Source organism: Lepidochelys kempii, chromosome 1, assembly GCF_965140265.1.
Source record: "Lepidochelys kempii isolate rLepKem1 chromosome 1, rLepKem1.hap2, whole genome shotgun sequence".
Classification (NCBI taxonomy): Eukaryota; Metazoa; Chordata; order Testudines; family Cheloniidae; genus Lepidochelys; species Lepidochelys kempii.
Genome location: NC_133256.1, coordinates 131,720,937 through 131,964,729, shown reverse-complemented (window position 1 = coordinate 131,964,729; position 243,793 = coordinate 131,720,937). Strand labels below are relative to the sequence as shown.

Sequence of the window (243,793 nt, the reverse complement as noted above, 5' to 3'; positions counted from 1 at the left end):
CCACTGTGTGGGATATTAACCAGGAAGAGCCCAATCCTACATTCTTTCTCCTCACTGAAATCAATTCTCAGGCACAGAATTAATGGGAGTTTTTGCCTGAGTTACATATGCAGGATTAAGTCTACCATTTTCATTCATTGAGCTAGCTCCAATCCAAAAAAGTAATCATGATCCACAACCAAAAACTGAACTTGCCCAGAAATTTGAATGAGCAGCCTTAAACTAGCTTAAGGAAGACAGCAAACAGAACAGACTTGAGGGAGAACAAATTATCTTCTTTCTTTAATTGTTTTTTTAAAAATAAATTAAGAGTTCATGTTATCAAGACAATGTACTGCAATGTTGATCTCCAAATACAGTATAAGACTATTTGTCTGAAGTTCATTGTTTGGGGTTGACTAACTCAATATGTAACTTTAGCAATCACGAAACTGAATCAGAGATATCCCAACTCATCCAACAAACTTGAGTGGTCGTATGTGGTGAAATCTAAAGTCTTACTGGTACACATGATATAAATGCTTCTTCTCTTACTTAACAATATGTTCATCTTTGTGGGTAGAACTGTAAGCTTGTTTTATTTAAAAATAAACTCCAACATAACTTTTTAATAAGGTGCAACATATAGACTGCTTTCTACAATTAAAAAACAAAGCAAAACAATATTCATTAGTATGTAGTCATTCCAACATGGAATTAAATGGGATCTTCTACAATGCTTGAATGGTCTTATTTTCTGCTTCACGAAAACAAAAAGCAGTTATTATTACAGTGACAGTCAAATAAGGGACTGGGGCATGTTAGCTTTGTCCTGTTCTTTAACAGAAGGCCTCCTGGTGCAGAACACTTCACATACATGTCAGAAGCTAAGCCTAACTCAACACAGTCCATGCATAACAAATTTGTAATACTGAACTTGCATCATTCATCATCAAAGGTTTTATTCACCCATTTGGTTTGACATCAGCCTCAGTCCAACAGCTTGAAAGCAAGTATTGAACTGTAGTTGCATACATTGAGTTATATACTACAGTAACTTCCTCACTCTTAAATTAACCAAGCTCTGTGAAACTTTTTAGGTTCTGCCGAATTAATTAAGGTTGGGATCTATACTTCAGGGTTTGTCCAGTAACTTCTGAGATCCATGTTGATAAATGCAAAGTAATGCACATTGGAAAACATAATCCCAACTAGAAAAGGAGTACTTGTGGCACCTTAGAGACTAACCAATTTATTTGAGCATAAGCTTTCGTGAGCTACAGCTCACTTCATCGGATGCATACTGTCTGCATCCGATGAAGTGAGCTGTAGCTCACGAAAGCTTATGCTCAGATAAATTGGTTAGTCTCTAAGGTGCCACAAGGACTCCTTTTCTTTTTGCGAATACAGACTAACATGGCTGTTACTCTGAAACCTGTGTTAATCCCAACTATATCTATAAAATGATGGGGTCTAAATTAGCTGTTACCACTCAAGAAAGAGATCTTGGAATCATTGTGGATAGTTCTCTGAAATCATCCACTCAATGTGCAGTGGCAGTCAAAAAAGCAAACAGAATGTTGGGCATCATTAAGAAAGGGATAGATAAGAAGACAAAAAATATCATATTGCCTCTATATAAATCCAGGGTTTGCCCACATCTTGAATACTGCGTGCAGATGTGGTCACCCCATCTCAAAAAAGATATATTGGAATTGGGAAAGATTCAGAAAAGGGAAACAAAAATTATTAGGGGTATGGAACGGCTTCCATATGAGGAGAGATTAATGAGACTGGGACTTTTCAGATTGGAAGCGACAACTGATGGGGGATATGACTGAGGGCTATAAAATCATGAGTGGTGTGGAGAAAGTAAATAAGGAAGTGTTATTTACTCCTTCTCATAACACAAGAACTAGGGGTCACCAAATGACATTAATAGGCAGCAGGTTTAAAACAAACAAATGGAAGTATTTTTTCACACAGCACACAGTCAGTCGGTGGAACTCCTTGCTAGAGGATGTTGGGAAGGCCCAGACTATAACAGCATTCAAAAAAGAACCAGATAAGTTGATGGAGGATAGGTCCATCAATGGATATTAGCCAGGATGGGCAGGAATGGTATCCCTAGTCTCTGTTTGCCAGAAGCTAGGAATGGGTGACAGGGAATGGATCACTTGATGATTACCGGTTCTGTTCATTCCCTCAGGGGCACCTGGCATTGGCCACAGTTGGAAGACAGGATACTGGGCTAGATGGACCTTTGGTCTGTCCAAGTATGGCCGTTCTTATGCCTTTTGGGAATACTGTATGGACATAAAACACTGATGATACCATAAAGTGCTTGTGCTATGGGCATTACGTAAGACATATTTTATAGCTGTGATAATCACACTGGGTGCCTAGTGTTATCGGTGACAGTCTTCAGAGGCAGTCCTTGCCATGGACTGAAATTCTAATAAGACTAAAAATAGCCTCCTCTCTTTCAGAGATAGAGGGTGTAACTGATGACAGCATTTGGCCTTCTGCATTCAGACTATTACAGTCTACTAAAACAAAAAATACCTACATTCTGCATCCCACAGAGCACCTGAATAGGAAGGCTTTAGGACCAGGTTAGCATCATTACCCCAACATACCTGGAGTTGTTTCCTTTTAAACTTCACATTCTGGGGACATACGTGACACAAGGTAACAACAACAATTGCTTTCTTGCACCCTTGTCCAAGCTTGGTGCTATGGAGGGTTGCAGCATGAATCCTGTACATGGTACAAGCAGCTTAAAGAATGAGAAGCTCTGCTAGAAAATAAATATTTCAGCCATTCTATTGTAGCCCACATACCTCCTGGGTGTGGTGTTCTGTCTCATTTAATGGCACCGAGACCACTTAGAGATTAATAAGTCTGTCACAGCCATAGCTAATAGCCATGTGGCTTTTAGCTCATGCACTAGAGGCTCATGCATTTAGCTCCAGAGATCCCAGGTTTGATCCTGCCTCCTGGGCCAGGGTCTGTCAGTGTTACAAGTGAGGGATCATCCAGGATTTCAACTGGGAAGTCTCTGAAGCTCAGAATGTGCTTCCTCAGCTAAGGGAAGTATGTAACCCACACAACCCCTGGGTGTGGTGCTCTTTCCCATCTAATGGCACCAAGACCATTACGGAGAGATTCATGAGTCTGCCCTACAGCCTTAGCTAAAGGCCATGTGACTTTTGGCTCAGGCATTAAGCTCCAGAGGTCCCAGGTTCAATCCTGCCTGCCGCTGACTGGGGTCTGTCAGTGTTACACTATGTTAATTTAAGTGATTTCTTAGAAAGTGCAAACCATTGCCAGGGAGGAATAAGGAATAAACTGGAGCAGGGAAGAAATCACTGCAGAGCTTCATTTGTCTGTTTTTCTATTTACATGGTGGGAGATTGGTGCCCATTGATTTTCAGTGAGAGTTGGGCACCTAATTGTCCTTTGTGCCTTTGAAAATCTTCCCCGAGCTTTTTACGGTTTTTCCATAGTTATAGCAAACTACATCATACTAAATATTACAGTACCAATTTGCCAATTTTTGCACAGAGAAATAAAGAATCCTTACAAATCAGTCTCTTCATTTTAAAAATAACAGAAGAGAGCTGATTGACAAAACTGCTAAACTGAGTAAACCTGAATGGCTTAAAGCAGGAAACAAAGGACAGGATGTTTAAAGTGAACAAAAGTGTATTCTACAGCTTTAGTTCCACTCCAGTCTCAATTAACTTTTACAAAAATAAATGAAGATGACAAACTTCTCAGTAAATAGGACGATTTTTTTCCATGAAAATATTTTAGTATAATTCAGTAGCAAATAAATAACCATGACATCAGTAACAAGTAAATCAATGTGAATCATACATGCTCAGTTATCTAGTTTGGAACACAAAGGTTTACAGTTGGTACTAACTTATTTATAAATATCTGCTAGTCTTCGCACCTGTCTAATAAGTTAGTGTGAATGTTGGTGTGTTCTCCAGTACTCCTGGCTCCTTGTCTTCAAACCATATCATTTAAACCTATATCACTTCAAACCATATCACATATACCAGCAGAGCTGTTAGGAAACTCACTGAAGAAATATAGCTTGATGTTTGCAGCTATAGACAGCGTCTAACCTGACTACCTGATTAAATAAGTCTCATCCTGCATCCAGTCCTCTCTGTTGTAGCTTAGTTTTGGGCCACTCCTCATCACTGTATTTTTCTCTTTAAACAAAACAAAATACTGTATGCAGCCTTTGTGTTAATCTAGGAGAGATTCCTTCAAGGTTATTTCTTCCCATCTTCTGTTACCAGTCTAGTTAAACATGATAGATTCAGGGTCCTGATTTGCCATTTGAGCCATATGTCTTAACACATCCTTTTTAGTTATGATGCCCAGCAGCCTTCTAGAAGAGAAAAAGAAAGCAAAGGTGAATCATCTTATCTCTCATCTATTTTTCCTGTTCTGCTGCAGGGTCCTGTTTCGAAAGCTTCCATATGCAGCTGTAGATCTCCAGTTTGTTTTTAATCATCATTTTGGAAACTAAGCAAAACAAAAAAAACTATTCCCACCTCATGACCACCACCAAGACAATAAAAATCATGTCCATTATAAAAATGAAGTGCTTTGGTTCTCTCTCCCCTTTTGTGGAGAATCTATTCCACTCTGTGTTCAAGTGAGAACTGTAATTAATACATCATTTTGTTTGAGAAAATAATTAAATTCTATCAGAATAAAATTCACTCCCAAGCAGAGGGCTACCAGCATAAGATCTAGGCAACACAAAACCATTTAAACCATCTAATCAGGGGCTAAGTGGGGCCTATGACTTGTCCTGGCATTCTGCACAAGGCTGAATTTCAGGGAGTGTGTTCTTTTTAAAAATTCTGATGCCCTTATTCATCACCGCACAGCGCCTTACTCCCATTGACTTTAATGGAACTAAACAAGAAGTTACCATCCAACGGGAGTGAGAGTTTTGGAATCTGCCCCTTATTAAGCTATAACTAGCAATGCAAGTGCTGGTTGTGAGACATTTTTAATATCCAATATCTCACGACTCCTCAGGGGCCAGAATACTTCCCTTTCCAACTCTTGAAAATAGTTAGATACTGGACTTTGGAACCCCATCATTCTTAGAACCATTTGCCTTTCAATTCAGTTGTAAAATGATATTTGTGGCTGATGCTTCAAGAACTGCTAGAGGTAGAAACCAAAACCAAAAGGTTCCAAGCCAGAGTGCCTAATAGGAGGCACCTAAATCCATATTTCAAATCAGAGGCTTTATTTTCACAGATGTTGAGCACCCAGAACTGAAATTGACTGTGGATACTCAGCACCTGTGAAAAAGCAAGCAGGTTTTATTTAGGTGCCAAAACTTTAGGCACCCAGATTTATCAGGAATTGGGCCACTATATTATTCTGTTTATTCCGGTCACTAAAGCCCAGGCTAGACTGTGTTTCCAAAAGGTTTTAAAATCAGTTTGAGCTGTTAGGAAAATTTCCCCAGTGCAGACAAAACTGTTGTTTCACACTTTTGATTCAGTTTCTGTTCCTGATCAATTTTTTGTCATCTGGCTCTCATAGAGTTTTAACTCACTTTTCCTTGCTTTCAGACAAAACTGAGCAGATTTATTTTCCTCAGTTGTCATCCATATCATGCTTTTCATGAGCACTTCAGTCTGGCTGGAAGCCTAGGAACAAGCAAACCCTTTACAAACAGTGATATTTTGCCAACTCTGCATTTGCGCTTGCTTAAAAACAAAATATATTGGGACATCAGCCTGATAGTATCTGTATTTTATTGTCCCCTATCCTAGATATGGCACCTAAATTACAATACACTACAGAGAAGGGAACATGGTCTGAGCATGAACTCAATGGCAGCCAATACATCTTTGCTTCTAATTCAAGCTCTGCCACTGATTTTTTCTGTTGCCTTGGGCAGCCACTTGACCTGTCTATCTTAGTTTTAGAGAAAATAATAATACTTATCCAGCTGACTTCATAGGCTGTTGAGAGTTAGCTACTGTTTATAAATTCGTTTGAATAGCAAAAGTGCTATATATATTACAGCCACAGCAAAGCTGGTGTGGCACTTTCCTTCCCTTTAAGTACGTAATCGCGTTGGTTCATCTATATATACCTACCCACTGCGTGTGACAAGACATTGTCTGAGTCCAAGTTTCCGAAAGATGTCTACCACCGTCTCCATTGGTGTGTGGTCAGTTACTGTGAAAGGGCTCAAATTGAGAATGCGCCGTAGCTTCAGTGGGTGAGGGCTGTTGGCTGGGAGCTCTGGTGGATCTTCAGTGAAATACATGATAGAATTGCTCACCACCCCATCCTGACGCTGCCTTGCGTTCTCTGGAGGACAAGGAGATCAGACAAATGGCAGACCAAACTCATGTACATCCCTACTTGGAAATGAACGGTTACATTTGCTTTTAATATGCCAAGATATCAGAACATGGGATTACAGAGCAAATCATTTGCATTTCACAGGGCCACCACAGTCATTCAAAGAATCCTATCCCAAATCAAATATAAAGACAGTCCCCGTCCCTTTTATTTTGCTTAACATATCTTTACGAACATGTTATTTCTTGTATTGGGATGTTCATTGTCGTCATTCTCCTTAAATTCAAATGTTTTACACTATTGGTTTTAGCAGGTAGCACAATGCAGTCTCTGTATGAAATTCACCCAGGGCATCGAGGTATGGAAGACCTCCAAGATAATGGAAATGTGGAACTTCTGCAGTACATGTGCACCTGGATTTGGACTTCTACACCACCACAGAGGGGCAGTCTATGGGCATGGTTACTCGGTCGGTGCTCTGATCCAGTGACAAACTCCCATTCAGGGTGTGTGTAGGAGACATAGCCATTATTTCAGGATTGCTGAGCCACCACATGCCCTGCCCAGAGGTGGGGGGGGGGCAGATTCTGTCTCCTGAGCCTCTGGATACTTCTTCATATAAAGCTTGTTTACCTAGGCTTCATGTTGGAAGGAGGTGTGGTTCTGTCTTTAAGGAAAAGGAGCTATAGCGGGGGAAAAGTGCTGAGCTAAATGAATTTGATCACCTCAGTTTTCTCAACTGTGCATATTTGCCCATGTTCCAAATCAAAACCTCTCACTGGCACCTTGATCAAGCTGCGAAGTGAAGTTTACTCCTTGCTTTTATGACTATTATTACAAGCCTGTCACTTAACGTGTACCCCTAGCCATTTGCTTTACAGTTATTGTTAAAGTGGAAATGGCTGGTTTCCTTTGCACTTTTCTCTTCACTGGCTGTTCGTTTGTACTCTGCAGTGTATGGTGCTAACAACAGATGAGGTGAAATCTCAAGAATGATGATAGACACCTCCCTTCTCCCTAGTACAAACACATCTTGGGTTTTTGTGGGTTTTGTTTTGTTTTTTGTTTTTTTAAAGAAATCATAGCTAATTCTAGCCATTTTCCTTTTTGATTGATTCAGGTTGTTTCTGTTCTTGAGAGGCACAGGAAATTGGAGACAGTCAGTGCAAATATATATATTCTTGGAGCTCATTTCCATCAATCAAATCACAAAAACCTGCTCTGTGACTTGTAATGTGCATACAGTAATGATTTCCAACACATTCCCACCACATTACTTTTCTCTTAAAGATCATTTTGTTGTAATATCACTGAAATCAGAACGCTCCAGTTCACACCTAATATTACCTTGTCATGTGACTTTCAACCATCTCACCCCATATATTACACATCCTCCTGCAATTTACAGGAATTATGCTAATCTTGTCTTTTCTTGTCTTGATTTATACATCTGACTTTCAAAAGTGAATGTGCGTGCACAGGTCTTTGATATATTATGCTATGGGTTTACATCATCTAGCTGAAGGTGGTTCATTTAGTCTGACCCAGGTCAAGAAATGTTCCTCACATAACTAGCTGATTTATTCATGGTTCTTTATTTTCCCTCCTTTATCTACACAGGAAGCAACAGGCAATGACATTTTGGTTACTATTTTTCCAAAAGTACTACTCACCCCAAAATGACAATGACACTGGACAACACTGGTAAGCCCATGCTATTATTTTACTCCTGGATGTAAAATTTGTGTCTCTAGAGACAGTACTTTTGCAAACGGTACATTAATATTGATCTAAATTCAGTAGTACCATAAATAGGGTGAAATTTATACATAGGGTATAAATGGGTTGGGAAGTTTGAGAGATGATAAAATATAGTAATTGCACAGATATATTTCAGTCAGTGAGTGTACAAAACTTAGTCCAAGGAGCAAAGCAGCCCCAAAGGAAGGGTGACTATATTTGCTGACTCCCCTGAACCAGAGTAATCCACAGAAGACAACTCCTGTCAGATTTAAAGGTGAATTAGTCCCTCCAGATATGGACATGGCCTCTCAGATCCAAGTTACGCACATGAGCTTCAAATCCCAGCTTGTCTAACCTAGGTGTGGCTTAAATCCCATACTGAGGATTTCGCTGTAGTGGAAAAGTGCACTGAGTTAGCCAACCTGTTAGTTATCTTGTTTGAACTAATATGGTGTTCAACATTGTTTGCCCTGGTCCACAAGAATGGTTTAAAAACTTGTTAGCTAGTCACGGCTAGCCTTAGGTAATGCAAAATCAATCTGATTATACCATTTTTACATTAAAAGTGTGCATTTGTCTCCTTAGCTAGACAGACTAATTTGCCTCTCCTTCATCTTTTGCTACCAGAAGAGAAGCATTATTTCTTCAGGGTATAGCTACACTGGAGAAATGCATCCCACGATAAAATAAGTTAACTGTTTTAACTAACATGATGTGAAACACAACTGTTGCCCTAGGTGTGGACAAGGTCAGTCGTATTTAAACGTGTATTAGAAGGCGGCCATTGACGCGGATAATGAGATATTGCCTGAGGGAAGTCCAGGGGACTGCACTAACATGGCTTTAGTCCTTTCTGCAGGAACACTCTCAAAGTGCAGTGATAAGCACCAACACCCTCTGCCACCAGTATCCTCACTTGGAGGCTCAGTTCTCTTGCCATCCTTATTCACATGCAGCCTAGCAGAATTAGTAAGACATTACATGCTCAAATGTCAACAGTATGCAGATGACATACAACTCTATCTATCCTTTGTACTGTCATTAAGTTAGCTCAGTACTTGGCTGAGATCAGTTCATGGACAAAGAACATCTGGTTGAAGTTAAATCAATGAAGAAGATGGAGGTTATGTTGGTTGGCAGAGGAGTTTACAGCCACAGTGAAGTCTCCTGTGGTTGACAAAACACATCCAACAAGGGTTAAGCTCTTGGAGTTTAGGAGTGCTCTTGGATTCCTTACTGACATTAAGCTTTCACATAGTAGTGTTCACAATTGTCTTCTACAGCTGGCTAGAAGACTCCATCCAATCCTGCTGGCTGAAGACCTGGCCTCAGTAATATCTACTTTTGTTACTTCCAAATGGATTTCAGCAATGCAATATTCCTGGCACACAACCATAAGTGCTCAGTATAGAACACAGCAAAACATCTCTTCAGTATCATGGGCCACCATGAACTCATCCAACCAGTCCTCTGCTCACTACACTACATTCCCATTGAATACTGATTTATGTTCACAATCTCTAGTCTTACCCTCAATGCGCTCATGGGCTCAGCTTACTTAAAAAAAAAAAAAAAAAACCCCAATCTGTCTGTAGCTCCAGAACGTGAACCACCGCAAACCTCATCACCTTCCCTTCCAAGTGCAAGGTGCAATTCTTCAGCCTTGCCTTCACTAATAGGCAGACATGGCACAGTGTATATGCGTATATACATAAAAATATGGAAAAATAAAATAAAATTAATAAAAAATGCCAGAAAACATGCAATTTTTTCCCTGTGGGGAAGAAGAGATAAAGAAGGAGAAAAGACACACATGATGTTTGTTATAGCACTTCATGCCCTCTGGAAGGCTCTCCTATACCATGGTGCAGGGCCTGAATAGAATAGAATAGAATCCTATTGAGCTATAAAATTTAAATCAGGATTTTGATTTATAAAAGACACACATTAAATCATATAGAATCACCATGTACCATGAAAATTAACAAGAGAGACAGTTTATTGCAAAACTGGTGTAATATGAGATCAGAATCAGTCATATGGTTTCCAAACAGTTGCCATTACTCCCGATTGCAGCCCACTCTCAGCGGAAATGGGGGGAAGCAGAGTCCTATATAGCCAACGAGTCCTGGCTGATTTTTAATTCTTGACTCGCCCCAGGCCTACGAGAAGATATTTTAATTAGAGCTCCCCGGAAACCACACATTTTTTCCTGTGGAAAATTTGGATTTCACAGAAACCATTTTATAAGAGGAAAATATTTCAGTTGAAAAATGTGGACCAGCTTTAATTCTTAATTAACTCTGCACTAGTAATAAAAAGCTTAGAGACAGGACCACACATCCATGTGCCTCCCTGTGAACAAACCAGCCTTGTTGCTGTTTAGCAGCATCATCAAAAAGTATAATTCTCAGCTTTTTATACCAATTTCAGATGGTGTCTGATGTCTCTACCTTTAAATTAACGGGTCTGATCCTTTCCTGTTTGCAGCTTGCTGGTCACTGATGTTGGGGTCACATTAGTGCAACAGGCCTGAAATCCAGCATTGTAACTTGCTGTACACTCACTGCATGACAACATAAGGTACAAGACAGACAAGGGTCTGGCCCAGTGTATCTAATTTGTATTTTCAAGTTCTCACAAGGGAATTTAGGGAGTTGGGGATGGACGGCACCTTAAAAATAGTTAGAAAGAAAATTATATAAACTGCAAACTTCGTACATTTTCTAAAAAGTACCAACTCTTGGCCTTTATATCTTTTGTCAACTCTCTAACAGCTGGTGTATTTTGCCCTTCTGACCCTACCATATAGTGTATCTTTTGTATCTGCCGGAGGAAGTGACAGGCTGGAGGTAAAACGAAGATTTAAAGGGACACTGTCACAGTTGTTGGCTTAATTATCCTGTAAATGACTTAACCATTGTCTCATATTGAAGTTATTACTTTGAGGATTCCTTCCTCCTGATTTTTTAAGGGGTAGGGAAGAGAAGGAGTAGTGGGGGGGCTATTGAGTTGATGCTATACAAAAAAGCAGATTCCCTTGAACTACTTGATCGTCTTTTACAGTTAGATGAGCCAGGTACCTTATAGTTTGAGGTATGTGCACTTGCCTATTTTTGATCATTGCAAAACTAGTCTGAATTCACAAATAGGGTTCCCAGGCATCTGGTTTTCGACAGGAACACCCAGTCGAAAAGAGACCCTGGCGGCTCTGGTCGGTGGCACAGCGGGGGCCCGGAGCTAAGGCAGGCTCCCTGCCTGTCCTAGCTCTGCACAGCTCCCAGAAGTGGCTGCTAAATCCTTGCGACAACTAGATGCATGGGTGCCTAGGGAGGCTCTGTGCAATGCCCCCACTGCCAGTGCCAACTTCACAGCTCCCATTGGCCAGGAGCTGTGACCAATGGGAGCTGCGGGGGTGGTGCCTGCAGGCACGAGGCAGCGCAGAGCCACCCTGGCCACCCATGCGCCTCCAGGCTGCAGGGACCTGGCAGCCACTTCCTGGGAGCCATTGTAAGTGCTACCAGGACCCTGCACCTCCCATACCCCAACCCCTTGCCCCAGCCCAGAGTCCCCTCCTACACCCAAACTCCCTCCTGGAGCCTGCAGACACACCCCAACACCATGCCCCAGCCCAGAACCCCATCCTGCACCCAAACCCCTCATCCCCAGCCCCACCCTAAAGCCTGCACCGCCAGCCAGAGTCTGAACCCTCTCCAGCACTCCGAACCCCTTGGCCCCAGCCGGGAGCCCCCTCCCAAACCTCTTATTTCTGGCCCCGCCTGGAGCCTGTACACCCATCCCAGAGTCCATCCCTCGCCCTGCACTCCAGCCTACTGCCCCAGCCCAGAGCCCCCTCCCGCACCCCAAACCCCTCATCCCCAGCCCCACCCCAGAGCCCACACCCGCAGCCACAGTCCTCACTCATCTCCCACACCCCAACTCCCTGCCCCAGCCTGGTGAAAGTGAGTGGGGCAGAGAGCGAGCGACGGAGGGAGGGGAAATGGAGCGAGTGGCGGCAGGCCTTCAGAGAAGGCGCGGGGCCTTGGGGAAGGAGCGGGGCAGGGGTGTTCGGCTTTGTGTGATTAGAAAGTTGGCAATCCTATTCACAAACCATTTAAACCACCCACCTCTCAGTCATGCAGTTAAAAACAAACATACTTGTAACTTAAGGGAAGGCTGCAATATGTATTATAGCTAGAAAACCGGGCTCTAGAATTATTCTCTCATCTGCTCCTCAACACCCCCTCCCTATGCAGACCATGAATCCGACAACTTTTGAGTCTATGGCACTCTGTTAAACCTACAATGATGAAGTGGATTCCAAAGTAGGCACAAAGAGTTTTTCCATCCCTTCTGCTTAACATATATAACATGACGCCAACTATCAGTTTTGGAGGAGGGGAGATGGGAAATTAAATTATAGACTGACACCTGATGGGAACAAGTAATTTAATTTTAGGTCTAATTTTACTTAGGGATAGATCCACAAAAGGATAAATTGAGAGGCAAGGCTCTGAGAAATTAGGTATTACAAAGTTCAGCATTGCAGCACTTACTTCCCTTTGTAAATCTAGGCTTTAGGTAGTATCCTTTTAAGTAGAGCAGCTTAAAATGTAAAGAGTACATGGTTTACAGAGCAATTTTTGCTTCATGAAAAAGTCCCTGTAAGCAGGAGAGGCTGTCACCAAAATAACTGTTATTTTTTATTTATAAATTTTATTTTCCAAAGAACTCAGGAGCTTCCCCTCCTCCAATCATCTGAAAAATCATACCACTGATCTTTCAGGTCACCAAGGTCTGCAAGATTTAAATGCTTACAAATTAGAACAACTATGATGCGATAACAGAAACTAACACAGTGTGGCACCAGCACTTTGCACGTTGTTGTGTAGTGGTTGGGGTTCACAGATATCTCTGGACTTTTACTGCTGAGAGTGACAAGAGATTTGGTTGGAGACTAGAAATGCTACTGACCATGGTCTGATATGACTTTCACCAATTTGAAACTGGTTTAACTCCAACGGCTTTAACAGAGTTACTTCAGATTTACCTCAGCATAACTGAGTGAGGAATTAAACCCCAGAGGTTGGCCGAAGGTATGTTGTAGTGGGGAGGTTGCTTGGTTCTCAGAAAGGGTAGAAACAGCCTTCCACATCCTTTGGAGTAAACATTCAGTTTTGTTCTTATTTACCTATTCGTACATGCTTCACAGTATCACTCTAATACCCTTTACGTTCCCATTAAAATCTATATTGTACTCTTTACTCACTTATTGCAAGAATCAGTTCCCGTCTCTGTGCAAAACCAATGAGACGCTCCGAGTCTTTGGAAACCACCACCGGAAAACCGTTGTAATCGGTCTCTTTGATTAATGTCTCCACATCTTCCACTGTCATACTATCCTGTGTTAGAACAGAGAGTGGAGGCTCACCACGCCTAGGCCTCATGACATCTGTTGCTAGTGTTCGGTGTGTGAACTCGTCCTTAGCATCCAGAAATGGGTAACCATTCAAGTGGATGTGTGCCTCGTAGATCCCTTCTTTCCCAAAGGCATCTGCTACCCACTTGCTGGTCACAGCTGCAGCCATTAGAGGTACAATATACTCCAAGCCTCCGGTTAACTCAAACATAATAACCACCAGGGAGACAGTCATTCTGGTAACTCCACCTGCCAAGAAAAAGATCATTCAGGTTCCCCCCTAAAAAAAAAACAACAACAAAAATCTATAAATGTACCAACTCTTTGGACTTTCTAGTATCTTATATGCATAAAGGCATGAAATTATTCAAACCCCTCACTGTCTGTCGTTCACTGAAATTACAGGTTTCCATTTCATCTGCTGTAATTTTGAACAGAAAAGGTAACAGTGACACGCTCAACCCAAGTTTATTAGCATGTGAAAAGCAGATAATTACGGACTCTGGTACCTGCATGCTTGGAGATTACCTTAATTAAATAATCTGGCACAACAGTAAAGCACACACACGTCTGAACTATATTTGATACATGACATACCAAAACTCAATGGATTGGGGTCAATCTAAATGCCTAGGCCCATATTTCTGGGAAAATCAGTGCTAAAGTGTAGGCATAACTATTGCAGACATGTTTAATTTCATTATTGACTTCTTCATTTATATAAAATTGATCATATTGAAGGTTTAATTTGAAAACATACTTGATTAAGGATTACACTCTTAAAGAAAAAGAAGCATTAAGGGAACTGTATTAAATGTAGCCCGCTCCTTGATCAACCCCTGGAAATTGCTTGTCATAATGTAAGCAGCTTCCATGAAATGTGTTCTTCTAGCTTGGTTGTGATGCCTTCTGTGCATAAATCAGTTCTAGCATCAACATTCTCCACTGTAGTTTCTTTGTGCCATTTTATAATCAGTTTACTGCTGCAGTTTACATTACAGGATATAAAGAATCATATAATCACAGTATAACGATTGTATGTGTTTCTCCAGGTAATATGTCCGAAAAATAATTGTGAGAATTTGATATTCTTAGATCTCCAAATACAGTGCCATTGTTTAGATTAGAGAAATAAGAAAATAGGTTATTAAAAATTTGTTTTTATGTAATGGCATGGGTAATGCTATGCAGTTACAATTATTACATAGCTAACTGTGGCTGTAAAAACAGAATAGGATTGCCTGCTAATGGATGCACAGTAAAGAACTTTTCTTTAATATAAAGGAAAAATGTCTGCACTGATAAATTCTGTTTTGGAATGCTAAAGAAAAGCATAAAAAAGGACAACTGAGGCTGGTTTACTATTTCTGACATTAGGTTCCTACCATGACTGGTCTCACAAATCATCCTACTTATCTGCCAGTGCTCCTCTGGATGCAGCTTTCATTGGAAGCCTAGTCAATTACACTAAGGCCTGGTCTACACTTAAAATTTGTGGGCATAGCTATGAACATAGGGGTGTGAAAAATCATACCCTAACTAACATATCCATGCCAGCAAAAGCCTGAGTGCTAGACGCAGTTATACTGACACAGGAGTCCTTTTGCCAGAATAGCTTATTTCGTTCGGAGCGCTGGTATAAGCTATATCGGCAAAAGCACTCTTTTGCTTGTACAAGATACAGCTACATGAGAAGGTTTCGTTGTAGACAAGGCCTAATTTTGTGAGATATGTCCATTACTGCATAGTCCAAATACCAAGCAGCACTGGAAATTATGTAAGATACAGGTCAAATAAAAAATGAAAGAAGAAATAACATGCTTGGAGTTGATGTTTTCACATTTCATTTCCATGTACAACTTGGCATTTGATGTATGAGATTTAGTTTATATCAATGGCCTTGCTTTAACAATTAGCATTTAGGACTGAATGGCAGTCCAATTGAAGTCAATAGCAAAATTCACGTTGAATTCAAAGGAACCAGGCTTTGACCTATACTCAGGGATGAAAGACTGAATATAGCCTGTGTGACTGGTAATGGGATACAGACCTTTCACGTCCAGATCAATGATTTCAATTTGGGCAAAATTGGTAGTGATCAAAGATTGTTTTCCTTGGCTTAACAGTAGAATATTTTAAATCAGTGGGTAATTCCAGTTCAATTAGGGTGGAAATCACAGCCATCACAAATGAGCAAGCCTCTTGGGAGGGATACCATTTTCCTGCTCTTTATAAAAAAAACCCTCATGTTCTTTTTATAACTCTCCCCCCACCCACCCCTCTATGGTTTGCAATTGACATCCTTTTTGGCAGATTCGACAGAGAGGACCAAGTTTAACTGGGCAGGGACAACTAGCTACCCCTCTCCTCTAGACCATGTTTACGGTGGAGCAACGTAAGGAAGAGTTTAGTGTTACTGCCTGTGCTGTGCCCGGTGGAACAATTTGTTCCCAGGATTGTCAGAGCGGCAATCTCACCTGCTTCCACGAGCCTGAAATTCTCTTAACAATTTAAAAAACCCCACAGTATGTCTGGAAAACATCTTGTAGCACACACACACACAAACAATAAAGACCGCCGCTTACTGTACCGAGACATGCTGCAGCTCCCACCATAGCATAAAGCCCTGGAGTGACACAGTCTGCTCCTGGTCTACACCAGTTCCTGAAGATGATCCAGTCATGATGATGGTAGGCCAGCTGCTCTACTCCAATTCCAACCATTCTACCAGCCATGGCTCCCACAGCCATGCTGGGAATAAAGAGGCCTGAAGGGATCTTAAATGAAAACAGACAAGTGACTGTTTTGACCAAAAGGTCTCCACTATGCATGTAAGAAATATGGTACCAGAGTACCAACATCCCTTATCGGAGCCAGTGCCAGACCCCACAACTCTCTGGAAGTCTCAGTGGATCTTCTCCTTGGTCTGAGATGGTCCTCTGCAAATACTGGAACTATACAGGAACTTAAAAAGTGATATATAATTTAAATACATGCATATCTATTTTACCTAATCCTAGTTCCTGAATTCACACCAACTTTATTTCTCAATATTGGTATGAGCAATCTTCTTTTTTAAATTCAAAATTTGCACATTGCATAGTTTTAATTTCTCCTCTTCTGAAGGCGTAGCTTTTGTGTGTGTCATAAGCAGGGCTTTGGAGCTGTGCTCTGGCTCCACTCCAGCTCCAGGCAAAACCTGCAGCTCCACTGCCCTGGAGCTGCTCCGCGCTCCAGCTCCAGGCTCCGCTCCAAAGCTGGATCTTCAGTTCAAGCTTATTTTGCAAGATAGACTTAAACGGTTGTTGCTTAGCATATAGCACTAATACCATATTAAAGTCAGTGGCTCATTAGAACTTGATTCATTCTGCTATGGACAGGTCCTAAATTAGACGTTGAGAAAACAGCAGTTGGTTAGGTTAGCAAAATAATCAAACTGTTGGGTTTATTTCAATAGTTTCACTTTTTGGAATAAAACCATGAATTTATTTATGTGAATGCGAGCTACTAGTTTGTACAGACAAATGTATGTTTACAAATGGACTCCACCAACAACCATATAGCTACAACTTGCCTCTTCCCACTTTGTGTAGTTTGGGCTTGGATAAAATGGAATCTGGACCACAAAACCCCTATTTGTTTGGGGTGGAGGGGTGTTAAACCAAAATAACCCTTGCTTGATGTAGGTTCACCTTCAGACAGCACTTTTTTTCTTTTAGCCATTTGGTCTGATGTACTGAACTCTATTTCCCCTTTCTTTCTAAAAAGCAAAACTTGACAAACACAATGAAGGGAAAAAATAAAACAAATCAATAAAACCTGCACGGATGGAATCTTACAGCTGAGCTTTTATTTCAAATGTTGCATATTTGCATAATCTTGTGATCTTTTAAATTAATAAATAGTCAGTAAATTCAAACGTATGGTTCCCACAATCAGTGCAACTTGGCTACACTGCACTGTATTAAGACAAGAATATACAGCAATATAAAATACTCCATATTTCCAAGGGAGCTGAATTTCATTTGAAGTGGGAATCATGCTTTATTGACTTACTGGCAATAGTGAATGTAAATGCTCAATAACAATACTGTATCTTTTTTTTTAAACCAAGAAAAATCAAAGAAACCTAGCAGATACAACAAGGGGGCTCAATCCAATACGGTCTTCTTTGTATCCAATGCAAGTTGATGAGAAGCAGGGGAAGTGAGACATACAAAAACAGATAGCATGCTACAGCTAAATTGAGTTACTCTGTATATTACTACAAAATACAAACGCTGAATGAAAGACCATGAGAAGGTTCTGTGATAGCATCTTACAATTCACCCTGATACCAGGAGTGTCTGTGGAACTCTTGCTAATTTCTGAATCTTTAGATGAATCTGTTGCCATCAAAGCAGAATCCTAATTAAGCCCTAATTTTCTATTGCCTTGTGCTTCAGAATTTGCATGTTCTCACACACATCCCTGGTATTATGCCAGACGTATGTAACCTGAACATGACACTCTAAGCTCTGATATTAACCTGGTCTTGTCATGCAAAAGTCTAGCTTCAACACACAATATGGATTGCAGCAATGAACTTTACACACCCTCCAACTTACCTTCATGCCAAAAGTAAATATTGTGATAATAATTTTAAAAATCAGAGCCAGGGCCAGCTGCCACATTGCAGTGTAGACTCCAAAGCCAGCAGGTCTGTCAGGGATGTCATCTACGGGCCTGGTCATGTTTGGGTCATTAATATAGTCACAGAGTTGTGAGGACTCCAGAGCGCCACAGTCATTGAAAAGCTCAGAGATCAGCTCACTGGTGCTCCTCCGAGTGTATGGATTAGGATAGGCGATGATGGCAGTGATAGCAGTTACCACAATGACCTCTAGGACCGGATACTTCCCAAGCCTGGTTGTTTTGCGCCTCCGGCACCATGCAATGTTGCAACGGATAAAGAGCGTCCCCCACAGACCTCCAAAGACCCCAAGCAGAATGAATGGGAAAAGTTCAGCCATATACCAGGGGGTGTGGTACTCCACATAAAAAAGAACCAGTCGGCTGTTTCCAAACGGATTGATGGACCTCAGAGTAAAGGCAGCCACAAGAGCAGCAAAAAATGACCTCCAGAGGGTTTTCAGGGGAAAATAATAACTAACCTAAAACAAACAGAAACAGTGAATGCTTAACTGAGTGGGAGGTAAGGTGTTTTGATTTAGTTACTCTCTTTTTTGTTGCACCACAGGCCCTACTGCAGAGGTGGGCAAAGTACAGCCCACAGGCCACATCTGGCCTGCGGAACCATCCTGCCCAGCCCTTGAGCTCCCAGTCCCTCCCCTGTTGTCCCCCTTCCCCTGCAGCCTCAGCTTGCCATGCTGCGAGCTCCTGCCAGGCAGCACTGCAGTGTGGCTGGCTCCGGCCATGCGGCACAGCTGCCAGTCTTGCTGCTCGGAGTGGCATAGTAAGGGGGCGGGGAGTGGGGGGTTGGATAAGGGGCAGGAGGTCCCGGGGGGCAGTCAGGGGACAAGGAGCAGGGGGCAGTTAGATGGGGTAGAGGTTCGGGGGGGGGGCGGTCAGGGGACAGGGAACGGGGGGGGCTTGGATAGGGGTTCTGAGGGGGGCAGTCAGGGGGCAGGAAGTGGGAGGGGGTGGATAGGGGGTGAGGGCCAGGCTGTTTGGGGAGGCACAGCCTTCCTTACCTGGCCCTTCCTACAGTTTCGGAACTTTGCTGTGGCCCTCAGGCCAAAAAGTTTGCCTACCCCTGCCCTACTGCATTCCCTCTGTTGGTAATTGTGACTTTACATACATGGGTGTGTCTGTGACCAGAACATGGTCACACATCTGTAAGGAAAGGCATTTTCAGACTTGAGGAGGAAATTGCGAACAATGGAAAATGAACATCAGATGAATCATAAAGGAAGCTGTTGAACTGTGATGTTTTAAATGGACACACTGGAGTTATGATCTCTAGACATGCTGTAGTAAGTTTCTGTAATCTTTTGTTAGAATGCTCAAGGCATACACCTTTTCTGTATGGGGTCAAATGCTGAACACACACACAGCACAATCACACCTTTGGTTATCTCCAGGAGACTATTACTCCTCTTCTGCCAACATTATGCTAATCTACAGGGTAACTTCTCATTGGTAACAATTACAGATTATATATGCTTATATATGGCATAACAATATTGGGAAAATAAAAAGGATTCGTAAGGAAGGAATCAAGAGAAAGTATTGTTACTGATGCAAATGAATTCTGGATTCGTAAGGAAGGAATCAAGGGAAAGTATTGTTACTGATGCAAATGAATTCTGCAAACATATATCATGAAAGTGAAACACAGCTGATTCACTGGTAGCTCTTACCTCTTCCAGGCTAAAAAGTACACCACCAATTGGAGCACCAAAAGCCACAGAGACTCCTGCAGCAGCTGCAGCTGAAAGCACCTGCAACACAAAGATTTGCATACAAGGCATGAGCCCTTTGAGTTGTTGTCATTTCGTTCCCCTTAAATATAGTCAATCTGAGTCCAAGCTCACCTCTCTCCTCTTTCCTTCATTCTTGCTGTACTTTGAGAAGAGGCTGCTGAAGAAGTTACCACAGCAACAAGCCACATGCACTAAAGGACCTTCTTTGCCGAGGCTGAGGCCCGAAGACACCACGAGAACCAAGGTGACTGTTTTGATTAAGAGTGTCCACTTCCCCAGGTAGCCCCTAATAATGAAACCACTCAGGATGGTTTTTATCTGGAAGGCAGGAAGAATAGGTTGAAGAACTAAATAAACTTCTGCAACTTCAATTTTGCAAAAATGACTTAACAACTATAGTAGACAAATCATTGCTTGAAAGAAGCCACTGATGCACTCAGCGAAAGATTAAGACAACTCTTCTACAGTGATATCGTACTAGTGGTTAACATGAGTAGTGGGTAGACATGGCAACAATTTTACAAGCTAGTTAATGTGGGTGGACCCTGCCTGTGTGAAGTCAATGGGACGCTGCCCATGTGGATTGGCTTGCAGGATCAGGGCTTAAATGAGATGCAAATGAGTGTGACCAAAAAAACAAAATAATTATAGTGTGGGGCAGATTCCATAAACATTATATTTTTTGTTATTTCCAAAAATCCCATCACAGAAAAATATTACAGTGCCATGAGACTGAACCTTGCAGAGGTCTTGGTTTTAACAAGTTTCTCTCAATTTTTTTTAAATATGGATCAAATCTTGCCATATTTAAACAGACAAAGTCAACAGGCAGAAATCTGATTTGGAATTTGCCTCTAAAACATGTCTAAACTGAAGGTAACTCTAGCATACACCCATCACTTGTCACCATTCTTAGCAGTGATTTTTATTTTTCTACATCCTGTTCCAGCAATCCAGTCCAGGGGGACTAGACATGGCATCTGAGTTCCTTTAGTGACTGCACTGTAAAAGGAATTGACTGAGCGTGTGCAAGCAACAGCCAATTTAATGTGTCTTGTAGCCCTTTGAGAGGGAAGGAACTATGATTTACTATATGTTTGTACAGTGCCTACATCGCAAGAACGCATGACCTGGTTAGCTTATAGCCATTAAAGCAATATACATGTAAAATAATAATAGAAAATCCTTTACAAAATTATAGCACGAGTTGAGACCATCATGATTTTAAAAGTGAGATCAACTAAGCTGTGTCAGTTTAAGTATACACTATGCCAAGCTCCAGTTTACACGGATTGATACTCCCCCGCTTCCTTTTTTCCTTTGTATTCTTCCCCAAAGATATAAAGCAATAAATCAATCTCTAAGCAAGTTTTCTAAAAGTACACTCAAACCAGTCTTGAAATAAGGTTTTTGGCTTTGGTGTTTGTTGATTTTTAAACGTCTCAAAATTTTGCAAATTCAAAGTTTTTCATCCAAAAGTGGCCTTTTTTGACTTCTGACTTCATTATCAGAATTTTTATCCAAAATGTTATCAAAACCAGTAGACATTTTCATTTATTAAAATCCAGGTTTTCTGTAAGTGAAAATGTTTGATAATATTTTTATTTAAAAAATTAAAAAGTTACAACAAAAATTGAAAAAATAAAATAAAAAATAGCTTCATATTGACACCTGAGCAACGGAAACAATGTCAATATTTCAGGAGGGTTTTGCAATTATTTTTTCCAACCAGTTCCAGATTTTTGGTTAATCAGTTTTAGATTTCTTGGGTTGCTCTCCTAGGGGTGACGAAAGGAGCAAACAGATCTGTACAATGAATTAAATTTGAAGGACAAGGATCAGACTTTCAAAGACTGAAGCTTAAATTTAGACTCCACAATCCATATGGAGGCTCTTAATAATACCCAGCTGTTATTTAGCCTTCCCCCCCCATTTTTTTTTCTTTTAGCGTCTGACATGTTTTATTAAAGTATTAAGTAACCTGTAGCTCTTCTTGATTTCAAGGTCACTAATTTAAGAACCCAAAGATGGATTTAGGGCCAAATTTTCAAAAGTGACTGGTGACTTTGGTTGCCTGAATTTTGGGCACCCAGCTTGACACACCTGGTTTTCAGAAAATCAGATCCTTTAAAGGAATTCCAAATGGTGGGCCCCCAAAAATTGAGGAGCTCAAACTCACTAGTTACTTTGGAAAGCTTGGTCTTGAATCTTCCTCCCTTCCCTTTTTTTTGCGCCCCCACCCCTTAAATCTTGGCCTAAATTTTTATCTTCTCCCTTATAACTGGAACATGTAATTGTATCTGGTGGACTTCCAGGCAAATATTCATGTGTAACCCACTGATGAGTATGCACTATGGCTCCCCCTCTGTGTCCAATCCACAGAGAATATGAATTGTTACAGCCCAGTTAGGGAGCCTTGGATCTTTAACTCAGGTTCTAGCAGTTCATGCTTTTAGCTCTGGAAGTGTCCAGTTCAGTCCTTGGGTTGTTGACCAAAACAGCAGCCATTGCGTATGCCTTTGAGTGGAGTCTAAGATGAAGAATTTAGACAGGAAACATGAACACAGCTTAGGCAAAAGGCATAATATAAAGACATGTCAGGTGAAAAAAAATATTAAAATGCCTTGCTTCTGCTTGTTCATATGCCAAAGGCATAGCTATATAATGGCACAGGTCTAGAACATGAAATGACTTTTCAGGTTTTAAATATGCATCCATCTGGAAGAAACTCACCTCTGGAATCCCAGAACCACAGGCGTAAGGAGCAAACACCCTGACCAGGGAGACTGCCAGGAAAGCAAAAGATAGAGCCCACATAATGTACAGAAAATAGTTTAGAATGTAAGCACTTGCACCCTGGAAAAACAACAGCAAAAACACTGTTAGACAAATGCAATGAAATAACCTTATGTTCTTATTAGGATTTGGAGTGGGGTGGAGCAGGTTCTGTTCAATTACTGCAACACTAGTGGTATGATTGAAGCTGCTTCTGCCTCAGTAAGTGTGAATGTTTGCACATTTTTGTGCTCCGCAAAGATACATAGATGCAGCATCTTAGTTTATTTAAACCAATCTACATGGTGTCTTTTGGAAGCTTCTCACGCACTATACAAAATACCAAACTAAACACTTAAACAGTTGAAAGAAAAGCTGAGCACATATACACAGTCCAAACAACATCAAGCAAACCTAGCACCGGGGCAAACCCAGTTACAGCCAGAGAAAAAATACCCCAAAGGAGGGATTTGCAATGTACTTTAAAGTCAGCCAACGAGAGACGGCGGTGGGCCTCTCTGGGGACGCTGGCTGAGATTTTCAAAGTCGGGGATTTAGCAACACTTCTCCATTAATTTTAATAGAAGGGGCAAGACCAGTATCACCCCGGCTAATTGTAATGATCAGGCAGGAACATAGGATGCGAAGTGATCAGTCCAGTTCTGAGGGTTTAGATTATGAAGAGGCTCTCCATACTAACTCTGATACCTTACATTATATTCTTTGGTGTATTAACAGCCAGTGCACTTCACAGAAGATGGGTATAACTGAATTCCTCACTCCTATCTGAAGGTATAAGGTACAGGACACATTCTGCAGTGGTTGCGGCCTCCAAAGCAATTTGAAAGGATGCCCAATTATGAATGTATTACAGTCGTTTACCCTGGATATGACAAAAGCATAAGCAATCATGCTGAGGCCTGTACTCAAGATAAAGAGATGGGCTTTCCCGACAGGATGCAGATGGTAATGGTAATAGCCACTCTAAATCACTGTTGTAACTACGGAGTGAGCAGTCAGTGGTTACCTCCAAGTTCCACACCCATCTCTAGTGATGCCATTCTCCCTGGAATGGACATACAAAAACTGCCCAAGTTTTCCTCAAGACACTCTTCCCTACCCACAAGCATGACCTTGACCTTTTCGGGGTTGAGTTACCATTGGATGTGTCCCCTCCAAATAATAAAGCCACTTAGACAGTCCAATAGCCAAAAAAGAGCTCATAATGGACTGATCCAATCGGAGGCATGGAGCTGTGATTTATCAGTCTAAAGATGACAATATGATGCACACCTTTGAAGGTTCTCCCTCCACTGCCTGATGGTCCAGAACAGAGACAAGGGAAGCCTCAGTGAAGACTAGTAGTGTCCATAACCTGTATTTGAAGTACTGAGAGTGCTTTTTCAGATGGCAGAGAATTAAGAGGACACCATGCTGTATGTGTGACCATCAAGGAAGTCTGTGTCAACTACTCCTATTCTGTTCCAGTTCTCAATGCTAAAAACCCTATTTTCCAATCTTATGAATGACAAAGCAGGCAAGGTCAATGTGATGGTCCCCGTTTGCCAAACATGCCATAACAATAACTAACTCTAGCATATCCCTAGATATTTCTATCCGAATACGATATCAATGAGTGGCCTTACTGATAACAGCAGAAGAGCAGAGTGTTATCAACCCCCATGACCCAAGACTTAAGTAATAAATTCCATACTTATCAAGGACACCCATCCATAGTCATAGTGGAGTTTTATTGTTCCAGCTGAAGAATGTTTATTTCATTTCCCCATGAATGTCTTCTCCCTAGTGCTTTCAACTAGAGACTCAATGGTAATATTCACTATTCCCTTAGAGCAGTGGTTCTCAACCAGCCATCCGGGACCACAAAGGCAGCTGCAAACAGGTTTCAGGGGGTCTGCTAAGCAGGGCTGGCATTAGATTTGCTGGGGCCCAGGGCAGAAAGCTGAAGCCCAGAGGCCCAAGCCCCTCCACCCTGAGCTGGAGCTGAAGCCTGAGCAACTTAGCTTCATGAGGCCTCCTGTGGCGTGGGGCTCCGGGGAGTTGCCCTGATTGCTACCCCCTAATGCTTGTCCTTGCTTTTATATATAGAAAAACAGTTGTTGGGACACAAGGAGGCCATGGAGATTTTTAATAGGACAGTGGGGGGCCTCAGAAAGAAAAATGTTAACCCCTGCCTTAGAGGACAGTCTGAGTTTGCAGTCCCAGGGCTACATTCTGATCTCAGCTACACTAGTGTGAATCTGCAGCAGTTCCAGCTCATCTGGTGAGAATTTGGCTCTAAAACATTGAGCTAAAGCAGCTATTTTGCTTCTTAATTCAATTAAGCTGCACCATATTCATTTCTTTTGACAGACTCCTTTTTCAAATCTCAGATGTAAAGACTGCAGATCTGTTTTAGGTATTTGCTACAGACACACATACTACATCATACTGGGTCAGACTACTGGGATCCCACTTTTTTTGCACAACTACGTCCCTAGGGATAACATTCATCCTCACATTCTCCAAACATTTGACATATGAACATAAGAATGGCCATACGGGGTCAGGCCAAAGGTCCATCTAGCCCAGTATCCTGTCTTCCGACAGTGGCCAATGCCTGGTGCCCCAGAGGGAATGAACAGAACAGGTAATCATCTAGTGATCCATCCCCTGTCGCCCATTCCCAGCTTCTGGCAAACAGAGACTAGGGACACCATTCCTGTCCATCCTGGCTAATAGCCATTGATGGACCTATCCTCCATGAACTAGACACGTGGTCACAGGCAAGATTGAGTTCTTTTTTGAACACTTATAGTCATAAACTTTTGGAACTTTAAATAACAGTTTCTAAAGATTAATAGTCTTTCAGAAGGGAAGTACTAGTGACTCAGCCACACTTTAGCTGCCATCACCAAGACCCTGATTCAGGAAGGCACTTACTCACATGCTTACATATAAGCCTACGGGTCTACTGTTGGAGTCAACACTCTAGGCCAAAACAGATGGCTCCAGTGTATTACCTGAGGCAAGTTTAGTCTCCACAAGGAAGATGGCGCGTATCCTACTTTTACAGCATCCTCTGCTGGCTGTTTTAAGGAATGGCACTGGAATAGGATAGTGGTTCTCAACCTGGGGTATGTGTATCTTTGGGGTATGCAGAGGTCTTCCAAGGGGTACATCAACTAATCTAAATATTTGCCTAGTTTTACAACAGGCTACATAAAAAACACTAGCAAAGTCAGTACAAACTAAAATTTCATACAGTGACTTGTTTATACTGCTCTATTTACTGTACACTGAAATGTATATACAATATTTATATTCCAATTGATTTATAATAATATGATAAAAATAAGGAAGTAAGCAATCTTTCAGTAATAGTGTGCTGTGACACTTTTGTATTTTTATGTCTGATTTTGTAAGCAAGCAGTTTTTAAGTGAGGTTTTTAAGTGAACTTGGGGGTACGCAATACAAATCAGACTCCTGAAAGGGGTACAGTAATCTGGAAAGGTTGAAAGCCACTGGAATAGAAGAAGGAAAGAGCACAGGGTTGAATGGATGGCCAACACAGGTAACCTGTATAATGAGGAGTCGGGAAGAAAACATGATCTGATGCATAGACTGATTTATTTTCATGTTTTCTCTAAATCAAATCTGCTTTTTGGGGGGGAGGTTTCATAGAAATACTATAATTAAAAGAATACTGACAGATCCCATAGGATGTGTCAGAATTCATAGTGGCAACATATTTAAGGGGCTGAAAGGAGCCATGATGCCCAAAACCACAGGGAAGAAATGATCTAGGGCTCCAAAATGTCAAATTCAGTTAGACATGATAAGCAGAGCCACAGCTGTGCATAAAATAGAAGAGTCTGAACATATTACATCTGGGAAAAATCCTCCAAGAACTTTTTATGTAAAATGTTCTGTGAACTGTTCCCTCTGCACACTCAAGGCAACCAGTTCTTTTCACTGTGCTTGTGTCTGTTGTTTGGATGTCTTCTGCAAGGTGTAGTAATTTATGAATGGGAACAAAAATCTCTCTGTGTACTGACTGTAATTAAATCAATCTTGATTGTTCTTAGAAATTCTACAAGGCTTTGAGAAGCCTGCAGAGTTTGTACAGAGGTAGGACTGACTTTCTGATGTATGTGTGTACATTTCCTGTGGGGCCCTGGTGCCTGATTGGGGTCTCTAGATGCTACCATAATATAACAATATTAATACAGTTAGATCTACTGACTGTAGAAGTCAGTGAGACAGGGGAAGACTGCAGATCTTAGAAGCTCTGTTGGTCTGGGGGAGTCGCCAGAATCAAGTCAAACTAATAGTTATTTTCACTGTAATCCTTAAGGATCAGAAACCTAGCTTGAATATGGTGAAAATATTAACTACGTGTGAACTAAAACACCCATCCAGCTGTTATGCTTAATGCAACGCTCCTTCCTCCCCACCTCTTCTCCATCCAGGGATTTCTAATAATCTACAACTTCACTCCAGTTCAGCAATTTATCCTGGGACAATGTTTATTTAATGTTACTAAGAAACAACTAGTACTTGTGGCACCTCAGAAACTAACAAATTTATTTAGTTATTTATTTAGTCCCTAAGGTGCCACAAGTCCTCCTTTTCTTTTTTGCGAATACAGACCAACACGGCTGCTACTCTGAAACCTAAGAAACAACTATCAGTCTATAAATACTGACTAAGACAGTTGAAATGCCATGCAAATTGCATTGCATTGTGTATCACCCACTGTACAGGAGAGATTCTTGCTTGGTATCAAACAGCGCGGCATGTACACACAAGTGCCAGTGAAGTCAATGAGACATCCCCTCTGGAAAATTAGGCCATGCGTGTCCACAGACAGTGCAGTCCAGCTAAAACTAAAACAGCAGCTTTGGGGTTACTGTTAAGAATGACCAACCTGTTGTTGTACAGCAACGACAGGGTTCTTAGAGACTGTATGGAGTTCCAGGTTAAAATTGCACTGCCAAATTAAAGTGAAGGTTGTGGCGTTCTCCCTAGTGGAGTCAAACCTTCTGTTTATTCCGCTAAATCCCTTAAACCAAAGATGACTTATCCAGAAGCCCGTAACAGCACATCCAAAACACTTTTTTCCTGAATGGATGAGATTGCAGCAAGCATCAGATGTTTTTTTAAAAATGGCTGGTGGAAGATACTCCCATACTCTGTTCTCCACAGAGAAAGAGAGAGATTGGAGAAAGTTTTTTGAGCCGAAACTAATCAGGTCAAATTTGTTAATAGTTTCAGGTTGACCACAACCGCATTTTTTAGCAAATAAATAACTTGTCTGAAAATTTTCACCCAGATCTAGTTATGAGGTAATTCTTTTATTCTAGTAAGGATACAAATAAGAGATTTCCCCATTCTCGCAGACTTTGTCTCTGCAGCACACACACGAGACCTGGGGCTTATAACAGGCTAAGCAGAAAATGTTTGTGGGAACCCCTGGTAACAATATTGGCAGTTCATAACTCTACCTCGGGGGTTGGGGGACAGACTGTTTGAAGAGAATATCACAGAGTAGTGGGTGGGGGGGAAAGAATAATCTGGGAATGGTTAGTATTTCCCAGTCTACAGCCTAAGCAGGTCTTGCATACCTCAGACCGGTTTACCAGAAGCTCGGACCATTTCTGCCACAGGGGACATTTGTCCCGGTCATCAAATGTGGTTTCATTAGATGTCCAGCAGCACTGCTCATGGCTGTACCAGAATGCAGATAAGCAGACACCCTCTTTCAGATCTGTCATCCAGTCTACAGCTAAATCTATAACTCCAGCTAACGTGCCTTAAAAAAAGATCAGGAAATAAAAAATAAAGTTAAGTGGAACACATATTCATCTAATTATATTGAAACAAAACACATGATCTGAAGGACCAGTTACAATCGGAGCATAAAAATGGGCCAAATAATTAGACTGAACAGCTGTGAGTTAGTAGGGAGGAACTGAGCTTCTCCAAAAATGTCCTCTCTTCTTCTACATTTTACTGTGCAATGCTTCTTTTGAACACCATAATTCTCATCTTGGCTCTGCCCCTGATAAAATGGGACATCACATTCCAAATACAGACACAAGCCGCAATCCTGCAAGCTGATCCATGTCAGCATGCCATTTGACTGCTGGCATACCAGTGAAGTTAATGGGACTTCACACATGCAGAGAAATCAATGTATACATATCAGACTGCAGGATCAGGGAAATTGTTCCACATGGTAGATGAGAGGAGGGGCATATGTGTGCACGCACAGACACACGCATTTCTGTTGGTCCCAGTACACAGATCTTTAAATGAGCAATTTAAGTAATACAAATAATGTAAGGCCCAATCCTGATTTACTGAATTTTATGATAGTTTAGTCATTAAGATCAATGGGACTACCATTTAAACATTGATGTAGATACCTAATAGTAATTCAAGCCTGAGAATAAAAATGTCCTTAAAATACTTTCTTTATGAACTTCATCCTTCATTGCCAGAGCCAGCTTTTTCAAATAATTATACAGAGCAACAGTGACATCCAGTGGCCAAACAATGCTTGAGTATATACCCTATGCTGTGGATTCCCAGAGAAGATCTTGACCTTCCTGTACAATTCCTAATCAAATATCATAATCTGCCATAGCTCTAGTATTGTGAAAACACAGAAGTCACCTTAGCACCTGTGCATTTGACTGTGCATAAGACTGTGAAAGCCTGTCCACTGGTGTACAGTAGAAGCTCAAAGTTACGAACACCAGAGTTACGAACTGCCTGGTCAACCACACCCCTCATTTGGAGCCGGAAGGATTCAATCAAGCAATAGCAGAGACGGAGGTGTGGGGGGGAAGCAAACACATTACAGTACAGTGTTAAACATACTAAAAAAATAAAGGGAAAGTTTAAAAAAAGATTTGACAAGGTAAGGAAACTGTTTCCATGTATGTTTCATTTAAATTAAGATGGTTCAAAGCAGCATTTTTCTTCTGCATAGTAAAGTTTCAAAGCTGTATTAAGTCAATATTTAGTTGTAAACTTTTTGAGAGAAGAACCATAATGTTTTATTCAGAGTTATGAACAACCTCCATTCCCGAGCTGTTCATATCTCTGAAGATCTATTTTGGACTTATTCTACACTGATGTCTCCAGATGCTGTCATTGACAAACTATTAAAATTGTATTCAAAAGTTAAATTAGAAACAAACTCTTTAAAGACAACTGAAAGGTTCTGCAATAACTTCATAAGTACATCACATTTATTGTCACATCGGCAAGAGGGATAATACTTGTCACCACTATAAGGCATATGACAACAATGAAGGATTTCATGTGATATGGGAAGAATCTGTCTCCAAACTGAAGGGGAACACAGATATGCCAATGAGAGGTATGTGAGATCATTAGGGAAGCAAAGGGGAAAGCTGGTGTAGCAATCCAAGTTTTTGCTTTTGTAAAGAGTTAGGTTTTGTTTGTTTGTTTTGGTTTTTTTTGTGGCTTGTCATTTCTAGTTGCTCAAGTTTCTATAGAAACAGTGGGCCATATTCTGAGTTGGTGTAAATCACCATAACGCTACTGACCTCAATGTGCCTAGCTAAGTGAGTTTCTCTGTAAGCTCTATGATTTTCTGAAAAACCTCCTACTGATCAGAATCTCTAACTGGTTCAAGGAAACACAAGACCTGGGATTGGCCCAAGGAAACCTCTGCCTTGTCCAAAATGTGCAGAGTTCAGTCCCTCTCTCATCCTCTGATGGACCTCCATATTTATCGACACTTCCCAAGCTTCGCTTAAGGTACATCTACCCTGCACCCTGCTTTTGGCAGCATGTCGAGTACATACACTATGCACACACCCCAGCATGGGTATAAACAGCAGTGTAGACTAAGGCACCGCTGCCTCCCCCCGCCCCCCAGAGCCTTTCACTGATACATGTAGCTACACATCTCAGTGTGGATGCAGCCTGCTTTTTCACTGAGGCATGTAGTTACACGTACCCTACATGCTGCTGCCTGTGATGTGCAGTATAGACAGATCCTTAGTGAAGCCTTCCACCATGCCCTGTCAGGTAAATCAATACTCATGTCACTTCACAGGTGAAGTAAATAAGGACTATATCGGGGTGGCCAAACTTACTGGCCCTCCAAGCCGCATACGACAAGCTTCAGAAGTTCAAGAGCCGGGGCACACCTGCCTCAGGAGGTACTTGATGACCCCCAGCAGGTGCATCCTGCAGGGCTGAAGCCCCAAGACCCTCCTCCCTGCCGGGCAAAAGCCCCTACCCCACCACCCCGCTGCAAGGCAGAGGCCCTGAGCTTCCCCGCCCCAGTCTGGTAGGTGAAGAATGGGAGGAAGAGGGCTCCGCAAGCCTCACTTAAATGGTAAAAGAGATGCGTGTGGTTTGTGAGCCTCAGTTTGGCCACCCATGGACTATAAGATTGTTTTTAACCTTATAAAGTGACTTGCCCAAGGTCAAGAAAGTTTGTGGCACAGCTGGGGACACATGTCCAGGCCTCTGACGTGATAGGCTCATTTCATCCATTACACTATGGTGCCTCTGAGGAAACTGCATAGTTATGCTAGCTGTAAAATGAGGCTGCTGGGGTCAAGTGCTTTGAGATCTGCTAACAGATGAAAGTGCTACACATGTAGCACCATTTTTCAGATAAAAAAACAGACATGGAAAGACTGAATGACCGTCCTGGGCAGTACTATGGGCTAATAGGTTAGGTAGAGCCCTGTGAGCCAGAAAAGCATAAGTGCTGAAAACTCACCGCTCCAAGAAAGTCAATGGAGATGCAGCTGCTCGGAAACCTCAGAAAGTCAAGCTAGTTTAAATGACTTTCAGTGAGACTTAGGCTCCTAAGTGCCTAAATCGCTTTTGAAAATGGAACTTAGCCATCTAGATCCCTTAGGCCTTGCAATGCTGAGTGAAACAACACCTAAACACCTTTACAAATCAGGGCTCTCCCAAGGTCACACAGGAAGTCTGTGGCAGAGCCTCTTGGGCTCCAAGCTAGTTCCTTAACCACTGGTCTTTTCTTTCTACTACATCAGGCCACCACCGTGATGAAGAAGTGTGCAGAAGACAATCTTGATGGGTAGTCTGATGTGTTGGGACAGGATTGTTTGGTAAAGGGGATACTGGAAGGCACATTTCCCTAGAGGGGCAGAATTAAACGCGTTGTGTGTTGTCTGTGGTGTACGGTAGTCAAAGAAGTGGTAAGGTGTATGTCTGTGAGTAGTTCATATCTATTAACTAAGCCCAACCTAACTACAACCTTTTCCCTAGCATAGGTGCAGAATAACATATTTTATTTCAATGCAGCCAGTTGAGATAAAAGGTGTTAACCTTCCTCCACATTAGGGAAAAGGGTAGAGTTAGTTAACATGTTAACTAGCTCCAACCTAACCTCAGCATACCCATATGACATACCTGAAGGCCAACAATTCCATTTGGCATCAACTTTTGAGGTTTCAAAATATTTTGGTTCCACATTGGAATGAGAGAGTGAACGAGCATATGTTTTCACTGTATAGCTGTGTAATTGGGGTACTGTCTTGGAATGTGGGGGAGACAGGTTCAAGTCCCTGATTCAGAGCAGAGCTATTTCATCCCAACTCAGGCAGAGCACTGACTTGAACATTTCCCAGGCTGGTACTCTAATCCCCAGGGTGGGTGGGTGTGGGTGTCTCATAGCTCACATCTTCCCAACAAAAGTTTTGTGTAAATTTATATGTCTCCATGAAACAGCGTATTTTGTCAAAATTTCACTTCAGCAAAAAGGCTCCAGATAGCTTTAGCCATAATGTTCCAGAACAGCTTCCACTCGCAGTTCTAAACACTGATATTAAATATACTAACTTTACATTTGTTAAACCAGGAGATTCACACTAGTTTTGGTGAGAACATGGTGTGTAAAACTTGGCATCATGCTATTTCCTAGCAGTCATAATCACATTGACATAATCGAGACAGCATAAAAACTATTCAAGGCCGCTGTTTTAGGTTGGTAACATGAGAGCAGCTTTCCAAACTGGAAGACATGCTAAACTGAGCAGGAGACAGGAGCAACTCAGGAAATTAATGAATTTCCCATCTGAGTTTGTTGTTAAATATGTAATGTCTGTCTGGCTTGTGAGCAGATCTGGAAGTCAGTCTGAAATTGGTTGTGTGTCAGGTCTCCCCCCCCGCCCCGCCTTTTTAGGCATGTATAAAGAGATAACCCGGTCTACAATGAATCTAGTGCATTAGAGAACTATATTTTCATTGTACTCTAATAGTACTCTCCTCCTGCATCAAAATATCTATCCCTGGAATTAAATTCACAAGATCAAGAAAGGAACATGTGAATCAGAGGCTGAGATAGTCAAAACAGTTCATCAAGGGTAAGGCACTTTCACTCAGAGGCATGTTTTCAAAAGCAATACAAAAATCACATTACTTGTTAATAGCAATTTTTCTAGGTCAGCACTCAGTGTGAGATTTTCCAAGCGAAGCATTAAAGCTGTGTGGGTGCATAACTATCTCTTTATCTCATCCATCTCGAAAAGTTGGGGACCAGACAAAGTAAGTAAAACATAAGCAGCTGGCTCTGCAGGAAGACTGAGAGAGAGAGTTCCTGACGCAGCACTGCTGCTATTATGCACATACCTGCCAGAAGTCCTATGAGAAGCATTACAACCCATCCTGACCAGGCATCCAACAAACTCTTGATGAACTCCCATATGGATTCCTTACTTTTGCTTGTAATCTGAAAAAATACATACCCTGATTCATAAGAGTCGGTTTTGTTGTGTCACATCTACAAGGCAAGACTCTTATTTGAACACAGATGGACTGAACACTAAAAAGACTGATTGTTTTTACAGAGCTCGGGATCAAGTGAATTTGTCCAACCTTAACAGTTTTACTTATTATTTCAGCTCTAATCCACCAGATTCAATACAGTTTTTCTTCTTTTTTTTCCCCCTCATATTGACAGATGAAATCATGAGCAATGAAAGGCAAATTATGACCATCTTTTTGTAGGTCCTGCTCAAGAACCGGGGAGTGCACAATGACCTGAGATACAACAGTTTTGAAAACAACATTTTCCTGCTTTACGGATGGCTATAACGTGGGCTTTTGTTGATGAGTGCATTTGTGCTTGAGTCTGCATCCCTTACATAAAGTCATACAGTTTTAGGTTAGAAGGCACAGCTAGATCATCTAGTCTGACCTTCTGTATATTACAGGACACCAACGCCACCCACACGCTAAACCCAACAACTGAAATTAAACCAAAGGATGACAGCCCACAGGAGACTAGACTCTTGTGTGCCACCATGAAAGAACAGGAGGGAGTGAGATGGACCAATGCCCAAGGCCTCTGCAATGGCAGGAAATGGATTAAGTGAGATATTTCCAGGTAATTCTGGCAATTGACTTGCACCCCCGTGCTGCAGAGGAAGGTGAAAAAAACCCAATAGGCACTGCCAATCTAGCCTGCAGGGAAACTCCTTTCTAATATCACATATGGCAATCAATTAGACATGCAGCATGTGAGCAAGAACCAGCCAGCTAAGTACATGAGAGAGAGCATTTTTGGTACCATCTCAGAGCCCTGGCCCATCCCCAGCCAGGCCACCTCCTGATGCTTCAGAGAATGGAGATTAAAAAAAATGCTTCCAAAATACATTTTGGGAGGGCGGAATCTCTTCCTGACCCTTGCCAATGGCTTGCTGAAACCCTGATGCATGAGTAGAAGTGAGCCTCAGGGCTATTGAGCCCTACCCCCCTTCCATCACTCATAAATTTGTCCATCTCTCTCTTAAGACTAGTTCAGTTGTTTGCCCCCCACAACTCCTACTGGGAGGCTGTTCCAAAGCCTCACCCCACCAATGATTAGAAACCTTCAAATTTCCAGCCTGAATTTGTTCCCGGACAGTTTATATCCATTTGTACTTGTACCAACATTGTCCTTTAGCTTAAATAGCTCTTCCCCTACTAGCCTTCGTTTTACTAAACAATCCAAGCTCTTCCAGTCTCCTCTCATGAGATAGGCCCTCCATTTCCCTGATCATCCTAGTAGCTCTTCTCTGCACGTCTTTCAGTTTAAATTAATCTTTCTTTAACATGGGTGACCAGAATTGTATACAGTATTCCAAGTGACGTTTTAGCAGTGCCTTGTATAATGGCATTCATACCTCTCGATCTCTACTGGAAATGCATTGCCTGATACATCCTAGGATCGCATTTGCCTTTTTTACAGCCTCATCACATTGGTAGGTCATAGTCATCCCGAGATCGACCCACATACCCAAGTCTCTCTCCTCCTCTGTTGCTTCCAACTGATGAGCCATCAACTTGAAGCAGACATTCTTATTATTAGACCCTAAGTGCACTTTGTACTATTGAATTTCATCCCATTTCTATCACTCCAGTCTTCAAGGTCATACAGATCTTTCTATGTAATATTCTGATCCTCTTCAGTATTGGCAATGCCTCCCAACTTTGTATCATCAGCTAATTTCATTAGCACACTCCTACTTCTTGTGCCAAGGTCATTAATAAAAATATTGAATAAGATTGGACCAAGGCTGATCCTCCAGGAACTCTACTAGTAACCTCCTTTCAGTCCGAGAATTCATCTTTTAGCACAACCCATTGCCTGCTCTCCTTTAGCCAATTCTTATCCACCTTACAATGCTTGTATCGATCCTTAATTTCAGAAATAATTTCCCATGTGACCCAGTGCCAAATGCTTTACTGAAGTCCAAGTACCGGTATATTAGATCTACTGCATTTCCCATAGCTAAAAAGTCAGTTATTCTGTCAAAGGAGGAAATCAGGTTAGTCTGGCGTGATCTACCCTTGGTAAAACCCTGTTACACTGCATCCCCTTTACTTCTATGACTTTAATTATTCTTTCCTTCATAATTTGTTCTGAAACCTTGTATACTACTGAGGTCAGACTAACAGGTCTGTAATTGCCCAGATCACTGAAAAGATAGATTTATTACAAATCCTTGCAACTGGGCTAGCAATCTCATGTGCTGGTTCTTTCAGTATTCTGAGGTGGGAATTGTCTGGTATGCCTGGATTTGAGCACATTAAGCTCTTTCTGTTTTTCTTCCACCTCAGATGTGGCCGTTTCTATTTCTAGACACTCATTTCCATCAGCCATACTGCATTCATACCCACGCTCCATATTATCATCATTATTGAAACCGAGACAAAGTATTCATTTAGTTTTGGGGCCATACCTTAATTATCTTTCAACTCCTTCCCATCCACACTGCATAGTGGCCCAACCTCAACCTTCCTTAGTCTACTTCTAGTTATATAACTTAAAAACCTCATTATTTATTTTAATTTCCTTGGAAAGAACTCATTTAGCTTGACTTTTAGCAATTCTCTCTTTATTCTGGCATTTTTGAACCTCCGTAGTGTAGTTTTCTTTGTTAACACCTTTTCCAATTCCTTATAGGCTGTCTGCTTACTCCTAATAACCTTTTTGAGGGGATTATTTATCCAGGTGGGTCTACAACCTCTCTCCAAGTTTCTCCCCCTTACTTGGGATGCAAATTTCCGATAGTTTTTGTATAGTTGATTTGAAAAAAATTCCAGCCCTCCTCCATATTTAAGCCCTTGAGCTCCTCAGACCAGCTGACATTTTTAAATAATTCCCCAAAGTCTGACCTTTTAAAAGTAAAGATCATAGTTGACGACTTGATTTGATTTACCTTCCTATGTCTGTCGGTGTCACGTGATTTCTCTCTCAGCCAATCAATGGTGTGGAAGTCCTCATATGTCCCAACATCAGGGAAAGGCTCATCCAGGAAATCCATCAGATTACCAGAACCATTCATGTCTCCTGCATTAACCATATTAGTACCTGTAGGAGTTAAAAACACAAATTTAGAAAATTCATGCAACATTTCCAGATGTTTCAGAACAAAATTATTCAGAAAACCCTCAAGCTGCCACTACACACACAATGCAAGAATGGTGGGAGCCTAAGACAACAGTTCTTGTTTAAAGGAGCTTAGTATGTATGAAAAGTAATGGTTTCTAAAGCTTGCATCAACAGAAAAAATACATTCACCCTGAGCAAAATGTTTGCATAGAATTCCTAATCCACTAAACCAGGATGGTTTCAGAATTCAATTGAAATGGTGCACATCAGACCATGTCTGAAAAAGCAAGCATAGCCTTACAAACTAGCTGCTTGCAGGACACTTTATAGTCAAAGGGGCCACACTGGAAAATAAGTGGTGGTGCTTACCTAGAATCCCAGCTCTATCTATCCATAATGGCAAAACAAAATGACACTCAAAGCACATCATACAAATCTTCATAACATGATAATCACTGAAGATCTAGGGGATTTACTAGGATTGCCAGGTGTCTGGTTTTCAACTGGAACACCTGGTTGAAAAGGGACCTTGGAGGCTCCGGTCAGCACCACTGAACAGGCCGTTAAAAGTCTGGTCCGTGGTGCAGTGGGGCGAAAACAGGGTCCCTACCTGCCGTGGCTCTGCATGGCTCCCGGAAGCAGCAGCATGCCCCTCTCCAGCTCCTAGGTGTAGAGGCAGCCACGGGCTCCGCATGTGGCTCAAGCCCCAAGTGCCGGCTCTGCAGCTCCCATTGGGAGCTGCAGGGGCGGTGCCTGTGGACAGGCAGTGCACAGAGCTGCCTGGCTGCGCTTCTGCATAGGAGCTGGAGGGGGAACATGCCACTGCTTCCGGGAGCTGCTTGAGGTAAGTGCCGCAAGGAGCCTGCACCCCTGATCTCCTCCCGCACCGCAAGCCTCTGCCCCAGCTCTGATCCCCCTCCCAACCTCAGAACCCCTTGGTTGCAGCCTGGAGCACTCTCCTACACCCCAAACCGCTCATCTCCGGCCCCATCCCAGAGTCTACACCCCCCTGCAGCCCAATCCCCTACCCCAGCCCAGAGCCCCCTCCCACACCCTGAACCCCTCATTTCTAGCCCCACCTCTGAACCCGCATGCCCAGCCCAGAACCCGTAGCCCCCAACCCTCTGCCTCATCCCAGAGGTCCCCCCCATACTCCAACCCTCTTGACTCCACCTTCCAGCCCAGAGCCCCTTCCTGCACCCCAAACCCTCATCCCTGGCCCCACCCCAGAGCCCACACCCCCAGCCAGAGCCCTCACTCCTTCCTGCACCCCAACCCACTGCCTCATCCCAGAGCCCCCTCCTGCACCCTGAACTCCTCATTTCTGGCCCCACCCCGGAGCCCGTGCCACCAGCCAGAGCCCTCAACCTCTCCCACACCCCAACCCCCTGAGCCATCCTGGTGAAAATGAGTGAGTGAGTGAGGGTGGGGAGAGCGAGCAACAAAGGGAGGGGGGGAATGGAGTGAGCGGGGGGTGGGACCTCAGAGAAGGAGTAGGACAGGTGGTAGGGCAAGGGTGTTCGGTTTTGTGTGAGTAGAAAGTTGGCAGCCCTAGGAATTACAGAGGGGCCACCTGACTCCAGGATATAAGTGACAGGACTCACCCAGCCCCAAGAAAACATTTAATGGTAAGTACAGGGCTTGGGAGGAGGCTGCAGGGTAGAGGCTGCCCTGGAGGACTGTAAGCAGGGTGGGTGGTTTCTTCAGCCCAGCTCCACAGAACTTTCACAGTTCTGGGCTGATGGTCTCAGTTACCTTCCAAGGCAGGGTTTTGCCATACTCATTACTACCAAGCCCTCAAACCATATTTGATTCATGTAACCCACACAAGCCAAGCATAAGGTTCACACAGCACTACTGCACATCTCTCTCCCCAAGTACATATAAGATGCAAACTCTGTTAGAAGTGCAGGTTTCTATGTGGCCACTCAGGTGATAGATCAAAAAAGACTGCCCCTGCTCCTGATGAGGTCTGACAAGTGGTGGGGGCGGTACCAATTAAATAAACTGCTGTAGACACTAATTGCAATTTACAAAGAAAAATTGGAGATAAATATGGACTTTAAAGATCCTTAGGTAACCTGACCAAAGCTGTTCTGCAGCATTTAGAATTCCTTAGCAGAAAGAACGTCCTTTTGCTATAGATAGATAAGGTTAATAAAATCCTAAACAGCTTGGATCATATTCTGCCATCAGACATCAACACACAAATCCCACGTGTGTCAATGAGAGCTACACATGTGCAGGTAAAGACAGAATCTGGCCTCCATGAATTTCTTAGGAAATTTACTGATTCCTTTTATTAAAACAGGCAGAAATGTGGCAGACCTGTCCCTGGTGCTGTGCTCAGCTCCTCCCAGTCCACCTGCTTATATTTTAAACTGTATTATTTTAATCCCTCTTTTTCTATCCCTTTAATTTTTTGTGTTAGGAACATACAGGACATAAGTACCAAAGCTCACTTTTCTGAGTTTCTGTTCCTTTGAGCACTGCCAGTTAGGGACTTTTATACTAGATTGACAATCTGCTCTGATCAGACAACTGAAAAAAAAAAAAAAAAGCATAATCTTCCAGGGAGTGCAGCAGGTCACCATGACAAATTTATAGAAGGTCTTTTAAGTGCAGTAATTGAATAATCTTCCAAGCACCATGGCATGTTTATCTGAAAATGAATCAACCTAGGGAGTCCAAAGCTTAGGAAGGACATGAAACCCAGACCAGGTGTCCAACATAGCAGTGCAATGCATGAATAATTTGCTGCTGGACTGGCTTTTTTAGTAAAAGTAGCAGTTAAACAGTGACACTGAGAATAATGGCAGATAACCCAGCAGATGTCAAAGACTCTCCTGCACATACTTAACTCTTATCATCTTAATCTCTCTCAGGTACTTATATGCCCCCATCATCATAGTATTAGAGCATCTCACATTTTTTAATGGATTTAGCCTCACTACACCCATTAGGTAATACCACTCTATTATCCCCATTTTACAGCTGGCAACCTGAGGCACAAAGACTAAGTGACTTGCCCAAGGTCACACAGGACCTTGTGGCAGAGCTGGGAACTGAATCCAGTTCTCTAATGTCCCAGGCTAGTGCCCTAATCACTGGACCATCCTTCCACTCCTCATCCAACACTGATCACTTCATAACCAAAGACCATGTGTTTTGTGACTTGGTGACGGCAGAGTACAATTTTGGATGTACATGACCTGCCACAGTTGTAAGGATGATAAACTGGATGTGACTCCAGTTGTAGATTTCAACGTGTTTTTGTTTTGTGATCACGTTGTTGGCCATGGTCAAATAGTTCCACGCCATTATTTACTGTTACCTGTAAATGTGTGTGCCTGGCTGCTAGAGGTTCTCAGTGCTGTATGTCGATATCACACTCTCACAATGAACACACAGCTGTAAGTATTAAAAAAAAACAAAACATTTTGCCCACTGTTTCAGCTAGTTCACCACATATAATCTATTCATAGACAATCAGCACTCCATCTAACCTGCATGTTTATTCGCATTGCCTGATTGCTGGCGAGTGTCATGGTTTCAGGTCCAGCTGCACCTCTGTCTCTTCCCGGTCTCTGTGAATGCATCCCCTCAGGAGGCAGGCTTTGTGCTCTTACCTAATCTGAGGGCAGAAGTCCACAGTTCTCTCCCTCTTAGGCTGCACCCTGAGCTACAATGTGTATCAACTGTGCTTGCCCAGCAGGTCTGACTGGAGTTAGTGCCTGTGACTTTTCCCCTCAGGAGTCTGTGTACACAGTGACTCAACCACCTCCTTAAACCAAAGTATTGTTTATTTTGACAGTAGGAACAAAGCATAGACAAAAAGGATTTTAAAACAATAGTCTACATGCACGTATCTTACCTAAAGCCCTACCATCCTGTGATGGTGACTGAGGTAGGCCTAGTTTCTTCAGATACCCTAGCTGGGTCCATATAGTACCTCCAAACAACTGCTCCTTTTGAGTGTGTGTTCCTTTTTAAATTGATATACTCCTTCTGATCTTCAGGCCTTTTCTTATCCTGGCATTATCTCTTAACAACCCTTCAGTGTTAGCTTAGGGGTGGCTTATCTTATTCTTTTCCCTCCCTGCTTGTTTTTCCTTACAGCTCTTATTAAACTAAACCAATATATTTATACACTGAACATCTCAATAATCACGTCAACATACTGTAGTAATAAATTATTACAGCATAGAATCACAGAATATCAGGGTTGGGAGGGACCTCTGGAGGTCATCTAGTCCAGGACCAATCCCCCATTTTTGCCCCAGATCCCTAAATGGACCCCTCAAGGATTGAACTCACAACCCTGGGTTTAGCAGGCCAATGCTCAAACCACTGAGCTATCCCTCCCCCTTAGCTCCACTTCCATCAGAGCGAGACCATCAGACTCCAACAAAATGCTCTTAGATGTTTAGAGAAGAGTGGTGGTCACCCCATTCTCAGCATCACACCTTTCCTAAAGCATGGCACCCAGAATTGAACACAATACTCCAGCGGAGGCCTCACCAGTGCCAAATGGAGCGGGAAAATTATCTCCTGTCTCTTATGTATGACACTCCTGTTAACACACCCCAGAATTATATTAGCCTGTTTCACAACTGTATCACATTGTTGACTCGGATTCAATTTGTGACCCACTCTAACAGCTCCTTTTCAGCAGTACCACCGCACCACTTTCTCTCCATTTTGTAGTTGTGCATTTGGTTTTTTCTTCCTAAGTACTTTGCACTTATTTTTCTTGAATTTCATTTTGCTGATTTCAGACCAATTCTCCTATTTGTAAAGGTCATTTTGAACGCTAATCCTGTCCTCTAAAGTGTTTGCAAACCCTCACAGCTTGGTGTCATTTGCAAATTTTCTTCACTCCATTATCCAAGTCATTAATGAAAATATTAATTGCACCAGACCCAGAACTGAACCCGTGGGACCCAACTAGATACATCCTCCCAGTTTGACAGTGAACCATTGATAACTACTCTTTCAGTACAGTCTTTCAACCACTTGTGAAGTCACCTTACGGAATTTCATGTAGATCATTTGTTTCATTCAGCTCTAAAAACAATCCATGAAGGAAATCTGCATGCTCCGATGAACTTCTGACCTCAATAAGTGCCTACTGTGAATTTGACTGGCAGCATTTCCCTGGGGATGTTCTGATAAACCAGACTATTTTTAATAATTAAAAGAAAATTTAAAAGTCAGAAGGCTCCATTATGTAAAGCTGACAAAGAAGAGGTCAGTGCCTGCAAACAAGCTGACAGAATTCAAGACACCTGCACAGCAATGTTAAAAAGTGCATTCTGGGTGTTGATATGCAAATGAGCACATCAAATTCTGTGTGTATTGTACTCATCATTTGTTAAAATTTTGTTTTATAAAACCACATGGAATTTTTGAGTTTTAAGATGCTTTTCTGCACTCTTCAGTGTGTGAATTCATCTTTCTGTACTCCAGAAAAAGCCAATTGTATACTAAATTGCCATTTGGCTGGAGCAAAGTTTTACAGATGGGTGATAAAATTATGTTTAGAGTGGAAAATACTGACAAACTCTCAGCTTTGTAGCATTGTTACAATATGTGCTAATGTAGAAACCACACACAGCTAGAAGGGACGTATTAGTGAAATGGTGTTCTAGGTAGGATGGTGACTGATTTGATGCAAAGTATATTTGCTCTAGCAAGGACAGACTAGTGTCTTGCAGCCCAAAGCAAACTGAAAAGCATATTGACTGGAAACAACTAGTTGAAAAGCCATCAAAGGAAAATGCTTGGCTGTAGCTTATTGCAACTAGACATGTTAGTTCCATGGTACATTCTCTTCATCCTGTTTTCTGTTTTAATTGGCCAAATCAGAGAGAAGCAGACAGTGGTTTTATTAATGAAATTCCAACAAGTTTCAAGTTACTTTCAACATATCACAGTAACTCAATTACTTCTCTACCTACAATATTGCTATCAACTACAGAAAAGTCACCTTTATGCTTTATTGCTTCAATTGTTATCTTATTTGTCTTAAAGATAATAATCTGGTATGGAATTTGTGCCCCTTGCAGATTTTGAGTCATTATTATCTTCAGTTAATTTTGTGCTTTAACAAAAGAAAGAAATGAGACTGAGGGGAGAAGGGACCTGGCTGGTGAAGAATGAGGTGGCATTGTAAACTCCTGCTGTTTATATTTGTATGGATCTTCTTTTCTAAAGCATCCAGAACCCTATCTGTGCCCTGTGCCAAATGTGGCACTGTACTAGTTGGCTATCATGCAGAGTTTGCCCTGGGATTTCTCTACGGTATGGTACATTGTATTATCGAAGTAGATATTCTTTGAAGTGAGATGGCTCGGCCCTTGGAATGGCCACTACAGCCAGAAATAATTGAGGAGACAGCCTCAATTATTTGGGTCTGTTGACATAAGATTCTGGAAACATCCAGTGTATGTAACTTCTTTTCTCCCAGTGTAGTGTAGGGCTCCAGGAAAAAAAACCAGATAGGATAATGGATTGATTTCGGTAGAATTCTGAGACCACACTGGGGATGAACTTGGGGTGAAGTTTCAGCACTACTTCATTCCGTGAAAGGTCATGTTGGGAGGGTCAGCACTTAAGTGCTTAAAGCTCATTCAGTCTCCTTGCTCATAGATTCATAGATATTTAGGTCAGAAGGGACCATTATGATCATCTAGTCTGACCTCCTGCACAATGCAGGCCACAGAACTTCACCCACCACTCCTAAAAAAGACCTCACACCTATATCTGTGCTATTGAAGTCCTCAAATTGTAGTTTGAAGACCTCAAGGAGCAGAGAATCCTCCAGCAAGTGACCCATGCCCCATGCTACAGAGGAAGGCGAAAAACCTCCAGGGCCTTCCAATCTGCCCTGGAGGAAAATTCCTTCCCGACCCCAAATATGGCGATCAGCTAAACCCTGAGCATATGGGCAAGATTCATCAGCCAGATACTTCAGAAAATTCTTTCCCGGGTAACTTGGATCTTACCCCATCTAAAAACCCATCACAGGCCATTGGGCCTATTTACCATGAATATTTAATTACCAAAACCATGTTATCCCATCATACCATCTCCTCCATAAACTTATCGAGTTTAATCTTAAAGCAAGATAGATCTTTTGCCCCCACTACTTCCCTCGGAAGGCTATTCCAAAACTTCACTCCTCTGATGGTTAGAAACCTTCGTCTAATTTCTAATCTAAATTTCCTAGTGGCCAGTTTATATCCATTTGTTCTTGTGTCCACATTGGTACTGAGTTTAAATAATTCCTCTCCCTCTCTGGTATTTATCCCTCTGATATATTTATAGAGAGCAATCATATCTCCCCTCAACCTTCTTTTAGTTAGGCTAAACAAGCCAAGCTCCCTGAGTCTCCTTTCATAAGACAAGTTTTCCATTCCTCGGATCATCCTAGTAGCCCTTCTCTGTACCTGTTCCAGTTTGAATTCATCCTTCTTAAACATGGGAGACCAGAACTGCACACAGTATTCCAGGTGAGGTCTCACCAGTGCCTTATATAACGGTACTAAAACCTCCTTATCCCTACTGGAAATACCTCTCCTGATGCATCCCAAGACGACATTAGCTTTTTTCACAGCCATATCACATTGGCAGCTCATAGTCAACCTATGATCAACCAATACTCCAAGGTCCTTTTCCTCCTCCGTTACTTCTAGTTGATGCGTCCCTAGCTTATAACTAAAATTCTTGTTATTAATCCCTAAATGCATGACCTTACACTTCTCACTATTAAATTTCATCCTATTCCTATTACTCCAGTTTACAAGGTCATCCAGATCCTCCTGTAGGGTATCCCTGTCCTTCTCTAAATTAGCAATACCTCCCAGCTTTGTATCATCTGCAAACTTTATTAGCACACTCCCACTTTTTGTGCCCAGGTCAGTAATAAAAAGATTAAATAAGATTGGTCCCAAAACTGATCCTTGAGGAACTCCACTGGTAACCTCCCTCCAACTTGACAGTTCACCTTTCAGTAGGACCCGTTGTAGTCTCCCCTTTAACCAATTCCCTATCCACCTTTCAATTTTCCTATTGATGCCCATCTTATCCAATTTAACTAATAATTCCCCATGTGGCACAGTATCAAACGCCTTACTAAAATCTAAATAAATTAGATCCACTGCGTTTCCTTTATCTAAAAAATCTGTTACTCTCTCAAAGAAGGAAATCAGGTTGGTTTGGCACGATCTACCTTTTGTAAAACCATGTTGTATTTTGTCCCATTTACCATTGACTTCAATGTCCTTAACTACCTTCTCCTTCAAAATTTTTTCCAAGACCTTGCATACTACAGATGTCAAACTAACAGGCCTATAATTACTTGGATCACTTTTTTTCCCTTTCTTAAAAATAGGAACTATGTTAGCAATTCTCCAATCATATGGTACAACCCCTGAATTTACAGATTCATTAAAAATTCTTGCTAATGGGCTTGCAATTTCTTGTGCCAATTCTTTTAATATTCTTGGATGAAGATTATCTGGGCCCCCCGATTTAGCCCCATTAAGCTGTTTGAGTTTCGCTTCTACCTCAGATATGGTGATGTCTACCTCCATATCCTCATTCCCATTTATCATGCTACCATTATCCCTAAGATCCTCTATCTATTGCTGAAGTGATATCCAGTAGAAAGACAGTGTTCAGCCTGAGATGAAGTAAGGAGCATTCTGAAAGGGATTTGAATGGAGGCCTATGAGTCTCAAGAGGATGATGCTGAGGTCCCAGGAGCATGGTTCTCTAACCAGTGGGTATGTACATAACAGACTCTTGAGGAACTTTGATACTGCCAGTGAGTGAAGATGGAGCATGACTGTACTGGTGGATGGCATCCTAAGATCATTGCGAACTTGATGGAGCAGAATGATTTGCCAGAGTGCTACAGATGCAGCAAGATCCATGGTATCAAAGCATACGTGGCTCTGCTGGGCCAGCCAAATTTAGAACCTCATCCATTTTGATAAATAAATCCCTCTGGTGGATGTCTTCCTGCTCTATAGCAGAATCTCTAGGACTTGCCTATAGCAGTTCCTATCCATGGTAGTTAATGAGCCAACACCCAGAATGTCAGGTGCAGAGACTTCGGCTCTCTATGGAGTATGTGACCATAGTGCTGTGAGATCAAGCCTGTGCAGTGTGAGAACTAGATCAGCTGCTGAACAGACATCTGCATCATGTCTGTCAGCCAAAATTGTCTTACCTAGGATGGAGCTACACAAAAAATTTCTTTTGATGTTGGAAATCACCCTGGGGATCGGGAATCACAGTGACAAGGCATAAAAGAGGTGTGGGCTCCACTGCAGAACGAAGGTGTTGGGCAATAAGCCTGGGCTCATGCCTCCTTTAGAGCAATAATTCTGCCACTTGGCATTAACCTCAGTGATAAACAGTCTGTCCTGGGAACCCACAGCCATGGGATATTGGTTCTACGATGGATCTCTGTAGGGACCACTTGTAAGCAGTTACCAGTTGTCAGGTCAGGAGGTCTGCCAGGTTGTTGCCAGCTCCTGGGAGGGAAAGAGCATCTCTGCTATCCTGTGTGGTGACACCATATCCAGAGCTTGATGGCTTCCAGAGAGAGGGGAGATGAATGTACATTTCCATGCTTGTTTACGTAGTGCATTGCAGATGTGTTGTCTGTCAGGATCTGCACTATGGAGTTTTGAAGAACAGGCATACTAGCCTGATGGCTCTGAATTCCAGGACACTGATATGGACCAGACGTCTTCAGGTCCCTTGCTGGGCTCAGATGCGTCTGTGATTAAAGACATTGAATAGAAAAAAAAGCAGGGAATGGCACACCTTCCACACACATTTTTGGGTTCCTTCCACCATTTCAGTTCTGCAATGATGTAAGGTGTAACCAAAATCTTCTTGCTCATTTGGTGTTTGGAAGTCTGGCAAGTGGAGTTATGTATGAGCACGCCAACATATGACCTACCAGCCACAGACATGTCCATGCCATCGTAATCAGGTTTGATTCTTGTCCAAGTAATAGTGACTGCATCAACAGGAACCAGTCTTTGGGGTGGTATGCTCCTGCCACCATGGAGTCAAACAAGGCTCCTATGAACTATCGTCTGTGATAGCATTAGAGACCATTTTTCATAGTTCACCAGGAGCTCTGAGAGAACAGGATTAGGGTATATTCTAGGCTTGTTGCCATCTCCTGCAGGGATCTGCCCTTGATCAGCCAATTGTCCAGGTAAGGATAGATGGGAATGTCTTTCTTCCTGAGTTGTGCTGCTACTTCTTCATGAAGACTTTCCGTGTCATGGAGAGTCTGGATGGCTGTACCTGGTATTGGGAACGATTTGGTCCCACAATGAGCCTTAGGTGCTTCCTGTGGGTCAGGTGGATAGCTTTATGGAAATATGCATTCTCCAAATCAAAAGCCATGAACCACTTAGCTGTAATGGCCAGTCAGGCCTGGTGGAAAGGAACAAGGTGATTCCCAAATGGGGGTGCAGGTTCCAGATTGACTCCAGTATGACTTGAGTGCTCCAGTCAAATCTGCTGCTTCAGAGGGAGCTGGGTTAGACGAAGAGGCAGAAAACTGGCACTCCCTAGAGTACCTGGGTTTCTTTCTTTGTGGGTACTGTGACTGTCGGCTTCAGGAGTAGGAAAGTGTCCTCTGGTAATTCTATGGTTTCCTATAGAGGGCCAATGGGTAAATCCCTGAGGACTGTAGTGTGGCTCTTGAGTCCTTGAGGGAGTAGAGTGCTGTTTGTTTTCTGTCTGAAGAGCTCCATCTCCTGAAGGGCGGTCCTTTGTAATATCCTGTATTTCACATGCCAGATACCTGGTGCCATGAGACCAGTTTCATAGTGACAGCTGTAGCCATCAACCTTGAGAACACATCAGATGCATCAATGGCTGCCCGTAGAGATGTTCTCATGACCAACTAACCCTCCTTCATGATCTCCTTTAACTTACCCCTGTTCCCTTGTAGGATATAAAATAGGAAGTGAGTGATCCTCTCCAAGTGAAGAAATTCTATTTGTTAAACAGAACCTGGTAGTTCACCTACCCAAAGCTACAGTGAGTACGACAAAATGTGCCTTATATCCAAAAAGGTCAAATGTTTTGGGATTTCTGTCTGTACATGTCTCTTGTGTGGGTACTGATTTTTCCTCAGCTGCCAAAATAGTCAGGGAACTTGGGTTTTGGATAGTTGTAAAGTGCCCCTTTGGGGGTGCCTGATCTCTCTTTTCTGTTCCTTTACAAGTGGGAGGAAGAGTAGGGTTTTACATGGTCCTTTGCCCAGTTCCAGGATACACTGTTAATAGGGAGGGCAATTCTGGCCGATGTCATGTAGCACTCAAAATGTCAAAGAGTTGGTGAGGCTTCTCTCATATAAATGTAGTCTCAATATCCAGGGTCTCCATAATATGGGACAGGAAGTCATGAAAAGCTTTCGAGTTGTCCATCCCAGTGTCAGGGATGGTGTCATTGCCTCATCTGGCAGTGAGGACCACTCCTTGGGTGGAGACAAGGTTGATGCAATTCTTCTGTTGCTTCTTGCTCCTGGAGGTCCACATCTGATTTTGGCACGAACAGCCTGGTTAATGATGCCACTGGGGAATGGGATCTCCTCCTCTTTCTGGAAATGTGAGAGGGGGGGATCTGCTCCTGGATTCATGAGATGTGGCCAAGATGGCATGCCATATGGGCACTGGCTTGGTTGTGGCTGGCCAACCCAATGCCACTCACATCCCATTTGGGGTGCAGCTGTAAGTAACTGCTCCCTGGTGCTTTCTTTGAGGGCAGAGAAGATAGATTTGTGCTTGACACCCGTGAGAGCGAGTACACTGGTGACAGTGAGGAAGGGTATATCTTCTCTACAAAACAGTGGTGCCATAGGGCGATAAAATATCAAAGGCCATCTCCAGCACCATTCGTCTCTTTGGCATAGGAAACATTTCTGGACATGATCCAGTGTTCTCCAGGTGTATCTCAGAGTCTTGCTGGGTTCCATCACAGATACTGAGGTCGGTGCCTGGTCTTTTGTTCTCTGTGGCATTCCTGCTCTGATCAAGAACTCAGAGGCTCTGTACTTTGAGAAGTGATCTTGTGGGTCCTCCTTCGGGGATTTTCCTTCACATTTGATGCTATACTGGGCTCTGCCCAGCTCTGTGAAAGAACGTCAACTTTACGTCTGAGCACAGATGCTGGCTTTACTCTCTGGGATGTCGGTGCCAGGTTCGTCCATACTGAGGTTTCCAGTGCTGAAGATTTCATTGATGTTGAGGTGACTGGTGTTCAAGTCACCAGCACTGGTTCTGCCAGTGCTCTCTGCCTTGTTTCCAGTGTCCAATCCTAGAGAATAATGTGTACTCAAAGGAGCACTGGCTGATGCTGTTTTATCTTGCCTTGATCGGGAAGCGATGGTCACCTCTGGGTCTGAAGAAATCCAAATGGACTGCACCTGCAGGCGTAGCTTGAGCCAAGCCTCCCCAGATTTGTGGGTCCTGGAACAAAAGAACTTACACACAAAGCATATCTGACTGGGCAGAAAAGCCACTGTGCCCATCTTTGACAGGGATCAGTTGACAATAGGACAGGCAGGGTTTGGAGTCCACCATGGGGCTCAAAGTGGCTGGACCCCTATACAGCGGAGTTGCTGATAATGCCCTAAGGAAGAGTGAAGGAAGATTTCTTCACAAAATTGGTGAAAAAAATATTTTAAAGACTCTAAGAGTAGTAGGAGGTTGAACACTTTCCAAGTTCTGTCTTGTTGCCATGGGGGAAGGCGGAGGGATTGTGGTGACTCTGTCCTTTATAACCTCACACTGGTGCACAAGGAGGCAGAGGGTGTATGTGCAGCCCTGACAGACACAGCTAGTCAAAAAAACAGACCTTGCATGCATGTGGCGCATATGCACCTACGTTGGAGTACACGCTGACATATACTTGACAAAGAAAAAGTCATTTCTATATTTAATTTCTAATATTTTATGAACACCTTTCATACTTGCAGGTAAAGATACTTACTCTACTCTAACCTTCAAGGTATCATGATGATGAATTGGCCCACAACCCTGACACAAGAAATCTCTCTTTCCCCTTTTAAAAAAATCTTTCCATATCAACAACAAATATACAGACAGGAAAATGACATTATAACAGCTACATGATGCTGCATCATTGTCAGTGCACCTGAAGGTAATTAAAAGGTGATGGAACATTCTTCTAAATATTAAAGAAAAGGTAGTGAGTGATGATTTACAGGATATGTTTAGCAAAGGCATGATTGAACCACTGGCATGTTAAACTGCATTTTAATCATGTTTAAAAATACTCACAGGCAATTTAAAGCTGTTGCTTTTCAAAGTCATAAATGAGCATATTGATTGATCTATTGACCTTCTGTATAAACTTAAAAAATTTAAAAGGTCATTTAATTAGAAAAGTGCGCCCCCCCCCCCCCCCAAGAAAACAGTACAAGCCTGTTTGGAAGCATGATATAGCATAAGAAAGTAGAGTCCAGTTAGATTGGAACAACCCAGGTTAAAAATAGGAGATTAAAACTAACAGTATTTTTATTATTATGTGTCTGGGACTATCAGATAGACCTCTTTCCTAACGAGAAAACATACTGCTATATTCTACAGCAGTCACTTAAAACAGCAGCATCTCTACAGAGGGATGAAGCAGTTTGAAACATTACTTTAAAATATGGTGTTACGTTTGTATATGGGCCGGTTACCACATGGAAAGGAGTCTCCTGCTATGATGCTGTGGGTCAGCTAAATGCAGTATATCCTTGATGTATAGTTTTAGCCAGAATAATCTCCATGGAAAAAAATGTGAAGCTGAAGCAGTAATGAAAAAACATAGAGCATAGCATCACATGGGAGAGATTCTGGAAGAAAGGAAAAACACATGGGATAATCACTGGGAACTTAAGGCACAAAGGGAAAGAACTGCTCCAAATTAAATCATGATCTCCAGCCATTAGCACTCAGGTATTCCACATACGGACAAAAGCATAGTGAGGGTAATAGAGCTGGTCTTAAGAACGAGCGAAGCAAGTATCCACCTGGCACCTCGGAATCCATGGACACTCTGAAACTCACCCGCCAAAACAATCTGCATCTTTGGCAGCATGAATGGATGCGGAGGCGGTCTCTCACTGCCAGGCCTTCACTCCCCTTTGCCAATGGGAATGGAAGCAGCAAGAATTTATGGCCCGATTTCCTGTCTTCTAGCTATATAGTACTCCTCTTGCTAGGCGCCCTTTAAATCATAAGGCTTGCCCTGCTAATGCTAAAACACAGCCTCACCTGCGATGGTAGCACCCACTATATTTAAGGTTGACTTCTAGCTTTTATCCTAAGCTTTCTCCCTGCACCTCCCCCCCTTTCAGTTTAACTGTAGGTTGTCTTTTTTCAAACAAATTCCTTTTGGTCTGAAATGCTGTGTTTGGTCACAGCTTGAGTTTTCTTGGAAAGTTTGAGCAAAATTGGTTCAGCTGTTGAATTATGTCAGAAGAAAAAAAAAACAAAAAAACAAACCACTTTCCCCATATGTTCCACGTGGAATTTTTGCACTCACATAACTCAAAATCAGCTCAAGCTAAAAATGCCAAACTCAGTTTGTTTTGTTGTTCCCAGTGAGACTTAAATATCAGCCCAAGTCTGAAGAAAACTGGTTCTGTAGATCTCAACTTAATGTGCAAAGTCAGCAATTTCATACCCAGATTTTAGAATTATTCTATTTGGGTTTTTCAGGTTGTGTTATTCAAGCTTCTTAATAAAGAAGATCTCTCAGTTAACTTTTGTTCAATTCAGGGAAGAGAGCTCTGTAGTTTAGCATTAACTTCCTCCCTTTTGTCTTTTAAAGGAAACAGGGAAATTTAATTAAACAAAATCTGGAGATGATGCAATGTTGTGGTCGAGAAATGAACACTCAAAAGTCAGCTTTCAGAAGCCAGGATTTCTGACACACCATTAACTCTTACACGATTCACTTATATTATTTTCTAGTCTTGCTTTCTTCATTAAAATTGATCTTTATTCATTACTGTTTGGAAGAAACCATCAGTTTGAAAAGGTCTGCTTTTGAGCTCATTGATTTATATTGCTTTTAATTTAATACTCCAGTTGGCTCTCTCTGCAAAACTACCTCAGTTTGCATGGGATCCTCAACATCAGGATTCAGACACATGGGCTGAGCACAGTGGAGAAACTCCCTCTGCAAATCTCTGTACCATGAGCAGAGAAACTCTGTTTCCAACATTGTTAGCAAGGAACCTTTAATTAAATTGATTCCTCCCTTCCCTATAGGATCTTTCTGAGTGTACTCTGTCTATTGCACATGAGTATTTCTTTATTCTTATGATAGATTTCCCGTGTCAACACCCACCAATCTGTAGCCAAAGAGTACATTCAATGTCATTATTGAATCAGTTCTAAGCATTGTTTTTGAGCTATGTATGATGACCTCTGCCCTACTCAGGCCACTGCTTCTCTCTTTGGACGGAGCTCACTGCTTCCATGAAGCTTTTATCCAAATGAGCAGTGGGTTGCAGTCCACATTCTCACGAGTCACCTGCAAGACAATTGCCTGGAATCCATGCAGTATACAGTAATCAAAATGGGGCTTGAAGAGGAAAGAGTTCCGGTTGACCCTCTTTATGGAAACAGATTTTGGTGTCATCCATCAACAGACTAGTGTGCTGAAGCCCAAGGATATTACTACTGATGAGAGGTAGAATGACCCCAGGACTCCTGCAGTCCAGAAACATAGGTACTGGAACTAGGAGGGCTGGGGGTGCTGCCACATCCCCTGACTTGAAGTGGTTTCCATTATTCACAGGGTTTACAGTTTGGTTCAGTGGCTCTCAACACCCCCCCTAAAAAAATTGTTCCAGAGCCCCTGTCCAGAAATATCAAATTTGAAAATCATCCTTTTTTATTTTAAACAAACAAAAAAAAATTGGTATCTGAACCTATGGCATGATTCATTTAACTGAACAGCACTACACTTGTGGGTGCCCTACACAATAGCCAGGCTCATTTGAAAGCAAACAAGGATTTTAAGAATTATCATCATACTTAAGCCCTTCAAAATAAAGAGTACAACTGAACTTAGGCAGCAAATATTTTTATCAAAGAGAGGGGACTAATGGATACAGTCACAAAGGAAGTATTTCAAATTTAGCAGAGACGTGTTCTGGTGTAGCCCAAGGTCCAGCGTGCTTCAGCAGCAGCAGCCGGGGGAAATACAAGTTGTGGACTACAAACGTTGGCATGTTGGACAGCTTCCTGGTTCCTGGCAGGAAGTCCTCTCTGCCCTCCCAGCAGGAAGTTTCAGGATAGACTGAAACTGGGAGCACAAGGCAGATGAGCAGAGAGGAGGCTGCTGGACTTGAATGCTGTTCTGTGTTTCTTTACAGAATAAAGCCTTGTTCCTGGTGGTTTGTCTGAGTGGGCCTGGTCTGAGGAAAACACACACTGACACACAACGCAGCGCACACGGGGGAGCCTCAGGCCCAGTTTCCCAAAGTTGTGTAAAAAAGGGCACAAGGCCTTTTACTCTATCTTGAACAACCTCCTAGTGAGCCAGTGAATAGGAGGGGGACTACACTGGTCAAGAGACATGTCTCTGGGCAACATACTCGTCTTCATATTAATGCTAAAACAATTGCACCGCTGTGACTTTTTAAAAAGTAAATTTTTACCACCACCACAACCCCCTCCCCCCCACCATGGCTGTGGAGAAATGCTTCAGTATGTGGCCCCTGAAGGCTTGAAAACCCAGAGGCACCCCCACAATATTTATTATTTTAAAAGCTTGTGATTTTCAAACAAATTCATGATTGTTGCACGCTTGGGGATAGCAACGGTAGGTCAGGACTGTAAAACATCTGGGCCCCTGGCTACATCTGGCCCCAAGGACCTTCTCTCCAGTTGGCAGCTCGCCCTGCGCACTTCTAGGGTCCCCAGCTTGCAGCTGCTTGCTTTGCAGCTCACGTGGCTGGAGAGAGTGGGGCTGGAGTGGGCGGAACCGAGGAGGAAGATCATGCCTGATTGGGCATAGGCAGCTGAGCTGCCGCCCCCTGCTGTTCAGCAGTGGCTCTTTGAGCAGCTGCCACTACTGCCACAGTGCTCCCAAGCCAGGGGTCCCAAGAAGAGGTTGTTTTCCAGCCTCCCCCTCAGGCCCACTCCCACAGGCTCTGCCTGGTCTCTCCTTAAATGCTTGCTGCTGCTGCTTCTCCCTCCCGCATTTGGAATATGCCCAAAGTGAGGGGAGGACGACAGTGGTAGGGAAGCGGCCAAGGGAGGAGTAGGGGAAATTCCCCAAGTGTTGGGGAAAGAGAAAAAATTCACTATTAGGTTCGGGCGAGAGGTTACCTTATCAATGGACAGAGGAAAGGAGGTTTCATAAATGCATTCGCTTTCTAAAAATGCCCTCCTTTAAATGCAACATTTACCGTCACTGCAGGCCGATGGCACAGGTAGCCTCCTGCTAGAGAACTTTTTACCCCCGGCCCAGGAGCTCTGAGTGACAGGGCTCTTCAGCCCTCAGGTTTGACAGCCCTGCACTAGGTAGGCCACTGCTAGACTGTTCTGTTCTTTCAGCTCTTCTGATTCGAACAGAAACAGAGACAGGGAATGAACAGAGTGTGCAGCAAATCCTTTCTACTCAGTCATGAGGAGACAACATGGGCCAGCGGCATGGCACCAGAGTGGGAGTCAGGGGCCTGGCTTCTATTGCTGCATCTCTCACTGACCTGCTGTATGACCTCAGGCAAGTCACTTCACCTCCTTTTTGGGTTCAGACTCATGATTTTTGAATGCTTAGGGATGACAACACTGAGCACCAGATCAGGGCTGTAAACATACGAGTCATTGGCCACACACAGCCTCTGGGAGCTTACACTCCAGGTTTCTCTTCTTGCACCTGTTCCTTATCTGCAAGCAGAGGGCACTTTCCTTTGTGGAGCACTTTGAGGTTAAGAGGTGAGAACTGCTATATAAGAGCTGAGCATCATTCTATGGATTTTTTGCCAAGATCTGGAAGTTTTGCATTCGCCGCGAGTCATTTCATAGAATCATAGAATATCAGGGTTGGAAGGGACCTCAGGAGGTCATCTAGTACAACCCCCTGCTCAAAGCAGGACCAATCCCCAATTAAATCATCCCAGCCAGGGCTTTGTCAAGCCTGACCTTAAAAACTTCCAAGGAAGGAGATTCTACCAACTCCCTAGGTAACGCATTCCAGTGTTTCACCACCCTCCTAGTGAAAAAGTTTTTCCTAATATCCAACCTAAACCTCCCCCACTGCAACTTGAGACCATTACTCCTTGTCCTGTCCTCTTCTACCACTGAGAATAGTCTAGAACCATCCTCTCTGGAACCACCTCTCAGGTAGTTGAAAGCAGCTATCAGATCCCCCCTCATTCTTCTCTTCTGCAGACTAAACAATCCCAGTTCCCTCAGCTTCTCCTCATAAGTCATGTGTTCCAGACCCCTAATCATTTTTGTTGCCCTTCGCTGGACTCTCTCCAATTTATCCACATCCTTCTTGTAGTGTGGGGCCCAAAACGGGACACAGTACTCCAGATGAGGCCTCACCAATGTCGAATAGAGGGGGACGATCACGTCCCTCGATCTGCTCGCTATGCCCCTACTTATACATCCCAAAATGCCATTGGCCTTCTTGGCAACAAGGGCACACTGCTGACTCATATCCAGCTTCTCGTCCACTGTCACCCCTAGGTCCTTTTCCGCAGAACTGCTGCCTAGCCATTCAGCCCCTAGTCTGTAGCGGTGCATTGGGTTCTTCCGTCCTAAGTGCAGGACCCTGCACTTATCCTTATTGAACCTCATCAGATTTCTTTTGGCCCAATCCTCCAATTTGTCTAGGTCCCTCTGTATCCTATCCCTGCCCTCCAGCGTATCTACCACTCCTTCCAGTTTAGTATCATCCGCAAATTTGCTGAGAGTGCAATCCACACCATCCTCCAGATCATTTATGAAGATATTGAACAAAACCCGCCCCAGGACCGACCCCTGGGGCACTCCACTTGACACCGGCTGCCAACTAGACATGGAGCCATTGATCACTACCTGTTGAGCCCGACAATCTAGCCAACTTTCTACCCACAATTCATAGTGCATTCATCCAGCCCATACTTCTTTAACTTGCTGACAAGAATACTGTGGGTGAATTTCCCAGTCTGCAGTCCAGAAACATAGGTGCTGGAACTAGGAGGGTTGGGGGTGCTGCCGCATTCCCTGACTTGAAGTGGTTTCCATCATATACAGGGTTTACAGTTTGGTTCAATGGCTTTCAGCACCCCCACTATAAAAATTGTTCCAGCGCCCCTGTCCCGAAACACCAAATTTGAAAATCATCCTTTTTTATTTTAAACAAACAAAAAAACCCACCAAATTTGAAAATCTTTTTTCTCAAAATTTTTAACATAAAAATTAATTGGTATCTGAACCTATGGCATGATTCATTTCTCTGAACAACACTACACTCGTGGGTGCCCTTCACAATAGCCAAACAATACAGCACAAGGAGAATCTAAGTGAATGGAAAGTGGAATTTAATGGCAATATTCTGCTTCTGTTATGCACACAAAACATCTGCATGGGTCATTGGAATAAAATGTACTTAGCCTGGTATCTTGTCATTTTGCTGGATGGAAAATGCCTGACTCAGATCAGCCTTGACAGCTTTTGTTTCCACCAGATTTTGTTAATGAATTCCAGTGTTACCACTGGAAAAATAAATTAAAGTTCACCTTTAAAAGATCAGGGATGAAGTCCTTGTGCATTTTTCACACAGGCAAAACTCCACGCTAGTGGGAGCCAAGCACTATGGTCTATATTAAACAGGAACATATTAGCACAGTTTAAGTGCGAGAGAAAATTCATACAACTCTCTTGCTGAGATTTCAAGGAGTTTGGACAGATAAACCCAGTATTGGAAGCAACAGAATGCAGCCCTTAGTGCAATCTCGTTAATATGGCAATTGGAAATGTGTTTGCATTGCTTTTAGTGCCTACGTGCGGAAAAATGAAAGATCTCTGGAGATGCTTTTTCTCTACCAGATTTGATTTTGTCTGAAATGTTTTTTTAAAAAAGGCTTATAGAGCTGAAGTCTCTTTAAGACACATCTGACCACATAGCTTTTAATGCTTTCTGGTATTTTAACCATTAGCGCTAGTGGTATATTAGTTCTTCCTTCACTAGGATGTACCATACATTTAAAAACATGACACAATCAGATTTCGCTCACTGGGACGGACAGATGTAAATGCACACACACAAACACATTTTTCATGGCATGTCTTTTCTTTCATTTTCAGTAGTGGGAAAAATATGTATGAAGAAAGGGAATTCAAGCATCAGAAAACTTCCTGCATAATCTGACTAATAATTAATTTGACCATCTCCCTGCTGCTGCTGCTGATTCATCATCCATTCTCTGGCAAAGACAGACAATTATTCTCAAGGTTCTTACAAACGAGTGAAAGCAGAATAAATTCTCTTCTTTCACAGTCATGCTTGTAAGCGATTTTGATGTCTTGTCTCCTAAAATTCCCAGCATTTGCCATTATTTTTAGTTTGCTACCAACAAAATACATTTTTAAAATCAACTAGAAAATAACAGAGTAGCATTCCCCCCCACCCTGAATGATTTTTCTTCACGTATTTTCATTGTGTGCAATTACAACAGAAGGGAAAAACATTGTGGAATTTAAAGTTTTGCTCTATCGGATGACAAAATCCTTGCAAACAAAAACCATCTGACATCATGCAAATTAATTATGCAAGAAACTACTATACTAGGTCCTTAAAAATACTGTCAGCAAACAAATAAAAATCCTCTCCATTAAGATCTGCTAACAGCTAGTCCAATTTTCGTTTCTTTTAAAAGACTAGAGACATTTCATCTCTATACTAATTTGCTTTGTGCGTGGGCGGAAAACAGGGAACATAACCAAGACAATATTGCTATGCCTCTCTGTATTGATCCAGGCTGATGGCTGCTAATGTAAATACATAATTTGGCACTTACAAGAAGGGCCCATATTAGGATACAGGGCCCATTTCAGGACAGTGGGCCTTCTTCAGCTTTAAAGCTCCATCTGCCAGCATTGCTGCTAGAGATGTCAGCCGGAAGAGCTGTAAAGTGCAAGGAAGCAGACCCTGTACCTGCAAATCCTCTGCTTGCACAGAAACTGCTCTGCTCCATTTTCTAGTGTAAGATCTGCCTAATAGAGGTTGAGCTCTAGGATGACAACACAGAAAGAGACTGGCAAATTAGCTTTTGGAGAATTGTCTCTTACCTGCAAAGCAACATTTAGCCCAGTCCCACAGATTTTGATAGCATCCTTTCCTTACTGGTATGGCTGCAAAAGCAATGATGTCATGGGGAGGAAGCAGTTAGTCATGTGACTGCATCCTCCCACTCTAGGGTATCAGCTGGGGGAGAGAGAGAGAGACAGTTTGTAATCCTGCAAGAATCAGTTGAGGCAGTGAAAGCTCGATCACCCTTTTCTACACATATGTTGTGATTTACAAAGCTCTATTAATTAAAATGGATGACTAGCTATTTCATACCCAGGTTGCTTTTCTAAAAAGGATTATGATTTTGTCATAGCAGTAATAAATCATTGTTAATGAAGAAAAGTTAAGTAACTATGAACTCATGTGTCCATATGTTATGAGCAATATTTCTGTTTATTTCACAGCAGTGCCCCAAGGCCTCGTTACATAATTCATAAAGATGAAAAGTTACTAACCACAGTAGTTTGAAAATGGCACAAACCACAAATTTCATAATCTCTTGCTATCCTCTGACATGCTTCTCACCTTACCCCTTACCAAGTCTATCAAAAAATGCAGTTGCAAAAAACATCTTTTTCTCCCACCATTTCACACTCTCATTATGTTGGATCATATTAAAGAAGTTCTGTATTAAAATCACAAATGAGTTTGATTCCCCATAGTTTAAATTCCAGGGTATTACTAATTAAGAGGTCTCTTGGTTTTTGGTACTGTTTCTCTCCCTCTCTATGTGAAACTTGCAAGCTGCTAATTGTGTTAGTACATTCTAAGACAGAGTCTGTTCTCAAAGCAATTCTTTGTAACAACAACTATTCACACAGAGAGACTCAAAGCAATACTCTGTAACAACAGAAACAGCACCCAGAGACTCCCCGCCCTTTTGTTGTATTCATCTTGCTTTGTTAACAATTGTGATTAAAATAGAGATAGAGGATGTATGTGGATGGATGCTTGGTGTGGATAATAACTGAATGATCAGGGAGGTGCCAGCCTAAGAATCCAGTGTCCATCGGCTGAAGAAGGCGTCAAGTGGAAATAACCAGAGGACCCCCGGAGGGCAGACTGGAATCCACCCAACAGCCTCAAGAATGGGAGAACTAAAGAACAAGGTAACATCTGGCAGCACGGAGCCGTCAGGAATGTGCCATCTGCTGATTGATTCAGCAACAGCATGATGAAGCAATTCCCATGGACTGGCATAGGAAGAAATTCCTATAAAAATGGACTCTAGAAAGTGAGAACTTTGAGGTCTGATTCTGCAAACCAACTTCCAGGAGCATTAGATGTGCATCTGACAAGGCCCTGCTCCCTCCTCATGTCCAGGCCACCTGGCCAGTGGCTCAGCATGAGCGACTCTAAGGCTGGTAACTATGATAACAACCTTGCAGAACCTGTGTGTGTATGAATGAATGTGTGAATATATATGAAATTGAATAGAATGTTATAGCTATAACTAACTGCTTACTATGATTCTTTCTGTTTTGCCTTGTTCCCCTTTAATAAGATCCTGCTGGTTTTTATTTTATTGGTATAAGAGTTGAACCCTTTAACTGACTCCCTTTATCTTCCGCATCATGTTCAAGCTTCCTATCCTTACCTCCAAAGTTCAATACCTCCCTCCAGCTATGTTCTGATCTCTTATTCCCCCATTTTGCTTGCCCATGCCTAACCTCTCATTTTTGTATTCTTCTCCTACTCATCTTTCTCCCCTCTCTCTTCCACGCTGCCCCTTGTACTTGAAATTGTTCTTTTACTATGTGCCACATGTTTACCCTCTTGTTTGTCAAATTTCTGTTTAATTATTTTCCATGGAATCTTTTACTGACAATTCACTTAAAATACATTAAATAGCTTAAAAAAACCCCAAAACAAACAAAACCCAAAACCCACAATCTTCATTGCTCCGACTTCCAAATCATTGGTCATCCAGCAGATCACATTTAGAACCATTCTCTAAGGAAAAGTTTGGACTGAGTTTTAGTCTAATTACAGTACTATTCTGAGCACACTGACAGTTCTCTAGTTCTAAATAAACTTTTTTTTGGTAAGAATTGTGTACGCCTCTAGATTTACCTTTCACAGTACATAGTTCCCAATGAAATTTTACAAAATATACTGTATATACATAATTGTGTAGGAGCATGTTACCAAATTTTTTGTTTTATTATAGCATTATGCTCACATTATTCATCCTCCCTTATTTGAATATAGCCTTAATGATCTTCAGTGAAGACTTTTTCAATGCCAAACAGGAGAGTAAACACAGCAACATTTAAGGTGTTGTCTTAAGTATTGCACTTTTATTACAATATTCTCTTTGTATCCTCCACAAGTCTCTCACTCACTTGGAATATGCATTTTGAACTGGTCCTCAAGTCCACTAGTCTCCTCATGGTCAAAGCCTTCCTCAAAATCCACTTCTATTGTGATACCTATGAAAAGTTAGCTACCTAACAATAGGTAGGCTAGAATAGTATGTTTGCTCTCAGGGAATCATTAGCAGGCTATAGAGGGGGCACACAGGGGGATTCCACCCATACCTTTTTGGGTTGACAAAACAGTTCTGCAGCAGTTCTCTTTGCATTCATGTAGAACATCTGAGGCAGGCCAAACAAATAGCCAGCAGGTCCATAACTATGTATACCCAACTGGGCCAAATCCTTAGGTAGGGACTGCATAGCAGGAGTTACTGTAAATAGCAAACTGGATTAATGACTTCAGAATGGCTACACAGCTGCTCCAAATCTGGGCTCTAGGTTGAAGGAAGTGCCTGTCTCCCTGGTTTCTCATGCAGATCCTCTGACGAAAGTCCATTTACATGGACTTTGCATAAGAGCAGAGCTTGGCACTTAGTCTCCTATGTCTGGGTTTTCTCAAACATTTTCATTGCGTGGACCACATCTTAAGAGAGAGACTGGCTTATGATCCACCTCCCTGCACATGATCAGGCAGATCACCTCTCCCCCATCCTCATTTATAATCATGAAAGAGCCCTGTGCCAATTACAACAATTGTGACCATGGAAAAGTAGCAGTAGGAAAGTTTTTAGGGTAGGACGTTCAAAAGAGCTCAGTGCTATCCTAACTCTGCTCTACCTGGAATCAGGAGTAAAACTCCAATTGATTTCAATGGAAGCAGCTAGGCTGTCCCATCTCTTGAAAATCCCATGATTAAGGTACCTGGAGTTTCGTTTAATGGAGTTTAGCAGTTCAAAATAAGGAGAGCAGGTACCATGTGACCCATCAGCTCCTTATGGGCCACAGCTGAGGAACATCCTATTACATACAAAATAATCCTAGTACCATAACCCTGGCCATAAGCAAGGGAGTGGATGGCTCCAATCAAATGAGCATACACCAAATGGCTCTCTGTGTATAGAGAAGCTTCTACATTAATGGTCTGATTCTTCCCTTCTTCTGTATTAGTCTCACTGAACTCATCCCAAAGTTTTATTCTCTGCCTATCACATCCTTGATGTGTATTTTTAGTATGATGGGCTCATTACTAATATGCTGAAGGATTTAAGGGGCAAAATAACTAATTCACCATAAAAAATAAAATTCTACCAGCTAGATGTTTCTGTAGGTTACAAACACACATGCAGCTAAAATATCCTGTAAAAGCTTTAAATAATCTGCTCAATTTATAGTCTGATATTGAATGGTGAAAAAGCAGTAGTACTGTATACATAATGTTTTTTCCTTTTGGGGGTGCGGTAGGGGATAGTTTTGTTTTCCCTAGACCAAAAGTTCTTGAGTATTTTAAACCTTCTCCCCGTAACTGGAACCTTTTAAAATCTCTCCAGTCTTCTACTTGTGGGGCTCCTCTACACTTAAAAAGTATACTGGATTCGTAAGGAACATAGTGTTCTTCCCTGGGATAAAATTTGGAATTTTATTATCCTCAACAGGACCTATAGTTAACAACATACATAATCATCTAAGCCTTAGAAGAACCTTGTCATCGTTATTTAACACTTACCTTGAACGATCATCTTGCAATATATTTACCACTGTTTGAGTAAAAGAGATACATAAAACTTTGTTCTCATACCATGTTGCAGTTCCAACATATCCCCTTTAACTTTGTTGTTGATCTTAATGGCAGCAATGAGTGACGGCTAAAACTTCCAAAGGCTATTTCCAGTAGACAGGTTAAAAATAGTCTAGTTCTATTATACCCATAATGCCTTGTAAACAGTGAACTGAGAACAGCGTACGTCCAGTGCTATAAATCCCCTCTGAGCTTATGCTGCCCATGGTTACACAGATACAATCAGGTCCCCACGCTTCTGCAGCATAGTGATCCCCATGTGTATTGTATATTCATTTTCAAATTGAATGCATATTCTTCCGAAGAAAATGTCCTAGTGTGGCTTAGTAATAGGTCTGTCAAGCTAGGAATGGAACGCAAAAATTAACTTATCCTGTAAATCTTACTTCTGTTTGAAGTGATTTCCATCTAGGAACTATGATGCTCAATAAGTTGTTAAAGAAGTAAAAGTAGTAGTAAGTAGTATGATGACGCTGTCTGCAGAGCACAAATTAAACCTTAGCAAGGAAATTTTGAACAGCCTTTTCTCTTCAGAGAAATTGCTCATCATAATACAAAAGTAGCAAATAAGCCCAGAAAAGATCTTAACCGTGACCCTCTGATGCAGATGAGAGCTTGTTTTCAAGGGGAGGTATTAGTGCTAAGGCTTCAGGACTTTATTCCCATACATGGCACTCTGGATCCATTTCAAGCCTTCAGGGTAACCTTTCTGGACTGATTGGTTTAACTATTAGATGAAAGTTTATTATAGTGATGTCATCTAAATAATGCTCTACAGCCCACGAAATTGCTTTGTAAAGGTATTATAATGACTTATATGTAATTATTTCAAAAACATCTTATATTGTGGGACATAACAAAGCTCTATTTGTATTTATAGTAAATTATTTTATTCTGTAAAAGAAATACTTTCCAAATAATACAAATGACACAATTGTACAAAACTGTGACAAAAACAAGAGAGATGAATACTGAATATTATAACTGATTACCACATCAAAAGAGTACTCGTTACAGCAGTCAATCTTGGACTCTCAAAACATTCTGGTGATACTGTACCATTAAAAAAAACAACAACAGGAACATTCGCCATTAGATACCGCACTGTTATTTCCTAGTCTAGGTATAGGACAAGTCTGTGACATCTCAGATATCACAGTGCGTACCTGTTGGTAAATACTGCCTTTTTAATGGCAATCACTGTAAAGGAGACAGATCTATTTCCTCTCACGCACTGGGACATTCAGGTAATGAGCACTTAAAGAGTTGGTGTTCTCAGACTTTCATCCCAACACAGACTAAAACATTGGTTTTTAGTTATTTATTTTAGTAAGTATTTATTTTTGTTGGCTTATATTCTGTTCATTTTTTGAATCTCTCTTATTCAGGCTTGAGACCCTTATCTACAGCTACCAATACCACTGTGAAGAAAAGAGGCTTGAAAGCAGTTAGTATGATAAAGCCAAATATTCTTTTTTCATGCCAAACTGGATGAATAGGAAGCTTACAAACACTATGTCAGGTAAAAAGGAATATAATTTAAAAACACAAATGTCTGTGTTACTAATAATGTTCAATTACTAATCTGTTTGGGTTTTTAATATAACATACTTTTGCTATTTATATTCTGCTTACTTTCCACAGCTTGGACAATGAAAATAGACCCAGTCAGTTTAACTTTTACGTTCTCATACTCTTACATAATGCTACAGTACATGAGTCCTAACACCGCAGGGAATGTTTACTTGTTTCTAAAAATAAATGAAAACAAGCTACTGGTCAGAGATTTTGCAATTTTGTTAGCTTTTTACAAAACCTAAATTTGGGGCCAAATCTGTCCTGACGATGTCCCTTGAACCGAGAGAGACCTTGATTTTCACACTGGATGTTCCAACATTAGGTTAAATAAGTCTTGTGTGGGGTGCCCTTCTCCTTAGGTAATGCACATTAGAAAATATTAGAAACTGCCTATAGTAGCTCAGTAAGAAGCATTTTTACATACTTGCAAGATGCAAGGACACAAAACTGGCATTGTCGGGAATTTAGGGTGACAGTCCTATGTTAAAGCAAATGGTAACAAATAAAATCATTCCTGGCCAAGTTGTAGTTGGCCCAGCTGCCAACCAAGTGAGCTATTTCTTCCAGAGTTATAAGCCCTGTTTCTGAAAAGCATCAGGAAAGCAAAAACTTACACATGTGCCTAACTCAAAGCACCTGCTTAAAAAGCTATGCGCATGTGTTTAACCCCACTTCTGAATAGGGATGCTTTCCAGAATATAGGACTTAAGTACTTCCTGAATGGGGCCACAATCTTTAAAACTACTCGGATGCTATATTCTTTTACTGGTTTTATTAATATGGGAAGTCCCCTCCCCCCCCATTTCCATCTTTATTAAATCATAGCAAAACAAAGACCTGCCACCCTTTTCCTTTCCCCCGTTTAAATTGAAAATCTAATTAAAAATATAAAGATACATTAAACACAACTGAAATGAGAACAATCTGTTAGTGCACAGTAAGAACATGCAAATGAGTTCTGCAATGTTGAATGGCATTTTTAATCAGTATTAAAAACATTGCAGGTGATAATATTTTGCTATAACACAGACAGTGCTAAAGAATACAATTTACATGATAGGATACAGATAGTAAAGCTGATAAAAGTGACAAATTTAGAACATAGTATTTTCATTTCAGGTATCAGAAACAAAACCAGCTCAATGGTTCCATTCTACTGTATGACGAATACTGAAGAACAAAATTTCAGTCTTAAAATACATCTTAAAGTAGGTATTTTCCTTCAAGGAAAAATGTGCTATAAATAAATTACAATACAGTGAATTTGCCTGAACTCACTTTGTTTCTGTCTTCCAGCCTTTAAATCAAATAAAACAGCATAAAAACTGTACACACTCTTAACAGGATAGCTGATCTTTTATAAAATAAGTTGTCTTCAGAGATGTCAATTTCACAACAAGGAAAAACCAAGCCTTGTTGCAGTCACTATTATAAAATATATATATGTGTGTGTGTGTGTGTGTGTGTGTGTATATATATTTATATAATTTTTTACTTTTACTTTTTTTACGTTTTTATTTTTTACAAAAGGTGTATATTAATAGTATTTTGCACAAACTTTTTAAAAGAAATTTAGCTAGTCTAATAATTTCATTAAAATAAAACAGACAGATAAATACTTCATGTTTACAATGCAACCTGTTACACATCATCAGCTGGCAGAGGAGGTATGTTAATCCTTGGTCTTGTAAAAAATGCTATCTTCTCTCTGTCATTGAAAAAATAGAGATAAAAAGTAGTCAAACAAATGCTTATATACAGACTTCAAGAAACTGAATTTGTTTCAATCTTTATTTAGCTCATTAAATTCTTCAGATCAAATATTTATTGAGGTGTTTATAAACATAGTAAACCGGGCTCATATTGTATAGCTATAATAAATAAATAATAATAAATACCACCTAGCCCTTTATATAGCACTTTTCATCAGTAGCTCTCAGTGCTTTGCAAAGGAGGTCAGCATCATAGAATCAGTCTTTTGGAAGAAAAAAAAAGAACTAGTATCCACTACTAGCTATACACGATTGAACTAAATGGGGAATACAGACAAATTCCTCGACAATATAAACCACAGACACTATTACTTTTTGGATGAAAGCTGCCCCAGAGTACACAGAACCACACAAGGCTCTACACATCGGCTAAGCCTTGCATAGTTCCTCTTCACTGGACAAAACTGCACTGTTTCAGTTTTTACTGACAACACATACAGAAAGTAACAGACTATTTCTGGATGCATTCATATCTAAAATAAGGAAATTCTTATTCTTTTCACTTTTTTATTGAGCAAACACCACAGACAGCAGATTAAATGTGATTAGAAACTATCCATGGTTTCATCTCTGCATACCAGCCTGTATATTTGATTTATTTCCTCCCTGCCTTGTGTTCCCCAATATGCAGGATTTAAGTTGGCTTCATTATTACAGGAATTAGAGAGCTATCAAAAACCAACCCTGCAATTTCTGCTCTCCTGAGGTCCTGCCTGTCAGCCTAGGAGAAAGGGATTTTTGACAGCATCTCCCAAATGAAAAATGAAATTAAAGACCTGATTCATTTAATTTTCATTTAAGCCTTCCTGTTACCATTATAGCACAATTTTTCAATAATTACAATCAATAAAAAGAGTTTCTAACAACCAAAGTGTTCTGTGAGCATCTGCCTAATATGAAACACTAGCTGTGTTTTCCTACACAGTCATTGCATTGCAAGCATTTACTCTTAAACACTTCATGACATGGAGTACACATATGAATATACAAAACAAACAGCTATTTTAATACTAACAGTCAGAAAAATCATCATCTGAAATGCATGTTAATATTTACCAAAGTCACTGGTAAGCAAAGTTTAAAACTGTATATTTGACATAAGAACTGTAAGCAGAGGAGGAAGGGATGAAGAAGGATACAAAGCACAGAGATTTCTGGAAAGAGCAGTTGGGAAACAGGACTTTGGTTTGAATAGTAAGAACAAACAGTTATGGGTACAATGCTGTTTACTAGAGTACATATAGAACATTAACTAATCGACTGTGCATATAGGGATGCAACTGGTTCCTTGGAGAACTTAAACCATGTTAGCTTGGAGCCCAAAGAATATGGTGGTGTTAGTAGCTGCCCGAATTAGAATTATAGCCTAAAAATGTGTGTACATAAATTTGGACATTCTCTTTTTGTACTACAGCATTTTTTTATTTGCACGTTGGGTGACAGCGCTTCTTCACTTCGGTTTTTAGTCTTTGTACCATGAATTGCTCAAAAGAAAAGCACTCTAATGAAGACAGGCCCACATCAATATATAAGTAAAGGTTATAGATACATAGGACACTGCACAGTGAAGCTAGGTGGTTTGGAGCTACTATAGTAATACATTAGTACATTACAACCAACAGAGACCGGTAAAGATTAAACATGTGCTATTTTCAATACAGATGTTATTGCTTACCTAAAAGTCTGCACCTGAATAGGCTCTTTCTGGTTTTGTCCACGCAGTAGGTATACTTCTTTGGATGCTTTCTTTAGCATTTTTTCAGCTACTTGTTCTTGGTGATGTTCAAATTTGGTCTGTCTTGTCTGAAAAGTATTAAAACCAAACTAAAAATGAATAGCTGGAAACATATGGAAATGAAGACATCTGTTTAAATAATATGCTTTCCCACTTCATCTCAGTGAAACCAGCCAAACACAAGGTCTGAAATAGCTAGACTCCCCAGAGCCACAGGACTGTTTTCGTCCCTAATGCTCCTGAGAAAGATGTGTTAAATTCCACGTAGTTTACTGTATTTCGATCTTTCAAATGAGACCATAAACTAGAGATTATGTGTGCTCTATGTGGGCACTGAAAATCCAATGGCAATTTTTTGTAGTTTGCCCCAGCATGCTTTGGTACACTTCCCTTTCCCATCAATGGGAATTACAGTATGCATACACAGTAAGAGGAAATTATGCAGAACACTCATTTATGATAAAATATCAAATCAGTGGATATTCATCCAGAGGCCACGTGGGGAAAAATGCATTGCGATTCCCCTACTAAATATCTATAACTTACAGAAATATCAGAAAATGCTTTTAAAAATACCAGAAAAATCAAACTTTTGATGGAGAGTTTTAATGTCTCAGACACATTAAACAGTTCCATCCTCCAGTAATTGTCACCAATGTGGTATTCAATAATGATCAATGAACTGATGTTTTCATGAGGGTAACAACAAGGGCATCTGGGGTGAAATTGTTTATTTGAAATCATGTAACATTATAGAGGTCCATTCATTTAACTTCAGCACTTCCAAGGTATACTTACCATCAGGCAGGCTTTAATCAAGGGTTCTGAGTATGCCCAACATAGAGCCCAAGAAACCATACCTGTCTCTCTGCTTCCTTCAACAAATTTCGGAATCGTTCGTCCCGAAGGACCCAGTGGGGAAGATCAGTTTGCCCTCTGAGTTGGGCATCTTCCAGACGTTGCTTCAACTCTCTCAAAACACATATCTCCTCATTCAGTTGTCTCTGTCTAGTTCTGGATGCCTGGAGATCCAGCTCCAGGTCTAGGGATGTCCTTGCCATAAGCTCAGCCAAAGAAGATCTACAGGACTGCTGGATTATTATAATTCAAATAAAACACACAACAGAGATGTTATTCAGAACATGTTATATTGATATATTCTTAGCTGATTCAGGCAGACATTTCATGCATGTCTTTAACTCTTCTGGCACGGAAGTTTTGGAAATAACGTACCAATCTCACTGTGACAAGACTAAACATATTTTGTATTTCAGGTATACTATTTCAATTCGTGTTTGATGGCAGATCCAAATTTTGGTCTCAAAAAACTAACCACCTTTTCCAAGTAAGATGTCTTAGTCCATAAATATGCATAGGGTTGTGAACCAAGTGTTCTTATTTACATACCTTCTGCTGCCATCATGAAATTCTTACTGTTAAATGATGACTTCAGGAATAGCTTTCAGCAAAGGGTGATGTACAAACTACACCACTCAGGAGTAAACTCAAAATGCATTGTGACTCAGGAGACACATCCTGAGTAAAAACTCCTTCCAAGCTTCCTCCTTGCTCTGAAGGTGGTAGCAATTTGCTACTCATCTCTTCCAGCAATAAGTTACGACACCTGCACTGGCCAGAAAGTATGGGGGATGAAAACAAGGCTCCGCACACTCCCTGCCCCCCTACTCTGGTAAGAGACTAAAGGGGCACTTAACCTTGCTTACTTCTGAACACCTAGGACCAAAGTCTAGGTGGACCACAGAGGGTTGTGACCGGGATTTCTAATTGGTCTCACCGCACTTTGTGGGTATGCAGCCAAGCACAGTCTTACCGATAGCATTTTAACACACTGGAGAATTAAACCAATCCATAATCAGAATTGATTTAAATTGGTCATTAGGTGACAAGCAAGTTTTTGCAGTTGTTTATGACTGTATCTCAAATATCTGTCTCTTCTCCTAAAAAAAACCCAATTAATTTATTACATTACAGTATCAGATGCTTCATAAAAATTGTCTTAAATACACCTTTGAAATCCAGGTCAAAGTACTGCTGCTTCACTTTGTAAAAAAGGTCTCAGCAGAGAAAAATCCACATGCTCATATACTGTAGTATACCTGCTTATAGCGCAAAGTACGCCTTTCCAATGTATTGCGGATGAAGGGTGATTTCCTTGGCAGGGTTGAACTGTCACTGTCACTACGATACAGCTGATTAAAAAAGATATTAAACATAAATGGACATTTATTCATGGTTGCTTTGGAATCACAAATGTTACAAGCTTTTAATTGGAAACAATGCTAGACAACAGAATACTTTTCTAGGACACTTGGGATTTACTTACATTAATGGACAAAAGTTCTCAGACTGCATCATAAATTCATACTTGCCTTCACTTTAAAAAAATTCTGTTGTGCAGTTTCTGAACAATGTTTATTTGTTAAAAGATGGTGCACGTGCTTCACTATGTTTCTTTTTAAATTGCCAACAGATTGTTGTGGTTGGCAACAGTGATCTACCATCAAAAGTGTTTATTGTTGTGTATAACAAGCCAATCTCCTTAGCGTATTTGCAAGAAGGTGGCATGTGACCAGGATTCATCACTGAATTTGGTCCGCTGGTGTCATAAATATAAAGGGAAGGGTAAACCCCTTTGAAATCCCTCCTGGCCAGAGGAAAAATCCTCTCACCTGTAAAGGGTTAAGAAGCTAAAGGTAACCTCGCTGGCACCTGACCAAAATGACCAATGAGGAGATAAGATACTTTCAAAAGCTGGGAGGAGGGAGAAAAACAAAGGGTCTGTGTCTGTCTGTGTGATGCTTTTGCCAGGGACAGAACAGGAATGTTGTCTTAGAACTTAGTAAGTAATCTAGCTAGGTATGTGTTAGATGATGATTTCTTTAAATGGCTAAGAAAATAGCTGTGCTGAATAGAATGAATATTCCTCTCTGTGTGTTTTTTTGTAACTTAAGGTTTTGCCTAGAGGGATTCTCTATGTTTTGAATCTAATTACCCTGTAAGGTATTTACCATCCTGATTTTACAGAGATGATTCTTTTTTACTTCTATTAAAAGTCTTCTTGTAAGAAAACTGAATACTTTTTCATTGTTCTAAGATCCAAGGGTTTGGATCTGTGGTCACCTATGCAAATTGGTGAGGATTTTTACCAAACCTTCCCCAGGAAGTGGGGTGCAAGGTTGGGAGGATTTTGGGGGGGGGGAAGACGTTTCCAAACTACGTTTTCTCAGGAACCCAGATAAAGTTTGGTTGTGGCAGTGGAAGTCCAAGGGCAAAGGGTAAAATAGTTTGTACCTTGGGGAAGTTTTAACCTAAGTTGGTAAAGATAAGCTTAGGAGGTTTTCATGCAGGTCCCCACATCTGTACCCTAGAGTTCAGAGTGGGGAAGGAACCTTGAGAGCTGGTTAGATCATTAGCTTTCCCAGCCAAAGCTGGGTACTGACAGCGAGCGCGACATGAACAGTGATCCATGCCAATGTAAGGGGACTGTTGGCCCCTTACTGAAAGTTAGTGGGTTTTTTTGGCCCTCTCCCAGTATCAAAAGAAAGGGCCAATGAGAAATCAAGACCCTGAGACAGACAATCCCCAGGGCCAATGCTCCAGGTCAGTCTGATTGACAGGGCAGGCCAGCCAATGAGGGAGTTGGGAGTCCAGGGTCCTGTCCCTCGGTGTGAGCTTCCAGGAGCAGAGTGGGTTGGAGGCAAGGAAAGAGCAGCAGCCAGAGCCAGAGAGATCCAGAGAAGCAGCCCGGAGAGCAGAGCTGGGAGGCAGAGCAGCAGCCGTGCTGAGGCAGAGTGGAGCTGCAAGTGGAGCAGCCCGGAGCCGGGTGCGGTGAGCAGCTGGGGAGAGTGAGGGGGGACCCTGGGCAGGGGGCCCAGCGCAGGGAGACGCCCGTGGCCAAGAGGCCTTGCAGGCTGGACTTGGGAGGGGATTGTAACCCCGACGGGGGCAACGCTGGGAAGAAGGGTCCTGCCACCTAGAGCCTGAGGGCGTGTGGCCACCCCCAGAGCGAGTGTATCACCACAGCACAGCCACGGCCTGGGAAGGCGGCCTTGGACATGTGAGGAACAGACTGAACTTCCTGGACATTCCAGGGACAGCTATTTGTGGTTCCCCCATACTCACAGGGTAGGGTTATAAGTTTTCCTTTAACCTTTCCCATATTTTCCCTAATTTTTTTTAATTAGTTGCTATTTAATAAATCGTATTTGCTTTGAACTATATGCAATGACCAGAGGGTCAGGGAAGCACCCAGTGCAGAGAGAGCACCCCGGTGTGGGGCACTCTATCCCCGGTCCTAAGTGAGCACAACAAGGTTGGGGGGGTCGAGCCCCCCAGGAAACCTTGCCCCGGCCTTGTTGGGGTTATGGGACTCTGCCGCACAGGAGAGTGGAAGGGGAGATAAGGCAGGCCTCTGTATAAAGGGAGTGGGAGTGAGGACTCAGACCTTTTGCTCACCAATTCCATCAGGGTGGTGTATGAGCCAGGAAAGTTCCTCACAACAGTGGGACTATTCCCCCACTTACACCAATGTCACTAAATTACTAGCTTTTCAGATTCAGTGAGGTGTCTGCTTTAAACAGTATATATTAAAATAGTATCTAGCATTACATAGTCCTTCACTTTGGATAGAAACGTGCAGCAATTTTATCTGAGCCTCTTGCAGAATGCGATAACAATGCATTTTCAAGGCGTGTCAAGTGGCTGCTATGTGAGTTATTATTTGTATTATGGTAGCAAGAAGGAATTCTGAACAAGGATCAGAACTCCACGATGTTAGACACCAAACAGACAAAAAACAAAGAAAAGTTATGTTATGGAAGTCAGCAGTATCTAGCATAAGACTCCAAAAGACTATTCTATCATTTAATTCTTAGTATTTTATAGAGAAATAGGTTCCTATCAGTGAACTCTTTCCAGTGATGATAATTTAATGCAGTGTAGAATTTTTGGCTGAACATTAAAAAAAAATATAAATCCTAAATCGTGTAAATATTATGTAAGTATTGAAAAAGCACACTTTAATACACTTTCTGCTTCTGAACGTAAAACCACAAACAATTTCTACTCACTCTGCAAACATACTGACTTCGTGCTCCAGGTGAGAAGGTCTGTGATCGAACAATAGTGCTACTACGAACAAAAGCAGAACCACGGGGCCTTCGGCAGGTTCTCTCTTTTGGAAGAATAGCGACTTCTTCTGGGAAGAGATCTTCTGTGTTAGTTTCTTTATCCACCTAGAATCACAGCCAAAAACAGTACTTTTACTCCACTGACCTCTTCTACAACAAAAGCAGAAAAACTTGTTAGTTATGATCTAGTTGTAATTAATATGTCCAGTGCATGAATCATCTCTCATTTAAGAAACCATAATTCTAAAACCACACAATTCAAAATAGTGGGACTGGTTTGCAAGTGCTAACAGCCTTTCTGCTGGGCCTTAAACCATAAAGAGATTAACATGTAGCATTCTGTAGCCACATCACCAAATCTGCTGGACTGGACAGCTGCCTAAGCTCTTACCTCAATGGATGGAGAGAACTAAATCACTTTTCAGAAAACTGTGCTGATTCTCGGGAAGGGAGCAGCCCCGCCACTAAGTCAGTACAAAGGTAGGGAGAGGAGTCAATCACGAGGAACCCGGAGACTTTGAGGATATCACAGAAAAAATCAAAGCATTTGGAGATTCTGAACATATAAGTTTTGAACCAAGCCTCCAAACTTTTAGATGGCTCACTTAACTGTTCTGTATTACCCAACCACAATGTGACACTGAATGGTGCACCACACTCTGACAGGACAAGTTTCTCAGCACGTGTAAATAGATGTAGTTCCATTGACTTTCTGTGAGTTTCCAGAAGCTGATTTAAATGACGTACAGCCTTCAACACACCAAATTTGGTCTGAAAACCAGCTACGTTTATTTTAACACGGTGAAAGTAAGGTAACAAACTTAACCTTTCAGTTTTTACATTTTAAAAATCTTCCACGAATGCGACATTGGTATGAGTATTTGCATTTGGGAATGGCCTTCTCCAAAACACTTCTAGGAAACACAGTTACTGAGTGTAAGTCTATACTCACTCATTATGCAGGAGCAAAAATATTTTACCTTACGAGCTGACAAAGTGATTCTGTTCAACAAGAAACTGGACAAGTATCCCATTATAGGAAGTAAAATTAAGAGACAACACGCAGTTTTCCCCCAAAAGTAACTAAAAAGAGTAAGTTTAACAACTCAATATAGAGTATGATTTTCAGCATTGCAGACAACAATAGGTCAGGGTTCTTGATGCAGCTCTGATTTTATTTTCTGACCAAATGACACAAGTTCAGCTAGTGCCAGTAATGCACAGTGCGCTAGGCATTTGCCCGTCTTCAAGAGTATAGTGTTTTCTCTTCTTACCTTTAGGGGTGGAGGCTGCACTTTACCAGAACTGTATTGACCTGCCTGAACTGCAAACATATGGCCACGTAACGAATCGCCACAACATGCCTCTGGATAAGGTGGGCTGGTCTGAGTGCAATTACATCCACTGTCAACAGATTCTGCTTGCCAACTCCTAAGGACAGAACATTTCAAGGAACTTTCAAGAAATGTGATGGAACTGTGCAAAAATATATGCTGTGTTAATGAATTTCAACATCCAAATCTTCAAGGATAAGTTGCCTTTTAAAAAATTTTGTTCCTGCCGTTCTGATTCATTCCACTTGAATGACGTGATTATCCTATTTGGACCTCTAAGGTACACAGACAAGCCATTAATTTCAGATCTTTCATGTAAGAACCAGCTTTTCTAGTCATCCCAGCCAGTCACTTCCCAGCCTTGAAAAGAGCATTAAAATAAATAAAAGGACAAAATGCCTCTCAAACAACAAACTAACAACATGAAAAACAGTGATGTATAAAATAAAAGACTGCAAAGGTTGGATTATTTAGCTTGTAAAACAGAAGAGCAATAGGAGCACTAAGTGAAGGTATTCAAAATTATGAACACCATAAAGAAAGCGGCCAGTTCCTCTTTTTAAAATCTCTCTTATAACATGAAAAGAAAGGAACATTGTGTAATTAAAAGGAAGAAGAATATAGAACTCCTTAGTTATGCAGTTTATGAGGGCATTTTGTGATGTGATATTCAATATCAAGACTCTGTATAAAGTGGGCAGTGGGAGGGTGGTATCAAATCTCGCTGTTTGTTTTCTGAGGGATTCATCATACCATGTGGCTAGCTTTGGGGGAATACACTTTTTTTTTTAAATGGTTCAGGTCCATCTTTCCGGGACCTACCCCTTTTCTTAAATAGATATAGCTATACCAGATCAGGCTGCTGGTACAGTTAATCTGGTATAATGCCTCCAGCAGCAGATCCTTAGCCAGTTGGAAGTTGGACAATTCTTGACGCTTGCAATGTACACCCGATAGTATGAGATTTGGTTGCACATGTCATTATCTTACCTTGAATAACTCCAAGTATTGTTACTAGATCTACAACTATGCAGTCACTTTTTAAAGTCCAGCCACAATGTTTTTTGCTGAGAATTTCTGCATCAATAAATACAGGTTGATCATGCACTGTGTAATGAAACAGCCTCCCTCATGCAACTTTTATCTAAGACAATACAACCCTAACCTAAAAATATCTTTTTAATACAAGCCAAAGCAAAAATAAAAATGGATAAGCAATATTTAAGGGCCTCTACTATCCTTGGCATTGGCAAAAGCTTTCTTTTCTTAAAAGTGGGTCATTCCAGGAGGTGAGACTGAAAAAGTACTTGCTATATGAAAGGAGGTCCTAGTTTTGAAAATAAAGTTAAAGACTAACCTTTATGGTTAATTTGTTGGTAGGAAAGGTGAAAAAAATATAAGGTTTCTATAAGACGAAGCTAGTAACCTGCACAACTTTTTGATGGGAAAACAGTAATACTAAAATAAGTTGTTCACTTACTGACTCTTGAGAAGTAAGATTCAGCTTTAAAGTAGCTTCGCTGATCTAACTGGGATTCTCAGCCCATATGTCCCTAAAGCAACTAAAAGGGCAGAGGTCTTACAGACCACTCACATATCTCCTGCTCCCAAGAGGAATTTCAATGTTGTCACAATGTGTTTCAAAAATTGACAACCCTGGAACTCATACCACCTATCAGCTATGTTCTACACTCATATATAAAAGACAAATGTCAAAGCATGTCAACATATTTAAGGTGCTAACTTCTGAAATGCCCTTCTTTCAAAAGCCAGGGAAAAATAGCAAAAATCTTCATATAATATAATAGCAATAAAAATAGCAAAAATCTTTGCCCATGGATATGATGCCCCATTCTGCACACCTGCTGCAGAATGTTGAGACCCATAAATCTGAATGAGAAGCAAATACTGTACCAAGTACTAACAACAGAAAAAGCTGTGTGAGCTTGTGAAACAGAAGCATGATCTCATGAGTTTGCCATTTGAAGTGCAGGCCCAGATGAGTCACTCAAAACATATCAGACTGCACATTGCACTTTAATTCTATTAAATTGCTTACCTTCATTTAGCAATGATTTGGGTTATCCAAAAGCTAGCTCTCTATTTTGAGGACAATTAAATGCAGTTTAACTTTACTCCATAACAATCTTCTTGGTATTCCCCTGTTCCCCAAACAGCATAGTAAATTTTGCCCTCTACTGCAAAGAAAATCTTACCACAATTTTTGAGATGGGAGAAGTCCTCAGAACCAGATCTGGATGGATTATCTATTTCTAAAATGGGTTTTCTGGGAATTTCTAGGCTCCACCTCCTGGGTGTACTGATTTAGCAAAGTTGTGGGTGGCAGAGAGTGAAAGGATCCTGCTATAGTAATATATGCCTGGAAAAAGAGTCATGGTTTAGCACTTTCTAGCAGCTGGTATCTCATCAGGACCACAAAAGAACTGAACAGATTAGTCTGCAATGATGTAAAAGCAGAATGGAGCTGAAAAATAAAAGAACTAGCAGGTGAAGTAGCAATTCTGGTATGAAGGTCCTTAAATCTGAATGGCTGTCTAAGAAACAGAGGATTAAAGTTGGAACAAGTCTGCAGTCAAGAAAAGTGGTAACAATTCAAGAAAAAAGTAGTCCTTTTGTTACAATACAGAATCTCAGAGAAGTAGGACTCCATAGTAGCAAGGAGAATCATAGAATCATAGAATATCAGGGTTGGAAGGGACCTCAGGAGGTCATCTAGTCCAACCCCCTGCTCAAAAGTAGAACCCATCCCCAATTAAATCATCCCAGCCAGGGCTTTGTCAAGTCTGACCTTAAAAACTTCTAAGGAAGGAGACTCCACCACCTCCCTAGGCAACGCATTCCAGTGTTTCACCACCCTCCTAGTGAAAAAGCTTTTCCTAATATCCAACCTAAACCTCCCCCACTGCAACTTGAGACCATTACTACTTGTCCTGTCCTCTTCCACCACTGAGAATAGTCTAGAACCATCCTCTCTGGAACCACCTCTCAGGTAGTTGAAAACAGCTATCAAATCCCCCCTCATTCTTCTCTTCTGCAGACTAAACAATCCCAGTTCCCTCAGCCTCTCCTCATAAGTCATGTGTTCCAGACCCCTAATCATTTTTGTTGCCCTTCGCTGGACTCTTTCCAATTTATCTTCTTGTAGTGTGGGGCCCAAAACTGGACACAGTACTCCAGATGAGGCCTCACCAATGTCGAATAGAGGGGGACGATCACGTCCCTTGATCTGCTCGCTATGCCCCTACTTATACATCCCAAAATGCCATTGGCCTTCTTGGCAACAAGGGCACACTGCTGACTCATATCCAGCTTCTCGTCCACTGTCACCCCTAGGTCCTTTTCTGCAGAACTGCTGCCTAGCCATTCGGTCCCTAGTCTGTAGCTGTGCATTGGGTTCTTCCGTCCTAAGTGCAGGACCCTGCACTTATCCTTATTGAACCTCATCAGATTTCTTTTGGCCCAATCCTCCAATTTGTCTAGGTCCCTCTGTATCCTATCCCTGCCCTCCAGCGTATCTACCACTCCTCCCAGTTTAGTATCATCCGCAAATTTGCTGAGAGTGCAATCCACACCATCCTCCAGATCATTTATGAAGATATTGAACAAAACCGGCCCCAGGACCGACTCCTGGGGCACTCCACTTGACACCGGCTGCCAACTAGACATGGAGCCATTGATCACTACCTGTTGAGCCCGACAATCTAGCCAACTTTCTACCCACCTTATAGTGCATTCGTCCAGCCCATACTTCTGTAACTTGCTGACAAGAATACTGTGGGAGACCGTGTCAAAAGCTTTGCTAAAGTCAAGAATACAATACATCCACTGCTTTCCCTTCATCCACAGAACCAGTAATCTCATCATAGAAGGCGATTAGATTAGTCAGGCATGACCTTCCCTTGGTGAATCCATGCTGACTGTTCCTGATCACTTTCCTCTCGTGTAAGTGCTTCAGGATTGATTCTCTGAGGACCTGCTCCATGATTTTTCCGGGGACTGAAGTGAGACTCACTGACCTGTAGTTCCCAGGATCCTCCTTCTTCCCTTTTTTAAAGATTGCCACTACATTAGCCTTTTTCCGGTCATCCGGGACTTCCCCCGTTCGCCACGAGTTTTCAAAGATAATGGCCAATGGCTCTGCAATCACAGCCGCCAGTTCCTTCAGCACTCTCGGATGCAACTCGTCCGGCCCCATGGACTTGTGCACGTCCAGCTTTTCTAAATAGTCCCTAACCACCTCTTTCTCCACAGAGGGCTGGCCATCTATTCCCCATGTTGTGATGCCCAGCGCAGCTGTTTGGGAGCTGACCTTGTTCGTGAAGACAGAGGCAAAAAAAGCATTGAGTACATTAGCTTTTTCCACATCCTCTGTCACTAGGTTGCCTCCCTCATTCATTAAGGGGCCCACACTTTCCTTGGCTTTCTTCTTGTTGCCAACATACCTGAAGAAACCCTCCTTGTTACTCTTAACATCTCTCACTAGCTGCAGCTCCAGTTGCGATTTGGCCCTCCTAATTTCATTCCTACATGCCCGAGCAATATTTTTATACTCTTCCCTGGTCATATGTCCAACCTTCCACTTCTTGTAAGCTTCTTTTTTATGCTTAAGATCCGCTAGGATTTCACCGTTAAGCCAAGCTGGTCGCCTGCCATACTTACTATTCTTTCGAGAGAGGGTGGGTCATGGAATCCATGTGGACAACAAATCTCAAAGAACCACAATTATCGTAGGGTAAGTAACCGTTATTTGTTCTTTGCGTGATTGTCCATATAGATTCTATTCTTGGTGATTAACAAGTCATTATCTGTTCGTTTGGAGACCTACTTAACAGTGACTGTGAGACAGCCCTTCCAAAAAACATGCATCTGATTTGGAGGCTTCTACCAAAGAATAGTGTCTTGTAGAGGCATGGACCAAGCTCTATATAGTGCTCTACAAATTTCATGTACAGGGACATTGTTCAAACAGGCAGCAGAACGTGCCTGAGCACTAGTGGAATAAACTCTAATATGATCAGGTGGATCTAACCCAGCTAACTCCTAGCATGTCCTTATACAGTTGGAGATCCACTTAGATAACCTCTGTAAGGATATAGGATATCCTTTAGCTCTACTTGCAAAGATGACAAATAGTCTAAGTATGTTCCTGAATGATTTTGTCCTGTCAATATAAAGAGACAGTGCTCTTACTACATCTAGTATGTAAAGGCTGGCTTCCTCCGGGGCTAAGTGAGACTTGGGGGGGAAAATGGGAGGTGAATGGATTGGTTTATATGAAACACTGAGACAACTTTGGGCAGTAACTTGGAATGAGGCCTGGCAGTGACCCTGTCCTTATGAAACACACTGTACAAGGAGAACATGAGGGCCTGAGTCCACCTTACCCTGTGAGCTGAGATAAAGGATATTAAAAAGGCATTTTTAATTGATAGGTGGTACAGGATAGGATTGATAGGAACAGGTGGGCGGTGCTCCTTTCTGCCTGTCAGAGGATGCCAAGATAGCGATAGACTCATGAAAACTCTGAGAAGATCTGGCCTGAGAGCTCAGGGTGGAATCTTGGCTCTCCAGGCACTAACAGAGAGAGACTGACCGGATGGCTGAGGCCTTACAGTAGTCTTCCACTCAGTGTCTGAAGAGGCTCACATTGATCTCTTGAGGAGTGCACTTGGAGAAAGACTGACAAATGGAACATTGCCACTGGATGTGTCCCTCTCCTCTGCACAGTAGACACTGGGAGTGCCCATGTCAATAGACATCAAAATATTGTACAAGGGATAGGTCTTGAATCCTAGAGATTTCGCTTCTGCCACATTTCTATTACATATCGCTAGCCTAACTGAAGTTTTCTAGCATATGTGAATCTTATCTAAGAAGTCATTAACTTTTAGTAGTATATATATTGCCAACAGGCAATTAACTAAGATAAGTAACACTAGCTCAGTGTGCAGAGAAAAGGGGTTCCATCTCACTGCCACAGGTGATAAGAAAGAACTAAGGGATAGTTGGGCCCACTCTGCCCTTTATATCCTCAGATGGAGGGTGTGAGGACATCTAGGGTTGATACAGCCTGTTTGGACACTGCTGGCAAAAAGAATCCAATCTCATGTACACGGGGTATAAGCGTGTCAACAGTGGAATCCATGTGGACAACATATCTTCAGTAAGAACTTAAGCCCTCAAGTCACTCAGGCACTTCCGAAATGTTACCTTACATATGAATAAATTCAGGATCAGTTGAGTACTTCAAAAAGAAATCACCATAATAAGAAAACTCTCAAAAGCATGATGACTCTCTGCTGAGAATTGTAATCCAGCCATGCTGCATTTTACAAGATAGTTATGGGGTTTTATAAAATTCATTAAAATGCTCCGTGGAATCAGTGTTGTGAATGTCCTTAATTTTTGCACATTTCCCACCCTGTCCAGTTGATAGCACTGTATTGTCTCTAGTGTCCAAACTGGATCTTTTTGCTCTTATTGTAAATGAGAGTAGTTAGGAAAATAGAAGACTGTGGTATTGTTAATGTATAACAAAATCAATCCCTCCCTCTCCCTTCCACCAGAAAATGCATCCTTTTATAGGATAAACAATTCATTTCTAATTTTTATACAAGGTCATACATAAACAATTTAAACGTATAAATGTGTATGGCCCAATCCTGAACACACATGTATAGGTGTTTGCAAGGTCAAGACATGAACTATCTACATTTCAATTTTGTTTCCTCTGCAACATGCAGTTTTATTTCAACTTTCCTTCATGAATACAACAGAATTTTAATTAAAGTGCAAATTATATTCTAGAAAGTGACTGCAACAATGGCACTGCAGGGTTCCCTGCTTTCTGTTTCGCAATATCTCCATGTAAAAGGTACTCAGTTTGTAACAAAAAGTCATTTTCCACCCCCTTCCTAGCTGCCATCCCTGCAAACTCAACCTGGGATCTGAGAGATAAGTTGGGTTCCCTTCTGCCTGCACGTGATGATAGGCTATAATGATCTGATACACTGAATACAGGCAGGGAGCAGAATTCAGAGTAAGATCTGTTGTTTTTACAGTCATATTTGAGGACAGAACCACAGCGTAAACTTCAGCCAAGATCTTACAATTTCTTTCTGATCAGGGTTTAACCTAATATTTTTACCTCTCTGATACAGCTTCTGCCTGATCTTCCTTTCTTTCAATCTCTAGGATTTCCTCCTCTGTGTACTCCAGTTTCACTCTCTCTTCTGCCAGCTCTCTCTCCACTGCTTCCAGCTGAGCTGTGGTCCTAGCTAATAGGGCTGTCACTGCATCCTGAAAGAGAAAACGGGTTTCAAATGAAACAGCTTAAACCAGGACTTAGCTTTTATGGAGTATTCAGAATAAAAGAAGTGTGTCCTGAATCATGACTTTATACTCACCAGGTGACCAAAACATAAATGCTGTTCAGTCACTGGAACGCTCCAGAGAGGTGGCAGCCTTTCATTGGGAAAGGGTGAATGTTTTACATTTATTTTAAATAGCAATAATAGGATTAGAGTTGAGCACTAGCATAAGTGCTTGCAGGATCTCAGCCTTTATTCTAGCAAAGTGTGGAAAACTGGATAAGATTTGTGATTTCTTTTAAAGATATTGCAAAATGTAAGATATTTTCAGATTCTTGAGGAGTATCAGTGTATACAACTGGAACAAAATACAGCCTAATATTAGTTGTCCTTCACAGAGAAGGGAATTAACCAATTACAATGCAGTGTTCCCTACAATGAAAACGTAAGTTTGATACTTCTATTTTATAAAATACTTTCAAAATACTGTTTTTTAAATCATCATCAAATACTGCAATTAACAGAACACAAAGCACTCTCCCATATTAGAAAGCTATATTTTCTACTAAAATTCAGTGGTTCTGAAACTTTGTATGACCATCCATTTTCTGCAGCCTAAATGCTGCAGATGAGTTGAACAATTAAGCACATATGATGAGCATTGTATTATAATAGAAGAAACATTCATTTTTTTTCTTTTGATGGTAACCCCTCCAACAAAAACAAAGTTAAAATTTCACCTGTGTGTGCAGATAGTATACAAATTCCACACAGGAACAAACAAACAAACTTGTAGAGGATGAGGTTCCACTTTAAGTTAATACCGATTTCACTGGCCATACCGATTTCACTGTAGCTGTATTTCCAGAACTCTGTGGAGTGCTTTCTTCACACTGGTTTTTCTCCTTCACCCTTTGTGGGTCTGAACCAGTGAATATCTGGACAGGATACCAGTGAAGCTGCATCTCAGTGGAACTCTCATGATCAGCCAGGCTAATCTGAGCGATGCCCTGTAAAAACGATAGGCCAAAATGAGCAAAGAATATACTTCCCATTCACAGAACTCTCTCATTTAATAGAAATACTGCATCAAAATAGTACACGTTATGGGTGACCAGCAATGGAAAAAAGTATAAAGTCTCCCTTGTTTTACTTATTTATGATGTATACCAAAAAACAAACAAACAAAAACAAAAAACACCTTTCTTCCCACACCCCAACCCCACAAAAGAGAATTTTTTTTTTTTAAATTAAGAATCTAATTGCTAAGTTTGATGTTCCTGAGGTTTACTGGATACTGTGTTAGAAAGCTCAGTTCTTTATCTTTTACAAAGACAGCTTTTCGCTCAAGTGTTAATTCATATATTTGAGTTAAATTGTCATTAACGAAAAAATTAATCTGAATAAAAATCACTACTGTTCTCAGTGAATCGAGTCTTCCAGCGGTGAAAAACAAAAAAAGATAGATAAGACCAGAATTGCTATGTAAAAAACAAGTAGTAAAAGCTTTCAAGCTTTCCTTATACATCATAAAGAAGCCAAATTGGAAATAAACAAAATTTGTTTCCTTTGTAAGTCACCTTTAGAAGTCCCAAAATTCAAGGGGGCAACAAAGAATGAGGGATGAAGTGACCCTAATTAAATGTTAGCCTAATTCACCCATCTGCAATTTATGCCTTTATCTAGCTAGCCATGGGACTTTATATTTCTATTCTATGAACCTACCAGCAGGGGTCTCTTTCATTGAAATGGGTTATGTAAAAAGTATGGCTTAGATCTCTCACAATACAGGTTGGCTGAAGAAGTGTATCTAACAGTACAGTAAGTTAGTAAATGTGTTCAGAAATTGTAATTTAATTTTAAGCAGATTTTAAAAAAAAAGACTTAATTAGAAAATGTGTAAAGTATTTATTTTATTTGTTTCCATGCCAAAAGTTCCCTAAGGCTCTGTTTGAACAAGTGGACAAGGGACAAATGATTGCAATGAACAAAATAAAATAACATATTGGGAAATAAATTATGGAGACTATAACAATTTTATGTCAATATTGCATACCACAAAGTAAGACACGATTCATTTGGTATATTTGTTGCATCATCCAAAAAAAAGGACTGTCTTGTTCCATAGCTGATATTTATTTTGGCTCAATATTAGAGAAAGAAACATCTTTTGCAGATACTGACACTAAACATCAAAAGGTGGAGGGTTCTATTAGAGAGGTTTGTATTTGTTTTTTAAAGACACAAACATTCCTCCAGAGTAAGCTCTGATAGAGACAGATTAGTTAAGTCAAACAAGGACTGCAAGATGGAAGCTATACAATAACTTTCATATCTTTACTCTTTCCTATATCCGTGAAATATAGGGCTACTTGGGAGAACATTTCTTAGATTCTCTCTCTTGCTTAATCAAGGCCCAATTGAGCTTTGAATCTTTTCTGTGGGAAAATCACTAACTGGGGTGGTACAGGTGAAGCGAAGGCAGCCATCAATGGTGGCACAGAAAGATGAATAGGATACATGGATCAAAGGCATGGAGAAGGCTGTAATCTTCTTCTTGGAACAGTTTTCGGAATGATAACACAGGAGATCACCACTATGAGTATGAAGGACCAGTTCACAACGAAAAGAGTATATAAGAAAATCCATTTTCAGGCCACTAAGAAAGGATGACTTGTATGCAACACTTTGAACTGTTCTTTTGTCAATCTTTGGTGGCAGCAGCAACTATAATTCTTTTACTTTTTCCAACACAATAACTTTTTAAGTAATAATATATTATTAGTATTCTTAATTGACCAAGTCTCACAGGAAGCTGTGGACCAGCATTCTATTCATTTTAATAAGGCTCTGCATTGAAAAAGTGATGAAATACAGACAGTCCTCGGTCTTATGACACAATTGGTTCCTGAACATTGCGTCGTAAGTCAAAACGTCGTAACTCGGAACCGCAATCCACACAATTGCGGGACCAAGTGTTGTAAAGTATTGTCGTAAGTCAAATCAGGGTGTCAATTCAGAAGTATTGTAAGTGCCGTTCGTCGTAAGTCGAATGCTGTGAAGTCAAGGACTGCCTGTAACACCACAAATATACAGCAGGTAATATTAAAATTTTGGCATTCTCCAAGACAGGGGGGGGGCAAACTACAGCCTGTGGGCCGGATCTGGCCCATCAGGGCTTTGGATCTGGCCCATGGGATTGCCACCCCATAGCGTCGCGGGCCCCACCACTGTTCCTGGAATCGGCCGGCACCACGTCCCTGCAGTCCCTGGGGGAGGGGAGCCAGAGCGCTCCGCGCGCTGCCCTTGCCTGCAGGCACCGCCCACCGCCGCTCCCATTGGCCAGGAACAGGGAACCATGGCCAATAGGAGCTTGGGGGAGGTACGCACAGGTGAGGGCAGCATGTGGAGCCCTCTGCTACTCCCTCCCCCAGGGGCCATAGGGACATGGTGCCAGCCGCTTCCAGGAGCAGAGCAGTGCGGGGCCAGGGCAGGCAGGGAGCCTGCCATGGCCCCGGTGCGCACAGCTGCCACCCCGAAGCTGCTCCAAGTAACCGGCGCTGGGTCGGAGCTGCACCCCGAACCCCTGCTGCAGCCGGCACCCTAACACCCTGCCCTGAGCCCCCTGCCGCACCCCTCCTACACCCCAACTGCCTGCCTTGAGCCCCCTGCTGCAGCCCACATCCCTGCTGCACCGAACCCCCTGCCGCACTCCTCCCTGCACCCCTGCCCTGAGCCCCCTCCGCACCCTCTCCTGCGCTCCAACCCCTTACCCTGAGCCCTTTCCTGCGCACTACATCCCAACCCCACATTCATGGCCCTGAATGCAATTTCCTCACGCAGCTGTGGCCCTCGGGCCAAAAAGTTTGCCCACCCCTGCTCCAAGATCTGTAATACTCTATTTTTAGCTAATTTCTTTGAACATTTAGAGAGGGATTTTCAAAAGTTCCTAAGTGAATGAGAAGCACGAGCTCATTGACTTTGAAAATGGCTTCTGAAAATCCCATCCTTAAATTATATTTAAATTACAGGCAGTCCTCAACTTTACGACGTTCAGCTTATGACGAACGGCACTTATGACACTTCTGAATTGACACCCTGATTTGACTCATGACAACTGGTTTTGACTTTACAACGCTGGGCCCTGCAATGAAGTGGATTGTGGTTCCAAGTTATGATGTTTCAACTTATGACACAATTTTCAGGAACCAATTGTGTCGTAAGTCCAAGGACTGCCTGTATTTCTTGTTAGTTAGACAGACCTCAGACAGACAATTATACCAGTTATTCTTGTTATCTACATGGAAAAATACCCCTGATGATGACTACTCCAAAAAGATGCTCTGTATCAATACACTCCCTTCAGATTCCAGCTACATTTCTCTTATGCTTCAGAAAAAAATTAGTCCTTTTGGTGTCCTTTGCTGATACGGAAGTGACTTTTATTAAGGAACTTAGAGCACACAATATCATTATTTTTTTTTCCAGGAAAAATGGACCATTTACCAAGAGTTCTTCTTGCTGCTGGTGGTCAACTGAACAAATATACAGCTGCAGCGATTTTAATTTCAATGCACTTGAATGCACCGGGATTCGGAAAACGTCATTAAATATTAACGGGGTTTGGAATTCCAAAGCTCTAGAGCAGTAAGTGGTAGGTGTGCCTGACTCCAGTGGAGGTAAGTAAACTCGAACATGTCTGGGAACAGAAAAACAAGCAAAAACCAGCACAACTGAAATAAAGAAAGCTAGGTTCAAATTATTTTTTAAGTTTCTAAAATTTAAACTGAACAATAAAAATAAATGTAATTTCTACATTACCGACACACGCTTGCAACTCTTCATTAATGGAGTTTAGTCTTGCATTCGTTAAGTGAAAAAAACACAAGGTTGAGCAGTTCTTCCACTTTCCAACTTTACTGATTAACCCGGAGACATTACAATATAGCTCTTGTTATTGTGTCCTGTTGACCCCCCCCCTCCCTGCCCTCTTGGAGTTTTGCTGGAGAAGTGAGGCAGGAGGGGAAGAAAAGAAAGGTCACGGAGGGTGCCTTACGATTGACAATCCCTTACCTGCTTCTTTCACCGATGAAACTCCAAGCCCAAATTAGTAGTCACTACCTTTTAGGATGACCGTCACTATACGTGGCTCTCTTCAGAGACTATGAAAATCTCTCTCATTACATAGGAGCATGCGTTAAACAATACAAGATGATCCTTACATCCCCTTCTATTCCCAAGAAAACCAAACCTTTGTATTCTATGTATGGCAGCAGACTAACATTAGGACAGTGACCCAGCTTATTTTGAATTATTTTTAGCTGTAGCTTGGAGGAGAGGGGAAAGAACAAGCTTTATGATCAAGAGGCCTTATGTTAATTTAAGAATCCCATTGGAATGATTTACTTTACAACGCTCATAACAGTTCTACAGTACTTAAACTTTCCAAAGTTTTCAGGCAAGTTCATTGGGCAGAAATAAAAGCAGACACCTAATTTTCATGGTCCCGATCGTTTGTCATTAATTTAGAGATATATCGTCAGCTAAGTTTCATCTGATGTTTAAATACAGAAATATAATTTCTGTAACTTTGGGTAAGAAATATTGTAAATACACCGAATTAGAAATGTAGGTATATGTTCTATATATTGTGGCAAAGAAATGGAAGGGATGAATTGTCATACTATTAGACCAGATGTAGAGAGACTATAATTCCTCATTCTGAGACTCTGTCAGATAATTTCTTTGTTAGAATTAGTTTATCTTTATGGATTCTATCCCAAATGGTCTTTATAGCTGCAAAACCTACAGAAGTACACAGTGCTCCTGGGCTTTACAGCTGGATTATTACAATTAGCTAAGGGTCATAAATCATTACTTATGCGAGTAAAGGTTGCCGTGACTGGGCCTCTAAGACAACTATTTCCTTAATGGTCACTTGTTAATGTCCCTGAATATTAACACAATGCAACCTGCCCTCCCCACACTCCCCCAACTAGATGGATATAAAATTACCAAAATTTTCACGCTTCCCCAAATATTGTACCATTTTATACAAACAGCATGTAGCCAGATTTATTGCACATTTGTGGTTGGGGCACAAAATAAGCAATGATCTGTAATAATCAGACCTTTAGTGATATTTGAGCTTACATTTTGCAGCCTTCTTTCACAAAGACACCAATAAAGTTCTTCAGCTGTAACACATGGACTAGGAGACATTCACATCCACCATCATGCCTGGAAAAATAAATTGCCTGAGTAAGTTAGCAGAACTCAGTGTTTAGCTTGCCAAATTTGGAGGGAAGAATAAAAATGTTACAAGGAAGAAAAACAACTATGTTCAGAGTAAGATAAATCTTTTCTGTATATGCGGTTGAATGAAGTTAGTTAAAATTCTGTTGACATCCAGTGTGATTCTGGGTACCACATTCTGGTAAGAGAAACACAATATTATTACAATACTACACTAAAGAACCTATTAGAACCAACAGCATAAGAATCAAGTACTATTAAATTAAAAAAAAAAAATCTCATCCATGCTACCACCCCTCAGCTACAACTGGGGCTTACCTATCCACAAACATTGTATTGCTTTCATTATACGGCTATAGTTAGAGCAGTACAACCACCTTCATGTAGATGAGGTTGTATCAGCATGAAGGTGCGTTATGCCACTAGAGCTCTTTTCATATGGGAAGGGGAATAAGCTAACACAGCTGTAAGGCACCTTTATACTGATTTAACTGCATCCACACTAAGAGTTGTACCAGTGTAACTAGATTGATAAAAGCATCTGAACATCAGTTGCAGTTTGCCGTGGTCTACATTCTTTCGCTAATTCATGCGCTGTATAAATAAGAGTTAACTTTTTCATGTCAACATTAATTTGGAAACTGAACAAACAAATTAAACCTATTAGCTGAGGATCTGTGATGCACCTCTTAGAGAGACGGAGCAGAACTCATAGCCTCGGTGCAGGACTGCTCTGCGGGCTAACAGGCCCCTGGCATAACACAGACTTGGTGGCCTGTCTAGGTGCCTGTGGCTGCCATACAGGTGGCAGTGCTACCTGAAATCCCTTCAGCACGGTGTGCTGTGACCAGCCCTCCCCCCAGTACCAGGGCTTGCAAGGGGATACTTGAGAGGCAGCCTTAAACCGGTCTTCCACTGTGCCTTACGTGACACTAAGGGGCCAGAGAAAGGGTGATGATCTCATGTACTGAGACAAATCCTCATCATCTTACTCACACAAGAATTCCAAACAATGAAAAGGATACTGTTGAAATAGCTGGAAGGATGGAAAAGTGCGGCAAACCAGGTGCTCCTTTGCCAACCAAGGTAGAGGGACCTGAATGGAATGCCTGATGGTAGTATTTATATACTTCAGTGGTTGGTACATGATATCCAGTAAGGGCCTGGGTCATGCCCACACCCAGCTACCACTGCCCTCAGTGTTCAACGCTTAACAGATAAGACCCGAGAAGGAGAATCCTGGTGGGCAGTATCTACCGAAGAACCCAAGTAGCATTACTTACAGGAATCCAACATGTATTTGTGGTTCTTCACTACTAGCAACAACATCACTGTAAACCGGGTCTTCAACATCCTCATTCCTACATGGAAAAAAAAAGCCAACTGTAAATTACACGCTGATTTGGAGGGGTTTATTTTATGATTAAAATGGATATATCCATTTAAAATGCAAAAAATGGATACAAGCTTTGTGACTTGTTTTGTGACCTGAAACACTGCAAATCAGAAAACATGGGAAAAGCTCATTAGGTAACCTAGGGTATGTCTACACTGCAATCAAACACCCACAGCCGGCCCGCATCGGCTGACTTAGGCTTCCAGGTTTCAGGCTGCAGGACTATAAAACTGTCGTGTGTATGTTTGAGCTTGGGCTCCAGCCCAGGCCCTGGGACCCTGTGAGTGGGAAAGGTTCCAAAGCCTGGGATCCAGCCCGAACCCAAACTTATACACTGCAGTTTTATAGCTCTGTAGCCCAAGCCTAAGTCAGCTGGCACAGGCCAGCCACATTTGTATTACTGAGATGTAGACATACCCATAGTTAGGCTCCTGCCACTACAGGACATTCAGCTATATGTTCTACAGTGGTTACGCTAGACCAGTGTTAAATGATTCAAGGAATGGGCCTTCTACAGCTTCTCTGGAAAAATTATTTCACAGTCCAAGAGATGTCACTTTTAGAATGATTTTTTTCCAGATATTCTTTCCTTGATTGCTGTTTTACAGTGTTTACACACTTGTATATTGTTATACACGCTCCCCTTAATCATCATTTGGCCAAGCTATACATTTTAGTTTTACAATTTTCCACAAAAATCAATTATTCCTTCCTTTTAATCATTTTTGTTTCCCTTCTGTTTCCAGAACTGTAAATAGTATTTTGTAGAATATCGTTTTCATGTTGATAAAATACAAATAGAATACATGATGACAGATGCTGAAATCAGAAAAGTGTTAGGATATGATGAGACAGCCAAAATAATTCAGCAAGAGGAAAAAGCAGCATTTTACATGTAAAAGGGAAAAAAATCGTATAGGTTGTTAGGAGAGGTACAAGGTGGAAGTGACATAGAACACCTGTGAAGATGACAGTGGAATGGCATGTAGTCAGCCTCCATTCTTTCTAAAGTGTTTTAACCTAATATTCTTACATTATTAAATATTAGGCATTATCACATATCCGGTAAGAAAAAATTATACCTATTTTAGAAATTTACAAACTATTTTTGCAGACTATGTGGTAGAAAAAGGACATTTCCAATTTATTGTGCATTTATACACCTGACCTTTTGCTTAAAGCTTCAAACACGCCACTGTCACTAGCCAGTGAATAATCGGATAGACATGCTGAGACTCGCCTGGCTCGCCTCGCCGACCTTCTTGCACTGTCTTCGCGTAGAGTTACGGCTACAATGGATGGCAAAAAATTAAAGAAAGTGTCAGGTTGCGATAATCCCTCACAATGCACTACATAAAAAGCAAATTTAATCCCTCTTAAACAGCCCAAACAAACATACAGTTGATGTAAATACAATTACACATGCTGGAACATTATTGCAACTTAGAACAATATATAAAATGGATTGGAGTTACTTTGCTGGAGAATTTAGGAAGGATGTTGATGGCTAATTTCTCCATGACAAGATAAAATAGAAACTGATCTCCTCACTATGCAATGTATTCCTGAGAGAACCACCACCACCAATGGGGTAAGCCTTAAACTGCCTCAACCCCAGCATGTATACACACACTATAGCCTAATATTAGGATTTACCTATTAACCATCCATTTATAAATGTGTGACACACTGGAAATATCCATAATGCCTATTTCTTTTAACCTAGTTAAAATGTAAAGATTTAGGAAGGAATTTGCTGTTGGCAGTATGGGGATGTTATTTGTTTTTAAACATTAATTCCTCAACCACAAATCAAACTGCCTTAGTCAGACCATAGTAGCAGCTTCTACTTGCAGTATGAGGCACACTGTCAAAATGGACCTGAACCTGACAAGCAGAGGTGGGTGAACTTTTTTTAAAATAAAAAATAAAATTTAAAAAAAAAAAAGATGATTTTTTTTAAAAAAAAATTGACATTCCCCTTCTCCTCACCCCTTACAAGCTAACTCAAACAAAAATAGTATGGACAATCACTTTCATATCATAAGGTACATAACAGAATGTATGCAAAATAGTTTTGCATATACAAGTGAGTATTGCAGTGTAGAACCTCAAATGGGCATGCACAAGTGACAGTGCTCAAGAACTGAGTGCAAAGTTATGCACATTCAAAAGGCCCTGTACGTTCTGAAATTCCATCTCTTGAGTCTCTGAGAGATTTACTTAAGTGTTTCCTCATTGCACAGGTATCGCACATGATCTTTCCAAATTTAATTTCCCTTCCCTCAAAGGCAGAATTAAAACAGAAAACAGGAAAGCAACTAAAAATGTTTTAAGGAAGGTGAGTAGTGAGATGTGGCATTCACAAGTGGGGTAAAAACAGAAACATATAATTCCCCTGTCTATCCATGCTGTGATATTTCAAGGGGTGGTTTTGAGGTGCATCAAACTGCAACAAGCAACCCTTTCAGATGACTGTGTTTTTGCACATGCATGGATGGTAAGGGACAGTACATTGGAAAAAAATGACTAAAGCATACAGCCTATTACTATGGAGAAAGTACACAATGTATATCCTATGACAAACAGAAAGCACAATTAGTTAATAAGTGCATCCTAAAGATTAATTATTTTAATGAATGGCAGTAAAACATTAATAATCACGATGGATGAAAAGCACCGTACAGTGCAAAGGGCCAGCACACTGCTGGGCATACGTGATGCGCAGGCCTTGGGCAAACCCTCTGCACTAAGGTGAATCTCAGCCCCTTTTGAGGGCAATATGAAGAGGACCACGTAATTACTTATGTCATGCTCACGAAAGCCTTCAAATTACTGCATGTGTGCAGCTGCTGGTTTTCAAATATCAGTACCTGCTGTCACCAGAAAACTTTGGTCAGGATTAAATTAATCATGTGTTTCAACCTTCTACTGGACCACTTCACAATGGAGTTTAGCTGTCACCTAGATCAATGGGTCTCAACCAACGGTACATGTACCACTGCGGGTACGCAGTGGTCTTCTAGGGGGTACATCAATTCATCAAGCTATTTGCCTACCTTTACAACAGGCTATGTAACAAGCACTAGTGAGTACAAACTAAAATTTCATATTGAAAAGGACTTGTTTATACTGCTCAATATACTGTACACTGAAATATAAGTACAATATTTATATTCCAATTGATTTATTTTATAATTATATGGTAAAATGAGAAAGTAAGCAATTTTTCAGTAATAGTGTGCTGTGAAACTTTTGTATTTTTATGTCTGGTTTCATAAGCAAGTAGTTTTTAAGTGAGATGAAACTTGGTACAAAAGACAAATCAGACTCCGGAAAAGGGTACGGTAATCTGGAAAGGTTGAGAGGCACTCAGCTAGATGACTTACCTCATTGCAAGCCTGATATACGTTACAAACTCAAATGTTAAGAAAACAATGTATTTTGATACTTGCAAAAAGTGAAAAGACCTGTGCAGAATCCAGAATTCAAACAACTAGATGCAAGAGCATCCAAGTGTTTGCCTTTGTGGACTGATAACAAGCCATGTTTACCCTCCTCCAAATCTAATGTTTCTAGCTATCTATATCTACTTAGGAAATTTAGACCTTCAATCAGGAGCATCCCAATCTCTTTCTAAATCAGTAGAAGTGTCTTTGAGCTTGAAGAAAGAATTAAGCTCTCCTGGATCATTGCTTCCCATCTTAATCGTCCAGTAAAGATCATCATGCAACAGAGTGCATCTCAACCTTACCAAAAATACAAGCAAACTTCTCATCTCCAGTTAATTAGAGGAAGCAAAGGACTGAAGAAACGATATTCAAACTATGATGATGTTTGCATAATACCCCAATATGAGGCCTTCAAGATGGCGTGTGACAGTGAGATTTTTTTATGCTACTCATTTCATTTTTTCGCTTGTCTACGTGAAAAAGTAGCATCAGCATAATTTAAGGTGTGAAATTAAAGTAGTACATTTTAACCGGTACAAAAGGCTGGATGGGCACTCTTATTTTAGTATAAGAGCAGCTTACTTTGGATTAGTTTAAGTCAATTAGGAACAGTTTCAGCTAGATTGATATAAGCCACTTTTACATCACAAAGTGTCCAGAGAGCCTTTCGCACCAGTGTAACTGTATTAGTTTAAACACCACCTCAAGTTACACTGGTGCAATTTTTCACTACATGGATGGTTTGTGTGGATATAGGAGACGAAAGTAAACCCTGCAACCATAATAGGCACTTTGCAAGCTCTCTGTTTTGGGCTGTCATCTTTTGGAAATCTGTCTGATACAAAAAATTGATCTCAAAATGCAACATGGTGAAGTCATGAATAAGTAATGTTACAACAATGTTGCAACTTACTAATGTTTTGCTTGCTGCCTGGCGGCCACGGAAACACCTGATAATATCAGGAAAATCCCACAGAATTTGGGATAGGTAGCAAATATCAGAACATGCCTTTGATTAGAAAATCAACGTGAAAAACAGCTTGACAACCAGAAAGTAACACCTCTGGTTTTGGATCTCATGTAATGGGATTTACCACTAGTTTTAGTCAAAGTTGGAAACTGGAAAGTTTTATTTAAAATAAAATTTGGTATTTCTACTGTAGAGGCAGCATTTCATCTTTTACTATCTAACTCCATATCTTAGAAATTTGGATACAAAATACTGACCTACACTTTCAGAAATGACTCGTGATTTTGGGTCAGCTGATACACCTTAAACAGGCCTGGTTTCAGAAAGTTCTGAGAATCCACTATCTGAAAAAGTGGACTTTTTAAGGTGTCTCAAACTAGCAGTTAAATAACTGAGGCACCAAAATCACCAGCTACTTTGGGGACTGTAACCCATGTTTTATGAACTTGAAGCGCTGTGTATCAGCTCAAAATGCATTTTAATAGCAGAGTTAAACAGTCTCCAGAAAATAAACTTATAATGGAGACACAAACAGACCCTTATCTGTAATGGTACTGTTGGGTATTAGCAAGATATAATAAAGCTGAAGCTTACAGAAAAGTTTTTCTGAGAAGTCATCTGCAGCCATGAATATAATGTTTAGTGGATATAGCAAAAACGTAAGTATCCCATAATAATTAAACATATACAATGTGATACCAACTAAAACCAAATGTAGCACAGCCACCCTCTTCTCCACATGCAAATCATAGAGAACATACACACCACACACAAAAAAACACACTAAGCATTACAGGCAAAACCAGCACAATAAGTAATTCCAGGTTCACTTACAGTGAATTTTTCTGCTGTGTGGCATGAGAAACAAGATATAAAATGAAAAGCACACGGTGATAAATCATTTTTTTATACAAAAGATTAGACATTAAATGGAAACTTTATACCTAAATAATTGTATCTGGATCTGAATTTTCCCCAAGTTTGGTAATGTTTGGATCAAGGAGTTTAACTTGGCCCATTGTAGAGATAAGGGCTGGCTGTGAAATTTGGATCTAAATCCAAACTTCCCCAAAGTTCAGGGTTGTAGATATGGATTTTCTGTTTGGTTCCCTCTCTACAAGAAAGCAAAATATTCCTCTATATTTAAATAAATATAAAATTTAAACTAACAAAAATCATATTAATGATGGAAGTTCTTTAAATTAAAATTCCCAGAAGAGGAGACAGGAAAAATGTAAAAGTTTAAAAACAATGTTCTATTCAGATGTGATTTTTCCCCCTGTGATCGTTGCAAGCCTCTTCCTGCAAGTGAGATGAATTCCATGGCTCAGTCGGGTTCTTTTTGTACACATCATAAAATCAGCATATATTTTAGCACAATTCTTAGTATATTCTCAGGAGAGATGCCAGACTGGAGGAGCAGCAGAGGTGCCGGTCAACACTGAGGGGCATAAACAAGACATTTTGTGAAGAAATCTTGCATGCTGGCTGCATGCAGTAAACAAGGGACTGTTTGCTGGGACTGTTAGTTTCTCCCCCACTTCCACGAGTAATAAAGTTCATCAAAATTACTACGCACTTTATTTTATTTGAATATTTAAGAAAGTTGTTTGAAGTGTCAGAATTAAGATTTGTTCCCTGTGCATTATGCTACAACACCAGTAGGTGGCAGCAACCAAACACTTTGAACAAGAACTTAAAACCAACAAGCTAGCTTTAAGCCCCAGAGTTCCAATCTGTGGTATATGTACCCTGTTGGTACGTGAGCATCATGTTCCATCAGTTCACTTCACAACAGTTCTTCAGGTGGTATGTGAACCAATAAAGTTTGAGAAATGCTGCTTGAAAACAGCTGCTATGAAACAGAACACAAACTATCCAAGTCAATCAATTTACAGAGTGCAAAAGAGTCAAGAGCCTTGGCAAGAAATGTAAAGGGGAACCATTTTTTCCTAAATAATAATTTTAAAATTCACACATTAAAAGCAGCTCAAGAGAACACCACCAGAATAATTCTTTGGCCTTGTACTGTTTTTCTATTTCCAATGTAAACATTGCATGCTATACACAGCGAAGAAATAGGTGACCACAATGGAACAGAAAGCGCTCTAGTGACAAAAGCAGAAGACAATGTTTAAATGAAAGAAAAAAGAAAAGACAGGAAAGAAAAGTTCATAGGGGGTGGGGAAAAGAGCTTAACTGAAGCAGCATCCCAGCCCCACTACAGCCTTCCTTATCTCAGCACTCAAATCAGGTCTTAATTTCTAGGAACTAAGTTTAAGCAGGGCCCTACCAAATTCACAGCTGTGAAAAACACGTCACAGACCTTGAAATCTGGTCTTCTCTGCGAAATCTGGTCTTTTGTGTATTTTTACCCTATACTATGCCATATTCTTTTACCCTATGCCTTCAGAGCTGTGCGCTGAGAGCACGGCGGCTGATAGCTGGGCACCCAGCTCTGAAGCCAGCATCACTGCCAGCAGCAATGCAGAAGTAAGGGTGGCATGGTATGAACACATCTGCAAAATTTGCCATTTATGCTGTGACCAACCCACAAAAAAAATGTGTGATTTCTCCAAGATTTAATATACCCCTACATATTCAATTTGTGATCCACTATAGCCTGCAGCTCCTTTTCACCAGCGCTACCCCAGGGCCAGTTATTCCCCATTTTGTAGTTGTGCATTTGATTTTTCCTTCCTAAGTGTAGTACTTTGCGCTTGTCTCTACTGAATTTCATCGTGTTGATTTCAGACCAATTCTCTAATTTGTCAAGGATGTTTTGAATTCTAATTCTGTTCTCCAACGTGCTTGCAACCACTCCCAGCTTGGTTTCATCTTCAAATTTTATAAGCACTCCATTATCCAAGTCAGAAATGAAAATATGGAATGGTACCAGACCCAGGACTGACCCATGCAGGACCTCACTAAATATGTCCTCCCAGTTTGATAGCAACCATTGATAATTACTCTTGGAATATGGTCTATACCCACCTTAAACCAATTTAATCTATACCATATTTCCCTAGTTTACTTACGAGAATATCATGTAGGACTATGTCAAAAGCCTTATTAAAATCAAGGTAGATCATATCTACAGCTCTCCCCCTGTCTCCCGTTCCCTCAATTCTAATCCCTAATGCCCCACTAATCCCTCAATTAGTGGCCCCCACTAAGCCAGTAACTCTGTCAAAGAAAGAAATTAGGTTGGTTTGGTCTGACTTGTTCTTGAAAAATCCATGACGACTATTCCAACTCTCGGGCCCTTTAGGTATTTACAAATTGATTAATAAATTTGTTCCAGTATCTTTCCAGGTATTGAAGTTAGGCTGACTGGTCTATAATTCCCCAGGTTCTCTTTGTTCCCCATATTAAAGGCAGGTATTATGCATGCCCTTCTCCAATTCTCTGGGACCTCACGCATTCTCCATGAGTTCCCAAAGATAACTGGTAATGGTTTATATGTGGGGAGCACCCATAATGAATGACCTGTTGTGATCATTTGCAATACAAGTGGAATAGTACCTATTTCAGGACAAATGGTATATATTTTTGAAAAGTGTGTTGTGGTAACCACAGATTTTAGAGTAGAGTTATTGTAAGAGTATAACTGCCCTTCCCTTCCTACACTTTAAGATCTGGAGACCCCTAATAGTCTCAACCAGCTCACTTGTTCGTTTTCCCCCTAAATTCCTGTATGCATGTCAGTTCATGTAAACAGAATAAGTGCTGGGTGGCACCCATCCACCCCAATTCTGGCCCAGATAACACTCACACATAGACATTACATACTCTGCCCACACAAATCAAGAAATACAGTAACATCATAGACTTACAAGCCAGTTGTGTTTGCCTGCCTCATACAATTGTAAAACAAAAGGGTCTGATCTGCATGAACCAGGTAGATTTCAAAGGGGTAGTTACTGCTGTTACTTGTGTTCTCTCATTGTTTGTTCCTAGTTCAGCCAGTTCAGGTTGTATCCCCATTTTCCTCCATCAAACTTACTGCTATTACTGAGTGTGTCAGGCACACAAAGGGAAGTGATATCAGCTGGGGCACAGTCTAAGACTCTTCAGGTTCTCTCATTCAGGAATTTTCCTAAGAAGTAAACACGCAGGCCTGGATTTTTTAATCAACAAAATTGGCATATTTTCAGAACAGTCCTGAAGTTTCCATTATCAATTTATGTTGAAGTCTAAAAAAATTACTACACACACACATTCTCTGCACTTCACCTTTGAACAAAAAAATTTTTTAGTTAACATCAGTTGTAGAATTGTTTTTTTTTAATTAAATTAAAAAATAAATCAAACTGATAGCAGATGTGTATCCTCTATTATAATGCCATGCGTACATTTTTCTTGTGTTTTTCACTATCCCTTGAAGATTAAAAGAGACAAGATGGTAATGAAGAAAACAAACTCACCTCCACCAGTTTGGATATTTGCCAGGTGTGGTCCCATTTCTTGCAGTCCTTCATCATCCGCGGGGTAAGCAGGAGTCTGTGATGAAGTTGTTCCTTGGGTATCATTGTCACCCAAAACCGAGGCCTGAGCTCTGCGCATTTCTAGGGCTCCTACTCCCGCTATCTCCTCAAATCCTTCTGACATCTGGGCAAGTGGAGAATCCCGAGAAGCAGAAAGGAAGGGGGTGTCCAGAGGGGAACTTGGAGGGGACAGTGATGACAAAGAGGACCGTGATGACAGGGATGCCAGGGATTGAGGAGTATCCAAGGACCTCCTTTGTTTATTGAAGTTACAATGCCCAGTGGGATCAGAGTACTGCACATCTTTACTGAGAGAATCAAATGGGATCAGGTCAAAGCGTAGATGTTGTGCATAGTCAGTAACACTGTCTGATTTGTCATACTGTGGGAGGCCATATATGTCCGTGAAGCTGACAGAGCTTAGAGACCCTCTGCTGGACGCCAGTGATCCTCGGCTGGATGCCAGTGATCCCCTACTGCTGCCAGAAGACATTGTGAGGGTGCTAGCAGACAAACTAAAACAGAGAACGATCCATTAATATATGAATTATATAGCTAGGAACACAACATAGATAGAAAAATAACCCATGTTAAGGTAGAGGATTTTACATGCATTCAGCATTGTAATACTAAGGTTAAGAGCCATCTTTCTTCTCCTCCCTTGCCTTTAGGCATAAAGGTGATGAAAGTAGTATAAATGAGAACCAACTTAGGTCAGCATGCCTAAAAAGGAGAAGTGGAGCAAGAAGGATCACCACATCCCTTTCCTCAAATCTGCAGATGGCTCTCTGTGGGTTTTGGTGGAAAGGTGGCCAGAGAGAGGACTGGTGAAGGAAAGTCATAGATTCATGGAGTTTAAAGCCAGAAGGGACCATTAGCTATCTAGTCTCAACTCCTGTATAACACAAGCCATTTTATTTCAATCAGTCGCTTCTGACTTGAGTCCAATAAGTTGGTTCAAGAGGAGTGGGACATCAGCAGAACCAGAAAAGTGTCATTCTTTACAGCAGGGATCGGCAATCTTTGGCTTGCGGCCTGCCAGGGTAAGCCCCCAGCGGGCTGGGACGATTATTTTACCTGTCGTGTCCACAGGTTTGCTGCGGGGCTGCGGGAAGCGGCGGCCAGGACATCCCTTGGGCCGCATCGCTTCCCACAGCCTGCATTGGCCTGGAGTGGCGAACCATGGCCAGTGGGAGCTGCCATCAGCCAAACCTGCAGATGTGGCAGGTAAACAAGCTGGCCCGGCCTGCCAGGGGGCTTACCCTGGTGGGCCGCATGCCAAAGGTTGACGATCCCTGCTATACAGCTTTATATCCAAGCAAACTCACAGAATTCCCATTTGAAAGCTCCCATTTGTGGGAGCTTTCAAGTTGCAATTTCAGCACGAACCCCATTCCTCTGCCACTCTACAAACGTGGAGATAAGAGTATAGCAGTGGTTAAAGTGTGAACCAGCAGGAGCTAGGCTCCTGCATGTGGTGTGCTGGTGAGATAAGGGGGTCCTCAAGAGGCTGATCCTTCACGGAGATACTCTCAAACCTGTAGGATTTCCCTGTAGACCTCAGGGCATCTTCATGTTTACAGGGTGACATCCTCTGTCCCCGCCATAGCATGCAAACTCCTACTCTGGGTGACTATTGTCTTGGAATGTCAGAGTAGTGAATCTCTCAGAATGTTCCGAGCACATTTTATCCTCTTGCATTTTATCTCTTTCTCACTTCTGACTACGCTGTTTATCCTTTCATACCAGAAGTGAAGCCTGAGCTCATTTCTCTCTTCAACTCTTCAGTGTTTGTGAGGGAGAGGGGAGGTTGTTCGGACTGTGGGTCGTGGAAGTAGTGGCTCTTTTGCTGCTACTGCTGCTGCCACTGTACTCATGCTTTTCCTCCAGCTGAAAATTATAAGATTTGCATAAAACAGGCAGTCTGGAAAGAGCCAGTTCTGACAGTGGATGCTGGGAAGACACATCACAACCTTTTCTGTTTCTTCTTAGCCCAAACTCCAGTGCATCAAGTGCCTATTGTTTCTTCTTTCACATCCCTCCTCAGAATTAACTTCTCCCACAAAACACAGCCCATGTCAGTAAAATGCTGCCTCCCTGATTATATATTGACTCCTCATTTACCTTCCTCTTGTTACCTAGGAGTTGTGTGTCTGATCTGTACTGTCTATTTAGCCTGTCTTCTGTGTTGTTTTCCGGTACAGCACCAGAGACCATCAATGCTTAAGAAACAAGAAATCACTAATATGGGCTTAAGAATGGCACCCTGAATGTAACTGAATTTTCCGTCTTTTGTTATGTGTAGTTTAAAGGCTTAATCTTGTTTGTGTGTAAATTTTTATTTATAAACAAAAACAATAAGAAAATGGGTTCATCTGTATTTCTCCTTTCCACATATTATACAGACAGATCTCACTAACTTTCAAACCAGGCAGTCCAGATAGCTATTATTAAAAGTGAAAAGTACATTTCTCCTTTTTAATAACACTCTATCCAAACCACTGAATTTACGACACATCAAATACTTTGCTAAACTGCAAGCTGTGAATGCCTTTCAGTGCCCAAACTGTACTTAAAGAAAAAGATCAACAAAGTAGAAACCAATGCCCATCCTTTACTTATATTACAAACACACAAAAGTAGTATGAAAAAGTAAAATGGTCTGTTCTGTTTGTACTTTTTCCTTTTTCTGTGCAATTCAATTTTTTTTTAAAAAAAATACTATTTTCTCTAAAGAACTCACCTTTTTAACTGGGAGTGTAAATAGGAGGCTAAACGAGTAGCTTCTTCCAGCTGCAAAAGCAAACAATTTCTCTTCTCCTGTAACAGTATCCTATAATTAAAAATTGCAATTATTATTTTTCTTCTTTTGTTTATATTGCAGTAGTGTTCAAAATGTGCTAAGAGCTTTCCAAACACAGAAGAAGAGACCGTTCTTGCTGTATTAGGAGTATTCAGTGAATCCTTTTTTAACAAATAGAATTAGTTCACTTAGGGCAATACACAGTGTTTAATCCATGACGGAACTCCCATTGAGAGCATAGGAACGGTGAGCACTTACAGAACTGCAGTAACTGAGGAATAGGGAACCAAAAGAAAACACAAGAGCTCTGGTGGTGAAGGTATATAACAGAAATTGCCAAGGCCTACCGTAAGGTGACATGTAAGAGGCAGGAGCAGCTGATTAAAAACAGTAAGACTTCTTTTCTTCCTGGTGTCAATATTATAGCTCAAGTAATACAGAGAAAACTATGTCACTTAACTGTATGTTGCAGGAAAAAGTACATGGAAATTTACCAATTACCCATACAGATTGAAAGTCAAACATCAAAAGGAAAAGACTTTTTTTTTGGATAACTTCTGTTCTGTTAAGCAGTTTATCACCAAACTCTGTGATCCTGGCTTTCATTCAGATATACTGTGGCAGGAGAGGAGTGAGGAAGCACTGGGAAAACAGATAAGTATCGATTTGACCTTTAAGTAATGCCTCAAGAGTGAATTTACTGTAGTAAACTGTAATTATAATTTTTTAAATGTTTGTTAATGTATTTCTTGTATTGTTCTCCTTCAAACAGAAGTTAGAGCATTCAAAACATTAAACTATGATAAAAACTTCTTTCTGCTTGAGGAAAAAAAGTGACCATTATTGTTTCTTTACTGAGGCAAAAGCAAATTACTCAGCATTACTGCCCGAACAAAAACAGAGTCGTCATAACTTTGCCTGTATTATATGCTTGTAAAGTACTCTGATTACATTTTGAAATTATTAAACTTTATTTTAAAAAGGTGCAGCATTTGTTCCCAACCCCATTTATTCTCTACCGGAAATATAGAGTTCTCTATGTTTTTTCTGGAGTTTTATTCTTTTAACTCCAAATTAAAACCTCTCTCTCCACCGATTAAAATCAAGGGGGGGATTTTGTTTTGTTTCTTGGCATAATATGTCTCCATGCTGCAGCCCAGACCTGATACTTCCTCAGTCCTCAACGTTCCCAAGATATTTGGAATGCAGGGGAACAAAGGGGTGGGTGTCCAGAGCTCTCAGGCTTAGCCAAGGGCAGTGTTAACTGGCTCCACAGACAGTCCCATCAAACCCTCCTTGACTGGAAAAACAGTTAATAAGATGCAGGGGGTTTGACAGAGAGGGTAGTAAAGGGGAATCGTTCAGATGAGTGAAATTAAAAATTAAATGTCAGCCTTAACCACTCATATTATAGCTATTTAAGAAACAAGAAAAAGCTACCTTCTCTACACAGCATAATCTTGAAGCCCCAGTGTAGTTTACTGTATGAGTTTTAAGTTATGCCAGCTCTTCGTGTGCTTAACGTTATATTTTAAAATCAGTAACAACAGAACTCTTATTAAATGTGCTTAAACATCAACCCCTTTTTGCAAGCTGGGGGAAGAAGAGGGGATGTGGAGGGAGATCCTCCAGTGATAAACGTTTTTTGTCTCAGACAGAATAATTAGTCTCGTCTCTGGTGTTGATCTCTCTCTTTTATTATAAAAAATACAGCATCCTTAAATATTGTGCTAACTTTTGCTCAATTTCTTGCTAGAATCTGAAATATCAAATATCACCCTGGAATGTTGGTTTCCACAGCACAGACTACAACATGGAAAAAGAGCTTGCTCTTTTTGCCAGCAGAAGTATGTGCTACCTAACATGCGATCCCAAAAACAACAAATAAAATTTACTACACTGCAGTGTAAAGTGAACTCCCTTCTCTGTCATTTTCTAGGCTGGAGTGCCAATATTGCAAAAATCACAAATAATGTCATACAAAACATCAACTGTGAATTCAGCTGTGAATTCTCAATCACCATTTGGATTTACTGCCTGAAGTAAGCCTTTTCAAATCAAAAAGAGTTCTACAAACTCTGATATGGGGCCATTTTCAAGTAAGTATAAAGATCAACTTAATCACATAAGTGTTAATGTTAGACAAGATTGTATTAACATTGCCCAGTGTAGTGTCCTCAAGTGTCAAAGTTGGCTTTTTTCCATTAATTCATGCCTCAACCTGTGACAAAAACCAAAAGAATGCACAGAAAATCTGGGAAAACCTCTCACAGATGCTAGCTGCTTGCATGGAAGAACTAAGTGGGCAGAAATATTTCTTCTAATGTAAGAAAAAGTTCACCATAAAGCTTGGCAACGTTATTAGAGTATTAGGAGAAATGAGTTTTAGACAGAAGCTCTGTCCCTCTAATTGAAGGCATTTTATAATATGCACAGTTTATTGACATATTTGGCTGGAATTATAGTCCATTCCTTAAATTCGGATGACAATTTATGGCATCTTGAAATGAACAATACGTCCCCCAAGTGAAGAATGTTTTCATTTCTAATAACAGAGAGCTTCATATTGGTTTTAAATACAGAAAAATTATATACAGAATCTCAAAAAATCTTAGGGCCACATTTGGGTCCAGCCAAACTGTACATTGCACAGGTCAATGGGAAAGATGTGTGTACAACTACAGCATAAAGATCATCTTTAAAACTTCCTAGGTTCTGGGGCTACTGCTATGTGCAGGGCTGATCTCTGTTCTGGTGTCTCTGCTGTTTCTGGGGACGTGACCTCAATCACTCTAACTTAACCCCAGGTGCCTACCAACTATCCCCATCATCTCAGGTCACCATTGTTTGGGTCCCCATTCATCCTGAGTAGCTCAATGGCATGTCTCTGCAGCTCAGAGCTTTTCCAAAGATAAGTGAAAAACTGACATGATTCTTATCAGTTCTGCTGCACCCCCAGTCTGAATAGGAAAAGGGAAAGTGACCAGTCTTGTCGATTTCACTCTAATACCACTTAGAGGAAAGCTTTCAGAAGATTGGATCTAAACAGTGGCATGGTCAGGAAGTGCGGACTGGGACCCCAGTCCCTTTTGTAAGCAAAGTGCACAAATAACCACTGTACTGCTTTGATCTCATATAAAGCTGGTAAACTGCACCAGCTCTTCACTTGGAATCTATGCAGCTGCATCCTATGGTAGATAAGAAAATAATTTGTTAAGTCCTCAAACCTTTCAGTGGCCCCCTGAGCAGAACTGGCCCGAGCCTGCTGAATTTCATCCTCCAAGCGCCTTTTTTCTTCCTCCAAACGTGCAATGTATTCTGGGGATCGTCTCTGCTGACTGATGAGCTGCAGTTCCTGAAGGAGAGCCTCTTTCTCCTTGATGAGCTGAAGACGGTCCCTGTCCGCCTCAGCCATTCCTGGCCAAGATTCATTATCTAGCAAGGCCAGCTGCTGCTGTACATTGGAAACTCTTGGGGGGAAAAATGAGAGTGCGCATAAGAAATGGATAAGTAACGGGGGGAAAACACTGTGGAATAACTGTTGAGGAAAATCACTCCCAGACCACTAGCACTTAGCTACTTTTATTCTTAAAACTATTTGTATATGTGAAATAAACCACAAAAACTTGCAAGCATACATTTATAGTCTCACATAAGTGAATATGTTCAGAGCTATAGCTTAACATCTTTAACTTACACATACACCCTGTTATGTTGGGCATTTAAAAGATACTTAATGACTTCTTCCACACTGTACCATATATGTTGCAGACAGATTCAAAAGATGATGTAAGGATACAATTGGGGAGTTTACTCTCTGCTTCCTCTCTTTGTTGGCTTTAAATTAGACCCTAATTTATATCTGAATTTTTTTAAATAGCAAATGAAGAATTAACAAAACTAATCATCACAACTATCATAATTAATTAGAGTGGACAATGTCTGCCATGATATTTTAGCACTTTTGAGCTGCTATAATTCATATTATAAAGATGTGAATAAAGTGACTATTTTTAAGATGACTAGATGCAGTTAACACGAAACTCGTTGACTGCTGTTCTAAGGAAACAGTCTGAGTGCTAAGAAGCTGCCTTCTATTCTGAAGGAAATAGTCCCCTTTATTTCTTATTCTCCCCAGTCAGGATTTTGGGAATGCTTTGAGCCATCAACAAGTTCCACAATGTCTAGAGCCAAGCTATTCTCCAAGTGACTGTATATCATTCAGCTGGGAAAAATCTTTAAGGGACAGAAAATATTTGGCACTCCATGGCTGACAATTCAAGGACAGGAATAAATAAGCCATGAGTCCAAAAAATATGGGACTGGAGCAGAACAGTTGCCGCCAGAAGCAGCCATTATACAAGTACGACTGGGAAGAAGCCAAGCCCTCCCATACACACCACTCCAACAACTTATTTCTTTTGTTTGAAAACAAAACACAAGCCATAACAGCCCATCCGCAAACCAAGAATTATTCAAGAGAGTACTGCAACCTTAGGGTGGTATGGTGATGGGCAGAGAAGTAGAAATGAACAAACTTATCTTGAATATTAAGAGTTGAGGAATGCAGAAGTCATGGAGTTTATTTGCATAAACACTACTCCCCTCAGAGCAGAGTTCTTTTGAGTTTCCTAACAAATCAAATCAAGTTCTTTGAAACTTAAATTCAGTTTGAACAGTTTCCTTTTTCATTCGGACATGCCTCTGAACTTCCTCATCCTACCCAGGCCTGCAAGACCCAAATTCCCATGATCTCAAAGGCCTAACGGACAAAATCTTCCAACCACACTAAGTTTGTCGACCAAACTGTCAGTGTAAGCTATGCTGGCCAACCTCCAGTGTAGATGCAGCTATGTCAACAGAAGAATGCTTCTGTTAACATTGTTAACTTGGTTTGGGAATGTGGCATTCCTATACTACCCCTTCTGTCAGTGTAAGCTGCATCTACGTTCAAGGGTTGTGCCGACATAGCTATGCCAACATAACAATGCAGGTATAATCTCTGCAACGTAGGCATAGCCCAAGGGTGGCAAAATCTGGTCCTAATTTTGTAAAGCCAAACAATTCTGAAAGGCAACTAAACAGAAGTAAATATCCTGACGCTGAAGTTTGTCCATCACTTTGGAAAACATGTCAGTTTTAAGTTTATGTATATGTAACAGAAGACAGCAGGAGTACAGAATCAGGGTTAGTGCACCTCAGTGGGACTGTTTACCTAAGTAGAGTTTCTATGATATGACCCTAAAGGTTACAATCTAAAAAGCCTAGCCCATATTATTAAAATAATTAAGAAACACAAAAACCCAAGAGACCTTTTTATTTTAGAGTGTGAACAAAAATTCTTCAAAGCTACATGATACTATTTGTTTTATGCACTCAAATTAAAAAAATGTCCAGACGTTTGTTTCAGTGTGTGTGTTCCCTCGTGAAAATCTGGAATGACATGTCTGCAGGAGATCTGATGTAAACAACCACATTCTTGTCAATCAATTACCAACACTCTGACAGCTCTTTCAGTAAAGTGGACGTATGCAAGAGGAAGAAAGTTTTGTAGGTGCAATATAAAATTTGCCATAATTTTTCCTCAGTTCTTAGGAATCTTGGCAATTAACCAACAATACTGCCATGCTGACTAACTTAAAAATGTTCAGTGGTTTCATTTTATTAAAAAGATGTTAACTAAAAATGTTTGTAAGTCATATTCATGAAACAGATTCAAAACTGATAAAGCCAAACAGGGACATATTCATTTTAATCAGAGTTAAAAACAAAAAAGATCATTCTATGTTCCTCCTGATAAAATAAAACAAATTACATGCAATTTTACAAATACAGTAATTAATTGTATCAACTCTGCTCCTGAAATCCAGATTACTTCAATGGTACTCTACGCAGGCCCAGAAGTCCATCAGTGAAGATCCAATTGCAATACCGGGGTCTACCAAAGGATTTTAAATTCTGTCAGGTGAATTTGCGGAAAGGCTATTGACAGACAGCTGAAGAGTAGTAGTGACTGGGACAGTGATCAGATCTGAAGCGAGATTTTTTTTTTTAAATGTAAACTTACAATAAACTATTATTTTTAAAAAATTCATTAATGAAGTGGGGCAAAAAGAATGGTATGGAAACCTATAACTAATTATTGCATATTTCAAGTCTAATATGCACACAACTACATTCCACATGTACTTTCAAACACTGTACCGAGTGTCAAGAGGTGTATTCACTGCAACACAATCATGACCAGCACATTAGGGGCAAGGCCCATCTTTTAAATAGGAGAATCACTTCTTATCACAAACTACAGTTATACCAGTCCCAGGAAACGTTTTTCAATAGGTAGTAATAGCACTACTTATCATCCATCTCAGTCACTCTTTGAAAGGATTCCATTCATCCCGTTCGATAGGATATATATATATATTTTTAATGTAAGTGAAAACAAGGTTTCCCTTGAGCTGGATGTTCCTCTTCATGGGAGCTAGCTAAAATGTTTCCTCCCTTTTTGTGCTGCTTTCTGTAGATCACATTTCAAAAAATGTGAAGTTCCTACATCAGATTTTTCATGTAACCATTGTTTTGATAGCCCTAAGGCAAGAGATTTAAGCTACTGTTTAAACCAGTGGTCTCCTTCTTGCGTTACTCAATGTTGACAATCGTGCCTTGTCTTGAAAAGGACCTCTAACTACTTGAAGAATGTTTATTTGAGAGTCTAAAACTTTCTTGTGAAGCATTTAGGGTTGTTACACCCAATATACCTGGCATCCATGAAAACAATGAAACGAAAAGTTAGGACATTTAACTTCTATTCCTCCACCCAGCAGAACATACCTTTCCATTACTAGACACTACAAGCCACACAGAACAGCCTTAACTCTGTTGATTACAATTTGGTAAAGAAGTCTTCAAAGTATTCTTCTTTAAGGCTAGTATCCTTAGGAAAGCAGAGTTAAAGTTATAATGCATGGCCTATATTGGGTATGGTAGCTGTAGTAATGGTTAGGTGTGGCCTGTGGATAAAGAAGAAGTTACTGTTAAGTTACTTAACGCTTCATTTCTTTGGCTTTGTGAGTTCTGTGAGTTGTCTCAAGTATGTTAGGAGTAGAAACTCTAACAGCTTCACAATGAAGTTTGGGTATTAATTTCCTAGGTTTTTGGGTTATTTTAAATTCTTAAGCAGGGCAAGCGTGGGACAGAGGAGATGCAGAAGTATTGCTGCAGCTGGAGAAAATTTTATCTGTCAGCAGCTGTGCATGAACCTTTGCATGTCAGCAGCTATGTATGAAACTTTCTCTGGTGTAGGATAAAATCTAACAGAATGTGTAGCTCCTGACAGAAGAATGTGTGCAATCTATCAGGTTTTCCTGGCCCCGCTCAATTAGATTTAGTCACACAGCACAGAAACTAGCAGCATGATTATAGCCTAAAAATGACCCTCCCCACCCCCCCACCCCCTTTTTTTTAAATAATGAAAACTACTTGTTGCATCACATCTACTGAGGACACACCTTTCTATCAAGTTTGGGGTATCCAGAAATTTTTTTTCTTTTTCTTTTTCTTTTTTTTTTTTTTTTTTAAGAAAGATACCAGTCAAAAAAGACAAGTAGAACTTCCCTGGAAAAAGAGCCAAATTCAAGCCAGAGTCTAAATTCAAAACTACCCATTAAAAATATATTAGGAGAAACCAAACACACACTGTACAGAAAATTCAAGGGGCATAAAAAACTAACCTAGTATGGCATTTCACACTAATTGGCCACATATTTGGAAATGCAGGAATTTATGCCCCACTTCAAACCCATTTCAAAACGTAACCCTAACTATGGAGTCGGTATCAGGCACCTCCTGATCATTTTTTCAATGTTTCTTAGTGCTTGACCTTGCAACATAAATAATGTTCTTTTAACAGTTTTTTGAAAGCGATAGTACATTAAAGACAAAAAAACACACTTAGAGGTGAGATGAGAAATTTTCGTCTCATTCTTATTAGGGCTGTCGATTAATTGCAGTTAACTCATGCAATTAACAGAAAAAATTGCGATTAATCACAGTTTAATTGCACTGTTAAACAATAGAATACCAATTGAAATGTATTAAATATTTTTGGTTGTTTTTCTACATTTTCAAATATATTGATTTCAATTACAAGACAGAATATAAAGTGAACAGTGCTCACTTTATATTATTTTTATTACAAATATTTCCACTGTAAAAATGATAAAATAAATAGTATTTTTCAATTCACCTCATAGAAGTACTGGAATGCAATCTCTTTATTGTGAAAGTGAAACTTATAAATGTAGATTTTTGTTACATAACTGCATTCAAAAACAAAACAATGTAAAACTTTAGCACTTACAAGTACACTCAGTCTTACTTCTTGTTCAGCCAATCGCTAAGACAAACAAGTCTGTTTACATTTTTGGGAGATAATGCTACCCACTTTTCATTTACAATGTCACCTGAAAGCGAGAACAGGCGTTCCCATGGCACTTTTGTGGCCGGCATTGCAAGGTATTTACGCTGCACGTATGCTGAACATTTGTATGCCTCTTCGTGCTTCAGTCACCACTCCACAGGACATGCTTCCATGCTGATGACACTCGTTAAAAAAATGTGTTAATTAAATTTGTGACTGTACTCCTTGGGGGAGAGTTGTATGTCTCCTGCTTTGTGTTTTACCGTATTCTGCCATTTATTTCATGTTATAGCAGTCTCGGATGATGAACCAGCACATGTTGTTCGTTTTAAGAAAAATTTCACTGGAGATTTGGCAAAATGCAAAGAAGGAAATCTCACATTGGTACTAAAGATAGTTACAGTACTCGACCCAAGGTTTAAGAATCTGAAGCGCCTTCCAAAATCTGGGAGGGACGAGGTGTGAAGCATGCTTTCAGAAGTCTTAAAAGAGCAACACTGATGCAGAAACTACAGAACCCAATCACCAAAAAAGAAAATCAACCTTCTGCTGGTGGCATTTGACTCAGATGATGAAAATCAACGTGTCGGTCTGCTCTGCTTTGGATCGTTATTGAGCAGAACCCATCATCAGTATGGACGCATGTCCTCTGGAATGGTGGTTGAAGCACGAAGGTACATATGAATCTTTAGTGCATCTGGCACATAAATATCTTGCAACACCGGCTACAACAGTGCTGTGCAAATGCCTGTTCTCACTTTCAGGTGACACTGTAAACAAGAAGCAGTCAGCATTATCTCCTGCATATGTACATAAACTTGTTTGTCTGAGCGATTGGCTGAACAAGAAGTAGGACCCGGTAGACTTGTAGGCTCTAAAATTTGACATTGTTTTATTTTTGAATGCAGTTATTTTTTGTGCATAATTATACATTTCTAAGTTCAACTTTGATGATTAAGAGATTGCACTACAGTACTTTTTTAAGTGAATTGAAAAATACTATTTCTTTTGTTTTTACAGTGCAAACATTCAAAATAAAAAAATATATAAAGTGAGCACTGTGCACTTTGTATTCTGTGTTGAAATTGAAATCAATATATTTGAAAATGTGAAAAACAGCCAAAAATATTTAAATAAATGGTATTCTATTATTAACAGTGTGATTAATCACGATTAATTTTTTTAATTGCTTGACAGCCCTAATTTTCATTACTATTTGAATGTACAGATACTCTTCTTTCTCAATTGAACATTTTTTGACTCAGTGGCAGCATTCCATCCAGTGCTGTTTCAATCTCCACTGTTGGAAAATGGGTGTTCCATCTGCATCAGGCTCAAGGTACCTTTCCCATGCATTTGCAATTATTTGCGAAGATTTCTTGTTGGATGCTTTATATAGGAATAAAATGATCTGGTGTATACTCCAGTTTTTTTGTACTGATGTAGCTACACCAGTGCATGGTCAGTTACTGGTGCCCCATTTTGCACCAATGTAGTAAGTCTATACTATGTGGGATTGCACCAGTGTATTTATATCCCATTACCAAGGTTACTTAGATGCAAATTTCCCTACTCAAGAAAAGCCGAAAATTGTATTTAAATCCACCTTTGGTGAGATTCCTTTTTGCTTTACTGAATGTGAGAAACATTCTGAGACGTACAGTAAATTCAAATAAAGGTTGTAACACAGCAGTACACTTATATTATGTAAAGGAGTAACACAGCAGTAGTTCTATACATAACAGTGAATAGCAGTTACTTCATTGGAAGCTGTATGCTGCCATCTTAAATCTGTGTTCACTTATGAACTACAGTGAAAGGTTTGTTTTCTCCTCTGTGAACCTCCCTCCTCTGCACTTTACAGGAACACTTACATTTTTTCAAAGTACATTTTGATATTCAAATAAGCAGCAGTCAGCCTGTTGACCCAGAAAGCAATAATTTGATACCACCTACTGGAGTATTGAATGCAAGCCCATCGGTACTTGTTATTCATGGATGGGAATGGGCAAAATGCCTAGAACACTGTTCGATGTTTCAGAAATTTAGTTTTTTCAGAAAAATGTTAAATTACTACATCAACAGAGACTTCTGTTTTTGGTATACAGCCTAATGAAAGTATTACTTTTTAAGTTTAGTCACCGAAAAAAACCCATATATCTTCAAAAGCTTGTAGCAGGAAGAAAAAAATTATTTCTGAAAAACTGAAGTTTTACACAAGACTTTAAATGTGTATTTTGTCAGTTACATCTCTGTCAATACATTCATTAATTGTAAGAAGGTTGGGAAACCTCTTGTAAGAGGTGGTTAGGGAAAGCAAATGTATTCTCTGACCCTGAAAAACAAAACAAAGCATACCCACTCTTTTTGGAACAGGCCAAAAGTAAAAAATGGCTGAATTTAGAGGCTGAAAATTAGCATATGCACATTCAATAGGGAACATATGCTTAGCGACAGTAGGTTTGAGAAGTGTGGGATGAGAGAGAAATACTATAGGCAATTCAAAAACACTTCTGAGCATGCTCAGTACACTGAGCATAAGGGTCAGCTTTGAGAAGAGCTGAATGTACTGCCCAGCCTCACATGTATAAGTGCAGCTGCTCTCAGATTTGCTTGAGGGAGAATGCAAATATGCCGATGAAATACAAACAAAAATGCTCCAAAAACCCTACAGAGACCAGAGAAAATGTAAACTACTGAGCATGTGATTTTTAGAGTCTCATAACAGTATGCAATATTATGCAAGTTCTAAGTTTTCCTTTTTTTAAAAGAAGTGTAGTTCTCATGACCAAAGCTATATTTTAATTAATGTAATTTTTGTTATCATAAAGGTCTCATTTGGGGTTTAGAAGCTTTTTACAAAAAAATGTTATTCTCTGCCTTCCAGCCTTTTCCTTTACTCTGTAGCTGAAGGCAGACCAATGGTTGTTGCTCTGAGATCATGAATAGGGCCCTGAAAACAGTAACAGGGAGCAACAAGGCAGGTTTAGCAAATGGTAGTTATTTACCTGTAATGGGAGGTTCTTCGAGATGTGTGATCCCTATCTATATTCCACATGTGGGATACACATGCGTACCACTTGACTCTGTCCAGAGTTTCTTGCAAGTGTCTGCTGACCCACATATGCACAGTACCTCTCCTTGTGCTCCCAACCAAGGCATAAAGGCTGGGGTGGGCCAACACATCTCCAATTTCCCACTCTTACTGCAGTGTAACCAATTCACAGCACAGAGGACAGACGGTAGGTAGCGGAATACAGATAAGGACCATGCATCTTAAAGAACCTCCAGTTTCGGTAAGTATCCTCCATTTCTTCTTCAAGTGATGATCCCTATGTCTTTTCCACATGTGGAAGATAAACAAGCAGTCAAACAGGTGATGACTGTAGTATTGCTGTCCCCAAAGCCATAACCACAGCTAACGACTGTACCAGGCCGTAATGGCTTGGGAAGGTGCACGAACAGCTCCAAGTAGCTACCCTCCATATCTGTAATATGGGTATGTCTCTCAGAGAAGCAGCTGAAGTGACTTGCCCATTGGTGGAATGAGCCTTTACCCCTTCCTGGGACAGAAAGGGATGCCAAATAGCTGGTAAGAAAAAGGTAATACAACCCGAGATACATTTTGAAAGTCTCTGCACTGATATAGGTTGATGACCTGATACCTCTGCTATGGAAATAAACAGTTTAAGGTGTCTTTCTTATGTCCTTTGCTCATTGCAGATAAAAGGCCAAAGCCCTCTGGGCGTCCAGAGAATGCAGTTCTCTCTCCTCGTCTGCGACATGTGGTTTAGGACAATATATAGATGACCTGACACATAGGAAATGGAGAAACTACCTTGGCAAAGCAAGACCTTTTCTTTATAGAAGATAGTATATGGTGGGCCCACCATAAGCGCTCCCAGTTCACTAACTCTTCTGGCTGACTTTGTAGCTATCAGAAAGGCCACTTTCATGGACAGATGGGACATAGATCATGTAGCCAGCAGCTCAAAGGGAGTCTCAGTGAGAGATGATAGAATAAAATTGAGGCCCTACTGAGGTGCGAACTTCACCACTGGTAGAAAGGATCTGAGCATCCTCCTCAAAAATCTAGTTGTGACAGGGTGCATGAAGATTATACGGTTAGCCACTGGAGGATGGAAAGAGTTGACTGCTGCTAAATGCACCCACAGGGAACCAAACGCAAGACCTGAAGACTTTTAAGGGTAAGTAGACACTCTAAAACGTCAAGGATTCTGGGGGACTCTGGAAACAAATTGCGTTGATGAGCCCAAGCAGATAAGTGTTTCCATTTAGCTGAGTAACAGCTTTGTGTAGAAATCTTTTAAACTTTGGATTACACCCTCCTGGAACATGAGCATTCGCTCTCTGATGGCCATCCAAATATACACAGCTTTGAGTAGCAGTCGCTCCTGAATTGCTGTGCGTGACCTTGCCCATGTTGTGTTAGCAGTTCCAGGTGGTTGCACTGAGAGTTTCAACAGATCTGTGAACCAGAACTGTCTCGGTTCTGAGGAGTTGAGCATGAGGAGGATGACTCAAGCTGTCTCAGCAGATCTTCCATAGAACTTGTGTGATCAAAGGAATTGGAGGGAAGACATACCCCAAGTGACCCTCTGTGACATCAGGGGGCAATGAGCTGCTCTAAAACAGTATAGAGGAAGCTTCCTGTTTACCTGTGATGCAAAAAGATCACAAGCTAGCATTCTCCATTAAGCAAAGACATCACTGAGAATGGAATCAAGACTCTCCCATTCGCGATTCACAGAAAAGTGTCTGCTCAGGCAGTCCAGTAGGGAATTTTGAACCCCAGGTAAGTAAGCTCTGATAAGGCTATGTGATGTTTGATTCACCAGTAGCAGAGTGTGACTGTCTCTATGCACAAATAAAGGGCTCTTGTTCCCCTTTGCTTACTTATATAACTATTATTACTATTATATAGTCCAACATTAACTGAACATATTTGGATTGGATGAGTAGGAGAAAAGCATTGCAGGCCTGGTGGACTGCCCTGGATTCTAGTAAGTTCATGTGCATTCTGGTCTCTCAGGGTATCCAGCTGCCTGTGCCACTTGATTGCCCATGTGCACACTACAACTCATTCCTCCTCCTCCTCCCCTCCATCCTCTCAGCTCCCCACTGTGAGATGCGGGGATCTGAACACTGGTTGCAAAACCTGATTGTTATACTGAGTCAGAAGATCAGGATAAGGAGGAAGGGGTATGGGAGGCCGAACCGATAACATGAGGTGGTCAGAGAACCAGCATTGTTTTGGCCACACTATAGCAATAAGAATGAGCTTTGCACAATCCAATTTAAGCCTGAGAATGACTTGTGGGATGCAGGAGAGTAGAAACCTTCAACCTTTGTGTGGCAATGAAGCACTGTTTCTCTGAGCATTTCACTGTAGAGGGCAACAAAGCTGGGGTATTCTAGAGGGCCTTCGAAGGTGCCAGGAAAGACTCATTTATCAGGACAGCTACTCTCCCCTGGAGCTGATGGTTGGAGAATATCCAGCATCTTATGGATATTCTCCTGCAGGAATATTCTGCCTGGATACCAAAGGTAGCAGCCATACACCTCAGGAGGCCCTGATGCAACTTAAAATCCTTGGATACTGAGGGAGAGGAAGATTCCAGCACAGCACAGTCATCCAGGGAGGACAAAGAGGCAGTTAGGTGCGCCAACAATGGATCCTGTTCTTAGGTGCGCCAACACAGGATCCAGCTGGAAGAACCCTGTAGGTCCCGGGGAATGGACTAAGTAGTTGCTTGCAGTTGAGAGGTACAGCAGTGGAAGCTACTATTGGGACTAAGAAAAGGAGTACTTGTGGCACCTTAGAGACTAACCAATTTATTTGAGCATGAGCTTTCGTGAGCTACAGCTCACTTCATCGGATGCATGCCATGGAAACTGCAGCAGACTTTATTTATACACAGAGAATATGAAAAAATACCTCCTCCCACCCCACTGTCCTGCTGGTAATAGCTTATCTAAAGTGATTATCAGGTGGGCCATTTCCAGCACAAATCCAGGTTTTCTCACCCTCCACCCCCCCCCACAAATTCACTCTCCTGCTGGTGATAGCCCATCCAAAGTGACAACTCTTTACACAATGTGCATGATAATCAAGTTGGGCCATTTCCTGCACAAATCCAGGTTCTCTCACCCCCTCACCCCCCTCCCAAAAACCACACACACAAACTCAATCTCCTGCTGGTAATAGCTCATCCAAAGGGACCATTCTCCCTACAATGTGCATAATTAAGGTGGGCCATTTCCAGCATAAATCCAGGTTCTCTCACATCCCCCCTATTGGGACTGATGACCTCACTCTGAAGTGGGTCAAAGAACAGGAACTCAGGGACCAAGGAGCACTCCAGTGATTCCAAGGAGGCTACTGGGCAGAAGGAGAAGGCGTTGGTGGCCAGTAGGCACTGGTCCAAGAGCCCCTGTCCTAACTTTGGGACAGATGCTGATCTTGGTATCAATAATGGTCTGAGAGCAATCTTTGGCGCCTATCCAGGAGGACAACCCAGAGGTTCTGTAATGACAACAGGAGAGCCAACCCTGATGGGGGAAAACAACTGATCAGACTCATATGAAGCCAAATAAGAAGGTAGCATTGGTGCCGAAGAGAAGTGAAGTGGAGTGTCGGCACTGGTGGCATCAAATGGGACACACTTGCCCCCACTACCAGGAAAGGTGTTGGCACCAAGGCCAGTACCAAATTCCAGGATGGGATCTGCCGCCACGATGCCACCACCGCCGAAGGATGCAGCAGTGTCAAAAGGGTCTTCAGTGCTGGACCTGGCCTAGACTCCCTAGTCTACAACTCAGCTGGTTCGAGCTGCAGTGCCAATGAACCCAACAGCTCTGTGACACAACCAGATATTGTCCAGGGCACTCTGGAGGACGAGCCGGTGGAAGCCATAGCACCAGAGAACACCTGAACTAGCTGAGAGTCTGGGACTGAGAGGCAAAGTAAGTCTGATGCCGCCTAGTATGCTATCAGCTTGGAGACAGTTGGCACTGGTGCCAGCATCATCAGTACTGGACTCAATGGACACCCCACGGCTGGAATCAGAGTTGACAGTACAGGCCCTTGCTGCTCACAGCACGATACAGGGAGCAGTTGGAAGGACCTGCTCCATCCCATGTGATGGAGGGAGTAAAGTGCCAGTCAGCACTCCCCTTCAAAGAGAAGTCTCCCCGAGCCCTGGAACAGTCTCAACACATTTAATGGGCCATCTTCTGCACTGCACTGGAGAAAGTTGAATGACCCCTTTTCCTTTTGGGGGAAACGCCAGAGCTTGAGTGTGCAGTAGCATCACCTGCCAGATCCAAAGGTGACAACTGATCAGATGAGGGTCTCGGTGCCAAAGCGGGCTTCATGGCCTGTTCCAGAAGGTGCTGCTTCAACCACAAGTCTCTCACCACCTGAGTCCTCTTTGTGAACGACTCGCAGATGGAGCATCTCTCTTTAATATGTCTGTTGCTAAGACACAACAATCACCTTGTGTGGGGGTCACTGCTGGGGATGGCCCTCCTACATAGCAGGCAATTCTTGAACCCTGGTGAGAACATCACACAGGGCAACCAGCTACTCTAACACTAAACTAACACAAAACTAAATCTATGGTACAACAACCACCATATACAAAAAATTCTCAGAAAACAGAGCAAAAGTGTGAGGTGAAGACACCACGCACAGCTCTGAATCTAGCCTAGTCTGTGACAAGGAAGGTCGGGGCGGCAGGGAAGGGGGCCACAGAGCATGAGCGTCACCTCTATGGATACTGCTAAACAAAGTTCTCCAGCTCTGGTGCGTGGGGCACCCCCACACCACATGCAATACAAGGCTTCATCTACTCAAAGAAGAAAGTTAAGGTTGCACAACAATATTAACTCTGCCATGGCGCACACAGTATTATTCCTAATTTTTTTTTATGTGTAGTTTAATATATTATCTGTTTCTGCTGTTAAATGTGCCCATAAGCTAACAAAACTGGAGACCAATATGAGCCAACTATTGTTTTGTGTTTTGAAACCACAACTGTAGCATATCTTTATTTTTAGGGGCTTCTCAAACACAGCTACATCAGTGGTGGAATCGGACAGCTTTCTCTCACAGCAACTCAGAAACCCCAAACCTCTCATGTAACGTACAACCGCTGTGATTAGGAGATGAGATGCAAAACAATGTGAGTTTGTAAGTCACCCATGTGTGCTAACTGTGGAAAGTACTTAGATACCACAGTGATAGATACAAGATCCTGAATGCAACTGTTCATCATAGGGTTGCCAACTTTCTACTCGCACAAAACCGAACACCCTTGCCCCACCCCTCCGCCAAGGCTTCGCTCCTCCTTCCCGGTCAATGGGAGCTGTGGAGCTGGTGCTCCGGGTGGGGGCAGCACGTGGAGCCCGCTGGCTGCCCCTATGCCTAGAAGCCGGAGGGGGGACATGCTGCTGCTTCTGGGAGCCTGCCTTAGCCCTGTCAACTGAACTTTTATCGGCCCGGTCAGCGGTGCAGAGCGGAGCTGCCATGGTCCCTTTTCGACTGGGCATTGCAGTCGAAAACCAGACACCTGGCAGCCCTAGTTCATCAGCTCACAGCACACAGTGGAACAACTGTGGGCAGGCAGTGAACAATAGCTAGTTTGAAACTAGGAGAATTGAGGTAGTCAAAATGTAAATACCCAAACTGAAATTTGGCCAGGACACTGTGATACATGGTCTTATATGAGCAGAACTTTGTTCACGTTAAAACTAAAAAAAAAAGGGGCTTGTCTACACTAGACATTTTTTCGGTTGTACCACTAGAGTTATGCCAGTGTAACTCCCCTCTTCCAAAGCACTATAAGCTACCACTGAAAAACCCATTCTTATACTAGAATAAGACTGTTCACATGGGAGTTACGCTACAGACATTTAAATATAACTACACTATACAGCCATTTAAATTCACACCCTACATTATAGCAGTATAACCTCTATGCATCTGTGCATTTGAACGAATCCTAAAAGATCATGGGCCTGTTTCTAAGAGCTGCTGAGTCCCTGAAGTTCCTATATAGCTTCATTTGGCATTTCTGGTGCTTGAAAATTGAGCTGCATGTGTCATGGGAAATGTTTGCTGAGCCTTTTCAGTGCGGAACCACATACCAATGGATGTCAGGGAGTGGATAAACACTAATTTTGCTGATTGTTCCTGGTTCTGAGATTCCACTTAATGGTCTAGAAGTTCTTCAGGAAACCACAGCTGGAATACATGCACAATAGCTGAAGCACAAAGTACCGTATATATTCATGCATAAGCCGAATTTTTTTAGTGAAAAAGGGAAGCAGAGAAGGGGGTCGGCCTATGAACAGGTATAGAGCAGGAGAGGTGGTACACAGCCCCTCTCCCCAACAGAGGGAACAAGGAGAGCCAGCACAGCCAGCAGAGCCACAAGGGAAGAGGCGGGGCCAAAGTCTCTCTGCTTCTGGCCACGTTGCTCTTCCCCCAGCCTCCGAAGCAGCTGCTGCTCTGGGGCTGGCAGGCTGCAGCTGCGCCGCTTGGCCCCGTCCACCAGAGCAGGCTGCAGCCCTGTCGCTCAGCCCCGTCCACCAGAGCATGCTGCGGCTGCGCCGCCCGGTCTGGCCCACCGGAGCAGCTCCGGCCAGGCCAGAGACATCCTCCCTTGGCCCTCCCCAGATAAAGTGGGAAGGGATGGGATGGGGAGAGTATGGGGGTCCTGGGCTAGGGGTGGCGTCATGCAGGGGGTGCTCCCCTGACCCCCAGCTTCTCCCCACCCAAAAATTTCAACAGCAGTTGTTGTCCCGGCCCATCAGGGTAAGCAGCTGGTGTGCTGGGACACTTTGTTCACTTAGGTTTACCTCCGTGCCTGTGGACGCTCGAGGTAAACAAACCATCTCGGTCCACCAGCAGCTTATCTTGATGGCCCAGGAGCCAAAGTTTGCTGACCCCTGAATTACAGGGTCAGCTTATGAATGGGTCATAACAATTTTCCATTTTTACTTATCCATCTTCGGAGGGTCGACTTATAAATGAACAGGCTTATGATCGAGTATATACGGTATTTAAACTATACAATACCAATTCACAAGTGTGCTTTCATTTATATTGCATTCACATTAAAAGAAGGAAATACTATTGACTGGCTCAGTAAAATATCATATTTCATTTGTGCATGGAGTATTTTAGTATGAAACTTATTACCTGCATTAAAATGAAAGCTACAAAAAATAATAATTTTCCATTACTAAAAACTCTGAAATATTATGGTTTAAAAAAGGTAAATGCAATGCTATCATATCATTGGTATATGGCTTGTAATATGGCTTACATTGATACTTGATTTTATTTTTTCCCCACCTGACATTGCAGATGACCAAATTCTTTCCAGATGGCAGTATGAAATAAACTTTACATTGGGTATTGTTTCTGTTGGGAGAAGTCCTTCCTGGCCATACTTAGTACTGTTTTTTCTCAGGAAGCTGAGAAATGTTATAATGTAGTGATTAACACTGGCTGTGGAGCTGCTGTTTCCTTGCCAATAAAGGGCAGAGTCTTTAAAAAACACTCCATTCATTTTTAGCCTCCCTTATGTTCCTTTTTAGGTTCCGTTCCCCACTCCTGATCTACGTTATGAAAAGACTGTTGTTTAAAGAGACATTTAATTGCAATGTGCAATGAAAGCATATGCTGGTTTGATAGGCTGCTTTGAAAATAATGTGATTTTTAGAAGCAGAAATACCTTTATTAATGAATTTCGAACACTAACATACCAAATGAAAAACTTGGTGAAGATAAAGCTAAGGCTACAAATACAGATTTATTAATTACATCACTCATTACTTTAGCTATAACAAAAGAACAGATGTTTGAATGTCAGGAAACTAGAAGGTTATAGTTCAAAACAGACGAATGTCAGAAAATCTCAAGTGCCCAAGTCCTTTTTTGAGATGGCAAGAATACATTAGAGGGCTTCACTAAAAACGAAATATTCTCTCTCAAGGCACATGTCTCAAACAACCCTGTTTTATATACCCAGACTTTGCCAAAATAACTCTTTTGGCAGAAAGAAACACATTTGTGAAATGTCAAGCTATAGGATCTTTACTGTGGAATTTAGGAGAGCTCAAAATTGCCCTTTAATGGAAAGTTTCTTACAACCTCAACTGTGGAGTCACTGTTGTGCCACCTTAATACTGCTGCTCTGAGTGTTTCAACACACTGAGCCTTTACAAAATACCAGGATTGCTCTCTTAATTGCCTGACTGAGGCAATGGAACAATCTGAACCCACCTGCAGGATGCAACCCATGTCCTTTGCATAAATGCAATCTCCAAATCCTGAATTGTCTGTTGACAGCTAATCTAAGATTTTTGGAGTTTGGTCTAATGTTTCCTGTCATACTTAGAAAGGACTCAGCAAAATGATGCTGTCTAACCTCAGACTATAGAAGAAAGGGAGAAGTTATTGCTTGTGCCCTCATATGAGATCCCTCCAGGCAAGGAAGCCTTGATTTGTTAATTAAGACTGAGTTCAAAAATCAGTTGGTATCAGAATAAGTTAAAACCACTGGGCAAAATTCTTTTCCATTTTATTTAAGGTAACAGATTACACATCTAATGACTTATGGGCATCTATCTATAATAAATTAATGGCATCTTGATCACAGGCAATAGTGCAGAAGTGCGCACACACAAATACCTAGCAGTAGTAAAAACAGATTTTTCAGATGCACATTTTTATTTGCATTAATTTAGGCTTTCACAGAGCAGGATTTCACACGTAAAGCTCCTCAGCATTACCCATGTTACTATTTTAAATCTCACTATTTCTTTTTGTGGAAAATGAATACTTTCTTTCTCTACAGCTTTTGGATTTGTTTTTTCATTCTGGCACACATACAACAGTTAAATCATTTTTGCACCTTTTGACCTTAAAGCTAGCCACATGATCAAGTATTTCACTGAAACTCTTTCACTAATACTATGATCGGTTCAGCTGTAGATTCATGCCAATCTCATTACAGTTAAACTGTGTTACTATTCAAATTGTATTTGACCAACAGCAAAGGATAAGAAAACGGAGCATTCTTATTCATGTTCTAAAAGTTCAAATAGCTTTTTTCTATTCTCTCTGCCAAAAAAACAGATTTGCCCAGGTTATGGTACTACGGATGAGCACTGCACTGAGAGATCATTTTCTTTTAATGTGCACTTGGGTCTATGACTTTTTAGATTATTAGCTGAAAAAAGGCAAAATGCATTATTTCTAATCTGCATCTTGGAAAGATACTGTGCACTTTCTTCAGCGAAGAAACAGCTAGCAAACAGGAGAGTTTTGCGAAGAAGTTCTGCTGGTGAAGGAGGAGCAATTACATGACCCTTGGGGTAAGTTTGTCTGTAATGCGTGTGTTTGTGTTGTGCTTGCTGCTTGACTGAAATATACCATGTGGTGTGTTTGTTTGGGGGACTGTGTGCTGAGCCTAGCAGCCTGCTAAGCAAGGCTGAGAGCTTCTTAACGAGGCTTTGATCCCTAAGCCCTTTAGCACCCATCAACCCTTAACTGGGGGTGGGGCTACTCAGGAAGACCAGGGCTTTCAAAAGTGACTAGAGGACCTAGCAAACAGGAGAGGCTAACGGGGGAGTTTTGCAATGGAGTTCTCCAGGTGAAGGAGGAGCAATTACGTGACACTTAGGGTAAGTTTGTTGTCTGTAGTGTGTGTTTGTGGTGTGCTTGCTGCTTGACTGAAATATACCGTGTGGTCTGTTTGTTTGGGGGACCGTGTGCTGAGCCAGAAGAGCTTGTGAACAGGAGTTTTGCAAGGGAGTTTAGAGAGGGAGTGTATGGGGGGGGGGGGGGAGGCTACATACACTTACCATTCTTTAAACTTAAAGCCAAAAACACACCCTTGTAAAAACAAAACATCAACAAAGGACCGAGCTGCAGGAGTAAAAAGAGAATTCAGGCAGAAGTCCAACACCACAGTGAGGGCTACCCAGTTTATTGCACCCAGTGCAGCATGTATGATTACCTGCCCTATGGGCAGCTGGCGTAGGTGTACATTCGGTGCAAGAAGTTCCCGGCCCTCAGAGACCATGTATGGGCTTTGGAGACCACGGTGGCTAAACTGGAAGAGCTAAGGGAGACAGAGAGGTACATAGATGAGACTTTCTGGGACACAGTTGAATGGTTCCACCCCCATCTGACAGGAGACAGAGAGGTACATAGATGAGACTTTCTGGGACACAGTCGAATGGTTCCACCCCATCTGACAGTCTCTGTGCAGTTGAGGGAATGAAAGTCTCAGGGAAGGACAACATCCAACTGGAGCAGAGGGAAACAATCCCATAGTTGGGATCCTCCTTCCAGATGATGATGTGGTATTCTCTCGCACTAAGAATACCTCTCTGCTTGAGGGAACTCCAGTTATTAGGAAGAGACCGGTAATAGTTATGGGGGATTTGATCATTAGAAACATAGACTGGAATGACTGCAATGACTGGAAGAACTGCATGGTGACTTGCCTGCCTGGTGCGAAGGTCTCAAGACATCTAGATAAACTTATGTGTAGTGCTAGGGAGGAGCTGGTGGTCATGGTACATGTAGGTACCAAGGACATAGGGAAGGACAGAAGACAGGTCCTGGAGGTCAAATACAGACTGCTAGGTAAAAGATTGAAGTCCAGGACCTCTAATAGTAGCATTCTCTGAAATTCTTCCAGTTCCACGCACAGGACCAATTAGACATGCAGAACTGCAGTGTCTCAATGTGTGGATGAGACAATGGTGTAGGGAGGAGGGGTTTAGATTTATTAGGAACTGGGGAAACTTTTGGGAAAGGGGGAGCCTATACAGGAAGGATGGGCTCCACCTAAACCAAAATGGAACCAGATTGCTGGCACTTAAAATTAAAAAGTTCATAGAGCAGTTTTTAAACTAAGGACTGGGAGAAAGCCGACAGGTGTGGAAGAGCACCTGGTTCGGAGAGACACATCCCTTAGGGGAGGATCTATTAATGGAGATTCTCTATGTCCTAGTAAGGAGGAGAGGATGGAAGATGATAAAATACGGGTAGGATCTGATGAGAAACAGTCAAATTAAAAAGAGTCGCATTCAATTACATCATGTAATGGCAGACAGCTAAAAACTGACAAGTTTTTAAAGTGCTTATATACAAATGCTAGAAGTCTAAATAATAAGATGGCTGAATTAAAGTGCCTCACATTAAATGAGGATATTGATATAATAGGCATCACAGAAACTTGGTGGAATGAAGATAATCAATGGGACACATTTCAGAGTAGCAGCCGTGTTAGTCTGTATCTGCAAAAAGAACAGTACTTGTGGCACCTTAGAGCCTAACAAACTTATCTGAGCATAAGATTTCGTGAGCTACAGCCCATTTCATCGGATGCATGCAGTAGGTCACTCGATTACAGACCTAAAAGTCACAATATTACAACAAAAAAACTTCAAAAACAGACTCCAACGAGAGACTGCTGAATTGGAATTAATTTGGAAACTGGACACCATTAAATTAGGCTTGAATAGAGACTAGGCATGGATGTGTCATTACACAAAGTAAAACTATTTCCCCATGTTTATTTTTCCTTCCTACTGTTCCTCACACGTTCTTGTTGACTGCTGGAAATGCCCCATCTTGAATATCACTACAAAAGGTTTTTTTTTTCTCTCCTGCTGGTAATAGCTCACCTTAACTGATCACTCTCCTTATAGTATGTATGATAACACCCAATGTTTCATGTTCTCTGTGTATATAAAATCATCCTACTGTATTTTCCACTCCATGCATCCGATGAAGTGGACTGTAGCCCACGAAAGCTTATGCTCAAATAAATTTGTTAGTCTCTAAGGTGCCACAAGTACTGCTGTTCTTTCAACGGGACACAGTAATACCAGGATACAAAATATATTGGAAGGACAGAACAGGTCGTGCTGGTGAGGGAGTGGCACTATATGTGAAAAAAAGCATAGAATCAAATGACTTAAAAATCTTCCATGAACCAAACTGTACCACAGAATCTCAATGCCTAGTAATTCCATAATTCATAAATGATCTGGAGGATGGTGTAGATTGCACTCTGAGCAAATTTGCGGATGATACTAAACTGGGAGGAGTGGTAGATACGCTGGAGGGGAGGGATAGGATACAGAAGGACCTAGACAAATTGGAGGATTGGGCCAAAAGAAATCTGATGAGGTTCAATAAGGATAAGTGCAGGGTCCTGCACTTAGGACGGAAGAATCCAATGCACCGCTACAGACTAGGGACCGAATGGCTAGGCAGCAGTTCTGCGGAAAAGGACCTAGGGGTGACAGTGGACGAGAAGCTGGATATGAGTCAGCAGTGTGCCCTTGTTGCCAAGAAGGCCAATGGCATTTTGGGATGTATAAGTAGGGGCATAGCGAGCAGATCGAGGGACGTGATCGTTCCCCTCTATTCGACATTGGTGAGGCCTCATCTGGAGTACTGTGTCCAGTTTTGGGCCCCACACTACAAGAAGGATGTGGATAAATTGGAGAGAGTCCAGCGAAGGGCAACAAAAATGATTAGGGGACTGGAACACATGACTTATGAGGAGAGGCTGAGGGAGCTGGGATTGTTTAGCCTGCAGAAGAGAAGAATGAGGGGGGGGTTGATAGCTGTTTTCAACTACCTGAAAGGGGGTTCCAAAGAGGATGGCTCTAGACTGGTCTCAATGGTAGCAGATGACAGAACGAGGAGTCATGGTCTCAAGTTGCAGTGGGGGAGGTTTAGATTGGATATTTGGAAAAACTTTTTCACTATGAGGGTGGCGAAACACTGGAATGCGTTACCTAGGGAGGTGGTAGAATCTCCTTCCTTAGAGGTTTTTAAGGTCAGGCTTGACAAAGCCCTGGCTGGGATGATTTAACTGGGAATTGGTCCTGCTTTGAGCAGGGGGTTGGACTAGATGACCGTCTGGGGTCCCTTCCAACCCTGATATTCTATAATTCTATGATTCCATACTCTTAATAATAAGAATATAGCAGTAGGGATCTATTACTGATCACCTGACAAGGATGGTGATAGTGACTGTTAAATGCTCAGGGAGATTAGAGAGCCTATTAAAATAAAAAACACGATAATAATAATAATGGGGGATTTCAACTATACCCGTATTTATTGGGTACATGTCATCTCAGGACAGGATGCAGAGATAAAGTTTCTTGACCCATTAAATGACTGCTTCTTGGAGCAGCAAGTGTTGGAACCCACAAAAGGAGAGGCAGTTCTTGATTTAGTCCTAAATGGAGCATAGGATCAGGTTCAAGAGGTGAATATAACTGGACCACTTGGTAATAGTGACCATAATATAATTAAATTTAACTTCCCTGTGGTGGGGAAAACACCATAGCAGCTCAACACAGTAGCATTTAATTTCACAAAAATGAGGAAGTTAGTAAAAGAGAAATTAAAAGGCACAGGGCCAAAAGTGAAATCCCTGTGAGCTGCATGGAAACTTTTTAAAGACACCATAATAGAGGCTCAACTTAAATGTATACCCTAAATTAAAAAACACAGTAAGAAAACCAAAGAAAGTGCAACCATGGCTAAACAACAAATTAAAAGAAGCAGTGAGAGACAAAAAGGCATTCTTTAAAAAGTGGAAGTTAAATCCTAGTGAGGAAAATAGAAAGGAGCATAAACACTGGCAAATGACGTGCAAAAATATAATTAGAAAGGCCAAAAAAGAATTTGAAGAACAGCTAGCCAAAGACTCAAAAAGTAATAGCAAAAAAATTTTTAAGTACATCAGAAACAGGAAGCCTGCTAAACAACCAGTGGGGACACTAGACAATCGAGATGCTAAAGGAGCACTCAAAGATAAGGCCATTGTGGAGAAACTAAATGAATTCTTTGCATCAGTCTTCATGGCTGAAGATGTGAAGGAGATTCCCAAACCTGAGCCATTCTGTTTAGATGACAAATCTGAGGCACTGTCACAGATTGAGGTGTCATTAGAGGTGGTTTTGGAACAAACTGATAAACTAAACAGTAATAATTCATCAGGACCAGATGGTATTCACGCAAGAGTTCTGAAGGAATTCAAATGTGAAATTGCAGAACTACTAACTGTAGTTTGTAGCCTATCATTTAAATCAACTTCTGTACCAAATGACTGGAGGACAGCTAATGTGACACCAATTTTTAAAAAGGGCTCCAGAGGTGATCCTGGCAATTACAGGGCACTAAGGCTGACTTCCGTACCAGATAAACTGATTGAAACTATAGTATAGAACAAAATTGTCAGACATATAGATGAACATAATTTGTTGGGGAAGAGTCAACATAGTTTTTGTAAAGGGAAATCATACCTCAAGCTACTAGAATTCTCTGAGGGGGGTCAACAAGCATGCGGACAAGGGGGATACTGGGACAAGGGGGATATAGTATACTTAAATTTTCAGAAAGCCTTTGACAAGGTCCCTCACCAAACGCTCTTAAGCAAAGAAAGCTGTCATGGGATAAGAAGGAAGGTCCTCTCATGGATTAGTAACTGATTAAAAGATAGGAAACAAAGGGTAGGAATAAATTGTCAATTTTCAGAATGGAGAGAGATAAATAGTGGTGTCCCCAGAAGTCTGTACTGCATCCAGTCCTATTCAACATATTCATAAATGATCTGGAAAGAGAGGTAAACAGTTATATGGCAAAATTTGCAGATGATACAAAACTACTCAAGATAGTTAAGTCCCAGGCAGACTGCAAAGAGCTACAAAAGGAGCACACAAAACCGGGTGACTGGGCAACAAAAATGATGGATGAAATCCATTGTTGATAAATGCTAAGTAATGCACATTGGAAAACATAATCCCAACTATACATATAAAATGATGGGGTCTAAATTAGCTGTTACCACTCAAGAAAGTTCTTCGAGTCATTGTGGATAGTTCTCTGAAAACAATCACTCAATGTAAAGTAGCAGTCAAAAAAAGCTTACAGAATGTCAGGAATAATTAAGAAAGGGATAGATAATAAGACAGAAAATATCATATTGCCTCTATATAAATCCATGGTATGCCCACACACTGTGTGCAGATGTGGTCACCCCATCTCAAAAAAGATATACTGGAATTGGAAAAGGTACAAAAAAGGGCAACAAAAATGATTAGGGGTATGGAATGGCTTCCATATGAGGAGAGATTAAGACGACAGGGACTTTTGATCTTAAGGGGCGGGGGGGAGAGAATAGGATAAGAAGTCTATAAAGTCATGACTGGTGGGGAGAAAGTAAATAAGAAAGTGTTATTTACTCCTTCTCCTAACACACAAACTAGGAGTCACCAAATGAAATTAACAGTTAGCAGGTTTAAAACTAACAAAAGGAAGTATGTTTTTGAAGTTTTTTTGTTGAAGAATTGCCACTTTTAGGTCTGAGATTGAGTGACCAGAGAGTTTGAAGTGTTCTCCGACTGGTTTTTGAATGTTATAATTCTTGACGTATGACACAAGACACTGCTGAATTGGAATTAATTTGCAAACTGGATACAATTAACTTAGGCTTGAATAGAGACTGGGAGTGGAAGGGTCATTACACAAAGTAAAACTATCCCCCCCTCCCCCGCACACACTGTTCTTCAGACGTTCTTGTCAACTGCTCGAAATGGCCCACCTTGATTATCGATACAAAAGATTCCCTTCCCTTCCCCTCCCACCCACCCACTCTCCTGCTGGTAATAGCCCACCTTAAGGGATCACTCTCCTTACAGTGTGTACGGTAACTCCCATTGTTTCATTTTCTCTATGTATATAAATCTCCCCACTGTATTTTCCACTGAATGCATCCGATGAAGTGAGCTGTAGCTCACGAAAGCTTATGCTCAAATAAATTTGTTAATCTCTAAGGTGCCACAAGTACTCCTTTTCTTTTATGAAAATATACTTCCTTTTTTCAGACTGGCAGCCATGTTAGTCTGTATTCGCAAAAAGAAAAGGAGTACTTGTGGCACCTTAGAGACTAACCAATTTATGTGAGCATAAGCTTTCGTGAGCTACAGCTCACTTCATCGAATGCATTCAGTGGAAAATAGAATGGGGAGATTTATGTACACAGAAAACATGAAACAATGGGTATTACCCTACACACTGTAAGGAGAGTGATCACTTATGATGAGTTATTACCAGCAGGAGAGCGAGGCGGGGGGCGGGAGGGGGAGGAAACCTTCTGTAGTGATAATCAAGGTGGGCCATTTCCAGCAGTTGACAAGAACATCTGAGGAACAGTGGGGGTGGGGGGAATAAACAAGGGGAAATAGTTTTACTTTGTGTAATGACCCATCCACTCCCAGTCTCTATTCAAGCCTAAGTTAATTGTATCCAGTTTGCAAATTAATTCCAATTCAGCAGTCTCTCGTTGGAGTATGTTTTTGAAGTTTTTTTGTTGAAGAATTGCAACTTTTAGGTCTGTAATTGAGTGACCAAAGAGATTGAAGTGTTCTCCAACTGGTTTTTGTATGTTATAATTCTTGACGTTTGATTTGTGTCCATTTATTCTTTTGCATAGAGACTGTCCGGTTTGACCAAGGTATATGGCAGAGGGGCATTGTTATTTTCTTTGTTGGGCCTGTCCTGTAATAGGTGATTTCTGGGTACTCCTCTGGCTCTGTCCATCTGTTTCTTCACTTCAGCAGGTGGGTATTGTAGTTGTAAGAATACTTGATAGAGATCTTGTAGGTGTTTGCCTATGTCTGAGGGGTTGGAGCAAATGTGGTTGTACCCCAGAGCTTTGCTGTAAACAATGGATCGTGTAGTGTGGTCTGGATGAAAGCTGGAGGCATATACGTAGGCACAGCAGTCAGCAGGTTTCCGGTATAGGGTGGTGTTTATGTGACCATTGCTTATTAGCACCGTAGTGTCCAGGAGGTGGATCTCTTTTGTGGATTGGTCCAGGCTGAGGTTGATGGTGGGATGGAAATTGTTGAAATCATGGTGGAATTCCTCAAAGACTTCTTTTCCATGGGTCCAGATGATGAAGATGTCATCAATGTAGTGCAAGTAGAGTAGGGGCATTAGGGGATGAGAGCTGAGGAAGCGTTGTTCTAAGTCAGCCATAAAAATGTTGGCATACTGTGGGGCCATGCTGATTTGAAGGTATACATTGTCCCCAGTGTGAAATAGTTATGGGTGAGGACAAAGTCACAAAGTTCAGCCACCAGGTTAGCCGTGACATTATCGGGGATAGTGTTCTTGACGGCTTGTAGTCCATCTTTGTGTGGAATGTTGGTGTGGAGGGCTTCTACACCCAGAGTGGCCAGGATGGTGTTTTCAGGAAGATGGATTGTAGTTTCCTCAGGAAGTCAGTGGTGTCTCGAAGATAGCTGGGAGTGCTGGTAGACTCCCTCCTCAGGCCCATCATTTGATGATCACCTGTTCTATTAATTTCCTCTGGGGCACCTGGCATTGGCCACTGTCGGAAGACAGGATACTGGACTAGATGGACCTTTGGTCTGACTCAGTATGGCCGTTCTTATGTTAAGAAGCATAATCAAATACTTCATGGGAGATGTGGCATAGTTACTAGAATATTTCAGAATGCTTTTGCTGATGGAAGCTCATATAAGGCATTAAACTATTAGCACCATTCAGAGTTTTGAAAGAAGCAATTTTGCTTTTGATTTCTCTTGCTGTGCAACAATTCTGTCAGAGCAGTGGTCTATGGTGGCCTTTCCAGCTGCCACCAACTACCTTCTGAAGAGGTAGGCTCTCACTGATATAGCAACTGAAGCCAATATCAGTGCTCCAAGAAGGTGCTTGGGTCACTGCTCCAAGTGAGATTGTATTAATGTGACCACAGTTCTGTAGGGCGAGACTGCCAGGGCTCACAGACAAACAGTAAATCCCATGGCGTAGCATTCAGCTGATATTTTTTAAAAGGTGGGGAGGGCAGAGTAAGGGGTGGAAGGAAATAGATGTAGCTTCCCAGGGAGCTGGACTGAACAGTAACACACGTGAATTATGAGCTTCATGTATCCAAAGCAATGGATTCAATGTGGGAGAAAGGATGTTTTCTCCAGAACTTAAAGGCGGTCAGAATCCCTGACTCCATCCTGCAGAAGCTGCTCACAAGAGGAGGCGTATTATCCAATATGGGAAACTGTAGAAAATCTCTGTGCATGTCTTAATTTATGTAAATGTCAAGTCACGCAGGATGGTACAGGATGAGAATTTTTGAAAGAGGGATTTCAACTCAGATCACCTTCAATGGGAAGGGAGGGAGTAGAATTAGCCAAGGGAAATTTTTCTACTACTGGGTCTTTTTCCCCCTAGGGAGCTCAATCTGAAATCTCACACTTGCACTTCTCTGCCAAGAGGCTACGCACACAACATGTAAATCAAATAGAAAATCGTATTTTTTTTTTCTTTACACATGGCAAAGCCAAAAGGTTACTGCTATCTGAAGCTGCTCTATCTCCCTGACTCTGTAGGAGTACAGATAGGATATGGCATGCCAAATATTACCACTCTTACTTTTTTCCATTTTTTTAGAAAGAGAAAAGGGAGGTGGTTTCCACCCTACACTGTGAGTCAATTTTAAATATTCTGTTAACTTTTTTTTCTCCGAATAAACAGAAGAATTTATAGTGTACTGATTCACTGTGTGCTACCAGCATAACAGATTGATTCCATGTTACATTTAAGAAGCAAGGAGTCATGTTAAAATGTTTTACAATTATTAGATACTGAAGCATTTTAATTTTCTAGTTTGTAGATTTTAATCCAACATAGCACATTCCTGCACCCACGCTGTGCAGTTACAATAGATGTTTCATCAGCCAAGCGAGGCTGAAGACAAAAATATTTAATGGAGACAAAAGCTCTACAGAAATGCCAGCAAGCTAAAGGGAAGGAATGCATGATAAATGAAGAATGTGACCAGAGATAACTGGTAGGGGCATATTGAGCTTTGTGTAGTTCCACTCAAAACTTAAAATGCCGATTACTACTGTACATTATACTTGGCAAAATAAAGACTTTTTAAAAGCAACTAACACACTTCTGTTGAACAACAGTTCATTGTCAAAGCTATTATCCCTGGATAGCAAAATTGTATCTTTGTGGCAATTTTAGAAAAATATTTTTAAAACAGAGAGCCTTTTTTATTCGATTAAAAAAAAGTCTAAATTTAGTTTGTAGAGAAAGGTTTTAACCAGGTCACTTATTGATGTTCAGATAACACAAGTACCTCACACTTCGTGAAACGCTCAGCATTTCCCCTCTATTTATGCTTGTGCTACATGCTACAACAAAAAGAAGCAACCAATATGTTTTTCCTGGCATCAAACAAAAAAACTTCTGTGAAGGACATGTAGAATATCTGATTGTACCTCAGAAAATCTAATTAACACCCCGCCCCACATGATTTATACAGTAAGATACAAATAACCCCTATTATATTATATTGCACAAACCACACTTCTCTCCTCCTTCATCCTTGATCAACGTCACATCTCTCCTAGACTGTAAATATGGGGCAAGGCCTTTGACTGATTTCTCTGTACCATGTCACATGGCACTATATATATGAGTGCATTTACAGAAGTTATGCAGTGCAGGCAGTGTTACGATGCCAAGCGAAGATGGGCGGGTCATGTAATCCGCAGGCAAGACAATAGATGGGCAACCTGCATCAGTGACTGGATCCCCAGAGACCACAAGCAACCGCTGGGCAGACCCGAGCGGGCAGATCCCATGACAAAACTCTGGACAGAAATGGAAAGAACGTGCTCACAACAAAATGGAATGGTGTGGCGTTGACTTGCGTTCGTGAAGTTACGAGGACAAGCCGGACAAAGGTGATTTAAAGAAGTTGACTGTTTTAGCATGGTCTTTCACTACTGCCCAAACCAAGATCCTTTCTAATTCCTTTGGCCTTCCCTCTAGGTTTATGACCGCAGTGAGCTGCACTATCCAGAGTGCCAATAGGCCAGTGTTTTTAGCAGGTTTGTAACCAGTGTGTTAAAAAACTGTACATTATAAATGTCTATCTTTTGAATCATTCCTCAGTCATGTTTTCCCAATTATATAAAAAGTAATGACCCAGTGAAATATATTAGTTTTTCTCTTCCCTCCAAACTCACAATCACAGTTGGACAATTAAGTGGCATATGTGTTGGCCCTAACAAACAAAACAGGATTCCTTAACTCTTTGAAGTAAATGAAAAGGAGCAACAACTTGAAAAACTTTTAACCAGATCAAAGAGTTAAATTTCTAGCTCCTACCCCCTTGAGATTTCAGATTAAATTAGGTCTTATAAAAACAACAAGGATGCCTTGTGGCACCTTAGAGACTAACTAAAACACAGTGTTTTTTTTTTTTTTAATTAAATAGAAGTTCTTCCAACTACCAGCTCTGAAACAAGTGATTTGACAAGCATCACACAGGACTTCTGTGACAGAGGCAGGGACAGAATCCTGTTCTCCAGGGCAGCATTTAACTACTTTAACAATGACACCCTCCAGTCTCTTCCTGCAATCCACTGCCTAATTCACTACACACCTCCCAACTTCTGGTACACGTGAAACAGGTCCTGGAGACTATAGCCTCCCTTTCACTACAGGACCCTGATTCATTTCCAGATCAGGTCCATACCATGCACTGAAAGAGGGAGGGGATCTGTGGAAAAAAGGTGTGTGATTATGTTATTAAAGATTGTATCACATTGCTTGTATGCACAAAGGGTGCACAGACAGCCTTAATTCTGGCATTTCCTAACTTCTAAATGCTTGACTTTGTAACTGTAATAGTGTTCTTTTAACACAGTTTTTGTGTAAATTCCTTGCTTTAAAAAAAAAACTGAAAAAACAAAAATTCTATCAAATAGCATCGTATTGACACCTATGTGGATGATTAGTAGCATTGGAACCTTTAGATCTCCCACACAGACTTCTGCCATTTGAACTAAGGGGTCTCCAAACTGTGGGGTGTGCACCCACAGGAAGACCTGAGGACCACAGCCCTCTGTGGAGATAGAGGTGGTTAGGGACTATTTAGAAAAGCTGGACGTGCACAAGTCCATGGGGCCGGACGAGTTGCATCCGAGAGTGCTGAAGGAATTGGCGGCTGTGATTGCAGAGCCATTGGCCATTATCTTTGAAAACTCGTGGCGAACGGGGGAAGTCCCGGATGACTGGAAAAAGGCTAATGTAGTGCCAATCTTTAAAAAAGGGAAGGAGGAGGATCCAGGGAACTACAGGCCAGTCAGCCTCACCTCAGTCCCTGGAAAAATCATGGAGCAGGTCCTCAAAGAATCAATCCTGAAGCACTTGCATGAGAGGAAAGTGATCAGGAACAGCCAGCATGGATTCACCAAGGGAAGGTCATGCCTGACTAATCTAATTGCCTTTTATGATGAGATTACTGGTTCTGTGGATGAAGGGAAAGCAGTGGATGTATTGTTTCTTGACTTTAGCAAAGCTTTTGACACGGTCTCCCACAGTATTCTTGTCAGCAAGTTAAGGAAGTATGGGCTGGAAGAATGCACTATAAGGTGGGTAGAAAGCTGGCTAGATTGTCGGGCTCAACGGTTAGTGATCAATGGCTCCATGTCTAGTTGGCAGCCGGTATCAAGTGGAGTGCCCCAAGGGTCGGTCCTGGGGCCGGTTTTGTTCAATATCTTCATAAATGATCTGGAGGATGGTGTAGATTGCACTCTCAGCAAATTTGCGGATGATACTAAACTGGGAGGAGTGGTAGATACGCTGGAGGGGAGGGATAGGATACAGAAGGACCTAGACAAATTGGAGGATTGGGCCAAAAGAAATCTGATGAGGTTCAATAAGGATCAGTGCAGGGTCCTGCACTTAGGATGGAAGAATCCAATGCACCGCTACAGACTAGGGACCGAATGGCTAGGCAGCAGTTCTGCGGAAAAGGACCTAGGTGTGACAGTGGACGAGAAGCTGGATATGAGTCAGCAGTGTGCCCTTGTTGCCAAGAAGGCCAATGGCATTATGGGATGTATAAGTAGGGGCATAGCGAGCAGATCGAGGGACGTGATCGTTCCCCTCTATTCGACATTGGTGAGGCCTCATCTGGAGTACTGTGTCCAGTTTTGGGCCCCACACTACAAGAAGGATGTGGATAAATTGGAGAGAGTCCAGCGAAGGGCAACAAAAATGATTAGGGGTCTAGAACACATGACTTATGAGGAGAGGCTGAGGGAGCTGGGATTGTTTAGCCTGCAGAAGAGAAGAATGAGGGGGGATTTGATAGCTGCTTTCAACTACCTGAAAGGGGGTTCCAAAGAGGATGGCTCTAGACTGTTCTCAATGGTAGCAGATGACAGAACGAGGAGTAATGGTCTCAAGTTGCAGTGGGGGAGGTTTAGATTGGATATTAGGAAAAACTTTTTCACTATGAGGGTGGCGAAACACTGGAATGCGTTATCTAGGGAGGTGGTAGAATCTCCTTCCTTAGAGGTTTTTAAGGTCAGGCTTGACAAAGCCCTGGCTGGGATGATTTAACTGGGAATTGGTCCTGCTTCGAGCAGGGGGTTGGACTAGATGACCTTCAGGGGTCCCTTCCAACCCTGATATTCTATGATTCTATGAATGTTCAGGAAGTTCAGTGGGGCCAGGGCCAGCCCCCAAAAGGGAGAGGGGTGGATAGGGAACGCCACCCAGCCCCACTCCAGTTCCGGCCCCAGCCCCAGTTCCACTCCACCCCCTGCCCAGCTCTGGCCGCAGCCACAGTTCCACTCCATCCCCTGCTCATCATCTAGCCCAGTTCTGCCCTCATTCCCTCTCTGCCCCCACGTCAACTCCGCCTCTGCCCTAATTCCTCCCCCATACCCAGTTCTGCCCCCAGTTCCTCCATTATTGGTATGGAAAGCAACAGGAAAAGTTTGGGCACCACCGCTCTGTGCGGTCCGGCAGTAGAGGGGGATGAAACACACCCTCTGACAGTAGGTTTCAGTGATATTTGATGGCAGCAGAGGAAGCTCAGGAATCTTAAGTTCCACTCCAGCCTTTGGAGGGACTGTCTCTGGTGGACACAGACTCTTCTGTCCATTCCATCCAAGACTTCTTCTGCTCCGTGCCTTGCAACATGCTTGTCTGTTTCCCACCCCTGGCTCTTTGTCCCAGTGCCATTCTCCCCACCTAGCCAGTCCCAGCCTCCACTCCTCAGGCTTCTAATCCTAATCACAGTCTCACTGCCCAACAAGTCCTTGTCTCACCCCCAGGACTCCTCCTCTCATACTTCTTGCTCAGCTATTCCCAGTTCCTCCTCACCCCCTTGCTCCTCACCCACCCAGTCCCAGTTCCCCCACTCTCAGAACCTTGTCTAATCGGTTTTTCCCCTTTTCCCCCATCCTCCACTACCCATGTTCTCCATCCTCACTGGCTCTCAATCCCAGTCTCTCTCCCTAGGTTTCTTGCAATATGTCTCCCAGTCCCAGTCTCCTTGTCCAGTCAACTCCAGTAACCCCTGCTCAATTCTTTGCCCCAATGTATTTCCTCCCTCATCCAGCTCTTGTGCCCCCTGCATTCACATCAGACCGCTTCCTGCTGCTTGCTTCCTGGGTCCAACAGCAGTGCACTGAGAATGGATGAGAGTCAGCCTCCCTGCTTTCAGTCCTGGTGCTTAGCTGTGGCAGGGCAAGTCCTGCTTAGCCTGGGCTGGAGTTATACTCAGTATGGACAGAATCTTCAGAGAATTTAGATGTGAAGTTCTAGCAAGTCACCATCAAGCATGTGTGAAATGCAATTATTCAACCTTGGCCAAGATTATTCTGATTTTCACAGGAATGGAGAAAAGAAAATCCCTGACACAGTGTTACCCTCACCCCCTGCCAAATGTCAAGACTCTGCTCCCAAGCATGGGGGTGCTATAGCTACCAAAAGAAAAGGTCACCAGAATTTTTTATCATGAGCAAAGGATCTATTTTTTCTAGCCTCATTCTGAGAAATGCCTGAACCACTTTGCTTGAAATGTTGAAAAATTTAGGCTAAGGCAGACACCTGGCTTGGAAAATGTCAGACCCAAAGGTTAAGTTTTGGCAAAGTTATATGCTACTGAACACTTGGTTGTGGGAGGTGTCAGGCAATCTTAACGGTGCTACCAACCCTACCTATAAAAAGCACAGTTACAGCGATGCAATCTCATTGTCCTCAAATTACCATTTATACTAGTGCTACCCTATCACCTTCAATTGCACAGGTGTAACTGAGCACGTAATTTGAGGAGAATAGAGCTGCTAAGTAGCACAGCAAACAGAAATTAGTTAACAATTTTCTTGATGCATAAACCAGAAGAGTGTCCAATTTACTTTTACAGTGTTATGTTCTGCAGGATTGATACACTAATGCAAAAAAAAAAAAAAAAAAAAAAAAGTCAAATCACTAGGTAGGCAGGTATGACTGAAGGAATTAGTGAAGGATGAACAAATTTCAAACATTTTGTTTTTAAAAATAAAAACCACCCTTTGTTAATTAGAGATCTCAAAAGTTTAAAAGCACTGCTGTTCAGTTAGGAAAGTTTTGTTTTCACTAGCTCGCTTTGAGTTTTAAGCCTTATCTACACTGATTTAGTTAAACTAGTGCAAACCTTTATGCAGTCATACTTATATTGACTTAAAACTGGTTATATTGGTTTAGCTTGCCCTGTAAATTTACCAAAGAGCTAAACAGCTATAAACTGGATTTAAATTAATTTAAGAGAGTGTCCACACAGGGTTTTGCGACAGTTTAACAAAGCCACTTTAAAACCACAGTTTTAAACTAGTGCAAGTGTATATGGGGCTTCTGATATGTCTGACACTTGGATTTTCCCCTGAAAACAAGTATCATAATCTTACTGATAATGTTATGTTACAGCAAACCTCGACTACCTCTGGACTAAGCACTAGCAAATTCAGTTAATTAATCTTTCTAAAATTGTTTCAGGAGGTAAACTGAAAGTGATATTGTTGCTTTGCTTCAAATCTATTTTCAAAGCTGTAGTCACAAAGAACAGACAACAGGCTTAAGTTTACTTACCTCTTTTTGGCCTCTTCATATTGCCAGCTCAGTCTTACTTTGTCCACAAGTCTTGTTTTATCATCAAAGCAAAACTTTTTTTGGAGTTGAGGACCAGGAAGAGAAGGAAAGGTGGAGAAACACAACACACATTAGTAACAAACATTTCAAAAAAAGACTAAAAATAAAATGTAGTCTCCCCACCCAAGCTTACCAAAAAACTGTCAATGTTTCAAATAAAAATGTGTCCGCAAGAGATAGTTTGGATTCTTAAGATATGAAATTGGGTTATTAATAAATTATCTAAAGGTGCAGTAAGTGTAAAGTTAGCCCTCTCAGTAAAAACAGCCTTTCTGGAAATTAAACGAGGTAGTTACACTTAATTATGCATTGTCAAGACCTTCCTAAGTCAGAGTTCAAAATGTAAAGTACAGGATATATCAAATGAGTGCAATATTTAATTGTTTATCACAGTAGTAATCTTATTTTATGGGAAAATTCAGTGCAAAGTCATTGGGGTTTTACTTCCAAAGCAAAAAGAAAGATGTTCCCTATATGTTGAAGCATTACTCAGTATTTTAGTCCCTGGAATCCATGTCTCTTTGCTTAAATTTATCTAGAAATAAACAGATTAAACAGTTTTATTCCAATGTGCTACAACTGCTTCTTGAATCAAAAGGTTTCAGCATTGTCACCATGCTGCAATTCTTACTGTAGCAAAGCTAGCTCTCTTCTGCAAACCCTCCTCAGGCAATATGCTCTATCACGTGCAGCTTTAGTTCCTCTCCCAGCCAGCCACATATAGCTTAATAGCTATAACTTCTCTAGATCCCCATACACACCAGATCACTGAGCTTCTAGTCCCTTGTCAGTTGCCTATCCTACTCTATGCACCTTCAGGCACAGGTAACACAATCCACCAATTTCCCACACTCAACCATCAGCTGATACTAATTCCCCCACTCCAGAATATTTTTCAAATTCAGGAGTGCAAGGGTTATCCTTATGCAGTTATACATTTATATTTTCTAACCAAATGTATACTATACAAACTTAGTCTTCAAAAGATACCATAGTTGGTTTGTCTTGGATGGTATTCTGTGTGCATTCTGAAGCAGAGGATATGGCTATTATCCTTTTGGTAAACTAGGAGCCTGCAGTCTGACCCACCACCAGTTTCAACAAATGACTTTCCAATTGTACCACATGACTCACTTTGGACCATGTGAGAAAAAGTTAGTGCCAGATAAATTCCTTCAAACTCTTCACAGACCACAATCACACGTCGTATTTATAAAAAATTCCCTTTCTACTCACCCATCACTCATGGGTGAAAGGGACTAGAGGGAAAACGGACCAAAGAAAAATGCATGGTATACAATGCTCAGAAAAAGCGGTTAACTTAAAGATCTTGAATTGTAACAATCTTTGTATCTGAAGTAACATTCAAATTCTTATACTATCTCACTGTGAATGGGCTCTCAACTACACTTCTAATTTCCTCAGATGCAGTTGCTTACTTTTTGCCCATGAAAACCTAATTCAAATGACCAAAGTAGCAGTGCATGGTAACCACTTTAACAGGCATGCACATCACAGTGTAATTCACATTGTGTTGTTTAAGTGTGGTGCTCTTATACTTCTCTTGAACATGTTTTTAAAAAGGACTTGAAGGAAATGACAGCGAAAGCCTGACCAACTAGATCTAGAAGGAAGTGGAGTCTTATTAAGAAAAAATATTAGAGCCCTAATTTAAATTGTAAATTTCTCTCTATCTTGGAAGAAAGGAGTGGAAATCAACTTAGATCTTGGATCTTTTAATCCAGATGAAAAGATGAAACCATTGTGGTAAAGAAACATGACAGCTCAGAGGGTAACAGGTCCTTGAAGCAAATGTCAAACTGGGCACCTACAACACTTTATTTTTTCTCCTCCAGCATGGCTGTAATACTAGTAAAAGTTTGATGCTTGGTGCAAACAGCTGGCAACAATTGCACTATAAAAAGGCAAAACCATAGACTGGGAGGCTTGTGAACACTCCTGTGGGGAACTATTATTCAAAATCTACTTTGCCATCTGCCCATTAGTCATGGCGATGGTAAGAAAGTGATCACTTCAGCCCAGACTGATGGAACTGAGGAGCAGATTCCTTTGCAAACACATTTCACAAAGGCCTTTTGCATGTTTGAGGATTAGAATCACAAAGCACATAACTAGTGAACATTATTTGCATACTATTAAACTAAAATGGATTCTTTTAAAAAAATGGAGAAAAAAAACAAACAGTATTTTCTTCCAAGCATCCATTCCACCACAGCCAAAACATCTTTGAATTAAAATGGAAAACGAACTATAAGCATGTGACTAACATAAAAGCAGCTTATTTTCCACAGCAAACATCTCACATTGGAACACATACCTCTCCAGTGATGTCAGTTTGAGAACAAGCATCACAGTGTTGTTGAGGTAAACAGGAGTCACTGAGTGAACCAGAATTGTGCTGGAGACCTCGCAGAGAGTCTGTAATACAACAGCTATTCCTGAATCCATCCGTTAGCTTCGCCAGGCTCTAAAAAAAGAACATTAAAAAAGTGATCTAATAGAATCTAATTTTGGTTGTCCATTTAAAAAAAAAAATAGGAGAATTATTCCACCCACTACTTCTTCTATTATTGGGATATAATAGGAGGTTTATTAAAAAAGCTACCTGTAAGAAAGTCAAAATTATCATTTCATTCTGTGAAATGGGAACTTTGTTTTGAAAACTCCATTTCCAAAACCCCCCAATGATTGTATATTGTATGTAAGTGTTTATTAAAACTAATATAGTTTAAATCCAAGAACAACAAATAGCTAAGAAATATCTGTCAAATTTTCCAGTTCTCAGAGGTGTGATTAGCTCTGACTTTAATACACAGCAGCTGCCATCTTCCACGACAGACAGCAGAGCCATGTCTTACCTGCCCCTGCATCAAACACATAACACTCCTCAGTGACTGATCCCTCACCCATCCTGAAAAAATATCACCCATTGCTTCAATTTTAAATCACAGTTAATTCCATCCCTGGATTCTATAATCGCAAGGTCCATGCGGCCAGAGAGGTTTTTCACTTGGATTGCAGGAAGGACAGCACTGTGAAATCTGTGGATCTGAGCAGCTGTGTCGGTAAGGGTGCAGAACAGCACAGAGGGAGAACGACAGGTAAGACACAATCATGCAAAATAGCAACTGCCAGTAGGAAGGCAAGTTTTCAATTTGTTAAAATTAAATGTTAATTAAAAGAAGAAAGCAAATATGATTTTTATATAAGCTTAATCAACATGATTTGGGGTTTTTAAAGTTCCCATTAAGCAGAGTTTCTCTTCAAGATAAATAGCCAATTTTTAATTTCATGATTTGACTATTTGATTATTCACCCGGTCCTGCAAACTTCCAAAAGATTTTTTCTTTTGGCACAATTCAAACAAAAACCATACAGTGTGGCATGCATGAGAGAGACCACTGGCATCCACCACTGTGAAAAAATTAAACATAAAATATTTAAATAAACTTCTCCCACACATTCCCAAAAAGAGATATGCCACACTAACAAATCCCATCAAAAATTAAGTTAACCTACTATGACCATACTGACCAGCATCAGGTAGAAGACTGTTACCTTACAAAGAACTAATCGGATTCTAAACTACAGAGGCTCAGTGCCAGTGAAACACAGTTTGCTGATTTTAGGTTCCTATGGGGATTGCGAATTTGCAACGACCTTTAGTTATTAGGCACACCCAATTTATTAAGAAAAAAAAGACATAATATAGCTCAGTGGTTCTCAAACCGTAGTTCACAAAGAGCTGCAGACAACATGGTACTTCTGGCATCTCCCCTTTGCTTACAATTGGACAACTACAGAAGCAAGAAAAAAGCCCTTCCTGAAAGCTAATAGAGGAGAGGGGCCTTGTGCCCTCTGATTCCCACACATGCTCTACCACACGGTGTGGTCCCACTTTCATCTATCCTGCCCGGCTCAAAGTCATTCGTCTCCACGAGGTACAGGGAAAATGGAGCTGTGCTGGGTGTAGGGCAATGGGGGTCTTCTGCCTGAAACTTCTCCCACTTCATAGTTCTATCCTGGGGACACTATACCAAATACACACACACACTATCAGATACTACTTTGGGGCAAGAGACCTGTACTTCATGTTAGATAGAAACAACTCTTCAACTTCAATATTTCCTATTCAATCCCCCAACCCAGTAAAAGAAAAAGAAAATCTCCCCAGGGCTGTCAATGGCTGTTAAAATTAAAAAAGAAACACACACACTGGCGCAGACAAAATCAACATAAATCTACACTTTGGAGGCACGGGGGAAGAGTAGCTCTCAGAAGTCTAACCACGCACACAAACTTTTATAAACATTCCCCCATCTTTTTGGAGCAATGACACCACATATATGGCATTATTTCTAACCACAGCACCCAGTTTAAATCTGTCCCCCTCTTCCTTCCTTGCCTCAGACTTCTCTCCCACATATCCTCGTCCAATTATCATATTTCTACAACAGCCACAGTTTTCTGAGCACCTACAGAAGACTGAGTCACCTCTGCTATGTTTAGGTCCACTGCCTACACCTTACAGATTTAGATTAAGAGGTAGTTATGAAGTTTTCTATTTCCTCTTTCTGGAATAATTTACGAAGTGTTTAAACATAAAACTCCCAATTCCTCCATAACCACTGCTTTTTCCAAAATGTGTTTATTGTGAGTGAGATTTTTTTCCCCTTCTCCTGCTAAGCAATGTTTTTAAAATGTAAGAGTAATATGGAAAATTTTAAACAGACTTCATTCTGGTTCTACATGACTGATATACTCATATTTTGAAATTTAAATATTTTTATTTTGTTAAATCTTAAAATTGGGTCAGGATTGTAAAGTATGCCAAAATTGAATAAAATATGTAACTACTAATTTTGAAACAAATGAATATTAAAAGACTATTGCACCATAATACGCACTGGAAGAAATATACAATTGTGACAACTTCAATTCTCATCAGTAAAACAGATCTAAAACCAACGACCAATATCATCCTAAATGTCTCATTTGTTCTGTATGACTTCTTATTCCAGGCTTGCCAGAGGACCCATTTCAGTCCATGATATTTAACTTGATCCTAGATTTGTAATTACTTAATAGTACTTTTTAGGCCACTGCTATCACTCTTAAAGTTTGTTTTAAAGGTCCAATTCTCAAGACTTCTCAGTCTTTCAGGTGGACACTGTGTTGCTGGGTTAAGACATAAGAATAAAAAAAATAGTCTAGTGGGAGAGTTAAACAAGGTCAGTAGTTGAGCTGATCCAAGATTTCTCACACACAAGTCTTTAAACTGCCAGTTACTTTCCCCAAATGTGCATTATGGAATCCAGGAAGAATTGCTTTTCTAATTATTCTCACTAGCCATGGCATGTGGAAGGCTGAAAACCATTTTAAAAGTTGGCCAACACAAAATAGCAAATATACTGAAAGTTGCCAAGGCTGAAATTTTTAATAGTGACTTCACTGTTCTGCCTACTTAGACAATGTTTTGTAGTCCATCAGCTGACCTTTGGGTAATGCTTCAGAGACTGAATAATTTTTAAACTATGGAAACATAATATAAGAAGATTACAAGATACCCAGATAATTAATCAAACAAAAGGTAACAGAACATGATGAAACTACTGCAGAGAGAGATGAAAGATGCATTTGAAAGGCTATGTTAACTTACTAGGCTCCTAAAAGTTAGCAGCCAAGATATTCCCTTGCACAGCAGAGGTGATTTAACAGAACTATCCTTGTCATCTTTCCGAGCCCACAGGCTCTCTGGGTTTTTTTAATAAGGTGTATAATGCTAACATATGGTATGTAGTTGAGACTTAAAAAAAGGAAAGGGGAGAGGTTAATGCCTAATGATAGTGAGATAGGGATGAAGAGGCTTCATACAATCATATGTGATTACATTCCAGTTATCTGGACTAGTACATCATAGTACTACTAGTCCTCCGCTGGAAGTTGAAGCCAAAAAGGTGGATCACTGAATTTTTAAAAACCATAGGACAAGCTGTAATGGTCAAGAGGGGTAAAACTGTTATTAGAGGCCTGGATAGATTCTAAATGAGGATAAATTAATAAAATAAACACTTCATAGTTTAAAGAAGATAGGAGGGAACATGGTATAGAGATATATAAAATAATAAGTGGGTTAGCACATTCCGTTTCATTATACAAACAAAAAGAGAACATAAAATGAAATTAAAGACAAGTAATGTAAAACTGATCAAAGAATATATTTTCTTATGTAACGTAATTACTCTGTGAAACTCAAGGTATCCGTGAAGTCAAGAGTTTACATGGATTAAAGTAAAGATGAGACATTTATATGAATAATAAGATTTAGTTATACTATCTAGGGTATAAATGATTCAGGGATATGAACTCTCAGGCTCAGGACATAGGCCAACCACTAATGGATAGGGATGAGTAAGAAACTTTCCAGATAAGCATGTTACTGCATAATCTGTCCACGATGTGGGTTTTGCACCTCTCCTCTACTTCTGATCAATGTCAGACAGAATATCAGACTAGATCAGACCACTATCTGATTCAGTTTAGCAATTCCTATGCACCTACAAACAAGGGAAAACAGCAGAGACCAGGGGAAGCTACATTTTTGCAGCTATTCATCCAGTAGAAAGTTTCTTACCTGCATAAGGTCCTGTCTTTCTTTCTCACCCATACAAATAGCTTTCTTTATGGTTCGGAGCTCATTCATTATGGCCTGGGCTTCATCCAGTTTATAATTTGTATGAGCATTTGACATTTTACGATCAATCCTGTTGGCAAAAATTCAGAGAAATTTAAAAGTTAACTAATTATGCAAAAGTTCCAAAAGTATTGGTTGCTAATATGCCACTTCATTTATAAGAATAAAATGGTATATTTACTTTGAATTAACAAACACCAAGTATTTATAATATTCTGAAGTTATCTGACCATAAACCAGGAAACTGAAATGGCAATGCAGTTGGCCCAACTCCGCTTCCCCAGAACTGACAAGTTTCCTGTTTTTAACCTCCGGAACCAGAGTTCACAGTTCATGCAACATAAACATACACTCTAAAGGCAGTTTTATGTAATAAAAATAAAATTAACTTACAAAGTAGAATTACAGATGGTTAAGTTGAAATAGACCCCTTAGTGTAAGCTGCTCCAATACCCTGCCAATGCAGCATTGATTCATAGATTCCAAGGCCAGAAGGGGCCATTGTGATCATCTAGTCTGACCTCCTGTATAACACGATCCATAGAACTCCCCCAAAATAATTCCTTTTGATCTAGATCATATCTTTTAAAGAAACATCCTATCTTGATTTAAAAATTGTCAGGGATAGAGAATCCGCCACAACCATTGGTAACTGGTTCCAATAGTTCATTACCCTCACTGTTAAAAATTTACACCTTATTTCCAGTACGAATTTGTCTAACTTTCTATCACTGGATCTTGTTATACCTTTGTCTGCTAGACTGAAGAGCCCATTATCAAATATCTGTTCCCCATGTTGGTAATTCTAGACTGAGATCAAGTCACCCCTTAACCTTTTCGTTAAGTAGATAGACATTATTGAGTCTACCACAATAAGCCATATTTTCTAATACTGTACTATAATCATTCTTGTGGCTCTTCTCTGAACCCTCTCCAATTAATCACCACCCTTGCTCTTTACAGCATATTTCCTAGGACTTTGTTCAGTCTTGTTTTAAAAGTTTCTAGTGATGGGACTCTCACAATTTCCCTTGGGTCAAGAAGTTCTGATTGATATCCAGCCTAAACTAGGAATAATCAATACTTATTCTTTCTGCTGAATTTCAGTGTTCACATCAAAATGGGATCTCATGGTCAGCTTGAAATCACAGGACTGTCCCACAAAATTTCCAACTCAATCCATAGCAGGACACACTCTGGATCTTATCTTTGGTCTGTGAGTTGGGGGTCTGAAGATAACATCTTTATCAAAGCCAGACCACTTCTTGCTCAAGGTTAAGGTCAGCTTCTTTCAGGGGGAAGATCTGTTAGGGCGCTGATGGACCTAGTGCAGGTCCAGATATCTCTGGTGGGTTCTGCTGCTCAACCATTAAATCATTCTGTCAACAGTTTAGCTGATTATGGTAACTTGTTATCAGTAATCATTGACAGACCAACACCTACATACTCTCTCCCATTACCTCATCCTCACAACTCACGTAGAGATACCAATTAAAAATAAGACCAGAGTCCCTACAGATCTTTCTAGAATAAACACTCCGATTGAGATTTCAAAGCTGACAGGGGGATTTAGCCAGCCACTCACTAAAGTTAATGTTAACCTCAACTTCTATGCCTACAGTAGTGTAAAAGAAAGTGTGTATAGGGGGAGAAAGCACGCATAGGGGGAGAGCTAGTAAGAATACTGTTATGGGCTATATGCCACAGCTAATAAAGGAAATCTGTCAGCAGAACTCTCATAATTCAATACAAAGATTGAGTAATACAAAGTGAGAATACTCACAAACTGTATTTACTTGACAATACTATGGATACTAAGAGCTCAAAAATATTCTTTCTGGTAAGCTGACAAGAGTATTGTCAAAGCCGCAAAAGTATTATAAATTTAAAAAAAAAAAAGAACAAGGATTTGTGGCTTAGATAGAATGAAAATTATGACAAAAATATCAAAGTGCGAACAAGTATTTATGATAGGGAACAAGCATACCACAGGAAATTATCTTTCATATTCTAGCAGAATGATACAAGATAAACAGAGAGAGAAGATTTATAGCCACCGTGAGGCTGGCAGACCAGGTGCCAGCTTATGACAAAGCCCCAGGCCTCACTGAACACTTACAAGTGCATAGTTAGGAACCAGCCTTGCTTATCTGTGTTAGCATTATCAAAATAAATAGTATATGTTAAGATTGTAAGAATGTGGTTAGTGGTTTATAAAATGTTTGTAGGATGCTGCATATATTGTTCTCACTCAGCTGTACCCCAAGTCAGAACATAACAGCAAACATCTGTATTGTATATAGCCTTATAACTAAGTAACCCATCGAACAAGAAAGAATGCAAATGCTGGTTTCTTACAAGATGTTTTAAATCCTGTTCATTAAACAAAAATGAGCCATTGTGTGAGATCAAGGATCAAAGACTTTGTAAAGTGCATACCTCCCCACCCTCCGGAAGAAGGGGCCTGTGTGGGAACTGCTGCTGTCAGCTTGGTTTGTGTGAGAAGAGGCTATAAATATGTTTACAAGAAAGAATTCTTCATCTCTGGACTGTTTGGATTCTAACTGAAAGAAAAGACTAAGGTCCCCAGAGTTACTCTGCGTAGCCCTAAAAAATTTTTGTGAACTGGCAGATTACTACATCTTTGCTACCTTTCAAAGTTATAGACTGTGACTCATCCGTACATATATTTTCATCTGCTTTAACCTCTGAACAACTCCTTTTTTCTCTCAACTAATACACCTTGGCTGCCAGCGTTGTATTTAATGTGAGATCTGGGGTGCAAATTGACCTGGGTGAGTGACTGCTTTCTTTGGACTGGGTGCAACCAGAATATTTTGTGATTTTTTTGTTGTAAGTGACCACTTATCACATAGTCCAGTTTGCCTGGCTGGCAAAATAGACTGGAGTGTCTAAGAGGCCTGGCTGTGACTCCATATAAGACTATTACAGTACTTTGGGAGTTCACATTTGTTACTACGTTGGTGAAATCGAATTATAGAACATACCGCCAGTTTGCGATGTCTGCCCTAAGGTAGGCACTCACGGTCATGAGCCACTCCAGACAGCGTGACAGCCACCACAAAAGGAGGACAACTAGGTTCCTGGAGTCGATTAACAAAGATTTACTTTTGATGTCCTATCTAGCAAGATGTCATTAAGCTACTCCAAGCTAGCAGAATCCTGACACAATCTTGAGCTACTCAGTGCTGACTAGCAGAAACTCAAACTTTATTGAAGGAGAGAGGCTGTTGAATTGCAATATGGAAGGAGGAAAATGATAATAAAAATGATAATTTGCCAAATACACTGAAAATACTAAATTATGACACTGAATACACTACTGTATAAGAATAACTATATATATAGCCTGAAGAGACACGTCTCTTGCCCCGTCATACAGCATGTGCCTACCACCACCCACTTTCCATTAACTAATCTGATGAAACTCCATTTTCAATGGAGTCTTATCGACATAAATAAAAATAAATTGAAAAAAAAAAAGGAAAGGAAACCTATTACCAGGTAAATAAGCCATCAGTGAGTTTAGCAATTATGCTAATTCTGGTGATTCTATTCAGAGTCTTGTGATATTTTGATCTACTGAAAGACCTAGCTCCTGGAGTCATGTCACTAACCTCCTGGTTGCAAAGAAAAGGTGGGAAACATGAACCCTGAAATTTCAAACACCAGAGAGGACGTAAAGGTGTTACTTTTAACAATCTCATGATTTTTTTGGGCCTGACTCGTGATTTTTGAATGATATGAGCTGGCAGCACAGGTAAGATTCTGACCAGACTAGACCAAACCACAGTAGAAAAAGTGACTTAAACTCACTAAGAATTGCATATGATACAGAAAGTATTTGGCTTTAACCCAAGGTCACGTTAATATCAAGAACTTGGATTCAATTCAAGTATTAGGCCAGAAAGCCCCCTTCTACCCTCCTGTTGCTTGACATCTACAAGAAGACATCTAGAGAAAAGAAAGATATTTAACTTCAAGTGGAATATTCTACAGGTAAGTATCTGCTAATTCATGTTCTGGGGGAGAGTTGGAGGCTGACTAGTGAGTTTTTATTTTCTCAGACAAAAGGTCACAGCCAATTATACTGTAAACAGTATGATTGACAGCCATACAGTCAATCCAAGCTGACCTAATATTCTAAGGCTGTGGGTCTCAAACTTTTTACTAAGGCGACCCACCAGGGATCTGCCAATCATCCATCACCCCCTCAATCCTGGTGTGTGTGTGTAAAAAAATAAAAATACTATTTTTTTTAAATCATGTAATTGTGCAACAGACATTTTTATTTTGTTTGCAGCTACTCAGCTCCTCTGCTTCCCCTACACTCAGTCCTACAGCTCCCTGCTCCTCCCTCCCCAGTCCATCCTCGCCCCCAAGCCAACGCTTGGCTCTCCCCAGCCCCCTTGCCCTTGGTCTCCCAGGCCTGCTCTCCCCCTTACCCCTCAGCTGGCCCCTCTTCCCCCATGGCTGGGCTGCGACCACTAACAGGCTGCTAACTGTCCATTCACTAGCTCCGGCCACTTCCTCCACGCTGCTGCTGCAACTGCCCAGACCTTGCTCCCCACATCGCTGCCTCCTGCCCCAGCCCAGCAGAAGAGAGAAGTCAGGATTAGTGCTTCGGGGCACACATGGAGGCGGGACCTGATTGGAAGGGTGACAGGTGACACACCCAGACCCTTCCTGGAAGACATCAGTTTGTTTATTACCAATTATTTGGGAAACATTGTTCAAAAGAATACACAAAGTTACTGTCAAGGTTCCTTCCCCACTCTGAACTCTAGGGTACAGATGTGGGGACCTGCATGAAAACCTCCTAAGCTTACTTTTACCAGCTTAGGTTAAAACTTCCCCAAGGTACAAACTATTTTACCCTTTGCCCCTGGACTTCCACTGCCACCACCAAACATTTATCTGGGTTTATTTTTATTAGGAAAGCGTCGTTTGGAAACGTCTTTCCTACCAAAATCCTCCCAACCCTTGCACCCCACTTCCTGGGGAAGGTTTGGTAAAAATCCTCACCAATTTGCATAGGTGACCACAGACCCAAATCCTTGGATCTTAGAACAATGAAAAAAGCATTCAGTTCTTGAAAAGAAACATTTTAATAGAAGAAACAGTAAAAAGAATCACCTCTGTAAAATCAGGGTGGTAAATACCTTACAGGGTAATTAGATTCAAAACACAGAGAATCCCTCTAGGCAAAACCTTAAGTTACAAAAAAGACACACAGACAGGGATATTCATTCTATTCAGCTCAGCTTAATTTTCTCAGCCATTTAAAGAAATCAGAATCTAACGCATATCTAGCTAGATTACTTATGAAGTTCTAAGACTCCATTCCTGTTCTGTCCCCGGCAAAAGCATCACCCAAACAGAGAGAGAGGCTTTGTTTCTCCCTCCCCCCCCCCCAGCTTTTGAAAGTATCTTGTCTCCTCATTTTGGTCAGGTGCCAGCGAGGTTACCTTTAGCTTCTTAACCCTTTACAGGTGAAAGGATTTTTCCTCTGGCCAGGAGGGATTTTAAAGGTGACTACTCTTCCCTCTATATTTATGACAGTTACTATTAATTAATATTCTTCCAAGTCATATTCCCATTCATAAATTGCTAGTTTTGAAGGCAACACTAAGAAGATATATCCATATATTAAAAAAAAAGTAGCAGCATTCCTGCCCACAGGATTGCCCTCCATGGTGCCACAGGCCCCGTGCCGGCACCACATCCCTGGGGTCCCGGGGGGGGGGGGGGGGGGGGGAGAGGGCTTCGTGCACTGCCCTTGCCTCCAGGCACCACCCTCTGCAGCTCCCATTGGCCGGAAACAGGGAACTGCGGCCAATGGGAGCTTTGGGGGAGGTACCTGGAGGGCTGGCAAGGGCAGCATGTGGAGCCCTGTGGGCCCCCCCCAGCGGCCACGCAGGGACGTGGTGCTGGCTGCTCCCCAGAGCGGTCTGGCGTGGGGCCAGGACAGGCATGCAGGGAGCCGGCCCTGGCCCCGCTGCGCGCCGCCGCCACCCCGGAACCACCGGGTCGGAACCTGAACACTTCCTTCACCCCAACTTCCTGCCCTGAGCCCCCTGCTGCACCCCTGTGTACCCCAACTCCCTCCCCTGAGCCCTGTCACACCCCGCACCCCTCCTGCATCCAACCCTCTGCCTTGAGCTCCCTTCCGCAGTCCGCACCCCTCCTGTACCCCTGCCCTGAGCCCCCTCCTGCACTCTGCATACCTCCTACACCCCAACCCCCTTCTCTGAGCCCCCTCATACACTCCTCTTCCCCAATCCCTTGCCCTGAGCCATTCCCGCATCCCCTTCCACACCCTGCACTCCCTCCGGCACCCCAACCCCCTGCCCCGACCCTGCATACAATTTCCCCACCCAGATGTGTGGCCCTTGGCCCAAAAAGTTTGCCCACCCCTGCCTTAGATACAATAAAAAATGGGTAAGGCACAAACTGTTTGTCATCAAGGCATAATCAAACCACTAAATAACAGGAGACAGAAATAAACTGCCCCTTTGAGTACATTATTGTCCATTATGGAGATTGTTCCGTCTTTCTTTGAAATATCTGGTATTGACCACTGTCAGAGACAAGATTTTGGACTAGATGGACCATAATTCTGATCCTTCTTAGCAATTTCTATGATCCTAACTTAATTTTTCTTCATATTTCTTCAAATACTTGAAAGACGTTTGTCCCCATTGAGCATTAGGCCCATAGCATATTTTAAGTTTTAAAATTAACTATTTAATTATGTGAGCATAAAAAATGTTTTGCCATTCTTTGCTTGGCATTTTTCCTCCCTCCCAAAGATATATTTTTCATGAGGCCCTCAATCAACAATACTCATTAGTTTTGATAAAACAAAAATCCCTCAATACTTGGGTGAGCCCAAGTAAGACAGTTTTTTGCCCACCAGATCCATTTTTGAGAAAGCTACATGAGAGTGAAAATACAGTTTGAAAACAGAATTACTTTTTTAAAGTTATTTTACTGTGATTGTGAATTCATTCCTTTTAGCAAAGAAATCAGGAAGTCTACATCCTGGATTCTTTAAGAGAGTGGGATGGTATAGATTGTCTGTTTCTTAAGGTACATCTACACTGGCAGAATTACATCACCGAGAGTTACAGCACTGCTCAGAGAGCGCTGAAGGGAAACCGCTGAGGACAGAGCAGCAGAGTTCACACTGATGACCAGAGAGGCGAGAACAGGCATTGTGGGACACTCCCCGGAGGTCAACGGCAGTGCTGTAATCGCCAGGGTGTCTACACTGGCGCTGCGGCACGGTAGTCCTGGCATGGAAAGCTGTACAGCTCTCGTCGGGGTGGGTTTTTTTTTTTTTTTTTTTTTTTTTTTACAGTGCTGCAACTGTGCAGTTTCTGCACACTAAGTGGCTTGGCAGTGTGTTCACCTCGGAAGCTACACCACAGAAAGCTACTTTACTGTGCAGAAGCTTGCCAGTGTAGACAAGGCCTTACATTACAATGCTAACTGCATCTTTAAATAAAAACTTTGTCCCTTCTTTTGGGCCAAGGAGCTACAGAGCTCCTTGGGCATTTGGGGAATCATTTGTCCCTAAGAGAATTCAATTGTATGGGCCCTCATTTGGGAATTAAGGGTAGGATTTTTAAAATCACTCATCACTTCCCTAATTCTGCTCCCGTTTAAACCAATGGGATTGACTTCAACAGAAGCAGAGTTGGACCAATGCTGAGCACTTTTGAAAATCCCACCCTAACTGCCTTTTCTTTGCAGCAAGACTTTTCATTTTGACTTTTGATGCACAGCACAGAGAATTATGCTAGTGACTGACTTAAAGTGACAGGATTCTGCATGGAAGCCTCCTTCATCTGTAACTTGAGCTGTACTTGGACACACACACATACACCCCCCCATCCTTGTTCTCACTTCTACATCTCATATATTAATTATCCATTCTTTATTACGTACCATTTATAATTTAGTAACACCTAGAGGCCACAACAAGATCAGGTCCTTTTGTGTTAGACTCTGCAAAAAAAATTCTCATTCCCTTTCCCCTCTTGTTTCGGTCTGTTCTTCCGTCCTCAAGTTTTTCTTTTTATGCATTTTGGTGATTTTTTTTCTTCCCACTAGCTTTCTCAGAGTGCTGTCCTATTTTCCTCTGCCTCTTTCTTCCAGTCTCTGCCCCTCTGTGAAGCCCCCCACTCTTAGCTTCACAGTGTTCTTTCCAACATTTTCATTCTTTAGCAGTTTATCTCCCTTTCTCTATGCTATTCCCCTTGCATTTTCCCCTCCCAGATCCTTCACATTCAGTCTTTCCCATTTCCTTCCCCACTGCTTTTCTCCTTCCTTCCCTCTCTTCTCCACATTCCCCCACAACCCCTGCTGTTGCTATACTTTTTTCTCTTCTCTCCCCCACTCTCCTGGAGTTGGCAACAATTCTCCAAACCAGCAGGAACCCAGGAGCTGCCAGACCCCCAACTGAAGGACATATTTGTGTAACCTCTGAGCAGGTTATTTTCTTCATAAAACATGAGAAAAAAAGGAAAGAGAAATCCTCTCAAATTCACCAGAGTGCACATGGAATACTCCAGTAGTTCCCAGACCACTAGTTGATTTAAAATAGCATACCCTGATAATAACACTGCTCTGATTTTTTTCCTCTTGTCCATAACCTCCCCTCATAACTTGAGACATCTATCCCCTGCTGACTATTTTTGCTCCCCCAAAAGCGTGCAGGCTTCTTTCCCTGTTGCTCAGTCGACTACTACCTACTGCATGTCTCTCTCTTCAGTGCAAAAACCTGGCCTCCAGCTCCTTGTTCAGCTGGGCACAGTTCTACAGGCAGCTGCAGGAAGCCAGAGCTAGGATCTAGCTGTCTGCACCTAAGAGAAGCAAGCTGGCGAGGAAAAAGGTATGGGCTTTTGCGTAGCTGCTTGCCACAGTCCGGGATTGCAGTTTCCCAGAAGTAGTTTTCAAAACCTGGGAATGTTACAACCAAATCAGGACTATTGACAGGCATGCACTAGTGGCTTTCCTTCTCTGTCCTTTGCTCCCACTTACCAGAGGAATAATGGTAGGATCCTTTGATGCATGTGTTCTCCTTTGGGAGCACAGAACAGAATGGACATCTGCTCTAAACAACGAAGCTTAAAAGGAGCCAGCCACCAGTCTTCTGCTCTTTGGCTTCAACTTTCAAGCTAGGGAGCAGGTCTGCAGTGCACGCAAGAATCTGAGAGCTTCCCAGTTACCACAGCTCCTCAACTCCAGTATCTTTTCACCTGCTACATACTTCCATCTCCACAGTTAAACGGGCCCATCAAAGTTGGGTAGGAGCAGAGACAGACGTTACAGTTAACAGTCACCATGTTTATTTTTTTGTTCTACTACCTGTACTGCAGGCTGAGTGGCCTCAGTGACCACATATACCTGAAAGAGCTGTATCCTTCTAGAGATGTCTTGGGCTCACCTACGTGAGGAGCTGCCTCACAGGTTAAAGAACCATTTGCTGTAAATGGTGAGATTCATTGTTAGTGGTAGCAAAAGGGCTTATCAAATTCAACTCTTGAGTAAACTGTTGCTGCAAATTTATCTTGTATGATATTTCTGAGGTAAAAGAGAAAGAAAATGTGTGATCTTTATTAAAAATAATAAACTTATGAATTTTTTTTCCAAAATTAAATTGGCCCCTATAAAAATGTTTTGCTTTCAACATGATTTTTAAGTTGTCAAGAGACAACAACCAATAGGATAAAATTGAATGTGCAGTAATACAATTTACTGTCTATATTACTCCTTTTTACTCTACATACCCTGAAAAAACCACTGCCCAACCCTACCAGCTGACTTCCCATATCACACAATAGATTACATCCTAAAAGAATGGAAAGTTGTGTTACATCATCTGCATTTTACATCACTGATCCTGGCAGCAGGCCTTCAGTTAACCACAGAAACTTTTCTGCAAGTCCTTGGTCAACAGCAGATAAAGAAGACAGGTTTTCTGCAGAAACCATTCCATTACCAGAAACAATACCTTTTTTATTTTCACACTATTTTTATATCTTTTTTTTCCTGTTATTAGAGCGCTAGTCATATCTGGTGTTTTCTCAGGGACCACATTTGCTGTAATTTTATATCTACATTATACAAGAAAACTACGTTAAAAGAACATGATTGACGTTGCAAGGTCAAACACTCAAAAACTGAAAAGTGCTGGAATTACGTTTACCTATGCAACCTTAATTTGGCCACCTTGTGCCTACAGATTACAATGCAGCCTTTAATTACATAATCAGACTCTATTTTGTCAACAGGACCTTCCTTACTGAGCAGGTTGGATGATGCTCACTTACTTTGTTTTCTCCTCATTGTTCAATGCTTTATTTACCGCATACTATTCAAACCCTCTTCTTAAAATTGAATTATTAATTTCCTCATGGGCCTTTCTCCAGCATTCATCACTATAAGATTTGTGTACTTCACAAACATTTATTAATTTACCTTCACAACACTGCTCTGAGGTGACACGGTGGTATTATCTTCATTTAATATATGGGGAACTGAGTCATAGAAAAATGAAGCTTAAGTTTCCATTAAATTTGAATGCTCAGTTTTAAACACTTCGGACCTAATTTTTCAGAGTCCTTAGCTCTTTATAACTTCAAAGCACAACTCTCATTGACTTCAGTTGCAGCTTTGAGAGCTCAGCACTTCTGTAAATCAGACCCCAAGGTCTCAAGTCAGGCAACCAGAAAATGAACAACCACCTGTGAAAAGTTTAGTTGATGTGATTTGCCTTGCATGCTAAAGAAACCCTGTATCAAAGGCAGGGATAATATCCAATTCTACAGGACAGCATTCAACTGCCTTAACCATGAGATCATTCTTTGTCTTCTCACAATCTCCTACCTCATTCACTACACACCACCTGACTTCTGCAAAAAATCAGGCAGTGGTCCTACATGCAACAGTCTCCTTTTCCACAAATCCCTGAGTAGGGATCCCTAGACTAGGTTCATCCTGTGCACGGAATGAGGCAGAGATCCTGAGGAAGAAGTATTATGTAATCATGTAATCACTATCCCAGGTGAAGGGGGAGTAGCTGCCCTTAGTGGAAGAGTTTAAGTATCTAAGGGTCTTGTTCATGAGTGATGGCCAGTGGGAGCAGGAGATTGACTGGCAGATTGGTGAGGTGGCGACAGTGATGCGGGCTCTGTGCTGATCTGTGGTGGTGAAGTGGGAGCAGAGCTCTTGGATGAATCCCTTGGTTTACGGGTCACTCTACATCACCATCCTCACCAATGGTCATGAACTTTGGGTAGTGACCGAAAAGACGAAATCACAGGTACAAGTGGTGGAAATGAGGTTTCTCCGCAGGGTGGCTGGGCTTACTCTCCAAGACAGAGTGAGGAGCTCGGCTATATGGGAGGGCCTGGGAGAAGAACAACCATTCCTCCGGATCGAGAGGTGCCAGTTGAGGTGGTTCAGGCATGTGATAAGGATGCCCCCTGGGAAGTTTCCGTTGGAACTCTACTGAGCACGTCCCACTGGGCAGAGGCCCCGAGGCTGACCCAGAACATGCTGGAAGGATTCTGTCTCCTGGCTGGCCTGGGAACGCTGGAAAATCCCCCAGGAGGAGCCAGAATCTGTTGTGGAGGAAAAGGGGGTCTGGTCCTCCCTACTCTCCATGCTGCTGCCGCAACCCACACAAGGAAAAACAGCATAAAGGAAAAGTAGTAGTAGTAGTAATAATTAAAGACTATATCATATGCATAAGGGGGGTGAATTATGGTTACACAGGCAACCTTAATTCTGGCATTTCCTAACTTTTGAGTGCTTATATTTACAACCTTAGCAATATTCTTTTAGCATAGTTTGTGTGAACGTAACTTCACAGATTTGAGAAAAAAAAAAAAAAAAGTATAGTGAAAAGACAGAAATTGACAACATATTGACGCCCCCAAGATTCATCAGCAGAGTTAGAACCTTTAGATCTACCACACAGACCTCTCCACTTGAGCCAACGGAGTAAATAATAGCAAGCATAGGATGTCATCCACTATGCAAACCAGGATTAGAGAGGGATGAAATACACACACACACACTTTGCCAGTGGTCCCATTCCCTCCAAGACTGACCTCTTTTGGTCAGTCACCTCCAACCTGCCTCTTTCCTGTATCTTTCCCACCCCTGGCTCCTTGCCCTATTCTCCCACTCTCCACTCCTCAGGCTTCTCAGATCAATCCCAGTCTCAGTCCCCACACCCTATTCCAGTCTTCTTTTTTTGCTTTCCTAGGCAGTCCCAGTTCCCCACTCTTGGCTCTTCCTCCTATCTGTCCATCCCCTCATTCACCACTGGCTCCCCTGGGGTTCTCATATAGTCAGTGTCCATCCTCACCCCCTTCCTAGCTCCAAAGCCCAGTTTCTCCGCTTCTTGGCTCCTGGTCCTAATCTCTTTGCCCCACCAGTCCCAATTCTCTTCCCACACCTCAGCTCCTTGTCAGATGTGTCTCCCTTCCCTCTGCCCCTTCTACCTTAGTTTCTAGTCTCAGCCTCCTTGTCCAGCCATTATCAGTCTCCCTGCTCCCCCAGCTCCTTGTTCTATCTCAGTGTTCCCTCCAACCAGCTGATCTGGCTGGCTTTTGTCCCCTCTGCATTCAGATCAGATGGCTTACTCCTCCACACTGCATGGGTGCCAGAAGGGGGTCACTGAGCACACAGGAGAGACAGCCTCACTGCCCTCGGGTCCATTATCTGGCCCCACCCTTGCCTGGAGCAGCTGGGAGCAGCCATTAAAGGGAAAGTCAAGCTTTGTCACTGTAGCCCTGGGCTGCAGTGTGATCAGTCACGCTGTGGAGATGGGCCATGCGCAATCTGGGCAGCACAAGGAGCAGTGACGGACCAAAACATGGAATCTACAGAGAAGTTACCTGCTAAAATCAAAATCTCTACCGAGCATTCAAAAAGTGTGTTTTTTCAAAGGCTTATAACTTGGCCAGGTTTTCAAAGGGATGGCAAAATGCATATCCCTCACACAAAGGATCCCCGCTGCTTCATCCTGCTCCCACCCAGCCAAATTTCAAGTCCCTGCTCTGAAGGACGGGGTCAGTGGAGCTATTCAAAGAAAAGGTCAACAGAATTTTTTTAATATAGGCAAAATAATGTATTGTCCCCCTAGCCTCATTATCCAAAACATCTGAACCATTTTGGCTGAAACCAACAAATAAATAAATATATAGCTCAGACTGAGAAAGACATCTAGCATGGAAAATTTCAGCCCAAGTAGTGTAAGTCTGGCAAAGTTATAATAAATTGAAAACAGGGTCTTATAATGGGAAGTGTCAGGCAATCTTAACAGGCAGCACTACCTGCCCCACCTATAATAAAATCTGTCTGATCTTCTAGGTCTCAGTCCAGGACCATTGAAGTCAACAGGAGTTTTAACACTGACTTCAGTAGTATTAGGTTCAGGCCCCTAACTGCACATAATATTTTGCTGTTTGGAAGCTGTGCGAGGGTTTTAAAGACCTAACATTCACTCAGACGCAAAGCTCAAAACACAATGATTCCTACCACTGCTTAAAATCAGACTTAAAAATGAAAGGAAACACATGATTGCAAACCAAACAATTAAGACTTCACTCCTGCTATTTTATACTTGGTAATTACTTGAAAATGTAATTAATAAAATAGTTTTGACATAGCCTAGCGAGAAGGCAGAAAGCAGCGGTGAAGACTGAAGTTTTTAAAGAAATTCTACAGCAGAAGAGGAATTAACAAGGTGACTGAGCTTAAAGCACCTGCAAAAAACTTAAGTTTTCCATTTTAAAAGAATGGGGGAGAAGATCTACTTGGCTGTCTATTTTGTGACAATGCAGTTTCTCTGTATGGATTGATACAACAAAATGTCAGATTCACACATGATTCAAAACATATATCCAAAAAACAAGCCTTCCCAGAGCAGCCTTTTAAAAAAAAAACAAAAAAAACCCACATATCTCCTGGCTCATAAGTCAAGAAGTCACTGTGGAGAACATACAGAGATCAGCAAAGCAAGAGTGCTCTAGAGAAATTCTTGAAGAAAATTCCATCACAGCTTCAGATAATACACTAACAGACATATGGCTGCCTTCAATAAACAATAATGGATGAGAAATGAGACAAAGCAGGAGCAATATCATGGCTTCAGTGTCAGTGATAAACAAGCATTAAAGCACTGAAGCACAGAACAGTTATGTCTGAACTTTTAAATCCAATGAAGTGAGCTGTAGCTCACGAAAGCTTATGCTCAAATAAATTTGTTAGTCTCTAAGGTGCCACAAGTACTTCTTTTCTTTTTGCAGATACAGACTAACACAGCTGCTACTCTGAAACCTCTCTCATCAGAGTTACCTAAAGAACTATTAGTTGATCAGATTCACAAAATCCTACTTTAAAAGTAATTATTGGTTTTTTCTCCCTAATGTAGGCAATTTAACTTAGACTAAAATCTTAGACATTAATATTTAGGTTCACAACTACTTCTCAGGTTGTTTCCCCCACCCCCACAAAACCATACAAGAGAAAGGTTTGAAATTGCCTTCAAATCACTTTCTTTGTTCTTGGATCTTCCTAGAGAGGTGACTAATCCTTCACAGACCAGAACAGAGTGTTAAATTGGAACCCTATCATCTTCATTTTAAGTTAACCTCATGTCATGGGAAAGAAGGGAAACTTTTAAAACTAAGACATTATTAAGTCACTGTGTAAGGCATAAATTTTTATGTGTGTATGTGCTACCTGTCATGTGAATACAGTATTCTGAATTATTGTTTGTCTTGAAACAGCCAAGGTCTTTTCACTATATTAAACAGTTCCTTTTTGTGTTACTATATATTTTCCATTACTTTAGTATATTCATAATTGGTCTTCTATTTTATACCTCTGACTGTTTTTAGGCCTCGCAGTTACTTGATGTAGTCAATTTAAAAGACATTTGTGCATGAGGATGTCTAGTTAATATTTGCCAGTGAAGTACTTTGGCCTGACGAGAGTTTTCGTCTCAAACTTTTAAGTACGAACTTTGTTGTTGCTTACTAAGTACCATGTTTAGCAAATGGAAATTAAAATGGAAAAGAAAGCAGCTACCTGTTTTTAGATTGCTGCCTGAAAGTCAGAAATTAAGGACAACACTCATTTGTAATAGTAAGCAAACACCACTTCTACAGCAAGCTTGAAAGGGAATTACTATAGTCTAAAACACAAAAATTGATCAATTTTTGCATATTTTGCCAATTTTTCAGAAACTTGCTGGCACATTAATCAACGGACTCATCATCCAAAATAATTCCAGCCAATCTTGCTTACATCCGTTTGCCTTATCAATGAGAGCACATTGTTAGCACCATCCACGGTTGTCTAAGTAGGGACAGTAAGAAAAAAACAAAACAAAAACAAAGGACAATTCCTATGCAAAAATAAATACTTGCAGCAGGAGTCTGTGCATTAAATAAAGCTTTGCAACACTTCCAGTTAGGTGAAACAAGAAAATATGGCAACAGGAAGAAAAAGAAAAATTCCCCCCTCCCACAACCTCCCAACTCACTCTTGTAGTGTTTCCACTCCTTTTTCTTTATACTGCAGTTCTTCCTTCATATGTGCCAACTCTCGTTTTAGTCTAGAAAGCTTAAAACAAAATATTTTTTAAGCAAAAATACATTATGGCAGCAAATCACTGAGTAACTATTATTATTCTTTCAAATAATTCTTCTTCAAATAATTGTTCTTTCAAGAATTTAAAATTACTGTGCATTGTTCAAAGACTAGTATTTTCAAAGTGAAAAGTGATAATCTGTTTGTTTTTTTAATCTACAGAAAAACAAAATCAACAAATGCTTTATAGAAATATTAATAAAAACCAACCCAACAATGCTCACAAAGGAACAACACTGCCAAATGTAAAAGGCAGCTGCTTCTTTGTATAATCTTCTACTATGCTATCTGCTATCACTTGTTCTGACAGCCAACAAGTCTCTGTCTACATGTCATTTCCCATCTTCCCCGGAACAGTGATTTCCCATCTAACCCTGTAGTAGACAGCCACCCAAAAACCTGCCCAACAATACTGAAAACTATACGTCAGGCAGCCGGGAAGGGGAAGAGGTTCAGCACTATGGCTTTTTCCATGGGAAGAATGTTCATTTAAAGTCACTAGAGATTGTGATGATTCATCTGCCCACTTTTATTTCTGTATTCTAAAACAGAAGTACAAAGTAACCCTTCGGCAGCAGTAAATAGTGAAAGTTGCCTGGTGGATCATTTACGTAATGTAATAATAAGGAGCTGTTCATTATAATCTCCCCAAAATTTGGTGCATGTCTGCAGTGACATTTACGACCAGGTTTCACGATTTTAATAAAGGTGCTTCTTAATTGATGCTTATTGTAACAGATATGAAACCAGACATAATTCTGTGTATGGATGTGTTATATTTTTGGTTAAAAAGGTACATATATGTTTTGGGACAGGCTCTCCTTTGTTTATATACGCATTTCAATACATGATGCCGTCAACCTACTGCCACAGAAAAAAGGGAAAATGTGAGTTTCATAAACAGAAAAACTGAGTCGCCCAGAGATTTAGCAGATTTTCTACGATGTATCCGAAACACTGATAAGATGTATATAAATCAGTAAGTGACAAAATGATTAACATGACGTCTTCCTCATGCCCCACAAAAACAGAAATCACATCATCATCATATCAAAACAGGCAGTATATAGTGACTTCTTGGATTATCTAGTCCAACCCTATAAAATAAACTCAGCTAAAATAAGAAAATATATCACTAATATCTTCCATGTTTACATATTCAATGGTGTATAGTATATTGCACTCTTTATATTAATTCCATCTACATGAGCATGCATAACACAGAAGTTCACCCTATGCAGGGAAGTAAAAAGGTGTATTTCATGGTCACTTTATTGTTCGACTACGGGGGGGGGGGGGACAGAGATGGTAATCCATATGCAAGTAGAAAAGTCACTTATTTTCTTTAAACCTTGTTTAGACAAATTGAGTGACATTTTAACTTGCTATATTTTCTTGTTTGGTTTGCTGCATTTTCTAAACATTAGGTCTATCACATACACTATGTTGTAAATGCATGCTGACAGAATACATGCCTTTGATGGGTGGTGAACATAATTTATTTTCCAGAGCTACTCCTGTGAAAAGTGGTCACTAAATCATGAAGTCATAAACAGGACCACCACCCTTCAAGGATATGTATTTTATTTATTTCATGAATCCAGCATCTGGCATGCTAAGTCCCATTTTATCCATTAATAAAAGGAATATGCAATTTAGATATATGGTGGGCCTTAAGTTCTAAGTTGTTTTATTAATTGTGGACCTCTAACTAGCTTCTATTAAATGTGTAGAATTTTACTGTTCGTTAGGAACACTGACAGATTTGGAAACAAAAGTATAACTTTCCCCTCTACCACTGTAACTACTTCAGACAAGACAATATTCAAAATATGGTTCTAACCTAAAAATGGTTAAGTAAAAATGGTACTTTCTTATACAACAGATGTGGTCCGTATGTGTTCAGAGTTATATATGCTTACCATAGTATGTGATGGAGTGGTGGGCAGTAGGGGGAGAGGGTTTATTTGTCACTTTTTATTCTTTTATAGATGCAGCCCTGGGAAAACGATCTATTCTGGATTGTGCATCAACTGAACTGATCATTGAGTTCTCAACACAGAGCCACATCCTGACCTCAGTTACATCTATAGAACCCTATGGAACACAATAGCAAAATCTAAAGACAATTGGTTTTGACAAGTGTTGCTGGGGACAGAATTTGGCTTGCAGCATATTTGCTACTAGTGGTAATGCTCGAGACAGAAAGGAAATTATTTTTAAAATACAAGTTGAGTTTGTGTGTCTGTCATTCAGAAAAAAAATTCTTTACACTTATAAACAGAAAAAAAAATATTTGGAATCACTGAGACATAGTAAATATGGAACCGCACTGCTATTTTTATTAAATAATTGTTCAAGAGTAGAAGGGCACTTTAAACATGTGCAGTTTTAAAAAGTATACATACACAACTTCTAAGTCTAATGGTGGGTGCGTGGGTACAGCATTGTTTTAATCACATAACATCAAAAAAAGATTACTCACTCTGTCACGTCGGCTTGCTATTTCTGCTTTAATCTGATATGGGTCATACTTGGTATTAGTTGAAAATCCAGAGAATGCTAAACAAATGGAAAACAATGGTATTTTATAATAAATTTTTCACGTTTCCAATGTGTTAAATGATCGTGTGTGGGGGTTGTATGCCATGTAAATTGTACCATGAGGCTACCCAGTCCAAACATGTTTCTAAAACTTCAAATCCCCAACTGAGCAAATCACTTAAGCATGTGCTTAACTGTTTTGTGGGATCAGGGCCAAAAAGTACATACTTGTCAAAGTGTGGCTACACGTCATTCAGGGTTCCCAAAGTTGAGTCATTCTATTTCAAAGATGGAACAAGCTTATTTGTCTACAACTTCCAGACGTCTTTGTAGGATATGACAATCATTTGTGGCAAGACTTGCTCAGTGTAATTATTTTTGAGTATAACACAGAAATGTTTGTAGCCAAAATGATTTCTTCTAAACAGTAGTTGACAGTACGTTTAATGGATTTTTCCATTTATTTTTCTTGCAGTTAAGGAACTTTAATAAAAATTTAACAAATTTAATGTTCCTATGGTAACACAGTTTTTATTTACAACCTCCTCAACATGATTACAGATAGAAGTCATTTTTGGCTGTTAGTTAAGTGTATGGTATTTATATGCAATAAATATAAGAATTTATTTAGCTGGACAAAATTTGGACTGAACCATCTAATAGAATGTGAATCAATCTGGTACCAAATACATATAAAGGAAGTAAAATCACATCATCACAAATTTCAATTTAACAAAGCCTTTGTAAGAACAGAAAACTAGGAGAAATTGTTCCACATCAGTTTCCAGCTCAACCACCCCAGACTGATGAAATTCTGTCTGCTTGCAACTAAGTGCATTCAGTAACCACATCAAGTTTACAGTTCAAAAATGTCCTCACTCTCAGAGTTACAACCCCTCAACAGTGAGTGTTTTAATAATCTCATCACAACTTCTCTTAAGACAGTTATTTAAAGACACCTTTGTGTTTTCTCTTTTGGTAGACTGAGGTTTTCCAAGATGCAACATCATTTCATACACGAACATATTATTTCTTTTATAACGGTACAAGATTTCAAAAGTCAATCTGGGCTGAATTCTAACTGGGAAGTTATCTTGTGTGTACCTAAAGTTATTCATTATCTATCCTGAATTGCTATATAACAGCACTGTCTGTTGATTAAAAGCTGCTACCTTCCATTCCAGTGTAACTGTCAGGATCATCTCCGGAGCCTTTTTTAAAAATTGTCAATGCATTAACTACCTTCCAGTTATTTGCCACACGGGCTTGTTTCAGTGTTTATTATTGTTCAATGTATCAATTTGTTCCAAAACCTCCCTTTATTGACAGTTCCTCAGATTTGGGACAGTTCCTCAGATTTGTTGCCCAAAAAGGATTGCTCTGATGTGGGTATCTCCCCCACATCCTCTCCAGTGAAGACAGATGCAAAGAATTAATTTAGTTTCTTTGCAATAGCCTTGTCTTTCTTGACTGCTCCCTTAACACCTTGGTGGACTATTGGCCTCCATCCCGGTTTTGCAGGCTTCTGATGTACTTAAATTCTTACTGTTAGTTTTGCATCTTTAGCAAGTTGCTTCCCAAATTCTTTCATGGCCTGCCTTATTATATTTTCACACTTAACCTTCCAGAGATCATGCACCTTCTCATTTCCTTATTAGGATTTGACTTCCAAATTTTAAAGATGCCTTTTTGCCTGTTACAGCCTCCATTACTCTGCTGTTTAGCCATAGTGGCATTCTTTTGGTGGTCTTCTTGTCTTTTCTGAATTGGGGCACACATTTAATCTGAACCTCTATTATGCTGCTTGCAGGCATTTAATCCTTCTGACAGCTCCTTTTAATTTCTGTCTAACAAGCGTCCTCATTCTTGTGTAGTTCCCCTTTTTAAAGTTAAATGTTACTGCAGTGGGATTTTTTGGTATTATCCCCACACAAGGATGTGATATACAATGTCTCTTCATACTCTAGGAAAAAGAGAACTTAATGTGTGCAGTTTAATGCAATACCGAAGGGGAACATAATGTCAAGTAACTGTTTAAAAAAAAATTGAGAGTTGGGAAAATTATTTTCCATCACCATCTCAGGCATAAATGAGTAATAATGGCCTTAAATTATAACAAGAAATGTTTAATTTTAATGCCCCCTCATTCATTCCGTCATGTGGATCTGACCAGAATGCCTGTTTTGAGATTAGAAAGGATTTTTTTTCCTTTGGGGCCAAATTAGCAAGGTGTCTGGGGAGGGAGGTCTGGGTTTTGCCATGGAAGTCCTGTTGGTTAAAAGGAATAGTTAATGTTAAGAAGTAATACAGGAATATCTAATTCGTAGCAATTAGCAGCCAGTGTCTAATGTGGATAAAAAGGCTAAAAGGGCCAGCTCCCAGAAGTAAATGTGGTTAAGAGTCCCAGAAAATGGCTGGCGGACCTGTTAGAGTGTACAGAAAAGGGGAGACCTGAAGCCCTTGCAGACTGAGGTAGTAAAAGGATTCTGAAGTGGGCTAAGTCCAAGAGGTTAGGTTGGAGACTGCAAAATCTAATTTGCTGGTTTTATTGTGTGAAGCCATTTAGCCCAGCACTGGGCCCAATAAAATGCCTGGTATTTCAGGAGAGTCCCTCTCTACCCATTGTTAATGAAGTTGTGGCCTGACACTTTATAAGACAGCTCAGCATTTCATTCTGCTGTGTGTCTTGATCAATTGTGGAAAGAACTTTATAATACCGAATAAACCATGCAGTAACTTGCCAAAAGACGTCGTGCAATTGCTATCAATACATGAACTGAAATTCTCTAATCCAGAATTTCATAAACTTTTTCATAGTGTTGATCACAATTTAAGAGTGAAAGAGTTTCATGGACACCTCCACTTCCACCTGCAAACATACAGATCTCACCTTCCCCTGCTCATGAACACATAGCCTTGATGAATTTACAGCATATGTATACATAGAAAGGTCTATGTATTTTTAAACTGTCTTTTAATCCGATTTGACAGATGGAAACAAGAAGGATTATATGATCATCGTTCGACAAACCAGCTCTCCACAGATCCAGAACTGCTCTAACTGGTCAGAGACCAATACTTAGAAATGTTTACCGATACTGAAAACATTTTTACTGGTCTAAAATGTTTCTAGATCTTAAAGCACAAGTGAAACAGTTTATTACAAATATTTTTCCAGTATTTTGTTAGGCTTCTGATTCTGGGGAATGCCAGCAACACATCTCAGTAGTTCCAGAAACTTAAATTAGTTAGTATTTGTACCTTTCCTATGGATACTCTCCCAGCAAAGTCTGAGTAATTGTTTGTGTCCAATTCTGCTGCTGTTATACGCAGTTTACCTTTTCTGGGTAGAAGAAGAACTACAACAGTCCAATCACATAAAACAGTAAAATAATAATAATAAAAAAATCAGACCTTATTTCCCCAATACTTTCTCCACTTATATAAAAACTGCCCTGTGCAAAATGATAGGAAATAGGTTATCAAAATTAGTCGAACTAAAGTCTTGTGGAACTACTAAAAGTCTTGAAAAATAAAGAAAAATATTTATAAATTGGATGACTTTCCTATTTTAAAATTACATCAAATTATATTAATTTGCTTTTTTTCCCCATTCCAATTATGACATTATTTTAGCAGCTAATCTTGCATGCCAAAAGAGCTGAGATATAAATGCTTCATAAAGCACCAGTTTCAGCCTGTTACAGTTTTTGCAATACCAGCAACTAAAACTATGTTAGACTATAATTGGGAAGAAAGCAAGATGGCAATCTAAGTAGTATGACTTTGGTATCCAGTACCTCAGAAACCAAAAGGGCCAAAAACAAAAGCTATTTCTCAGCTTTCCAACAGTACATACCACTAGTGGTTTGATAGACTTTGCCACTGATCCCTTGGCCCAACAAAGTTTTTTTGGCCATTGTTACAGGAGTAAATATTATTAGATCAGGGTAATTTTCAGAGAGTTGGATTCACACCAAGAATAGATAAAAATTTAATAAGGATGTTATTGAAATCTATTAATATTATTCTGGGGCAACAGGGAGGGAAGGACAAAGACTCAAAAGTTCCTTACAACTCCAATATCTAAAGGAACTTAGTTTTATTTATCAGCTCACTGATTATTTCAACAAAAACAAATTCTCAAGTAGTTGTTGCAGGAAACAGCAGAGAAAAATGTAAGATGGTTTTTGCACAGCTCTGAAAAAACATTTTTGATTTTTAAACAAACATTAATCCTACAGTGATAGATTTTTTAAAATATTCTGAAACCAGAGGGCATACCATGTAAAAATTATTCACAAATTATAGGTGTTAGGAGGGAACTAAAATAGTGAAGCTGGAAAGAAGGACAGCCAAATATAGCTTTTACTTTAGAGGAAAAGAGACATATGCACTTGAGAAAACAGTCAAACATGAATTCATTTACTTTGCATTTGTCATAACTGCTACTGCCACGATAATTATTAAAGATTATTATTAAAGATAATTATTAAAGATAAATACTTTTTAAACAGGATTTTTTGTTTCGAGTCTATTTTCACTACTTGATCCCGCACTTAAATTTATAATGCTGCTATTGTTAATATCATGTTTATTACCATGTTAACATATGACTATGATGTCACAAAATGTTACAATTAAAACTTAAGAAAGAGAAGATCATAGAATATCATGGTTGGAAGGGACCTCAGGAGATCATCTAGTCCAACCCCCTGCTCAAAGCAGGACCAATCCCTAACTAAATCATCCCAGCCAGGGCTTTGTCAAGCCTGACCTTAAAAACTTCTAAGGAAGGGGATTCCACCACCTCCCTAGGTAACACATTCCAGTGTTTCACCACCCTCCTAGAGAAAAGTTTTTCCTAATATCCAACCTAAACCTCCCCCTACTGCAACTTGAGACCATTACTCCTTCTTCTGTCATCTGCTACCACTGAGAACAGTCTAGATCCATCCTCTTTGGAACCCCCTTTCAGGTAGTTGAAAGCAGCTATCAAATCCCCCCTCATTCTTCTCTTCCACAGACTAAACAATCCCAGTTCCCTCAGCCTCTCCTCATAAGTCATGTGTTCCAGACCCCTAATCATTTTTGTTGCCCTCTGATGGACATTTTCCAATTTTTTCACATCCTTCTTGTAGTGTGGGGCCCAAAACTGGACACAGTACTCCAGAGGGGACCTCACCAATGCCCAATAGAGGGGAACGATCACATCCCTCAATCTGCTGGCAATGCCCCTACTTATACATCCCAAAATGCCATTGGCCTTCTTGGCAACAAGGGCACACTGTTGACTCATAGCCAGCTTCTCGTCCACTGTAACCCCTAGATCCTTTTCTGCAGAACTGCTGCTTAGCCGCTTGGTCCCTAGTCTGTAGCAGTGCATAGGATTCTTCCGTCCTAGGTGCAGGACTCTGCACTTGTCCTTGTTGAACCTCACAAGATTTCTTTTGGCCCAATCCTCGAATTTGTCTAGGTCCCTCTGTATCCTATCCCTACCCTCCAGCGTATCTAGCTCTCCTCTCAGTTTAGTGTCATCTGCAAACTTGCTGAGGGTGCAATCCACATCATCCTCCAGATCATTTATGAAGATATTCAACAAAACCGGCCCCAGGACCGACCCTTGGAGCACTCCACTTGATACCAGCTGCCAACTAGACATGGAGCCATTGATCACTACCCGTTGAGCCCGACAATCTAGCCAGCTTTCTATCCACCTTATAGTCCATTCATCCAGCCCATACTACTTTAACTTGCTGGCAAGAATACTGTGGGAGACCATGCCAAAAGCTTTGTTAAAGTCAAGGAACAACACATCCACTGCTTTCCCCTCATACACAGAGTCAGTTATCTCGTTGTAGAAGGCAATTAGATTAGTCAGGCATGACTTGCCCTTGGTGAATCCATGCTGACTGTTCCTGATCACTTTCCTCTCCTCTAAGTGCTTCAGAATTGATTCCTTGAGGACTTGCTCCATGATTTTTCCAGGGACTGAGGTGAGGCTGACTGGCCTGTAGTTCCCGGATCCTCCTTCTTCCCTTTTTTAAAGACGGGCACTACATCAGCCTTTTTCCAGTCGTCCGGGACCTCCCCCGATCGCCATGAGTTTTCAAAGATAATGGCCAGTGGCTCTGCAATCACATCCGCCAACTCCTTTAGCACTCTTGGATGCAGCGCATCCGGCCCCATTGACTTGTGCTCGTTCAGCTTTTCTAAATAGTCCTGAACCACTTCTTTCTCCACAGAGGGCTGGTCACCTCATCCCCATGTTGTGCTGCCCAGTGCACTAGTCTGGGAGCTGAACTTGTTCGTGAAGACAGAGGCAAAAAAAGCATTGAGTACATTAGCTTTTTCCGCATCCTCTGTCACTAGGTTGCCTCCATCATTCAGTAAGGGCCCCACACTTTCCATGACTTTCTTCTTGTTGCTAACATACCTGAAGAAACCCTTCTTGTTCCTCTTAACATCTCTTGCCAGCTGCAACTCCAGGTGTGACTTGGCCTTCCTGATTTCACTCCTGCATGCCTGAGCAATATTTTTATACTCTTCCCTGGTCATTTGTCCAATCTTCCACTTCTTGTAAGCTTCTTTTTTGTGTTTAAGATCAGCAAGGATTTCACTGTTAAGCCAAGCTGGTTGCCTGCCATATTTACTATTCTTTCTACACATCGGGATGGTTTGTCCCTGTAACCTCAATAAGGATTCTTTAAAATGCAGCCAGCTCTCCTGGACTCCTTTCCCCCTCATGTTATTCTCCCAGGGGATCCTGCCCATCAGTTCCCTGAGGGAGTCAAAGTCTGCTTTTCTGAAGTCCAGGATCTGTATTCTGCTGCTCTCCTTTCTTCCCTGTGTCAGGATCCTGAACTCGACCATCTCATGGTCACTGCCTCCCAGGTTCCCATCCACTTTAGCTTCCCCTACTAATTCTTTCCGGTTTGTGAGCAGCAGGTCAAGAAGAGCTCTGCCCTAGTTGCTTCCTCCAGCACCTGCACCAGGAAATTGTCCCCTACACTTTCCAAAAACTTCCTGGATTGTCTGTGCACCGCTGTATTGCTCTCCCAGCAGATATCAGGGTGATTGAAGTCTCCCATGAGAACCAGGGCTTGCGATCTAATAACTTCCGTTAGTTGCTGGAGGAAAGCCTCGTCCACCTCATCCCCCTGGTCCGGTGGTCTATAGCAGACTCCCACCACGACATCACCCTGGTTGCTCACACTTCTAAACTTAATCCAGAGACTCTCAGGTTTTTCTGCAGTTTCATACTGGAGCTCCGAGCAATCATACTGCTCTCTTGCAACTCCCCCACCTTTTCTGGCCTGCCTTTCCTTTCTGAACAGTTTATATCCATCCATGACAGTACTCCAGTCATGTGAGTTATCCCACCAAGTCTCTGTTATCCCAATCACATCATAATTCCTTGACTGTGCCAGGATTTCCAGTTCTCCCTGATTGTTTCCCAGGCTTCTTGCATTTGTGTATAGGCACTTGAGATAACTCGTTGTTTGTCCTGCTTTCTTAGTATAAAGCAGGAGCCCTCCCCTCTTGTGCTCTCCTGCTCGTGCTTCCTCCCGGTATCCCATGTCCCCACTTACCTCAGGGCTTTGGTCTCCTTCCCCCAGTGAACCTAGTTTAAAGCCCTCCTCACTAGGTTAGCCAGCCTGCTTGCGAAGAAGCTCTTCCCTCTCTTCGTTAGGTGGAGCCCGTCTCTGTTTAGCACTCCTCCTTCTTGGAGCACCATTCCATGTCAAAGAATCCAAAGCCTTCTCTCCGACACCACCTGCGTAGCCATTCGTTGACTTCCACGATTCGACGGCCTTTTCCTTCCACGGGGAGGATGGATGAGACCACCACTTGCGCCTCAAACTCTTTTATCCTTCTTCCCAGAGCCACGTAGTCTGCAGTGATCCACTCAAGGTCATTCTTGGCAGTATCATTGGTGCCCACATGGAGAAGCAGGAAGGGGTAGCGATCCGAGGGCTTGATGAGTCTCGGCAGTCTCTCCGTCACATCGTGAATTCTAGCTCCTGGCAAGCAGCAGACTTCTCGGTTTTCCTGGTCGGGGCGGCAGATAGATGACTCAGTCCCCCTAAGAAGAGAGTCCCCGACCACCACCACCCACCTCCTCCTCTTGGGAGCGGTCGTTGTGGAACCCCCATCCCTGGATGGAAATGCGTAGGAGAACTCTGTCTTAAATAATTGTTATTTAAATAAATCACTTGCCATATAATATAGCTGAAAGAAAGAAATTTTAACCAAAGAACAACTATTTACCTTACAGTAACTACAATTCTTCAAGATGCTGTAGTCGCTGTGGACTTGTGTGCGCACATGCGATTCTCACACACAAGATCAGTTTGTTTGTTTTGTAAACCGCAGAGTCTGTCAGAGCCACACACATGCCCTCTGCTTCCTCATGCTCCCATGTGAGGGCATAAAGGGAAGAGTGCCATGACTCTCCCTTAATTCCCTTGTAATTGAAAGCTTGGGTAGCTGAAAAACCAAAAAGCAGAGCTTGAGGGCGGGTTGTGGGATCCACACTGACATCATCATCTCAAAAGAGCCATAACCATTTGTAGGGTAAGAAAGAAGGACCAGGGAGAGCATGTGTCAGTGTGGACCCCACTTTAGGTGGCTGGCAAGCAGTAACCCCTCAGGATGATAGGAATGAGGCGTTCCAATTGCATGAGTTGAATAGGGATTGTAGTATTGCTCTCCCAAAGTTGGTATTTGGCCTAGCAGATAAGTTCAAGGAATAGTGCTTGACAAATGTCAGAGGGTTATTTCAAGTCACTGCCTTATCAATCTCTGATATTGGCAAAATCCTGTAGCAGGGAGAGGATATTGTTTGCACTCTGGCAGAGTTTGAATCTTGATGTTTGGTGGGAGAAGCTGACAGGCAAGTGAGGTACTTTGTGTTATCCATTTTTATATCCTTTGAGAAGAAGAGGATGGACCTTTCAAATGATCGGGCTACAGTCTGAATAGTTTGGTCCTGTCAGTATGATAAAGCAAAGTCCTGGAAATGTGAACTATATGTATTTTCTTTCCTCCTTGAGCAGAGTGTGATTTCAGGGAGAGGGCAAGTAGGATGAACAGATGGTTTAGATGAAAATCAGAGACCACCTTCAGAATAAACTTTGGGTGTTGTCTCAGCACCATTTTGTCACTATGGAAGGTCATATAATGGGGGACAGCCATAAGTGCCTAAAGCCAGTTCACTCTCTTGGTTGAAATAGCCATGAGGGACACCATCTTCCAAGTGAGTTAGTCCAGGAAACATTCTGAGAGAGGTTCACACGGAGGTTTCACAAGTTTCAGGAGGACCATACTAAGGTCCCAAGCAGGAGCAGGTTTTCTGACCAGTTTGTATGAGTCTCTTGAAAATCTTTGATACTATGGGATGATAAAAGATCAGGCACTGCAGTACAGGCAGATGGCAAGCTGAAATCACTATGAAGTAGACCTTTATAGAGCTAAATGGAAGCCTGCTGCTTCAATGGTAACCCCGTAGTAGAAGATCCTTAGTACTTAAGTCTGGATCATGTCCAGACCATGATGGGCTGCCTATATTGGAGAACCTCTACCATTTGGATGAGTAGGTCCATCTGATAGATATTTTCCTACTTTGAACCAGAATTTCCTGGATCCTATCCATGGTACTTAACCCAGTCAATGGCCACGCTGTTAGGGGTGGCAACTCTGGGTCTGGATGGAGTATCTGAGTATGGTGTTGTGAGATCAGGTCTGGATGGTCCACGATTTGGATCAAAGACTGAATGAACATTAGCAAGAGACCTGTCAGCCAAAACCATCTCACCCAATCCAGGAACAATGAGAATGACCATGGTCTTGTCGCTCCCAGTCTTGGAGATCATCAGGGAAATCTGTGGGACAGTCTATTGAAGAATGCATCCAGTAACGATCCTGGGCTCAGACCTCCTCTGGAGCAAAAGCAGTGACATGTGGTGTTGTCGTTTGTGTGAGACAAGTCTACTAGGGATTTCCGAACATGGAACAGCTCTTCTGCAATGAATCTATGCAAGGACCATCTATGGTTAGTCACAGATCGCCTGCTCAGGAAGTCTGCCAGGTTGTTGCTGACTCCTAGGAAGTGAAGAGTCATCAGAATCAACCCATTCTGACAGCATCAAGTCCGGAATCTGATGGTTTCCAGGAAGATGGACAAGGACCAGGTGTCCACTTGTTTGTTTATGCAGTGCATAGCTGTTATGATAGACCCAGGCCAGTTGCGTACAGCAGAGTAGAAGAAGGCAGATATACTGGCCACTGGATAAGTAGTTTTCTGTTCCCTGACTGACCAGAGCAGGGGCTGCTCCAGGCTAGGGTGGACACATGACTCCAATTAGCCTGCAAAGAGTCAGGTGAGGCCATTAAGCTAATGCAAACACCTGACTCTAATTAAGGCCCCTCTGATACTATAAAAGGGCTCACTCCGGTCAGGCCAAGGAGAGCCAGGGAGCCAGAGGAGAGGAAGTGCAGCTGAAGGGCTGGGTAATGAAGACATCCTCAAGCCACTGGAAAGGGAGCCCTAAGGTAAGGGTGAAGAAGGCATTAAAAGAGAGAAACAGGAGAGCTGTGGGGAAGTGGCCCAGGGAAATGTAGCAACTCTGGCAGTGAAAGGTCAGCTGCCAACAGTTGCTGCCATTAGGGTCCCTGGGCCAGAACCCAGAGTAGAGGATGGCCCGGGTTCCCCACAACCCAACACTACAGAAACACCTCCTGGGAAAGAAAGACAGGACCCTGTCAGGACAGGAGGCTAAACGGTTTGGGAATAAGCCCATAGGGACAACAGAGACCGTGGGAGTTCTCTCACCAACCTCCTTGCTGGCTTATGATGGAAAGGGCTCAGTAGACTGTGACCCTGACCCTAGAGAGAGAAGGGTTACATTGAGGGTCGCAGTGAGCCTCTGATGCTACCATAAACCGCCTGGAAGCTCGGGACCCATGGGGACAAGGTCAGAGCTCTGCCACACTGTCTTGTCCATGAAGATTTGCACTTCCAATTCCGGAGGATCTGTAGGAACATCACACTGACCAGTCTAACGGCTCTCAGCTTCAGGACTTTCATATATAACTCCATATCATCTGAGGACCAGGTCCCTTGAGTCTGCAGTGGTCAAAATGAGTTTCCCTGATTGCTCCTGACACATCCGTGATCAGCGCAACTTCATGAGGGACTGAACAGGGCATTTGTGGAATCCAACCACTAAGCCAGCTCAGCAGTGACTGATATGTGAGGCACAGAGATTTTCCTGTCTAGTCAATGTTGCAGAGAATAGCCTGACCTGAGCTAGAGCTAGAGGAATGTGATTGCCTTGCCTTGCCTTACCCAGGTGGGCAGCCACCACTGCTAGAGTATTTACAAAAAGCCTACATGCCCTGGAGAGTCCAAATGGAGTACCTTGTATTGGTAGTGATTAAGTTTCACTGTGAAACTCAAGTACTTCCTGAGGGCTGAGTGAATATCTATATGAAAGTACACATCTCCCAAGTCAAGAGCCACAAACTAATCTTGAGTCTGAAGAGATGGAATGATGGATGCACATGTTACCATCCTGAATCTGGGGCAGTGTATGTATTTGTTCAGTCTCCAGTCAAATCTGCTAGCTGGATGACAGGGTGGGACGAATGCCAGAGGATCCAGAAGAGTGGCATCTTTGAGTATCATGATCATTTTCAGAATGGTACTCCAGCTGTCTGCTCTGGGAGTATGGATGAGCCCACAGTCTTCGTTGGGGCTGGTACTTATAGAGCTTCCTGTAGGGGGTCGGTGTGTAGACCCCCAGCAGGGTTACATGGGACATCTCCAATTTAAACGCAAAATTGTCTGTCCCATACTAAGTCAGTATGGGATGCATTTTATCCCATATTTCAACTTGGCACATGGGGTCTCAATGCCACTCAGAGTCATGCCAGAGGCTCCGACTGTTCCCAGCACCTGCATGGAACCTTAACAGGTGCCACAGTGGCAGCACCCAGAGCTAGAGAAAGGACCCCTGGGAAGAATGGGAGACAAGAAGGGACTTTCCCCCAGAGATGCAAGTGAAGACTAGGCACATCTGAGGTTTGTCCCATACTTTTGAAATTTAAAGTTGGCAAGCCTAGTCACCAGTGATCTCAGGGTGGCCCCAGTGTCCTTTAAGGAATTATTTTGCCAATACTCTTTTTGAAGCGCTCCATGCCACAAACAGCAAATCTTGTTTGGTATCCTGGACTTCTCTAGGTAGCTCTTCTGATGCCAGAGCCAAGAGGCCCATCTCATGTTCATGGTCATGGCCATCTACCTTCTGGCTGTGCCAGAGGCACCCATGTCAGCTTGTGAGGCTGTTCTGGCCACTGTCTGGTCCTCTCTGATGACCTCCTTTAATTCCTCCCAAACATCCTGTAGCACATTTGTCAGAAAGAGTCACTCTTTCCCATATCAGGAAATTATATTTGGCTAACAGTGATTCATAGTGTGCCACATGGAGTTGCAGTGAGGCAAATGAGTAGACTTTGCACCCAAACAGGTTCACACAGGCACCCAAAAAGCTTTTCAGGGTCTTTGTCCTTGGATGTGCCTTTTGTCAATTTTGATTTTTCCTGCACTGCTGCAACTACCAATTAATCTGGAAGAGAGGGGAGAAGGGAAGAGAAGTGCTCAGTGGTTTTTGGAGGCACCTGATAATGCTTCTCCACCAGTCTGCGCGTGGGCTGGATGGTTGCTGGGGTATGCAGAGCCCCTGTCCTGATTCCAGTATGCCTGCAGTTACAAGATACACAATTCTGGATGGAGCCAGTGTGATCAAGAAATTAAAGACTTTGTGTGATTTCTCTTGGATTACCATCATTTTTCTGTCCAGAGTCTTCACTATGTGAGTTGGAAGATCCTAGAGTACTTTAAAGTCCTGGGTCACCAGGGCTAAAGATGGTATGACAACCTAGTCAGGAAACAATGAAGATGGAGGCCAAGGTGCCATTGTTTCTCCGGTGTCCCTACTTCTTGGAAATAAATGGGTGGCTCTGGTGTCAGTGGTCCAGGTCACGATACCGCTGGGGAGCCTGATCTCTTCATCTTCCTCTACCTACAGGAGAGGGATCTGCTATGGGATACCAGAGATGATTGGTCCCCAGTATGGCCGGAGTAGCCTGGTATATGGTTACTAGCCCAGGAGCGACTGGTTGACTCAGTGCCACTCCTGTTGTCTTTGTGGCTGCACTGCAACAGGGACCGCCCCCCAAGACATCCTCAGGGCCACTCGCAGATGGTAACAGGGAGGCATCCCTGCTTGATCCTGGGGAGGAGGCATAGCTCAACAATGATGAGAAAAAGTAGTCCTCGAATGGTGGAAAATTCGCTCCAGGGCTCAGTGCCACTTCAGTACTAACAATGACCCTGGAGGGAATCCTGGCAGTTCCACAAGGGTATACATCAGTCCTGTGGCATGGCTGATGCCTTCACTGGTGTCAGCTTAGTCAGTGCCACCCTCCATGGTAGAAGATTTGGGCTCTTTATCCTTTGAGGAGTGATGCCTCTTCTCCTTTCTATAGGGCGATGCCTCCCTACACCTGGGGCCATGTCTGGTCTCAGTTTGTCCCTTCCCATCCTTATGTTGGGTGCTGGCTCCAAACACGATGTTGTGTATGCCAGAAGAGCTAGTCCAGAGGTCAGTTGGTATTCATGCTGATTTTGTACCCAATTTCAATCCTGAGGTAGCTATGGTTAGTGTAGATGATCCCAGTACCAGGGTACTCGATGTGCATGCAATGGTGCAGTTTTCTTCACTTCCTTCCTTTCATTACCAAATCCTGGGTTGTGGTGCTTGCTGGTACTGTGGGGTCAGGGGTGGGAGGGAAGGAAATGGGGAGGCAGCGATTAAGTGCAGTTTCAGACATACATTCCTTGACTTGCTCATCCTCACTGAGGAGGATGTATACACCGAGCAGGTTATCGGCAAGTGGCTGCCCCCCGACAGAAAAGTCATCAGCTCCACCTCTCAAATTGGGGGATGAGTCCATTACAGATCAGGGAGGGCTAAAACCCTAGGGCTTAAAAGAAAAGCTCTAAACTTCTGACAAGTAGATTTCATCAAAAATTGAAAGGATGGAAATATAAATCTAATCTAATATGGAAGGCCTTTGAAGGAAAGTACCACAGATTTTTGTAGTATCCCGTTTTATTTATACTTTGATGCAACAGACCAAATATATAATACATTGAATGTACGTTTAACATTTGTGTTAGTAAATCTGTCACCTTATTGTGATTAATATGAACAAAAGTATTGTAAACTAAAAATGAACAAAGTTATTGTCAATGTTGGGCCTCAAACTTCTGGAAGCTTCAAAAAGCAAGATCAGCAAAGTTAAATTGAAACTTGAGGTCAGGATGCGCTGCAACCAGATGACACTTTAGGCTGGCTCATATGTATGAAGATAAACTATGCACTCGAGCATAGCTTATAATATTAAAGTAACCACATTTGAGATAATTGGCTACATGAAGATAAACTATGGACCCGCCCATAGTTTATAACATCAAAGTAACCACGCTAAGAATTTGGCCCACCCTGATTGGTAGGTCTGTTTTAAACAAGGCCGACAGATGAGATAAAAAGTACAAAGGCACAAAACTAAGGTGTGTGTGTTTGATTAAGAGGACCCCTCTGATAGTGAAAACTGACTCATACCCCCTGAACCAAAGGGATGTGTACTTCTTGACTGTCTGTACCTGGCCAGGGCGAAAAATGGCCGACTGAAGGGTAACGTATTTTCGGACGAATGCAGGGTAAGATTATGTAGTAAAGAAGCCTGGTTGCTCGAGCTGAATTGATCTCAAGTTTCTATCGCTACTATACTGTTAAGAATAGTAGTAGCTAGTTGATGAATAACTTAACATGTACTTGTGCTTGTCTTCAGTATAACTTGCCATTTATATTAATCCTTATTCAGTGCTGGACTTTAATCTTTCTTTTCTTGTTTTGTCTGTGTTGCTTTTATAGCCGGAAATCATTAAAAACCTTTTTTGAGGAATAATTAGTAGTTTTAATTTCTCAATTAAATATGGGCTCTACTCAACCTCATTACATCTGTGTCGGGTGGTGGGAAGCAGCAATCACCCAGGGCACAATTAGGGCCCTGATGCAAGTCCCCTTGTTCCTTCATCTCCGCACTTATGTAAAATTCTGTCCTATAATTGCAACTTAAAGTTATCAAAAGAAGTTCAGCCATGAAGAAGAACCACAGTGATTTGGACAGAAGATCTTTGCTTTTTCCTAACAGTGTGGTTCCATTCTGAAATAACTAAAGCATTTATGGCTAATACTCAACACCCTTCGTAATATTTTTTGCCCACCAAGAGTGGGGGTGGAGAGAGGGGGAGGGATGGAAAATCACTGAGAACAGGGGGCAGAAGAATCAGAGAGGGAGTGATTCTATACTCAGGGGTGAGAGGGTGCAGCCAGCAACAGATGAAGAAGGAAAGTTCCTGGTGTTCCTACCTGCTCCCATTGCTGCCCTGCTAGGTCCCGCTCCCTGCTCGATCCCGAGCGCCACAGCAGCCACTCTCCCCCCCTCGTCCACCAGGCATGCACTAGTTTTCAAGGCAGCAGAGTTCCCCACTCCCAATATTTCCATTGCAGGGCTGTAGCTCTGCCACAATATCTTAAAAGATCATTTTAAAAATAAATACCTGGGGTTTTTTGGGTTTAATTTTGAAAACCATGTAAAAAAGAATCAATGAGGATTATGAGGTGGAGGGATCGCCAAGGTAAAAAGACATTGAGTTTTATGATATTATGCATGAAACAAGAACAACATCTAAGAACTGGCTAAACAAAGTAGCCTTTTAGTAAAGGCACATACAATTATTAAAAGGATTTTTTTACACAAATTATCTAGTTGTGTACTATATAAATATATTAACTATTTGGACACTCTGGCACCGAGCCCTTCAAAATGCCAAAGTCATGCATCAAACATCTCTGTTCCTGGCTCTGAATATCAAAGTAAATGTTACATTTAAAAGCAGGCACTAATAAAAGAGAATAAATTGTACTGGGATTGGACAGTAAGTTGGACTGTGAAGGCAGTCATCTGTAGAAACCTTTTATGTCTATTCCACCACAGTCACTAACCAGTGGTTGGCCATATGAAAGGAAGCTTTCTCTGGTACTCACATTATAAAGTCATCTCTCATAAAATGTCCAGCTTGGCTCCTAAAGCCACTTCAAAACCTACTCTCAACTAGTGATGGATGAACCTCAATGGGTTCAGTTAATCATCCACTGTGATCCAAACTTTTTTGGACTTTCACTCATTTCATCCTTTCCTAATAGCCACTTTGCCCTTTCCCCTTTTGGTAGCCCCCATTCCTCCACAACCCACACTAAATACCATTTTTTTCCCCTGCAACATGCTCCTGTTTCCCTGTACGACATACAATGAACCTCCACCTACTCCTCCATTTGTCCCTCACTCTCCTTTAGATATTTGTTGCGGGGATACAGTTGCCTCTGTGCTGGACCCCAGGAACTTGTACTTTTAACTATCACAAGGTCTGGCAAATCTTGGTGTGACTTAACCCAAACTGAACTATGTAAGACACAACGTAAGAGATTTTAAAGTTGAGGCAGCTAGGTTCTTCAACAGACCTTAAACAGTATTAAATAACATAATGGAGAGATCTGAGGGGGGGTGAGGAGTTAGAGTCTGTTGGAGACTCCAGAGTTAGGGAGGAAAAATAACTAGAGGCCTGTGGGACAGTAAAGGAGCAGCAGAGGACAACTGAATTATAGTGTAGGGAGAAGTGAGTGAACCAATTCTTATTAGGTGATACTATTTTTTCAAGTAGCACTGACCAAAGAAATCCTTAGCTGAGGTAATACATTTATTAAGAACTGTGTATGGAGTTAAGGGAATTTTTCAATTTTCTAATTAGCTTAAGGCAAGTAAATTTGTCACCTGCTGGTACAGAGTGTTGCAAATTAACACAATAGATTGCCATTGTGCAAAGGACAGTGCCTTCTGGACTGACAATCCTGAGATGTTGCTCATGTCTATTCCACAATAGGTGTGCGTGCTTGTCACGTGCAGCAGTGCCGGAAGTTTTTCCCCGAGCAGTACCCGTAGGGGGGAGCGCCTCCCCCCCGCGACCTCTGGAGCGGCGCCTGCCTGGCACGGTATAAGGGGGGCTGCGCTCCCCCCACCCTCAGTTCCTTCTTGCCAGACAACTCCGACAGAGGGGAAGGAAGGCGGAATGTGGAATAGACATGAGCAACACATCTCGAAGAACACCAGTTATGGAAAAGGTAATGGTCTTTTCTTCTTCGAGTGATTGCTCATGTGTATTCCACAATAGGTGATTCCAAGCTATATCTGTTGGAGGTGGGTAGGAGTTCACAAGTTCTCGGGACGGTGTACTGCCCTGCCGAACCTGGCATCATCCCTGGCCTGAGAGACGATAGCATAGTGTGAGGTGAATGTGTGAACCAAAGACCACGTGGCAGCCCTACAAATGTCCTGGATGGGGGACATGGGCCACGAAGGCAGACGACGAGACCTGTGCCCAAGTTGAGTGTGCCCTCACAATGGGCGACGGGGGAACCCCCGCCAGCTCATAACAGGAACGGATGCATGAAGTGATCCACTTAGAAAGCCGCTGAGCGGCAATCGGCTGACCCTTTGCGCACTCAGCCGAGGCGACAAACAGTTGCGAAGATTTTCTGAATGGCTTGGTCCACTCGAGGTAGAAAGCCAGAGCTTGCCTCATGTCGAGCGTGTGGAGACAGCATTCCTCACTAGTCACATGAGGCTTGGTGCAGAGGACTGACAGAAAAACATCCTAACCCATGTGGTAGGCGGAGACCACTTTCGGGAGGAACGCAGGGTGTGGGCGGAGCTGGACCTTGTCCTTATGAAAAACCATATACGGTGGTTCACAGGTTAGGTCCCTGAGCTCCAAGAACTGCCTGGCCGACGTGACAGCTACCAGGAAGGCCACCTTCCACGAGAAGTGAGACCAGAAACACGTGGCCAGTGGTACAAACGGGGCCCCCCGTGAGACGAGCCAGCACCAGGTTTCGGTCCCACTGTGGAACCAGGGGCTTGGAATATAGGTAGAGATGGTCCAAATCCTTAAGGAAGCGGCCATAGCATGGGAAAACACTGTGTGCCCTTGCACCAGGGGATGAAAGGCCGATATGGCTGCCAAGTGTACCCTGACTGACGAGGGAGCCAGTCCCTGGGCCCTCAGGTGGAGGAGGTAACCAAGGATAAGCTGGATCGGGGCAGCCATCGGGGAAACACCCTGGCCTGCTGCCCACCTTGAAAACCAAGACCACTTCACCACATAGGAAGCGGCAAGTGGAGGGCCGTCTACTTTCGAGGAGGACGTGCTGAACCTGTTCTGAGCATGTCCTTTCCTCGCCACCTAGCCACTGAGCAGCCGTGCCATGAGGTGAAGCATTGCTCGGTTGGGATGGAGGAGGCGGCCCTGGTCCTGAGAGAGCAGGTCTGGGTGGAGTGGCACTGCCATGGCGGAGCTACCACCAGCCCCAAGAGGGTCCCATACCAGTGCTGCCTGGGCCACAGCAGGGCAACAAGGAGAACCCTGGCTTTGTCCGTCTTTATTTTCTCCAGGGCCTTGCTGATCAGAGGAAACAGGGGAAAGGCGTAGAGGAGCTGACCTGACCAGGACAGGGTAAAGACATTGGAGATAGCACCCCTCCCTAGGCCCCTCCGTGGCAGAACCAGGGGCATCATCGGTTCTGCCTGGTCGCAAATAGGTCCACCTGGGGAGTGCCCCACCTTTGGAAAAGCTGGTGAGCCACTTCCAGGTGTAGAGACCACTCGTGCTGAGAGGAAAAATTCCTGCTCAAGTGATCCACCCTGACATTCCGGGCGCCCGGCAGTTGGAAGGCTTTTAGGTAGATGTCACGGGTTATACAGAAGTCCCACAGACTGAGTGCTTCGTGGCAGAGGGCAGAGGATCAGGCCCCACCTTGCCTGTAGATATAGAACATCGAGGCCATGTTGTCCATGAGGACCCTGACTACCTAGCCCTCCAGCTGCGAGTAGAAGGCCATACACGCCAGTTACACCGCCCTGAGTTCCTTGATGTTTATATGAAGGGATAGGTCTTGTAGAGACCACAGGCCTTGGGTCTGAAAGTTCGGCACCCAACCCAGGTCCGACGCATCGGACACCAGCTCCAACAACGGGGCCCTGTCCCTGAATGGAGCATGTCTTAAACTCTTTCTTATCGCGCTCCTGAAGGAGTCCTCAAACTTGGGAAGGGATTCCCAGAGGTTAAACTCGCAGCGACCCAGGAGAGCCCGATGGTTTGCTACTCATAGCTGAAAGCTTGACGACGAATAAACTTTTCCCCCAAAAGTATCCAGCCTCCAAGAGTCTTTGTTCTTGGGGGTTGGGGCTGGTTGCCCCTGCCGCTTCCTGTGGTTGACTGACTCGACCACCAAGGAGTTAGGCGCCGGGTGGGTATACAGATACTCATGTCCCTTCGTGGGTACAAAGTACTTGCGCTCTGCCTTTTTAGAAATGGGAGCCAACAAGGCTGGTGTTTGTCACAGGGCATTTGAAATTCTTGCCACCCCTTCATGCCTGGTGCTGAAGGGGACAGCATATTCAACAGGGAGTCTGAGGGCTCTTCCATCTCCTCAGCCTGGAGGTGGAGACTTGCTGCCACCCTATGTAGGAGGTCTTGGTGGGCCCAGTAATCCTCCTGCGGGACGGTGGGGGGTGGGGGGGGGCTGCAATCAGCTCCTTCGGACAGGGCAAGGCCGGTGCAGTGCTTTGGGTGTCGTCCGGCACTGGAGGATCCACCACCTGATCAGACTCCAGGCACGGTACCGAGGACACAGGTCCCACCAACCTTTTTTCTGGTGGTCTAAAGGTGGACGCCGACGGTATTTCCAAGGCCCGGGCCACCGAGCGAGCCTCCACCTGGGGGCTGCACCGTAGGCCAGTGCCCACTGGTACCACTGGGCCAGCCACGATGCTTGGTGCCATTGCCTTGCTGAGGAACCGTCGGGGCCGGCTGTTCAGGCTGGCTAGCTTGGCCTGTAGACAGGCAGCTGTGAGGAGAGGCCTGGCTGGCATATGATCCGCTGGTGCCTCTGGACTGGGACTATCGGTGGTGCCAAGATCTACGTTGGCCACGGGACCGCGATCTCGAGAGAGGAGCGGCACCAACCGTAGTAGCTGCTCTGCAAACGGCCTCAAAGGGCAGACCCATGTCGGCCACACGCCAGCAATCGACACCCTGGGCTACAGTGCCTTGGCGGAAACTTGGAACGGAAGTCCGAGCGGGAATGGCGTCGACAATCATGCCATGACTGACTTCGGTATCTCCTGCAAGACGAGGATCGTTGGCGACGTCTGCCACAGTCCCATCAGTATTCGCTTCGCGAAGACGAGCGGTGCCAGGAGTCCCAGTCAGACGGCACCCATCCGGACAGTCTGGCTGGCATCAAGGGCGATCCGCATGGACTGAGCCCTGGACGGTGAGCGGTGTTGGGAACGCTCCCCCGACCAAGACCGGTACCAGGCCAGTGGCGACTGCAGTGTTCCCAGCGGCAGCTTGCCCCTGGAGCGTGAGGCTGACATCGGCGGACCTCTGGGCACTGCCATGGACATGACGTCCCTGGCTGACTGGAGGGCTTTGGGCGTAGATGGCATCCAGATATCCAGAGAGGCCTGCTCCAAAGGGGCCAGGCTACTCCACTCAACGTGAGTCGGAGGCCTAGGGCCTGATGGGAGTCGAGGACTACCCGACATGGGCCTAGACTCTGTCCCAGACTTCCCTGGGTGCCGTTGCAAAGAGGGAGTCTTTCCAGTCCTCTTGGCATGCCCCATGGACAGAGAGCGGTGCTGACTGGACGATGGTACCAGAGGGTCTCCACGTACCAATGCTGCGGTGCCGGGTACCGGTTTGGAGCGGTGTGCTGGGTTCGGGGCCAACGCCGATTCCATCAGGATGGCCTGGAGCCTAATGTCCCTTTATTTTTTGGTCCAGGGCTTGAAAGACTTGCAGATCTTGCACCTTTCACTGATATGGGTTTCTCCCAAGCAACACAGACAATCCGCGTGTGGGTCACTTCTTGGCATAGAGCGCCTACAAGAGCCACTTGACTTAAAGCCTGTGGTGCGGGGTATGCCCCGGCCGGGGCTCAATGACTAACTAAACTACATGAATTAGCTAACTGACTTCAGGTTACTACTGAACAAATGAAGAGTTCTGGGGACGAGCTGCAGCAAAGCTGGAGCTAAGCAGTTCCGACGCACCATCACTGGCGGCAAGAAGGAACGGAGGATGGGGGGGACAGTGCAGCTCCCCTTATACCGCGCCAGGCAGGCGCTGCTCCAGGGTGGCAAGGGGGCACTCCCCCTACGGGTACTGCTAGGGGAAAAATTTCCGGCACCAGCGCACGTGGCAAGCACACATACCTATTGTGGAATACACATGAGCAATCACTCAAAGAAGAACTGGAGTGCATGCACGTAAGCAGAATCCAAACATACTTTAAAATATTCCAGTGAAGTAGGGGCTTTTCATTAATGTAACACATGACTTTCACATTCATAGAGCCTGAGAAGGAGAAACTAGGGTTGTCCTATTTCTACTCTCATTGCTACAATAATGCTTTCAATATTCTGCAGATGGATAAAAAGATTAGCCTTCTGCTCTAAGTAAAGATAGAACTTACTTTTCAAAACTACAAGTTCATTAAAATGAAACTGCTAATTATATTGCAGGAAACTGTCTTTGGAGAGGGTTATTTTCTTTTAAGATTGCAATTTCTTCCAAGAATCTCAGCAATTTCATGAGTAGTTAAAACTTTTACATCACTAAAAAGAGCATGATGGAAGCAAGCTCTCAGATTGTGTGTAAAAACTGAATAGTGGAAAAAATGTATTAGCAAGAGAATGAAAGTAAACTCACCACTTGCATAGGAACGGCTGTCATCCTCACACAATTTATGCAGCTGCTGGTATTCTTCTTGCGCTAGCTCAAAACGCTGCTGTTTAATTTGGTAAATCTCTTTCTTGGCATTAAGTGCCTCCTGGGCAACAATTAAATATTCCTTTAACATGCGTTCCTGTTCTCTTCGCCACTGCTCTCTTGGGTCCTCAATTTGTGTGAGCTCTGAGGAGAAAAACTTAAGTCCTGTTACTCCACTAATTACAAGTACTTTCTCAATGTCAAATCTCAATACCTACACTGATAGTTCATAACCACAGGAAATGTGCTCAAAGAATCCAGGTGAAGTCTGTCTCTAAACCATCTAGTATACTCAATTCAACACGAAGTTCAACATCACTCCAGCAAAGAGAGAAAAGAGTGACTGCACTGTCACTTATATTTGAGTCTTTTATTCTTAGAGATGAGGTTAAAAAGAAAACTAATTTTTCAGCCCTAAATGATCTTACTCAGTCAACTTGTTTTAAGATGACAAATTAGACCATTCTGATGGCCTAACCACAATACAACCCACAGCCAACTAAGAGAGCCAAATCAATATCCCAAGCCTTAACTCAGTGGGTGGTAGGAACAGTTCAGAGATTTCACATTTAGCCTCCAGAAAGGTGCAAGAGAAACAAAACATCCTGAAAGGCTATTTATGTTATCTTTATGCCTGCACGGTCAAACAGTGAACAATGAAGTTAGCTACCAAGATTAGTGTTTTGGGCCCAGATTCAGGAAATCACTTTAACACATGCTTAATTTTAACTTTCTTCTATCCTAACAGTCATAACAAGATCCTTGATGTTCCCATCACTACCCTTTAAACGTTTGAGAACAGCTAATGTTTACAGTCACAGACTGAAAAGTAAAGCTTGTTTCTAGTATCAAGAAACTCTTTCAAATATATGTTTATAGTATAAAAAAGTTTTCAATATGTTATGTTCCTGCAAACACTTCGGTGGCCCACAAATTCAAAAAATAGAACCAAAAAACCCTGAAAAAACAGATTTTTCTGGGGTGTCGGGGGGGGGGGGGGCGGGAAGAGACGTTTTACATCATCCTGCCTGTGCAGAGTCCGCTGCATATGCGAATGCCAGCCTCCTATGGCTGTGTTTACAAAAATCAGATGCATAAATCACCATTACTGCAGCTCCACTGTTGGTAGTAATTGTGCAACTTGTACTACAGCCAGGGGGCATGCATCTTACCATCATACTTCAGAACAGGGTTAGTCAGTATGGTAGTAAAAATGCTTATACCTTATCTGCATTGCTGTTCCATTGCCACCACATAAATCAATCTCTGTGGTTCAAGTTATATCATTATCTTAATGTGCACAAGTGCAGTAAATAGTTGTCAAAATCATTTAGTCCTTTTTAAAAAAACTTTAGCCACAGTAAACCCCGCAGTAGGGTATTCCACAGGTTAACTATACCATAGGAAGTATTTCTGTTATGAGTTCCAAATGTACTAATAAAGTGATTTTTGAAACATCACACCACAGGCTATTTTGAGGAATGTAGAATAAGCCATAAGACAGATACTCAGTACAAGCAAAGAAGATGTTTTCAGTTAATTTTCCCCCCTAAAAACTCTGATTTTGCTGTTGCTATGATAGGAAAGGGGAAAGACAACTCTTTTGTTGGTACTAATAATAGGACTTAAAGCTATTTAAATACTTCTGTTTGTGCTGTGAAATCAGAGACTACAGTGATTGAGCCCCCAAAAATAAAAACTGCATACAAGCAGCTCTGTTGTTCGCAAAGCATTTGAAAAGTAATCGCCTAAACAAAAAAGATTTTCAGGAATTAAAAAAGTGAAAATATTTAAAGTGGTTTAGAACTATGATCCCCCAAAAAATGGCTCTTCACAATGTTCCAATTCTAATCCCAGGTAACAGGAAAGGTTAAAATGCATCACACATAACCCTTGAGAATAGGAGTCTGTACATTTTGAGGCACTGCAAAACCTGCTAAGTGACCAGAAATCTTCATCATCATCTTGTAGTCCATGCAGAAAGAGCAACACTTCCTATTAAGTACAACACTGACAGTCTTCTGTGGAACACTGCTCTGTACTCTGGCCTGGAATAAGTGCACGGAGCACCGACTGTACCAGTTACCATAGAGAAACTGAAACTGAAGGTGTTTTAGATTTGGATAGCTACTAATTTAGTTTCTTTAGAGCTGACTGAAATTTTTATAGTCATTCAAGCACAGCCCTGGCTGGCCAAGAACATGGAATATGTTATTCCCAAAACTGGGAAATGTGCAGCTGGTTAAAGGAGACTTCAAAGGCTCTGAAAACTCAGAGGAGGAGGGGAAAGGAATTCTGTGGTTGGCAGCCACTGAAGCTTCTTAAGAAAGGGTTGGATAGACTCCAACACTAGCCCACCGAGGGTGCCGACCACGTCCAGAATTAACAGGACGAGATGGAGATCAGGGCTGGCTCTGAAGGTCGCTCTGTGATTTACAGAGGACTGCTTTTCCTCTTGGGTTTCCTAATGTAAATGGAAAGTCATTGACCAGAATCCCAGCTTGTGTTCCTCTTTCTTGGGTAAAGCTATCAAGAAAGGAGGCTTACAAGAGTGATATGCACAGCTGCTCTATTTTGAAGAGTGGAAGGAAAGAAAGGATTTGGGTGTACATAGCTTGGGAGGTTTCTACAATGTGTGGACTTCAAAAAGCACTGATTTGAAACCTCTCTTGCATTTTCTCCCAACATTTCTGTAACTATTACATTAATTTCTGCCGCGGTGTCTACTGATACACTAAGCTCTAGCGGCTGGAGAGGGCATATAACCAGGTCATCAGGAAAGAAGAATGGAAAAAAGCCTAATCAAGGAGTGATCCTGTTCTCCTACTGGATACTGTTACCTGATAGCTACTGTGGCAAATATTTTAGGTAGATTCAGAACCCCCAGAGTAAGAGATTCTTTCCACTAGAACCTCTCCTTGATTCTTATACCATCAATGCATTCACCTGTCATTGCATCCCCAATGGTTACTGAATAATGCCCCCATAAATTCTACCCCTGCATTAGGATCAAGCTTAAAAAACTGAAACAAAAAAATAACAGATCCTTATACCATAGCATGGAGAATTTAGTTCTTAACAAAGGAATCCTATTAATTGGATGCTTTATTAGCCTTTTTAGCCACAGCATCCCAATGGGATGTTGTGTTTAGTTCATTATCTACTATACCGGTAAGTCCTTTACAAAGTAAAGAAACCTGTGACAATATTCAGAATTATTGACACTGTGTTTATATGTACAGTGTGTGTGTTTCTATGGTGTTCTATTACGGTCTGAGATAAAGCTCTATCTTCTATAAAAGTTGTCCTGACAGCTCAAATAAAAATTATATGAGCAATATTCTTAACAGTAAGTACCTTAAGAATTACACAAGCACCTGCACTATGATTTTTCAATGTATCTTGAAATACTCACTACGTTATTTATCCTTCCAGTGACTGCATTAAAATCTCTTTAAAGGTTTTTGTTCTTAGAGGGAAGAAGTGTCTGTGTATGGATCTTTCACACACCAAAATCAGGTGAAAAATGTTTTTGTGAAAACCACAAAAATATGCAGAGCAGTTCAGAAGCTGGTATAACACCTGAAACTATTAGTTTAAATTAACTAGATTCCGAAGAGATGGTTGAAATCGGTTTTGCAGAGAGTGCTATTTATCACTGATGTTACTGCTGCTACTGTACCTTTCTTCTTTTCTTACCAGCTAGCTGCCAATTTGCACAATTCTGAAAGCATTCGCTCATTAGTGATAAGCAGCTTAATGATGGCAGCACAATAGTACCAGTGGCAATAATATACTATGTGGAAGCATAAAATATGCAATGCGTAGGACAGGATGAGATTGCCAAATTAAATAAAAAAGATATGATAAATATATCAATCAATAATCTTAAAATTATGCGAAATAGCTGCTACGATGAAAAACACCACACACTTACTCTCAGCCTGTTTTGGGCATTGTGGGTTCTTTTGTAAGGGAGCAAACTATGGACTACTGGAAACGTATACAACACACACAAAATGCAGTCTGAAAATGCTGACACTTCACCAGCATTAGCATTTGTATCACTTTTTGACATGCTCCTTCGATACTCTTTTGTCAAAACGAGAACCTGAAGTACTGATTAGGAATATTGGAAATTCTTGCTGAATATAAATATTAAAATGAAATTATAAACTTGACTTATTTCAACAAGGGCTGTTTAGATAACCCTTTACATTACATCACAACAGTAATAATGATTTTACATACAACCATTTTTCATCCATAGATCTTAAAAGCACCTTACAAAAGGAGGGCATTATTGCCATTTGACATATGAAACACTGCAAGAAGTAACTTGCCCAGGACTTCTCACAGTAGCTGGAAGTTCAATAAATGTCATCTTAATCACTCTTGGTTCAACTATAGATATCCGCTTGTGAATGTTCATAAAACCAATTCCACTTCTACTCACGATTTATATGGTCCATGTAATAAATTCCAATCTGTTGATCATAAACAGTTTCCCATCCTAAAGGAAGTTCATCGCCAACACAGTCAGCAAATGTTAATGGCTTTGTAATCCTGTAAAAATATAAAAAATGAAAATAAACTCAAAAGATGCATAGTTTACAATGCAATTAATGCTATTTAGTATGTGCTTTGACTATATCAAACCTCTGATTTGACCAAGATTAAATAGTTGTAACACTTGGGTATGCAATAGTAATTTTAAGTAAATGAAAACTAAAATGTACAAAGAAAATGAACATTTAATTTAGAAAGTATAATGACAGCTACTCCCAAAACAGGTGAGACAGCTTCTCCCTTGAAGTTCTGTGTTTAACTATTTAATTATGATGGCATGCAGTCCTGCCAGTCCCCTTCCCCCCCCCACCCCCGTACTGCAGTAACAATGTGAGAACAGAGCTGGAATTCATTGCTGTTCACATTTATTGGAAACTTTATAGCATCCAAGTTTTTAGAATGTCAAAGCAGTATAATTTGCTATCCATAGCAGCTCAAATGTAAAAGAAAAAGTATCTTTTTCAACTGCCAATGCACAACTGTTCACGAAATTCTATTATCTTAGGCCAACATAAATTACCCTGCTCTGCCCGGAAACAGGCAATCACAATAGGTTTGTGAAGCATTTTGATATTCCTAGAATGAAGGATACACACAAGTAGCAGTGGCAAAATTACTAACTGAGTATTTTGAATATCATACTACTTCTGCAGCAACTGCTCGACAAACTAATACGCAAGTGATAACATTCAATAGAGTACTGGTAAATAGTCATTCTTCCTACTATTCACTGCACCAGAGCTTCTTGACCTTTTTCTTTCTAACACCCCCACCCCCCAAATTTGCTATAAAACTCCACAGCCCAGTTGTGCCACAACCGTTTTTCTACATATAAAAGCCAGGGATGGCATTAAGGGGCAGCAAGCAGGGCAATTGCCCGGGGCCCCACGCCAAAGGGGGCACCACAAAGCTAAGTTGCTCCGGCTTCAGCCCTGGGTGGTGGGGCTCGGGGCTGCAGTCCTGTGCGACGGGGCTCTGGCTTTCTGCCCTGTAACCCTAGCAATTCTAATGCCAGCCATGCTTGGTGGACCCCCTGAAACCTTTTCATGGCCCTTGGTTGAGTACCACTGCATCATGGATTCAACATTTGTATTGCTCTGGAACATCAAAACTACCAAGAATTTAAGAAAACCAATACAAAGGCAAAAGTAACCCAGACAGAACCAAGGGTGTAGATTTTTATCCAGTTTGACTTCCCACAGCATCATTCCAGCAGTTGTTGAAACCCTCACACAATGTATTCCCTAATAGTTTCTAAATGGCTCAAATAAAAAAGATATAACTCAATGTTATATGTAATGTAATCAACTCAGTCACAAAAGTAAAGTTAATTTTATAAAGATAAACATTAACTAAATATTCACAATACAAACATTAGTTAAATATAAACAATATAAATATAAACAATTCCAATATAATATAAGTGATCCATAGAATCATAGGCTATCACGGTTGGAAGGGACCTTAAGAAATCATCTAGTCCAACCCCCTGCTCAAAGCAGGACCAATCTCCAATTTTTTGCCCCAGATCCTTAAATGGCCCCCTCAAGGATTGAACTCACAACCCTGGGTTTAGGAGGTCAATGCTCAAACCACTGACCTATCCCTCCCCTGATATCCGTATCACTACATACAGCCTAAAATCAGCTTCCAAATTTGTGCACAAATGTGCAATATCTGATGTACAGTCTCCTATAAAAGATCAGAATTTGGACAACATTTATAAATGCATACATTTTATGGCCAGCAGGAATCCTAATGGTCATCAGTCTGACCTTCCATATAACACAGATCATTGAACTTCCTCCAGTAGTTCCTGCAAAAACTCCTATCTTTTTAAAAAAGACAGCCTTCTCAGTTTAAAGACTTCAGTTGACAGATTATCTAAAACATCCATTGGTGAGTTGTTCCAATGGCTCATTACCCTCAATGATAAAAAAATGTAAGCCTTAGTTATCGTTTCAATTTAATTAGCTTCAACTTTCAAAAGTCCAACACTGAATCTTTTTAAGCCTTTGTACGTTGGATTTAAAAGCCCTGAAGTATCAGATATAGTCTCTCAGTGTTAATACAAACTTACCAACTTGTCTCTTAACCTTTGCTTCATGAAACAATCTACTTAGTTTATTAAGTCTCTCACTGGAAGGTGTATTCTCCAGACCTCAAACCAGTCTTAGCTCTTTTTTGTACCCTCTTCAGTTTTTCAGGACCATCTCTGAAGTACTGATACCAAAATTGGCCAGAGCATTCCAGTAGTGGTTTCACCAATGCCATATATAAAAGTAATATCAATTCAGTATTCCTACTCAATGTTCCTTTGAGCATCCAAAGTGATCTTTATCCCTTTTAGCCATCACATCACACTGGCAGCTCATGTTTGTTTCGTTATCTACCATGACCGCCTATGTTCTTTTCAGAATAAAGAAACTAGACTTACTGTTAACTGTCCCCAAGGTGGCCTGCAAGACATTGCTTATCTTTTTACATAAAAACAGTGAAATCTTTCATAATTTCCCAAACCTTTAGGCCTGATGTCAACTTTACAAATACAAATGGGAAAATATAATGACTCTATAGTAGTGTCTGGGTCTTGCTCTCCTCAAACCCTCTCTCAACTTAAAAAAAAAAGTATTTTTCACACTTTTATAGCAGCACTCTGCATTATACAATACTTCTATGTGAAAGTGTTCCACTCATTTTCAAAATGCAGGGAATATAATACATTATCATGTTTGTAAACATGATGGGAAACAAACTAAGTTGGGCAATATTCAAAACAATATTAACAAAATCCTAGTTTGTTCTCCTACTTACTTGTGGTCTAGATGTTTCCCAGAGACACTGATTATTTCTTCTGCACAACAGGTAGAAGATATGCACACACAAAAAAACCCAAAAGTTTTGTTTTAGTACCAAACGAGGTTTTGGTTTGAAGGAGATAGGAAAATTCTGACTGATCCAATTAAAAAACCACTGCATATTTAAATTTATTGAACACAAAATAAAGTAGCAAAGAAAGATTTCAGAAGGGGATTCATTTTCTAACCAAGAAGGGGTGCACAGCAAGCACATGTAGAATGTTCTTAAATTACACCCAACTTCACTACAGATGCAAGAGGAACACTTTCTGTTGCTCAGACTTGTTCATCGACGTCACATGCAGAAGGCATGGAAAGCGTGCCCCTCAAAACTATCTACATACTTATAAGACTCTCATTAGCGCATCTGAAAGTTAAAAGGTCTATACTAACACTTCTCTCACCTCTGGTCTTGAAGCAGTGCATCTGTGTTCTCAGTGCTCACCTTAGTGGAAGTGCTTGCGAAGAGAGCATGAAAAGCCACTGCCATTTCCACGCTAGCACTTTCATCATCACTGCCACAGGTGGCACAGCATCAGTGGTGAAACCACACTGAGATAGATCACAAAAATTCCATACATAGGCACATGCACGCAAACAGAACAACGATATTTACTTATCTCCCACGATTATTTTAAGCATTTTTAAATGCCTGGAGAGCGCTTTAAAACTGTGAATTACTTTGGAAGTACAAGACAGTAATTCATAGTCACAATCGCATACAATCGTGCGGTTTTGAATGTGCCTAGTACAAGAGTTAGTGAACCGTATGATCAGTGCAATCATGTCCTTTTGTTTTTAAAGATAAAAATGTTAAATTAGGTTTGATAAAATTTTGCAGATTAAAGAATATTTTCAACGGTCTGCTAAAATGAACGTTATGATAGCATTACGAGGTATTGTACACAATACTTACCCAACAGGAAACCCAAACAATTGGGAATAAAAATAGGAAGGTTTATGAACTTTAGGAGCTACAGAAATATATTTAGACTAAGTGATTAGAGTTTACTAATGCTACATGATTTGAGATTTGAAATCTAGTAAAATAAGGGAGGAATTTTACAGATTAGAGCTATTGTTACAGTTACACTAACAATTAGAGTATTGTTACAGTAAAATTTTCTCTAGGACTACATATACAGTACACCTACCTTAAAATTTTCCATTACTGACAACTTGTATGATACTTCATATAGAACTGTCCATTTGAACCAAAAGCTGCAGTCATTGAGAAGAAGCTTTATTACAGAACAGCATAAGTGTTCTTCCAGGACTTTGTCTAGTAGTTATGCAGGCAAAATACTGCCACATTAGTTCTAATTTCTCTGGACTTCTGTTACAATATTAAAAATACAAGAGAAGGCATAGCAATTGATTTACCTCTGATGATTTTGTTCTAGACACCACTGTGTTTGCAATTACTCAAGATAGTCGAGACATTGGTTCCTACCTAAACTGCCACATTATCCACAAGATTTTCTTTGGAATGGATAGTGAGGCATGCTTGCCCATCACACATACACATCCCTTATTCGTAAGCAAAACCTACATATGCAGTATTCTCCCTTTGCATGCCATAAGAACCTTAATCCAGCATCCTTAATGATCCCACCTCTCTCACTTAAACTTCTAGAACATAAACAATATTAACTTTCTGGGAACAGACAGAGCAAAAGTGAGCAGTAAAGAAAGGGAATTAAGTAGACGCAACAGGTTTTATACCATTTTCCCAAAACCTGTTTAAACTGTGGAATGATAGTTTGTGTATCCAAAGGAAACCTTAGATCTGTTAAGAATTCATGTCAGCATTCTAAAAAGAAAAATGGAAATAGAATCAATGATCCCAGTCAACAACTCAGTTATTTAAGTAAAGTTTTTACTAAAGAATTGTCTCTATTCAAAGTTGTACAAATTTAATTTTAATTCAGTTTAAAACTGATTTCCTTAAGCCAGTACAAAACAGAGTGGGTGTTCTTCATTTGATTTAAATCAAATTTATATTAATGTATCTTATTGATTCCTTATTTAATTAAGCTAAATCAAAATAAGCAAGGTTTAAATCAGATTAAGGTGTTTACACTGTGTTCGCACAGGTCTAACTAATCAGGTTTAAAGTTACACCTTTAGCTAAACTGGTACAATTCTGAATATAGACGAAGTCTAGAAAAATGTTTTTTCTGCTAGGCAAACTACAGGCTCCCATAATAATAAAATGTAAAATTGTAGAACAGTAACATACAAACAGACACTGCTGCAGCAGGTCAGCCAAAAAATATATCAGGAAACTACTGAAATTAAACGTCCTCTGGAAGTATCACACCCCTTTCTCTGATTAATTCAACGGCTACAAAAAAATAGTAGAGGTCTCCTTTCCTGTTTCTATATAAGGAATTGTACATGGAATGTGTACATCTGTAAAAACACTTTAAGATCATCAAAATTAGGAGCTAGGCAGCAACAGACCAAGAGCACTCATTTTTTACCTTAAAAAGGAATTCAATAGGTTCTTGTCTGAAGTCACAAGTGAAAACAACCTTTGGTGGTCTTATTCTATTCCCTCATCTGTTCACAGTATAAAACCAAAACATAATATAGCACAATTCACTCTCTCTGCATATGAAAACACTAGTACTTGAAGAACAGGGGTAACTGAAATACTGAGATGTGCTGAAAGAACTATTGGATGAAACTTTCATACATTCAGAGAGTTGAAGGCCAGAAGGGATCATTTATTCCTGTTTATCACAGGCCATTACATTTCACCCATTTCCTTCGTATTGAGCCAAATAATTTGTTTGGCTACAGCATATCTTCCAGAAAGGCATCTAAATAGTGATTAGAGATGGAGAATCCACCACTTCCCTTAGTAGTTTTTTGGCAATGATTAATCACCCTCACTGTTAAAAATGTGTGGCTTGTTTCTAATTTGAATTTGTCTGCCTTCAACTTCCAGCCACTGGTTCTTGTTATCCCTTTTTTCCACTAGTTTAAAGAACTTGTACAGTGCCTGACTGCTCTACTTGGATCAGACCAATGGTATTCATCCTTCATGTTGAGGAGAACAAAATTCATTCCAGTTGCAAGGAAAAGCCAACTAAATAACGCCTGTTGTGCACAATCTGAGACCTGTTTAGTGCTCACTAAAAGACACAGACTCCACTGTGGCCCCTTGACTCAAGTCCTCTAACATTCTGCAATGAGCACACGAAAAAGTACTTGGTAGGTTTCATGTAAACTTTTATTAAAGACCGCCAGATTAAGTTTCAAACCAGTGATACGGTGAGATCACTCCACACTGGCTTTTTCTGTCTCTCTTATCATCTGTGGTGTACAAGCTAAAAGTGTAAATTTTAAAATGGTACATTTTTATATAAAAAGGTTTTGGTCTCTCATCTAGGGACCATACTTCACAGTAGTCAATGAACTGCCATAACAGTAGTCTACCAGTATTTTTGCCATTATTCATACCATGATTCAAATCAAGATTAAGCTGTTTCCTCAGCTCTTTGATTTAACTTTACCTTTTCCAAAAGTAATACCAATCTTCTGACATCACAGCCATTTTTGGCTATGTAACTCTTCAAAGGTTTAAATTTTGAAGCACATTAGAAAGCTTCTGGAATCTGAATCCCCTTGGTTTAAAAATAGAAAAAAATCTTTAAGAACCATGATATTTTGTTTTGGGGGATTTTTTCCCCACCTAAATTGTTTTGAGTAAAAACATTCTTTTTAAAAAACAGTCTTGTATGCACGTGCAATAAAGCAGATAAAAATATTCCTATAATGCCTAGCTTTACTAAATATTTACTCTGCCAATTTAAAAGCCAAATTATAAGAACAGTCCAATTACAAGATTCGAGGCTTGACATGAACATGAGACAGTGTTGCCACCTGATTAGATTCTGATTGAATCAGAATGGATTGCTTCCCATCCTCAATTTGTTTAGTTTACATTATCATCTGTTGTAGATGCATAAGAGACGCTCCCCTGGATAATGTAAAAGCTTCTAAATATAGTCCAACATCTTTGCAAAAGTAGTTCCCAAAAAAGTATTAGCTTGGGGGGGGGGGGGGATCAGTATTTTAGGTGAATACGCAACATTTTAGCCCTAACTTTAACACCCTTTATAATAGAATCCTGTTTTTTCGTTTTAAAAAGGTGGAAATCCCCTCTTGGGATAAAAACAACACAACACAAAAAACTCAAAGGACCTTTGTATAATAAGAAAACCTTTATGGGTGCATAACAAGTGACAACTACATGCCCCTCTTGCCCCTGCTCCTTTCAAGAGGGCTGAAAGCAGTTTGGTTGTTAGTACAGACACCCGGTACAACCAGTGATGAGCTGCCAACAGCTGAAGAACCAGTTCCTTCAGTCGCTCCAGGTCTTCGGCAGCACTGAAGGACCCACCGCCGAAGAAGTGCCGCTGAAGACCCGGAGCACCGCCGGGTGAGTAAAAATTAAAAAGGATTCTCAGGGGAGCCTCCCCAGCAGAGAGCTCAGGCAGGCCAGACAGGATGGTCCCGTGGGCCAGAAGTGGCCCGCAGGCCGGAGTTTGCCCACCCCTTTAACAACCAGTTCTAAACCGGATTCAAAATTTAACAACCAGCTTGCGCAAACCAGCTCCAGCTCACCATTGGATACAACCAATTTTAGTTACTTCCAACACCCTACTCAGAAATTGAGCTAGACCAGGGGTGGCCAACCTAAGCCTAGGAAGGAGCCTGAATTTACCAATGTACATTGCCAAAGAGCCACAATAATACGTTAGCAGCCCCCCATTAGCTCCCCAATATTCCCAGTGCCTCCTGCCCCGCTGATCAGCGCCTCCCCATCCTTCCCTGCACCTCCTGATCAGCTGATCAGTGTTTCATGGCGTGCAGGAGACTCGGAGAGCGAGGGGAGGAGCGAGGGCATAGCAGACTCAGGGGATGGGGTGGAGTGGGGGCAAACCCTGGGTTTGAACAGTGAGAACCCCCCAGCACATTGGAAAGTTGGCGCCTGCAGCTCCAGTCTCGGAGTTGATGCCTATACAAGGAGACGCATATTAACTTCTGAAGAGCCGCATGTGGCTCCGGAGCCACAGTTTGACCACCCTTGAGTTAGACCACTGGGAGAACAAGAGACTGGAACATGTTGGGTGAGACTTTCATACCTGCTATGGCCCCTTTACAGCCAGTAGCTATGTCTTGTCAACATAGTGCTTTCTACATAGGGGATTAAGTGAGTATAACCGTCAATCGGGGTGTAGATTTTTCACAAGGTCACAGGATGTTGAACGAGAGTGCGCAATTTTACACAAGAAAATGCTATTCATTATCTTATCCTTATTCACTCTGATAGGGCTAATGCTGGTCCACTCACAAACTGAAGGCACTGTTTTAAACACCATACTGGCAGTTGCTAGGGAGAAAAGGGATGAGAAGTGGAGAGGGTGAAATGAGGAGGAAAGCACATATCTAAACTGTTTTTTTTCAGATGTCTGACTTTTCTCCTAATGTTTGTTTGCCTTTCATACTATATGTAATTTCTAGCCACTTTAATAAGTTTACGCTTGTACATTAGCCTGGTATTTTAGCAACTCTTTTTCACAGAAAATATACAGTTAGGAAAGGGAAACATTGAAGAGGGCTTTTTTTGTTGTTTCACAAAGCCATTCACAGGAAAAGCTGTTTACAGCTTTTTTTAGTCACATTCCAATCTTGAAGAAGCTATAATGACTTCCTTCACCTTTGTAGCTACAGGCTGGCTAGGAGTACATTCCAAAGCCTGCAGGAACTTCTTTGAAGAAAGCCAGTCTGTGACCAATGAACTGTTCAGCTATATCCCTCCTGCAGCCCTAACCCTCACAGCTCCTCCAAACAGACTAATCCAAAGAGATCAAACACACTCTCCTTAGAGATGCCACCTCCCTCCCAGAAGGACAGTACAGTATTGAACAAATAATGAATGCACTACCCTGGCCGTGAAGGAATGCGCTTTTTCAGCAATATTTCTTGTCAAAAATATATAGTCTTTTTTTAAAAAAGCTAGGACACCTTTAGCAATGTGGCAGCAAACAAGATGACACTCATTTCTGTATGTGAAAATCTGTAACAAATTACATCATAAGCAATGAACCCTATATTATGGTACTTTTGGATATTATCACATTTGTCCAGCTTACATAAAGCATCCCATTCTACGAACAAAATTCAGAACATGCTAAATATTCTACTCCTGGGGGAATTCTGTGCCACTGCGCAAGCACAGAATTAATGTCCCCCACAGATTCCCCTCCCCGCATACAATAATTGATTCTGACGGAGAGGCAAAGGGAAGCTGCAATTACACCTTTCACCCACAAGGGGCTGATATGGCACTGGAAGAGAAGGCAGGTGGCTTAGGGGATGGAGCAGCCAGTCACAGAGAGGAAGGGGGCAGAGGCTGCCTTCCTCACAACGCCCTGCCCACGGGACTAGGTGAGGAGGCACTGGATATGTGGGGACAGACAGACAGGGCACACAGGGCTCCTGGGAGGTGTCACAGAGACACGAGTTCAGAAGGGCTAGTGGTAGTGGACAGACTGGGATTGGGCACAGGAGCTAGTGAGGTGACAACATTGAGCCAGGGGCTGAATGGGAGTGGGGGTGCAGGGCCACATGAGGACGGAGGGGGGGGGGATGCAGGGATTGACAGGGGCATCTATGACTGGCTGAATGGGGAGTGGGGGCTCAAGGATACGTGGAGACAGAGGCAGCTACGCCTAGCTGAGTGAAGGTGAAAGGACACAAGGAGGAATGGAGGTGTGGGGCACACAGGGACAGCAACAGACATAGGCGCCGACTCCAGGGTTGGAGCACCCACAGGGAAAAAATGGTGGGTGCTGAGCACCCACCGGCAGCCCCCCAATCAGCAGCTCCTCCTCCCCCCAGGGCCTCCTTCCCACCGACACGCCCTGCCAATCAGTGCCTCCCCCTCCGTCCATGCACCTCCTCCCGCCCACTGCAGACAGCTGTTTCACAGCATGCAGGAGGCTGGCGGCAAGGAAGAAGGAGCAAAGACGCAGCAGGCTCTGGACAGGGGAAGCGGAAGAGGTCAGGAAGAGGTAGGGCAGGGTGGAGAAGAGGCAGGATAGGGCGGGGCAGCATGGGGCACAGCCTGTGGGGGCAAATGTGAAGTCAGCACCTGTGGGGGCAAATGTGCTTGACTGAATGGGAGAGGTTGGGGGCAGCCAGGGTCTGCATGCAGAAGGCTCCCCAATTCCCTAACAATCCCTCCCACACCCACAAAAAACCTGTTCTATACTTTTCCCACCACACCCAGCAACCCTCCAAGATTCTCTCCCAGGCACCTTCCCAGCAATACTTCCTTATCCCTCACCTCCTCCGTTACCCTTGATTCCCCCAAGCCTTTGCACTGCTTCTGAGGGATACAGGAAATATGTTTCTGTATTGCTGTTTAAATGAATTATTACTCAAAGTTCTGTATTAATATACCTAGTAAGGAATCTATTGGTCAAAAAAAACATTTCGTGAATCTTTTTAGTCTGTATTTTTACAGATATACTTGCTGACAGGTATTTTGAAATAAATTACCAAAATAACTGAAACTGGCATGATTATGTAGTGTTACTTTGACAAATATAATATGCAGAATTTTAAAATATTATGTGCAGAATTTTTAATTTGTTGGTGCAGAGTTTCCCTAAAAGTAATGTTCAAATCATAGAAGATGGTTAGCATTTTAATATTCCAACCTTTTTTTTAAAGCCCACATTCACTACTTAGAAATATGGGTAGCTCAGAGTAATATAGGCTATAAATACACATTTTTAAAAAAAAGATAAAACCTTAAGGTAAAGTCTTCCCTCAAATAAAAGTGCACATTTGTGTACAAGTGCCTGACTGGCTAATTGGATTTCACCCTTGGAGAACGGCAGCTCAAATATAACCTTAATTTCTGAAATAAAATAATTTGGTACACATCAGCTCAGGCCCTCACGGACATAAATCCACAACATAAATGACCACACAGAAATTGGCACAAATAAAGCTCAGTGCTCAGAAGGACAGTGTTAGCACAGAAAATTTGAGAATGCAATATATCCTAGCTTGAGGTCACTGGGAGGAAAATACAGAAAGAGTCATACTACAAGAACCTGCACTGTGCTCAGCAAACTACACAACATTCAATGCCAGTTGCCTTAGTTCTTTTATTTATATATAAACTCTTATAGTAATTATATAATCAATATATGAATTATCATATTTTGAATTATTGCATATTTTAAATTACAACTTGCATTAAAAGCAGCCTCTCACAATGGATTTTTCCCCCTCAGAAATAAAACATTACTTCAGAATGAGAAGAGAAAAAAAAAGAGCATCAATTCAAAGGTCAGTTATTTTTATGGTCCTCTAGAGTGCTTCCTGCACTTTCCCAAACGTAAAAAAATTTAACATAAGCAGGTTACATTGTAGCATTATTCCAAAGGTATTTCAGTAGCATAAAATAGAAGTAGCACAGTGATGAATCAGGCTCATTGTGCTTAAAAAACAATGGAAGAGAACTTTTTTCCACTGACTACCAGGTATATAATATTTTTTTAGCCGAAGTCTCTTATTGGTCTCTAACAGCATGAACTGCAAGTTGTTCTGTATTTATAAACCCTTGCACTTGCCTAGGACAAAAATTATAGGATTAATGCAAAGATCAGACTGCAGGACTGGGAATTTAGTGCCTAGTATTCTCAGGATGAGCAAATCATTTCATATTATTTAATTTGGCAACTGTTACAAAATACATAAAAAAGTAGAAAGAAAAGGAGTACTTGGGGCACCTTAGAGACTAACCAATTTATTTGAGCATGAGCTTTCGTGAGCTACAGCTCACTTCATCGGATGCATATCATGGAAACTGCAGCAGACTTTATATACACACAGAGAATATGAAACAATACCTCCTCCCACCCCACTGTCCTGCTGGTAATAGCTTATCTAAAGTGATCATCAAGTTGGGCCATTTCCAGCACAAATCCAGGTTTTCTCACCCTTCACCCCCCCACACACAAATTCACTCTCCTGCTGGTAATAGGAGAGTGAATTTGTGTGTGGGGGGGTGGAGGGTGAGAAAACCTGGATTTGTGCTGGAAATGGCCCAACTTGATGATCACTTTAGATAAGCTATTACCAGCAGGACAGTGGGGTGGGAGGAGGTATTGTTTCATGATCTCTGTGTGTATATAAAGTCTGCTGCAGTTTCCACGGTATGCATCCGATGAAGTGAGCTGTAGCTCACGAAAGCTCATGCTCAAATAAATTGGTTAGTCTCTAAGGTGCCACAAGTACTCCTTTTCTTTTTGCGAATACAGACTAACACGGCTGTTACTCTGAAACCTGTCATAAAAAGTAGAAAGTCATTTGATAAACATCACTTATAATGGTATACAAATGAAGAAAAACATTCCCATTTTTCTTGAAATGGTCATTATATTAAATTAATAGGTCAGGAATATTCTGTTCTGACTTCTGAAAATTCACTAGAATGATTTTGATTCACACAGTTTTATAGGATCTTGAGCCTTGTGTTATATGGCATACTGCATCAATTCAGAGATCACGGAGACAAGACGACTTCAATTTTTCAGGCCGTACAATCCCTTTACATTTTCTTAAGTGTCAGTGATAACCAGCCAAACAGGAAAGAACCTCACCCATGCACTGGAATCTGAGAGATGCATTAAACACGTTCAGTGTATCCTCTGATATCTCACATAAGCCAAATGCTTAGGAAGGAGATGAGTACAGGTAACCATGAAATACTGAAATCTCTAGTATGCAGCTCCTTCCATGCCACAAATAACCAATCTGAATAGGATAGCCCCAATGTCTGCATACACCAAGAGGGTAGAATCTCTTCAGAACAGCAGCTGTATGTTGAATTTGAGCTGAACTGTAAAACCCATAACAAACAATCCTGTACATTAGCAAAATAAGAATAAATAACAGTAGTTCATAGTCTCAGTCTTGAGAACCTGTATACCTAAAATTATGGTTGAACAAACAAAAAAATTGGAAGACTCCACCCTCTGACTTTTTCTTTACTATCATCAAGTAAACCTATGAGCAATGATAGTTATACACTATATTTTCTTGTTTTTCTTCACAATCAAATTCAGAAAAGACGGCAAAGCTTAGAAAAAGTTGTTTTATTCCATTACACCTTAAAAACTGTAATAGTCTCTAATGGAAATTACAATAAGTAAAAATAATGTAAAAAGCAATATATAATTTGTTTTAGAACTCAATAGTCATCTAGATATTTAAAAACAGAAGAAAAAAAACTTCAACATATTTTCTGCAGCATGGGTACATTTCCTTTTCCAGATCACCAGAGTCTTTCCCCTAACCTCAAAGTTAGAGGGGCATGTAACTGCCCAATTTGTGTTTATCTCTTTATGGCATGTCAATTTTTACTTCAATTAGTTGATATTACTTGCAAATTATGTTTTATTTTATGTATTTAAAATCTCCAGGTACACTATAAAATACATACAAAATATTATTATAAAGCTTCATAAAACAGGTCTCCCAAATGTGGGCTAACCCAGCAAATCTTAAAAGATACAAGGACCTCTCCCAAACTCTCCCAAACCCAAAGGAGCTTTCCCCATCATATCAGCCAGAGTTCTCTTCCACTCATTCTCCTAGTTCTCAGAAAACATAGTGCTTGTTTTTCAGTTCTTCAGTACCTCCCAATAAATGTGTGTAGTCCCTACGTACATATGCCTATAAAGCTCCTACATGCTCCTATATGCCAAAAATGCATATAACTATGCTGAATTTACAGTGATTATTACTTTAGGTTTAGTCATCAAGCTTAATATTCATCATATATTTTTCAGAGGTAACAATAATGATATCAAACCTTATAATCTTAAAGGCAGCCAGTAGTTTCACAATACTTTATATTTAAATTTAAAGAAAGCTAGTGCAATTTAGTGCTTTAGAGAAAGTAATAAAACAGTTGCTCATAACTTCACTCTCACTCTTATGTGGCGTATAGTCACAGAATTAACAATGTTCTGTGAAAATGTTCCATTCAGGAATGCTGACCAAACAATACATTTTTAATGAACACAGACCAGTGGGAAAATAGGAACTTGCTTTAGGTTACAGAAACACTTAAGTGGAACCTGCATAAATATGGTATATTAAAGAAATAGATCTATTAGAAAAAAAATTGCATTTTCTGTGTACCAAATAAATACAAATAGTGACACAGTGATGAAGCCCTTTAACGTGAGTAAAACAGTACTAACAGAAGTTATAAAATTTGTTAAGAGTATAAAATTCCAGCGCACTCAAAAAGCAAAAGAAAAACCATCAGCTAAAACAACAGAGCTGTTTAACATTTGCTTTGCACCGCAGCCAACTCTATCTGATAAAATAGCAGAGTGCTCTTAAAATAATTGTGAAAGGATTAGACCCATAAAAATAATAAAGTAATTTTGCAAAAATAATCATTTAATACGTTTCCACAAAAAGCAGTGCAAATTTTAAATACAGTAAATTCCTGGAGCGACACGACATTCAACAGGATGTGACAAAGTTCCTCCTCTACCTTGGTGGGTCTTGCGCTTATTGGAGGATTTGCTCACCTTGGAGCTTCACGGCAGCCCTCAGCTTGGCCATTTTTCTGAACCCACAGTCCAGGTCGACTCCTCCTGTGTCTGACCAGGAGTTGGGAGGTTTGAGGGGACGCGAGCCAGCCCTCTACTCTGGGTTCCAGCCCAGGGCCCTGTGGAATGCAGCTGTCTAAAGTGTCTCCTGAAACAGCTGTGTGACAGCTACAACTCCCTGGGCTACTTCCCCATGGCCTCCTCCCAACACCTTCTTTATTCTCACCATAGGACCTTCCTCCTGGCATCTGATAATGCTTGTACTCCTCAGTCCTTCAACAGTCCACGTTTTCACTCTCAGCTCCTAGCGCCTCTTGCTCCCAGCTCCTCACACGCACACCACAAACTGAAGTGAGCTCCTTTTTAAACCCAGGTGCCCCGATTAGCCTGCCTTCATTGATTCTAGCAGCTTCTTGATTGGCTGCAGGTGTTCTAATCAGCCTGTCTGTCTTAATTGTCTCCAGAAAGTTCCTGATTGTTGTGGAACCTTCCCTGTTACCTTACCCAGGGGAAAGAGACCTACTTAGCCTGGGGCTAATATATCTGCCTTCTATTACTCTCCTGTAGTCATCTGGTCCAATCCTGTCACATATCCCCCCCTCTGCTCAACACTATGGGGTTGGGCAACTTGGGACATCAGGCCATGTACTCGTGACAAGCCATCTGAATTACCATGGTGGCTTCCAGCCCGGTGATGTATGGTGAATTGGAAAGGTTGTAGGGACAGGAACCATCTGGTGACCCTTGCATTCTTCTCTTTATTTTGCTGCATCCACTGGAGGGGGTGCATGGTCGGTCACAAGGGTAAACCGTCGTCCCAGAAGGTAATAACGTAGCGTTTCCATGGCCCATTTCACAGCAAGGCACTCTCTTTCAACCACGGCATACTTCTGCTCTCTCAGGAGGAGTTTCCTGCTCAGGTAGAGGATTGGGTGTTCTTCATCTCCGACCATCTGCGATAGGACAGCTCCCAATCCTACTTCAGATGCATCTGTTTGTAAAATGAATTCTTTGTTGAAGTCTGGGGCTATAAGCACAGAGTTACTGCAGAGGGCTGTCCGTAGATCCATGAATGCTTTCTCTGCGGCATCTGTCCATTTCACCATGTCTGGACCCCGGGCTTTTATCAGGTCTGTCAGGGGACTCGTTTTGGTAGCAAAATGGGGAATAAATCGTCGGTAGTACCCCGCCACACACAGGAATACCCGGACTTGTTTTTTCCAATTCGGCCGGGGCCAATTTTGGATAGCCTCTAGTTTGTTTAGTTGGGGCGTGACCATGCACCTTCCTACAATGTAGCTAAGGTATTTAGCCTCGGCTAGCCCTATAGCACACTTGGCTGGATTGGCTGCGAGGCCAGCCCGTCTTAGTGTGTCCAGAACCGCTTCCACCTTTTCTAAGTGGGTTTCCCAGTCGGGGGTGTGAATAATCACATCATCCAGGTATGCCGCTGCATAACTGGTATGGGGCTGTAGGAGCTTGTCCAAAAGACACTGGAAGGTGGTAGGTGCCCCAAGCAGTCCAAAAGGAAGAACAGTATATTGAAACAGACCCTCTGGTATGGAGAATGCAGTCTTTACTTTCGCATCTTTGGCAAGGGGAATCTGCTAGTATCCCTTTGTTACATCAAGGGTGGTCAAAAATCGGGCATTGCCCAGGCGGTCAACTAACTCATCAATATGGGGTATGCATCGAATTTGGATATTTCTCATTCAGCCGGCAAAAGTCATTACAAAACCTAGTTGTGCCATCGGGTTTGGGCACCAACACAATCGGGCTTGACCACTAACTGTGGGACTCTTTGATGACTCCCAGCTCCTTTTTACCTCTGCCTTGATCTCCTCCATTTTTGCCGCTGGGACCAGATAGGGCCTTAAAGTTACCTTTGCCCCAGGGTCTGTAATAATGTGGTGATATGCTTAGGTGGTCCAACCTGGTTTGATTGAAAACACATCCTGGTATCGGCTGATCATCTCAATTACCTCCTTCTTCTGGTTTGGTGTCAGATCAGTGGATATCCTGATCTGCTCCTGCATGTTATTTCCCTGGATCGGGGTCTCTCGGCCCACTACACATGCTTCTCATTGGTGCCAAGGCTTTAAGAGGTTAATGTGATAAATTTGTTCTTGTTTCCGGCATCCTAGCTGCCGCACCTTGTAGGTTACTTCCCCCACGGGTTCAACCACCTCATAGGGCCCCTGCCATTGGGCCAAAAGCTTGCTTTCTGCCGTGGGTACCAACACCATCACCCAATCCCCTGGTTGGAACTGTCGGACTTTTGCCTGGAGATTGTAATGGGTTCGTTGGGCCTCCTGTGCCTTTTCCAAATGTTCCCGTACAACAGAGGTGACCTGGGCTATCCGTTCTCGCGTCTGCAACACATGGTCAATTATATTTCTCCCCTCATTGGGTTCCTCTTCCCAGATTTTTTTTGCAATATCTAGTATGCCACGGGGGTGACATTCGTATAATTCAAAGGGGGAAAACCCAGTTGAGGCCTGAGCTACCTCCCGCATTGCAAATATAAGGTAGGGTAGTAGGGTGTCCCAGTCCATCCCGTCCCGACTTTCCTTATCATTGCTTTGAGGGTTCAGTTAAACCTTTCTACCAGCCCGTCGGTCTGCGGATGATAGACTGAAGTTCTCAGGGTATGCATATGGAGCAGCATACAGAGGTCCTTCATTAGCTTCGACATAAATGGGGTACCTGGGATTGTTAATATCTCCTTTGGTAGCCCCACTTGGGCAAAGATCCGCACCAACTCTTTAGCTATCGTTTTAGAGGCCGTGTTCCACAGGGCAACGGCTTCTGGGTAGCGACTAGCATAATCCAGAACGACAAGTATATATTGGTGGCCCCGGGCTGTCTTCTCCAGGGGTCCCACTAGATCCATGGCTATTCGTTCGAAGGGGACCTCTATGATGGGAAGGGGTACTAAAGGTGCCCTCAAGTGGGGACGGGGACTGTGCAGCTGACACTCCGGGCAGGATGCACAATACCTCCGCACTTCTTCATGTATTCTGGGCCAGAAGAATAGTCACAGGACCCATGCCAGGGTCTTCTCTACTCCCAAATGCCCCCCAAAAAGATGACTATGGGCCAGACTTAATACAGCATTCTGGTGTTTTTGAGGTACTAGGATCTGCTGTACCTTCTGCCCCTGTACTGGTGCAACCCGGTATAAGAGATTCTTCTTCATTATGAAGTAGGGTCCTAGTCCCTGGGTTTTCCCTTCCATGGGGACCCCATCTATTTCGGTCACCTCTTTCCTAATTTTGTCGTACCTTGGGTCTTCAGCCTGGTCCCGTCCAAAATTTCCTCTCCTGGGGCTAATCTGCCCGAGATCTAGGGGGCCAGTATCTGTTGCCTCTACTGGTTCAGAGGTGTTAGGGTGTGGGTCAGACTCAGGTGCTTCTCCCTCCTGGGTGGCCTCCTTTTCAGCTGCTCGGGTCCACCTGCCTAGGAGAACGGATGGGCCAATATTCGAGTTCCCAAGGCCTTAGCTGCCCTTCTTTCCCTTTTCGTCTTTCTATCCTGTCTGGGAGTGGAGAAAAAATCTGGGGATATTTCAGAGAAGATTGGGGGTTAACAGTCTACTGTGGATGCCTCACTAACTTCAGGGCTTACCCCTTTCCCCCAATTCCCCTACCGGGAGTAAATCTCCAAACCCTGGGAAGTCCCTCCCTATGAGCGTCAGGTATGGGAGTTCAGGGACTAACCCTCTGCTACCTCTGTAGTGTTCCCCTGAATCTTGATTTTTCCTGGGATGGTGTGGTAATAACGAACTGTCCCATGGACACATATTATCCCCGTACACTTAGGGGGGATTTGATAGCTGCTTTCAACTACCTGAAAGGGGGTTCCAAAGAGGATGGATCTAGACTGTTCTCAGTGGTAGCAGATGACAGAATGAGGAGTAATGGTCTCAAGTTGCAGTAGGGGGAGCTTTATGTTTGATATTAGGAAAAACCTTTTTTACTAGGACGGTGGTGAAACACTGGAATGTGTTACCTAGGGAGCTGGTAGAATCTCCTTCCTTTGAGGTTTTTAAGGTCAAGCTTGACAAAGCCCTGGCTGGGATGATTTAGTTGGGGATTGGTCTTGTTTTGAGCAGGGGGTTGGACTAGATGACCTCCTGAGGTCCCTTCCAACCCTGATATTCTATGATTCTATTTCCTCCGGACTCTGGGACTCAGTTCGTAACCACTTTCGTGCGAGATGGATGAAGTCATATAATTGGGACCGTGGGGTTTTGTTTTCCTGGTACCTCCACTCATGATATTGCTGGGCCCACACTGCTGTCATTACCCCAGATCTGATCAGGATCTCTGCTTTTAGCTGGGGGTAGTCTTCAGGCAAATCATAGTAGGCCTTCTGGGCCTCCCCACACAGGAATGGAGCGAGGATGCCAGACCACTGTTCTGGGGGCCAAGCCCCCCACAGGGCTGTCCTCTCAAAGGCCAGGAGGTATGCCTCTACATCATCCTCCCGCGTCATTTTCTGCAGCCAATTGCTGGCCCGAATGATCTGTGTCCCATCATGGCCACGGTTCAGCTCTGTAAGGGCCTTTACCTGGTTTACCAGTTCCTGCAGCATAGCCCGGTCTTGAGCAGCCTGGTCCATCAGCAGGCAATTAGTCTCTTGCTGCAGCCGCACTGCCTGCTGTTGGGCGGCTGCCTGGACACGGGTAGCTTCCTGCTGGGCAGCCATGGCTTGTATCAGTGCCTGCACTACCTCCTCCATTGTGGTGAAAAAAAAAGAAAATAGACCCTCTCCCTTCCCCCTCCCACCCAACACCCTCCTTCTTCCGCCGCGCTGTGTACACCAGATCCCACTTCTCACACCAGTTGTGACAAAGTTCCTCCTCTACCTTGGTAGGTCTTGTGCTTATTGGTAGATTTGCTCGTCTTGGAGCTTCACGGCAGCCCTCAGCTTGGCCATTTTTCTGAACCCACAGTCCAGGTCGACTCCTCCTGTGTCTGACCAAGAGTTGGGAGATTTGGGGGGAACCCGGGCCCGCCCTCTACTCTGGGTTCCAGCCCAGGGCCCTGTGGAATGCAGCTGTCTAGAGTGCCTCCTGGAACAGCTGTGCAACAGCTACAACTCCCCGTGCTACTTCCCCATGGCCTCCTCCCAACACCTTCTTTATCCTCACCATAGGACCTTCCTCCTGGCGTCTGATAATGCTTGTACTCCTCAGTCCTTCAACAGTCCACGTTTTCACTCTCAGCTCCTAGCGCCTCTTGCTCCCAGCTTCTCACATGCACTCCACAAACTGAAGTGAGCTCCTTTTTTAAACCCAGGTGCCCCGATTAGCCTGCCTTCATTAGAACACCTGCAGCCAATCAAGAAGCTGCTAGAATCAATCAGCCTGTCTGTCTTAATTGTCTCCAGAAGGTTCCTGATTGTTGTGGAACCTTCCCTGTTACCTTACCCAGGGGAAAGAGACCTACTTAACCTGGGGCTAATATATCTGCCTTCTATTACTCTCCTGTAGCCATCTGGCCCGACCCTGTCATAAGGGCTACAGTATAAACAGCAGTGAAGACACACACTGTGAGCTTGACTACAAAATTACATGCTACTGCACATCTACAAGTACCGAAACCAGCACCTGGCAGCTACAGATCAGAAGGCAACTGCTGCTGGTGAAAAAACCAGTTCACCACAGGACAAGAGACAAATCCTGCCACTTCTATCAATGAAGAAGAAATGTACACAGGTAACATACTCAAATCCTTCAACACTAGATAAGGATCCTCCTCCTCCTCCTTCCCTCAAAAAACAAATACGATTAAGAAAGTTAAAAATAGATATTTCCGTTTCCTAAGATTATTTCCCTTTAATTCCAGTGCTCTGAGAAAGTTTATCTGGTTTATCAACTTCCCATGTTTGTGTTTGAAAAGGAGGAGTGTTAAAGCCATACTTCCATCTATAACAACTCTAGAAACTGATTTTATAAGCTTTGTATTACTGTATTATCAATACTACTAAATGGCATCTTATTAGCATTTCTCTCCAAGTTCTGCAGCTCTCTTAGAAGGTCTGGCATAGGGGCAATTTTAATTATGAAATCACCTCTTCACTCTCACCCCCCAAAAATCTGTTAGGTGTTCTTCAACACGGGCTTATTTTTCTACATTTAAACATTCCTTTGTGGTCAGGGGAAGCAGATGTGAAGGTCATTTCCACTACTGATACACAGACTTTGATTCCCTGTGATGTCTAAGCAGCACTCGGAGCAGAATGGGGCCCTGCGGAGAGCCAACCACTCTCAACCACGCAGTCCCGGAGTAAGTTAGAGCCAAGGGGTTGGGGGAGGGGAATGGTATATCAGCACAAAAAGGGAGGAGTGGCAGGAGATAGATAAGAGCAAAGGGAGGACACAGCATGAGGATAGGACAGAGAGGGACAGAAAGCCTTGGGAAGAGGGACAGGAGAGAGGGATAGGCATTAGAAAATGCTGCCCTACAAAATCTGGAATTGAACCCGAGTCCTCAGTCTCCACATTCCTCAGCTCTCAGCACATAATTCTGAAACCCACTGAAAATGTATGTCTCTCTTCCCCCTTTCAAGGGACTGATACACAGAGAATAACAGCTTACTACTACCATTAGTTATTCCACTAACACAAGAAGTAGAGGTCTGTATTCTAGGTCTAAAGATCCAGATCCTGCTGTGGCATGGGTTCTGTGGAAAAAGTGCATATGATCATGTAATTAAAGACTACATCTCCCACTTTACCCCTTATTCGGGACAAGATCTAAATTTTAATATAGCATAAGAAATAAGAAAATTATAGTCAAAGATGTCAGGCCCATATTTAGGGGTTGTTGTTTTTGTTTGGTTAACTTTCTTACGCCCACTTAAAAAAAATGGTAGTCATCAATCTAGCATATGTCAGTAGTATTATAACCCACAGTTAGTGTGTAGGCTTAATAGGGAAAGCAGGGGGAGGAAGGAAACAGACTTCTGTTTTCAAGGAGGCTGGCACTTACAAACAAAACAGCCAAGCACATATATTGGACAGATTTATTCTGAAAGGCATAGTGGCTAAGTGCAAAAGACTGGGGACTGCCATATTAGAGAGCTCAGTTCAATTCCCAGCTCTGCTAGAAGAGACCTGATTTTTTTTCAGTTGTACAATGTAGATAATATGATTGCCTGACTCATAGGGAGGGACACAAAGCCTTGCTCAATAACTATTCTGTGCACTTCACAACCCTTAATAGTCAATAGAGAAGTCAAACATTGAACTCGTCTCCTTGCTCCCAGCTCAATGCACCTTCTACTAGGCTACAAAATATTTTCTGTGGGCCTATCCCTCTGGGCTTGTCTACACTACCGGCCAGATCGATAGGCAGCGATCGATCCAACGGGGGTCGATTTATCGTGTCTACTATAGATGTGATAAATTGACCGCCGATCGCTCTAGCGTTGACTCCGGTACTCCACCGCAACGAGAAGCGCAAGGGGAATCGATGGGAGAACGTCTCCCAATGACACACTGCAGTGAAGACACCAAGTAGATCTAAGTAAGTCGACTTCAGCTACTTTATTCACGTAGCTGAAGTTGCGTAACTTAGATCGATCCATCCCTACCCCCCAATGTAGACAAGCCCTCTCTCTCTGTCTGTCTCTCACTGGAATTTTGACCATCTTAGATCTAAGCAAGATAGGTGAGCCAGTCTTCAGGGACTGTCCAGCAAAATTTGAGACAAGAGGCAGTTGTAGGGCAACAGTTCCTGATTACTTAAAATCCAGTTAAGTCAAACTCGCAGCAGTTCATGAGAAGAAATCTGCAGGCTTAAAAGCTCTGTAATGCAGAGCAGTGCGTTGTTCTCTCAGATGAACACAGAGTAAACTGGAGTCAATGTGCAACGCTGCAGCAGTCCAGCAAAAGGAGTCTGAACTCAAAGGAGAAATGAAGGGTGCGGGGGAGAGTAATCTTCCTCCACTGCGGTGGAATTAGCGGGGGGGGGGGGGTGTAAAGGGCATACCAGAAAGATCCAAGTGTAATGGGGTTATGATTCTTGCCTACCTACTGTCCCTATACACTGCCTAAGTTCTGTTATTTTTACAAACATTGAGATACCTATTAAATAAATTTTGAAGTCTAGTTGAAAGGGTAGCTCTCACTCTTCCCCCTGTGCTACGCCACAACCTAATGATTGTCTGAGGGGCAGAGGGTTTCTCGGTTATGCTGACCGCTTCCCATCGCCTTGCAGCTGCCAAATAGATGGCTCTCCTCTACTATCCCCTTCCCCTGCCTCCTTTTTCAGGTCCTATTTTCCCATAAACACAAATTGCCCACATATGCTGCTGCTTATAGCTTTCCCAGGTACCTGCAGATTTAGATCCACAGGATTCTTGTTCACAGGGTTTTAAATAGAATTAATGAAACTCACCAGCATTTTATTAATTTCCCTCTGGCACTGCTTGAGATAGCTGAAGTAGTAACACAGGCACTAGAGTAGTGTCTGCAGACTCAAGAAGACAGCAGTGCATTGGTACGTGTGTGTGTACCCAGCTCATGATGGTATTTGAAAGTCTGATCCTGCATCATTAGTGTCCATCAGAGTTCTGCAAAAGACTGCTACTGAGTTCAATGAGAGCTGAATAGGGCCACTGCTGACAAAACAAATCATCATATTGTAATCCTGTGTGTGATTTAGTTTCTTCCCTCCTTCCCCAAGAAGACTGTTCCCTGCCCTTCCCTGCCCCCCATTCAAGGTTATCTTTGGAGCCATAAGGATTAGAAACTGGGTAACAAACAATCCTTAAAAACAGGTTTCAGAGTAGCAGTCGTGTTAGTCTGTAGCTGCAAAAAGAACAGGAGTACTTGTGGCACCTTAGCGACTAACAAATTTATTAGAGCATAAGCTTTCATGGGCTAAAGCCCACTTCATCGGATGTATGGATAAACCTGGAAATCCTAGCCACCCCATCATCTCAGGCATTGGCACCCTGACAGCAAGATTGTCTGGCTCTGTAAACTCCCTCCTCACGCCCTACACTACCAGCACTCCTAGCTATCTTTGAGACACCACTGACTTCCTGAGGAAACTACAATCCATCAGTGATATTCCTGAAAACACCATCTTAACTACTATGGATGTAGAAGCCCTCTATACCAACATTCCACACAAAGATGGACTACAAGCCATCAGGAACAGTATCCCCAATAATGTCACGGCAAACCTGGTGGCTGGACTTTGTCCTCACCCATAACTATTTCCCATTTGGGGACAATGTATACCTTCAAATCAGTGGCACTGCCATGGGTACCCGCATGGCCCCACAGTATGCCAACATTTTTATGGCTGACTTAGAACAACGCTTCCTCAGCTCTCGTCCCCTAACGCCCCTACTCTACTTGCGTGATATTGATGACATCTTCATCACCTGGACCTATGGAAAAGACGCCCTTGAGGAATTCCACCATGATCCTCAGCCTGGACCAGTCCACACAAGAGATCCACTTTCTGGACACTACCGTGCTAATAAGCGATGGTCACATAAACACCACCCTATACCCGAAACCTATTATACTTACCTACATGCCTGCAGCTTTCATCCAGACCACACCACACAATCCATTGTTTACAGCCAAGCTCTACGATACAACCACATTTGCTCCAACCCCTCAGACAGAGACAAACACCTACAAGATCTCTATCAAGCATTCTCATAACTACAGTACCCACCTGCTGAAGTGAAGAAACAGACTGACAGAGCCAGAAGAGTACCCAGAATTTACCTACTACAGGACAGGTCCAACAAAGAAAATAACCGAACACCACTAGCCATCACCTACAGCCCCCAACTAAAACCTCTCCAGCGCACCATCAAGGATCTACAACTTATCCAGAAAGACGACCCATCACTCTCAGAGATCTTGGGAGACAGGCCAGTCCTTGCCTACAGACAGCCCCCCAACCTGAAGCAAATATTCACCAGCAACCACACACCACACAACAAAAACACTAACCCAGGAACCTATCCTTGCAAACAAAGCCCGTTGCCAACTGTATCCACATATCTGTTCAGGGGATATCATCACAGGACCTAACAACATCAGCCACACTATCAGAGGCTCATTCACCTGCACATCTACCAATGTGATATATGCCATCATGTGCCAGCAATGCCCCTCTGTCATGTTCACTGGCCAAACCGGACAGTCTCTTCAGAAAAGAATAAATATACACAAATCAGACATCAGGAATTATAACTTTCAAAAACCAGTCGGAGAACACTTCAATCTCCCTGGTCACTCGATTACACACCTAAAAGTTGCAATTCTTCAACAAAAAAACTTCAAAAACAGACTCCAACGAGAGACTGCTGAATTGGAATTAATTTGCAAACTGGACACCATTAAATTAGGTTTGAATAAAGACTGGGAATGGATGTGTCATTACACAAAGTAAAACTATTTCCCCATGTTTATTCCCCCCCACACACACACACTGTTCCTCACACGTTCTTGTCAACTGCTGGAAATGGCCCATCTGGATTATCACTACAAAAGCTTTTTTTCCTCTCTCCTGCTGATAATAGCTCACCTTAACTGATCACTCTCCTTATAGTGTGTATGATAACACCCATTGTTTCATATTTTCTGTGTATATATCTTCCTACTGTATTTCCCACTGCATGCATCCGATGAAGTGGGTTTTAGCCCACAAAAGCTTATGCTCAAATAAATTGGTTAGTCTCTAAGGTGCCACAAGTACTCCTGTTCTTTTTGCAGATACAGACTAACACGGCTGTTACTCTGAAACCTAACAATCCTTAATCACCATTCAATAAAACTGAATTTCACTGCATCCAATCCTCCTCCATACGTTATCTGTACAGATTATAAACCCCTTGAGTCAAGGAGCTTGACTTCACACCTGTCCGTATACACCAGTGGTCTCCAATCTTTTTACACTCAAGATCACTTTTGAATTTAAGACCAACCCAGGATCTAACCATGCCCCTGCTCACTCCATCCCCCCTCCATCGCTCACTCTCCCTCTCACTCACTATCACTGGGCTGGGGCAGTGAGTTGGGGTGCAGGACGGGCTGCAGGCTCTGGGCTGGAGCCAAAGGGTTTGGAGTGTAGGAGGCAGCTCCGGGCTGGGGCAGGAGGTTGGTGTGAGGGGTGCAAGCTCTGGGAGAGAGTTTGGGTGCAAACTCAGAGCAGGGGGTTGGGGTGCAGGAGGAGGTGCAGGGTCTGGGAGGAAGTTTGGGTGCAGGAGGGGGCTCTGGGCTGGGGCAGAGGGTTGGAGTGCAGGAGGGGGTGCAGAGTGTGGGCTCAGGGCAGGGGGTTGTGGTCCAGGAGGGTTGTGGGGACTGGGAGGGAGTTTGTGTGCAGGAAGGCACTCTGGGCTGGGGTGGGGGGTGAGGTGTAGGCTCCAGCTGGGAGGTGCTTACTACAGGCGGCTGCTGGTCAGTGGTGCAGCGGGGCTAAGGTAGGCTCCCTGCCTGCCCTAGCCCCACGCCATACCTGGAAGCAGCTGGCATGTCTCTTAGGCCCCCGGGGGCCAGGGGGGGGAGGCAGGCGGCTCCACACGCTGTCGCTGCCCCCACCCCAGCGCCAACTCCACAGCTTCCATTGGCCGGGAACTACAGCCAATGGGAGCTACAGGGCAGTGCTTGCAGGTGTGGGCAGCACACGGAGACCTGCTGCCCGCAGCCAGCCTCAAGAGATGCCCCCACAGCTCCCATTGGCCACAGTTCCTGGCCAATGGGAGCTGTGGAGTCGTCGCTGGGGGGTGGAGGCAGTGGCAGCACGCAGAGCCGCCTCCCACCACCTGTCCTCCCTCAGGGGCCGCAGAGACATGCCAGCCACTTCCGGGAGCAGCATGGGGCCGAGGCAGGCAGGGAGTCTGCCTTAGACCAGCTGTGCTGCTGAACTTTAAGTGGCCGGAGATCGCGATCGACTGGCAGAGGCTCGAGGATCAACCAGTTGATCATGATCTACCAGTTGGTGACCACTGGTATCCATTTTCAGTGTTATAGAAAAAGTAAACTTTTTAATGGAAAATGAAATTTGCAGAAATCAATGGCTTAGCCCCTCCTCTCCATCCCCACTCATCAGACAAAGCCTCTTACTCACCAGTGCAGTGCAGATGTCTCAAGTCTTGTATTAAATTATTTTTATGGAGGCTATTAAATGTTTTCTCCCATGTAAGGAGCAATTATATTACACTGATTTTATAGCTATCAGTCAACACACTCCTGAGTGTAATACTGATCTTCACTCCTTTCTGGCACGTATACAGCCAAGAAATACAAAGAAATACACTTGAATATAGACTAATGTGCAAGCAATTGTGTCACTATCGGTCTGCACAACATGTCACTTCTTGAGGTGGCAACAGTGATGCCACACAGTCTTGAAATGTAAAGAATCATGAAACAGGCCAAGTTCCCATTGACTAAATTGTCTGCATGTCTCAAAACTCTGCCAACTCAGAAAAGAAGTACTATTCAACATTTACTCTGGCTCCGAAAATTAAAGGAATGCCAACAACTGAATTAGGAGCTAGGAAGAGTTTGCAGTGAAAAATCTGCCAAGCAGGGTTAATTTAAAACTCTTAAAAAGGATAAAATACAATTTGTTGTTTGCTGTGCCAAAACAATTTTATGCAAAATCAGGAGCAATAGTATACAGTTATGAAATATTTCAAAAAGCTATTGCCCATAGTTAAATTTTAGAAGGAGACAATTGTTACACAAATGCCATTCTTGAGCAGAAATTGCTTTCATGTTTATCAGGTCCCTAAGTATTAAAAAGGATAGTAAACTGGAATAAGATTATCGAGCAGAATTTAGCATCTATCAGAATCTTATTCTGAAGAAAAAATAAAATAGTTCCAGGCATCCTTTACAGCTGCTTTTCTTTCTCTCTGTTTTGTTTTTGTTTTTTGAGGGGCAGGGCCTCCTCAAAATGCTCAACAATAAAAACTCATTCACTCTATCTTTAGTAAACTGTACGGCATGTTGCACTTTCTACTCAAGCTCACGACATTCTTCCCTTATCTTGAACATATACTGTTTTAATTTCCGCTAACCTCAATGTCCATAACAAAAAGATCATAAAAAATATTCCCGAACACATACACCTTCACCTTCAAGGTCATTTATACTCTTGCATCTTTTCACATTAATGGCAAATGAAACTACATTCCTTTGCTCTTTTGATGCATATGATTTCACACTGACACAAATTTTGATTGTGTATTAGAAACAAACCATTTTTTTTTTTTTTTTTAACTGTCAGGATACGATTTTACCAATGTGGTCTTCTCTCTCTTTTCTTCAGTGCAGTCTCTTTTTTGTTTTTTGTTTGTCAATCAGAAAAATGACTCCAGCTTTCCAAACTCTTTGAAACCCACTATTAGACTGGGGTGATCAGTTCCATCAACTCACATGCTTACAACATTCAAAGCCCCTGGCTTTAAAGTTAGTTCACAAGGGCTTTAATGACTGTTCTCCACTATACAGTGAATTAATTTGCATTGTAGTGGTGTTTATTCATGAATGTGTGTTAGAGATTGTTGATACGTCCACTTAACCAGTGCTGGTAGAAACTGAATGTGTACAAATACACACACACACACACGATAAAGTACCATATCTCCTACCTTTTAAAAAATTAAAATAAAAAAGTAGGGCTGTCAATTAATCACAGTTAACTCAAACGATTAACTCAAAACAAATTAACTTGATTTAAAAAATTAATCGCGATTAATCCCAGTTTTAATCGCACTGGTTAACAGTAATAGAATACCAACTGAAAATTATAAATATCTTTGGATGTTTGTCTACATTTTCAAGTATATAGATTTCAATTACAACACAGAATACAAAGTGTACAGTGTTCACTTTATATTTTTTTTATTACAAATATTTGCACTGTAAAAAAGATAAACAAAGAAATAGTATTTTTCAGCTCACCTCATACAAGTACTGTAGTGCAATCTCTGTAGTGAAAGAGCAACTCACAAATGTAGAATTTTGTTTACATAACTGCACTCAAAACAAAGTAAAACATTAGAGCCTACAAGTCCACTCAGTCCCACTTCTCTTTCAGTCAATCGCTAAGACAAACAAGTTTGTTTACACTGCTCTGCAACACCAGAACTCCAATAAAAAGGAGAGTTGTTGTGCAATTTAAATAGAAGGCTAATTCATTTTACATAGAACTACCAATAAATAAAAACATTACATAAATTAAGTTCAAATCAAGACAGAGCAGTCAAGAAGCTTATATAGGAAGTCAAATGTTTCCTTTCAGTTCTGGAGACAATATTGGTAAGTGCAAAACAGTATGCTTAGAGTAAAGTCTCCACCATAAAGTTCTAAATCAGAAGCATAATTTGAAGAGTCAATAATACTGCCAATTTCTTATGATTGCAGTTTTAGGCAAGGAAGTGGTTAAGATTTTAATCATGTGTACTAAGGATAAATTTGCATTTAGTGGACTGAGTACTAAAAGCTGGCAAAAGGCAAAAAGTGTACAGAACACAGACATACATGTGAAAAACAGTAACATTTTCTGCGTAACTCCTGCCACATGATTCTTTCAGAATTCTCTGAATAGAACCAAACATCAAACCCAGTACTCTGCAATGGACCTCCCACCCTGTCCTAGACATTCACATGCAAGTTACCCAAATATTTTCCCTTCCAAAGCTATTTTCTTTAAAAATACATTAAATATTTCCTTTATAAATCCACAACAGGTCCTATTTATGTGAACGGAGCTAGATGCTGAGCTAGAAATACCATAACAGCTGAGTATTTTAACTGGTAACACTCTTGTAGTGACATACCTGTGTGTGTCATATCAGCTATGGAATCCATAACTTTAAACATTTGAAATATCATGGCTTGAAAATTTAATTCACTTAGAGTGCATGTGGTATTGTTACATACATATTTACACACACACACACACACAATACATGATTATGTGTTAGAAAGTTTATGCCACCATGAGTTTGCAATAGTCGTATTATTCATTATGGATGGCAAAGCTATGAGCAAGTTAGGTAGGTCAGTCCAAAAAAATGCAGAAAAAACCTTGATGATACACCATCATTTATTCTGGATATGCCATATATGGTATAGAAAAACTACTTTAAGATTTTTTTAGATTTTAAAACAAGTTGAAACTGTATTTGTTACCTCCCCATGTAATACCAAGTGCCTATAGGCCTAAGTTACCTGAAAATAAATTTATCACATAACTTTCCACATATCTTGGGACCAGAACACATGTACATATATTAGTAATGTTACGATAAGGAAATCTGTTTAAGCATACCAGAATTACACACATTAAAAGATGCTACACTTATGTATACATCTAAGATAGATTTTTTTCTTTGTTATTTTAAAACAGGTTGACACAATTAAAGACCATCCTAATGTTTATTCAAGGCAATCACCAGGGGTGCAGGAGAGCAAAGCACCTTCTATCCACAATGTTGGTATTTCCTGACATCTGAATGCTTCAGTTTACAACTTTAATACAAAGTTAAAGTCGTTTTATTGCATTTAACATAGTTACAAGGGAAGGCAAGAAAACAATTGCTGGTAACACTGAATTTCATGCCCCAGTAGGCAGGTAAAGTACTTTTTAAAAATAGCTGTCCTGATTAAAAATGGCCTGCCATGGAGAATCAAAGAAATATAAATTTGGGGACCTGAACATTCATACAGTAATTGTGTTTATTTGTTTTCATAAATATTTAAGAAACAACTTATGGTATTTGCTATTACTGAGTCCATCGTAGTAAAATCCCTCTCTTCACAACATAAGCAAATACAATCAATTCTTATTTGTTATACTTCTCTTCAATATTCAAGGCTAATCTAGTTTTAGGTCAGGAAAAAGACTGTGGTCTATCATTTTAAACAAACCATTGTAGTAAAATGTGAACAGGAAATTCCAAACTATGCTACTCAAAAAACAATGATTAAAATACCCTTAACTTACAAAGCATAAAGAACCCATACATGTATCACATTAAATGAGAACAAAAGAAATGTGTAATTACCTCTGTCATTTTTTTTTTCCCATTGGGGTAAGGGCTTTTTATGGGTTTGCTGAGAGAGAAACATTCATATCTGGAGAGAGAGAGAGAGAGCGCACGCAACATATACAGCCCTGTCTGATACCTTGGAAATAAACAGCCTGTGGGAGTTAGAGAAGGCATGCCATTCATTCTTCACCATATAAATACCTTCTTAGAGTCTCATCTGAGCAGCAGTTTCACTTGGACCTTGAGGCACAGGTCTGACTTGTTTTTCAAATAAGAGAGCTAATTTTTATACTCAAATATATTTTTTAAAACATGCTTGCTAATATATAGACATTTCTATAAAGCCTAACCAAAACATGGGGTCAAGGATCTGAGCAAAATCTTCCCAGTTAGAATCACACATCTGAGAGGTACTCAATTTTTTTCAAGAACTTGGTCTTACAAAAATGATGCATGCCATATTTACTACTTTTAGATTACAGAAAAAAGGTATATTCTTAACTTGAGCTAGCTAACCTGAGGTACAATCAAAGGGGGGAGGGATGCACATATTCACGCAGGCACACACCTTTATCCTAGTGAAGACACAGCCTACTATAGAAATTGAGATATTACCATTGCTACTGAGTTTTCCAACTACAATACCAAAACAGGTACCACAGATCAAATACAAGGCTAACAAGAGAAATTATTTTTCCCCGATATAAAACATGATCATCTTACCATCCGCTAAATACATGACTGACAAATTTACAAACGCATATTCTGAAGGACTCCATCTACAGAAAGGAGGGGGTGGGGAGAGGAGAGACCTTTCCATGACAAGGACATATTTTCCATGGTTCTTTTACATGGCACCAGAGATTTTTAAATAAAATAAAATGTTTCTTAAGTTCCATAACTTCTTTCCCTTAAACAGAGGCACAGGATTCCCTTTTCATACATCTAAAAGGTGATTAGATAAATAGACAGACAGACACACACTCTCACTGTACTTCCCTAAGATTTACCAGTTGACTTCAGAAAGTATAAACCAAGTATCTGAACAAAGTATTTGTTTTAAAGAAATCTGGGAAATGGTTAAATGTGGAAAATCTAAAAAAATACAGGCATTTTTGTGTATTAGACATGATACATGTAGCAAAAATGTCAGTGATTTATTATGGCAAAGTTGTAATGACAGAATGGTTCACAGATTTTATAAAAGCAGAATACAGACTGCTGAAACTTCTTAGCCAAAATTTTAAATCAAGCCACATTAGAAAAAAACCACACATAGTATTCTCCTTTAGTTTATACTGACAAGCTAATCAAGTATCTAATGGGGGGAAGCAATACATAAGAGAGGGTTTTGGCAATGAGATTAAAACTTAGGTCATTAGTCTAAAACCAGAACAGGTCACTGGTAACCAAAAGTCGATACAATCTAAGAGCTATTTGGTAGCCTATGTGAAATAAAACGGAAGTCTAAACTAGTATGCAAAGGACAGAGGCCAATGAAACAGAAACTCCGAGTATAATCGCTTCTACATGTCATCAGAGAGAGAAAGTAGAGATAGTTTGGTGTTTGTGGAGACTGGTTATTTAGCTAGAAGAACTCAAATAAATAAGAAGAAATCAGGGCAACATTTCATAGGAGAATATTTCCAGATTTCTCCTGCAAGTTGGTAAATATCCTTCTAAACTAATGACACTGAAGATTCAATTGTCCAATGAGGAGTTATTGTACAAAATACAGAGAGTAAATTCAGGTTTCAGAGCAGCAGCCGCGTCAGACTGTATCCACAAAAGGAAAAGAAAAGAGTAAATTCAAACACTTAAATGTAAAACAGAGGAATTTTAATGCTATTTAAGCACCAATCTCAAGGCAACCTCAACCCTGGAGACACTACTTGTACTTCTGCAGTAAACACGCAATAAGCCTTTCAAACTTTTTCTTACATAAATTATGCACTGACGGCGAAAACGAGGGAGTGCAATTCAAAATGATTGTCAACATGCCTGTTTCACAAAAAAGAATACATAACTTTTAAAACTGGCAACACTTAAGCTTAGCCTTTCACCCTATGTTGCTTGAGAATGATAGCTTGATTTAAGGATATTACTCTGCATATTTTGCATGTGATGTTGACAATATGTTTAACAGTGACAAAGCTTTAACTTTTTGAATCTCAACGTCTATGGTCATTAAATAATTATTGTCTGACACTCCCTCGAATATTTTCCACAACTGTGAAAATTTAAATTGATCAAAAAAGGAAAAAATGATTAAAAATAGACTGATATTATCCACTGAAATTATTTTAAAAATTAAAATTAAATTCTGCCAAGCCTACTGCTGCATATGCTTAACTTTACTCAAGGTAAGCACATGTGTAAGTAGTATCAGGGCTTTAAGTTTGGCTAGAAATTAGACAAATTATCTTCTGGTAAAACCCTTACATTCATTCTGAGTAATATTCATCAAAGCTTCAGGGTAACTATAACTGCATCCCCTGACCCGCATGGTCCACTCAACTGGAAACCCAGTCAGGTTTCAGGTCTGCTGCCATCACCTATGTCTGGGTAAGGACCTTTCTCCCACTCCCTTCTGACCAGCAGGTTTTAAGGCTGCACATCTCCCTCCCATACACTGTGACAGGCAGACAGACTTGCTGGTGCTAACAGCCAGCACCCGTGAATTGTTTTGTCTCCAAGAGCAATGAACAGCGTATTACTAGCAGTTCCCAGTTACTACACAACTCTTTCTAAGCAAGGACATTTATTCTTAAGGTAAAAGCACTACAGAAAAAAACATATAAAACACTAAAAATTCTATTTGCATGCTTAAAGCTTACCAGAGGTCTTATGGGGCATAGGCCAAAATTTTGCGGGGCCTTAGTAAGATGAAGTCCTCCAACCATTCCACAAGGGCTAGGGCCACCCATGGATAGAAGATTCTGTCCATTTGCGGAATCAGAAAGAAGGCCCTTGGTCTTTTAAACTCAGCTTTTTTACATCAAAAGCCCTTTCTTTGTTTGAGTCTCTGGAAAACCCAGCCTGAACCAATACATGCAAGCCATTCCAAGGGGTGGTACCTCTCTAGGGTTGCCAACTTGGTAATATTTAAAACTGGACACTCCAGCCCTGCCTCTTCCCCCGAGGCCCCACCCCTGCCCCAACTATTACCCCCAAAGCCCTGCCCCTACCCCCGAGCTCCCACCCCTGACCCGCCTCTTCCCCTGAGGCCCCACCACCTGTCCACTCCTCTTCCCCCCTTCCCAATCACTCGCTGCTTTTCCCCTCTGACCCTCCGGGCCAGGACGGAGCTGCCTGAGGGGCTGGGCTGGAACAGCTGCCCAACGAAGGTAGGAGGCAGCCCCAGCTGACTAGGGGCTGTAGCAGGTGATGACCAAGCGCATCCCTGCCTCCCCCGCTTGTAGCAACCGAACTTGAGGTGTCCAGTCAGTAGAGCTGACTGGACACTGTCAGGTCCACTTTTCAATCAGACTTTCCAGTCAAAAACTGGGCACCTGGCTACCCTATACCTCTCTAAAGTTATTTAGTCTCAGTAACTCACTTTAATCACCCCTACACACACAGTTTTAGTTCCTCGATGAGCTGTAGTAATCCTCCCCCATGTAGCAGAACACAACCATACAAAAATTATTCATAAATTTATTACAATGCCCCCCCCCCAAGATACTTTATGGGATTACAAAACCTATCACAATATTAACAGTGAATTGTCAATGTCAGCTCTCTCCGGCACGTGATGGAAGCCTGTTGAACTACTAAAGGTTTCTTTTGTATTTTAAAATCCGAGTACCCTACAACATTAAATACCCACAATTATTGCATTCTGAACGTATTTTAAATTGCTATATTGCTTTTAATAGTATGTTTAAAACCAACTAATTTTAATAGAAGTAATTTTACTATTTCACTATTTTTTGAACCACATATAACATCCACAATAACAGATCTTGATGTTTATATGACTTCATCTTCAGTCAGGGAGGCATAATTCCTTTAGTTATTGGGGAAACAAAAGCTGAGCAACTGGAGATTATTGATTAAACAAACGCCTACATTGTTTTCTCAACATCAACTAAATGACTTATCTCTACACAATCTTCCCTTTCATATAAAACTTTTAGTTCATTTTTTATTTTAAAGCTTTTTTTAAAAAATACAATCTAAACAATCCTTCATATAAGCATCTTAAATTTCAAAATTGAATTCCAATTCAAAACACTGCTGCCATAATCCCTTTTCTATAACGTGCCACACACATTGTCGGTGCTATATAAATAACTATGAGATATTGCACTAGTCTTTGCTACATGCACAAACCACCCTTTTATTGTAGGTTTAAAAAAAAACACACACCTTAATATACTATCTCAATGGTGACATGAAGAGTACAGGACAAGAGCACACAATGGATGACAGAAATGACTCAATGGACTATTAAAAGTGGTATGTACTACAACTTGTTGGTAGAACCGATTAAAATTATCTACCTAGAAAGGGTGAGGACACAACAAAAATCAGGTCAGAAAACTATCCAGAATCTCCAGACATGGCTAACCAAGATCTACTTTCATGTTCAAGTTTCCTCACTGATCCATGGCCCATTGTTCCAGAAACAGAAGTACTCTCCTTGGCATGAAATACTCCTATTACTAGCAATGAAGCAAACAAAGACATCCAGCACTTTTCTCTATTCAGTGCATCAAAGCTTTCATCTATCATCTCGTGCCTCAATTATTGTAATCGCATCCTCTCTGACCTTGAGTATTCCAATCTTGCTCCATACAAGCCCACACCGAAAAATTTTGAAAAATTTCAAGCATCTAATTCAAATTACTACTGCCAGAATAATCACCTTAGCCTACCACTTTGATCACAGTACCTCCCTCTCCTCACATGAACTTTAACTACTTCCATTGGCTCTCCCTTACAAACTTTTGGTCCCTACCATCAAGGCCCTTCTTCTATCTCACTGTATCACACACACCCTTTACTCTGCCAAGGATGTCCGCCTCCATCCTTCACTTGTCCACTTTTACCACACACACCTTCATGCCTCCTTCCTTGCTAACCTCAGTGACTGGAATGCCCTCCCCCAAATGATTCACACACGCAGTACCCTGCCCTTAAAACCCCTTCCAAAGATCCACCTTTACCATGATACAACTATCTAATGATAATTACTAAGCACATGACCTATTTAGTGATTCATTATTATCCCTCATACACCCATCTTATTTTTATTCAAAAACTTAAGCCTCCATATTATACGTAATATAAGACTTGTCTTTTTTTTAAGATCAGTTTAGTTAGACTGGTATGCACATAGGGATATCTTAAATTAAGATAAATTGATGAGTCAATTTAAAACGAAGTCAATTCCTTACCAACTTAAGCTCAATCGATATAAGCCATTTTAAAATGGATTCACACCAGGTTTTTTAAGTCACTTTTAAAACACACCTTTAGTTAAACCAATGCAAGTCCATGTGTAGAAAGACCTTAAATAGGATATCTAGCGTTCCTAATATTTCAACCTCTTCCCCTGCCCCTCTACCTCATTTTGTTTCCCCACACCTCTGTGGCATCTTGTCCACATTTAGACTTTAAGCGCACTCAGACGGGAAATGTCTTTGATGTTTGCACTGCACCTAGCAAAATAGGCCACCAGTTTTGTTTGGGGCCCCTAGGTGCTACTGCAAACAAAAACAAACAAGAATCCTACTGCAGAAACATGAGAAACATTATTCCCTGTAGGCTAGCCCTAATCCAGCCTTTTTGTAACTTTTGTTTCTCTTTTTATCTTGCTTCGACTAGTACAGATGCTACCCTAGTCTATATTCGATTGGGAAGATTGAGAGAGATGAGAAAACACCTACATTTCTATTTTCATTGGTCAATGCTGCAGTCAAACTAAAGACCCAATGTTAAGAATCTGTGGCACTTGCTTGCTCTGCTGAAGAATGCAAGTTGTCACATCTTAGCAGACATGATATTCAGGAAGTTCTATTTTTAAACTGTAGGCAAAAATAGTAGTTTTATTTTGTTCTGCCAAAAAAGCAATTAAATGTATTTCTGTAGAGACCCATACATACCTTTATAAAAGTACTCCCCCATACACTCCCACCACAATATTAGAAGCCCCATGAATCAAGCATTATATTTAATAGTTTATGAAGGACAGGGTAAATATAGTGGGGTTTTATCCACTATAGACAAATTCCTACACTTTTTTTCTTGCCTGTAAAGGATTTGTTCTTCTGTTTGTACACTGTTACACTTCATACTCTAAACAAACTACATTTTTGGCTCTAACACAAACTAAATTGATATCTATGGTCTCTAAATCTATACTAAAGTTTGCTCAAGACGACAGAAACCTAAATCCACATTTTATACTCAGGACTGAAATCTCAAGTCACTCATTCTTAAATCAGCTAATCATAGAACCTGAGAAGCAGAGTAAAAATGTTCTTTTATATGACATATGCATTCTAGCTACCGTTTTTTAAAAAGCTAATATTTAAGTTCCTGTTCAGTAACACCTACATGCGTGTTATTTCTAAGTGCTTCTGGAGCACATTGCATTTTACATGCAATTAAAGAGACTTAGGGCTTGTCTACACTGGCAATTAACAGCGCTGCAACTTTCTCACTCAGGGGTGTGAAAAAACACGCCCCTGAGAGCAGCAAGTTGCAACGCTCTAAAGCACTAGTGTAAACAGTGCCCTGTGCTGGGAGCTAAGCCCCTCCTTGAGGTGGGGGTTTTTTTAGAGCCACTGTGACCACAAAAGGCATGTTAAAGTGCTGCTGCGGCAGCGCTTCAGCATTGCCAGTGTAGACTAGCCCAAAGTCCCTACCCCTTGCAGCTCACACTTTTAACAGCATCTGAAGTCCCATCATCTGAGGACATGTTTAACATTTCTCTGAATTTGCCTTACCTTAAAACTCTTACACACATTTGCTATTAAAGAAAGCATCCTCATTTTGTCCAAGATTAAACTGCATTACCTTTCATCCATCAGTACTCAGCAGCGATAGGTCTCAAATTCTCAAGAACAAATATTTTCCAAAAATTCCTTCTGTTCAAAACTTGGCTGCTCAGGGCTAGATATTGAGAGCTGCCTAATGCCCTCAAGTCCAACTCAAGGGTGCTCACCACCTCCCCACAGACAGCCAGGACCTTCTAAGAGTAAGCACTTATCATACATTCCTGTATCATTGCCGTAACACTGCAAAGCCCTGAACTCTACGAACATTTTTCCTGATAAATATATTTGAGCAGCAGATCATCTGGAAGTGCACAACTGCATGAGTTTATCAAGCGCACAAAATAAAATCTCATTTCTGTGAACTCTGACAAAACATTTAGCAGCCTATCATCTTTCTGCTTGTTAAGGTTTCACAGCACTCTAATTTTTTTTTTCCTTCTTAAGCTACTGCAAAAATTGGCTAACCTGACCACAAAGTTTAGTGTCACTCAATCTAAACTTAAAAATCTAATGTTCTTTTTAATATACAAATCTATCATTTGTACTGTACTGTAGGGAACAATCCTTCACTTTTTGGAGAGAAATGGTCTGCATAATCTAGAGAGAAGCTTCCATCTCTACCTTCTACGATTCCAGAATACTACTCTCAACACATTTTAGGCCAGTAATAGTTAGAATCTTCTGCCACAAGAGGTACAGCATCAGTGTTCAACAAGGCTGGATAAACCATAGGATTTCAAAGCTATTAATTAGGAAACAAATGGACATGGAATTAACACGTAACTACTTTTCCTCAAAACAGGCATATAATTTGGGCAAAAATAATACTGTAATCATCTCACTTGTTTCAAAGTATCTAAACGACAATGCACTGAGGGTTAAAAAGATCATGTTCAAATTATTACCCATGAACTAGATTTCAGTTATCAAATAAGAGTAACAAAGAAGCTACAATTTTTAAGTAAACATCAAGTTTAAAAAAGTACCCAACACTGACTAGCCTGACATCTCTGGCCCCAATCCTTCAAACACTTAAGTCACTCACAAGTATCAAGTTAAGCATGCGTGTGTTGGGAGAATCAGGGCCCAGGCCAACAAGTTGGAGTAAAAAATATTTGCACCTATACATCTCCAGCAATTTAAAGAAATAGATTAATATATTTTAAAAGCTAGATGGGACAGCTGTGATTATCTAGACTGACCACTTGCATAACACAGGTCATAAAAAGTATAATTCCTGCATTCAGAGCAAAAACGAGGGACGGGGGAGGAAGGAAACCCAGGCCATACTGTCGAAATCACCAGGCAAATCACCTGTTCTCTAGAATGTTCGAAGAGCAACTCTCACTGGCTTCAGTTGCAGCTGTGAGTACTCAGCACTTCTGCAAATCAAACTCCAGAGTCTCAAGTCAGGCAGCCAAAAAATGAGGACTACACAATCAGTGATCACATGTGAAAAGCCTGGTTTAAGCGACAGAACCTGGGGCAGAGGGAGAATAGAATCCAATTCTCCAGAGCAACATTCAACTGCCTAAAACCATGAGAACCTCCTTTCTCTTCCTTCAATCCCCAGGCTCTGCAAACCTTCCAACCTCCAAACCACTTCTGCAGAACATCTGTACATGCTCATGCTTCACACCATACACTTCCCTAGCCCTCGCATCCCACCCCTACACCAAGTGGTGGGATCTGCTGCCACCTGAGGAACCAGAGGTTCAGGTGGTGCTGCCACACCCCCTGGCTTGAAGTGGTTTCCATTATACACAGGGTTTACAGTTTGGTTCAATGGCTCTCAGCACCCCCACTATAAAAACAGTTCTAGCACGCCTGCTGAGGAGGGGGAGGAACCTCAGTGGGCCAGTCTGTACTACACTTTGGTTCAGTGGCCGAGAGTCTGGTGGAAAGAGTGGCTGGTGCCCATCCATCCAAGTGTGATCCCGTTCTTTTCTGCTCTATCCCTCCCAACATGTCCTGGTCCTGTCTCTTCCCAGTCCCGTTCTCCTTATTTAGCTGGTCTCTACACCTCAGGCTTTTCATCCCAGGATCACCAAGCCCTAGTCTCACCCCACCAAACTGCTCATCCCAGTCTCACTCTGCCACTCCTACCCAGTCTCCTGGCCCAATCTCTCCACTCTTTACCCAATCTCTCTCTTCTCTCCCCTCCCCCCCCACCACCCTGACTCCACTCACTGCTCCCCTATCCATGTTCCCTGTCAGTGGCTCACAGTCTCCCTCCACATAGGCTCCTAATCCAATCTCAGTGTCCCTTCTTCCCCATCCCAGCTCCTTGTCCAACTAGTCCCATTTCTCCCCCACACCCTAGCTCTTCTGCAGATGTCTCCCCACCCCCTCATTTCTTTCCCCCTCCCCTCTGGTTCCCGGTCCCAGTCTCCTTCACGTCCACCTCTTCCCCTTCCCAACCCCCCTTTACCCAGCTTCCATTCTCAGTCTTGGGATTCACTCCCCATTTCCTTCAGACTATTCCCCCTCCAAATCTAGCTTTTGTCCCCTCTGCATTCAAATCAGGTAACCTTCGCCTCCATGCTGCCTGAATGGGTGCCAACAGGGCATCACTAAGAGCACAGGAAAGGTAAACCTCCATCTCTCAGTTTAACTTTAGGTGCCCATGCCCAACACAGCCTGCAGCAGCCCAGATCTGCAACTGCAGAGCACGTCCAGCTCAGCTCCAAGTCGCAGCACATCCAGTGCAGACAGAATCTTCAGATAATTTAGCTTCTAAAATCAAAATCTCTACTGAGCACGTGCAAACTGCAATTTTTCAAAGGCTTTTTCAAATTTCAACAGTTTTCACAGGGACAGAAAAAGGCACATCCCTGACACAAAGTCCACCCCCTTGCCAAACTCAGAAAAAAACGGTCACAAGAAACGTTTGTATTACCACAGTATCTAAGCGCCCTAGCCACTGATCAAGACCCACAGTGAAGAGTTTATAATCTATGGCCTTGGTCTACACCACAAAGGTATGTCAGAAGAGCTATGCTGGCTAGGAATGTGGAACAAAAAAACACACACCCTGAAGATAATTAGGCTGACAAAACCACCAGTGCAGATGCTTCTTTGTCATCTTAACTAATGTCATTCAGGGAGGTGGTATTACTATGCTGGCAGAAGAACTTCTGTCAAGATACACTGCATCTACCTTTGGCCAACATAGCCCATGTCTATGCTACAGAGCCCAGGTATAATAAATACAGAGGGAGAGACAGACAGACAGATGGGGGAGTTCAGACTCATTGATGATTATCCATTAATAATTTTTGAGATCTAATCATTTATAATCCATTTAATACATAGCACATTGATTTTATATAGTGCTAAGAAGTCTAAATACAACACAATTATCTTTGTCAACCAAGGCAGTGATCCATCTCAAAGATAAAATACTCTCTAAAACTGCTTGGCTGACTGTGTTGGGACGTGCTCTCCACAGCAGCTCTGAAAGAATTGATTAGGCTAGGTGGGCCCCATCAACCAATTAAACTGCAAAATGGGGGAGATTTAGGCTGTGTGGAGGGCCTAATTATAGGGAAGCTCTCCTATGAGGGCGCAGGCAGGGCTTCTATAAAGGTAGGAGGCTGGCAGTTGCAACAGGGTGGGAGGCAACAGGGATGAAGCCTTCAGCTTCTCTCCCTGCAGGAAGGGAGCAGGAATGGGAGATAGGACTACTCATGAGGAAGGGTTTACTTAATGGGGCTAAGAGAAAGGGGTCTGACTAAGAAGGCTGATGAAAAAGAAGAGGGCAATAAGATTGGTGAAGTCCCAGACCAACTGCTTACCACAGAGCCCTGAACAGGAACCCAGAGTAGAAGGTATGCCTTGGTTTCCCAATCATCCACTGCAGAGTGGTTTTGTTAAGGGCAGTTGATACGAAGACTGCTGGAGACACTGCAGGAGTGACATAGTCAGGGCAGTCATCTGAGGACTGCCTGATGCTGTGGGTGCAGAAGGACTTTGAAAGACTCCCCATGAAGAGGAAATTATAGTGTGATCTCGCTGGAGGGCCGCGTCATGCAGTAGACATACGGTGACTTGGTGAGCAGGAGAAGAACTGTACGGGGGAAGACCAGAAAGGGGTTGCTAATCTAGGCAGAACTAATCATCACGAGGCACCACCCAGTGGCAAGCAGACCATCCTGTGACACTGACCTTCCTTACTTCATCTCTCATATTATTCCTTGTTTTCCTTCCTAACTTTACTCCACTTTCTTTCCTATAAGTGATCTAATGTATTTTTCCTGAGTTGTATTCAGTTTCCAGTTCTCTTCTTTCTCTTTCCATCTACCATCATCTCGTCTCTCTTTTCACTGTGTTCTCCTCCTCCTCTCTCTTGCATCTCGTCCTCACCTCTGCCTCCAAAAAAATCTGTATACATACTGCTTTCCTAACTTATCCCATTAACCTTTGCCCCTCTCCCTCCTGCCCACCCTGACACAGGGATCAATTTGTTAACCAAACAACTGGTGGTAGGTTTAAGTTTGTACTCAAACAAAAGATTGAGACACACACCCCACGCCACACTGTCTGGAGGCAATGCCCAAAAGAAGAGCCACGCCCCAAGCTGCTGGGAATGGGGAGCATGCTGGAATGCCTAACATAATGCTGTCCCTGATGTGTGCTTGGGAATTGGGCTCCATCTTTCCTATCATTCTCTAGTTAGTAGATGGCTGATAATTTGAGGTGCCTGTGGGCCAAGCTTCAAATTTTTCCTAATACCTTTTGGCTGCTAGATAGTAAAAACATACTGGGTTTGTCCTCCTCCACCCCCCCCCCAAAAAAAAACAAAAAACAACCAACCCACCACCACCTTTTGGCTGCTTCAGGAATGGGGAGTAATTTCTGCTACTTTACTCCTCCCCCAATCTCCTGGTTGATGTGATCCGGTGTGGGGGGGAGAGATGTACTATTGCTACCCTGACAGGTTTCAGAGTAACAGCAGTGTTAGTCTGTATTCGCAAAAAGAAAAGGAGTACTTGTGGCACCTTAGAGACTAACCAATTTATTTGAGCATAAGCTTTCGTGAGCTACAGCTCACTTCATCAGATGCATACTGTGGAGACTTTCACCCTATCCCTCCCTCAACTTGGTGTTAAGTCCTTTTCCCCAAAAAATGAATAGCTACAGTACATATGTCTCCTAGCTGCTTAGGGCTTTCCCAAGCATTGGCAAAATTGAGTTCTTATTTGTTCCACTGCCACCCAGAAGACTTTGAATAGCAGCAATGAAAACTGACAAGCCTGGTCAGCTTTCACTCAATAGTATTTCCAAAGAAACATCTAATCAGCAACATACTCTGAAGATGTCTATCTGTAAAATAACATAGCAGCAGTTTATCCTGAGTTTGCATTTGAAAGGTTACCTTTGCAACCACAGGGCTAGAATGAAAGCTTAAATTCTGCAGCAGTTGATGGCACCGGCCTGATATAAATCACCTTTGTATTTGCTTCAAGTTAAATGTGTCAATCTCCACTGAATAAACTGTACCACATATTCATGCATTCTTGGTGAACCAAGGGAAGATTAAGCATTAATCTAAATTAGTATTTGGACAAAGCTATACATGTATCAGACAACATCCAGATTATTTTAAAGAATTAAGGCATATGATAGTTTGAAGCATAGTGAAGTAAATGTAGTCATAAATTCAATGGTAAAAAGAAAAGGAGTACTTGTGGCACCTTAGAGACTAACCAATTTATTTGAGCATAAGCTTTCGTGAGCTACAGCTCACTTCATCGGATGCCAGTGAGCTGTAGCTCACGAAAGCTTATGCTCAAATAAATTGGTTAGTCTCTAAGGTGCCACAAGTACTCCTTTTCTTTTTGCGAATACAGACTAACACGGCTGTTACTCTGAAAAAAATTCAATGGTGTTATGCTAAGACTTGTTTAATTCTTTCCTCTGCACTCTATATATTTGCTCCATATATTCCGAAGAACCATATTGAAAGGCTTCCTCCTTCCATTACATTTCAGGTGAAAGCAAAGAGAGAGACAGACTACTGAGACAAACATACTTGCCTTCAAACACCCCGAAGGTAGCATATTCAAAACCAAAAATTGGGCCATTAAACCTCACCCACCTTGTCTCTCTAATATCCTGGGACCTAGATGGCTGTAACACCACTGCATATTCAGAATAAATGAACAGCATTAGAGTATACAATCAATGCAGAAAATTATATGCCAACTGAATACACAAAACTGCAGTACATGAACACAAAGGATACACATATACACAGTCAATAGAATACGGAAAAAGCCAAACTTTTGTTTTCAAATAAAACAGCTAACTGTATAAACTGTATAAATATTTACCTACAAAAACAGCAGTGTACCATTGTGCAAGAAAACAGGAATTGAACAAATTATTATTACAGTCTTTAAACCAGACTCCATTTAAATGTTTCTGTGGCCTGCTTAACATTCCATGCATATTTCTGGCAAGGTAGCTCTGGCTGAAGTTCAAACTGTCCTTTTCTAACTTTCACTTACTATAAAAAATTGTTTAATATAGAAAAGTATACAGCAAATGTTCTTATTTTACCAACATCTAAAATACTGACACTTGTGTTCAGTAACTCTACATGGAAACTTTTAGAGCAACTCTTCAAAGTGAGATTGTGTTTACCAGACCACACCATCTATAAATGTTACATACTTCCATAATCTTTAAACTGTAATAAATTCTTCATTTAGCTGATGCAAGTTTATGAAAAATACTAAAAACCTATTTTTTAAAATTGATGTTTTTTCACTCATTGAGTTCATTTAATCTTATTTATTACATGCCACCAAGCCCAAAAGATGTGAAGTCATTCTGTGACAATGTAGTCCAAAGAAATCTGTAGTAGCCCACATAGTCCTCAAATTGATTAGAAAAACACTAATTTACCAAATTTCTCCCTAAATGTTATCTTCTGATAAGGTAAACTATCATATTATATAATTATGTCTCAAGCGCCTGTGTTTCCAATTTGTTCAAACCAGCTAATAAATCAGCATGGTCATGCTGCAAAGTTATAGTGGATTCTATAATAGCACTTGAAAAATGAAAACACTCCAGGCTTCTAGTTATACACCACTCACAAAACTATGTATGGGCACTAACCACAGACAGTGCTGCTTTGTCTCCTAAAATAAGTTTTTACCGCTCAAATAATATTTACAAATTGGAAGTAAAAAGATACCTTAATACTATACAGAAATGACTGAGGACCTGATCCTGCAAACACACACACCTAACTTAAGTGAGTTGGTCCACTTCAGAAGTCAGTGTGATTATTCATGCAAGTAAAGTTAAGCATGTGCAAGCGTTTACAGGGACTGAGTACTGTATCAGAATAAAGCTATGCAGCTCAGTCAGTCTATCCACTGTAAGAGACTTTATGCTCCATTTCTTTTAAAAACACAGCTACATCTAAAATAGTGCAGTTTAACGGGTGTGGGAGTTGTTTGGGGTTTCTAGAGCAGAGAAGCAAAGATTCCACAGAGGGCCCCTTTAAGAATATTTAAATCGGAGGAGGCCTAAACATTTTTCTGTTCTTCTGAGAAGGAATGTATTAGATTTCAACAAGTGACAACTCCGTACTTCTAAACTACACCACCCTGCACCAAATAATATCTCCACTTTCACACTTCAGAGCAAAGTGATATTTCACCCGACTACAAATTCTTTAAAAGGCTTATGCTGAAATACAAACAACAGTTTGCAGAAGTTTCGATGAGAGCAAGAAGAGTTCCTTTGACTTCATATTGGGAATTGAGTTAAAAATTACTAGAGCAACCCGTGACTTACAAAAACCCAATCAAGCCTTTTAAATCTGTTGCGGGAAGTGTCCTTTCTGGATTTCCTTGGCTTGTAAACTTACACCATGGAACGGACAAACCACCACCATCGCCAGATCAATAAAATCGAGTGCCGCCGACCGGCTGCTCTTTCAGGTGGCTTCAGCCCATTATTGCAAGCTGAAACGCTGCGACAGTTTTGCAACTTGGAAGGTCTCTTTCTGTCCGTGCCGTGCGGGCTGAACCTGGCTCCAGCAGAGCGGGCAGCCCGGCGAAGGCGTGACGGCCCCAGCCAGCGCGCACACACCTCCCGACCGCTCGGCTGCGTGAGCGCGGAGAGGGCGAGCGGGCAGGGGCTGGATTCGAAACCCGGGCCCGCTAGCCTCCAAAAGCAAAGCTGAGGCGAGGCAGCCGATCCACCCTAGCCCGGGCTGCTGGGAGGGAGCACAAAGGGGCAATGGAGACCCCCCCCCCCAAGAGGAGGTGGGAACAAGGGGGCATCAGCCAGATGTGACCAGGGGCTCGCCAGGCTCCAACCCCATGTGCTCCCCCCCCCGCCCGGCTCCGTGCAGGCGGCGTGGGTGCCCCTTACCTGTCCCGGGGGTCGATCCACGAGGTCTGCCGGGTGTTGTGGTCGATGTAGAAGACGCGCCCGTCGAAGTCTCTCGCCTCCTCCCAGCCCGCGGGCAGCGGCAGCTCCGAGCTCTCCCGGCCCCGCGGGCCGCCCCCCGCCGCCGGCTGCCCGGCTCCCTGCTGCGGCGGCTGCCGCCGCCGCCGGCCGCTCACCCACGGCATGGCCCCGCCGCTCCCCGGCCGCCGCCACCCGGCCCCGGCCGCCGCCCGCTCCCCGTCCGGCCCCGCTGCCGGGCCCCGGCCGCCCGCCGCCGTCGCCGCCTCCAGCGCTACCAAGCGGCCCCGCGGGGAGCGGGACTCGGGCGGCTCCGGCAGCGCCGCGCCGGGCTCATCCTCCCCCGCTCCGAGCCGGGACCAGCCCCGCCGCTAACCCCGCCCGGCAGCGGCCCCGAGAGCCCGCGTCGCCCAGCGCCCGCCCCGCTCACAGCCCCGCCGGCTCCCCCCGCTCCAGCCCGGCGCCTGCCCCGGCCATCTTCCCTCCCTCCCTGCGCCAGGGCCGGCCCCTCCCGGCGATTCCCACGCTGGGGCGGGGAGCGGCGCTTCCCCTCCGCCTCCAGCCCCGGCGGCGCAGACACTCCCCTCCGGCCAGGGGAGCGGGCCCGGGAGCGGGGGTGAGGCGCGGCGACCCAACTTAGCTCCTGGCCCAGGTGGCACGGAAACAAACCCGGGCGTAAGGGAAAGGGGGCGAGGGGAGGGGATCCGGAGCGGCGGGTCCACGCGGGGCTTGCCCCTGAATTCGGAGCCGGGTTCGGGTTACAGCCACACGCCCCCATCCAGGGCAGTGGCTCGGCCTGGGGCGAGAGAGCCGCCCCTGTGTGAAACCGCTCCAAGTTGGGGGTTGTGTCGTTCCCACATCTAACCCCTTCTAGATCATGCGAATTTCACCCCTCGCCTCTGTTCACACCGGCACTTGGCAGACTGAGGCGCAATTAGGGAGGGACTGGAGCGGCCACACGTCATGCCTGGATCCCAAAGCCCAGATCCTCACGGTACTTCGGCTCCTAACTTTAATTCATTTCGATGGAAGCTTGGAGCCTTTGGAAAATCTGGGACCACGTGTCCGTCAAAATCTGTAGCTGTCATTAAGATGGTAGATAATATGTATGTGCGTGTATGGGGAATGTTTGACCCTTAGGGCCTCCAGGAAATAAGATTTAAAGGCATGCAGAAGAGACCAGCTACACAACATCAAGGCAGCCTTAACACTGACTGCCTCCCGTGAGTTGGCAATAGCCACTGGGAATTATTCACATCCACTCTAGCTGCATATACTGTGTTAGGTGTAGCTGTACTCAGTGATGGACAGAGGAGTTGGAGAAGCTGATCATTGTGATATGAGATGTGCGGGGGTTTGAGCCTCTCTCCTTTCCCCCCATGTGTCCCCATTTCTCATGGTACACAGGCATCTGTGTCCTTTGATCAGCATCCCTCTTTCAGTGCTGAATTGTGGTGTATTAGTAGCAACGCACAAGAGTCTCCTTGCCATGGGGATTGCCAGCGGTGAGAAGGGATATGAGAGTGGGGCATCACACAGAGCTAAGGTTGTGTTGGTATGTACTTTAACTCTTTCCGACTTCCGGAACTTTCTTTGCTTTTCCTTAACCCTTTATTTCCTGATTTTCAAAGATCTGAGTTTAGCTGAACTTGTTGTTTCAGAAGGGCACAAGGCATCTCCAGGCAACTTTAATTCTAGGGAAAAGTTTTGAGGTATTTAATTTTTATTTCTTTAAAAGTAATTTATTAGCACTTCCATGTATCATACCCAGCTCTCCCTTCCACAGCCTTGGGCTCCTTCACAGTGATTAGTCCCAGTGCAGAATGCACTGGCTGCATGTTAGGCCCTTCCCTGCCTCTGCATCTTCTCCATGTCTCTGCCAATCTAGAACAGCCTGGCTCTCCCTCCTCAACCATCCACTCCATGCAGAGGCAGGCAGCAGCATGGAACCTGCAGGTGGAGGGTTCAGGGTCAGGGACAAAGAGTCAGCGGGGACATGTTTTGAAGAGGAAACAGACATTGTGGATGACCAGAGAGGAAGGATGTCCAGGGGTTAGGACCTGAAACTTGGGTCCAATTTGCTGCTCTGTGACAGACCATTTGTGACCAAGTCAGTCTCTCTGTGACTAAGCTCCCCATCTGTAAAAATGGGAATAATAGCACTTCCCTGCAGAAATGGAGCCCTTCGGTCTACCTGCCTTAGGCCCACAAGCAGGTGGTTTCAGGGGCCGCATTTCCGTGGAAGGGGCAACAGAGTGAATCAGTGCCCAGAAGTCTCCCAGAGAAGCCAAAGGAGGAAACAGCTCTGCAGCCTTCTGAGACGGCCTGCTTAAAATATCTAGGTGTCCAGAGGTTTGGATTCCCCTCACAGCTGTTTATTGAGTAGCCATGAGGGAGCACTTGAATGGAGCTGGTGTAACCCACACACCTCCTGGGTGTGGTGCTCTGTCCCATCTAGTGGCACTGAGACCACTTAGAGATTAATGAGTCTGCTCTACAGCCGTAGCTAAGAGCCAAATGGCTTTTAGCTTATGCAGCAGAAGCACATTTACTAAGCTCTAGCGGTCCTAGTTTCAATCCTGTCTGCCAATGACTGGGGTCTGTTGGTGTTACAAGTGGGGACTGATCCAGGATTTCAACTGAGAAATCTCTGAAGCTTGGGATGCACTTCCTTAGCTAGGGAAAGTATATAACCCCCACACCTCCTGGGTGTGGTGCTCTGTCCCATCTAGTAGCACCGAGACCACTTAGAGAGAGAATAATGAGTCTGCTTTACAACCTTAGCTAAGAGCCACATGGCTTTTAGCTTATGCACTAGAGGCTCATGCATTTAGCTCTAGAGGTCCCAAGTTCAATCCCGTCTACTGACGACCGGGGTCTGTTGGCGTTACACTGGCACACATGGCATCTGTGAAAAGACCCTGGCCTGGAGGCTATCTTGAGAACCAGACAACCCCCACCTGAGAGAAAAGTGGGAAGGGTTTCTCAATTGCCTGTCAATTACCCCACAAGAGCAAGGACTCCCTCAGTCCTTAACACACACATGCATAAGATGTCAGGGCAGGGACTTTCTCAACCACCCCAAGAAACCTGGACAGAGAACCACTCAGCTTCTGAACAGGAACCCCACCCCAATCCCCCTGAGAGGCCAGGCCAGGTACCCCCAATCTTCAATTACCGCATCCTCCTGCCAGTTCCAGGGACAGGAGAGAACTGAGCACCTTGGAACCAATGGTTGTTTTTAAGGAGGATAGAGAAATCAGGCAGCACCACTAAAATTTTAATAGGAGGGGAGAAGCGTACTAGGCTCTGTGCCACTGCCCATTCTTTGCCATTCTCCTGTCTTTCGTTCTGTGGTATGTCTATTCCGCAAGTGAAGGTGCGATTGTAGCAAAGGTAGACAAACCTGCCAGGGACCTTGGGTATGTACCCTGGTTGGTAGCCCATGCTGAAGTCTGTGGCACTATGCCTACACTACTGTTATTACCACTGCAAGTATTTCTTCACACAGCTCACAGTCAACTTGTGGAACTCTTTGCCAGAGGATGTTGTGGAGGCCAAGACTATAACAGGGTTCAAAAAAGAACTAGATAAGTTCATGGGGGATAGGTCCATGGTGTCCCTAGCCTCTGTTTGCCAGAATTTGGGGATGGGCTACAGGACATGGATCACTTGATGATTACCTGTTCTGTTCACTCCCTCTGAAGCACCTGGCATTGGCCACTGTCAGAATACAGGATACTGGGATAAATGGACCAGTATGGCTGTTCTTACGTTCACTGCTAGTTATACTGAAGCTAGCATGATATGCCTACCTGTATTACAATCACACTTTCACTTGCAGTGCATTTATGAAAAATGTAGTATCTCAGGCTGCATGACAGCTCCCTCCTCCGCTCTTCAAAAAATACCACTGGCTCCTCTCAGCCAGCTCTACTTCTTGGAGGCCTCTCTTGTCTAACAGGAGTAAGGTACCCAGTATAATGCAAAATTTCTCTACATTAGGTAGAACAGGAGAAACAACCTGCAGCCAAACCAGAATGCTGTGCACAATGTATAACACTTAAGTTTATCCTGAGTTTGTTTTGCAAGAAAGACAACACAGTTTGTACAGTACATGCATACTGCCAACATTTGCAAACAAAGAAAATAATTATTAATTAAATTATTATAATTACAATTATAGTTATAAAATGAATACATTTATTTTCATCAGCTCATTGTCTCACACCCACTGCATGCATTCAGTACCTCTCAGCTCTCACTTATTTCACATATTTTCACTCCACACCCACTTTCACTCCACTCCAAGTCGTTACACCCACAAACACACACACTCATTCACTCCTGAGGCACATCTTACTTCACATCTACCCAAATTCATTCTACATTTACCCACCCACTTCTTCTGCATGCACACGCACCTTCCCTGTCATTTTGAACATATATATGTCACTAATTCTGCACAGCCATCTGCTTACCCTACATCTGCCCATTCCATATGCACATATACCCACTCCCATGAATGCCAACCCAGTCCCTATCAACTACATAGTTTCTGGCCTTTCTACTAGTCTACAGGGAAAATCCTTTATCTGTGGGGAAATCTTTACCTGATTGACTGGCTCATCTTCATTCCTTACTTGTTTGGAAATGGCAGCCAATCAGAACTGGTAGCTGGGAGAGCTCCTGTTTCTCCAGCTTCCAGTTGTGAGCAGCTATTCTAAGTTTATCCCCCATATCCTGCTGTCCCCAACCCATCTGAATCCTCCACACACATTCTTCTGACAGAGGAGCACTGATGGATTCTCCCCTCCTCCCATCTCATTGTAATCAGAGGTGGCCCGCTGAACCCCTCATCTTCCAGTCTTCAGGGAGCCACTGTGCACTAATCCAGCAGAGAGTAGGAAAATTAAGGGAAATTTTAATTTCCCCGACTGTGCTCTGCCAGCATCATCCCCTGGGGGAAGAATAGCTTAATCCTGCTGATGGAGAAACCCTATTATGACTGAAAAACCCCTCCCATGGGACTGGAGCTTCCCTTGGGCTGCCTGCTCACTGTTAGATTAGAGATCAGTGGTCCCCTTTGGTGACCTCCCTAAAACATAAGAACAGGAGAGTTAGCTGATCAACCTTTGAAACCAATGGGTTGGTAAGAGAAGGCCATTGAAGCTCCCCAGAAGACACCAGTGATAAGTGGGGAGCCAGAACTTGGGGTTAGGTGTGTGGGTCAAAAGGGGACAGAGGGATATTGGGGTGACATGGGTAAATGAGGGGATGGAGTGACACAACAAGGTGACTGCACATGGGGGCAAGATGACAAATTTCATGTGGTGCTCCTATTGTATGTTATTAACATAACAAATGTCATCAAAAGGCTACCAGACATGGATTTGTCGTTGTCTCACTATGATTAGCAATGTGAAATTTGTTAAGGGTCCCTGTCTGGGACAGCACAGAAGAATCATAGGACCAGCTGTGTGTGTGTACCAGCTCAATGTGACTATCTTTCAAGAGTCCTCAAGGTGAATAACATTAACGTTGTTGCTCTGCAAGAAACTCATGTGGCAGACAATGAGCAAACTGCAAGATACAAATGCATGGCTGTGAACTGATTGCCCTCATGAATGATGCAAAGTATGGCCTTGCCATGTGCATCAGGCATGGTCTTAAAGATGTCTTAGTCCTGGAGGAATCCAAGACCATGGGAATCTATTGCTCCAATAAGAATCAGACAACTGACCATAATGGATATCCACAAACCTCCAAACCTTGAATGGTCAAATCTTGCTTTACCATCATTTCTCCACCTAGCTGTGTACCTTGGTGATTTTTAACAGCCACCATTCACAATGAGGCTATTGCAGAAATGATACTGCTGGTGAGCAACACACAGATTGGGCCTTGCTCACAGATGTCCTCCTTCTTTAAAACCCCAAGCAACCGGGGCTTTTCACTTGGCCAAATGGAATACTGAACACAACCGAGACCTCTGCTTTCTGATGAAAGACAATAGCAGTGTACCCTTGTAAGCATCATGAACAGTGCTTTGAAATGTTCTTCACAGTGAACACTACCCCACTATTCTGCTTGTTGCCTTTGGATTACCATTGATTGAATCAATGCCAAAATGGTGCTGGAATTTCCGCAAAGTGAACTGGGTTGCATATACCGCAGAAGTTGAAGCTGTGATATACTGTATCATATACCATATCTTTGAGACCATCCCAGAAAACAATAAGCACTCTGTTCACTTTCTTATCAAATCTGCTGCAAAACACATTCTCCACTGCTATTGCAAGGCCTATACTCTTTGCTGGCAGCTGGCAACAGGAGCACTCTTCAAAGACTATGAGAAGAGTGGTGATCCAGACACAACAAAAGCTCTAGTAGAATCATTGAATTCTGCCCATCTGAAGAGAACAAGACGGTGGAGGATCTTGACTTCGTGCTTTCCAGTCACAAATCCTGGGCACTCTTCCATAAGCTTGGAGTTGCTGACCCAGTAAAACACCATCAACTGAAAGTGATGGCCAGTGCTGTCTCTTCACACCTTGAAGACCAAAATTGACAAGCCAGTTAGACAGAAGGGTCAGAAAGAGCTCTTTTAAACATATGACAAAGCTCACCACTATCACCCCCTCTTCACTATAGAAGAAATAAGCAAGGCTTTTATGGCCACTAAAAGCAAAAAAGCTGTTGGCAAGGTTGGCATTTATCCTGAATTCCTTAAGAATTTAGGGCCAAAGAGACGAGCATGATTGGCAGACCCATTCATTGCCATACATTTGACTGGGAAGATCCTAAAAAGCTGGCAAGAGCTGAAAATCATTGCCTTCCCCAAAAATGGGAACCATTAAATGATGCTGCCAGCTATCGCCCAACATCACTCCTCTCAACAATTCTCAGGTTAGTGGAGAGGGTGTTTCTGGCCCATTTCATCCCTATCTTTGAGACCATCCTGCCAAAAAACAGGCTGATTTCAGACAAGGAAGAAGTTGCCATGACCAGGTTCTCACCATGACTAGTCACATTAAGGCTGGCTTCCAGCAGAATATAAGAACCAGAAGAGCAATATCTCACAAGCCTTTTTCGGATCGGGCTAAAGCTCTTAAAAAACACCTTCGTCCAATCCAGAGGCATACTGGAAAGAGTTCTGGGATAATACTAATGTCCCAAATAAACCCCTGATTGCTGGCCACACAGAAGAACTCTCAGGCTTCAACATACCCCAAAAACAATGTTCGTCACTGAATTATTTCAGAATATCACATGACAGATGCTGTCATCTCTTACACCTCTGAAAGATGAGAGATAATGCACAATATGACTGTGGACACTAGTTATACATGATGGACCACATTGTAAATCAGTGCCTGCTTTGATCATTTGCCAGTGGCATTTCAGACATACACCAACCCACTGCCATAGTTATTCACTAGCTCATTTATCTGGACTGGGCTATTTGAATGTTGCTAATCACCTCTATTACCAAATAAAATAAGGTAGGGACAGAGGGCTGCCTTTGCGGGGAATCAGGAGCAGCATCCAATGGGTGGAAGTGGTGGCTGCACACATAGGCTAGGCATATGGTGGGAATCCTGAGCAGAAGCTATCTGCTTAAGGGAAGCTGAGGACCATGGAACCTCATTGCTGACCTGGGGCTCATTGGCCAAGAGGAGAACTATGGTGATGGAGAGATCGGGGGGTTGCTCAGTGGCAGCATCTTCACTCTCTGGCCTGGGACTGGGGGAGTACAAGGGTCTGAAGAGCTGTCTGGAAGATCAAAAGGCTCAGTGCTGCATCTGGGAGGCAGGCCAGAAGTCAGACTCTGCCCACCTCTGTACTGAGCAGCCAGGCTATCCCCTCAGCACATGGAGCAGCTTTGATTAGCTGCTTTTCTCCAGAAAGTGGGGGAATGGGGAGAAGCAGCTGGCTAGTGGGGGGAGGTGTTATCCATAGCCTATGGAATTTCCCTGTAGAAGGCTCTGAAAGCCCCTGGTCTGTGGGAAAAATTTCTATGGTTGGCAGGTCTGAATCTGAGTTGACATGAAAGCTTTCATTGGAGAAGGTTGTTTTATTAAGGAGGAATTTGAGTGAAGAGAAATCTAGCCAGTCTTCATCAGCAACTTAGAGAGAGGAAGGGACACAGTGGTGTGAAGAGCTCATAAGATAGAGATCTATTGTTGTTGTAGTGGTGGATTTGAAGCTGACCAGTGCAACCAAGGTCAGTCTCAGGACGAGTGGAATGAGCTTTGGATTCCAGAACTGAAGCCAGAGGTCAGAGCCAGTACTGGGGTCAAAAGACAAGCTATGGATCAAGCCAGAGTCAGGAGTTAAGCCAAGAGCCAGAGTCAGGCCTGAGGGTCACTATCAGGAGTTCAGGAACAGAGAAGCAGGGCACGTGTAATAGCTAGCTAGGGATACTCACTGTTGCCTGGACACTTCCTGCTAAGCTCCATGGGTTTATGAAGGGCCAAGGAACCAACAGGGATCACTAAAATCACTATCGGGTCACTCAGTGTGGAACTTCCCATGACCTAGAACCTCTGCAGATTGTGGATCACAGAGTGTGCCTGAGTTACAGCTGCTGGTGGGTGGCAGTTTGGGGATGTTGGTTGTCAAGCAGGCCCAGGTTCAAGTCCTGCTGATCCTATAGCCAGGAGGATAAAGGGAAAGGATCTATTGTTTTTCTGCTATTTGTATTTTATTTCCTCTTTTCTCTCATGCAAATATTACTTTCAATGGGATATGGAGCCTTTTACCTCTGTGTCATTGGTTCAAATCCAGCTCAGGAAAAGACAGAAAGCTGTCACCCAACTACTGTTTGGTGGGCTACTCCTTAGTAACTAAATATCAACATTTAGAAAATCATCAATGTTACTCAATTGACATCTTCAGCAGAGGGTAGGAATGAATGATTTTTGCGACTAAATTACCCTCACTTTTGAGATGGTTCTTTCAGAACAGGATTGAGACAATTTACTATTAAAATATTATCCACCTTGAGAGTTGCACCTCCTCAGGGAGGTGCAGTTCCTCCCGCAAGCTCCTGGATGTGCACGCAGGAGTGTGCATGGATGATGCAGCCTGCTGTACAAGACAGTGCCTATGGGGCACCCAGAAAGAGCAGTCGCTGCACTGTAATGAGCACAGGGATTGAAACTGCAGTTAGCCTTTATGTGAGTGCAAATCAGGTATTTAAATGTTCAAGTGTAAGAAAATGTGTCCACAATTATTTTTTCTCACAAAATTGCACATACACTTATTTGAGAATCCAGAATCTGACACCACCTCTGTAAATTACAGCCTTAGGGTAGATCTATACAGCCTGGGTCAATAGACATGGGCTAGTGGGGCTCATGCTAGCATTCTAAAAATAGGAGTGTAGACAGTACTTTGACTTGAGGCTTAGGCTCTGAAGCCTAGGGA

The 243,793-nt window shown here is 42.0% G+C and overlaps 2 protein-coding genes across 2 annotated transcripts; both read right to left on the bottom strand.

Annotated features, from left to right (window-relative positions):
- Nucleotides 1-1,335: 1,335 nt before the first annotated feature.
- Nucleotides 1,336-58,043, bottom strand: CLCN4 (chloride voltage-gated channel 4). The gene is made up of 12 exons (XM_073354691.1): nt 57,962-58,043; nt 36,439-36,590; nt 33,365-33,464; nt 28,336-28,523; nt 22,666-22,788; nt 20,044-20,250; nt 19,870-19,950; nt 18,115-18,660; nt 16,098-16,284; nt 13,358-13,756; nt 6,135-6,351; nt 1,336-4,390 (listed from the first exon to the last, which is right to left on the bottom strand). Exons 2-12 carry the CDS (start codon nt 36,580-36,582, stop codon nt 4,300-4,302), a joined length of 2,283 nt encoding a protein of 760 aa, XP_073210792.1. The 5' UTR covers nt 36,583-36,590; nt 57,962-58,043; the 3' UTR covers nt 1,336-4,299.
- A 4,873-nt stretch (nt 58,044-62,916) lies between these two features.
- Nucleotides 62,917-234,528, bottom strand: WWC3 (WWC family member 3). Its single transcript, XM_073354676.1, has 23 exons — nt 234,326-234,528; nt 188,238-188,347; nt 183,722-183,925; nt 161,702-161,778; nt 159,110-159,189; nt 143,458-143,587; nt 139,141-139,290; nt 136,743-136,816; nt 103,506-103,748; nt 100,219-100,308; nt 97,416-97,990; nt 89,735-89,855; nt 88,454-88,531; nt 87,069-87,155; nt 85,422-85,614; nt 81,758-81,925; nt 80,753-80,904; nt 73,525-73,681; nt 72,191-72,355; nt 69,218-69,310; nt 67,961-68,191; nt 67,041-67,168; nt 62,917-65,301 (listed from the first exon to the last, which is right to left on the bottom strand). The coding sequence occupies exons 1-23, from the start codon at nt 234,526-234,528 to the stop codon at nt 65,235-65,237; spliced, it is 3,576 nt and encodes a 1,191-aa protein (XP_073210777.1). The 3' UTR covers nt 62,917-65,234.
- Nucleotides 234,529-243,793: the final 9,265 nt, after the last annotated feature.

Excerpts from the sequence above, each read along its gene's own strand:
- WWC3 (XM_073354676.1), bottom strand. The coding sequence starts at position 234,528 with ATGCCGTGGGTGAGCGGCCGGCGGCGGCGGCAGCCGCCGCAGCAGGGA. Across the intron at positions 183,926-188,237 it reads TTACATGGACCATATAAATC|AGCTCACACAAATTGAGGAC; the intron begins GTGAGTAGAAGT and ends TTTTCTCCTCAG. Across the intron at positions 65,302-67,040 it reads ATTCAGGTGCAGACTTTTAG|AGAGAAGATAGCATTTTTTA; the intron begins GTAAGCAATAAC and ends TTTCAATGACAG.
- CLCN4 (XM_073354691.1), bottom strand. The coding sequence starts at position 36,582 with ATGGTTAATGCAGGAGACATGAATGGTTCTGGTAATCTGATGGATTTC. Across the intron at positions 18,661-19,869 it reads TACTTTTTAGCCTGGAAGAG|GTTAGTTATTATTTTCCCCT; the intron begins GTAAGAGCTACC and ends TGTTTGTTTTAG. Across the intron at positions 4,391-6,134 it reads TGTCTTGTCACACGCAGTGG|AAGGCTGCTGGGCATCATAA; the intron begins GTAGGTATATAT and ends TTTCTCTTCTAG.